The sequence below is a fragment of the Gopherus evgoodei genome, chromosome 7, assembly GCF_007399415.2.
Source record: "Gopherus evgoodei ecotype Sinaloan lineage chromosome 7, rGopEvg1_v1.p, whole genome shotgun sequence".
In the NCBI taxonomy this organism is placed as follows: Eukaryota; Metazoa; Chordata; order Testudines; family Testudinidae; genus Gopherus; species Gopherus evgoodei.
Genome location: NC_044328.1, coordinates 54,940,406 through 55,228,763, shown reverse-complemented (window position 1 = coordinate 55,228,763; position 288,358 = coordinate 54,940,406). Strand labels below are relative to the sequence as shown.

The 288,358-nt window shown below is 43.4% G+C and overlaps 5 protein-coding genes across 15 annotated transcripts; 2 read left to right on the top strand and 3 right to left on the bottom strand.

Moving 5' to 3' along the window:
- The first annotated feature begins 34,369 nt into the window (after nucleotides 1–34,369).
- On the top strand, nucleotides 34,370–52,342 carry LOC115655503 (synaptotagmin-15-like). Of its 2 annotated transcripts, none has more exons than XM_030571016.1 (8): nucleotides 34,370–34,907; nucleotides 39,966–40,171; nucleotides 40,850–40,992; nucleotides 41,678–41,973; nucleotides 42,844–43,014; nucleotides 44,122–44,242; nucleotides 48,702–48,881; nucleotides 50,360–52,342. In XM_030571016.1, the coding sequence occupies exons 1-8, from the start codon at nucleotides 34,905–34,907 to the stop codon at nucleotides 50,494–50,496; spliced, it is 1,257 nt and encodes a 418-aa protein (XP_030426876.1). In that variant the 5' UTR covers nucleotides 34,370–34,904; the 3' UTR covers nucleotides 50,497–52,342. The 2 variants fall into 2 exon arrangements, with proteins under 2 accessions (XP_030426876.1, XP_030426875.1); XM_030571015.1 differs by having other exon boundaries at nucleotides 39,961–40,171.
- Nucleotides 52,343–61,998: 9,656 nt separating this feature from the next.
- Nucleotides 61,999–182,059, bottom strand: SHLD2 (shieldin complex subunit 2). 6 transcript variants are annotated; one of them, XM_030571307.1, is made up of 11 exons: nucleotides 129,263–129,339; nucleotides 100,863–101,004; nucleotides 98,960–99,066; nucleotides 93,670–96,329; nucleotides 91,355–91,462; nucleotides 90,432–90,626; nucleotides 84,857–84,991; nucleotides 76,506–76,712; nucleotides 74,501–74,735; nucleotides 65,060–65,175; nucleotides 61,999–63,532 (listed from the first exon to the last, which is right to left on the bottom strand). In XM_030571307.1, the coding sequence occupies exons 4-11, from the start codon at nucleotides 95,294–95,296 to the stop codon at nucleotides 63,360–63,362; spliced, it is 2,796 nt and encodes a 931-aa protein (XP_030427167.1). In that variant the 5' UTR covers nucleotides 95,297–96,329; nucleotides 98,960–99,066; nucleotides 100,863–101,004; nucleotides 129,263–129,339; the 3' UTR covers nucleotides 61,999–63,359. The 6 variants fall into 6 exon arrangements, with proteins under 6 accessions (XP_030427167.1, XP_030427166.1, XP_030427164.1 ...); XM_030571306.1 differs by lacking the exons at nucleotides 98,960–99,066; nucleotides 129,263–129,339 and adding an exon at nucleotides 181,625–182,059; XM_030571304.1 differs by lacking the exons at nucleotides 98,960–99,066; nucleotides 129,263–129,339 and adding an exon at nucleotides 144,546–144,612.
- GLUD1 (glutamate dehydrogenase 1) lies at nucleotides 144,439–194,682 on the top strand. The gene is made up of 13 exons (XM_030571308.1): nucleotides 144,439–144,951; nucleotides 163,434–163,514; nucleotides 164,257–164,312; nucleotides 167,627–167,690; nucleotides 170,098–170,192; nucleotides 182,077–182,256; nucleotides 186,439–186,576; nucleotides 188,511–188,648; nucleotides 188,781–188,861; nucleotides 189,582–189,705; nucleotides 190,995–191,086; nucleotides 192,629–192,691; nucleotides 193,373–194,682. The coding sequence occupies exons 1-13, from the start codon at nucleotides 144,534–144,536 to the stop codon at nucleotides 193,490–193,492; spliced, it is 1,650 nt and encodes a 549-aa protein (XP_030427168.1). The 5' UTR covers nucleotides 144,439–144,533; the 3' UTR covers nucleotides 193,493–194,682.
- A 37,551-nt stretch (nucleotides 194,683–232,233) lies between these two features.
- ADIRF (adipogenesis regulatory factor) lies at nucleotides 232,234–248,855 on the bottom strand. Of its 5 annotated transcripts, none has more exons than XM_030571047.1 (8): nucleotides 248,576–248,855; nucleotides 245,691–245,779; nucleotides 245,163–245,268; nucleotides 243,188–243,282; nucleotides 242,480–242,741; nucleotides 240,930–241,033; nucleotides 234,306–234,368; nucleotides 232,234–232,631 (listed from the first exon to the last, which is right to left on the bottom strand). In XM_030571047.1, the coding sequence occupies exons 5-8, from the start codon at nucleotides 242,548–242,550 to the stop codon at nucleotides 232,525–232,527; spliced, it is 345 nt and encodes a 114-aa protein (XP_030426907.1). In that variant the 5' UTR covers nucleotides 242,551–242,741; nucleotides 243,188–243,282; nucleotides 245,163–245,268; nucleotides 245,691–245,779; nucleotides 248,576–248,855; the 3' UTR covers nucleotides 232,234–232,524. The 5 variants fall into 5 exon arrangements, with proteins under 5 accessions (XP_030426907.1, XP_030426908.1, XP_030426906.1 ...); XM_030571048.1 differs by lacking the exon at nucleotides 245,691–245,779 and adding an exon at nucleotides 244,857–244,952; XM_030571046.1 differs by lacking the exon at nucleotides 248,576–248,855 and adding an exon at nucleotides 244,857–244,952 and having other exon boundaries at nucleotides 245,691–245,993.
- Nucleotides 248,856–256,858: 8,003 nt separating this feature from the next.
- Nucleotides 256,859–283,359, bottom strand: SNCG (synuclein gamma). Its single transcript, XM_030569536.1, has 5 exons — nucleotides 282,932–283,359; nucleotides 276,951–276,992; nucleotides 275,678–275,805; nucleotides 257,879–257,965; nucleotides 256,859–257,291 (listed from the first exon to the last, which is right to left on the bottom strand). The coding sequence occupies exons 1-5, from the start codon at nucleotides 283,050–283,052 to the stop codon at nucleotides 257,253–257,255; spliced, it is 417 nt and encodes a 138-aa protein (XP_030425396.1). The 5' UTR covers nucleotides 283,053–283,359; the 3' UTR covers nucleotides 256,859–257,252.
- Between the last annotated feature and the right edge of the window lie 4,999 nt (nucleotides 283,360–288,358).

Sequence of the window (288,358 nt, the reverse complement as noted above, 5' to 3'; positions counted from 1 at the left end):
TGAGAAGTAGGTGGGGGACAGGGATATGCTGACAGAAACAGGTACAGAAGCTGGGGGCAGTGGATAGTACCTGAAGATAACAGGACAAGAGTAGGTGGGCATAAGAGCAGCATGGGATGGGGTAGGCTAGATGAACAGGAGCAGAAACGTCTATAAACACTAGAGAACACTCCTTTCCAGAACCTAGAACTGAAACCGGGATTCCTGAGTTGCAGCATTGCTCTGCTGTCTAGCAATTAGCTGTGAAACCCACAGGCAAAGCGAGCATATGTCTCATCCTCCCCTGCAGTGGCTGCTCCACAGAAGACAACACAGGAATTGGTGGCAATAGTAGGCAGCTATCTCAGGTGATGAAGGTCTGTGCCGTGGAGCTAAAAGGTCCGAACCTTCCTGATGACCCAAGCTGGAGGTTAATTTGGTTCCAAAATGGATAGAATTTCAGTTCATCTTTAAAAAAAACTGAGGAAATTAAATAAAAAAATCCTACCAAAAATAAAAATAAGGTTGTGACATCAAGCATAAAAATAAGGACATGCCAGATTTAAAGATGCCTGTGCAACCTTAATTCAGTGCCTATTTCCCAATGTACTATTTTATAGTCTTTTGTTACATGAGCGCATACTATTTTTTCCACATGACCCCGGCCTTATTTACTCAACAGTTTGGATGGGAATCAGAGTTCTATAGTATACAACGCTATTGTCTATAGCAGGGGTAGGCAACTTATGGCATGCATGCTGAAGGCAGCACATAAGCTGATTTTCAGTGGCACATGCACTGCCTGGGTCCTGGCCACCGGTCCAGGAGGCTCTGCATTTTAATTTAATTTTAAATGAAGCTTCTTAAACATTTTAAAAACCTTATTTACTTTACATTCAACAATAGTTTAGTTCTATATTATAGACTTATAGAAAGAGACCTTCTAAAAATGTTAAAAAGTATTACTGGCATACGAAACCTTAAATTAGAGTGAACAAATGAAGACTCAGCACACCACTTCTGAAAGGTTGCTGACCTCTGGTCTATAGGATCCCTGCCTTGTTTGGTGCAGAAGTTGGAAGGTGTGTAGTGAATGAGGCAGGGGGCTGCAGAAAGAAAAAAGGATAGTCTCCTGGCTGAAGAAGTTGACTGCCATTCTGGAGCATCATATTCTGTTCTGGCCTCTTCCACGAAGTTCCTGTGTAATGCTGGGGAAGCCATTTAAACCAAACTTTTCATAGGTGGCTGCTAATTGTTTAGTCTTCATTTTTCTGCATGCCCAGATTAATACACTGGGACATGAGTTGCAGAAGTACGGAGCACTCACAGGTGCAACTGAAGTCAATTGGAGTTATGCTCTGAACATATAACATACTATGAATATGCTAAATACTCTGAAAAATCAGGCCCTAGGTACAGGACTGACCTTAAAGACAGGTGATCAGGGAAGTTGCCAGATCACTCTGCTAGTTTCTTTTTGTTTGTTTTTATTTGGCTGCTTGTGGGGTACCAAAAATATTTTTCACCCTGGAAGGAAAAACACCTCCAGACTCATGTTCTTCAGCTCCAAAAACACAGGGTCAAATTCTCCTCTCAGTTACACTGATGCAACTTCACTGAATTCAAGGAGGTTGCTCCAATGTAAACGAGAAGAGAATGTTGCCCTCAATCTTCCCCTGGGAAGTTGACACTTGACATTTTTGGGCTTAGTCTTTCTGTGCCTCAGCTCCAATCTGTAAAATGTGGGATAATGACTAAAAAAAAGAGGTATGGGTCTAGTTAACCTTAACTTGGTGTAAGCACTGCAGCCTTGAAGCACTATTTAGTATAATTGAAAAATATATATGTGCGCAGCCCTAATGAGGGTTCTGTTTACTTCTTTGACATGGAATATTTCCAAATAATTTAGCCAACAGTACAATTAGAGGAATGGCCTCTTCTCGGATGAAATACAGAATAAATGCTATGCAGCCAGTATGTCTGGGTAGCAGTTTACATTTGCAAAGGCAGAGTAACAGTAGTATATGTTAGATATGAGTTGGAGAAATTAGAGCTATAAAATAGTACAGACGGTTTGAACAAAAACCAGAGCAAGGAATATAGTGATACATCAGGCTCATACCCTGCCAAAGATAGTTCAGTAGGATGGAATCTGAGCTCCATGCTGGCTCTGTCTGCAATAATCTGCAGGGTTGACTCTGTGACAGATTGAAGTCCAATAATGGTGTTTGCAACTAAATCTTGTTCTAATCTATCAGGTTTATGTAACCTCTACTCATGGACATAATGACTCAGATTCCAGGAGCATAAACCCCTCTCCCTTCTCTTTTCTCCTTTGCCAAATAAACTAAATAGATGGCAACATCAAATCAAGCAGGAGGCTCTACTCCTTTCACCTTGGAAAACAATAGGTTTGAAGAAAAAAATGTAATGATCCAAGTAACAGAAAAAAAGGGTTACTTACCTTAATTTACATAACTGGTGTTCTTCGAGATGTGTTGCTCATGTCCATTCCAATTTGGTGTGCGCATGCCATGTGTACAGCAGCTGGAAGGTTTTCCCCCAGCATTCCCCCTAGCCGTCAGGTCAGCCCAGGCGCCCCCTGGGGTCATGCCTTCGTCGTGCTGAAAATAGGGCCCTGCTGACCTGCTGCCACTTCAGTTTCTTCTTGCCGGATTGCTTTGACAGAGGAGTAGCCAGGTAGGTATTGTAATGGACATGAGCAACACGTCTCGAACAACAACAGTTTGAGAAGGTAGGTAACCATTTTTTCTTCTTCGAGTGATTGTTCATGTCAATTCCAATTAGGTGATTACCAAGCCTAGGTTTTGGAGGCAGGGTCGGAGCTCAAAGGTTTGCTGTCTGAAGCACCGCCTTCCCAAAAGCTGCATCGTCTCTAGCCTGCTGGATAATAGTGTTATGCTTAAAAGAAGCACACGGGATCTTTTTAAAGGTGATAAGGCAATATGCTGCCTTTATTGAGGGTACAATTTAAGTATTAAAAGCAGCATATGCTTGCATTCACACACACACACACACAGAGTTCTGCAGTTGGATCTTATAGTTACTAGTCTTTAGTGTTGCTTGGTCAGTTACAGTGGCCAGCTGAAACTGCAGAACAAGGGAGGGGAGCTGGATCTCTGTCGAACGTGTACAAAGCTCCGATGTTGATGCAGAATGAACCCAAAATCCCATGGCAATACAACCTTCTTTTATAGTAATAAGTTTCCATACAAGCCTATGGACCTTGCTGTGTCACACCGGAGCTGTCAATCACGAGGTATTCAAGGTTGTTCTTAAATCAGCATTATTTTGAATTGTTACCAGGAGGATCTGCAGCTGTTTCTTATCTTGTCCCTGGGGTATATACCTTTGCTTTAGAGTCAGCAATCTGCCATCCGGATGATTCTGATAATAAAATTGGTGCCTCTTGACTCCTCCACTCTTCTCTTGAGCATCTGGCCCAGCTGTCTCTTCTCAGTTAATCAGTATACCATACATTCTTCACTCACACACCAAACAGTAAATAATGCAATAATTACACCCATAAAACCTCTATTCTTCTAAGAACAATCATTAACATAATTAGCAAAGACTAAACTCAGAACAATTTCTTCTTACTAATTCAAGGCTACAATTTCTTTTTACTAATTCAAAGCCAGCAAAATGGAGTATAAAGCAAAATAAGCCAAAAGAAGTACAATTTACCTGAGATCATTTTTCCCCATTATGCTTTTGGTCTACAATAGTGTAATGCAAGGTAAAAGTATGTATAGATGATCAAGTCGCAGCTCTGCAGATCTCTTGGGTTGGAACAAGGGGCAAGGAATGCCGTTGATGATGCCTGCACCCTTGTGGAGTGTGCTGTAAGTGGAGGAGCTGGTATCTTCACCAGATCATAGCATGCCCAGATACAGGATGTAATCCATGACCGATTCCTTTGGGAGGAGACTAGAAGCCCCTTCATTCTGTCTGCTACTGCGTCAAACAGCTGAATGGACTTTTGAAACGGTTTCATGAGCTTGATATAGAAGGCTAATGCCTGAACATCCAATGAATGATGTTTTTGCTCCCTGCTGCTTGCATGAGACTTAGGGTAGAAAACGGGAAGGAAGATATCCTAGTTAACATGGAACTGGGAGACAACCTTAGGGAGAAAAGTGGGATGTGGTTTGAGTTGGAATTTGTCCTTAAAGAACACGGTGTAAGGAGGCTCAGATGTTAAGGCCTTGAGCTCAGACAACCTCCTGGCCAACATTATCTCTACCAGGAATGCCACCTTATATGAGAGGTACAGCAAAGAACATGTCACCAAGCGTTCAAAGGGTGGCCCCATTAACCTGGAAAGTTAAGGTCTCGGGCCGGGATCAGCTGTCGTACATGAGGGTATAGTCTTTTAGGAAACGACTCACTAAGGAGTTGGCAAAGACCCTCGGTCCTCCACACTTGGGTGGAAGGCAGAGATGGTGGTGAGCTGCACCTTTATTCATAGGCACTGACTCCGTGCATGCTCCGGGGATGGAACATCCATTGACAAAAAATCGGTGGGTGCTCTGCACCCACCGGCAGCTCCCCACCCCACCCCAGCTCACCTCCGCTATGCTTCCTCCCCTGAGCGCGCCTTCCCCGCTTCTCCCCCTAGCTCCAGCCATGAAACAGGTGCTTCGTGGCAGCAAGAGCTTGATGGGGGGGAAGTAGGGGGAACACAGCATGCTTGGGGAAGAGGCGAGGCCAAGGCAGGGATTTGGGGAAGGGGTCCAATAGGGGCAGGGAAGGGGTGGAGTTGGGGCAGAGACTTTGGGGAAGGGGTTGGAATGGGGTGGGGTGGGATGGGAGGGGGGGCAGGGGTGGAGTTGGGGGGGTCAAGCACCCACCAGCACTGGGAAAAGTTGGCACCTTTGCCTTTATTGATTATATGGAAAGCCCTTGCTGTTTGAAATGGAGGAGGTAGTCTAATATCATGGGTATTGATGAACATGTTGGAGATGAGATATTGGAATGACCAAATTGTAAATCTTTGCCATTTGGCTAAGTAGGTAGCCCTAGTGGAGGGTTTCCTACTACCCAGGAAGACATCCCTGACTGGACCCAAACAGGCGAGCTCCATTGGGTTCAACCATGGAGCTTCCATGCCATGAGGTGAAGCAACTAGAGATTTGGGTCCTGGAGATGGCGGTGATCCTGAGTTATCACATCTGGGAAGAGTGGTAAGGTGATGGGGTTGTCCACAGACATTTCCAGGAGAGATGTGTACCAGTGCTGGCAGAGCCAGGCTGGAGCTATAAATATCACCGAGGCCTCATCCTTTTGAACTTTGAGGAGCACCTTGTGAATGAGATGTATGGGAGGAAATGCGTACAAGAGATGTCCCTTCCAGTGAAGGAGGAACGCATCTGCGATGGAGCCCGGGCTGTGATTCAGGAAGGAGCAGAATTATAGGCACTTCCTGTTGTATTGCGTGGTGAACAAGTCTATCTGGGGAAACTCCATTGTTGGAAGATGAGGGACCATTCGTGGCTGTGAAAAGACCTGCTTAGATAGTCCACCAATTCGTTTTGTATTCTGGGGAGGTATGACGCCTCCACGTTTATTGAGTGATATATGCAAAAATCCCAGTCTGAGGGCTTGCTGGCACAGGGGAGAGGAGTGTGCACCCCCTGTCTGTTATAAAACATTGCTGTTGTATTGTCCATCATGACCAATACACATTTCCTTTCCAAATGAACTTGGAATGTCTGGCATGCCAGATGGACTGCTCTCAGCTCTCTGACGTTGATGTGAAATGAGAGCTCTGCTTGGGACCAGAGGCCCTGAGTCCTGAGGTCTCCCAGGTGGGCACCTCACCCCAACACAGATGCATGCGTCACCAGCAAGAGGGTTGGTTGTGGTCTGGCAAAGGGAGCATCCACACACACCTCCTGCAGGTTGAGCCACCATATGAGGGAGTCGAGGACCGGATGAGGAAGAGTGATGATCTTGTCTAGACTGTCCTGAACTGGCCGGTACACCTACATCAGCAATGCCTGAAGAGGCCGGAGTCTCTGTCTGGTGTGCTGTACTACATAGGTACAAGTGGCCATGTGTCCCAGAAGCTTCAGGCAATTCCTTGCTGTGGTAGTAGGGAACTGCCTATGACTTCGTTTGATGTCACACAGAGACCAGAAATATAACTCCGGGAGGTACACCCTCCCCTGTGTAGAGTCCAATAACCCTATCCACTGAATGGGGGTTAGGGTTAACTTTTGTACATTCAGTCGAAGGCCCAGCTCATCGAAAGGAGCCCTTATGAAACTCACTGGGGCCTCCACTTGAGCCCTAGAGTGGTCCTTGATTAGCTAGACGTCGAGGTATGGAAACACCTGTACCTGATGCTGGCATAGGAATGTAGCCACAACTGCCATGCACTTGATAAATACTCGAGGAGCTGCTGACAGGACGAACAGCAGGGCTGTGAACTGATAATTGTGGTTCACCATGAACCCGAGGTACCTTCTGTGAGACGGCGTTATTGAAAGTAAGCCCCCTTCAAATCGATGGCGATATATCAGTCCCCCGGATCCAAGAAAGGGATAATGGAAGCCAAAAAGAGACCCTGCAGAACTTCAGTTTTGAACTTGTTGAGATCTCACAGGTCTAGGATAGGCCTGAGGCTGCCTTTGGCTTTTGGAATTAGGAAATACTGAGAATAGAACCCCTTGCTCTTCAGCTCCTGAGGAACCTCTTCCACTTCCCTCAGCATTAGGAGCGAGTGCACCTCCTACACAAGATGTTGCTTGTGAGAAGGGTCCCTGAAGAAGGGTGGGGAAGGGGGGTGGAAGGGAGGGAGAACTGGAGGGAATATCCCCTTTCTACCATGCAGAGTACCCAGGGTAGAAAGGGGACAGTTGGCACAAGAAGGTGAGGCAGGATGGATCCACAGTTCAGACTGGTGCATCACCCTTGGGTGCACCTTAAAAAGTTCTATTTCTGGCCAGAGAACGATTTCTCTTGATCAGAACCCTGGCCTGACGAAGGGACTTAAAATGTTTCTCTTTGGTAGCCAGAGTGTGGAGGCCAAGGGACTTGAGGGTGGCCCTCAAGTCCTTAAGGCTATGAAGTCGTGAGTCAGGTTTTTCTGAAAAGAGAGTCAAACCCTTGAAGGGGAGGTCCTGAATAGTTTGTTGTACCTCGTATGGGAGCCCTGAGACCTGTAGCCAGGAGCTCCTTCCCATGGCTATCCCCAAGGCCACAGTTTGGGTGGCCACATCCACCACATCAAGGGCAGCTTGTGGTGAAGCTTGGGCAATGAGCTTGCCCTCCTCTACTAAGGAGGAAAACTACCCTGGAGTCCTCTGCCAACAGCTCCGTGGGTTTTGCCATCGCTCTGCAGGAGTTGTAATTATATCTGCTAAGGATGGCCTGATGGTTGGATATTTGGATCTGGAGCCCCCCAGTGAAGTAGATTTTCCTCCCAAAGAGGTCCAGCTTTTAAGCCTCACTTTTTTTGGGGAGGACCCCGGTAGCCTTGGCGCTCCTGCTCATTTACCACGACTACCACAAAGGAGTCTGGCAGAGGATAAGTATAGAGGTGCTCGAACCCCTGAGAGGGAACCAAGTACTTTCGTTCATTCCTCTTTGCCATTGGTAGTAAGGAGGTGGGAGTCTGCCACAATGTTTTGGTGGCATCATTAATAGTTTTTATAAGTGGCAGAACAATACGGGAGGGACCAGAGGGGGCAAGGATGTCCACCATGGGATCTGATCTCAATGACCTTCTCCACCTGGATCCCCAGATTCTGCGCCACCCTCTTCAGTAGTTGCTGGAGCACTCCGCTGTCCTGAAGGGAAGGTGCCGTCGACGTTCCCACCACCGTCTCATCAGGCAAGGATGAGACCCTAGCTGGGAGCAGGCACTGGTCCCTCCCTCGGCAACAAGGGGATTTCACAGCACCCGGTCTTTTGGTGTGGTCAGTGCCACAACTGGTGCAGTCGGTGCCAACGCTATCAGTGCCGGGGCCAGTATGGTCAGTGCTGGCACAATCGCTTAGTCCTGCTAATATGCCAGAGGTACATACGAGGCCAAGGCCACCGATGCAGACCTGGAGTAGGACCTCTGACTCTTACCCTGGCCCTGGTGGAATGTCTAGGGGGTCCAGAATGGCCACTCAGCAGGAGCCTGCCACTGAACAGGCCACGGTCCCAGATGAGGCTGCTGTCTGTGCCTGGCTGACCTGGATCTCCTGCTTCTCCTAGACTGGTAGAACTCCACTTCTGACTACGAGGACTCTGTGTAGGAAGACCACGGAGAAGCAGTGCCTATCAGTGCAGGAGACTGGTGCCAGGAACTCGGGGACCGGTGTGGCTCCCCTATGTGAGCACTGGTGGAGGGCATTGGCGATCATTGCCAAGGGGACAGTGACTAGCGTGGTCTCATCCCAGTCTTGCCCCAGATGGCACCAAGGGTCTTACAGGTGCTGCTGAGACTAATGTAGGAGACCTATCCCACCTTGGAGGGGAACGCAGTGCCATGAGGGAGATGAGATCCTTGGCTGCCTCAAATGCCTCCGGCATGGATGGCAACTGTAAGTCGCAGCTCTCCCAGATAGGGGAGTGTTGTGGGCCCAGACTCGACAAGAACCTAGTCCATGGAGCCGAACTCACATGACCCAATGTGGGTCTCACGGTAGCCGGCTCCTTATGTGTCGGTCTGGATGTAGGGGATGCAGGGAACCAGGAATTGGGAATGGTGCTGCCCACTGACATTCATGGAGCCCCTATGAGCGGAGCCTATATGGTGCCAAGGGTCTCTGGAGGAGTCCTTCCTCAGGGCTGACTCATGTGCCGCCAGTGTTGGCGCACTGTGCACCGCGCACCAAGGACGAGGTGCTCGGTGTCGGCTCTGCTGATCCAGGGTCCAACTGGGGACAGAGAGCAGCCTCCATCAGAAGGATGTGAGGCGCTGATCCCTCGCATTCTGAGTCCTCGGACGGAATCCCCTGCAGATCTTGCAGTGCTCTTTTTGGTGGCTTTCCCCCAAATGCTTCTGACAGGAAATGTGAGGGTTACTCCTGGGCATAGACTTGCCACATGCCACACAGGGCTTAAAGCCGGGGACCGAGGCATACCCCAGTACCGGAGAAACAAAAAAAGGGGGGTGAGGGGGATAAGCCCAAATGAAATGTATACCAAACTACACTATATTAATTGTTAACTACTATCTACCAATATACACAAAGTTCAAAAATCAAATACTGCTAAGAGAGAGACACTTGCCGAAGCAAGAGATACAAGCATTCTGGCTAACCATCACAAGCAGTAAGAAGGAAAAAAGATGGAAAATTATATCTAATTAAAAAGCTTTAAAAAGCTTTCTATGAGATACCTGTGGATATTTCATTCAGTGGGAACTGTGGACCGAATTATTTCATTAGTTGCCCCTTTGCAACCTGACTGGACTCAAGGGAGCAGAATTTGGTCCAAAATCTTTATCAATCCAGTACGTTTTTGAAATTACTTTAATACCCATGAAAGATGAAATGAAAGATTAACAGATGCGTAATCTCAAATCTCCACTTTACACACACAACAGGTTCTGTACAGAGCAATAAGTATCAATACAAACTTCCCCACATTGTTCTGCCAATATGACTCAGCCCGTGTATTCTGCACTTGGTAACGGACTGTCTAAATTTGTTTGGAAATATTCCCCTGTGCTTTGTTTGTAATCTCAGGGCTTCCATGGCAGAGTATATACTGGGTTCAATTAGTGAGCCTGTTTCTTTATTCCACCATGGCAGAGCCACAAATTTAAATTCTCTGAGTTCCTTTCACCCCAGTGTTTATGTATTAACCCCATATGTACTTGTGGAGAAGGGTCTATATGCTAAGATGAAACTGTATGGCATAAGATATTGTTTTAGAATAAGTGTTAAGGAAAATTGTATGTTGGGGTAAGTTGCTGAATGAAGGCCATTAAGAACACACTGCTGGGTGTGTGGAAACACAGAACTTGGACTCCTGCATGGAAGTTCTACCCAGGCTGTTTGGAATTTAGGGGAGGTTGAATCTGAAGGGTCATCAGTTGGTTCCTGAGGAGCAGAATCACACAGGGGTTCAGAGAGCTGTGATCAGTCAGGAGAGCACTGCCAGGCTCTTACAAAATTAGGCTTTCTCTGTAGGAGTAAGAATTAAAAGGGTACTGAATGCTGCTGTTAAGTTTACTTTGGTTAAATGAAAGTTTAGTATTTTCTGAAACCTAGCTGTAAGCAGCACAATCAATCAGTGGGTTTTGAAGAGTTGTGCCTGGCCCTCAAAACAGAGTTAGGAAAAGCAGGCCGGCTCGCCCAATATACACAGGCTGAGGGAAGGATTAGAGGGGAAGACTGGCTGTACTAGCAACCAGAGACACCAGTGTTGAACAAGTTGTGTGCCCAGGAAGGGGCAGAGAGTGACAGTTTCTTGTCCATTTTTTGAGGTGCCCAGCCACTGAGATACACAACTTATTGGCCCCTGTACAACTTTCTCTGCAGGGAAAACTTTTCTTTGCTACCTTTATATCAATGGAAAGAAAAAGGACTTCCTTGTGTAAAAATTGACAGTGAAGACTCCCCTAAATGTTAATTATAAAAGAATCATTGTTTTAAAAGATTTCTGTGTAGGAAGGGCCTAATTACACTGAAACAATTAAAAGTATCGAACAACTATTCTTAACATATACTGGAATAGAGATATATTTATGGCAGTAAAATTACACCATGTTTCAGTCTGTTAACAGAGCATCTATCACTCTCTACCTTGGTGAAGAATGTATTGCTTTCAGTTATAATCAAAGGGGTATATATACTAGCTATAGTGAAGCCAGGAATACCCAGGGAGTAATAAATTAATATGACAGTTGTGCCTAGTATGTTATTTCTGTCTTATCAGCATAGGAGCCCTTTGCCTCAGAGTTCTGATGTGTGCTTGTGAATAATACACTCTGTTCACATTATTTAAATGCTTGCTTTGTTTGAAAATGTTAAAGTTAAAATTTTAAAATATCTTTTGACAACATACCTGTTTTGTGAAGGAGTGATATGTCCACATAGCACGCTCTGACAGTTATCTTCACTGTTTGTATTTCATTTAGTTTGCAAGCTCTTTAGTTAAGAATCTAGGGCTGAGTCCAAAATCCATTGAAATCTTTCCACTGATTTCATCAGACTTTGGATCAAGCCCTTAATTATTAGGTTTGGTTTAATACAGTGGTTCTCAACCAGGAGCATGCGTGCCTCTGGGGGTATGCAGAGGTCTTCCAGGGGTACATCAAGTCATCTAGTTTTACAACACACTACATAAAAAGCACTAACGAAGTCAGTACAAACTAAAATTTCATACAGAAAATGAGAAAGTAAGCAATTTTTCAGTAATAGAGTGCTGTGACACCTTTGTATTTTTATGACTGATTTTGTAAGCAAGTAGTTTTGAAGTGAGGTGAAACTTGGGGTATGCAAAACAAATCAGACTCCTGAAAGGGGTACAGGAGTCTGGAAAAGTTGAGAACCACTGGTTTAATATACCTGACCTGCTAGATAGCATCATGTACATTTGGAGTACTATACAAAATAAATGTTATCTGTCCAGGATGTCTTTACTGTTTGTTGCCAGTTTGAGAACTGGCCTCTTTAAAAAATGTCCTTTGCACATTCATATTGTCTTCTGTCAGATTTTATTATTTTATTGGATCATTTATTCTGGCAGAGATAATAAATGGGCACAGCAAATAAGTCATTTCTTCAACCCTGAGACAATTCAGCAAATTATGAAGCCAAAATCCAGCAGAGGCAGCCAGAGAACTGCAGCTGGCCTGTAATCACAGAGCAGTTTAGCAAAGGGAAAGGAATCATCAGCTTAAATGAAATAAATATTTGGATATATGAAAACTGTTTTGATTTCCAGGGTTTGATTTTCATAGATCTGAGACCTAGTGTCCACATGCATCTTTGTGTGGACAATTACGCTCCTATGTTTTACACAAATACGTGTGACAGCATTTGGAAATCTGGCAATTGTGCATAGAGAAGGATGTTTTGATCCATGACGGTTGAAGTAATGAATGGGTAAAGTGATGCACAAATACTCATACCTCTCAGTCTTCAGATTGATGAAAATCAGGCTGTCAACACCTTATTCTGATGGTATATGTTCCTAGTAACACTCACTGGGCTGAATTCTGCCCCCATGCAGCCACAGTGATTCCCAGGGGTTGGACCAGTGCCAGTTATGGGTGTAACTGGGCAGAACTTGGCTCACTGCATTTGTTAGTATTTAGCATTTTATTTAATTATAATTTTGAACACTCTCAGTGTTCTATTCAACCAAATCGCATGGGGCACACTTGCATACAGACTCACAAAATGACGGAATGGTCCTCCGGGCACAACCAGTCAGGAAGTCACATTCAAGAGGATTCTACAACTTCCCTGGGAAGTCTGTTCACTTCAGTCTTCTTTTCTCAAGACTAAACAGGCTCAATTTTTTTAACCTTTCCTTACAGGTCCAGTTTTCTAAAACTTTTATCATTTTTGTTGCTCTCCTTGGGACTCTTTGCAGTTCGTCCACTTCTTTCCTAAAGTGTAGTGTCCAGATCTGGACAACAGACTCCAGCTGAGGCCTCATCAGTGCGAGTAAAGTGCGACAATTACCTCATATGTCTTATATTCAGCACTCCTATTAATACATCCCAGGATAATATTAGCCTTTTTTGCAACTGCATCAGTTTGTGATCCACTATAACCCCCAGATGCTGTTCAGCAATACTACCACCTAGCCACTTATTCCCCATTTTATAATTGTACATTTGATTTTTCCTTCTTAACTTAGTAGCTCTTTGCACTTGTCTTTATTGAATATCTTGTTGATTTCAAACCAATTTCCAATTTGTCAGCGTTACTTTGAATTCTAAACCTATCCACCAAAGAGCTTGCAGCCCCTTCCCAAGTTGGTGTCATTCACAACTTTTATAGGCATACTCTCCACTCTTCAAGTCATTAATGATAATATTGTATAGTACCAGACAAGACTGATTCATCTGGGACCCCACTAGATACATTCCCACTGTTTGGCAGTGAACCATTGATAATTACTTTTTGAGTACAGTCTTTCAACCAGTTCTGCACCCATTTTATCATAACTTCATCTAGACTAAATTTCCCTAATTTGCTTATGAACATGTCATGTGGGACTCTGTCAAAAGCCTTACTAAAATCAAGATACACCATGTCCACTGCTTTCCCCCATCCACTAGGCTAGTACTGTGTCAAAGAAGAAAATTAGGTTGGTTTAGCATGACTGGCTCTTGACAAATCTATGCTGGCGATTCCTTATAACCCTATTATCTCTTGGTGCTTACAAACTGATTATTTAATAATTTATCCAAGTATCTTTCCTGGTATTGAAGTTAAGCTGATTGGTCTATAATTCCCTGGATCCTCCTTTTTCCTCTTTTTAAATATAGGTTACTGTGTTTGCCCTCCTTCAGTCCCCTTGGACCTCACCCATCCTCCATGAGTTCTTAAAGATAATAGCTAATGATTCCAAGATTGCTTCAGCTAGTTCCTCAAGTGTCTTAAGGTGAATGTCATCAGGCCCTGCCAACTTGAATACACCTAACTTATCTAAACATACTTTAGCTTGTTCTTTCCCTGGTTTGACTTGTGTTTCTTCTCCCTTGTTTTTAATATTAATTGAGTTGAGTATCTGGTGACCATTAACCTTTTTAGTTAAGATTGAAGAAAAATAGGTATTAAACACCTCAGAATTCTTAATGATTTCAGTTATTAGCTCTTCCCTCCAAAGTAGAGGACCTACACTTTCCTTCATCTTTCTCTTGCTCCTAATGTATTTAAAGAAACTCTTCTTACTGTCATTTAAGTCCCGCAATAAAAATAACTCATTTTGTGCCTTTTCTGATTTTCTCCCTACTTGCTTGTGCTTTTTTCCCCCCCATACTCCTCCTTAGCAATTTGTCCACTTTGCCACTTTTTGTGGATTTCCTTTTTTATTTTCAGGTAATTAAAGAATGCCTGAAGGAACCATCTTGGCCTTTTCCTATTCCTTCTACCTTTCCTGAGATAGACAACATCTCCACAAAGAGGGGTGGCCCTTCCTCCCCCTCATTTGTTAATATAGTAAATTGTTGTCATGTTGTCCAACATGACTTGAGGGTGCAAAGTCCAAAATCATTTGCAGGCTTTGTGTGCTGCATGCATCTCCGGACAGGTTTATGTACAACTGGGATGCTTGATGGGTCCAGGTACTCTGAGCTACATGGTTGTCCTAATGGGCTCTCCTCCCAAGTAGGGAGACATTTATATTCACTCTTTATGTGGGTGGGGAAGGGACAAAGGAAACCCACACCCCCAACCCACACCCCTGTTATCCTATCAGGAGAGAGAACTCAGAACTCTTGGGGGAAGAAGAGGAGATCAGTTTGTCCAGAGTTTGCTTGTTTGGCATATTGACTGTCCTTAATTAAGCCTGTAGACATAGAAGGGAAAATCTCCTGAAAGGTGCAACACAGATACATGAGGTCCTGAGAACCAGGAGGATGAGATAGGTTAGAACAAATTGCCCGAGGGCTCAGTCAAGGCTAAGTGAAGTGGTCCTTCATATCCTGGAATCTTTGTGATATGTCTTCCCCATAAGCAACTAGTTGTTAGGAAGGGGAACATGGATGACTCCTGATGATGCAGATGAGCTATCACTATGCTTGGTGCCACGGAGAGGCTGAAGGGAAGTAGTCTGTATTGGTAGTGGCCCACAATAAATCTCAGGAATCTCTTGAGTGCAGGGTGGATGTCTTTGTGGAAATAAGTAAGTGTCCTTTAAATCTAGAGCTGTGAACCAGTTCTCCTTGTTTAGTGAGGGGATTACTTGTCAGGGATGGTTTAGATAATACTTAGTCCTAGCTTGAGTGCGAGGGACTGCACTAGGTGACCTCTCAAGGTCCCTTCCAGTTCTATGATTATAGAGGCCAGGATGATCATTCTGAACCTCTGGGGGTGGAAGAAGACATTCAGCTATCTGAGATACAGTATGGGGCACCAGCATCCTTTCTTCTTGAAGATGAGGAAATATTGAGTAAAATCCTTTCCCTGTGTGCTTTGGAGGTGCCGATTCCATGGCTCCCAGATGGAGCAGGGAGTCCATTTCTTGTCTGAACATGCTTTTGTGAGAAGGATCCCCAATGGGATAGGGAAGGTGTTTTGTTGTTGTTGTTGGGTTTTTTTTGAGGGGAGGAATCTATCATATAACCAATGATAATTATCTCCAGAATCCATCTGTCTAATGTTATATGGTGCCAAGCCTGGGAAAAATGAGTTAGGAAGCCACCATACGGAGAGAAGGAGTCCTGAACAGGAAAATGTGGCAGGTTAGCTAATTTGCACCTCTCCAAAGTCCTATCAAAAGGATTTATTGGTGGGAGACTGTGGGTGGAAGGAGAATGAAGGGGAGTATTATGTTTACTATGCTGAATTCTCTCGCACAGCGCATAAGCCCTTTCATAGCAGAATGGTTGAGGAGCTGATCATAGTCTGTAGAGTTGAGTTTTGGGATATTTTCTCCATAGTGCTAGGGCATGGATACCTACTGAGCAAAGGGTTGCTAGAGTCTTTGAGGGAATATGATTCATTTGTCTTTTCACTGAATATGCTATTTCCCTCAAAAGGAGATTCTCCAGAGTGGATTATTTCTAAGGGAAGTTTGGAGGATTGGTGCCACAAAGGCCATCTCATGACTATGGAAGTTGCCATCAAGTGGGAGACTGTATCTGCTGCATCCACTGAGGCCTAGAGAGCTGATCTAGCTAGAAATTTATTTCATCAATAATTGTTGGAACTAAAATCTTTCTTGAGGGAGTTTATTAGCGAAGTCCAAGGACTTACTGTAATTAATACAATCATATTACAATATTAAAGTTTGGTAATTGATTATGAGGAATGGCAAGCTTAACAAAGTGAAGTTCTTTCTCCCAAAGGGATGTGAACATTTGGCCTTCTTGTCAGTGAGCATAGGCCTGGGGTGGTGTTGCTTGTTCCTTTCGGTGACAAACTGCATCACTAAAGAATTTGAAGTGGGTGTGAGAATAAGTATTCTGCCCCCTTAGATGGCATGAAATGTCTTTTTCATTCTCTTCAGAGTGGGAGCACAAATGGCTGGAATACCCCAGATCATCCTGGCTAGTTCTAAGATGACTTCATTAATTGGCAGTGCCATCTTACTAGGACCAGCTCCCTGCAGGATATCCAGTAACTTATTGGGGGTGTCTTACACTCCTGAGCCCCCGGCGGAAGTATATCTGTGATTCTCCTCAGGAGGTCCCAGAACTGCCTGTAGCCATCAGATGGTGACTGTGAGACTGGTGCAACCAACTCATCTGGGAAAAATGATGATGACCTTGCCAGGGTAAGTGGTTCTGGCTGGTCAGGTTGTTGCTCTTCCTCAATTTGTTCCTGAGAAGTTTGAGGTTCTTCCCTGGGTGTGGAAGCTTGTCTTAACTCCTGGTGTGACCATATAGATGTGGGAAGTTGCATATATGGATCCCAGAGACCGCAGGAAGGCCATTGCAAAGGTTGTAGGCAAAATAGGGTATGACTGATCCCAAGGTAGGATCCCTTGTAAGAGAAAGGGAAGGTGCCCATAAGTTCTGGGAGCTGACCTCCCCATCTTAGAGGGATGGTGAAAATCTCCCACTGATTCTGGACTCAAAGGAAAAGGAGGCTTCTATGTCAACGGGTACTGCCATCAGTACTGTTGGCCTTATTATGCCTCGACTGGTTGATAGTATTGGTGAGCGGAGAACTAATGGTCTAGGGCCATCCCTGGTTAGGACTCGATCCAGTCCTGTTATTACACAGATCTGGAATCACCAATGTCCCCCAGGGCAGTGTATCTAGGCCCTGATAATGGAGAGTGCACTGGGATTTTCTCTCCCTGGGTGGTGCCAGAGGTAAAGACTTCAGAACCAAATGACTCCTTCTCTTGCTATGTTGGTACTGATAGCGTAGGAAGCATCTACTACCTTCTTTCCCTCACCAGTACCAAGTAGGGTGACCAGACAGCAAGTGTGAAAAATTCGGGTGGGGGTGGGGGTAATAGGAGCCCATTAAAAAAAGCTCCAAATATCGGGACTGCCCCTATAAAATCGGGACATCTGGTCACCCTAGTACCAAGGATAGTACCATGCCTTTGGCTAGGTATTGTTTCAGGGCACTCTTGCCTTTCAGTGCCAGGAAACTGGTACTGTGCTCATTGTGAGCTCCAGATACTCTTGCATCAGAGTCCACCCAAGTTAGAGCGTGTGGGAGAGGATGGCTTCTTTTAGAGGAGGACTTGGAGGGGCATTTCTCATGTTTCTTGTGAGAGTGTTTGCTCTTACCTTCCCTATGTTTTTGTTTGAAAGAATCTTTAGTCCCCAGACCAGAGACCACCGTGCTGGGAGGTGATCTTCTTGGTGCCTCTGCCCATTGTACAGGTGGGTCTGATAAGCCAGGATTGGACTGAGGACTCATTGTATAGTCCCTCGGAAACCTTCTAAGCCTGTACTCATGGGCTTGATGAGTTTGGCTAGGAAAAGACCAGCAAATATTGCACTGGAGAGGAGGGATAGCTCAGTGGTTTGAGCATTAGCCTCCTAAACCCAGCGTTGTGGGCTCAGTCCTTGAGGGGGCCATTTAGGGATCTGGGGCAAAAAAAAAAATTAGTTGGGGATTCGTCCTGCTTTGAGCAGGGGGTTGGACTAGATGACCTCCTGAGGTCCTTCCAACCCTGATATTCTATGATATGAGCTTCCCTGATATAGTAGAGGCACATGTCATTGTTGTGACTGAGCAGAAAAGCCCAGAGGCAGGCCACACAGATCTTGGATTCTGGGCATACTAGGCAAGCCATACACCGGGTACTTATTCTGGGAGCAAACCCATCAGAAAACTTTAAAGTTGGAGATAATCAGTATGCCTGAGCTTCCAAGGAAGAGAAAAGGTCCCAAGGAAATACAAATGGGGACAGGTGAAACCAGGTACCCAAATTCAGCAAAGGAATTTTATGAATATATCTACTTCAAAGTAATTGATTTTAAAATGTCCAGTATTCAAACAAGATTTGAACAGAGAAGCTACAAAATCTTGAAATTCTCATAATTATTCCAAAACAACATAAATGCAAGTTCAAGATGTCCTTCAATGGTATAGTCCTGATTTCAGCCATGATTGCCTGAATATTCAGCTTCATCTCTTGCAAGCCAGTTGTCAGCTTACAGGAAAAATGTGAAAACCAGTTCAGAAATATCTCAGTTCACTCAGCCAAACTAAACATCAACTGTTTTCTGAAGTGCTGAAGTTTATAAAAATAATTTTGATGGTACCCACAACCAATCTTATAAATAATCACATACGGTTTCAGTTCACAATGCTCACTCTGCATTTGCAAATATCTGCAATGCTTGTGACACATGTTCCCTGATTTGGAGGCTAGTAATTAAACTCAGAACTTTTAAAAAACAACATTTTGCACATCTCTACTAAATATAGCAGCAACTGCTGGCAGGGCCGGCTCCAGCTTTTTTGCCACCCCAAGCAGCAGAAAAAAATAAATCTGATTGAGGTGCCGCCAAAGAGGACCAGAGAGAGTGAAGGACTCACTGCCAAATTGCCGCCGAAGACTGGTAGGCCGATTGAGCTGCCACCTAACTGCCGCCGCTGCCGACCTGGACATACCACCCCAACAACGGCCCAACTGCCACCCCTTTCTAATGGCTGTCCTAGACACCGGCTTCCTTCGCTAGTGCCTGGAGCTGGCTCTGACTGCTGGAATTCTTCATTAATACAATCTAAACTGACCAGCGAAGCACCTGAATAATACGTTTCAAACCCAACAAATCCTCCAGCAAAACCAGGATTGGCATCTCTGAAACTTCCAATTTAAAAAGCAATAAGGAATTTCAAAAATTCTTTTCAGGCCTTCTTTATGCATCATACAAAGCAAAAATAAAGGTCCCAGGCTCAAGTTTTTATAAATATATTTTGAGTCATCTTTAACAGAACTGTTTACTGCATTAATTCACATTGCTGAGCAATATTAGAGGCTGCCAGTAGGTGGCACTATTGTTCCTAGTATCAGAGGAGTAGCCTTAGTCTGTATCCAAAAAACTAGGCGTCCAGAGGCACGTTAAAGACTAATAGATTTATTTGGGCATAAGCTTCTTTAAGGTGCCACCGGACTCCTTGTTACTATTGTTCCTGTAAGTTTTATGATAAGACTATATATGAGAAAGGTGAAGAGATTAAAAAAAACTTCAAGACAGCAGCAGCGATGACACGTGAGCCAAATTCTGCCCCCATTTTAACACTTCACTGAGTTACACTTTCCTATCAGGAGGCACATTACAGTTACACTGAAAAGGTTTGCAATAAAGCTCTAGAGCGGTCTAATTAGAGGAAATAAATGAATTACTGTCTGTGATGGACTCAGAGGGGGGCATACTAGTGCTCAGCTAGAAATGGAAAGAGTATTTAAAAAAAAAAATCTATCCACTCTCTGTGCCAGTTGTGCACTCCTGCAGAAGACGACTGTCAGGGACTCATACAGCCAAGTGCCAGGGCCTGTGCAGGTGGACAAAACATTCTACCAGCCTGCCACAGCTAACATTCCCAGGACTTCAGACACGACGTCAAAGCAGGGCCTCCTGCCCCTCTAATCCTTCCTCTTGCAGCCTCATGCTCTCCCCCTTTTCTCTCTTCTTATTCTTCCTGTCTATCTAGGTCCCTCTTATATTGGTGTCTACCACTGAAATATCAGAGTGTTTTTTCTTTCATTCACCTTGTTCCGGCCTCTCTCTTCCCTTCTGTCACCGTCTGCAGGATTTGTCCCTCTGTGTAATTTTGTTTGGAGTGTGTTCTGGATTCAGATCTGAGGGCTTGGCTACACTGGAGAGTTGCAGCGCTGGTGATGGGGTTACAGTGCTGCAACTCACTCTGTGTCCACACTTGCAAAGCACAGCCAGCACTGCAACTTCCTGGCTGCAGTGCTGGCTGTACACCTGGTCTGCTTGGGGTGTAGCGATTCCAGCTGGTGATGCCTCCAGGGTATTAGGAGGTATCCCAGCATACCCTTTCAGCCACTCTGCTCATCGTTTCGCACTCCACTGCCCTGGGCTCAGGTGGCCCGCCCTTTAAATGTCCCGGGAATTTTAAAAATCCCCTTCCTGTTTGCTCAGCCAGGTGTGGAGTGCAATCAATCAATCAATCAGTAACCATGCCTCCATGCCCCAAACGAGACCCAGCATGGAACACTTCCGAGCTGCAGGACCTCATCAGTGTTTGGGGTGAGGAAGCTGTGCAGTCACAGCTGCGCTCCAGCCGTAGAAATTATGATACCTATGGGCAGATATCAAAGTCCTTGCTGCGAAGGGGCCATGAACGGGACGCATTGCAGTGCAGGGTTAAAGTAAAGGAGCTGCGGAGTGCCTATTGCAAAGCCCGTGAGGGAAACCACCGCTCAGGAGCTGCTCCCACGAGCTGCCCGTTTTTACAAGGAGCTGGATGCCATACTTGGGTGTGACCCCACTACCAATCCGAGGACCACAATGGAGAGTTCAGAGCAGGGAGAAGTGGGGGAGGGTGTAGAGGAAGCCGAGAGTGAGGCTACTGGGGTGGAGGGAGACACCCCGGAGTCCCAGGAGGCATGCAGCCAGGAGCTCTTCTCAAGCCAGGAGGAAGCTAGCCAGTCGCAGCAGCTGGAACTTGTTGGTGAAGAAGAAGCAGAGGAGCGGGTTCCTGGTAAGTAGCTTTTATTTTAAGGATGGAAATGTTTTGGGAGAGGAGGAGGAGGGGGGGGTTATGGCTGCATGCATGCATACCTAGATGTGGTATAGCCCATTGATTTGGTCTATCACGTCTCTGTAATCGGCCTCGGTAATCTCTTCAAAAGTTGCAGCCAGAGCGTGGGCAATGCGCTTGCGCAAGTTTATAGGGAGAGCCACCGTGGTCCTTGTCCCAGTCAGGCTAACGCGTCTGTGCCACTGTGCCGCGAGGGGTGGGGGGACCATTGCTGCACACAGGCAAGCTGCATAGGGACCAGGGCAGAATCCACTTTGCTGTAGAAGACCCTCTCTCTCTTCCCAGGTAACACGCAGCAGCGATATATCTGGCAGTAGAAAATCCTGTTGAAAATGTAGGGATAGTGTTCAGTGCAGGTCCCCCCAGCTGCTCTCTGCTTTCCCCAATGCACAGAAACCCCAGTGAGCCCTGACTCAAGCAGCTCCCCTTTCCAGGTGAGTCGCGGCAGAAACACTCACCCCATTACTCACCATGTCTTCACTGCTGTGGCCTCTCTGTGCTATGTTTGCTATGTGTAAATGATGCTACAAATAGTCTACAAACTCTTTCACTGTGATAATAAACAATGCAGCCTCTGTATTAAATGTTTCTATTTCTGTTTTTTTAAGTGTCCTTGAATCCTCCGGCCCTATCACAGCCTGCTGAAAAATTACAGAACTTGAGGCATAAACCAAGGAAAAGCAAAGAAGATTTGGTGAAAGCAGTTATGAATCAGTATGCCAGAGAGAGCAAGAGGCTGCAGGACTGGAGAGAGAAAATGCATGAGTGGAGGGAAACACAAAGTAGGAGAAAGGAATTGGCTACCAAGAAAAGCACAAAGCAGCTGATAAGCCTCCTGGCGTGCCAAACGGACTGTATGCAGTCTCTTGTAGCCATGCAGGCAGATCAGTACCTTGCTAACCCCCCTCCCCCCGACTCCCAAAGCTCTCTCCCTTGTGCCCCAGTGTTTGCTCAAAACCCCTTTCTCCAGCAGCCTGGTTCTTACCACCACCAGCTGCCCCCAACACCTGTACGTTCACCTACCAGCCCTGATAACTACGACCCTTACCCTATGCACTCAACCCCCATCACCATGCAGCATATTAATTCTGAAGTGCAGCAGGCATTGTACAGCAATCCAGGCAGGACATATTCAAACCTCTGAATGTACAATCCAGCACCCTACCCCCCTGCCCTTTTATGTACTGTATTTTGAATAAATGATTTCTTAGCTTTTAAAACATTTTTTATTATTGCAGAAAGCAAGAAATACTGTACCCCAAGGGAAAAACAGGCACAGCAAATCATTGTAACCACTGCACTTCACACCCGTGCAAGGCACCAAACATTACTGTTGGCTTTCAGCCTCAAATTGCTCCCTTAAGGCATCCCTAATCCTTGAAGCCCTGTGCTGGGCCTCTCTAGTAGCCCTGCTCTCTGGCTGTGCAAATTCAGCCTCTAGGCGTCGAACCTCGGAGGTCCATTCCTCACTGAATGTTTCACTCTTCCCTTTACAAATATTATGGAGGGTACAGCACGCGGATATAACAGCGGGGATGCTACTTTCCCCCAAATCTAGCTTCCCATAAAGACACCTCCAGCATCCCTTTAAACGGCCGAAAGCACACTCCACAGTCATTCTGTACTGGCTCAGCCTGTAGTTGAACCGGTCCTTGCTCCTGTCAAGCTTCCCTGTATATGGTTTCATGAGCCATAGCATTAAGGGGTAAGCGGGGTCTCCAAGGATCACAATGGGCATTTCGACGTCCCTTACTGTGATCTTGCGGTCTGGGAAAAAAGTCCCGGTCTGCAGCTTCCTGAACAGGGCACTGTTCCGAAAGACGCATGCATCATGCACCTTTCCAGGCCATCCTGAGTAAATGTCATTGAAACACCCATGGTGATCCACAAGCGCTTGGAGAACCACAGAGAAATACCCCTTGCGATCAATGTACTCGGATGCCAGGTGGGATGGTGCCAGAATAGGAATATGCATCCCATCTATCGCCCCTTCACAGTTAGGGAAACCCATTTGTGCAAAGCCGTCCACAATGTCCTGCACGTTCCCCAGAGTCACGGTTCTTCTTAGCAGGGTGCGATTAATGGCAGTGCAAACTTGCATCAACACTATTCCAACGGTCAACTTTCCCACTCCAAACTGGTTCGTGACCGATCGGTAGCTGTCTGGAGTTGCCAGCTTCCAGATTGCAATAGCCACCCGCTTCTCCACTGGCAGGGCAGCTCTCAATCTCGTGTCCTTGCGCCGCAGGGTGGGGGCGACTCCTCACACAGTCCCATGAAAGTGGCTTTTCTCATCCGAAAGTTCTACAGCCACTGCTCATCATCCCAGACTTGCAGGACGATGTGATCCCACCACTCAGTGCTTGTTTCCTGAGCCCAAAGGTGGCGTTCCATGGTGCTGAGCACGTCCGTTACTGCCACAAGCAATTTAGTGTCTTGTGCGTCAGGCGAATCAATATCATCGTCTGACTCCTCACTGTCACTTTGGAGCTGAAGGAATAGCTCAGCTGCCAAACGTGATGTGCTGGCAACATTCATCAGCAAGGTCCTCAGCAGCTCGGGCTCCATTTGTAACAGAAATTGCACTGCAGACTCACAATGGTGCCAAACTGCTTGGAATGTGTAGCGAAGCACCACGGGGCGTTGGAACAGGAAGCGGAATGACCCGCACCCTTCTGTCCCCTTCCCACAATCCATGGCGCCAAAATGGGACGAGGTGCTCTGTGGGATAGCTGCCCACAATGCACCACTCGCAGCAGCGCTGCAAATGTGGCCACACTGCAGCGCTGGTAGCTGTCAGTGTGGCCACACTGCAGCGCTGTCCCTACACAGCTGTACGAACACAGCTGTAACTCCCAGCGCTGCACAAATGTAAGTGTAGCCATACCCTGAGAGGCATACAAGTACTTAGAGATAAGTCAAATTCAGCAATAAAACTGGCAAAAAACAAGGCTGACAGGCTCACCCCCTTTAGGATTTCCCTGCTTTCCTTATTTATCAGCCTTCATTTTGAAGTATGAGGAGCTGCTGCCTCCTGGAATAAGTTCCATTGAGGAATATTTTGCAAATCTCTGTCTTTCTCTCATAAAAAACTTTTTTCTAGTACATTCAAGTATCTGAAGCCTAGTGAAGTTAAGTCGCAAATGCCAATATAAGGTCAGTAGCAGTTTGAAATTCTTATTTCAGTTACACTGCTATAAATCTGGAGTAACTCAAATGGTCAACCAATCTATAAAATAAGAATAACTACTTCACACTGCTGTTGTGATGCTTAAATACAAGTAATGGTGCTTGGTAACTCTGGAATGAAAATACTATAGAAACATTAAAGTATTTGTATTATTTCATTCATTTATAATTACACTTAGGCCTTCTCTCTTGGCATAGTAATCTATTTATTGTACTCAGTGTGCAAATCACTGTTCCACACCCCCCCCCCCGATCCCGTTAATTGGACAACTCTCTGGATGATTCACTAGCTTCAGCAAAACTTGTCTTAGTACCATTTTTAATTGGAAAAAATCTACCTTTTTCTTGAGCTCATTATTTTAGCTTAGTGTGCTAATTATGTGAAAGTCAAAACTCATGAACCGTGGGAGGCAGGAGAAGAAAGGAAGTACATTAAAATACTTTTCTATTTCAGTAAGTCCTGTGGTTTGTGTGTATTCTCTGGTTGAGACCAGTTTTTACTTAGATTGGCATTTCTTTTAAAAGGTGTCAGTAATAATTCTAAAATTATAAATGAAATATAGTAGGTGTTTGATTAGCTTTCAAGTTGACAGTGTCTGTCTAAAATCTATTACACCTCTACCCCAATATAACTCTGTCCTTGGGAGCCAAAAAATCTTACTGCATTATAGGTGAAACCACATTATATCGAACTTGCTTTGATCCACAGGAGTATGCAGCCCCCCACCTCCCTGGAGTGCTGCTTTACTGTGCTATATCTGAATTTGGGTTATATCGGGGTAGAGGTGTATAAGAGATAGGTAGTATCTAAAAATATCTTTGTGTGTCTTAGATCCTTCTACCAATTTTGTGTTTTTACAACCATATATTTTAAAAATAGGTCTCTCCCTCCTATTGCTGTGATGACACAACAGGGGAAAGTGATTATACAGGGGAAACAGAGTGTCTGAATATAAACACAATGTTGTCAAATACACAAAGCTGAACTGAAAGCACAAACATGAAGCAGAAACTGAAAAACAAAATAGAGACCAATTTTCTCTTTGGTGTAAATTGTAACAACAATATAGGCACCTTTACATATACTACTAATTATGTAAAACTACAAGACTTTTCACATTTCAAGGACAATTTTTAACCAGTTGATTCTGGGAAACTTTCACTGGAGCTACTTTGTTAGAAGCTCCTGAAATGTGTTGAATTTCAAAATCAAAATCTTGGAGAGCTAAACTCCATTGAAGCAGTTTTTTGTTGTTTCCCTTGACAGTATGAAGCCACTTTAGCGCAGCATGGTCAGTTTGTAGCTGGAAACACCATCCCCAAACGTATGGGCATAGCTTTTCCAGGGCATACACAATGGAGTAGCATTCTTTTTCACTGATTGACCAGTGGCTTTCCCTGTCAGTTTCTTGCTGAGAAACATGACTGGATGAAATTCTTGATCCGGTCCTTCCTGCATTAAAACTGCTCCTACACCACACTCAGATGCATCTGTGGTCACTAGGAAGTGTTTGTCAAAGTCTGGGGCCCTTAGCACAGGGTCAGACATGAGTGTTGCCTTAAGCTGGGTAAAGGCCTTCTGACACTCAGTCCACTTAACTGCATTTGGCTGGGTCTTTTTGGTCAGGTCTGTTAGTGGGGTAGTGATTTGGCTGTAGTGTGGTACAAATCGCCTGTAATACCTGGCCAAGCCTAAGAAGGATTGGACCTTTTTCTTTGACTTTGGGATAGGCCACTTTTGGATAGCATCCACCTTGGCCTGTAGGGGGTTTATTGTTCTTCGACCCACCTGGTGTCCCAGGTAAGTCACTCTGTTTTGGCCTATTTGACACTTTTTAGCCTTAACAGTTAGTCCTGCCTGCCTGATGCGCTCAAAGACTTTTTCCAGGTGTTCCAGGTGTTCTGCCCATGAATCAGAAAAAATGGCCACATCATTGAGGTAGGCAACTGCATATTCTCCCAATCCTGCTAGGAGACCATCTACAAGACTTTGGAAGGTGGCGGGTGCATTTCGCAGCCCAAAAGGAAGCATATTAAATTCATACACCCCTGCATGGGTGTTGAAGGCTGACCTTTCTTTGGCGGGTTCATCTAGCGGTACTTGCCAGTACCCCTTGCTTCAGTCTATTGTAGAGATGAACTGGGCACATCCCAATTTCTCCAATAGCTCATCGGTGTGTGGCATAGTTGTCGGGACGAGTTACAGCATTTAGCTTACGGTAGTCCACGCAAAAGCATATTTCCCCATCTGGTTTGGGAACTAGAACTACTGGAGATGCTCATGCACTGTTAGAGGGCGAATTATACCCATCTGTAGCATGTTCTGGATCTCCCGTTCTATAGCAGCTTGGGCATGAGGAGACACCCGGTAGGGTGGGGTTCTAATTGGGTGAACATAACCTGTGTCAATGGAGTGGTATGCCCGTTCGGTCCGTCATGAGGTGGCTGAGAACATTGGGGTGAAGCTAGTGCACAGCTCCTTGATCTGTTGCCGCTGCAGACGTTCCAGGGTTGTGGAGAGGTTCACCTCTTCCACGCCACCGTCACTTTTTCCTTCATAGTAGACACCTTCAGGCCACTCAGCGTCATCTCCTCTCTGGACTGTAAACTGACAAACCTTTAAGTCTCTGGAATAAAAGGGCTTTAGACAATTAACATGGTACACTTTAGGCTTTAGGATTGAGGTGGGGAATGCTATGAGATAGTTAACAGCTCCTAGGCGCTCTTGGACCGTGAATGGCCCTTCCCATGACCCTTCCATTTTATGGGTCTGTTGCACCTTCAAGACCATAACCTGGTCTCCTACTTTGAAGGAATGCTCTCTGGTATGTTTATCATATCAGGCCTTTTGCTCTTCCTGAGCATCCTTTAGGTTTTCTTTAGCAAGGGCTAAAGAGTGTCAGCGGGTGCTTTGTAGGTTGCTTACAAAGTCTAGAATGTTAGTTCCTGGAGAAGGAGTAAACCCCTCCCATTGCTGCTTCACCAACTGTAATGGACCCTTAACCTCGTGGCCATACACAAGTTCGAATGGTGAAAACCCCAAACTGGGATGTAGTACAGCCCGGTAGACAAAAAGCAACTGCTGCAACACTAGATCTCAATCATTGGACTGTTCATTTATGAATTTACGTATCATGGCCCCCAAAGTTCCATTAAACCTCTCCACCAGGCCATTGGTTTGATGGTGGTAAGGGGTGGCAACCAAGTGATTCACCCCATGAGCTTCCCACAGATTTTTCACAGTCCCTGCCAGGAAATTAGTTCCTGAACCTGTAAGGATGTCAGAGGGCCAACCTACCCTGGCAAAAATGTCTGTTAAGGCCTGGCACACAGTTTTAGCCCTGGTGTTGCTTAGAGCTATTGATTCCGGCCATCGGGTAGCAAAATCCATGAAAGTCAGTATGTACTGCTTTCCTCTGTGGGTCTTTTTGTGGAAAAGGACCCAGAATATCCACAGCTACTCGCTGAAATGGGACCTCAATTATGGGGAGTGGCTGGAGAGGGGCTTTGATCTGGTCTTGGGGCTTTCCCACTCTTTGGCACACTCACAAGACCGGACATAATTAGTAATGTCCTTACCCATTCCCTCCCAGTGGAAGGACTTCCCCAACCTGTCTTTGGTTCTGTTCAACCCAGAATAGCCACTGGGATGATCATGGACTAAGCTTAAGAGCTTTCCCCGGTACTTAGTTGGAACTACCAACTGTTTTTGAGGATGTCTGTCTTCCTGGTGTCCACCAGAAAGAGTCTCCCTGTATAAAAGTCCTTGTTCTACAACAAACTGGGATCGGTTAGAAGAGCTGAGAGGCGGTGGGGTGCTCTGTGCTGCCGCCCAAGCTTTCTGAAGGCTGTCATATGCTTCCTGCTCAGCCTGGAACTGTTCCCTTGAGGCTGGAGACGTCAGTTCCTCCTTAGACTGTGGACTTGGGCTTAGTCCTTCTGGAAGCGATGTAGATGATGGGTTTGTTTTCATTGATTGTGAACCGCTGTCTGCTGGTGCATTAGGTGATATTGCAGGCTCTGGCTGAGCCTCTTGGGTAGAGTTGTCTGCTGCTTCGGCCATTCAGGCCCGCTGATGCCCTCTGGTGTTGCAGTGGTAGATGGGTTTGCAAGCGCTGGCGTCAGTGCTGGCAACGGTTCTGGTGCTGGTTGCTTTTCCAGTTCCGGTTCTGGGACTGGATGCACTATGGCTGTTGCAGTTGTTGGCAGGGGATCCGGTTCCACCACCTCTGTCTGGGTCTCTGGTAACACAGACGGGGCCCTTGTGGATGACTCAGGAACAGGGATGGGTGTGGAACTTGCTTGGCCTGGCTGCATGTGACCATTCCCACCCTTTTGGCCAGCTTCACCTGATTGGCCAAGTCTTCCCCCAGTAGCATGGGGATGGGATAATTGTCATAGACTGCAAAAGTCCACATTCCTGACCAGCCTTTGTACTGGACAGGCAGTTCAGCTGTAGGCAAGTTTACAGATTTTGACATGAATGGGTGAATTGTCACTTGGGCCTCTGAGTTGATGAATTTGGGGTCCACTAAGGATTGGTGGATAGCTGACACTTGTGCCCCGGTGTCTCTCCATGCGATAACCTTCTTTCCACCCACTCTAAAGGTTTCCCTTCGCTCCGAGGGTATTTGAGAGGCATCTGGGCCTGGGGATCTTTGGTGTGATGGAGGTTTAATGATCTGTACTCAGTTGGGGTTCTTGGAGCAGTTGGCCTTTATATGTCCCAGTTCATTACATTTAAAACATCTCCCAGCTGACTGGTCACTGGGCTGAGGTGGGTTGCTAGAGACTGGTGAGGTGGGACAATAGGGTGTCTGGGGCTTTCCTTGGGTTGGAGGTGGGGTGTTGGGTTGCCCCCGGTGATAAGGTTTATTTTCAGTTTGCTCCCTCCGACATTCGCTCCCCTTGCTAGTAGTTTTTTTATTTTCTGCCACTTCCACCCATCTGGCTCCAATCTCTCCCACCTCAGTTACAGTTTTGGGTTTCCCATCTAGGATGTACCTTTATATTTCCTGAGGAACACTCTCTAAGAACTGTTCCATTTGCATTAGGAGGAACAGCTCTTCCAGAGAGTTAGCATTTGCTCCTGATATCCAGGCATCCCAATTCTTTCCAATGTGGTAGGCATGTGGGGTAAATGACACATCTGGTTTCCACCTTAGGGGTGTGAACTGTTGACGGGCATGCTCAGGTGTTAGCCCCATTCTGATTCTGGCTTTGGTTTGAAAAAGATCATAATCATTCATGTGTTCCTTAGGCATTTCAGCCGCCACCTCTGCTAAGGGTCCACTGAGCTGTGGCCTCAGCTCTATCATGTACCGGTCTGTAGGGATGTTGTACCCATGGCAGGTCCTTTCAAAATTTTCTAAGAAGGCCTCAGTATCATCACCTGCCTTGTAGGTGGGAAATTTCCTGGGATGGAGAACAGTACCTGGAGAAGGGTTGTTAGGGTTGGCTGTTCCATCCTGCTTAGCCTTTTCTAATTCCAGGACTTGCTGGTGGGCCTCCCTCTGGAGCTCCAAAGCCCTCCGGTGGTCAGCCTCTTTGGCTTTTTCTTCTCTTTCTCTCATCTCCATCTCTATCTCTTTTTGTTTTATCTCTATAGCTCTCTTGTGGGTCGCTTCTTCCCTGGCTATTTCTGCATTAATTAGTTCCATCCATCTCTTATGTTCGTTGTCTTTCTCTATTGCTTCCAGCCTAGGCATTTCTAGTTTGTTAGTTGCTCCACTGGTACTCATTTTTCTGCTTTCTTGTGCTGGCCACACACCCCTCTGCAGCTCACTGAAACCTGGGATGCACTCTGCTCAGGGCTCCTTGGTTAACAGAGATTTTCTAACTAGCTACACCCGAGAGGTAGAAAGAAAGAAAACAATTCAACTTGTAAATTCCTTTTTGCTGTCTGCTTGCTCATAGCTTGAAGCCTCCTCTTAACAAAGACGTTGTTAATAACTTAACACCTCTGCCCTCAGGCTGCTTTCCAAGCAGCTAGAAAGGAGAGAAAAAAAATCCCACTGGCTTTTAGTTCCTAAAAATCCCACACTGCTGCTCACCATGTCAAGGTTTCTTTCCCCACTTTGAACTTTAGAGTGCAAATGTGGGGACCTGCATGAACACTTCTAAGCTTAATTACTAGCTTAGATCTGGTGCACTGCACCAGCCAGAATTTAGTGTCTGGCACACTTTCTGTTCCACCAAAACCTTCCCTGGAACACAGATCCAAACCCCTTGGATCTTAAAACAAGGAGGAATTAACCATCCCTCCTCCTTTTTCCACCACCAATCCCTGGGGGGTTCAGGTCCAATTCCCTTGGATCTTAAAACAAGGAAAAATCAATCAAGTTCTTAAAAAGAAAGCTTTTAATTAAAGAAAGAAAAGGTAAAAATTATCTCTGTAAAATCAGGATGGAAAATGCTTTACAGGGTACTTAGATTTATATAGCCCAGAGGAACCCCCTCTAGCCTCAGGTTCAGAGTTACAGCAAACAGAGGTAAAAATCCTTCCAGCAAAAGAAACATTTACAAGTTGAGAAAACAAACATAAGACTAATCCACCTTGCCGGGCTATTACTTACAATTTTGACAAATGAAAGACTGATTCAGAAAGATCTGGAGAGCCTGGATGTTCGTCTGGTCCCTCTTAGTCCCAAGAGTGAACAATGAACAAAACAAAAAGCACAAACAAAGACTTCCCTCCGCCAAGATTTGAAAGTATCTTGTCCCCCTATTGGTCCTCTGATCAGGTGTCAGCCATGTTTACTAAGCTTCTTAACCCTTTACAGTTAAAAGAGACATTAACCCTTAACTATCTGTTTCTGACACCAGTTTTTTAAAGAGTATATGACAGCGTGTGGCACTGTATGTACACCTGTTTGGGGTGGATCATGGGTGCGCTGATACAGCAGTTACAATGCGGCCCAATGGCTAGAGTCAAAGCAGCGGCCCTTGGGTTCTGGGCTGCGTGGCCTATTGGCTGGAGACAATATGGCTGCTTTGAGCACTGGGCAGTGTCACCTAATGGCCAGAGTCAACAGAGCAGCCTTTGAGTAAAGGGCTGCATGGCCTAGCAGACAGAGTTTATATAGCAATCCTAAAGTGCAGGGCACTGTGGCCTAGTGGACAGATCCAGTGGCCATCACCAAAGGGATGGTGGCTAGGATAGGGAGACTTGGGCCCACCCAATCCAGGGCCCTAACAGCGGCGGGGTGGTCCACCACTGGGTCAGCAGGGACTCCAACTGCAACACACAGACCTTACACAGGTGGGAGTTACCACCTCCCTGGGTCAATTCCTACCAGGCTTCCTGAAGCTGCTGTCCATATGACATCAGGGTCTCCACGGCACAGCTAACTCCCTGGGATTCTGACTCTAGCCAGTCAGCTGTAGGCAAGAGGTCTTCAGTATGTGTCTTGGAATCTCTGGCTGTAATGGCTCCTGGGCTGGAGCCTCCACTAAGCATCCTTCCTCCTTGGTGATCAGTCCCAAACTGAGCTGGGCTGCTCTCCTTTATACTAGCATAGCAGTTGGAGCATGCCCCGCAGGATCTATGGGGTGGGACTTCCTCCACCCACATTGTGTGATTAACCTTTTCCTGCCTGGTGTGGAATATGCACACCCCATCAGAGAGCCAAAGTTATGAACAGAACACATCCCAAAAGTACAAATACAGTCTAAAATTAGACTGAAAGTCTTGGTAGTTATCATAATCTGAGTTCAGGAGTTCTCCTAAAACAGCCAATGTCATTCAAAGATGTAAAAAAGAAGGGAGCCGCTTTCCTTACAGTGCTTAAAGTTTTATTAGTAATGGCATCCGCTGCTGTAGGAGAAAGACAGAATCTTGAATTCCATGTCTTGGCAGGTAAGTGAAAGAAGAATTGAATTTTGTTTTCAAATATACTCCTTTATAATTTTTAAGTTCACACATATATTTTGTTAATGAATTGGCATCTGTGTATATTTATTACACACAATCAACATGAAAAGAACAGTATTAAGGCTGCAAAGTCAAGCCACAAAAAAGTTAAGAAATCCCAGAGTTACGCTTACCTGTGTTACCTTAATCTTCCCCTGCGTGTATATGCATTATGATACAATATTTAATTATATGTTCACATACTATTTTTCCACAGGAATCTTCAGATATTTTAGCTGCTAAAATCTAAAGAGTCTCTACTGATCATTAACAATCTGCAATTTTACTATAACTTGGTCAAATTTGGGTGGATTTTCAGAGATGACAAAAGGCCTGACAGAGAACCCTCCCCCGCTTTTGAATGTCCAATTCTTGTTCCAAAGCATGGAGCACTAAAGTGTTTCAAAAGAAAAGATTGCCGGACGTTTCTGACATGGCAAAACAATGTGTTTTTCCATAGCCTTGTTACTAGAAACAGCTGGACCATTTTGGCTGCAGAAGACACTAGCCTGAAAAAGGTCAGCCCAAATGATTAAAGGTTGACAAAGATATCAGCAAGTGAAAATGGGGTCTTATAATGGGAAACCTTAACAATAGATGGTGCTACCTGCCCTGCCTATAATTGTCATCATGAAAATTATAGCGGTGCCCAGAGATCCCAGTCAGGGTTGTCTTCTTCACCCTTGTGCTAGTCACTAAACAAACAAATATGAAGGCCTGGCGTGGGATTTTCAGAAGTGCCTAAGTGAATTAGGAGCACAAGTCTCGTTGACTTTCAGTGAGACTTATAGTCCTCATTTAGATTCTTTTGAATAGCCCACTCGCAGTCCCTGCCCTGGAGAGCTTACAATCTATAAACCATTACATTCCACCCAGCAGTGTAGTTGATGGTAAACACAGATAAAGAGAGTTTACCCTCTTCTGCATTAGGAAATATAGAGTTTACACACTTCTTTATTTTAATCACTACACCACTGAGTTCACCTTTAATAAGGAGGTAGAAGTTGCCAGTCCAAATCCAGTGGCAGTGGCAGGAAAGCTGGGCTGTTTCATCTATCTGAAATTAATTGGAGGCCTGAGTCTTATTTGACACCTCTGATCACCCCTGGATTTCTTTCAACCTTGCTGTTTTCCACCTTTATCTCCCTCCCCAAGGAATATCCATGTTTCAGTTATTTTTCCTCTAGATGAGGTACTTGACTTTTTTCCAACATGAATCCTATTTTTTTTATTTATGCTCATGCTTCCAATCTATCCCCTTTGTACTATTTCTTTCTCCTCACTGGTATTCACAACTCCTCCAGATTCATTATCAACTGTAGATTTCATTAACATGCAGTTTACTCTCACTTCTAGTCTATTTATGTAGATCAAGGGTAGGCAACCTATGGCACGGGTGCCGAAGGTGGCACGCAAGCAGATTTTCAGCGGCACTCATATTGCCCAGGTCCTGGCCACCAGTCTGGGGGGCTCTGCATTTTAATTTAATTTTAAATAAAGTTTCTTAAACATTTTAAAAACCTTATTTACTTAGGCACAACAATAGTTTAGTTACATATCATAGACTTATAGAAAGAGACCTTCTAAAAACGTTAAAATGTATGACTGGCACGCGAAACCTTAAATCAGAGTGAATAAATGAAGACTCCCGCACAGCATTTCTGAAAGGTTGCCAACCCCTGATGTAGATGTTAAATGAGAACAGAACTCTGCTCTCAGCAGCCTGCAGGGAGCCCCTTCAGGTCGTGTCTGAGGCATATAGGTGAGGGGCGTCATGAGAAATTTTGCTCTCCTGCTGTTTTTGCCCAGATGATAAGAAGACTTAATTCACCTTCAACTTTGTTAAATACACTACAATAAATTCTTTGTTCTTTATGGGGCTTAAAACAAGTGAACCAGCCTACTGAGGTTTACACTAAGAAATGTATAAATCGTTAATAATTCTTGCACAGTACTTTGCACATCTACAGCACTCAGACACGATAATTTCTACCGTCCTTTGCAAAGATCCTTAACTCCCATTTTAACAAGGAGCAGCAAAGAGGTGAAGCGCTATGCCCACAGCGAGTCAGTGGCAGAATCCCACTCCCCTGCCTCCCAGGCTGGCGCTAGAACAGCTGGAGTCCGCCTCCCAGAGAAAAACCTGGGTTCGAATGTCACGCTTGCCACAGTCCCTGCCCTGAAGTTTGATACCTATTCAACTAAGCTCCGTTTAGCACGAGCACTTCCAAGGTCTTTCAGTGCAGAGGGCATCGCTCTGCAGGCAGAAAACTCCTTTTCAATAACATGCTCTAACAACACTAGATACCTGCACACTTAAATACACTCGGACTAGGGCTGTTTTCTTAGCTGAACAAACATCGCTCTGATAAAGCCCGGCGCGACTTTCCCAGTAGAAGGCAGGAACCAGAAACCTCCCCTCCCACTAATCCCTCCAGCTGAAGAGCGCAGCTTCAAGGACCAGGAAGCCAGTGAAGGAAGCAGCTTGGTGTTGGTGCTTTTAGTGTACGGATGCTATAAATCTCCGGGGTCGGTGGGCAGGAGCCAGGAGGGGCTGACTGCAGAGCCTGCTCCATTGTCCCTGCCCAGCCTCCAGTAGCAGGCAGATCCCTGCAGCCCTTTAAATACCGAGCAGCTCTTCTGTGACTAGAGGAGGAGCAGGCTGGGCAGCAGGAGCGAGGGAAGTAGCGGCCAGTTGGCCAAGGACTCGCTGCCTCCCGCTCCCCAATCTCTGGCTGCTGCCTGGGAACACAAGATGCACGTGGGAAAAAGGTCACCAGCTGGCACCTGAGGACTTGGGACCGTGCTAGTGCTGCTGGGGGGCAGGGAGCCCGTGCACCCCGCCGCGGGAAGGGCAGACTGAGACAAGGAGCTGATCACCCTGCCGGGGACTGAGGGAGATGCGGGAGAGCCTGTGACTTTGAGGGACAAAGGATCCAGCCCAGCAGCTGAGGCCCCAAGACCCATGTATGGTAAGTGCTGGGGTTGGTCTGTAGGGGCCGAGGACATCCCTGGGCTAGGGGGGGCGTCAGGAATGGGGTGCAATCCAAGGGGAGCCAGTCAGGTGTAACTTGGGGCTCAGATCTCTGCCTAGGGCCAGTGTCCTTGGAACAAATGTGTGCAGTGGGGGTGCTGAGAGCCATTGAACTAAACTGTAAACCCCGTATGTGATGGAAACCACTTCAAGCCAGAGGGTGCAGCAGCACCCCTAGTTCCAGCAGCCCTGTCCCTGGGGAGGTCAGTGCTGGCACTGACTGGACACTTACCTGCCCAAGCACCAAGAAGAGAGTGATGCCTGGTATGGGGAGTGGGGCACACAGACGCAGCTGTTCTCCCCCTTTCATCTCCCCCTTCCCTAATGCCTCAGGGGACTGGCTACCAAACCATTATCAGCTGTTCATCAGCCAGGAGAGGGGGCATGTCAATACATGGCTAGGTCCCCTCCAGCACCCCCATGCCTGCATGAAGCTCATCCTTGTTCTTCTCTGATCTAGGTTCCTGTGAATCCAGTCTGAACTGAAATTTCCCTCCTCTTCAAAAATCCAGCCCCTTTCCACACTAATCCTCTCACAAACCACTTTCTAAACTTCCTGAGTTGCTGAAATCTCCAGGTTGCTTCTGTGCTGGGGGAGTGACCTGCTCCATCCTGCTAACATGCTCCTTAAATAAATAACAGAATAATGAACACTTTAGGAAAGTTTAGTTATGGATCCAAAGCAGAATTTGCAGCTCCAGCCCATCTCTAGTAACATATGTGAACATGAACCACTATACAGTTATTCAGTTCTCCTCCAGAACCCCAGATCTGAAGCACCATCCCTCTAATTCTCAGGTCTCCAACTTGATTTTTATTATATGCCATTGGTGATTGCTTTCCTATCAAATAATTGCTTAGATTCTGTTGTATGTAATGCATATAAGGCAGAGAGAGCAAACAAATAAGGAAATGTAAAAGCTGATAGATTTTTCAGAAAACACTCTGCACTTTTCTGTCATAAAGGTTTATGCTAAGACAAATGTGTAAACTATAATGAGAATGAAGAGAAAATACATTGCAGATCTGAGACTTGTGTATGAATTAAAATTTGTGAGGCAGTGCTGCCTGACTATATAAACCACAACAGAATTTATTTGGTATGGCATTGGTATGGTCATTTCTCAGGCTGCAGATTTACCAGAGAGTGGTGGGAAGGACGGGGAGTGGTAGGAGGAGAAAGCTTATATACACAGTTACTTCTGCAAATAATAAACAAGAGACTCTAAGCCTGAGGGAGACAGAAAATCCACCCATCAAAATATTATGCATGCTAAAATCAAGGGTAGTATCTTACACATGTTGATAGCTCATCCTTGCAAAGCCAGAGGTTGGAGGAGATTAGCTGAATATTCTAACTAGTTCTTTCCATCTCTAACTCCTATGCTCTATATTATACATACAGTACACCAATTTCTCATAAACATAGGTAGTTATTTAATCATACAAACATTTTTCTTCTTCACAACCAATCACACCTATCTTAATGGCTGTCTTTCTGATTTATGCTGCACTGTATCCTCCTTATCTATTGCCTAGTGCTGTTGGTCTAAACAGATAAGGCAAACTGCTTAAAAAAGACAATAAGCCAAATTCTACTTTAGATACAGGAGTGTGAATTCTAATCAGCTATGTTGAACCCCATAAAATTCCTGTGGATTTACCCAAATAAGAATAAAAGATGGATTTGCTGTCAATGGGTGGGGCAAGTGGGTCAGAAATGTTTAATGATGTGATTCAACAGTGAACAAATTAATCTCACTGAATTTTTGCAAACGTTAAGAGCTCATTCTCTTTGGATTTACTTCAATGCATTCCATGGATGGCTGTTGTAGTTACACCACACCACCAGTTGGTTTATTGTCACTGATGGTTGTGTGGATAAGGCTGCGTGGGCAGGCTACATAAGCAGAACACAGGATAGTTGGAAAGGGAGTAAGTGCTCGGAAATGGAGAGAAGGAAATACATTGAAAACAAAGAAATAGCAAAGAAGATAAGTGGGTTAAGCTTTTATGGCCCTTGAAATGCTTGTCCTTCTTTAATATATATACATGGAGAATAAAACCATGAAGCATACAAACATTTGCAGTGCAGATATTACACCTGTGGAACTATTTCATTTTTACCACTGCTCATTTTATCATGGAATTTAGCTAAAAGACTTACCTTCATCAGACACTTCTCATTCTGCTCTTCAAAAAGCAATGGATAAAGATTTGTACATTTGCCAGTTTTATCTACATGAGTGTTTCAGTGGAAGTTTATGAGTATGCTCTCTAAGACTAACAGGTAATGTGCATCTACAGAAGTTCTTTGCTCAAGAGTGAATTTCTGAGTTGCCAGTTTCCCCAAACTTCAAAGTTATGCAATAGTTAAGAAATTAGGTTACCAGTTTAGCACACCTAGACTTTCAAGAATAATATTAATCCACAGCAAACAGGCAAACGAGTTTCCTGTTTCCCAGAGTGATTATTATAATCATAGGCTGGATATGTTTTGGTTTCTAGACACACTATCTACAGATTATAAGAAAAAGATGACATTCATTGTTCTGAAAAGTCCATATGTTGGTTGATAGGAGGGGGAAGATATAAAAGCAGATTAAAAAATAAAGGAACAAAACAGAAGTATGATCACAACCTCTATTTAATCACACAGAGATCAGACTAGATGATCCAATGTTCCTTTCTGGTCCTAAAAATCTTTGAATGAATAGTTTTTGCTTGTATTGCCATGCAGGCTGCTGATTAAATACAGATCCCCTACCACACCTCAGGAGGAGATAAAGAAAAACAGGGAATTCATAAATAACATGTATGTGTGAAGTATAACCGGAGGTAGCACTACTAGAGAACCATTTATTCACTTCATACTATTTGGTCACTTTAAAATCTGAACAAATATTTTATCCAGTATTATTTACTGAAAGCAGACTGTGCTTGATGGTGTACAAATAAGACAGGATTCCTCTTCCTCCCATCACAAAAAGAGTTTAGAATCTAGTTCAGAACTTCAAATACAGCCAGAATAATTAAAAAACCAGAGAGAAGCCTGGTTTAAAATACCACCAAACTCTGGGAAAGTTCAGCTCCAGATCTAGACTTTGTGGCTCCAGCTCCAGCCCATGTGACCCCAAAACATATCACCAGGGGACAGCATGAACTTGAGAAATTTTGCAATGATCAGCATTGAAAGCCTTTGCAGAAAAAATGTGTTTTAAGGAGGGGGCTAAAAGCAGTAGAGGGAGGTTTTCTGGACCTTCAAAAGAAGAGAGAGCTAAAAGCCAAAAGGGAGGCGTGGAGAAAGTAAAAGGACACAACAGATACAGGTAGGAGGGAAGCGACTCCATAGGTGGAATTCATCACTTACAAAAAGTGAGGCATAAGAAAAGGAAATGCAAGGAAGCCTCATATAGGACACCAAGCACATTCAGAGCTCACCACACCTTCAGTGATCAGAAGGAATTGCAGTGTTGTGGCCACTCCCTCTTTTATGCCCTTGGAATGCTATACAAGGGAGGGGATGAGAGGCCCCATTGACCATGCTCGCTAAAAGATTTAGGGGACTCTTGTTCCTACGTGTAAGAAGATCTAGAGGCCACACTGAAGGAAGTGGCTTTACACCACCTCAGCTCCTCCCTCTATTCTGGGGCTGCGGACTGACATTTTAGTCCCCATCTCAAGTTAGAGCAGCCTGAGGGGTTACCTTGCAATGCTCCCAATCGCCCTGGACTGTTCTAGCAGCCAGGAACAGCCAGGTGTAGGAATGCATCCTTCCCCACTAGGAATCTAGATGGCATGCCACTTGCACCAAAGACTCCTGCTTGGGGTGGCATACCACTAGCTATGGTGACTCTGATTTCCAATGGAGTTCCTGGTCTGGGAGGGGGTGGGGTTGTAGTGGGCCTTGTGGTCTCTTTATGGCTTCTGTATTCCAGCAGAGATGGTGTAAAGTAGCCCTGGGGTACGAATGAATTGGGTCCATTATCAATATCTAACTCTTGTTCTTTACTGACTAAGAGATCCTCATCAAGGAATCTCTGCATATTCATCTTTAATTAAAGGCATCTTTGATATTTTGATACATTATCTTCCATTTTTGCTGGCTATAAAATTGCTCCCTCAAGGTTTCATTTTCATCTTAAGAAATCAGGATTCAGGATACAACTTTTAGATGATATACCTGAGTTGATCTTTCCAGATCAAAAAACATACATATCCTCTAATTCTGTTTTGTTGTTTCTAAACTTCCTTTGTACTAAACGTTCTTTGTTTTGTTTCATTTTTAAACTATGTTTTGCCTTTTTCTTCATTTGGAAACACTGTCTCAGCTGAACATTGAAGTAAAGGGAAACAAATCAAAGTAATGGTATAATATGCTGCCAGGTATTTCACCCTACACTGTCTGGGCTGTTTTTCCTGTAACGGGAGCACTACAAAATCTCTCATGGTAATTGGAATAAAAATAAAAACACTTTGGCATTTACTTATATTCTATGCAGGTTCTTATTCCATGCTCATCACCATAGTATCTGATCACCTTCCAGTAGAGTATTAAGAGATGTAACTAATATCTATCAGGTGGTGTTAGGTTCTCCCATCCACTATCCAAGGGAGTGTTTTGTTTTGGTAGGTTTCTGTTAACTATAAGTTGCTATATATTTATGTTAGAGAAGGCAGGTCAAAGAAATGTGCTTTGTAGCTGGAGTGGAAGATGGTGAAGGTTTGTGATGGTCCTTAGTTTCTGGAGGAGTTCATTCCAGTCTCAGACTGGCCCCCCAAGAAAACTCTTGAGGGTCAAATTCTATTTCCGAAGTTTCAGCCAATAAAACTGACAGTGAAATAACAGATCCATTCTCATCAAATCTTTCAGCAAACCAAAAAAACTGTAAGTTCTTGGTCCTAGGAGCATTTTCTTAAATTTAAATATTCCTGGCCAAAAAACCCTATATGTACTGATGATCCCACTTTGTATGCTTTCCTGTAACCAGAACAGGTAGCTGCTGTGGCTGGAGGTGTAATAGGAGGAATCCTTTTACTGATCCTTATTGGAATAGCAGCGTACCTGCTTTGGAAGAAGATATGCCTCTTACCTTCCTATGAGGAACTCACAAATTCAGTCACACCAACACATCCAGATGCCAGTCTGGAAGATCAGACTTTAACCCAGCCATCTTCTGTAATTCAACCAAAAAGCATAAGGTAAATAGACGTCTTTTTCTTCCTATGGGCTACTGTTTATAAAGCTACATACTTCTCTACCTGCCAAAGGCCCAAATGTGGGACACAAGGTCTGACAGAAACCCAGAATGAAGTGGGGAAAGGGGAGGAAATCAATCATGTAGGAAAGGTAAAATACTGTGTAATTCATTCCTTTAGAGTAAGTGACTGTTACTGCAACCTCAGTTCAGTAATTCTTTTTTTCTGATGTATATGATGGAATGTAATTTAACAATAAAAAGGTAGGGAAATGAAACTTATGTGGACCATGGATAACTTTGTTGGTTCTCAAATTCTGATGTGCTCAATCTCCAAACAAAAAAGTTAAATTGATTCTTTTTTTCTTTGAAGCATTAATTAAAGAGAAGGAGAGGGGATCTGACTGACAGTTTATTGTATGTAAGGTGCCCACCATATTGAGGGCCACAAATCCCTGACTGGGACCTCTAGGTGCTACCCTCATACAAATAAATAACGTTCTATAATTTTTATATTGGTTAAACAAGGGGTATTGCATTATGAATCACTTCCACCTAAGAACTAATGCATCTACAAACAATTTCTGCAAAACTATGGAACTACAACTAAATGTATTATTCTCTGATGGAGTTTGGTTTTCTTAGATAAACTGGAAGAGTTGTTTGTTGTTATTCTGAGCAGAACTAGAAGCGTTCCGTTCATCATTCCACCAAAATTTCATGGGCGAGACTGGTTTAACCTGACAAATGGAGAGCAGGTTCAGGACGACAGTGACCCCTACGTGACTCCGGAGTCTGGGCCCCGGTGTTCTTTTCACTCCTTGGGTATGATGACACTGCAAAGGTGGGACAGATTATTGGAAAGGAAGCTTGAGTATTGTGCAACACATTTGAGGTGCAAATATTATACCCTACAATTGTTATCTGGCCACACTCTGGAGTGATATTGCTTATCTAAATATATAATATCACAAAGTGTAGATACACTATGGTATTCTTCAGTAATAGCCCCAAACACTATACTGTATGTTTAGAAAGGAATTGGGCTAGACTGGGGCCACCCCTTACACTGTTGTACAAGGCCTAGGGTAGAGCACAAGAAACAAGTCTTTCCTTGAATCTTCGAAATAGGGACAACACCAGGGCTGCTTGGGGCTAGTGTCTGGTCAGTGCTAGCATCTCCCACAAGGGGCGGACATGGCCAGTTGCAGAAGGGAGCATATGCTGCACTCTGGAGGGCTGTAACAAACATCAGCTACATTCCCCCAGTAGTTGTCCACAGCAGAATCACTACAGAAGCCTCCATAACAATATTAAGAAGAAAAGAGATGAGTCTACAAACTCTTCTCAATCTTTGAGGAAAAAGGAATTCAAATGCAGAATTTATACACAGAGATAAACTGTGAATAAAGAAGAGCTTTACATGATTTCCCTAAAGAGGCAGTAGCTGTAAGAAACACTGCTGTAGTCTGAGGTTAACTTGCTTGGTTTTGTTTTTTATTTTGCAAAGCTGGAGCGTATGTCATAGGGTCTATCAACCCAGAGCTGTACAAGTTCCCTGAAGACAAGAGCGAGACAGACTTCTCTGAGTGCAACATTGGCCGTCTTTGGTTCTCAGTGCAATATGAGCAAGAGGCTGAAAGGCTTCTCGTCTCCTTGATTAAAGCTAGAAAACTGCACCCTCCTACAGATTCCTGCAGTCCCTTTGTGAAAATTTATCTGCTGCCTGATGAAAGGCGTTACCTTCAGTCCAAAACCAAACGCAAAACACTCAACCCTCAGTTTGATGAAAATTTTATTTTTCAGGTACTTGCCTTTTAACTTGAATGGTACATCTGATGTGTCACTCTGGATGTCAGGGAAACAAGATCACTAGGTTGTGTAGCCTGGAGGTCTGTGTCATCTCAGGGCAGACCTTTCCCAGCACATACATTGTCACAATGCTGTCTAGCTGTTAGGCAATTTATTATTATTATTTGTGCTGCCAGGGCCAATTAGGGGTGTGTGTTCATGTTAGGCACTGTAAAAAACACAAAAGAGATGGTCCTGTAGCCCAACAAATGTACAAGCTAAATCAAACAAATCTTATTTGATATTTCATCTACACTATTTGGTTTGCACCATTTTGTCCCAAGTAGCATAGATACTGGCATCTTCATTTCTGATTTTTTATAATATATTATGTTTATCATAGTATCAGAAGGGTAGCAATGTTAGTCTGTATCTGTAAAAAGTGAAAAAGAGTCCTGGGGCACCTTATAGAATAACAGACATATTGGAGCATAAGTTTTTGTGGGTGAATATTCATTTCATCATGCAACTGACATGCATCTGACGAAGTGGGTATTCACCCACAAAAGCTCATGCTCCAATACATCTGTTAGTCTATAAGGTACCACAGAACTCTTTGTCTATGTTTATCATAGTTCTCAGTGCATTTATACACAGAAAATACAACCTCAAAAGCCAGAAGCAGCAGTGGGCATACTGGGATGCAGATTATCATAGCTATTTTGCTAATAAGAAATATAAATATATATCCTATTTTAAGTACAGAAATTACATGCCCTAAAATATTTCAGAGATATATGCATCACATGTATGGTAATGATAAGTTACAGAGCTATGTAATAAATTATATTGTTATATTGAAATGTTCTGCCTACTTTTGTACAGGTTTCTAGTAAGACATTGTATCAACGGACTCTGAAATTCTCAGTCTACCATGTCGATAAACAGAAAAAGCATCATCTCCTAGGCCAAGTGATTTTTCCTTTGAAAAATGAGACATTAACTGGTGACAGCAAACTAGTAATTTGGAGAGATTTGGAAGCAGAAAACCTGGAGGTAGGCAATTAATTAAAGGGTAAATTCATTAGGCAAATACCACTCTGTTTTGTGTTTTTGAGCTTTGGCCTACTGGGGAGACCAGGGAGTTTTACAGCACATATGTAGTACCTGCACATGGGCACAGATGAGGCAGAGGAAGGCAAGATCAAATATGGGATTGTTTTTGTTAAAAGCTAGGGGATTAGAGTTTACCAAAGGTCTTAACATGCACCGTGGGGGAGGGAAGTGTCATGTGCAGCACTATAACACTTAATGCTTCCCATCACAGTGTTTAGCACAGGAATGAAAAGGCTGCATCTGCACACAGCTATCTCCCCAATGTCTAGGATGAGGCATAAAAGCTAAATGAAAAAACACCTGCTGCCGTTTGCTTGTGTTATGAATTAATGGGGACACAAGAAAGGCCCAGCACAAAGCAGGATGAACAATGCTGTATCCCAAATGAGGAGGAGGGATGGGAATGCAGGAAAGCTGTTGGCTGGCCTTCAGGGAAACCTTTTTCATGTGTGTTAATATGACTCAGTGGGTAATACTTTCATAGCACAAGAAGACGGTTTGACCACCATTTATGTAAACCCAGAAAAGCCAGAAACTTGGTTAGTGACAATTCTGAGAATACTTCATCCTGTTACAATGCAGAGTTACAGTATTACTCCTGCTGGTGCTGGGGGACTGGGAGGAGGAGGAGATGGCTTCCTGCCTTGGGGGGGGGGCGCAGAGAGTGAGTGTATAGGGGTGGCAGGGTGGGAAATGACACCTTGATAGTGTTGGGTGGATAGGAGGCACAGCTGAGACTAGGATCCAGAAAGAAGGGCCAAATCCTGTTCACTGATGTAAATAACTATTTATGTGAATAAGGGTAAGCAGGTTTTACTGGGAGGGATAAAGCCAAAATCTCCTGCAAAGAACGATAGAGCAATAATCACTATGTAGGCAATTATACTAGTGGCCAACTGTTCCTTTCAATTACCCCAGCAGTGAAATACAGAGATGCTAGAATTCATTTCCCGTTCCTAAAGTGGCAGAAATCACTGTTTTCCAATATATCTGACTGAAAAGAAAGCCTTTTAAATGCATTTTAATAGTGACCTTCCGCTTCCAAAGCCTCCTTCAGAGTACGGCGATATCCAGTTTTCTCTCAGCTACAATGACTACCTGGGCCGTCTCACTGTAGTGGTGCTGAGAGCGAAGGGATTAAAATTCCAGGATGAGAGAGATGCTGCCAGTGAGTATTACCTTCCTCTGTTACTACCCCTGGATTCCTGCTCTGGTTTGCTTCTTCCTGGCCCATCTTCACAGTGCTTACGTTAAGTGACTCCACTGAACGACCAAACACCAGGGAGATTTAATTTCTGCACAGAAGCAAACTGTGTTGTGTTCCGGTGCTAACTAGATTCGGATATTTGCTGTTTGCATATTCATTGGGTGGGAACCTGGTTTACAGAGAGGAGGGAAACTAAAGGAAGGCAAGACACTTGTCAAATCTCATTGTGTCCTGCTTTCTGCTTTGCCTCCATTACAACCTGAGGAAGCTGCAGGTAGAGCATTGGACCAGTGAATCTGCTGTTACGGTTGAGAGAGCATGTCCTGGACAAAGCCTGTATTTCTGAAGTTAATGTTCAGCCCAGAAGCAAATGATTTTTGGAAGGTATAATTCCGGCATAATTCTGTTGGGCCATTTTAGAGATGTCCCTGGGATTTCAGCACGTAGACTGAAGGCAGACTAGGGCTCAATATGCAAGGAAATCTTTTGAACATGTCCATTGCTCAAGACAAATATTGATGGCAAGAAAAAGGACAGCAGATAGAGGAGGCAGGAAACATAGCTTTGAACGAGTATACAGTCACCATTGAACTTTCAAAGCATGAAAAATGTATATAGTTTTAAAATGCATATTTGTGTAACAGCACTAATATAGCCTGTTAGTAGATGTTTGCTGATTAGGTAATAGCTAGCAAGACACAGAAATTCCCTTAGCTTTAGGTCAGATCATACCTTTTCTTTTTAGTAATTTGAAATCTCCATGTGCTAAAATCACACAGGCTCATTAATTAAAGATAGCCATTTTTTCCAGTATGTAGATCCAATGTGAATCAAAGCTTCTGTTTTGGCACATCTAGATAAATAGGGCCTGACCTTTAAAATAGGACTCAATTGGGCCTCCATTTGTGGGAGGCATAATATTGTGTCTACAAATAAGGAGGCCTGTGGGATTGTGCCTGCATTTAACTGTGGCTGCAAATGGTTTGCCCTGGTGTCCTTGGCCAAGCTTTACTCCCCCAACATCCTTTTATGTGGTGAATATCAGCTGGTTGCTGTCCTTCAGTCTAGCGGGAAAGTTGGGGTGGGGGCTGCATTTCAGAGTTGATGTACGTAGAGATTGGCCCCAAAACCCACAGATCCAAACACCCTGAATTGGTGGATATTCAAATACATCTCTGAATCCAACAGTGTCCGTCTCTAGTGATTTGTGAAGAGATCGGGGATAAAAGGAGCCATATCAATGTAAAAGATTTTCTCTTACAGTTGAGTACAGTTTAATTTTCTCTATAGAGATCGTCAGTAGCTGTAATTATAAAGTGCGTAGAGTGACAGTCTCATTGATGGAGAAGAACTGTCTTTGTACAAGATATCTATAAACATCCAGACAGTGGGACTCATGCTATTAACCCCAGAATAAATGCGCTCTCAAAAATTGTTATAATGTCACTAGAGATGAATTTTCCTTGTTTGGGCCAGGAATGTTGTAAGAGGAGTTGTACAGTAGTAGCACTGAAAATACCCATCTTTCAAGTAAGCAAAGTCATGACCTAACTAGTACTGCCTTTGCACTAAGAGGTAAATAATGGACAGGCAGAAAGCAACTATTATAAATGGGCACTAGAAAGCGAACAGACAGCTAAGATAAGGATATTTATACAACGGACTTCCAGGAGATAAATTGCAAATGAGATGAATGCAGGGTCCTGAGGTTGGAAAAGGTCAAGGCAGGGGTTCTGAGAGAGAGAGAGAGTGAGTGAGTGTGTGTGTGTGCGTGCGTTCTCCTCTCACATTTCATCTCTGCTCCGGCCCAAAGTGCAGGACTTTAAATTGTGCAGCAGTGAGAGTCAGATTAAATTTCTGTCATCACATTGGCCATTGAGCTGCTGTGTTAATTTGATGCCAGGCTCTTGCACATTATTGTAATAATCAGTGCATTGACGGGGCTGTGGAAGCTCTCCAGGAGGAAGAAAGGAAGGAAGGAAGGAAATGCTGTCAATAAGCAATTCCCCACAATAAATGTCTAATATTTAAAGACCTTTAAACAAACAGCCCTTATTTCCTTTGATAATGTCCACTGCTACAGCCGACTTAAAGTGACTGCAGATTCTCTGGCAAATCCTAAAGGGAAGAACTTGAATGAGAAGGCTCTTACATTTACAGTTGTATAAATATCCTTATCTTAGCTCTCTGTTTCTATACTGATTGTTGTTAATTATGATGATATGTATTACTATAGGACTTAGGATCCTCAATCATGGACCAGGACCCCAGTGTGCTAGGTGCTGTACAACCACAGAACAAAGAAAAGGTCCCTTCCCCAAAGAGCTGATCTTGGGAGCAAGGGCTTTGTATTCTATAGCAAGGTATAGGCCAATAAGGGAATGTTTACTGGTTGACTAAAACTTGAGTGACTGTAATGCTTGTGAAAATGAGGAGTGGCTTGATCCAGGCTTAGTGCAGGCAGTTTATGGGCTAACTTCTTTAAGCCAAGGCACACCACAATCAACATACCTCAACTGTTGTGTGAAAAGCCACTACTCTGATAAATCCATGGTCTCTCCTGAGCAGAAACTGCTGACTAACTAAGTTTGTGATGTGGATAAACCAGGACTAAAATGTTAATCTCCAAACTCCTGTTGGGACCTACTGACTTCCATTGATTTGAAGGGGAGCAGGATCAGTAAGTTACCTGAGATTTAAGTTGAACTCAGGTCCCTATAGATGAAAATCTCATGTACTAGCTACAGTGGGTCACAAAGCATCTAAAACATCATCTATAATTTACTTGAACTTCCAGCTGTCCTTTCAAAAGCTGATTCTCTAGCTATATGGATAATCCACAATGATACCAAAACAATTGTTCTTCTGATCAAAGAACATTATTCATGCAAAACCAAGATCTGAGGTAAAAGGAACTGAGAAATTACATTAACTCAAAACCAATTTACCAAGATTAAAAAAGAGATCGGATATTTATATGGAAATCAAAAATATTCAATTATTATATATCCAGTTGTCATAATTAATTATAACAACATTTTGGAAGGGATATTCAACCTTGTGCTTCAGGGTTTAAGTCAATCCCTAACCATAGAGACCAGGAGAAGATCTATGCCGGGTGTGTGTGTGTGTGTGTGGGGGGGATTCACTTACATTTGCCTATTGCTGCGTTTTTGCCCCTTCCTCAGAGACTGGATATTGGACTACACGGATCTTGGATTTGACTCAAAATGGCAATTTCTAGAGTTTATCTTCAAAAATTACTAATTGAGAGTGGGATTATGTTCTTATTCTGAAGATGATTGGGTTCCCTGTACCATTCCCCAGTGAATCAGACTGTTCAGGACTGAGCATAATTTTAATTATTTTGCAACAAAAGATTGGAAATGATGGTGGGCCTGGATTTTTTTCTGCTGTCTTCTCCCTGAATGGCAGGGAGTAAGAAACAGTTGCAGCAGGGGAGTTCTTATTTCTCCCTCAGGAAAACATTACTGTTTAGCCACTAAGATCAACCTTCTTCTATCTTGCCAGTGAATACTGAAGATGAAGAGAGAACATGGAATCATTTAGAGCAGGGGTAGGCAACCTATGGCACACGTGCCGAAGGCGGCACATGAGCTGATTTTCAGTGGCACACTACCCGGGCCCTGGCCACCATTCCAGGGGGCTCTGCATTTTAATTTAATATTAAATGAAGCTTCTTAAACATTTTAAAAGCCTTATTTACTTTATGTACAACAATAGTTTAGTTCCATATTATAGACTTATAGAAAGAGACCTTCTAAAAACGTTAAAATGTATTACTGGCACACAAAACCTTAAATTAAAGTGAATAAATGAAGACTCGGCACACCACTTCTGAAAGGTTGCCAACCCCTCATTTAGAGGCTGCTTTGGCTCTTATTTTCAAATGTTGGCTAAACAACACTGAGGAGCAGGGTCAGTCCAGACAGGAAGCAAGGGAGACTTTTTCTTGCTGCTCTTCCTCCACCTCACCCTTCTTTTTCTATTTGGCAAGGTCTCTTAGAAGAAATAATCAACCAAACAGAGACAATTTTAAATAGCCCTCAGCCACCTCTTTATTTCCCAACTGCCGATACCTTCCACAAATTTACCATCCACTCAAAGGAGTTTAAAAATTCAATGAGACTTAACTACCTGCTTAAGTACTGTCTGGAACAGGGATTCTGCCTTCCTGACTGAGGATCTAAATAGTCAGTGTACTTGCTAGATAATGTCAGTGCATACTGCCATCTTTCTGCATGTGTCATCAGGCTTTCATCTAATTAGTTTTATGACCTAATTTGTTTTAAATATAGTTTCTGAAATCATGAAATTGTTTTGAATTATCTTTATCCTTTTCTCTGAAGTGCCCCTGACATGTTGTTTTCTTCTCCTTGGAATTTTTTTTTCACCTCAGGTGTGTATATCAAAGTGTCCCTAATGAACCACAATAAATTCATTAAATGTAAAAAGACAACAGCTGTTCTGGGATCTCCCAATCCAGTCTATAATGAAACCTTCAGCTTCAAGGCAGACCAGATGGAGCTGGATACAGCAAGCCTGAGCCTGTCTGTGCTCCAGAGTGCTGAGGGAGACAGTAAGAAACAGAATTTACTATATCTGAGATATATTAAAGCTCTTCCTAGGTTCTTGTACATTTGCAGCAAGGCAAGGCTTACTCTTGATAATTCTAAACACAGGAGTGTCACAGTAACCTGCACTGATAACCATCAGGAGCTAATGGGCAGCCAGGTATTTCAGAAGCTGTTGTTTAGATGACTAAAGCTCCAGAAGAAAGATTAAAAGAGCTAACATTAAAAAAATGATTTTAAATACAATTCATATGTTAGGTGTCATTCATTCTATAGCCTTCTAATCATGTACATTTTTGAGTCTCACAATGAGAAAAATGAACAACAATCATTTTAGAGCCATTCACTAGTCTGTTTGGGTATGTTCCTTACATGTTTTTCAGAGATTGGATATATCTGGAATGTTCCTTGATATTAGATATCTAATGTGATATTAGAATGACATGTGGAAATTCTCCATACACATATTCATAAATCCAACACTTGCTTTACAGCAACATCAGTAAGAATGTAATCTAGACAGACAACAGCCTGTCATTTGAAATTTGAGTTGGGAAGGAGGAAATCCTGTTTTAAATCCTGTTTGAGATTAACTGAAACTTTAAATCAGCACCAGAACTGCTGCAATCTAGTCAATTTCTGTATATTAGCAGCTGCATTCTGCTCTTTCTCTAGCCCAAGCATGAATTCAGTATTGAAACACAAAAGCTTTCATGGAGTTACCATATAAAATGTTGAGGTGAATGGACTGACATTGGGGGATTGGTAATTGCCTGCATTCTGATTAAGATGTAAATGTATAACAGTTTTTATGTAAGGATCTTAAAAGTGCTTTACACACATTAATACATTTCTGTGAGGCAGGTTCAGATGATCATCCCCATTTTACATATGGGTAATTGAAGCTTGGAAAAGTTAAGTGATTTGCCCACTGTCACAGAGTCATTGGCAGAGCCAGAAACAGAATCCAGATCTTCTGACTCCTAGTCAGATGCTTCACTAACTAAATATGCTTCCTCCATGAGCCAAAAGCTTTTCATCTTTCAACCTTGGTCTGAATCCTAGCCAAGTTGGTGGTGACCACAGCAGGGCACATCTTTGAAATAAATCTCTGCATGGAAGGTTTTGAGGATATAAAGATTGGTCTGCCCAGAACAGTAGCTCTGACTGGCAGTAAACTGTGAGTGACGGAACAGGCTGAAGCTGATCTGACTGGGTGTGCGCCACCTGCAATATCTCCCAACAGTTGAGTCACTGGTGGGAACTCTGCAGTGGTGGGGGTGATCATCTTTAATGTGTATATACTGAGAGAACACTATATCCCCAGAACTACAGCACACACTTTGGAAATTTTGATTAAAAAAAAATACTCTCTTATTATACAGACAGTAAAAGAAATGCTGTTGTTCCACTCCTAGGTAAGGATCTAGCCAGAACAGAGTAAGGGTGCTGGCCACTAACTACATTCTTTTTTTCTATGCAGAAACCCACCTACTGGGTCGTGTAGTGGTTGGGCCCTTCATGTACACAAGGGGCAAAGAGTTGGAACACTGGAATGAAATGATCAGCAAGCCCAAGGAGCTGGTTAAACGATGGCACGCCCTCTGCCGCAACACCTAATTGAGCAGCATCACTCTCTCTGAACAGCACCTGAAAGACGAGGACTCCTTTAAAATGTAGCAGCTCTCATATTTTTTCTGAATCCAAAGACACGCACAGAAAACTTTCCCACCATTTAATCTCTGCAACCAGCCAACAACTTAAAATTTATCCTCCACTAAACATACAGAAAAGTCAGTCTCTCCTTGGCTGAAACAGAGTCTTTCCTCTCCCTCCAAAATGTTTTTCCAGTACTGTTTCGTCAACATACAGTATATCACACAAAGCAGAAAGACAAACACGAGTACCCTAATCCCGTGACCAGTTATTTGAGCTGCTAATCTTGGCCATTCATTTCCTCATTTGGACTGAATGCCAAACAAGCTACAAATAGTCCTTAAGGATACTGGGCCTGATTCACCACAGCACTACTTCAGTTCTAGACTAGTGAAGCTTTACTGAAATTAATGGAGTGCCACAGGCATAGAACTGAAGTAACATAATAGGGTCAATCAGGCCCAAAATATATATATCAGCTGAATACAGTAGGCATTGTAAATATTTGAATTATCCAGAACACCTGCTTTATATTTCAAATTAGTGTAAATTTGATTCTGGTTTATAATGACCCAGCAGCCGTAACATATTTCTGTGAATCTCAAAATAACATACTTCTATCAACAGTTTAGTTGAATGTCTGCTATTGACTCCAAAAACACACCTTCTGGTGACACTGAAGACAAGGTAAAAGTATTGAAAATGTTGGCTAAAATTCTGATCATATTACAGCCTTGATAGCGTAAACTCTGGCAGAATGAAACGGTGGTGGTGGTGGTGATTCCTTCATTTCTTTATTAAGTAAAGTGGATCAATTATATTTTAATTAGAATAAAAGCAACAGGACAGCCTCACTTCTTGATGGCTCACCTAGGACTTGAACACAGTACTTTTTACATCCTAACCTAAAATCATAAGCCAGACCAACAAACTGCCTTCTAATGCAGCATTTAGTACGATATGTTTCAATCAGCATTGTAATCTTTGCAGTTGAGATAAAACAGGCTTCCTTTCAAACCGGATACAGTGTTAATTAACCTAATATGTCAAAAGTAGAGCTCTCTTGAGAACCAGAGCACTTTTCCTTTTGAAAACATTGCTGCTGTCTGAAGGTGGTAGCATGAATGTCTGAAATGGGCAGTAGTACAGAAGGTTCAAAATCTGCCTGAGCTCTCAAGTGAAATATATTGGGGGCTTCAATCTAATTGTGAGAAGTCATGTGGGAGCCTCATATCTCATAGTTTGTTATGAATAGCAATGTGTGTACAAGAGAGGTCCAATATTGGTGAATCAGGGATGAAGACATATTGGACTGGTTATGTAAAGAAACTTGTAAAGTACCTGACCACACTATGTCTGCCTTGAATCAGTACTGTTAAGTCCTCAGAACTTTGAATAGATCTGGTTTCCCAATTTTATTCCCCAAAAGCTGTTTTAAAAACAGTCTAATATGCAGCAAGTCTGATTTGAGGAGGAAAACAATATGACAGTGTGCTAACCTATGTTGTTACAGTAAAATTGTAACAGACACTAAAATTACTCTTTGTGCATCCCCCCCTTAAATTAGTAAAACCTAACTAATTTGGCTGTAAATGAAGGTGAACAATAATGTGTTTCAGTTAGTTAGGTTTATGGTGTGTGTTTATGTAGTTTTAATTTGTAATGTACTATATCTGTTAATATAAATGCTGCTAGGCTAGGAAACAAAGGATTTTTGTTTCTTCACTTGCACTTTTCAAGTTGACAGCACATCCACCTCTTTCTCGCCGCACAGTATCCTGTATGTAATAAAAAAAAATACATTGCACCAGTGCTGTCTCCTTTATTTATGCTTCTTATACATTACAGAATGACGAGTGCTGGGACAATGTAAGGTTTGTTATTCACTGATTCTAAATAAAGTGATGGAGAAATGGATCTGTGGGGATTAAAGGATACTCATCAATAACCTTGCACTTGGGCTGTTGTCATGGGTGTTGGAATTGCTGTTCAAGGCTAACCTGAGTAACAGGAGTTGGAAAGGTCACATCTGATTCCTCACTAGAGAATGCTGTTGCTTGAATACAAAGCCACAAAAAAGAGGCATGACAGAACTGGGGGCAGATCCTTAGCTCGTGTAAAATGTCATAACTCCATTGACTTGAAGTCGGTGGTGCAATGGCAAGTCACACCAGCTGAGGTTTAGCCCAATGGTCTTTTATTGTCCTTGAGAGAGGTTTATGATGGAGTGAAGATAAGGAATGAACAGCAATACTTACCAGTCCTCAATCACTTTCCTGGCTGGAATCTCTTCACTTCCTAAATATGGAAAGCACAAATACTCACAGTTGAATGTAAGCGAATGAAACAATTAATCCAGATCCCAAAAGTAGATAGAAAAGAAGAAACAGAAGCTATGAGTTAAGTTTGTATAAGATGCAACATCTTTCACAGTATTTCCTATCACTATGCCCCCAAATGAGAATTGCTTATTCAACAGTTGTTCTGCAGTTAGCATGTAGAGATGCATACCTCCCTTTGAGTCATTCTCTAGCCATATCAACACAGCTCCACTATGTAAATTACATATGTCATAGGATGAGATAATCCTTTAAGGGGTTTGGCGCTTACACACAGGGTCATGAATGTAGGGCCGGGGGAGGGGAGATGGGGTGTGGGAAGGAGTGCGGGGTGTGTGTGGGGGTGCGCTGTGCAGGAAGGGGCTCATGGCAAGGGGTTGCGGTGCAGGAGGGCTGCTGGATGTACGAGGGGGCCCAAGGCAGGAGATTGGGATGCAGGAGGGGGTGCGGAGTGCGGGGGGGCTCAGGGCAGAGGATTGGGGTGCAGGGCAGGTGTGGAGTGCAGGGGATCAGGGCAGAGGGTTGAGGTTCAGGAGGGTGCAGCAGGGGGCTCAGAGTAGGGAGCTGGGGGTGCAGGGAGGGATGCAGACGGTGGGAGGGGGCTCAGGGCAGGGGGTTGAGATGAAGAAAGGGTGCGGCAGAGGGCTCAGGGCAGTAGGTTGGGATGTGGAGTGCAGGAGGGGTGTGGGCTCCGGGGTGGCAGCAGCACGCAGTGGGGCTAAGGCAGGCTCCCTGCCTGCTCTGGCCCTGCGCCGCTCTCAGAAGGGGCCAGCCCCATGTCCCAGCAGCCCAGGTGGGGGCAGAAATCAGACGGCTCCGCGCGCTGCCCTCAACTGTGGGCTCAATGCCCCCTCTTTCCTCCCCCAGGGGCCACAGGGACATGGTGCTGGCTGCTTCTGGGAGTGGTGCAGGACCAGGGCAGGCAGGGAGCCTGTCTAAGCTCTGTGGCACCATGAGAGTGGCAATCGCGCAGGCCGGACCCCAAGCCCTGACAGCCTGGATCCGGCCCACAGGCTGTAGTTTGCCCACCCCAGACTTACACTCATCCATACCAAATCTAAACTGCCTTCCCAGATGATGGCTTTTTGAAGTTAGGCATTAGGTGTTTGCTTGGAGGTCACCTGATCCTCAGATAATAGGTGATGCTTCTTATAAGAGGGGCCTTCTCAACCAGTGGACAAAAGACCTGCAAGGAGCAGGAAGGCTCCTGCAGGAGACGCAGGGTTAAGACGACCCTGGAATGCGTCTTTCCACACCAGCCAGATGGAAAGGCCTGGCTGGAGCTTCTTGCTTTGGGGGCAGGGAGAAAAGTCCTAGGAACCATTGAGTCTAGCAAAGGGCTTTAAGAACTGTTGAGCTGAAAAAAGGCTGGTTTTGATTTCAATTTACATTGAACTGTGATGATATGTTAATAAACTGGACCCCAAGGGGTACTGTTTGACAAATGAGAGCCTAAGTCCAGTAACTGAAGAGCTCAACTGAAGAAACTGAGGCAGTGGCAGGGCTCAAAGCCAGATTGGGTCAGGCCCTCTGCAACATTCATCTTACACTGTGAAGCATTATCGTAAAGCATAGGTTGTGATGGAAAGGACAATCAAGAGAGTTTTTAGAGTCAGAGATGTGTACCTATGAGTGCCCCATAGGCCAGAGCTGAAACACAACACAATAATTTCTCAGCAACTGTTTTTTTGTAACAGTGAGTTATGGTGATTGTGTATGCAAGGCTTAGAATAGTGCTGTTTCACTTGTCTCTGATGACCAATTGCTGTACGTAACATTATATTCTCATCTCAGTGCAGAAGGAACAGACCTTGAAGTTTGCTAAGGTCCTATTAGATCCATATTCAGGGTTTATGAACAGAAGAGAGAGAGATAGAAAGTACTTCAAATTTAAATACAGCAAAAGAAAACAGCAGCAAAAGATGTCTGAAAACAACTCCATGTGAGGCTTTGCAGACAGGCAGATCCTACCGTCCCTGCATAATCTAAAGCTTATTGTTCTACTAGTGCCCGATTCTGAATTCATAGCAGCGTGTGGATTAACTCCATTACCTTAAGCATAACACTTGAGTATTACTTATCTTACAGAGACTGTGGTTCTTTGAGATATAATAGATGTAGATACTACTGAAGGTGTACACACATCTCATGAGTGCAAGGCTGGAGATTCTTTACTAGTAGTGTCTGTTGGAAGTGCACATCCACTCTCTGCCTCCTCCATGTGGGGCACAAAGGATAAGAATCTCCTTAACTTGTAGGGAGCAGTCTCTGTCGGTAGTGATGAACCAGCTGACATCCTAGCCATCAGGTGCAACTGTGGGCCTAGATGTGGTATCTGACCTTGATTCTGAGATAGCCTGTCTGGACAAGGTTAAAGATGAGTGGGAGGCCACCCAGACATCTATAACACTCTAATAAGCCAAAACTGTCTTGGCCAGTATGGGACTATGATGACGACTGAGGCCTTGTCTTGTCTGATCTTGGATATTATCCTGGAGATCTGGGGACGTGGGGGGGAAAGGAATCTTTGAGATTATCGAAGGAGAAAGGTGTCTGATAGGGAGCCCAGGTTCACGTGTTCTCTGGAGTAGAAGTGCAAACATGCTTGGTGTTGACCTCTGTGACAAATAAGTCTATGATGCAGGCCCCCACTGACAGAATATTGGGTCTAGGATCGATTTCTGCAGTGACACATGTGGTTGGTCATCATTGTCTGCTCAAGAAGTCTGCTAGGTTGTTGGTAACCATGGAACATGTAGAGCTAGTGGGGCTATCCGCAGTTGATAACTGCATATCCACAGCTTAATGGCCACCTGGCAAAGAAGGGATGATTGAGTACCTCCTTGCTTGTTTACGGAGCGCATTACAGATGTGTCCATCAGGATTTGCACCGTGGAGTTACATAGAACTGGCAGGAATATTATGCATCCCAGTATGAACATCCTGGAGCTAAGGCTGTCATGTGAGGTTTCAGGTTGTCCTGAGACGTGTCTTTGCATCGCTAGTAGTTCAGGTGGGCACCCCAATCTGTCCTTCAAATGTTCATGGTAAGAGTTATCAGGGAAGGGACCAAGAATGGCATCCCTTCTCATAGTTCACCAGGAGTCCTAGCTGAGAGAACAGAGAAAGGATGTATTGCAAGGCTGTTGCAGTCTCCTGCTGGGACCCTCCCTAATCAGCGAGGTGTCCAGGTATAGGTGGACGTGGATTTCCTGTCTTCTTAAACACACTTCCAATATTGCCAAGCATTTCATGAACACACTGAGTACTGCTGAAAGTCTGAATGATAGAGCTCTATAATGGTTGGGCCACACTGTGAATTTTAGGTACTTCCTGTGAGCCAGGTGGATGGCTATGTGGAAATATTCATCCTGCAAGTCAAGAGCCAGAGCCACAAACCTGTCTTGAGCTTGGAGACATGTAATGATGGAGGCAAGTGTTACCATCCTGAACCTGAGATGGCATATATATTTATTGAATATGATCAGGTCTAGGATAGAATGAAGACACCCTTTCTTCTCTGGAATGAGAAAAATATCCTGGAAATGGAAGCCTCTTTCCCTCAACTCTACTGGGAACTCCTCAATGGCTTCTAGATAAAGCAACAAGAACAATTCTGTTTGTAGCAAGCTCTTGTAAGAAGATTCCCTGAAGAGGGATGAGGTAGCCTTGCGCAATAATCTCTAGTATCCACCTGTCTGATGTCATGGCAGATGACACATAGTGGAATGGGAAAAGGTAGCTTCTGAAGATTATGCTCTGTAGATTGGGTCTAATGTAGCTCTTGAAGGTCTTGTAAAATCTGCTGCTGTGTTGAAGGAGCAGGTTGTGTTCTACAGTAAGAGGAAGGCTGCTGCGACTTGGGCTCTTCTTGATGTGATATTCTATGAACTCTCATAGCTATTGCTGAAGACGTGACAACTTGTGGTATGCAACAGGGATGTAAACAGAGTCCTTCAGCGAGTGCAGAATGCCATCTTTCTTTTAAAACTAAAGAACTCTGAGACTTCAAAGAACAAATCCTCAATTGTGGCCTATAACTCTCTCAGTATGCCTAATGCTTGCAGCCACAGTGCTCTGTGCATGGTCACTGTGGTGGTTATAACCTCACTGCAAGTCTATTTTGGCCATCCACTGACCGTCCTTAATTATATCCTTAAGCCTCTCTCTGCTGTCATGAGGAAAGGTGTCACTCTGTCCCATGTGAGAACACTGTAGTTGGCCAGCACAGCCTGGCAGTTAGCCAAATGCTGCTGCAGTAAAGCAGAATGCAACCCTTCCTCCCAAGTCTTTCAGAGTCCTTGTCCTTAGGTGTTCTTCTGCTCAGTGTTGACTTCTCTTGTATGGCAGACATGAATATGGAGCTCAGGTTGGGGTAAGTGCAGAAGTACTCAAACCCCATAGGGGGAACCTTGTGCTTCTTTTTCACTTGCTTTGCTGTTGGTGTTACTGTGAGTGGCATTTGCCACATAGCTTTGACTGGGTCAAGGAGTCTCATCAATGGGAAGGGCAATCCTGGCTACACAGGAAGTTGACAGGATGTTGGACGGCTTGTGGGATTTCTTCAGTATGACAAACATATCAGTCTTGAGTTAATCTTGTCAATCACCACAAGGAGTTCTTGGGATACTTTAAAAGTCATCCAGTGCTAATATTGGTGCCAAGTACACTGCCTCATCCAGTGACAAAGAGGAGAGAATCTTCAGTGGGGCACTGATGGCAATGGAGGAGACCAGCTTCTTGATGCCTATGATGGTGGGCCTTCACTACCCAGTAGGGCCATGGTGACATGCTGTAGAAGTACAACTTGATTCAATGGGGGTTGGCCAGTCTGGTGCCAGTCTTGACAGGATGATAGAGATGAAGTTGGTCTTGGTTGTGTGATCGCAGATCTCAGGGGACAGGATTCTCTATTTGATGATGAGGAAAATGAATGCTCTGGTGACAGTGAGGAGCAAACCTCTTCTGGGGTGCTGGAGTCTGTACCAGTGCCATTAGGTATCTTGGTACTAATGGTGGCTCACATACAGGCCTAGCCCCCTCCACCAAGGCTGGGGTTGACACTGAGGGGTGCATCACTGCAGACAGGAATGGTACCAGCAGAGGCTGCTGTGACACAGACTCCTCCTCCTCCTCCCGAGTCCTTGACACCACATGAGGCTTAGCAGAGTCTTTTCCAGAGTCTTTGCTGTGTTTGAATATATGGGAGGACACTGAGCTCCTTTCTCAGGCTTCTTGATATTTGGAGCAGCCTCTGAGTGTCTGGCTTCAATATTGGAGGTGTCAATGCTGGCTTTGACACTGATGTTGAGGTGAGGTTGGTGCTGCAGGCATCAGCACCATCCACTGGCCGTACCAATTCTTTCCTAGGTGCTGTCTTAGGTGTTGCCTGCTGGATTAAGACGTTTTACCCACTGATAGGATTCTGGAGCTCGTTAATTAAGGTCTGATGAGACTTTCAGGGATTGTTCCAGAATATGGAGTTTTAGCCTCTTGTCTCACAGCTTGCACATTCTAGCAGAGAAGGACAAACAAACTGAGCATCTGCTCAGAATACATGAGTCCTCCAAGGCAAAAGAGACATCTACTGTGTCCATCCTTCAGGGGAATTAGTCCATCACAGGATGGACAAGGCTTGAAACCTTCAGATTTTGAGTTTAGCATGATAAGAAACCCTGTACAGGGGTGTGGTTGAAGGAAACATCAGATCAGCAGAGTTTGGGCGAGACAGACAGTTTGGATCAGTTCATGTAGTCAAATATACTGAAGAATATAGAAGATTTTTAAAAGATTTAGCCTAAGCTAAGACCTAGTGGGTTGGACTCTTGCTGCCCTTTATGCTCTCATATGGGAGCAAGAGAAGGCACAGGGCATACTTGTGGCCCCTACAGATACTTGTATTAAATAAAAAACCTTCTAGTGTGGCACACTTGAGGTCCCAGTGACAGGTACTTGAAGAACAGTATGTTTCTCATTTGTAAGCAACTATTTACATCAGACAGCAAAGAAAATTGTGTCTGTTCAGTATCATCTCAGCTCAATTGTATCACTAGATTATAAACAAACATTTTCTCTATTGCATCTGACAGTTTGACTCATTAGGAAATTAATTTTTCCTCGAAACAGCGTTGAGCGGTTTGAAAGGTCCAACCAATTCCATAACAGTCCATGGGAGCTCAGTGGAGTCATGTTTACTGGGAGGGAGATTGATGATAAATGAGATCAAGACCTGCAAAGACACAGTGAGAGAGAACAAGTCAAATTATATTTTTGTTCTGCAGCTTCTCCCATTGCCAATACTGCCAGATTCACCTTACGCCTGAGAAGAAACTACCAGCCCTTACTAATATATACATCATGGTATGGCTATCACTGCCTCATTTCCCCCTTCTATGCCTCTGTTTCACTCTGCTTGTAGAGTAACTTAGCCTTCAAAACTAACTAAAATATTCTCCTCTTCTGGGATAAATAAAAATTTAGAATAAAGTAAGTCCAAAATGCCACCATTCATGGAGGGCTACATAAACACCTTCCTGGGCTACAGCACTCTCCAAATCTGTGTGACCACAAACATCTCCCTTTGTATCAGGGGTTCGCCCTTCTTGCTGTCACAAACAGTCCTTGACTCTTTGTTTGGAGGATTCTCAGCATACCACTTCAAGGTGGGCTACTAAGATGTGGGGAACCCATCCTCCCTCTTCTACCATCGTCTCCAGCCTTGAGGCCCTAAGCTATGAAGCAAATATCCTTATCAGCCTCAAAAGGTTCATTTCACTCTTCCCTCCACATTACTTCCTGTACTTGCTTGCCTCTTGGGCCTCCAACTCAGCCTTTCCACAGCTTTCTCCAACTCCTTCTCAGCAGAAGTCCCACCACAGTTCTTGACCACACCCCAGTCACTGCAGATACCTGCCCGCAGCTCTGACTCTCCTCAGATATCTCCTCATCCTGAGAAAAGTGTCTTGCCTGTTCCATTTCCTTTTCCAGCAGGCCTTGCTCTCAGGCCTACAACTCCAATGGTCCTTGGACTACAAATCCCAGAATCTCCTTGATTTGCGAATTACTAAAAAAAAATTGTGTCACAGAACGAAAGGACAAATGGCAATGCACTGAAGTATGGGCAAGGAAGCACTTAAGACAAAAAAAGAGCATGATCATGGACTTGAAGACCTCTAAGGCTTACAGAGGCTAGAGACTAAGGGTATCTCTATACTACTTGCCAGATCGGTGGGTAGTGTTCGATGTATCGGGGATCAATTTATCACGTCTCATCTGGACACGATAAATCGATCCGCTAATCGACATCTGTATGTACTCAGGAGGAGTAAATGGAGTCGACGGGGGAGCCACGGCAGTCGACTTGCTGCCGTGAGGACGACCAGGTAAGTTGAACTAAGATACTTCGACTTCAGCTACGCAAATAGTATAGCTGAAGTTGCATATCTTAATTTGAACTCCCCCCACGTTAGTGTAGCCCAGGCCTAAGGGTATTTCTACACTGCAATTAAAAACCTGCAGCTGATCCATGCCACAGACAGTTTTCTGCCTTCCATTTGGCCCTGCTCCCGGTAGAGCTGATGCAGCAGGGAAGAGCAATGGTGTATCTTCTTGGCCAGCTGCTGCCTGCTCACGGAGTCAATGGCTGTGAGGCAACACCTTCTGATAGCAGGGAGAGCTCTCCCCTCTGCAGTGACACTGCAATTTTTGGTAGTGTCCCCCTAACCCAGACAGGCTAGGTCGCCCGCTGAGGTGAGACAGGAGATGGAGATGATGCTCCCTCCAAGCCCCACCGCCCAGGGCTGAAGCCTGAGCCCAAGCTCCACTGCCCAGGGCTGGTCTAGTCCTTGGCAGATCCTCTGAAACCTGCTCATGACACCGCCCCCCCCAGGGGGCTGCAGACCCCCAGTTGAGTACCAGTGCCTTATATGATGCAAAATCTTTTGGGTCACAAAAAGACTTTGCCTAACCTACACCCAGTTATATTGACGTAAAGGTGATTTATACCAGAATACCTATTCCCCTAGAGAAAGGAGAATAAGCTACATCCAGTATAAGTCACCTTTATACTGATAAAACAGTGTCCACTAGATATTATACTGATGTAGCTATCTTGGTAAAAAAATCAGGCCCCTGACAGAAATAGTTATACTGGTACAAATACTGTGTATAGACCAAGTCAAAGAGTAACGAAGTTATAATACATTTACCTCTCTCTCCAGGCTATATCTGAGATCTTTAGACAATGAGAGCATAAAATACCTCCCTCACCCGCAACTCCGTCCTTAACTGTTAAGAAAACTTAGGATGGTACATGTTAACTAATGATCTTCATTTAAATGCTAATTTGTTTTTTTATCAGTGGCACAAGGTGACAATTGCTTAACTGCCATGAAAAACTAACCCAGAACAAGATATGACAAGCATGTATTGCCAATACAAATCAGCGAAGAGGAAAGCATAGTTTATTATTTTAATGTATAAAAAGTACTGAAAAAGGCATCTATCTAGCACTTTTCACACCTTGGTCTTAATAAATTAAATAAAATAAAAACAACAACAGCTGAAACAAGCAGCTAACCCCTTCAACTGCTCCTAAAAAAATTCAGTTCACAACAGAACTTCTCCTCCTCCAACCCATCGTCAGCTCCCTTTACACTGCTCCCTCCACAGAAAAGCTAATGGTTATACTTTGCAGTATGCCCTGAAGGTCAGCAAATCCAGGTTATTACAGGCAGCTGTATAGGCAGCTTGCAGAGCACCGATGTGATGTGCTCTGCCAAGACACATGGCTTAATAAGCAGGTTGTTGCTTTATGTATCCGTTCAAGTTTAGCAGAACTCTCTTGATTTTCATTTATTAAATATTACAGTTTTAGCATAACAATCTTTATTCCCTATTTTGTTAAAACCATGTTATTATCCAAAAGATACACAAATGCTTTTGCTCAGAGCCACCCTCATGCATGTCCAGGAAGTAAGATGAAATTTCCAAATGCATATATAGTTGTTCGTGAAGGAATTTATTTGATTTGTGGTAATAGATGTTGAATTAACAATTAAAACTATGATGGACAGGTCTGCAAGCACCAGATGAGGTAAGGAATGATTAGAATTTCAGCCTACTTTTGTATCATAAGATGCTTCATAGTTTATTTGCACTGTAAACTTTTCAAACTCAATATGAACACAATAATACAATGAGATAAGAACCAACTAAGATGGGCTTGATACAGAGGGGAGATGACTACAGCAAAACAAAGATGGAAAAGGTCTATACTTAGATAAGATTGGGCAGCACTTTTTGCGCTCTCAGTGGTTTACCAACATTAACTGATCCTCAAGACATTCCTGAGAGGTCATCCCATTTTAGAGCAGAAGGTACAAACAAGGTAGAGGGTTAAATAACTGGTACAAGAAACCAGAAGTAGCAAATGAATTACAACTCAGGAGTTGCTCGTTACCAATCCTGTGCTCAGACAAGGTTTCTCTTAAATACTAAACATGGGAAAATTGTTAAGGCCACTCACAGAACTATCCACACACAGACTGGATCTATCAGCCTCTTTAGCAGTGAAACTGTGGACCAGATGGGAGTCAACTCATGATTTCTATATATTCGCTTTAGTCCTAGTCTGAAAGCAAAGGTGAGCCAAAATTTAACTGAAGATGTGTTTTTAAATCTATTTAAATTGGTGCAAAACCCTGCATGGATACTGTTAATGAGATAGAAATCTGGCTTATATTGATTTGGCTTCAATCAGTTTCTTGCCAACTTAAGATAAATCAATATATACCAGGGTTAAATTAATTTAAGAGGGTCCACAAAGGAGTTTGCAGCAGTTTAACTCAACAGGTTTTTAATATCAGTTTTAGTTAAACCAGTGTGACTTGTGTGTGAAGATCAGTCCCTAGTTACACAATTTGCATGGTGGGCTCAGAAATTGGGATTCTTGAGTGAGAAAGTATTCTGGTGGGACTATATTGCTGGGAGAAAATGAAGACTCTGCTATCCGCAGGAGAGAGGAGGGGAACCAAAGAAAAGGCATAAGAAATAACAAAAACAGAGTATCTTACAACTAAGACCATACTACAGAATAAGGGCTTCCCTCTCCTCTGCCAATGTTCATAAGACTTCACTGTCTATCAACACCAGAAGACTTTTCTGACGCGGCTAAGAAAAGAGGAAGATGAGGAGAAAACATTGGTGAAATCATTTTTAAAATAAAGGTATATGCAAAATCTTTAAAATATAGATATAAAATCACTATATGACAATTCATAAAATATTACAGAAGCAATATATACAATTGGTGGATTTTCATTTTTAGCCTTTTAGCTTTTGGTACAAAGTAAAGATAAAAACCTTTTTCAGTGTGTTTTTTTTTTACAGCTTCCTCCTATGAGATAATTAATTTTTCTTCTCTTTTTTTTTTTTTGCAATCTGCTTGATCATAAGGTCTCTGTTATCAGTCACTGTGAGGACAGGGCTTCAGAGATCAGGATGGAAATCCAGCAGAAAGAAATCCTGTTGCAAAGGATAGCTGTTTTCATCCAGCACAAAATGGCTTCTAATGTCCAACAGATAGGATGCTTCAGTGTCTGCTAGCAGCGAGTGGCACAGGTCTGCCACTATCATGCCATAGGTAGTATCTGAGGGAGGCACTGCAAAAGACAGTGAACTAGTTATGCTTCATTGTTATCATGCTAACATCTACACTTAAGTTCTTCCCCCAAACCCCAAAAAGCTGCCATTGTAGTGTCATATCCTCAGATTAGATCTCCTCCCTGAAGGGATAAAACACAGGAAATACCGCTCAGCATTTGAATAACAAAGCTGAATAATTGATTTAGTAATTTAAAAAGTATACCTTTTCTTAGAAGAGTGTTGAACACCTTCTGATTTGCTGAGCCTGTCATTCATAAGCTAAACTACAATTCCTGTGACTTACCTATAGCAGCTCCCAAGCAGGAAGTCTATTTTGAGGATATGTCAGCAACACAGGAATTCTCAGCAAGACACCAACAACATTTGCAATTATATACATTCTGAAACTATGGCAGTTATTTAAAAAAATTGAGATGAAAATCCATATACATACATTATACACACACACACAGAGAGAGAGAGAGACACACACACACACACACACACACACACACACACACACTCCTAGCTAGTAACTGTACTGAGCTATGTAATGTTATAAGTAAGGCTGTGAGTTGTTCCACAGAGGTCACGGAAGTCACAGATTCCGTGACATTCCTTGACTTCTGCAGTGGCCAGTGTGTCTAGCTCAGGGGCAGCTAAAGCAGCCCCTGCACCAGGAGCGCTGTCTGCTGCTGGAGCAGTCTCGGGCCTCTGTGCCCTCCGCCCCAGCATCAGAGTTTGCATGTGGGAGGGGGCAGGGGGTTGGGGCAGCGGACAGAGTGAGGTGGGCTCTGGGCAGTGCTTACTTGGGGAACTCCCCGGAAGTGGCAATATCCCCCTTGCTCAGCTGCGAGACAGAGGCATGACCAGGCAGCTCTGTGGGTTGCCTCCGCCCAGAGTGCTGGCTTTGCAATTCCCATTGGCTGGGAAGCCCCCAGCAGCAGCACAGGTCCTGAGCCGCGCGGTGCTGCCAGCTCCCCCCAAGCAGCCAGGCCGCTCTCTCCTAGCACCACTGGGGCCCCCAGGAAGCCCCCACAAGTTTTATTCACTGGTATTTTTAGTAAAAGTCACAGACAGGTCACGGGCTGTGAATTTTTGTTTACTGCCCATGACCTGTCCCTGACTTTTACTAAAAATATCCATGACTAAAATGTAGCCTTAGTTATAAATAATCATCTCAAAATACCTCCTGTTACCTAAATTCTATTCTGAACTTCCTAGATGTCTCACATTTGTCTTTTGCGACAACTACCATATTTGCCTTCAGGATTCTGAACAATTGATCAATGTTTATAAACATATAACTCCAGACTAATAATATTTGGGAATTTAAGTATAAATGTCTGACAAATCCACAGTGGAACATGAAACATATGCAATTCTTTTAAAGCTACATGTTACATAAAACATCATGCCAAACTAGATCAATGTCCTGGCCACTGGTGTGTGTGGGAAGTAACTATTACTTTGTTTCAGTTTAGTGTTTCTGGTTCTGTGCCGCAGTTGATTGTTTTTCTAACAAATGATGTATGGTACAGTACCTATGAATTTGTTCAGCCAGTCTGCAGGAATATTAAGGAAGATTTTCTCCATCAACTCTGACACTACTTGAATACAAATCTCACATCCTTTGTCTTCTGCAGTCATCAGGGCTGGTCTAAATCAGAAAACAGATTCCCATAAACGCTTGAATTTGAAATGGTTTTATTTTTGCAGCAGAAACAAAATTTATGGTCAAAGTAATTAAATATAATATTGCCTTTATTTACCTAATATTATTGATCTGGTAAATCTCTTTTATGCTCTCAATTTCTGCCAACCCGCAGATCAGGAATCTGTGCCTGATAGTTTAATGAATTCTCTAATGGTTGTGCATGATGATGCCACAGAATTATCAACCAAGCTGTGATTTTAGAAAATAGGGATAGATTTATGCTTTTTGTAATCTGTGCTTTAGTTTGAAAGAAAATGAAAATTGCCCCATACAACATGTTCAGGGCCACACCCTCAGATGATGAAGCCATAGAGCTCGGCTGATTTGTAGAATCCTGCGCGGATACAAAATTTGTATCTGTATCCAATCCATGATCCACAAACATGGTCTGCGGATAACCATGGATATAAAGCAAGTTTGCACAGATTTGTAGGGGCCTACTGATTTGCACCAGGCTAAGCATCTAACTCATTCTTCAAGCTCAAAAACTTAGTCTTGAGATTAAGATTCCTTAAGAAGATGTCAGAAGAACTGATAGTCATTTCCCACTGAATCACAGAACTATTTCCCTTCATCACTCAGAGAAAGCACTACAGCCTTTGGCATTTCAACTTTCTGTTTCGATTAATGTATTAACATGAGTTATTCATTCTGGGCCAAAAACTGCCATCTTTAGCAGGCACAACTTCCATTAAGTAAAGGAAAATTGTACCTTAGTAATGATAACATTTGGCCTGACCTCCACAAACAGAAAGGGCATTTGTTTCCAAAGTAAGTTGGCAAAGATATAGTCGTAACAGTTTTCTTCTGGAGGTTAAAAAAAAAAAGTGTAGGTATTTTTAGTAGAGGATGAAATGCTAAATTCTCTAATGCCAAGAATGAGCAGATCAAAGATGTGTGTGTGTAAGAGAGCATGTGCATAATAGTGCACAAGTGTGCCCACCAATCCTGCCACATGCTTTACAATTAAATTATAGCAAAAACAAATATACTCAAGTACCTAAAGCTATGGCACTTCAGGAGTGAAGGACATTTCTGCTTTTAACTCCAGACCCTTGACCAGTGGTTCAGCCTAATCAGTGTACTCTCTGTATGCAAGCAATTAAGCTAGCAGAACCTGTTGGCAGCTTAGCAGTCGCTTCAGACGCCCTGCTGAAATTTCTAATCAATTAAGAATAAATTGAAATATCAAAGAGAGAGAGTCATATGTTTCTATTTCAGAAATACATAAAAATTATAAATAATGAAAATAGAACACTAAGTTCTAATTAATGTATAGTTTTATCAGTTTTTGATGATATTACTCTTGGAGCCCATGACAATTTAAAAATCTTTAAAAATTATTTCTCTCTATTAACTTTCACATACTAAATTAATTATTGAAATAAATAACATGTCAGCCACAGAAAGCTTTATCATCAGATCTAAAGAAACAGAAAATAACAATCCCACAGTTAGAGACTGATCCTCATTCTCCCAATCAATCGTATGAAATCAATGTTGTCCCTTTTCTAATATGTTTTAATTGCTCATATTTTGGATCTTTGTCCCACATTATGTCTTCTTTTTGGTGCTGACATCACAATGTAACTTACTGGTGTCAACAGGATAATCATCAAGAACTGATTCTTGGAAGTCCATGTATTCACAGCAAAACTAAGAGTTCATCACTCTAATAAGCAAGTCCAAAACCCATAAGACTACACAAGGACTGACCAATAGCATCTATCTCTAGTAGAGTTCCCAACAAACACTGACAAGAACTAAGGACATTGCAGGACTCACTATAAAAGACATCTGAGAAATAGCCAAAGGCATAATTAATCTATAATGACACCAGCTATCATATGCAGATAATAAGTATAATGCTAACAAAGAAAAATATACAGCTTTTTTTGTTCAGGAAAATATTAGACAGATAATGTGGATAACTCAAGTCAAATCAATAATAAATTTGAACTTCAACCCTACGTTTTTTAGGGGTCTGTTTGACTCCTTATTGGAATGAACACTTTAATGCTGCTGGAGTTTCACTGTATTGTATCATTAATTGTGATAGGCACCCAGAGCCTTGGATAAGTGCATTTTTAATAATTTTAAATCTAAATAAATAAATGAATAAAAAAGACAGGCAAAAAATCATTCCAAGTCTGGGTCTTTACAGTGGATATGCCCACATCTCAGGGGCCACCCCACTAGGATGGCATGAGGGAGATAGGAGAAAGGGAAGGAGTCACTTCCATAGAAGAGATCTGCAACCACAGATGAGGTACAAGGTAAGAATGGCAGATTTCCATAGCTCCAGTGTGTTGCATCCTATTTGGGGTATGTTTAGCTGCTGTCACTATTTATATAATTGAGCAGGTAATATAAGGAGAAAATGCACCAAACTGTAATACCTTTTAATGCTTAACGTTCAACTTTTTTGCAGCATATAGATAAGTTGATTGTGGCTGTGACGTCTTCTCTATGAGCAAATTCTTTGACACACCATCTGCTATCCCCTAAACACTTAAGGTCGTAGCCATATTTCTTTGGATCAGATCTTATTATCTAAACATAGACAGTCTTGGTAAATAGTTAAGATAGGAGACCTCTAAGGAGTTAGTGAGGCATTACAGAAAGTGGTGTTGGTGATATTAGCTCTGTGCTACTGAAATCTGTTGGATTAGATAGATAAAAATCAAGGCCCTGACCACATGTGGTCTTCAAAGATCTGGTGGCACTTTTAATACTGACGGTGTCCTGGCTAAATTCTAATTTGGGTACTGCTATTCTGCTTACACAAAATTCTCCCAGTAGTTTTAACTGGAGGCTATATACTCAATTCCCTGAGCTGTTATGAAGAATTGTTGAACAGATGCAATGTTTTACTTCAAAAGGGGTGGCTACATTTCAGTGTAGATAGTTTAGATCTCACTTTGTGATCCTTGGACATATATAAGGTATCATATGTAAGTGTAAGTAATTATTAGTGGCTTCCAGAAATGCCACTTCCACAATATGACTGCAATATAATTAATTTAGATATCTTTTCAGGGGAACATACCAAGACCTGGTATTTCAAGTCTTTTTAAAAAATGAGGAAGTTAGTTAAAATTGCCTGAAGGGAAGAGTTAGGAAATCAAAGTTCATATAATCAGCTAAAAGAAAGGAACATAAACTTTGTTAGCTAAGATGACGATTAAGAAGAAATGTGAATAAATACCTAGAGATATAAAGATAAACAAAAAAAATATTTTAGTGCATCATAAGAAAGAAGCAAGGGTATGTGGGACTCTGAGAATGTAAAGTGGACAATCAAAGGGGTTAAGAAGACTGCAGAGAAGCTGGATTTATTTCCAGTTTTTTTTTTTTAAATCACAAAAGGTGAGAAAAAAACTTAACTGGGGGATACTTTTTTAAGATAATGAAAGTAAAGCACTATCCAAGGCAAAAGTAACAAAAAAGAGGTGATTTTGTTTTGCATCAGATTTAATCATGGATTTTTCATCTTCCACGAAATCGTGAGCATTCAACCAATATAGTTTATTTCCTCCAAAAATAATGAAATAAATAACTGTTCACTGGATTTCCTAATAAACTCAAATAATTTCCTGGAGAAACTGTTTAACTGCAAAAAACTTTCACATCAGTGATAAACCAGAAATGATTTCATTTTAGACCTCTAAAACGCAAAATATTGTCTTTTGCATGTATCCTTAACACTCTGTGGGGTGTCTTGCTGCCTCATCATTTTGGGGATTCTCAGGGCATGTGGGTTAAACTTAGGTAGATTTCTGTTTAGACTGGCTCTGGACAAAAACTTACAACTTTTGCAATCCACAGTACAAAACAGATTGCAGAAAAGCCTGTAGTGGATCAAATGAGGCATTTGGAAAATATTTACATTTGCTTGGTTATGCTTATTTTGGGATGCTGCCTGGTCTCAGGTTCTTAATTCAGACTTTTTTCCTAATGTCATCTAACTTCACTCAAAGGGTCTTACATACTTTAATAAAAAAAAAATCAACATCTTGTTGTAATACCTAGTAGTAATTTTTTTCAAATATCTGTCACTCTCAATTCAGCCTTCTGTTTGGTGCCTGACACAATGACTATGACTATGAACTATGTGTGGGATTCCCCTACTCACATACACATACCAGTACTTCAGCTAGATTGATGAGAGCTAACACAAATATAAATAGCAATGTAATCACAGTAGCACGGGTGGCGGCAGAGGACCAGCTTAGCCACACCGAATTCATATCCACTGGGTTTAGGTGATCATGCACTCAGCACGGCCAGCCCAATGAGAATAAGTGAAAGTATGTGCACGTGAGCAGGGGAATTGCACTCCCAGCTTGTAGTGTAGACGTAGCCTATGTCAGTTTTTATTTACAGTAGCATACCACAGAAAATACTGATCTGTAATTAATCTCTTATGCACAAGTACTATATTTTCTAATATGGCTACTTTAACCCATTGCAAACTAGATATCCAGCTACAATTTGGTGACTATGGAGAGAGTATATATAGCCACCTCTATCAAGTCAAATATGCGATCTAAAAATACACCTAAAATTCACTACTGGTACAGATAGGCAGGTACTGGGAAACTGGGTATTTTCATTCCATACTCTCTAATCCTTAAATGCTGCCACAATTCCAGCTCTCCACAGCAATATACAACATATACAAGTTTGCTAGGCCAAAACAGTATGATGTTGTTAGCATATAAGCACCTTGAACTAAAACAGGCATTGTGTGTGTAATTCCCTGGGAATCTGTTTGCTCATTATTACTGGCACTACTGTGTTTTTTCTAACTAACCAAGTGCTGTTAGCTATAGATAAAGAAAACACAGCTGTGTGCCACTGGAAGAAAATACTATTACATCCTCCACCCCCATAAAGAAAGTATAAGGAGAGAATGCAAAAGGGTAGATATCTGGGATAAAAACATGGAAAGAAGAAGAAAAGAAATAGCATTTTGACCTTTGAAATCCAAAAGACGCGTGATTGTATGAAAAATTTACTATTCTTTCCAATCTCCCTTAGTTGACAATATTTTTTTCTGGGCCATTGTAACCATAGCCCAGAAGGAATGTGGTTTATTTTTACTATTTATTTATTTGAATTTTTAAAATACAACTGTAGGTACCCATTCAGTGCTCTGGGCTCCTGGTTCTTAAATTAAAAATCTAAACAAACATTTATATATAAACACCATAATAGCCACCTCAGTCCAGGCCATATACAGCCTAAGTCAAGAGGGGGAAAATATGAGCTTTATAGCATGCCTGGATGGTTAATAAACCTGGACATATGCAGACCATGGTTGCATTTCATAAATAAAGGTTAAACATTTAAAAGGAAAAAAATCTAGCTAAGACAGTCAAAATATTTTATAATTCCAGGGATAATGATGTATTTGTTAAGATATTAAAACAGCTCATCAGCTGTAATTTTTGTGCTGCTACTGAATCAAAATCAGATGCTATTTCAAGTTAGACATTTCCCTTGCTTTGTGAGACATCAGAAACACAAGCAAACGTACTATGAGATATTATATCATTCCTAATTATGCCCTAAAAATTTGTGAAAGTGATTAAGATTATGAATATTAGTTAAAAAGAGACCTGTTTAAAGGTCACAGATGATCCATATTAGAACTCTTCATGTAACAAAGTACAAACAGCATGCAGATTATAAAAATTTGACTCCCAAAAAAGGTGCAAGGAGCAGTTCTGGTTCTTGAACCACTAATCATGCTGAATTTACAACACTCATGCAAACAGCTTTAAATAACCTTTGGAAGAAGTCATGGGAGACATGATTCAGTGGGCTGAGGAGAAAGAAATGTTACTTGATCTCAGTCGCTAATATTAACTATTTGAAATGGAACCAATTTTGACATTTCATGCTCTTATAAAAATAGGGAAATAGAATGAGAACAACATTTTTTGTTAATAAATTGTATCTCATATGAGATATCTCTTTCCCCAGCTTCACCAGAGACACATCTCTTGTTAGACTGCACCAAGTAGTGTTACAACACGCAACTTGGAATTGCTATTAAAATATGCATGATGTTTTACTAGAACACAGAAGACTAGAATGTCAATGTGAAAACATTAGATACATACTACTCTTTACAAAAGTTACGGGTTCAAGCTCCACATAAAGGCTCAGACTCAGGAACTGATATACAATGCAACTCTAGGAGATTGTCTCACCATCATTTGAGCAAGCCTTGGGTGAGAGGTTAAACAAAGGTCCTTTAGGCTCGTCTTGAAAATAAGAAGTTAAAATTTCCATGGCATGGGCACTTTATTTATTTTATTTATATCATGGACCAACCATATTTCTTTCATGCTCTTACAACAAGTTGAAAAACAAATATAAAAAAAAATTTCCTCTGATAAAATCCAACAATGTTAAAAGAAATCTCTCCCTGCTGGACAAAACCAAATCTTTTTCATTTAATTCATGCTCACAGGAAAAGACTGAGTAAACAGATAAGCTTTGCGATGTGCCCTGCAAGTCATAATATTTGGCCTGGGTTACAGCAAAGGTGGGAAGCAAATTCCAGAGTTAAGGGCCTCTTCTGAAAATCCCCTACTAGCAATTCTAAGATATATAAATTGAAGGTATAGGGAACTGTACAAGAACAAAATGAGCATTATTAACATCTTACAGAAGCAATCTCCTCCCATGTGCCCCAGACCTATTCCAGGACTGGTCATGTGCACACTTGTTTTCTTCTGTACCTACAGTAGACAGGTAGGCTTGGCTTTATTAAAAGATAGGTTGACTGACTGATGGCTGCTTCATATGGATTTTAACTTATGCAGCTGGTAATTTATTTATTTTTCTCAAAGGTTTGGACTAGTTTGGGTTTGGTATTCTTGTGATGTCTTTTATTAAAGAAATAATGCCAAATCCTTATCTGTGTTTGTACCAGGGCAGCACCCACCTTCCGCAAGCGCCCCCTTCTAGTCAGGTGTGTCTGCAATCTTTCAGTTTACGGTGACCCCTGTTAGTGGTTTCTCAGGTGGTTTTTCAGTGACTCAGCCCTGAGTCACACACACTGTCTGTAGGTGAAACAGAACAGACCCCTTCTGGGGTATACAGTCTTCACCTTGTCCCGGCCCTGGTATGGGAGCTGTAACCCCAGAGCTTCCTCCCTGGAGACACTGTCTTCTGGCAGCCCTCCCTGAGCTCAGTCCTTACTCAGTCCCAGCAGCCAGCCAGAAGGTCCTTCTTAGCTCCCCCAGTCCCTGCTAGCAAGTGTCTGGGGCTCAGAGCCAGCAGCCAGCCAGGAGCTCCTTCTTATCTCTCCTAGTCCCTGCCCACCCTCAGCTGTCCAGGGTCCTGTTGCTCTTTCAGTCAGCCAGGAACACAGTCCTCTTGCCTCCAGCTCCAGGCAGCAACTGACTACTGCTCTGTTCTGCAGCTTCTTTTATGTGGTGTGATTTGCTGCCCCCTGAAGCCTCTCTCATTGGCTTCTTCCCTTCAACACCTGTAGACCACTTGAAGGACTTCTCTTCTGGCTCTTCTCTGGGATAGGGTGTGGCTGGACCTTGAGGCCTCCAGCAGGGGGCCTCTGGACCTAGTTCACCCCATCACAGTGCTGCATAAAGAAGAGAAGGTACATATGATGTCCTACTACTTCAGCACCCAAGCAGCAGGGTACTGTTCTACCGTCCTCTTGAGTGCTACGGGAGGGACCTACCTAATTGCAGGGGCTGGCACACTACAGCTCTAGGGGGTACAGTCTGACAGTTTGGGATTGGCTAGACTCTCTGGCCCCCTCTAGCCATATGCTATGGTGTGCAGTGTCTGTTCCCCACTTGTGTAGCTCACATTAGTAGGCAGGACTGTACCCATGTACATTCACATTGTATTGTCCATGACTAATTTTGGTTGTATGCTTTCTTTGTGGAAGGGGATCATGCTGCCATCTATGATTATTTAATACAGTCCTAAGCACACTGTCAGCACACAGAAAAGAACAAAATAATAGTTACTAAAATCTTTAATAATACAAAAACTAATCCCTTGGTATTTCTGAGTAGGGGATAATTCCAAGGACCAAGCTAATATTACCTTAGTCAATAAAAGGGACTCCTATGTTAATTGCTGTATGAGCTATTATTGAGTGAGAAATGACTGCTTTATTTGCAGGTACTCAATCACCACACTTCCTGTTCTACCTCCTTATAAAGCAAGTTAGGACAATTCAGGAAAATAAGGAGTTATATGTAAAAGTAAATTATATGCCAGACTTTATGCTCATTGCCTCAGAATTCACCTGTACTATATGCATGCTATGCTTAATCCACTTTGCAAACAAGGTAAAGGTAAGTAGGTGTTTGAAATGATAAATTATTTTAAACAAATAATGATCTCTACATTTAATAATTATGTTGTTAAATCAAATGATGAGGTTTAAGTTTGCTTTAACCTGTTATAAATCCAAGAGCTTGCACAGCCTATCTCATGCTGCCATCTGCTGTTCATTACGGTATGCTTGTTCTTTCCTAGGCAATCAATTGGAAAGATGTCTTTTGTCCCCCTTAGTTTAAATTAGACGGCATATCTTGTTTTAGGATGAGGTTCTGCTTTCACCAAATTTGAAAGCTAAGCTGAGGCATGACATGGTCAAATGGATTTCTTGGGTTCTCACATAAGCGCTAAGACCAGGATCCTCCTCGATCCCAGTCCAGTGTTACAGTAACCCCCAAACATCACTACTATCCCCTCATCACATTACATGGGAGTTAACAAATTATGATGGATTATTTAAAGATGGAATGTAATCTTTAAGTAATGCTGAAAACAATATAATGCATAAGGATGCTTTGCATTCTGTAAAATTTTCCATCCAATGTACTTTACAAACACAAATGTAGTAAACCTAATATTGTTTCTGAAGAAGATAAGTATTATCATCTCATTTTGCTGGTGGGGAAGTTAAGGCAAAAGGAAGTTATAAGACTCATCCTATGTCACACCAAAAGTCTGTGGCAAAGCCAGGAACAGAACTGCCTTCTGAGTCCCAGAAATATGCTCTGACCACCAGAAAATGCTATTTCTTAAAGACCACACATACAGTATAGTAAGGATTAAAACATATTTCCATTCACAATGTTAATATATGTGAAGCCAAGTTTACATGAAATTTATTATGGTTATTCAACATATTTTAAATCTCTCTCTTTAATACTAAACATTGTTTTACTGGTCTTAGTTTCTGGTCTTAGTTTCTTATTTGATTTACCTGTAGAACTTTCTCACTTTGTTAAATGGTAAGCAACTAAGGCACTGCTTGTAGATCTTGTTCTCATCAGTGTGTAGTTCCAACCCACATTTTGCACAACCTGAATAGATGATCATAGGAAGAGAAGCCAAAATACATTCTAATGAAGTGTCAGCATCTAAGATGAGTTGCCTGTACTGGGGAGTAGCAATGGTAAACTTCAAGTCTAAGACATGGGCTTTCAATTGAATCACTCCTACAAAAACAAAAGAATTAGATCAAATTTTGTGCCATCTTAGTATTTTATAATATCACAGAAAGCAGTAACAAGCAGATATGGCTCAATTGATTCAAAACAAACACTATATAAATAACAATAGCCTGAGATTTACTTCATCTTTTTGGAACTGCACATTGACTTGCTTTACAAAGAATGATTTCCTCAGTCATGAAATCATTGTGATAAAGAAAAATAAATCTGAAAGTAATGACCTATGTGCTTAAATATTACCGTGATAGATGCTAATATTTAAAAAAACAAAAAAAAAACCCCAAAAACCAGACTTAGAGATCAGATAGGCAATACATCATAATAGCTAAGATGTTCTCTGATCATAACAGTGCCAGGGATTATTCAAACATTTCTCATATACAGAGGTGTCTTGGTAAATAAATTTGGAAACATAAAACTTTCTATGGCAAGTACAACGACAGACAATGGGGAAACAGGATGCTGTGATACACCAAAAGTTTATAGCATCAAAGGACAGTTTGACGGAGGGGAGCGGGAGCATTTATTTTGCCTTTGTTCCACCTGGAGTTCTAGCTCTGTGTGTATTACATGGACACAATGACCAAGACTCAGTGGAGCCCAGGAGCATGAGAAGTGCAGTTGGAACATTCAGAAAATAAAAGGATAAATGTTAAATAAGTCCTATTGTGTATGCGTAAATGGTGATTTTCCACAGCTTATAACTTAACCAAATCTGGATAGATTGTCATGGGTACAGCAAAAGACACCTCTTTAACCTCAGGACTATGCCCCTGCCAAATTTTAAGTCTGTGATTCAAACTTCAAAGGAGTTAGATTTGTTCAAAATGTGATTACAAAAAATATACTAGCAAAAACTACCTATTTTCATTACTTAAGTTCCCAAAAATGGCTGTACTGTTAAAACTGATCACAATTACAACCAGTGGAAAACAACTGGTTATTGATGCGGATAAAAAAATATATATATATACTGAACAGGCACCTTATCCAGACTGTGCACTGAACCAGAGAGGAGTCCTGTGGAAAACACAGTATGTAGCTATATAATTAAAAGCTATATCACAATGCACACACACTAGAGTGCACAGGACACTATAACTCTTTCATTTCCTATCTTCTAAACACTTGACTTTGTATCCTCAACAATGTTCTTCCAGCAGTTTTGCTGAATGACTATACACAGACATAGGTGTCCATCCTATGCTCTGAGAGAAAATGTCTGTTTTGTTCTGCTGCAGGGGTTTACATAGCTTTTAAAGTGAAAAAGGACTATAATGCATAATAAAGGCCAAAAAACCTCATCTAGTAGTTCCTACACCTGCCCCAGTAATTTTTATTGAACCAGTGCATACCTTTTAGACAGATTTCAAACTTGATTAAAGACTTCATGTGATGGACAATTTATCACATTCCTTGGAAAGCTGTTCCAATGAGTAATTATCCTCACAATAAAAAAATGTTACAGCGGAGAGTAAATGGCAATATTAACACATTTAACCCAAGCTGTTTTTATTCTGCTCCCCTTCACAGGTCATCCCTATGTCTTCTGAATGAAGGCTGCATTCACACTTTGGCTGGGATACTGAGCAACTGCTTCCAAGATACATCATTTCAGGCCTACAGCCAGCTGTGTGTGTCTGGTTTTAAATGAAAACACTGTTAACGGTCATAAATATAATCAGCATTTCTGCTTATCAATGTATCTCTCACTTAAATAGGTAGTCAACAAAGAGCTATGGATTACAATCTCACCTGAACATTTTTCCTCCAAGTGTGTTGACAGATTTGTCATTTTCATGAGATACTTTTCACTTTTTTGAAACTTCTCTTTAAATTCAACTGCCCTTTTATCATCATCAAACAGACACTCACAGGATGACCATGGAGTTGTGTGCAGTTCAATATCACCTGAAATAGAACTACGTCGGGCAAGTAAATATTTAAATTCCCATATGTGATCTGAAAAATAAAGCAAGAACAAATAAAGACCCAAGAAATTGAGTTAACTTCCATGCATGGTTAATAGTTGTAGAAAGCTGCAAACACCTACAGGATTCCTTAATGAAACAGAATGATGTGCTCAGTGTTGTCTGCTATTGCAACTGTATCATAAGTCTCATGACAGCTGGCATTTTTCTTAAAAACTCAGTTCCTGGATCAAATTGATTGCATCAGACTGGCAGGCTTCACTAAAAAATGTAAGCTTTTTAGTCTTCATGGTTCCATATAAAAATTTTACGACATGATCCAAGTGTACCCAAAAAGTAAAATGAACCCATTTTATCCTTTTAAAAATCTCAGGTTTTTTAAGGAAATCTAATAAGTGGGTGTGGGGTGCTGGCTGATACAGTGAATGCTTGTCTTTGGCAATGCTGTTGCTCTCTGACATAGGCCAGTCACGACACCATAAAACATTTTTATTTAATGCAGTGAAATAGTATTGTAATGATTTCTTGTAAAATTTCTTTTTCAGAACACCTTGTATTATGAATACTACTATTCCTCAGGAGTTACCTATAAAATAACTAAACTTTTTTTTATATTTTGGTTTGTTATAAAAAGCTCCTATCTGTGTTTGGGAAAACAAAGGGAAAAATGTGCTAAATATTGAAAGGGTTAATTACGAGAAAGATGACTTAAAAACACTAAGCTAAATTCTCCTCTCAAGTCCCCAAAATGGGTCTCTTCAAAGCTATTCTGGCTTCTCTTTGTGGCTGAAAGTCCTATTGAAAGCAGCTCAGTGCATGCTGGGAGATAGAACAGCCACGAAAAAATCAGTTGCTGGGGGAGGGAAGGGGGTTGGGTGCGGTGAATTGAGCTCTAACTACAAAACAGCAATTCTTAAACTTACAATAAAGCAACTGTTCAGAGGGGGATTTTTTTCTCCCTTTATGACTTGTAAAAAGGGCCCAACTGTCAATACACACTAATTCTGGACAACAGCTGGGTTTAGTAGTTTACTGACATGCGGTTATGGAGTTGAATAATGGAAACTTAAGAAGGAAATTATATTAGTAGGAGAATTATAGCAGATATCACTGATAAGTCATTTTGCCACTGTCCAAACATTGATCCATTTTCCAAAACTCTGTACTTTGTTCAGGACATTTCATTTTACTGACTTGCACAATTACAGATCACACACAGCAAACAATGAAGGCATTAAAATACAGAAATACTACACTATCTGCTTCAGGGGTCACTAAACCACACACTTGTGCATATTCTTGAAACACAATCACATGATGAAGCTTCATTGCATAACTGAGGCATGAAGTTCAGTACCCTCTTAGTGTTGAACTACTTTTCAACCAAAAATTTAAAACAATGGGGTTACTATCCTTTTTCTGCAGGTATTTCATTCAGATGGGATTTAAATCTGCTCCTCTATTCTGTGGGAGAAATGCAAGTCATTGAATGAAGAATACAACCCCTAAAAATGAGGAGAACTTGTGGAATCTTAGAGGCTAACAAATTTATTTGGGCATAAGCTTTCATGGGCTAAAACCCACTTCATTGGATGCATGCAGACTAACACGGCTACCACTCTGAAACCCCTAAAATATAAACTGTTTTATGGAGCAGTGCTAGCCTCTCCATAGTTGAGGCTGAAGCTCACATTTGCGGGTTAGAGTGAATTCAATTTTCAACTCTTGACCCTACTTTCTCAAAAGAAACCAATCCATGTGAAATTTCACATCTCTCATGCAAGGGAAAGTTTGGAGGGGGGGAAAAATCAAACAAGGAGCTTTAAAGTTTTTACATTTCTTTAACAATTCCCTGGCATTGACTTTTCCTAAGTTTTTTCATCTTATCAGATCTCCAGAATGGCTTAGCCTACAAATTTCAGTTACTCACTTGTTTTCTTAGATGAAAAACACCTATTTTTGAAGAAAGGAGGGAAACTGTCAATATGGGGATTACAATTATATTATAGGTGGTGCTTGTAACGCCACCTATAGTTAAGGTTGCCTGACATCTTCCAATAGAAGACCCTGTTTTCAGTTACTTACAAGATGAAAACAGGAATTCAGAGGTTAGAAGTGGAAGTGATAGGGGACAGAGGCAGGAGATGCTGATAGGATAGATAGGGGCAAGAGTCAAGCAAGAGGTAAGAGTGGAGGGGCAGGAGTTGGGCTCAGGTGGTGGGATAGGAGCAGAAGTGGGCACAGGACGTCTGGGAGGAAAGGAGATGATAGGAGCAGAACTGCCTATAATACTACTAAAGCATACTCTCTTACAGATTTTGAAACTGAACACATTTTTCCTGAATCTCAGCGTTCCTTTTCTGTCTAGCAATTAGCTATGAAAACCAGGGGCAAAGTGTGTGTCTCCAGCCCACCCTAATGATTGGTTCACACAGAAGATAACATCCTCTACTACTATTCATTACACTGTTAGCTCAAGTGGTAGAGGACTATACTGTGGATCTAAAAGTCCCAACCTTGCTAATGACTCATATGAGAGGCAATAGGATTCTATAGATGACATTTTTGTTTTTTCAATTTTTAAAGTTTTGTTTTTTTAAAATGAAGGAAATTACATTAAACAAAAAGATGATATTAAATAATCTTAAGGTTGTAAAGTCACACACAAAAATTAGGAATGCCAATCAAGGTTGCCTGTGTCTGATCATATAATTACATATTATTTAGTATGTAAAGACAATGTAGTGTCTCTTTTTGGATGCCATAACATACAAAGTGTGTGAGAGGATGTACTTACCTCAGACTAATATACACAAGGATGGGGTTAATTTGGAGGCTCATTATATATACACCTCTGCCCTGCTATAATACGACCCAATATAACACGGCTTCGCGTATAGCGCAGTAGCAGTGGGGCTCGGGAGGCACTTTAAAGGGTCCGAGGCTTCAGCTGCTGCAGGGAGCCCCGGGCCCTTTAAATCTCACTGGAGCCCTGCCGCTGCTACCCCAAGGCTGCAGCAGTGAGGCTCGCTGGCGATTTAAAGGGCCCGGGCTTCCCACAGCGGCTGTAGGCCAAAGCTCTTTAAATCACTGCCGGAGCTCTGATGCTCCTACCCTGGGCTCCGGCAGTGGGGCTCACCGGCAATTTAAAGGGCTTGGGGCTCCAGCTGCTGCAGGGCTCCAGCTGCTGGAGGGAGCCCAGGACCCTTTAAATTACCGCTGGAGCCCTGCCGCTCCTACCCTGTGGCTGCGGCAGTGGGGCTCCACCGGCAATTTAAAGGGCCTGGGACTCCCCACAGTGGCTGGAGCCCTGCTGTCCCTATCCCAATATAACAGGGTTTCAGTTATAACACGATAGGGATTTTTGGCTCCCCAGGACCGTGTTATAGCGGGGTAGAGGGGTGTGTGTGTGTAATATTATATTATAAAATTAGGTCAACTTACAACCTCTGCAGTAATTACTGTGATGATGCATGTTCACACTACCCTCCTTTGGTTGGTGGTGCGCATCCTCACCAGGAGCGTTTCGACCAACCTCAAAGGGGCAGTGTGGGTAGCTCTTGCTTCTCCACAGACTCCTGGAGGGTTGCCTCCCCTTTCCCTCCAGGAGCTGGGGAGAAGCTGGCCAGGGCTTTTCTCTCCCACATTTCCCGCCAGGAGCAGGGGGAAGCTGCCTGGGGCTTTTCACCACTGGGGAGAGGGGTCCAGCTGCCCTGGCTTCTTGCCCCTCCTTCATGGGAGACAGAAAGGCCCACTTGGGCTTCTCATCCCAGTGGGGAGCGGGCTCCTAAGCCACCCCCACTTCTCACCCCAGCTCCCAGCTGGGAGCAGGAAGATGCCCCGCTGGGCTTCTCACCCCAGCTGCAGCCAGAAGCAGGGTCCAGCCAGCCAGCTCTCCAGGGGAGCGCGGGTTTTCTTGTCAATTTCATGGCTCCTGCCATGAAATTGACAAGACAGCCGATGTAAAGTACACAGTATCTACACAGACACTCCTTCCACTCTAACTACACCAACATAAGCCTTATGCCTCTTGTGAAGGTGGAGTTACGATGTCAGCATGGTAGGGCACTTACATTGGTAGGAGGAAGGCTGTAGTGTAGACACGGACATAATTTGGTCGACATAATGGAGGGGGGAATAGCTCAGTAGTTTGAGCATTGGCCTGTTAAACCCAGAGTTGTGAATTCAATCCTTGAAGGGGCCATTTAGGGATCCAGGGCAAAATCAGTTCTTGGGGCTGGACTTGATCACCTTTCGTGGTCCCTTCCAGCTCTATGAGATAAGTTTATATATTATATAAACTGCCACTGTCAACCTGTGTAGTGTAGAACAGCCCTCAGGGTCTACACTTACCAGGGGATTGAGGAGTGGAGATCGACGCATCAGTGGTTGAGTTAGTGGGTCTTCACTAGACTCATTAAAATAAACCACAGATTGCTCTCCCGTCAACTCATATACTCCACCGGATTGAGAAGAGTACAGGGAGTCAATAAGAGAGTGTCTCCTGTCGACATCACACAGTGTGGATCCTGCGGTAAGTAGATCTAAGCTACATCGATTTGAGTTACGCTATTCACGTAACACAAATTGTGCAGCTTAGATCAAATTTCCCCTATAGTGTAGGCAAGGCCTTGGACAAACTATACTGCCCAGAAGTAATGCTGCAGACTGCATTCCTCTGGCTGAAGCAAGCCACTTTGTGTTTGCCTTTTCACTCTTTTTCTGGATCAAGCTGAAGAAATTCCTGTCTTATCACTATGTACATTGGGTTAGAGCAGGTTAATGCAGATACCACAATTATGCAGAATTGTATTTTAGGTGTCTTGAAAAATATCACATGGATCCTTACCATGACTGCCATACAATTTAATTTCTTTTCAGTAAATCATCTGAAAAGCTGTTTCTAGAGAAAGCAATTTTCACATGTTAAATTGATTTTTTTTAAAAATCACTTTACTATGGTTGAGAAAATACACTACCCCTTCCTACCCTAAAAAAAGGAATTGATAAAAAAGCTGCCTGAAATTGGCTCAACAAGCACTGAAGACTGTAAACCCATTAAAGTTAATGAGAATCTTTCCACAGACTTCCATGGGCTTTCGATCAGATCTGCCATGCTCATTTCACCATTCGCTGTGTGCTTGGTCACTGTCTCTCTAGCCTAGACTATCTAGCTCTTATAATCTCTTTTAAACTATTTGCTTTTATGATCTCATCTGGCAACTTGTACACTAAGAGTCCCCAGCGCTACGACTCTTTGGGGAAAAACAATTCTGTTGGTATTCTCAATTTTTAGATTGTTCTCTATGGCTTTTAATACTCCTCACTAATGTGAGCATTGATCTTTTTCACTTTTCCAAACTGTTTCATAACAATTTTCTCTATTGCTTCAGTTAACCCACATTGGCTTTTCTCTAACAGAGAGACCTTCACTTTTCCTAAATGCTAGGATCATCCTAGTAGCTCTTGCTGTATTCTTTCCAGGACAGTATAAAAATAATTGTTGTAATAACTATTGCTCTCAGATATTAATTTTCATGTCCTTCTTAAAAGCATGGAAGCAGGGCCGGTGCTACCATTTAGGCGACCTAGGCAATGGCCTAGGGCGCCAGATTTTTTGGGGGGCGCTATTTTGCCAGGGGGGCAGCACATGGGTCCAGTGGACCTACTGCAGTCATGCCGGCAGACGGTCCGCTGCTGGAAAGGCTCCAGTGGAGCTGCCGCAGTCATTTTGGCAGACGGTGCGCTGGTCTAAAGGCTCCGGCAGACCTACCGCAGTCATGCCTGTGGCAGGTCCACCGCAGCCTTTAGACCAACGGACCACCCACCGGCATCACTGCGGCAGCTCCACCGGAGCCTTTCCAGCAGCGGACCGTCCACCGGCATGACTGCGGTAGGTCCACCAGACCCGCGGGGGGCGGCGAAATGGCCATTCGCCTAGGGCGTCAGAAACCCTAGCGCCGCTCCTGCATGGAAGACATTCAGTCAACTTAGCAGGGAGCACTGCCTTTTTTTTTTTTTTTTTTTTTTAACGTTACATTTATTTCTTTGGCCTCATAAAAGCTTATTTTGTATCAGCAGTAAATTCTCTACTTGTGCTACGATTTTGACATAAACTGCATATTGCTACTTAGTCAGGATGAGGTGCTTACATACATTAGTCAGGACTGCAATATTTTGACACAACCTTATCTAGTATGCGTCGCAAATTAATTTTTTAGGAACACAGGGAATACATTTTTAGTTGTAAAATCTTCATGGGCGAAATCTTGTCTTTAAAGGGAATTAGCCAATGCCTTCAATGGGTCCAGGATTTCACCCTATGTTACTAGGCCTGCTCTGCTCTCCAAAGACTGTTGGCCTACAGAAAAGTATTTCATCATTCAAGCCATCATGTTTGGTAACCTCAGCCAGATCAGAGTAATATAGATAATAGAGTCTGTACTACCTGATGCTATTACAAAGTCTATAGAACTGGAACAGTTTTTAGTGGCAGAGTATGAGTGTTTTCTTTACAACTTCAGTGAGAGGTGAAAATAACTGTACCTCTTTGTTAAAAGAATTTGCTTTGATGTTTCAATATAGAGTTATTAATATCACTAAATATCCTTCTGTCTTTCCAGAGAAGTATAAAAAAACCTGCAATTCCTCATCCTACTTATCAAGACTACTATGTAAAGTTTAACCTTCTATACACATGGCCATCACATGCCTAGCTGTTTTTGTCTTCTAGCAAGAATGACCATCATGTGCTCTCTTCCTGTGACCCAATCATGCCAATTAACTGTTGTGACCTATACACTTGTTTGGCATGACGTGGACTTTTCTTGGCTGTCTTGCTGGGATCAAATGTTCATGGCTTGTCTATCAGTGATGGGTATTTGGACAGTTGAGAAATCAGTCTTTTATCTTGCATTTTAGATATAGTCTTTTAATGATTAAAATATGTGAATTGCTAGATTCATAGAACACTAACTGGAGAATAAATTACAAGCTCTCTGGCACAGTTAAAACAGTTATTATAATCCTATACATGGTTATATGTTATTAGAATTTCCTGCTATCGTCCACTGAAGGTATCAAACAACAAAGTCTTTATTATAGCATAGTATCTTATGGCTTGATTATCCATTGTAACTATTTAACTTGCTGCAGCACATACTGTAGTGTCAAGAAATTTTTCAGTGATCTCCCATATTATTTAACAGTTAATACTTCACCTCTCTCAGTTCTGTAAGGAACTTACAGGAGTTTTGCCATTGCCTCCAATGGGTCCAGGATTTCACCTCATGTTAATCTCCCATAAATTCTTTATTTCTTTTGGACAGTATTCACATGTCCTATTCCCTTCTTATTACAAAATACCAAAAAATAAAGGTCATGAAGGTTTCATCAGCTTAATGCTCATCTTCTGCTGGTAGTCTACTCTCTTCCCATTATTATTTTTTGTGTCTTATTGCTTTAGCTCTACCTGCAGCTACTTGAGTTTTGAAAGAGCGTGTGCTCCAGAGATTAGAGCAGGAGAAGCAGTAGTCAGAATTTCCAGGATCTATTTCTAGCTCGACTATAGATTCACCATGTGACTTGGGCAAGTTTCTTAACCTTTACGTATTTCAGTTTCTCCATTTGTAAAAATGCATGTAATATTGCACCTCACTGAAGTGATGTCTTTTTTAAATCTTGCCCCAAACATTTATGGCAATAATCTTGGTAGGTACTGAGCATTTCTCAGGATCAACCTCTAAGTCAAAGCTAGACTAACATCTGTAAAGCCCTGTGAGATTCTGATATATGAAAATATAGATAAAGCATTATGAAACCACTGCTAAACCCTTAAACAGCAATTTAAAACTCTCACTGGTGTTCCAGAAAAAGTGGATGAAGCAAGCTGAAATTTCTGAGCCAACTTGCATAACAGAAGATAGTGTAGTGTGGTGGGAATTGTTAAAACTTCTAAAAACCTCCAGTACATTGCCACAATAGGACTGAGGGACATTTACCCACTGAATAAAAATATTTACTAAATGAATGTTTTAATACAGTTAAAAGCATCAGGCAAAACACGGTTCTCATGCTACCTTTTCTCGGTCTTCTCTTGACCTTTACTATGACTGCAGATTACATATATTAATCATTCACCTGGATAATACATACAAAGAGTTTATTTATACTTACCCTTTTTCCTTTGAAGTTGAGGACACCAGGCTGCCCCTGCTCCCCATAATACCATCAGAAAGTGCTGATCTCTGATCTGTTCCACAGTTAGAATAATTTTTCTTTGCTTTTCTCCTTTGTAACTGTATACAGACTCTGAAAAGGTTTTAAATGATATCACTGTGATTTTACAGAAATACTTATTTAAAACGTACATAGACTTAAAGACTTTAAGGTCAGAAGGGACCATTATGATCATTTAGTCTGACCTCCTGCACAATGCAGGCCACAGAATCCCACCCATCCACTCCTGTAACAAATCCCTACCTATGTTTGAGTTAATAAAGTCCTCAAATTGTGGTTTGAAGACCTCACGCTGCAGAGAATCCTCCAGCAAGTGATAATGGTGGACAAGAGTCAGTTAATATTTATTATTGCAAGGGGGGGACCAGAGTCTTTTTGGAGGGGGGAGAGTTTGGGCATTAAGGTGGATGGTGGCATATTTTGCAGGACTAGCAAAAATGCTCCAGTTGGCCCTGCTGTGAATATGGAATCAAATCCATGAAAACAAACCCTGCTTACGCACTGGCTGAAAATACCTGTGAACCCACAGCACCAATTAGGGAGGAGTGGGGAGGGGGCAGCAGATGTTTTGCCCTACTCCCACATTTTTGGCACTTGCTCAAGTTCAATAAGTCAGAGCCATAGAGGGTTGGGGGAAAGGCCTGACCACTTTTAAGCAGTGGTCCCATACTATATCAGTACAGCGGCTGCCAGAGCATTACTTCAGTTTTTTGGTCACAATGGCACTGAAATTGGACCTAACTCTGTACAGAGGGGGTTGCAATCAAGCCAAATTTCAGTGAGCGGCATTGTGACGTGGTGCTCAGGGTCACACCACCACTCAAATTTAGCCCAGTCACCCCACCATCTGGATGGAGGAGTGACCGGGCCAAATGGTGTTGCGACCTGGAATGCAGGGAGTCTGTTCCTGTGCAGCACAGTGCACAGGAGTTTGTCAAGAAGTCAACTCCTGGCGACACTGACTCAAGTACTTTGTGAGTCAGAGAAATAGGAGACTTCCATTGAGAACAACAGGTGAGATGCACTTTTGAAAACAGAGCCACTATTTAGGTGCTTTAATGGTAGGTGCTGAATACTAAGACTTTTTAAAATATTGCCCCAAACATTTATGGCAATGATCTTGATAAGCACTGAGCACCCTCAGATTGACATCAATGGGATAAGAGGGCATTCAGCATGTCTCAGGATCAAGCTTTAAGTCAAAGCTAGAAAAAAAATGCTGTAATAGTTAAGCTGCTTTCTCAAAGAGAAACATTTTTCTATTTTCACTCAAAACAGGAATTATTGTTGTGTGTACAAACAGATGGAAAGAGATAACAGTGGTAAATCTTGAATGTATTAATTATAAGAGCCCTGTTCATCTCTTCATTCTTGAAGTCACTTAGAGTCCTAGAGTATCAGGGCAGAAGGGATCACCAGATCATCTAGCCTGGCCTGCTGTATATCACAGGTCATCAACACCAACCAGTACCCACACATCAAAATCCAATGACCAAAATATTACAGTCCACAGAAAACCAAACTATTACGTGCCACAGGGAGAGAATAGGACGGACCAAGGAGCACCAATGCCCGAGGCCACCATAATGGCAATACACTGATTAAGTGAAATACACCTCTACCCCGATATAATGCTGTCCTCGGGAGTCAAAAAATCTTACTGCATTATAATCGAACTTGCTTTGATCCGCCGGAGCACCCAGCCCCGTCCCCCTGGTGCACTGTTTTACCGTGTTATATCCGAATTTGTGTTATAGTGGGTAGCATTATATCGGGGTAGAGGGGTATATCCAGATAATCCTGGCAAGTGACATCCCTCCCTACCCCTCCATCCCCCACACAAAGTGCAAAGGAAGGCCAGAAACCCTCAATGTCACTGTCAATCTGAACTGGGGGAAAATTCCTTCCCAGTCCCTTACATGTGATCAGTTAGATGCTGAGCATCTGAGCAGAAACCGGGAACAAACATGTAAGGGTGAGAATGTCTGGTTACACATCGGAACACTGGTCCCACCTATTCCAGTGGCCCATTGCCATCTCTAATACTTCAGATGAAAGAGAACAAAACAAAACAAAATATACTGGAGGAAGGGGGAAGGGGAATCCCTGCAGGTGGCTGGCTAAAGCCTTGAAGCACGGGATTTTAGGAACATAAGACAAACTGGAAGTGAGCTCCAGGACCATCACTGCACCCAACCATCACAAAACAAAACTAGTCATAAAAATCACACTCAGAAATTTGTCCAGCTCTCTCAAAATGAAGTTGCTTTCCCCCACACTCCTATGGGATGCTCTTCCAGAACTTCACTCCTGATAGTTCTCCCCTTCTAATTTCCAGACTGAATTTGTTCATAGCCAGTTTATACCTATTTCTTCTTGTGTCAACACTGCCCTTTTGCTTAAATGGATCTTCACCCTCCCTCCCTACTGTTTACTCCCCTTCTTTTTGATAGGTTGAACAAGCCAAACTCATCTAGTATCCTCTCATAAGATAGACTTCCATTCCTCCAATCATCCTAATAGCTCTTCTCAGCACTATTCAAGTTTGAATTCATCTTTCTTGAACATGGACAACCAGAATTGTACAGAGTATTCAAAATGAGGTCTTAACAGTGCCTTATACAATTTTTTAAATTAATATTTCTCTCGCTCTCTCTCTACTAGAAACACCTTGCCTGATAATCCCAGGTCTGCATTTACTTTTTTTGCAGTAGCACCACATTGGTGGCTCAGTTATTCTGTAATCAACCTATACACACCATTCTCTCACCTCCTCCGTCACTTCCAGATGATTAGCCCACACATGTAGCAGAAATTCTTATTATTAGACCCTAACTGCATGACACCACACTTTGTACTATTGAATTTCATCCCATTACAGTCACTCCGGTCTTCAAGGTTATCCAGATCTTCCTGTATAATATTCTGATCCGCCTCTGTATTGATGATCACTCCCAACTTTGTATCATCAGTAAATTTCATTAGTATACTCTTTTTTTTAATATCAAGGTCATTGATAAAATAATGAGTAAGATTGGGCCCTAGATTACTGATCCTAGTAATCTCCCTACAATTCTTTTACCTTTCACCTTTTACCACAACCCGTTGCCTTCTGCCCTTTAGCCGGTTCCTTATCCAGCCTACAATTCTTGTACAGTACTAACTCCCACCTTCTCTGATTTAACTAGTCATTTCTCATACTGTGTCAACAGCTTTAAAGAAGTCCAAGTACATTATTAGATCTACTGCATTTCCCTTGTCTAAAAAATCAGTTATCTCAAAGAATGAACGAACAGTTCTGGCATGAGCTACCTATGATAAATCCATGTTAAATTATATCTATCTCCTTTACCATTTACCTCAATTAATGTAATTATCCTTTCCCCTCATAATTTGTTCTAAAGCCTTGCATACAGATCTGTTAGTCTGAACTAGGTAGTAATTGCTGGGATCACTTTCCCCCGTCCCTTTCTTAAATATAGGCATGACGTTAGCTATTCCTCAGTCACATGGTACTTTCTTCCAACAGAGAGAATTATTAAAAATCCTTGTTATGAGATTAGCAATCTCATGTGCCAGTTCTTTCAGTATTCTGACATAGTTTAGGGCTTTAAACCTACATTCAGTGTTTCTCACAAATACTTAACATATTTCTCCAATAGCAAATTATATTCAAAATATAACTGTTGAGATGTATGTACAGTATATGCAAGCATCCATCATGGAGAATTCCACCTTTAGAAAGTTCAATCTGTAGGAGAATAAAGACGATATTGACAGTTACAGGTAACAGTGTGGGGAAGTAGGAGAAACAGGTGAAAGGGACACTACTACTGCTTTCACTGAAAGAAGGAGCCAGCTTACGCCAGTGATCCCAGACTAGGACTCCTTAGAGAAAACAAAGGCTATCTTCTCTGCTCTAGGCAAAATGCTACCAGCTTCCCTTTCCCTCTGTCAAGTCATGCTCACACTTGACCCTGTTATGTCTTGCTCATGTTACCCAGAACTGGGAGCCACCGTGTTACTGCTCTGTCTCAGCAAGAGTGAGTTTTGCTGCTGCTAAGTTATGTGTTAGCTCCCTACCACACCAGCTAGTCAGCCTTGCCAGCAAACTCCTTGGGACTCCGCCAGTCCAAATACTGTTCACTAACAATTAGTGAACACCAGTTTCCAATTTCCCCAGAGACAGCTTCCTGCAATGTCCACTAGATTTTCACAGAAGTTATTAAGATCTCTGCCTCCAAAGAGACAGACCACAGAAAAGCCTCTTAGGTTACCAGAAGACTTATACTTCAATACACCAGCACTGAGATATTCCTGTTTCAGTACAAAACTAAGTTTATTAACAAAGAACACAGGTTTGAGTCATTTCAAGTAAAAGTGAAAAAGACTGAAAAGGTTACAAACAAAACATGCTTTCTAGTGACTAAAACCTAACTTCAGCAAGTTATGATCCTTGTCCAAGTAGCTTTATCACCTACAGTCAATCTCCAGAGACTTCAACCCCGTTAGTTGTAAGATTCACCTCTCTCAGATTTCAAGAGCTCTGACCTCTTGTGTTTCTCTGGTGATGACAACAAAATGGCTTTCTGGTTTTGTTTATAATTTCCATAATTCCACTGCCTTTGTTTCAAGAGCGAGGACAGCTTCCTGATGGTACACTCTCCATCCCCCATCATGATCTTTAAGTGGTCATCTCACCCATTTGCTAGTTTGATGGCTTTCTTTACCTTCTACATAAACGTTCTTCCATTGTTTCTGGTCACATCTTGCTCAATTTACATTGGAGACACAATCAAGCAGACAAAACAACATTCTTCTGTTTATGACAGGCTGGGCTTATACACTGCCTGCCAAACTCCTTTATAAGAATGTTTCCAGCATACATCTATAATTCTTTATATACCACCTGTACACATGTCATGCAGTAATATTAATGACCAGCATGTTACCAATTTGCATACGATACCTTACATAACACCTTTCAGATATACATTATGACAACAATGAGTTCGGGCAATGAGTGTGTCAGGCCTGATGTGCGTTATGGTATGATGTGCCTTCTACCAGTTGGCATTTATGGGTTCCTGGGGTCAGACCCCCTTTCCAGTCAACTAGCAGTTTTCAGGTTCCCCCTCCGCCCCCCCCCCCCCCCAACAATCAGCTGTTGGGGATTTCATGCTGAATTGAATTCAGAGGGGAGAACAACTTTCATTGATACAACAATCATCTTTTGTGCTGGAACACAGTTATGACAGAAAGCAAAGCCTGGCCACTCTGGGTGACCAGAGCAGAATATGGAGGTATAGGGTGGGAAAAAGAAAACATCATCTAAAATTTAACTGGTGATTTTTAAAAAGTTAGAAAAAAATTCTCTAAAATTTACTGTCATTTAAAAATGTGGTTTGTGGAGCAGGATTTAACTACATTTTAGCATATTGGCAAGGTATCTGGGCTTGCAACATAATCATGAACTTGTGTCACTTAAGCTCTAACAAACAAGTCCACTTACCTGTTAGTATAGTGATGCTGACAAGTTTTAGTACTGAATGCACCAATGTATCTGGCTGAAGTTGGTCTAGTTGGACATGCTGTATGCGATCCAACTTCTGTGGTTGTCTGTGTGGGAGATCTCTGAAGTAGGCAAAGTTTGAAGACACATATGCCAATAAATCTTGGAGAACATCAACATCTACAACATGGGAAACTTGAAAAAAAGAAAAGAAAAGGAAAAAATAATCTGACCCTTTTTCTTTTTTTGGCCAAGAAATGTATTATAATCTGACTAGTGAGCGTTTGAACTGAAAAGAAATAATTCTGAACCAGGGCAGAGCCTGGAAATATCATCATAAACAGTTTATCATTTGATTCAGACTTGACATTAAAACTTTTTTATTTGCCATTTAAAAAAAACCCAACTAACCATACTTCATTATTTGACAGAATTTCAGCACAACAAAACATGTGTTGCTTTAAATGCACCCAAAATTAGTAAGAAAACAAGAACAGCTCTTACACTGATACAGAATCATATAAAGTGGTCCTCATTAAAAGGTCAGCATTTACTAAAGAGCTGCATCTGAAATATGGCAGTTATTTCTTATTCTAAGTACAGGGAACTCAGATAGTTCTGTAAATGTTTGCTTTGTATGATGAATACTCAATTGTGTCACATAGTCCATCTGGCTAACAAGTCCAGGATTGCTCTTTACAGTTCACTTTCTAGTGTTCTGCACACTTTAGATGTTTACCTTTGCAGGGAAAATCCAAACAACAATAAAAAGATTTTTTAAAACAGCCAATTTTCTTTTAAAATAAAATCTTGAAAATAGGTGACTTAATCTGTAAACAATTCTCTTCTTTGAATGCAAATCTAGTGAAGTTGAGAATTAGATAAACTATAAAGACTCGCTTATGCACATATTGCAGTCTCACATTCTTTGGGATCGATAGCTGAGCAGCTCCCCAGATTAAATAACTGACTGGTAAATGTTGACTGCAGCATCATTTCGCCATACCAATGGTTCTCATACACAGTGACATCTGCAACAAAGAAAGCAGACATCAATCCACAGCACATTAATGGTTGATGTAAATAGAGGTCGTACTTCAGCATTGGAAATCTTTAAAGTGACTTTAGCTCTGAATCTGAAATCTTATTTCACTACTCTAATGTTTAAGTTGCTCCACCTATTTCCTTGGTCTTTTCTAATGTATTATGGCCTGCCTGCTGTTCCTGTCTTGCCAGTGGCCTTCTCCACTACTCTGGTAGGCTACTTTCCTTTTATGTGCTATCTAAACAGTGGTCTGGGGCTGACCTTGAAAGATGCAGCCAAACTGTTATTTTGGCTTTAAATATATTTGTAGGACCTGAGCCTGCAAAGTTGTTCTATGCAGGCACAAACCTATGTATATGCAGAAACCTATTTACTTCACTGGAACTCTGCATAGTCCATGCAGAGCAGCTAGCAGGACTGGAGCACTAGCTTGTGGCTGAAGAGTGTTTTTAGAAGAGGCTATCTTTTTACAACAGCCTAATTTTAAAATGAATAATTTTCAGAATTCACAAAGAACCAATAAAAGCACTGCTTTATCAAGTCTTCTCAATGGTAGTCATCCTCTACTGTATGATATTTAACAGTCCAACACCATGTATTTCATAAAGACACACTGTGCAACGGAATTACATTTACCAAGTATGATTTCCAAACAGCAAGGCAGGTAGACTAACAGTTTCTTATTGACTCATATAGCCTGTCTGAGGCAGGCAGTGGTAGGCTGTCTTAAAAATACTTTGGATGAGATAAGGTAAACAAAAAGAGGAAAGGGGCAGGAGGAGCTATCTTTACTTTCAGTTTTTATATAACACATAATACCACAGCACCTAAGCAATAGTAAAAAAGTTAAAACTATACAACAAACAGAATTTAAACATTCAAAACTTTGACTGAAAAAGGCACAACAAGCAAGAGATAATGGAGACTAATCAATATTAGAAACAATTTTGTTGAAATGTCAGGGGGGAAAAAATCACAATTACTTCTCATGTTGAATTCTTAGAGGTTCAGATATCAATCTTTGGCACAGTATAAGAGCCTACATAAAAGTAGGGATAACTAGATAAAAGTGGGATTTGATCATAGGAATAATTCTAGATCACCTTCAAGGAATAAATGGTCAGATTATGAAACCCTATAGCAGTGAGGATTTTGTTCAGATCTTGAAAGATTCTGGATTACTTTCACACTTTCAGATACAGAAACAGTTTAGGACTTTTATCGTACTATATGAAATGAGATAGGCTGGGTAGATACAACATCCTGGAATCTCTTTTAAATGTATTGTAAAGTTGATTGGATGGGGAAGATGACTGTTCTAAAGTTCCACATCCTCCTTCCTTTTTTTGCTTTATTTTGGCCAAATCCAGCCATATCTTAAGCAGATGTAGCTCCCTCTGGGTCGCATCTTCTTACACCAGGGATGAATTTGATCCCAAGTGTAACTAAAGAGTTCCAGGAGATAGCAAGTATAATAAGAAGCGGTCATCAATCTTAATTAAACTTGTCCTCAGCTGGATGAACCAAACAGAGCAATTTATGCCAATGCTCTGCAATCTACAGCGGCTCCCCATGCACTGAATATCCAATTCAAGTTTATAATATCGATGTACAAAGCGCTTAATGGCATAGGCCAAAACTGACAAGGACTGCTTCTCTTTCTGGGATTTGCCACAACAGTTATAATTGTTTGGTACATGACTACCAGTGATAAAGAGCTACGACAGAAGAAATCCAAATAAGGATCTCAAAAGCAGAACTATTAAATGAAAATGCAAAACACTGAACACCTTGTTCCTTCTGGAGAGATCCCAATGTTTCTATGATGTACGTGCAGCAACTAGATGCCACAGTGATAGCTGCTTTATAAATGCTCATTGGCTAGATAGATTACATACACACAATATACTTGACTTGACCTACTGCAATATTTCAAGGTCAATATATTGCTCTTCTTCATGGTGCATGCTGGAGATCAAAGAATCAATATGTATTTGTATAATAATGTAAAGTTCCCGCTTCCATAAATCACAATTTGTTGCTTTTTAAGTGGCAGGATAATTTAGATAATTTTCAGTGAATAAACTAATGATTGCAAGTCTCTCTTCATAAATTATTCTACATCAGACATAGAAAATGTTTTAAAAGGGTAAACTTTTAAAGAACAAACATTAAAAATGGAGGAGTTTTTACCTGTAAGTAGTACAATATCTCCAGGAAACACTGTGAGTGACCAAAATGCAGCAGCCCGCCACAGCACAACCTTCCTCTCTATTTCTGACTGGTCAATAACTACAATAGTTGCTATGGGAACTTTAGAGGAAGATTTTGGTCTTGACTTTATTTGTATTTCTTTGACATGACAAGGATGTACCACTGTGACCAAAACACTGTACTTCTGGCTCTTGCAGCAGCAGTTTTTAAGTAGCAATAGATTCTTCTGAAGTTTCCAAAACATCTCTTGAGCCACTTTTGTTTCAGGATTGGTTGGAGAACAAATCATTTTAGATCTCTTTGATGTCTGCTGAGTTTTAACTGTAGCGTAAGAAATACTTAGGGCATCTTCAGATGTTCGGGCTCTTTTAGAAGAGCCTTTATAATAATTATGTAGTTGGGAGCACAATAGTCCCGTGTTCAGTGGGTCAGTATGGATCTCATTCAGCAGGTGTTCATCAGCAACACTGACAAGTTCTTGAGAGTCCTCTGCATTTTCCAGAGAACTTGTTTCCCTTCTTGTAGACTCCAGACAGATAATGTTCTCAGCACTCTCCGAACTGAAAAGTTCAAGGGAGTTTGCAGACTCTTGTTGCTGGTCAGTCTCTGCCACATTAGTGCATTCTCCGACAACAAAATTAGTCTGGAAAGATTCATTTAAAACTACTTGATTATTTTCTCTATATTTTTTTCCTGCTTCTATTCCCTTTAGTTTCATGGCTCCTTTCTGCATTTTATTCTGTTCTTTAAAGTGCTTTTGTGCAAGAATGGCAACTTGACTTGATGTCATTATACTAAGAAATTCAGTGTCTGTTGATATCGCTAAGTCTGAACACTCATGCAGTGTTTTTTTTGTATTTGACTCCTCTGCTATTTTGGGAAAACACATTTCCAGGTACTGACTAAGATGTTCATGATGGACACTATGATTGTCTGATGGAACATCTTCTTTTCCCATAGACCTTAAATCTATGCTAATCTGTTTAGTACTGGAAACCAAATCAGAAATATCACAGCACTTATCTTCCAGATGGCTGACACCTTTTTCAGAGAGGTTTGGAAAACAGTCATTTGAGGATTTTGTACATTGTCCATCTGTTTTTGTAAATATATGAGGAAGCTGTTGATACTCAACTTGACTCATATTTTTGCATGTGTCTCTATCTCCAGATATTTGATAACCATAGGCATCACCAATCCTCTTCCATGTACTGCCATGAGTTTCCATCTCTCCAACTACAGGTACACATGATGTTAAATAATCTTCTGCCACTCCAAACCTCCCCATTTCAGAGTTCACAGAGAAATGATCTTTTGTGTGAACAGTTGGGTCTCTAGGGTCTGGTGCCTGATGTTCCACATGATCCATGCTTTTGCATTTTCCAGCAAAAAGATGGAAGGCATGTTTGTCAGATGAAAGGTGGAGTTCTTTCCACGTTTCAGTAGTGGCTACCAAAACACTTTGTTCCTCTGACACCTTCAGCAGGGTTTGAATGATAGGTGCTCCCAAAAAAATATGGATTTGGGATCTTCCAGACATGTTTTTTGTATTTTTTTTTTGGAGAAAATATAATTTTGTGCAATACAAAATTTCAAATTTTAACATAAAATGCCACAAAACTTCATTAACTTATTTTCCTGATAGTCATGTTAAATTTTCAAATAATTAATTCATACAGATAAATATTGTGTTTTAATAAATTAACTGGCTAAAGCTATAAATACCACCATTTTATATTTTTGAATAGTCACAGATTGATAATATAGAGAAATTGGAACAAGTTATATACAGCTGTATATAGAACTACAGTGATAATTAAGCTACATTTTTCATTTTGATACATGTCACTATGAAACATATGTAAATTTTCTGTGCAAACAAAGAAAAACTGAACAGTCCTGAACAAATTCCCAGGAAGCTAAACCTCCTTTATTTCTGTGAAGATTAAAATATCATCATCATCTACTACTTAAAACAATTTAACATGAACTGGTTATTTACACTTTCATTTTATATTGGCAGAAATAAATACCCATATTAGAAATTTCTTAATGCATGATTACCAGTTGATTTCATGTTATTGCGGGGGGGAGGAGAAGAGGGGGAATTCTCAAATAAATAAGTAATTAAAAGGGTTAAATCTGGTTTTAAAAATTACTTTCAAATTGAAAAGCTTGCTACTTTAACATAAAAATGACATTGCTTATATGACTATTTTATCAAAGCAGGTAAAGTTATTGCAGAATTTCTAATACTTTTTCAATACACACTAAAAAACCCGACACTATATTTGAGTAATTGTTTCAATAGCAGCTGTTATTCATGTAAGCAATGACACACTGCCTAGGAAGTTACTAGTCTTTTCTCCAAATTAACAACAGTGTGTCCATCTTAAACAAACAGTTTGTAAAAAAGAACTCTGATTTTTCATCTATGCTATAAGTCTTGAAATTGAACTGTATGTTGGAATAATACCCTAATCCTGATACTGCCAAAGACAGCTGACTAATATGGAATTTCAGAAAAGTGTAAACATCTACTTATTTCTGTCTAAATGTTTTGGAAGTCATGGAACTGTGAATCCTGTTGAAGCCGCAAGCATAAAATCACACGAAGGACGTTCAGAAATTTGATCCAGCTGCAGATAAAAGAGAGGAAAACATTTAAACACTGCGATGAAAAAAAAAATGATTTTTTTCTTTATCAGTTTCATTTATTTAATACAGTCAGTTTCTTAATTGCCCATTAGGGGTCGCCAAACCCTATGACAAACTTCACATTCACAAAATTCATAAAAGAAAACAGAGAAAGGCCGTATAATAGTTCTGTGATACAGAGACTTGTGCTATTTCACAAGCTGAAAAAAAATAGTATAGGATTATGTAGTTAAAGACTTTATTATAATGCATACACATACAGAGGCTGAATTAAGGTTGCAAAGGCAACCTCGGTTCTGGACTTCCCTAACTTTTTAGTGCTTGACTTTTCAACCTTAATAATGTTCTCTGATCGTAGTTTTTAATGTAACAGCATTAAAAAATAAAACAGTGTAAAACTTTAGAGCCTAGAAGTCCATTCAGTCCTACTTCTTGTTCAGCCAATCACTAAGACAAACAAGTTTTTTTACATTTATAGACCATTCTGCCTGCTTATTTATGTCACCTAAAACTGAGAACAGGTGGGTTCTACATAATTGTGATCCAAAGCAGTGTGGAACAACGCACCTTCATTTGCATCATCTGAGTCAGATGCCACCACAGAAGGTTGATTTTCTTTTTTGATGGTTTGGGTTCTGTAGTTCCGCATCAGAGTGTTGCTCTCAAGACTTCTGACAGCATGTTCCACACCTCATCCCTCAGAGATATTGGAAGGCACTTCAGATTCTTAAACCTTGGATCGAGTGCTGCAGTTATCTTTAGAAATTGCATATTGGTACCTTCCTTGTGTTTTGTCAAATCTGCAGTGAAAGTGTTCTTAAATCTAACAACATATACTGCATCATCATCCAAGATTGCCATAATGTGAAATATATGACAGAATGCGGACAAAGCCATAGAGCAGGATACATACAATTCTCCTCCAAGGAGTTCAGTCACAAATTTAATTAACATGTTATTTTTTAATGATCATTATCAGCATGGAAGCATGTCCTCCGGAACGGTGGCTGAAGGATGAAGGAACATACAAATATTTAGCATATCGGGCACGTAAATTCCTGGCAACACCAGCTACAACAGTACCATGCAAATGCCTGTTCTCACTTGCAGGTGGCATTGTAAATAAGAAGCGGGCACCATTATCGCCTATAAATGTACAAACTTGTTTATCTTAGTGATTGGCTGAACAAGAAGTAGAACTGAGTGGACTTGTAGGCTCTGAAGTTTTACATTGTTTTGTTTTTGAGCGCAATTATATAAAAATTAATTTTACATTTGTAAGTTGCACTTTCATGGTAGAGATTGCATTTATAGTACTTGTATGAGGTGAATTGAAAAATACTATTTCTTTTATCTTTTTACAATGCAAATATTTGTAATAAAAAATAATAGCATAACGTGAGCACTGTACATTTTGTATTCTGTTTTGTAATTGAAATTAATGTATTTGAAAATGTTGTAAAAAATCCAACCATATTCAGGATACATTTAAATTGGTATTCAATTATTGTTTAACAGTGCGATTCAAACTGATTAATTGTGACTAAATTTTTTAATCTAGTTAATTTGTTTTGCATTAATTGCTTCAGTTAACTGTGATCAATTGACACCATTAATACTGTGCTTGTTCACAGAATAACAGCTTCATTCTCTTTTTATGGTCTATGACTACTGCGTCCCAGGTATTAGCCCATACATTTCTTTCCATTATTTTCACCTTTGTGTTGCAGGCTGTAGTTTTTCCTGCATACTTTTAATCCTCTTTAAAATACCATAGCACACTCATGCCTCCCTTCTGCAGTACCTATCCTGTCAAAATGAAGACCAGCATCTTCTTTTACGATTTGTATTTCCAATACCATTTACTAGGGTGTGTTTCTGTTGACAAATGTTATTCCTTTCCCTTACTATTAAAAGCACCAGCTTTCCAATGCCCCCAGTTCCTGACCCAAATAGAAGGAGTCCTGATGTATTAGCATCATATTGTACCAGCCAAGACACCAGGGTGCAGAGATAAAGCAGCCAGAGGTTTTCAAACTGGGGGTTGGGATCCCTCAGAAGGTTGTGAGGTTATTATGTGGAGGGGTCACAAGCTGTCAGCCTCCACCTTAATCCCCACTTTGCCTCCAGCATTTATAATGGTGTTAAATATACTAAAAAGTGTTTTTAATTTATAAGGAGGTGAGTTATACTCAAAAGCTTGCTATGTGAAAGGGGTCACCAGTACAAAAGTTTTGAGAATCATTGAGCTAGAAAAAGGTATCTGGACATCCAGGAGGCTCTTGTTAGAATTCTACCTCTGAAATGAAAGGGAGATTGAAATGATTTTCCTGCTTCTAATAAGCTCTTTCCTTTGAACCCTGCTAAATCATCCCTTACAAAAACGACTTATCTTTGGATCTCATAAAAATACTTCTGAAGAGCAGATGCTTTGCCTTTGGACAGGGCCAGATTTCGCTGAATGTCAGACATTTTCCAGATACTTCCTTAAAGTAGGATATTCCAAGCCCCCTATACATGGTCATCCCTCCCACGCTTCAAATTAGACATGTTGAAAATAGTATTTCCAACCATTTCCTTTAGAATAAGTGTGTTTGCCAAATAGTCGTACCTTCTTTCTCAGTTATGACAAAGTGTTCTTGTCCAAACTGGGAAGCAAATGAAGCCTCGAGTCCCTCTACCTTATTTATGAGCTCATGCATCCCTAGAACACCGTATCTGGGGAAAAACATTCATGAGAATCTGTAAAAACAGCTGTAGCACATCAGTGCCAGGGTGCCCATAGTGGAGTTCAAGGTATGCTCACTTTGAGATAGGAGATGGAGTCACTTAGGAATGTAGAACAGCTCACACTTTCTGTAAAAATTACAGTAATTTTCCTCTCTCTAAGTCTTCTTTGATCAGATACTTTCCTATATATCAGTTGGTCTACTCAGTTTAGTTCTGTCTGCAATCTGAGATATCAGATCATGCCCTATAGGTCATTCACTGTGTGTGCAGCATGTGTACTCCTAATATAGATTCATGTGGCACTCCACTTGTTATTTTTCTCCTTGCTGACCCCAAACATTTTGCACTTATTATCAGCTTCAGGTCACCTCACCAACTTCTGACCAACTCAAAATCTGGGTCTTCTCTGCTGTACTTGCTTCCTTTATATATAAGTATGTCGGCCAGTGTAGTGTGCAGTGACAAGTACGCCTTAAGAACACCTCCCCACCCCTCAAAAAAGCTACCAGATTTGTCAGACACAATTTATACTTTAGAAAACCCTGCTGATTTCTATTTGATCATGTAATTTCTTCAAATGTTATAAGATCACTTTCCTTAAGAATATCTCCATCATCCTATCTACCACTGAGGTCAGATTTTCTGTTGACAATGTCCTAGCTCCTCCTTAGCCTCTTAAAGATTGAGTTACATCTTTACTTCATTCAGTGCCCCCAAGGATGTCTTAAAATGATCTCTTTAGCCTTCTATTTCTAGGGTCCTTTCTAGTATTTAACCCATCTGGTCCTAGAATTTTCAGGGATTTAAGACCTGCATATTTTTTAGGGGGGCCAGATGGAATAGCGAAACTACTATTTCCTGGAACTTTTATTTCCACTTAAGGTATCTTGGTCTAGATACTTGTATGAAGAAAAATTAAGAAGTAATTTAATTTTTAGCTCTTGTATAGGCTATTCCTGTGTTATCACCCCCCAGGATTCTTTTATTAATTACTTTATTGTCACAGATGAGACGAATATTTTACAACACCACAAACTTATATAAGTCCTTTTCTGTGAGAGTTTTCAAATCTAAAATGTCCTGCTGCAAAACAAACAAAAGACAAGGCAAGAGGGTGGGATCAAATATAATCAGAGGTGATTGGTGATGGAAAGGAAGCCTAACAAAATGGGTTTCCAAGGAAAGTTTGGGAGAAGGTGCAGATGCTGGTCACATGGGAAAAGGGAGGTTGTTCCAAGCAGCTAGAGCAGCCTGAAAAAAGACTTAGGGCTTGTTTACATGGAGAAGTTTTCACGGAATAACTATTACTAGCTTATTCCAGAATAATTTTCTGATGTAGACAAGCTGTAAATTCGGCTTGAAAGAGACCAAGGAAACATTAAGGAGACAAAAAGGGATATCAGTTATCTTGTGATTATAACCTAATCTTTGGATGCAGCATTAAGTAGGATGACTTCTAAATTTAACAAATTTAATATCTTGAAGAGTAGGATGAAAAATAATCTTTAAATCTTTATAGAATCAAAGGCACAGACAGAAGGAAAGAAAGGCTGTGCTTCAAAAATGTATGTCCCTGAAGTGCAAAGTCTTTAAAATCTTTGTAAATTTTTGTATGTAAGAAATATGTAAACATGTTCCTGTCATATCTGTGGAAACTAAACTATATACCTCAGGAAAGTTTGGTGAAAAGACTGTACTGTAGTTCCAATACTGTCATCTACCTCAAGAGAAAAAGATTGAATGAAATGTGTATGAATCAAAGTTCTCTTATTCAGTTCTCTTACCTGTTTCACCGTTCCGCAGGGTAAGCTTCTAGGAAAAAATAGGCCAGTGGATTGTGATTTTGAGATAGTGTCCACCGAACAATTGTGTGTCCACCAGTCCTTGACAAATCTTGATGAGGACATCAGTGGGACAATCTGGTCTCTGGAGAGATGGGATTATTAGATCAGGTACTGTGCTTAGAGAGTGACTTGTTTACAAATCAACACTGCAAGACATATCTCACCACATATTCATATCTGAAGGTAAACTGTCATTTAAAAATGTCACCAAAATGTAAAGTCATCATAGTTAAAATGAAAACCCAGCTGCTGTTTTCTGTAAATACTTTGTAGGGATTCACATGGCAGTCTAAAGCAGCTTTCTGCAGTGTTTAGCTGAGAAACAAAAAAAATCATTTAATTAAAGGGATAAATACATAATTTTCAGCATTAATTTCAAGTATGAAAAAGAAATATATCGTAGAAATGTGGTGTTGTTTTACACTATTTCCAGCAGTGTGCCGAATACCATGTTTCATGCATACTCTGTCTGCAAGATGATTGTGCTCAACTACAATCACACAGACTTGATCAATTAACTGTACTGTTGAAGGAAAAACATTGGTGGAGAATTACAGTCAAACATATGCAGTTCTTTTATTTTGTAAGTTTGGCTATGATTAAAAACATGGGAACTAGATTTGTTTTTAATTCCCAGGCACTACTATCTTTAGTTTCCATAAAAAAAACTGCATCAACATATGAGAATAAAACTGCAAAAGGTAAAACTAAAGAAGCTCAACGTTAGCTCCTCTTTGTTAATACATGAGAACACGAACTGTATGTATGGCCGTTTATCCTAGTATATACTGGTATTTTAGATTAGATGTAAAACTGAAGTCCTGGCAGACATGTCTTTAAAGGTTCCATAGCATGGATTTTACCAAATTCTAACATAGGTAATTACACTCTACCTATCTAAATCTAAATCTCCCCTGACAATTCAACTGGATGAAACATTCTTTCTTGATTTTGCATAGTGTTATCTAAGGCCTGGTCTACACAGAGGGGGGAGCGGGGGTAGGGGGAGATTGATCTAAGTTATGCAACTTCAGCTACGTGAATAAAGCAGCTGAAATCGACATACTTAGACCTACTCACTGCAGTGTCTTCACTGCAGTGAGTCGACTGCTGCCGCTCCCCCGTCAACTCTGCCTGGGCCTCTCATGGCAGTGGAGTACAAGAGTCGACGGGAGAGGGCTCGGGGGTCGATTTATCATGTCCACACTAGACGCGATAAATCGACCCCCGCTGGCTCGATCCGATGGGTAGTGTAGACATACCCATAGAACTTTAGGGGAAAAAAGGAGACATGGTTCTTGTCCCCAAAAAACTTACAATTTAGACACAACAAAACAAATGATAAAAATAAACATGGGGAAGGGAGGATGAGGTTTATAATAATATGATTTTTTCCTTTTATGTTTGCTGTAGGTTGAATAGCTCCATGTTTTGTTTACAGTAACTGTGCTTGCTGTTCATAAGTGTGTACCTATAGGGTTTGGGATACCTGAGAAAAAAAGAAGTGAAGTATACACATGGCAAAGGAAGTCGGGTATATCAGAGCACTGGAAAATGGAGGGAAGAAAAGACTGGTTGATATTGAAAGTTGCTTTAATTCCTCCCAAAGGATTTCAGAACTGGGAAAAGTGATAGTCATCTATATGTATACCCAGGAAAAGTGATAGTCATCTATGCATGTGTCTGTATGTGTATAGACACACACAAGCAGAGAGTGGCCTCTGTCTTGGGATCCACTTTGGTGCGAGGCACTACATAAATATGTGACTACAATATTTTCAAAGCCATTTTAACATGTTCTCTTCTTAAGACTACTGTTTTTGCATTAATGCCTGAGATATTACATGAGCTAGCAATGTACACATGCCTTATATAAACAAAAAGGTATTAAATGGTGACTTGTTTACTGCAATACCAAAATACTGTCAAGCAGAGAAAGATCTGCCAGCTACAGATGGGGCAGGAGGTGGGGGGGAACTCAGAATGTTGGCAGGGTGTAATATCATACAGGTACTGTACAGGCCTAGGGGCACCTTGTGACATTTCATTAAATACTTTCACTGAAGGGGATTAAATGAGACTGCAATCTGATGATTTTTGTCAACTTTTAATATAGAAACAAAATGTTATTTGTATGAAGACGTCATTTACTTAGCAAGTCATCTATTTTGAAACAATTTTTTGGTAAATGAAAATGTATTCAGAATAATTTTTGCATACATTCTGCATACAGCAATGTAAACATATAGCATTGATTTTAAGATGTCTGGTTCTTATTAAATGACAGAGCAGTTTTCAAAACATCAGAAATCTCCAATATGGGCTGGCAAACTCTCATTAAACTGGATGGAATGCTTTAACAACTTCTCATTAAACTGTCATATTTCTTCTCCATTTCTTTTTCTCTCATCTTTGCTGATAAAGCAAAATATCTACATGTAAATTCAGGTATTCTCCTGTATGAAAGCATAACTTTTTAGCCTCAATTTACATTAACATCTACCTCTATACTACATGAACCTTGTATCCGCATACTTTTTCTGCAGTAAATAAATTACATCACAAACAAAATTAAGGAGGAGAGGTTACAGAAATTATTGTGCAAGGTAAAGAAATTAATTCCCCTTGTTTCAAGCTTTCTGCACTGCGATTTTTCTTATGTTCTTTTGAGCTTTGGAAAGTTAAGAGAAAGCTTTATCAGCTTTTGGTCTACTCCCTGATTCATCTGATGATGCCACAATAAGGCAATATGCTTTGGCAATACCCACGTGATTTACTAGGTCAAATGCACTGAACTTTGACAACACTGAATAGCTCTTCATAATCAGTATTTATATGGAAAAATATGTAATATTTTAATGAGGTTCTGGAAAAATCTCTCTATAAATCTGAGTATGAGTGATGGCTCTTTAAAACAGCTCTCTTTGGTAGGTAGTTCTATCACTTATTTACTTCAATAAGTTTCATTACCGCGGTGCTTTCTCTGTCTTTACATGTTTTGCACTCAAAGAAACAAGTCTGAAAAAAAGAAACTAATCAGAATTTCTTATTAAGACTGCAGACCTTTAAAATGATCAAAAAGCCACCTGAGTACCTGCTGACATACCACTCTCATAGAACTAATGCCTATTTACAACACATTTGGTCACGCACACATAGCTTAAAGAGTTAATCACACAAAGATAATAGGACTTGAAACTCAGAGAAACTAGCCAAAACCTGAATGCTCACATCCATTACTCCTGTTAATGATTACACCATTTCTCAATTTGCAGAAGGGTGCCATACTCAGAGACCAATGGAAACATAGCTTCTTATCTCTGAAGTGGGCAGAGTCTGATTGACAGGTCAATGATCTATTAAAGCACAACTAGCTGCATCAGCAAGTTTTGCATTTGCAATGCACTGCAACTAATCATATCAAATCTGGTAGAGCACATTAATAAGTTTTTCTCCAACCCACTATGCCAATGTCATTTATTAGCATTTGAAAAAATGTGTGATTTGCCTAACACAATATTCAAGGCAGTTTTAAATATCTATAGTTTTAAATAGATGCTAAACATCATTAAATGAATTTACAAGTTAATATCCCTTACCAAACAATGTGTCTTTGCATCCACTAAAGCTAGTACATTAATCATCACACATAAGACTGAAACCTTCAAAGGGGTCTGACTCAAGCTGAAATGTAATGTGAGTAAGGTGCCTAACTCCCTTTAAGTCTCTGGAAAAAAAAGCCACAGCTCCAATGTTGATTCAGGATTATTTCCCTATTTAGAAAAAAAAAAAAGACTACAATTCCACCTCAGATGATAGTTTCAATATATATCTATAAAACAGAATGATATCCCTAGCCTCTGTTTGCCAGAAGCTGGGAATGGGTGACAGGGGATGATGGACCATTTGATGATTACCTGTTCTGTTCGTTCCCTTTGGGGCACCTGGCATTTGCCACTGTCGGAAGACAGGATACTGGGCTAGATGGACCTTTGGTCTGACCCAGTGTGGTCACTCATTTGTTCAATTGGTAAATAAAAGGCTGATGGAAATGTACCAAAAGAGATAATAGGAATAGATTCATGTAGTGTATAAAGCTTAATTGTTCTCATTCAATAATATGTTATTGCACTTGAATCTTTGGTTTGGTATTCTGTGATGGCAATAGGTAAGAGCCAGATTGTGAACCACTTTACTCAGGATGACAGTTACTAACTTGAGTAGTTCCATTATATTTAAAAGGAGCTATGCAGATTGAACCCAGCTGAGGATATGGCCCTGTATGTTTAGTGCCTTATAAATAAATTAGAATTTCCCCTGCAGTTGTAAAGGGTGGCAGTGCTTTTATTTTTTGTTCATTTCACTATTCCAGGCCTTTCCCATCTTCAGTTTAAATAAAGATAAGACCGAACTAAAGTTCCATTGGCCTCTTTCAAGTTCAGTTCAAAGTAGGGTTTAGAGTCTGTGGTGAAAAATAATCTGCCCTAGGTAGCTAAAGAATATAAGGTTGGTCAGGTAATGTGTCAGCTACAAGGAAAATCACAATGGGAACGAAGGGGTCAGAGATGACTATGGGATTTGTCTCAGTGGGATCAGGGCTTGGATTGCACTGGTACACAGGTGCATGACATATTGGCACCTTTTTAATGTTCTCCAGAATCAAAGCATTTACCAAAAAATAAGTCTCCAGCTGTTGTGACTGCTGAGACAGCCTCAAAAATGTGAAACAAGTGTAACCAATGCACGGACTTTTCCCTGCATTTGCAGAATGGGAAATGCTGAATGATGTAATCTGCACAGACTGTCACATCTGCCCCATTCATTTCAATAAGCATTCAGATGCCAATGATAATCCTTTAAATATCAACATTGGTAACTGCTCGTTAATTCAAAGAAGAAAGGCGACGAAGGATCATGTTATGAAGATCTACAGTGACTGCTCATGTTGGCATCACAAGTGAGGTAAGCTAGGGAGCGTATCACCACTTTGTGTCCCCACCAAATCAGTAAAAAGCCAAGCCCAGGAGCCCAGCAGGGACACTGAGCCCTCACATGGAGAGACATGTACAAGAATGCCAGGTAAGATCATATATGTGATCATATTGAACATCTGCACAATATACTAAGTCAAGTCTCATATGGGCAGTGCTTGGAAGAGAATCCAGTCCCACCACTAAGTGGGGGTCCAGAAAAATAAGATGATTTCAGATGGTCTGTTGAGTAGCAGTCACAGTTAGAGATGGTAAGGAATAATTAAAAAAAAAGCTGTGCACACATAAGAGAACTGTATGACTTCTTTTTGTCATCCTCGTCCTTCTTTTTTCCTTATCCCAATGTCATGGCTTGTCTGGGGTGGGGCCAGGGATGAGGAGTTTGGAGTGCAGGAGGGGGCTGCAGGCTGGAGGTAGAGCAGAGGGGTTCAGAGTATGGGAGAAGCTCCGAGCTGAGGCAAGGGTTAGGATGTGGGAGAGGGTACAGGCTCTGGGCTGGGGGTGCAGATTCCAGGGTGAGGCCAGAAATGAGGGGTTCAAAATGTGGGGGGGGGGCCTCCGGGCTGGGGCTGAGGTAGCTTTGGAGTGTGGGAGGGGGTTCTGGGCTGGGGGTTCGGGTGCAGAAGGGTTTGGGCTCCAGCTGGGGGTGTGGGCTCTGGGCTGAGGATGAGGAGTTTTGGGTGCAGGAAGGTGCTCTGGGCTGGGACCAAAGGGTTCTGACGGCAGGAGCGGATCAGGGCTGGGGCAAGGGGCTGGGGCACAGGAGGAGGTCAGAGGTGCAGGCTCTGGACAGCGCTTACCTCAAGCAGCTCCCAGAAGCAGCAGCATGTCCACCCTCCAGGTACTACGCAGAGGTGCGGCCAGGCGGTTCTGTGAACTGCCCTGTCCACAGGTGCCACCCTCTCCACTCCCAGAAGCAACAGCATGTCCTCCCTCTGGCTCCTAAGTGAAGGCACGACCAGATGGCTCTGCACGCTGCCCTGTTCCCAGATGCCACTGCTGCAGCTCCCATCAGCTGCAGTTCCTGGCCAGTGGGAGCTGCGGGGACGATACTTGGGATGAGGGCAGCAAGCAGAGCCCCGACTGCCCCTATGCGTAGGAGCCAGAGGGAGGAACATACTGCTGCTTCCGGGAGCTGCATGAAGCCATAGCACATGCACAGCAGGGGAAGCCCCTGACCCTGCTCCCCGGCAGGAGTTTGAGGTCTGGATTAAAAGTTCTGATGGGCCAGATGCGGCCCAAGAACCAAAGTTCGCCTACCCCTGTTCTAAAAGGTCAATTCAGAAAACAGAGCCTAGAGTTTAAAGCTGTGAGATACTCCTTTATTTCTTCTTCATAACTCCTTCATACAGTGATTTTACCATTACAATAGCTTACTGAATGGGAAGTAGTTCAATGGGACTACTCAGGTGCTTGATGTTAAGCATGTAAGTGTCGACAGGATCAGGACCAGGAGTTTCTCAATTTCTGCTCTGCATTTTGTTTTCGCCTACAACGGGCTAATTGATTTTGACTAATTATTCCCTGAAAATAGCTTACATTTGGATATTTTCAGAGTTAACTTTAATAGACATTATTAATTTTAAAGGCTATTGTATAGTAATAAGGAGGCAAGTTTTGAATATTCAAACATCTGAATATTCTTTCTATTCAGACAACTGAGATGCCTTCCTTTTGTCTTTAAAAATTAGAATAAAAGGAGAAGTTACTTTGCTGTAGCTGAATAATGCCTTTGCTGATTTTTGTAGCATCGCTTGCAGGATTTTTCCTTTCAAAAGGAAACAAACATTGATTTTTGTTTGGCAATACATACAGCACACACAATTAAAGAGACATGAGCATACAGCGACCAATACAAATAACAGAAGTTAAAAGTCCTTTAGAACAGTGACCTTTCAGAGAATGAAAGATAAAGGTAAAAAGTCAGGTAAAACAAATGAAACACAAAAAGGATGAAATAGTCAAGGCTTTGACTGTGCTTTGATATCAGGTCTTCAAGAAAAAAGTATCACGGTACTCTTTTCTCACACACATCAAGTGCGCATTATGAGACACACAATTTTTCAAAACCTCAGTTTTGAGGAAGGGAGTTTTGGTATCCTTCAGAATAGAAGATACATGATCTTGGATAGATATTAGTTCGGCCAACTAGTTAAGCTTTAACAGAAAACAGGTGACTGAGTAACTATCAAACATAGATGACTGCACTAAAGGTGCCTTTTTACATTTTAGACGTAGTTTGCCCCACTTCTTCTCCCTTTAAACTAAACTGTGTGCTCTAAGGCAGAGGTTCTCAGACTTTTTCTTTCTGAAACCTTCCTCAACATGCTATAAAAACTCTATGGCCCATGTGTGCCACAACTGTTTTTTCTGCATACAAAAGCCAGGGTTGGCATTAGGGGTTAGCAACCAGGGCAATTGCCTGGGGCCCTACATCACAGGCCATTCTTATGACCACAAAAGCCATGATAGATCACCATCATCTTCATAGGGCACAAGAGGTGTGAACTAAGTCCCTCTCTAGCTGCCCACTCCAGAGGGAATACTCTTGATCACTTGAGGATTACAGAACCCAGTGGCCTGAGCTCCAGATATCTACTCTTTGACCCTGGGCAGCCTATGAAAACCCTATACAAAAAAAACATGATCTGCTATCTTACATTTGCCTCTAAGACACTGTCTTCTCCAATATTCTGTACAGTTCCAAGCATAATGTCAAGAAATAATCTTGATGTTTGAAAATCCCTGATTCCTCGAGGTTATCAGTAGAACAAAAGCAATTTTTATGAAGAGATATACTAACTTTTACTTATTGGTTAACTTGCTACAGTACTGTGTGGATAAAATACATACATTTCAATTTTCTCTGCTCACAATAAATCACAGTTTATTAAAAAAAAGTCTCAAAGTGCATCAGTGACAAAATGGAAACCCATCTTTACATGAACTGTTTCCAATAAAGTAATGAAATCTATTAATAACCTCAACCTTTCCAGACTACTGTGCCTCTTTCAGGAGTCAGATTTGGCTTGCGTAACCTCAGGTTTCATCTCACTTAAAAACTACTTGCTTACAAAATCAGACATAAAAATACAAGTGTCACAGCCCACTATTACTGAAAAATCGCTTACTTTCTCATTTTTACCATATAATTATAAACAAAAATCCATGATTTTTTTGGGAAAAAAAATAAAATCAGATTTTTTTTATTTAATTTGGATTTTTTTGATAAAATGCTTTTTGAGGAAAAACCTATCTTAAAGATAGTTTTAATTAAGTTACATTATAGCTCAAAGATATCTCATCATAGAATACGGATTATAAATTCTAATTCTGTAGTATGAGACAATATATTCATGTAATGTCTAAGAAAAGTTTTGTAAATGAGTTCCAACACTTCATGGATTAGGGACCCAATTTTATGAGGTTCCAGGGGCTTCTGCATAGATTATTTAGGTTAATCTTTCCATCTACCCAATGGGATTCGATATCTTCTAGACCAGACATGGGCAAACTATGGCCTGTGGGCCACATCCACAGCTCCTGGCAGGGAAGCCTAGTCCCTGGCCCCTCCCCCGCTGTCCCCCTTCCCCTGCAGCCATGCCGGCCGTGCTTTGGCCTGCTGCTCCTGCTGGGCAGTGTGAGGAGCGCACTGGCTTTGGCCGGGTGCAGCAGCTGTGAGCTTCTGCTGCTGCTAAGACGACGGGGATGGGGGGCTGGTAAGGGAGGAGGGGGCGGTTGGATGGGGCAGAGGTTCGGGGGGGCGGTCAGGGGATGGGGAACAGGGAGGGTTGGGAGTGGGAGTCCCAGGGGTCTGTCAGGGGGGCGGGGATGTGGCAATCAGGGGACAGGAAGCAGTGGGGAGGTTGTATAAGGGGGTGGGATCCCAGGGGACAGTTAGGGTCCCAGGGGTCCTGGGACGTGGTGGTCAGGGGATGACGAGCAGAGGGCAGTTGGATGGGGGGTGGGAGTCCCAGGGGGGCTGTCAGAGGGCAGAGGGGTTGGATGGGGGCAGGGGTCCTAGGAGAGGGTGGTCAGGGGACAAGGAGCAGGGAGGTTTGGATGGGTTGGAGGTTCTGAGGGGGGAGTCAGGGGGCAGGAAGTGGGAGGGACCGGATGGGGTGTGGGCCAGGCTGTTTGGGGAGGCACAGCCTTCCCTACCTGGCCCTCCATACAGTTGCATAACCGCAATGTGGCCCTCGGGCCAGAAAGTTTGCCCACCTCTTTTCTAGACTGAGCACTATCAGAGATGCTTAGTTTTGCAGTTCTCAAACTGTGGATTTGTCTCTCCAGAGATAACATACTTGTTAACAGCAAAAATGTTTTTAAATAAATAAATAAATAAATAAATAAATAAGAGGTGAGAAATAACAGACCTCAACCTATTGTCCCTCTGCAAATTTATGCACATAGAGTCAATCCCTTACCTCTCTCAGAAGTAAAAAGCTTTAAAAAGTTCAATGAATAGAAGATTGTTAGTGATGGAATAGATCTGAACAAGCGGAAGAAGTCGAGATAAATGCGATATGGGAGGGACAGGCAGTAGAAACAAAAGTGAAACTCTTTGAGCAGCATATTCCAGAAGTCTTGAGGTCTTTCTGAGTGTAGCCTTCATTGATCTGAGATCTACCATAGCAGTCTCTCACTAGAAGGGAAAACCTATTATGGCAACAGGCCATAAAAGAAACCCAGTTTGGAAATATTTAATAAAGTTCCTCTACCTGTGGGTAAGACAGGCATGCACGCAAAATGCAAATAGTGCAACAAAGAAATGCAAGGCCTGGTTACAAAAATGAAACAAGAACATCATGAGACGTATTCCTTCTCAGGAGGAAGCTGTGTTGAAGATGATGAAAGAAACATGTCTGAACATGCAGGATCTTCAGGTTGGCAAACTTTTTTATTTCATACTTCTTTCTTAAGGACTGCCTGTCTTCCTTCCAGACTATTCTTGAATTCTCATGTTTGAGCAAAAAATATAGTTGTTACTCTATGGTACTATCATTTTAGACACAGTTCTGATAAAAAATAAATAGCTGAAATAGGCAGATTTTCCTTTTACAATTTCACCTTTAAAGTAGTACTGAATGTCAATGAATGCAATGAGTAATACTAAATGAACAGTATGGTAATAATAATTAAATAACTGCATTGACTTATTTTGTTTAGGAGAATCCACCCTCAACATACAGGATTCTGAAGACAATCCACCTTCAAGATCACCATCATTTTCTATAATTTCAGAGTTATCTGCCAATGATAGTGTTTCAGTCACATCATGTATGTCACATAGCCGCAGTATATCATCTGTAGTAAAAAGGAAAAAAAATCTCCATCATCCAGAAACAACCATAGATAAGTTTTTGATAAGAACCAGCCGATTAAAAACAGAGGTAATTGATGAAAAAATTGCCCAGTTTGTTTATGCAACAAACTCTCCTTTCCGTATGACTGAGAACCCACTCTTCATTAACATGGTTCAGTCATTAAGATCGGGATACAGTCCACCCAACACAGCAGATGTTGCAGGCAAATTGCTGGATAAAGTGTATGAAAGAGAAATTGAGCAGTGTGCAAAAGGTCTAAAGGGTAAAATTGCTAACCTGAGTCTTGACAGATGAAGCAATGTCCACAATGATCCTGTTGTATGTGCTTGTGTGACAACAGAAGAAGGGAATGTCTTCCTTACAGAAACGATTACATAAGGAAATGCCACACAGCAGAATACTTACAAGAAGTAGCAGTAAAAGCTATAACAGACTGTGAAAAAAAATTCAAAGCCTAAAATGCAGTTTGGTCAGAGACAATGCTGCAAACGTATCCAAGATGAGAAGAAATTATTTAGAAGAGAGTGATGAGACTCCCAAGCTAATAACATACGGTTGCAGTGCTCATTTGATGCACCTCCTAACAAAGACTTCAGTGTTTCAGAAACAAAGGCAAATGTTGTTGAAATTGCAAAATACTTCCGTAGCAACCACTTTGCAGCAGCTGCTCTGAAAGTAATAGGAGGAACCAAGCTAATTCTTCCACAAGACGTGCGATGGAACTCAGTGGACTGTTTTGAGCACTATATCAAGAACTGGCTGAATCTGATGACAATTTGTGAACAAAATTGTGAAAAAAAATAGATGTCACTGTCACAGCCAAAGTTCTCAACATTGGGCTTAACAGACATGTTGTACACATGCTGAATACCCTGAAGCCTATTTCTGTAACCTTGAACAAAATGCAGGGAAATAGCTGTTTTATTGCTGATGCTGTTGAAATTTGGAAGGCACTGAGTGAGATCTTAAAAAGAGAAATATGCAATTATAGAGTTTAATTACACCCATTAAAAATACAGATGGGACAAGCATTATCTTCAGCTCATTTTCTTGCAAATATTTTCAATACTCGGTACCAGGGCCAAACCCTAACTGCTGAAGAAAAGGAGTTGGCTATGACAGACATCCAGCAATCATCCCTCCATAATGCTAACTGTAATAAACTTCAGAGCTAAGGGTGAACCGTTAAAGAAATATATGTTTCCTGATGATGTTTTAAAGAAAGTCACAGCAGTGAACCGGGGGAAGTCACTTAAGCATTTGGATTCAGAGACTGTTGAAGTGATAATCTAACTTTAACAGCAGTTGCTTCTTCTGCTGGTGTAGAAAGAATATTTTCCTCCTTTGGACTAATTCATTACAAATTGAGAAGTTGTTTGAGACCTGAAAAAGCAGGAAAGCTTGTTTTTCTTTTCCAGATTATGAACAAACCGGAAAAAGAAGGTGAAGACGACCAAGTTAGCTGCAGAAGCCAATATTTTAAGTTTCTCATGTTGACCTGGCTGACACAGTCGATTTAGGGTTTAGTTTTTTTAATATTTCATTTAACTATTTTAGTTAAAACCAATTTTAACAAAAACAAGCCTGATTTTAAAAAACTTGAGTGTTTAACTAATTCAAATGCTTGTTTTGTTAAAATATTATATGTTTAGTGTTGAAGAAAAATCCAGAATACATAACGTTGTTGTTTTAGTTAAATAAAAATTTAAATGTCTGTCTGGTGATGTTCTCCTCCTAATACAGCATGCAAGAAAATTCTCCAAACATTAATGATTAACCTGTTGAACTGGAGATAGTTCACCTCCCAATGACTTCATAAATATCTGCTTCAATTACCTTTGGTAAATTAAATAACCAATCATTCATTTTCTGATATAGCAGCAAAACTAATTTGAAAAGTTTTCAAAATAAATCACTTTAAAAATGTATAGTGTGTACCTTCTAAAAATGAAACCTACATCTATCTATGAGTTGTGAAGAGTATGTTTTAAGATTATAACAACCAACAAGAATGCACTTTTATATAGAAATCCATGATTAGATTGAGTCTTCCTGACTAGTGATTTAAATCAAATCCACCCTGCTACCTGACATACCATCAAAACTGTACCACTAACTATCTCCAAGCAGAATATATCAATTACAGTGATATCCAACAAAGATGCACTTAGGCCCCAATCTGCAAACACTTAAGCACATAGGTAATTTTAACCATGTAATTAACCCTAATGAATTTGAGAAAGGCACAGAGCTGTTAATGGACTGGAAGTGATTAGTGTTTGCAGGATTAAAGTCTCAGGTATGATCCAGAAAAATAAAGGAGAAACAATATGTGCCATTTTTGAATAACTCCAGTACCTATAGAAAGGCATGTAAATAAATGCTCAGATTCCTTTGGGGACAGCGGAAGGAGGAGGGGCAGGGGGACAACAACATACGAGCATCTAAATAGAGCTACCATAAATCTTTTAGGAGTAAATTCTGTTCTCAGTTACATCCATGCAAATTTATGGAAATCAGTGGATTTTCACAGATCTAAATGAGGCCTTTAAATCAAGCATTACACACATCATACTGTTTTACCAGAGCATGGTGTACTCTGAATTACAAATTGGAAGAAAGTCTTTTTTATTTTAGTTTTTTACAACTAAAATTATATTTTTTAAATTAAATTTGTGGTGTACTGTATTACTGTTTCAAAATTGTAGATTTTTTTTTTATACAGAGAACAGCTACAGCTTGGTTAGTAGAAGCACAATTTTTCCCAGGACTGCTATGTTGAACTACCCTGGCTGAACCATTTCTGGGATGAGAGGTCTAATTCAATCCTTGGACTCAAAGGTCTATTTAATGGTTGGCCTCTCTGATGAAAATGCCAATCAATGCCAGTTGTGTGGGTGATTGTCAAAGGCACATCTTGTTCTCCACGATCTGGACCTCAACCACCAAGACATTCCATACAGATCACTAAAAGTTGTAGCCTACTTTATGTTATTAGAAAGTTTTGGAAGGCTTAACTCAGAATTCAATAACCAACATTTCTAAAAGTAAAAAATAAGGGGATTTTTTTAAATAGTTATGGAAACACAAATAGAGCAAGAAATGGGGATTTGACAGCAGCCTTCAACTACCTGAAAGGGGTTCCAAGGAGGATGGAGCTAGGCTGTTCTCAGTGATAGCAGACAACAGAACAAGGAGCAATGGTCTCAAGTTGCAATGGGGGAGGTCTAAGTTGTATATTAGGAAAAGCTATTTCACTAGGAGGGTGGTGAAGCACTGGAATGGATTACCTAGGGAGATAATGGGATCTCCATCCTTAGAGGTTTTTAAGGCCCAGCTTGACAAAGCCCTGGCTGGGATGATTTAGTTGGAGTTGGTCCTGCTTTGAGCAGGGGGTTGGACTAGATGACCTCCTGAGGTCTCTTCCAACCCTAATATTCTATGATTCATTGTGTTCTGCAAAGACAGAGAGTAGGTACAGTCTTTTCCCTGCTTCACCAGTATTGCCAATAAACACTGCAGAGGCAGCACTCTGAGTCACTGGACCAGGGGGAAAAGACGGTTACTCACCTTTGTAACTGTTGTTCTTCGAGATGAGTTGCTCACATCCATTCCAGTTAGGTGTGCGCACCGCGCGTGCACGCTCGTCGGAAACTTTTTACCCTAGCAACTCCAGTGGGCCGGCAGGTCGCCCCCTAGAGTGGCGCCGCCATGGCGCTCGATATATACCCCTGCCGGCCCACCCGCTCCTCAGTTCCTTCTTGCCGGCTACTCCGACAGTGGGGAAGGAGGGCGGGTGTGGAATGGATGGGAGCAACACATCTCGAAGAACAACAGTTACAGAGGTGAGTAACCGTCTTTTCTTCTTCGAGTGATTGCTCACATCCATTCCAGTTAGGTGAATCCCAAGCCATACCTAGGCGGTGGGGTCAAAGTGAGAAGTCGTGGCATGGAGCACTGCAGATCCGAAGGCCGCGTCCTCTCTTGACTGCTGGACCAGGGCGTAGTGGGAAGCAAAGGTGTGGACCGATGACCAGGTCGCTGCCCGACAGATTTCCTGGATGGGCACACGGGCGAGGAAAGCCAGCGACGACGCCTGCGCCCTGGTAGAATGCGCAGTCACACGGCCCGTAGGAACATGGGCCAGCTCATAGCAGGTCCTGATACAGGAAGTTACCCATGAGGATAACCTCTGCGCAGAAATGGGAAGCCCCTTCATGCGGTCCGCTACTGCCACGAATAGCTGGGGGGATTTGCGGAACGGTTTGGTCCTCTCCACATAGAACGCGAGAGCCCTACGGACGTCAAGCGAGTGGAGCTGTTGCTCCCTGCCTGAAGAGTGAGGTTTCGGGAAAAAAACCGGGAGGAATATCTCTTGGTTGACGTGGAAGGCTGAGACCACCTTAGGGAGAAAGGCAGGGTGTGGCCTCAGCTGCACCTTATCTTTATGGAAGACTGTATACGGGGGGTCTACCGTGAGAGCCCGGAGTTCCGACACCCGTCTAGCTGAGGTGATAGCTACTAGAAAGGCAGTCTTCCAAGAAAGATAGAGTAGGGAGCAAGTAGCTAACGGCTCGAAGGGGGGCCCCATGAGCCGAGACAACACCAGGTTAAGATCCCAGGTCGGGGCAGGGAGTCGGACGTTAGGGTATAGACGTTCCAGCCCCTTCAGGAATCTAGTAACCGTCGGGTGAGAAAAAACGGAGCGGCTATCCCCACCCGGGTGAAAGGTGGAGATAGCCGCCAGGTGGACCCGCAGGGACGATATCGCCAGGCCCTGTTGTTTGAGGGACCAAATATAGTCCAAAATATTGGCCACCGAAACTTCCATCGGGCAGAGACCTTTCTCCACGCACCAACAGGAGAAACGCTTCCACTTGGCCGAGTATGTCGCTCTAGTGGAAGGCTTCCTGCTGCCCAAGAGTACCTCCCGTACCGGGGTGGAGCAGCGTAACTCAGAACTGGTCAGCCACGCAGGAGCCACGCTGCTAGGTGCAGCGACTGGAGGTCCGGGTGACAAAGAGTTCCGTGTTCCTGGGTGATCAGGTCCGGGTGAAGGGGCAGGGGAACTGGGTCGGCTATGGCCAGGTCCAGCAACATGGGGTACCAATGCTGTCTGGGCCACGCCGGGGCTACCATGATCACGTGGGCCCTGTCCCTGCGCACCTTCAGAAGGACCCTGTGGACCAGCGGGAACGGGGGGAACGCGTAGAACAAGTGGGTCGTCCACGGAATAAGGAAGGCGTCCACTATAGACCCGGGTTCCCGGCCCTGAAAAGAGCAGAACGCCTGGCATTTCCTGTTCCCCCCGGATGCGAAGAGATCCACACGGGGACAACCCCACCTCTGGAAGATCGAGAGGGCGACGTCCGGGCGAAGGGACCACTTGTGGGAGAGGAAGGATCTGCTCAGGCGGTCCGCCAGCGTGTTCCGCACTCCGGGGAGGAAGGAAGCCGTGAGGTGAATGGAGTGGGCTATACAAAAGTCCCAGAGTCGCATCGCCTCGTGACATAGGGGAGAAGATCTGGTGCCGCCCTGCTTGTTGATATAGTACATGGTCGTCGTGTTGTCGGTAAATACCGCCACACAACGACCCTGAAGCTGTTGACAGAACGTTTGACAAGCAAGGCGGACCGCTCTCAACTCCCGCATGTTGATGTGCAGCTTCACCTCCTGTGGGGACCACAGGCCCTGTGTTCTCCTGTGGGCCCCCCAGCCGAGATCTGAGGCATCCGTCGTAAGGGACACCGAGGGCTGGGGCGGGTGGAATGGGAGCCCCGCACACACTACGGACTGGTCTAGCCACCAGCTGAGAGAATCCAACACCCCCTGGGGGATAGTGATCAGCATGTCTAGCGGTTACCTTGCCGGCCGGTAGTGTGCGATGAGCCACGACTGGAGGGGCCTCATGCGGAGCTGAGCGTAACCGGTCACAAATGTGCATGCTGCCATGTGGCCTAACAGGGTTAGACATGTCCGTATCGATGTCAAGGGGGCTGCCCGCAAGCGCTGAACGATCGTCGACAACGCCTGGAACCTTGGCAACGGTAGAAGGGCCCTGGCCACGGTGGAGTCCAGGGTGGCCCCAATGAACTCCACCCTCTGCGAGGGGAGCAGGGTGGACTTGCCCACGTTGATCATGAGGCCCAAGGTAGCAAACAGGACGGTGATCCTGCGGACGTGGCTGCAAACCTGTAGCTCCGACGTGCCCCGAATTAACCAATCGTCTAGGTAAGGGAACACGTGGATATGACTGCGCCGAAGATGTGCCACAACGACGGCCATGCATTTTGTGAATACCCTCGGAGCTGTAGAAAGGCCAAATGGGAGGACTGCAAATTGGTAGCGAAGGCGGCCTACCACGAATCGAAGGAATCGTCTGTGGTGTGGCCATATGGCAATATGAAAATAGGCGTCCTGCATGTCGAGGGCGGCATACCGGTCTCCCGGATCCAGGGATGGAATAATGGTCCCCAGGGACACCATGCGGAACTTCAACTTCGCTAGGTACTTGTTGAGCTCTCGCAGGTCGAGGATGGGCCTGAGGCCTCCCTTGGCCTTGGGGATCAGAAAGTAGCGGGAATAAAACCCCTTGCCTTTCTCGTTTTCCGGAACCGCCTCTATAGCTCCTTTGTCGAGGAGCATCTGTACCTCCTGCCAAAGGAACTGCTCGTGAGAGGGGTCCCTGAAGAGGGACAAGGAAGGGGGGCGGGAGGGAGGAAATGATACAAACTGCAGGCGGTATCCCGTCTGCACCGTGCGTAAGACCCAGCGATCAGAAGTTATTTGGGTCCACGCCTGGAGGAAAAACGAAAGGCGGTTGGAAAATGGGGGGAAAGGATCCGTGGGGGAAACTGGTACTGCGCCCTCGGGTGCACCTTCAAAACGAAGGTTTGGGCCCAGGCGGGGGCTTGGAGGAGGTTTGATTTTACCCCCCTTGGTTCCCCGATTGTCTACGCCTTCCATTCCTGCCGCGGCGCCTATTAAGGTCCTGCCGCTGGCGGAACTGGGGGTATGGCCTACGCCGCTGCTGCTGTTGCGGCCGGAAGGGTCTGCGCTGCGTCTCTGGCGTGTGCATCCCGAGGGAGCGCATAATGACCCGATTGTCTTTAAGACTTTTGAGTCTGGGGTCTGTCTTTTCTGAGAACAGGCCCTGGCCTTCGAATGGGAGGTCCTGGATGGTGTATTGGAGCTCCGGTGGAAGGCCAGAAACCTGAAGCCAGGAGATGCGGCGCATCGTTACCCCCGAGGCGAGGGTACGGGCAGCCGAGTCTGCAGCGTCCAAAGAGGCCTGTAACGAGGTTCGTGCAACCTTCTTGCCCTCGTCAAGAATCGCCGCGAATTCTTGACGAGCCTCTTGTGGCAGCAGCTCTTTAAACATGTCCGCTGCCGCCCATGAGTTAAAAGCGTAGCGGCTAAGAAGGGCTTGCTGATTTGAAACCCTGAGCTGGAGGGCCCCAGCCGAATAGACCTTGCGGCCGAGGAGGTCCATACGCCTGGCCTCCTTGGATTTGGGGGCTGGGGCTTCCTGTCCGTGGCGCTCCCTCTCATTCACCGACTGCACCACCAGGGAACATGGTGTCGGGTGAACGTGGAGGTACTCATAGCCCTTGGAGGGGGCCATGTACTTCCTTTCGACGCCCCTCGCCGTAGGGGGGATGGAGGCCGGTGACTGCCAGACTGTATTGGCGTTGGCCTGGATCGTCCTAATGAAGGGTAGGGCGACCCTGGTGGGAGCATCGGAGGAAAGGATGCTGACGACGGGGTCCTCGATCTCAGAGACCTCCTCGGCTTGCAGGCTCAGATTCTGTGCTACTCGCCTAAGGAGGTCCTGGTGTGCCCTGAGATCTAGCGGAGGAGGGCTATTGGAGGAAGTGCCAGCCACCGCTTCATCAGGAGAGGAGGATGAGGAGACCCCTGGCAAGAACGTGTCCAGCGCGGGGTCCGCCTCAGCCCTCGCCTCTGGCTCAGGAGCAAGACCAGGGTCTTGCTGCTTCGATCCTTCCTCTCCATCCGGGGAGGGAGGGGGGCGAGACAACGACGCCTCTGGCACCCTGTGCTCCGCGGTTGCAGGCCTAGGAGGAAGCTGTTGGGGGCCCTGGGCTTGATGGTACGCCCAGGGTGTCCAAAACCCCCACTGCTGCGGACCCTGATCCTGTTGCGGAGGGTCCTGGAATAGAGCCGCTTGTCTGTCGGTGCCCAGCGCATATACGCTGTCCGCTTGTGATGACACCGACGGCTGTCTAGAAGGCCATGGTGGGACTGACCGCGGCTGGTAAGAGTCTGCGCGGTCCGGCACCGAAGATGTTCTCGGTGCCGGGGATCAGTACCGGGAGTCATACCGGCGCCGGGATCAGGACCGAGTTCTGTCTCAGTGCCGGGATCTGGACCGGTACCGGCCGCTGCTTCGGTGCCGGGATCGGGACCTGCCACCAGCTCGGTGCCGGGAGGTCGACCAGTGCGCTGAACGACGGCGAGACTGGCTCCTAGAGTCACGGTGCCGGTATCGGCGGCTGGAACCAGACCGTGACCATCTGGAGGTCGATCGGTGCTGCGAGTACGACCGGTACCGCTGAGGGGAGCGGTGCCGGGACTGCGAGCGGCAGCGGGATCTCGAGCGACCGTGGCGTCGGGACCTCGATCGCGAGCGTGAGTCCCGAGACGGTGCCGTCATCATGGGCTTGCCCCTGGAAGCTACCCGCACCGGAGGTACCGGGGGTGGCGGCTGAGTTGACTCAGTCAGGGCAATGAGGTCCCGTGCCGAGGCAAAGGTCTCTGGAGTGGATGGGACCAACAGCTCAACCCCAGATCTTACGGGGGAGCTCGGCGGTACCGGACTTGACGGACCCACCGGGCCCGGAGTCGACGGTGCCGGTAGCGCCGCGGCAGATGTCGATGCCGGGCGTTCCATTCGAGTCTGCCTGGCTGGAGTTGCAGACTTCGATGGTCTTGTTTCTGCACCCGGTGCCGGGGAAGGTCGGTGCCGGGGAGTCTTTCCGGTGCCGGTGCGATCCGGTGCCGGCGTAGAGATCACGGCCTGCGAAGCTGCCGGGTCAAGTGCCACTTCCATTAGGAGAGTCCTGAGTCTCTGGTCTCTCTCCTTCTTTGTTCTGGGCTTAAAAGCCTTGCAAATGCAGCACTTGTCCGACCTGTGCAATTCCCCCAGGCACTTTAGACACGCGTCGTGAGGGTCGCTGGTTGGCGTAGGCTTTTTACAGGCCGCACATTGCTTAAAGCCCGGCGAACCAGGCATGAGCCCGGTGCCGGGTGCCGGGAAGGGCTACAGCCCAGACCGGCTAACAACTATGTACAAACTAATTAACTAACTATACTTAACCACTAACTAACAACGGAAGTAACAACGGTAGTAACAAGGAGAGCTAGGGACGTGGAGGACAGCAATGCCGTGCTCCACAGTTCCAACGACCGACACAGCGGTAAGAAGGAACTGAGGAGCGGGTGGGCCAGCAGGGGTATATATCGAGCGCCATGGCGGCGCCACTCTAGGGGGCGACCTGCCGGCCCACTGGAGTTGCTAGGGTAAAAAGTTTCCGACGAGCGTGCACGCACGGCGCGCACACCTAACTGGAATGGATGTGAGCAATCACTCGAAGAAGAAAATAGGGTTGCCGGGTGTCCGGGTTTGGACTGGAACACCTATTTGAAAAGCGACCCTGGTGGCTCCAGTCAGCCCTGCTGATAAGGTTGTTTAAAAGCTGGTTGCTAGCGCAGCGGGGCTAGCAGGCTCCTTACCTGGCTCTGTGCAGCTCCCGGAAGAAGCCAGTATGTCCTGCTCCTAGGCAAAGGGATGGCTATGGGGGCTCTGCCCCAGCTCAGAGCCCCTTCCCACACTCCAAACCCCATGACCCCAGCCCGGGGCCCTCCCCTGCACCCCAAGCCCCTCATCCCCAGCCCCACCCCAGAGCCTGCACCCCAAACCCCTACCCCAGCCCAGTGAAAATGAGCAAGTGAGCGATGGTGGGGGAGTGCGAGAGATGGAGGGAGGGGGGATGGAGTGAGCAGGAGGTGGGCTCAGAGAAGGGGCAGAGCAAGGATGTTTGGTTTTCTGCTGTTAGAAAGTTGGCAACCCTAGGAAAGAAAGAGTATTCTTGCAATAAATAATCTCTCAGAGTTGGTGCATGGCTGTGATGATACAGCTTGATTCAAAGCCCACTGAAGCAAGTGGAAAAAGACTCCCATTGACTCAGATGGGCACAGGATCAGGCCTATGTACTCCAAAGAAATCTCTCTCAAGTTCTACTCATCTGAAAGCAGGAAGGAAATATTTTTGCTTTGTGATGTGTTTTCTTTTGCAAATGCATTAACTTGCAAGGCCTATTAGTAACATTTAGAACAACAAGGTACCTAAATAGAATACTGTTTTTGCATGTCTGCAGACTATCTAAACAAGAGATGTGCACATGAAGTGCTTTTATATCTGTTCTATCACAGAGATGAAGTAAGCAGTTAACAGTCTTAAGTCATCACGAACAGCAACAATGCAAACATATGGAGACAAAAGACAAACATAGGCATCGCTGCTTCATAGTGCAATCAAGATTATTTTTATGCATAAGGCAGTTATCAGAATCTATTCAGTATTATTTGATTCCCACAGCAGAATAAGAAACATTTTAAAAGCATGGGAAACCGCTCTTAGTGACATTTGGTCTGAAACACATTAGCAAAAGATATGTAGCAATAAAAGAACCATTGCAATTAGTGTAAAATTTTGCAGGTCATATTACAGAAGATATTAATTACTCCAAGCAAATTGGCATCTTGCCAAACATGCCACCCTACTGCTAAAGATGTAAAATAAGATTGGTACCCTGCTTCAGATGCTTTGGAGCAGTCCAAAATTGTCGAATTACTGGAATACAATACAATTTTAGTTCATAACGCCAAAAAAAAAAAAAAAAAAAAAAAAACTTCGGCCAGCCACCTACAAAAAGTCCTTTCCAGCCATTCAGTGCTGAGGAAAGCGCATCTCAGCTCTCCTCCAAAGCCCAGATACGTACAAGTCTCTTTCAGCATGCCTGGACGGTCACCAAATTTGGGCTATTTCAGATCAGAAATGGACGGAGCAAGTTCAGAAGCCCTCACAGGAAATGTTCTGCTAGCTAGCCCCTCTGTCTCTTTTAATGAGAAGATTCCAGCTCGGGAACCTTTGGTGACTACAGCTGTGGCAGAAGGACATGGAGAGAAATTGACTCCTTAGGCAGGCTGGTCCCAACCCATTTAGGGCTTTATGGATTATAAACAATATCTCAAAACTCCACTTGGAGATCAATGGGCAACCAAAGCAGATCCAAGAGCACTGCTGTCCTGTGTTCCCAGGATGTTGACCCACTCAATGAACAAAGCACTGCATTCTACACCAGCTTCAATCTGAACAGTTTTAAGGGGTAGCGTTAGGTGAAGGGTCCACAGTAATGTTAAAGTGTCCATGCTGCATATAAAGAAATACCATAAACATAATACCACACATTTCCCAAATAAAAATTAACATCCGCAGAGGTGGCTCTAACTTATGTTAGAGTTCCCTGTGATAGATCCCTACGGAGCCACTTGGCAGCCCAGAATAGACAGAGTACTGCTCCTGCCCTTGACATGCCCTAACTAGATTGGCATAATGGGCTACAAAGCAGCCCAGAAATGTGGCCCTTAACTGCTGACCAACTGATGAATGGAAAGTTGTGATTTACTTGAAGTTTTGGATGAAAATTATAATCAAAGCAGATTCTCTTTATACTGAAGCAATGTTTAATATGTTTTTTTTTTAAATTGTGACAAACTATATTGCTGCATTGTATATTTGTTATATATGCTACTTTCCACAGATGGAAGGCTCCATATGGTACAGCATATTGTACTGAAGACAGTGAGAAAAAAAAACAAAAATTAACAAATAAAATGTTATACATTTTCATGGTAGGCGAGGAAGACAGAGGAATAAATGAGATAGAGACTTAAATCACAAAATATCTAATAGCTTAGGGGAACATGCACTGGACTTCAAACCAGAAGACCATGAGGACTAGTTGCAGCTCCTCCACTGTTAGTATTTGAGCGGACTTCTTCATACCCCTTTGGTGCAATTCTGGGGCACATGCAAGAGCTTCTTGGGACAGAGGGCACTAGTTTCAGGGCCTGTCCAAATGGATCAAGAGCAGAGTCCCCACTACCAAGATTGGGTCCAGATTAATGAGTTTTGGAGCCCCGTGCACTATGGAAGCTGTCCCCTCACCAACCTTCCTTAAAGTGCCGCTGCCTCTTATGTACTCCACCCAGCACATACCCTAGAATGCCCCTCTCCCTACCCCCATGTAGACTTCTGAATGCCCCTCGCACTCCACAGATATGGCAATAATTCTTCATCAAAACCCTCACTTATTCTGACAATTCCTACACACATCCCAGAAGCCTTGACATACATCTGGCTCACTGCAGTCCCCAATACCTCAGGTGCATTGGTCCTTCCCCAGCAAAATCTTCCACTCATCCCCACCCTCTCACCCCCAAGAGTCCCCACTCACCTCATAGCCCATGAACAACTCACCGCCAGTCCCTTGATCTTCCTGGCCACTCATTGGTACTGCTTCCATTCCAGGCTAGGGTGAGATCTTCCTGACCCCAGATGTCCAGTTCCACTCACTCTCATTGCGTGCCCCTCACTCACACAGCCCCATACCATGACAGAGGGGCAGCCAGGCCAAATCTGAGAAATTGGCATTGCAATCTGGAGCATGGGGTGCATTTATTTTGTTTTCTGCTGGTCAAGGACCCCCCCTGAGATGGAGGCCCTGTGCAAGTGTACACAGTGCACAGTTGTTAATCCAGGCCAGACCAAGAGATGTGTCAGATAAGAGGTCTATACCACGGCGTGTGCCTAGAGGCCAAAGCCAGGAAGAGTGCCCAGCCCCAGCAAGTGAGGGGCATGTGGGATTCTGCATTTGGATCCCCTCACAGCAGTCTGGTGAGTGTCAACAGGGAGACCTCAAACAGACCTGTGACATTGCCATCTTAGGGAAAGCAATTATCATTCACCCATTTTTACACATGACTGAGAAAAGTTTTGCAAGATTATTTCAGGAACAGTTGGGAACAAATCTGAGATCTCTAATACGACAGATTACTGCTCTGCCACTTAGCTACACTACCTTTCAGAATGAATATGCAAAATGATGTCCTTAGCTATTTTGCCTCTAACCAACAGACCACACACTGCTCCCAGAGTCAGGAATAGAATCTGGGAATCCTAATCCCCGATATTTCAGTGCTATCTCTGGTATAATTACACAGTGTGCTGGCCAAATGTGTGTTGTGTCCCTCCTATGGGTCAGTCCCTATCAAGGATAATAACTAGGGTGGATAAAAAAAATTGATGATTTAAAAACAATAATAAAAATTTCATTTTCATTATTTAAATCAGATATCCATATTTATTAAATTAACCTATTGTAAATTAAGGCCTTGGCTACACTGTCGCTTTACAGCGCTGCAACTTTCTCGCTCAGGGGTATGAAAAACACCCCCCTGAGCGCAAGTTACAGCGCTATAAAGCGCAGTATAAACATCGCCGCAGTGCTGGAAGCACGGCTCCCAGTGCTGCAAGCTAATCCCCATGGGGAAGTGGAGTACCTGCAGTGCTGGGAGAGCTCTCTCCCAGCGCTGGCACTTCGACCACACTCACACTTCAAAGTGCTGCCGCGGGAGCACTCCCGCAGAAGCGCAAGTTTTGAGTGTAGCCAAGCCCTAATTTTGAAATTGGCAACCTATGTTAAGGCCTAAACTTATTATAATCTATTAAAATCATTTAAATTAAATACAAAAAAAATTAAACGTTTGTTGCCAAGTTTTAAAGAGAATCATACTACTGAATTGGTAGAAGTCACTGGCTAAGCACCTGGAGCAGAGTTTGTTGACTTGCTAAACCAGCTTTTGACAGCAGAAGCCTCTTCTCCAAGTGCAGAGAGAATATTTTCTTCATTTCAGTTTATTTAACTAGTTCAGTTCAATGACTAGTTCATTCAAAATTAAGAAACCAACTGAGAGCTGAAAAAGCAGGCAAGTTGGTTTTCCTCTTCCACTGTAGGAACAACAACTAGGTGTGAGAGAATAAGATCTAATAATTTCAGAATCTGGACGGATATGTTGATTCAGAAACAATCATTCAGTTTGCTAACTACAGATAACACTTTCTTCTTTAATCAATTAGTAAGATCAGTAAGACATGTTTGCTAATTTTTTTTCTTATGTATCCAGTACACTTAATGTAGTTTTACTTAATAAAACAATTAAAATTGTGTTGTATTTGAATATCCATCCAAATAGAACTTGATGCAAATTGCAAGTAAAATATTAATAATCATCAGGTAAATAAGAAATGAGTAGGTCATCATTTTCTAACATAAAATATGTAAAAATTGAGACTCTGAAAAAATGTAAGTTATGCTACGTAATTGCTTAAACAAACATGTATAGATATAGTATACTTCCTCGTGAGTAAAAGGAAGCAGCAAAATTAGTGGAAAGGCTATATTTAGTTGCAGATCAACATGCTTTACTGCTGCGTTTTTCAAACTTTGGTCGCAACCAAGTACTGGGTCGCGGCATGTCAGGCACTGGGTCACTCTGGTCAGCACCGCCAACCAGGACGTTAGAAGTCCCATCGGCAGTGCTGCCCAGCTAAGGCAAACTAGTACCTACCTGGTTCAATACCACCCTGAGCCCCTCCCGCACCTCCAACTCCTTATCCCTGCTCCCCCCAGAACCTGCACCCCCAGACCAGAGCCCTGACACCTTCCTGCACCCCAACCCCCTGCCCCAGCCCAGAGCCCCCTCCCACACCCTGAACCCCTCATTCCTGGCCCCACCTTGCAGCCCTCACCCCGGCGGCCCAACCCTCTATCCCAGCCCTGAGCCCTTCCCAAACCCCTCACTCCCAGTTCTGTTGGGTCACAGGCATCAACAATTTTCTTCAACCGGGTGCCCAGAAAAAAAAGTTTGAAAACCACTGCTTTACTGGACACGGATGAGAATTAATCCTTCTTTCGGAAAATAATTAAAAAGTACTATTGAAAAACACAATTAAAACTGATGAATTAAACCAATGTTTCCTGCTTGTTGATTTAAATCACAATTAAAATCAGTAATTTAAATTGTTTTGATTTAAAAATCAGTCTACCCTGATAATAACTTGTTTCATTAACTACTCCTACAGCTCAAGTGGAAAAGGTTTGTATTATTGAGCTGAAAACCCTGGGTCTAATCCCTGTTGATGATCCATATGGGAGAAAATACTATGTAATTGAATCTTAATGCCTACACACTCAAGGCTGAATTGAGGCTGATACTTTTCATAAGCATGAACTCTAAAAATTGTTTAAGATTACATGTGTGCAAATTATTTGTAAATATTAAAACTAGTTCATTCAATAATTGGCACGTAATGTCAGCACATGAAGCTGCAAAAAATGACAGCTATGTCTTTATATAATCCAATAACATTTGCTGTCATATATATTAGTACCTATATTAATGGCTGGAAGTACTAATAAGTATGAAAAAATCTGATTCTTCTTCCAAATGTTCACTTCTCTGGAGTTATTACACTGGAAAGAGCAGTATTTGAACGCCAATTCAGTCTGCAAAATACCAGAGTAACCCAAAAAAATAATAATTAAAAATTCAGGACAATTACAGTAGTAGGGGAAGAAGGAGAGATTGGGGAAAAAAATCGTACGGAATAAACACACCATCAGAATACTATGTGACAAGAACACTGAGTGGAGTGATCTAATATACTGAACATGACTGATGAGAGAAAATGAATTCTTGGAGCTTATAAGGCTTAGTGGTTCATACGGGAACCAGCTGCAACACTCAGTTAAATACAGTAAACAAGATTTCTTTTTCCCTCGCTTGATCATAATCCTCAAGTAAAAAAACTGCCCATTTATCTGATTTTATAATATAAACATCTAGAGGCAGCAATCAATATTTTTAGCTAAAAATGTACATATCTAGGGTTTCAATAATAGATTTATTTGATTTTGTCTGACATAACCAATGTATTTAGTTCAGATACTTACTGGGTGACATTTTCTGTGACTGTTCTACATGCCTAAGATGCTATTTGTTTTATACACTCAACCTCTGCCCCCAAAATCCTAAAACAATTTTTTGCCTTCAAGCATCCTTACTTCTTTAAGAAATAAAGACTGCTACAACTGAAGTTTAGACTGGACTTTTCATCCCAAGGACCTCAAAATGTCTAAGTTGTACACAAAACAGATACCTTCTATATACAGTGCAAATTTATTATCTACAATGCAGATCTCAATGGTATATTCTGCATTTATTTCACACATTTGCTCCAAACACAGAACTTCCACTGACCTCAATTAGAATTTTGCACATTGCAAAAGTGCTTTACAAACACATGCAGGTATCATTTCACTTACCACAAGCATTAAATGCCTAAGTGAACTCTACATAACAGGTTAAGATAGGAAATAAAGAAAAGTACTTTAACTGATTGAAACTGCAGCTGAAATTTAGGTAGGCAGAATGTAATTATTCAGACTGGAGTTCGAACAGGATACAAAGGCTAAGGGGATAATATCTCCATCACTTGTTTAAAGTATTGTGTGATCTTTAATGACCACATTTGGCCAAGACCTCAGTTTTATGTCTTGTTTGCACTGCAGTTAGAATTGATTTGGAGAAAGAACATCACTTAACAGATCATCAATATTATCTTCTGCAGGAGTTGGATTTTCTTTGGAGGTCTCCCATCCAAATAAAGACCAGGCCCACTTCTAGGCAGTCAATGTGAACTGCCAACAGTGGAGAATTCTGAGATTCCAAAAAGTGGTTTCAATCCAATTCAAAATTTTGAAAATTTTCTGCAAATTGGAATTATCATTCTATAATCACTCTACTGAGAGCCTGGGGTCTGGGGGAGTCTGCCTGACAGGTGCCAAAAACCAGGGACCATGGAAGTCCTTAGAGGGCTGACTCCAGGGCAGTCTGCCTGGTTGGGTGTTCCAACTCCAACGAAGCTCCTGCAGCCAGGAAGCCTAGAAGTCCTGGGAACCAAGGCTGTTCAGAAGCCACAAGCCTAGGAGCTGGGGGCAGCCAAAGTGGGCTGCTGAGGAGCCAGGATTCCCTAGAAGCCTAGCAGGTGGGCAGAAGAGGAATTAAGTTGGTGTACTGGCAGAAAACTGATGGAAATCCCCCAAGCTTCTAGAGGAATTCTGTCAAAACTGACAGTCCCGCAGAATGTGTTGATTTCAATGAATAAACAAATTCTGAAGAAAAAAATATTTCTAACTTTTTCTGACCAGTTCTAGTTTTAACTCTGTAAAATTATTAGGGATTTTTTCCTTCTCCATGAGCTAATCACAGTTTAAGGAATAGCAAACAAGGATATCCAGTGGTCATTTCTGTATAATTTCAGATAGTAGAATTATATAAGATCTTGAGTAATATTCTGTCAACAAAGCAAATGCAAAAGTCCACTGGGTTCCTGGCTTTGAACTGATTTTCTTAGTACACCTTGAACAATAATTTTAGCTGATATACTTAATTGTAATAAATCTGCTAAAATAACACGCATATCTTAAAAACATGGATCTTTTCAATTCAGGTAAGCACAAAATAAATAAGAGTGTTTATATTACGTCTAAAATGAAATAGGCTGCAATATTAAAGTTGGAAGTAAAAGCTATTTCAAAAATAGTTGGCACAGAAAAAGTTGTCTGTTCTACTTTTTCCAAATTCAGAATGTTTTCCCAATTCTTAGGTTGTAATGAACAAGTATATTACAATGTCCTATAAATTAGAGCTGAATAAGTCCATCACCCATGCAGATAGTTTCCTTCAGTACATACGCTTGTTTACCATTGTACTTCTGTGTGTTTAAATGACTGGGAGAAAAATAATTCAATTTCAATATGAAATTAATTGAAATTTACTGAAATTTCTAGTTGCACACAAAAATATAAAAAATCACCTTTAAAACCATCCTAGTGATCTTTTACCAGTTTAACTGAAAGGAGAGTCTTCTAATGTGTTACTCCATGTGTTACTTTAAACAAAGCACATTGTGTATCTTTCATTATTAGAATTATTGTTTTCATATCTACAAGTCCCAATAAACTATTAACAGACATATATGCATACTGAGCAACGTTCTTAGAACATGAGAAATAGCTCTTCATTACTGCTTACTCCTTAACACAAGAAAGACAGAGATTTGACTGGAATAGAGAGAAGATATGCAGTCTAGCTGATAGGAACCAAGACACAAGAACTCTTGAATTTTAATCTTAACTCTTACCGAAGACCTGCTCTGTGTCATTGGGCAAGTCACTTAACCTCTGCATCCACCTCATAATCAACCTCACACCAGTGTAGTGGAAGTCAATTATGCCAGTGAAGTGTTTATATATATTATAAACATACACAATTATTCTTCTCTCACATGTGATTGTTTTCAGATATACAAAAAAGATAATTTCTGATTTACTTTTTTAAAAAGAGTTCCAAATGTAACTTGTTGAATATTTTGTTGGAATTCAGTAATACTGGACATTCACCTTTATCAAAGCAGAAGGGCTCTGCTCATGCTGTTATTTCATAAAAAGACGTGCTACTGAAACCGGTGAAAAAGGATATTCATTTTCAGTCTTGCATTGTGTTTTACCATTCTGAATCCCTAACATATGAAGTAATGTTTCATAAACATATCCAGGTCAATGCATGCAGCTGATAAATAGGTAAGGAACACTTTCAGAGAGGTGTATTCTACTGATCTGAGTAGTTTTACCGTTCTTCTTTACAGTTCTAACTCTGATGTAGGCCTTTCGGAGCTCTTGAGCATGTCAAATAGTTGTCACATTTTCCACTTAACTCCCGCTTCAGTTTTCCTACCTGTAATATAGGAATACTATTTCCTATATCTCAGAGGTCTATGAGAATTGGTTGATAAGCACTAAGTGCTAATTATTATGATTGTCTCTATACCTGCTTCTTAGTTCATATTCTTTTACACACATTTTAAACTCAGTGTTTCAGCAGTGGAACAGCTATTGTTTCAGTGTTTTTTATGATGGAAACCAAAAGTTTCCCTACTGAGGCCACAGAAACGATGCTATGCTTTGCATTTCCTCACTTCTCTGAAACTATTATGAAATTCTCATTAGTATCTGTGATAGATGAAGGAGGGGGCACAGCTCCCTTTTATGGGCACCCAGCCAACCAGTTAGCTAAACAATTCCTCTTAGTAGCTGTTCTCTACTTGCTTTACCTGTAAAGGGTTAACAAGCCCACAGGTAAAAGGAAAGGAGTGGGCATCTGAGCAAAAGAGCCAATGGGAGGGCTAGAGCTTTTTAAAATGGGAGAAAAAAAACTTCCCTTTGTCTGCTTTTTGTTGTCCTCCGGAGCAGCTTTAAAACCACGTAAGAAAAAGCACCAAATCATACCTCAAACTACTTATCTGAAACCCCAAATATGTAAGTAAATCAGGGAATGACTAGGAAGATGCAATTGTGATGGGTTGCATCACAGAACCCTCCTTGGGAGCTGCCACCTGATGTGCCAAGACTACCTCTGCCCCTGCTTTCCCTGCCAGCTCGGGACCCCAGCACCCTGTCTTGCTAAGCGAGACACTCCCGTCTGCTCTAACAAAGACCCAGAGTCTGAATTACTTGCCCCAAAGCTGCAGGTTTACCTGAAAGCAGCTAACAGAAGTGTTCTTGTCTTTAACACTCAGATGCCCAACTCCCATGGGGTCTAAACCCAAATAAATCCATTTTACCCTATATAAAGCTTATACAGGGTAAACTTATAAATTGTTCACCCTCTATAACACTGATAGAGAGATATGCACAGCTGTTTGCTCCCCCAGGTATTAATACATATCCTGAGTTAATAAATAAGTAAAAAGTGATTTTATTAAATACAGAAAGTAGGATTTAAGTGGTTCCAAGTAGTAATAAACAGAACTAAATCACCAAGCAAAATAAAATAAAACATGCAAATCTATGTCTAATCAAACTGAAGAGATAATCTCACCCTCAGAGATGCTTCAGTAAGTTTTTTCCTCAGACAGGACACCTTCCAGGCAATAGCATAGCTGGGTGGGTGCAGGGGGAAGCGACTGCTTCCCCTCAGCACATTTTCCAAAAGCAGCACCTTAGTTAGGGGTTATCATGGCGCCAGTGCTGGGCTCCTGCAGGCAAGGGGGGGCAGCACAGCCGGAGGAGCCATGGGGAGTGGGCGGCACAGCCAGAGGAGCCATTGGACTGGGGGCGGCACAGCCAGAGGAGCCATGGAGGTGGGCGATGAAGGGGAAGGAGACAGGCGAATGGAGCTGGCGGCTCTCTCGCTCCACCAGGGTGCATGAGGGGAAGTGGGCGGGCCCCAGGGAAGAACAGAGGCGTGCGGGGATGTCAGCCTAGGCGGGAGCCTCTGGCTCTTTGCTGCCCGGCCTGAGCCGGGCAAGAGGGGGATGAGTTCAGGGCAGCCAGTGCTCAGCCTGGAGCACAGAGACTCCCCCAAACTGCCCCGCTGCCCAAGAGGCTCAGACCCGCCAGGAGCTGCGTTCCCGTCCACGTATGAGGAGTCAGAACCCCTGAGCAAAGCCAGGGCCTGTAACCCTGATCCAGGCTGTAACCCCCTCTGTTCCCTGCACACACACGGGGCTGGAACTGGGGGGGGGCTGCCGCACCTCAGGCTTGAAGGGGGGGCACAGCATGGCCACAGTGCAGCCGGAGGAGCCATGGAGGGGGCGGCATGGCTGGAGCCATGCGGGGGGGCATGGGGGTGGCACGGCACGGCCGAAGGAGCCATGGGGGGGGTGGAGCAGATGGAGGAGGAGTCAAGGGGGCATGGTCAGAGGAGGAGCCAAGGAAGGTGCTTTTTTAATGTTTGCTCCCCCTGCTCTTAAAACCTGGCTACACCATTGCTTCCAGGCCTGGGCAGAATTCTTTCCCTTGGTATAGCTCTTGTTCTAGCTCAGGTGGTAGCTAGGGAATTCTTCATGATGGCTCCTCATGCTTAGTTTTGTTCCACTCCTTTATATAATCTTTTGCATAAGGCGGGAATCCTTTGTCCCTCTCTGGGTTCTCACCCCCTCCTTCTCAATGGAAACACACCAGGTTAAAGATGGATTCCAGTTCAAGTGACATGATCACATGTCACTTGAAGACTTCACTGCCCACTTGCCAGCACACATGTATACAGGAAGACTTACAGGTAAAACAGCCATCTGCAGTCAACTGTCCTGGTTAATGGGAGTCATCAAGATTCCAAACCACCATTAATGGCCCCCACTTTGCATAACTACAATAGGCCCTCAGAGTTATATTTCTAGTTTCAGATACAAGAGTGGTACATTTATGCAAATAGGATGATCACACTCAGTAGATTATAGGCTTTGTAATGATACCTTACAAGTGACCTTTTGCATGAAGCATATTCCAGTTACATTATATTCACTCATTAGCATATTTTTATAAAATCATATAGACTACAATGTCACAGCGATTATGGGGTTTTTAAAAATTTCTTATTGGCTTGTGGACTCCTCTGTGCTAACCCCAGGTGCTTTTGTTTTGCCTGTAACCTTTCAGATGAACCTCAAGAGACCTGTCTTGATGCTTAATTTTTGTAATTGTTCCTTTTAAAATCTAGCAATAGCCTGAGTTTTCAGATGTATTTTATTTTTGTTTTTAATAAAATTTCCTTTTTTAAGAACAGGCTTGGATTTGTGTGTCCCTAAGAGGTTTGTGCATGTTGTTTAATTAGCTGGGGGTAACAGCTAATTTCCTTTGTTTTCTTTCTCAGCTCTTCCCGGGGGGCAAGTGAAAGGGCTTCTGAGTACCCCACAGGAAGGAATTCCCAAGTGAGTCTTCCTGGGTCCCAAGGGCTTCTTTTGCACTTGGGTGGTGGCAGCATCTACCCATCCAAGGTCAGAGAGAAACTGTGACCTTGGGAGTTTAATATCAGCCTGGAGTGGCCAGTATTAATTTTTGAATCCTTGCAGGCCCCCACCTTCTGCATTCAAAGTGCCAGAGTGGGGAATCAGCCTTGACAGTATCTATCTCCATATTAATATATCGAAGTAATTGAGCAATTCTAATAATGTAAATATATTGAGAGGCTGAGTTTCTAAAGCAGGCTTGACAATATCTGCATAACCAGTTCTTCCTAAAAAGAAACATTTCTTGCTTTTGCTTCCCTCTGTTTTACTAATAGGAATCTTCAGACTCTGGACATGATAATTTTAACCCCTGCTCTCTCCTCCCCTCCCCCTTTAGTTTATCCCTTCCTAAGTAAGCCCCTACGCCAAAAAATCATAGACCTAATGTAATTTGCCGCCATCACATTGTTCACTGTGCTTGTGTGGTACCCATTCCCACATCCTGTGCCTGTCTTGTCTATTTAGACTGTAAGCTCTTCAGTGCCTGGACTATGTACTACTCTGTGGCTGCACAGCACCTAGAAAAAAGGGTCCCATCTTTGATTGGCCTTTAAGAACTACCAAAATACATAATGATATACCACATACATCTTGAACATGAGCAGGAGCCTGCTATTCTCTCTTCAGTGGTCTTCCCTACTTCTTATCTCTGACAATTAGGGGTATTTATCATACAGTGACAATATAAAACAGAAACTGGGATTCTATCTATTCAGTTTCCTTTATTCATTGATCTATTACAGCAGTTCTCAAATTTTAGCAACCGGAGGACTCCCATTTTGATTTACAAAATTTTCACAGACGCCCAAGTCCCTTGCTCAGCCCCAGGCCCTGCCCCCCACTCCACTCCTTCCCCCAAGGCCCCACTCTCACCCCACCTCCAAGCACACCCTGTCCCCGCTCCTCCCTCTCCCTCCCAGCACCTCCTGCATGCCGCTGAACAGCTGTTCCTTGACCTACAGGAGGCACTGGGAGGGAGTGGAAGAAGTTGATCAGCAGGGCCCAAGGACCCGCTGGTGTACCTTCACGGACTCCAGTTTGAGAAATGCTGATCTCATAGACTTTAGGGTCAGAAGGGACCAATGTGATCATCTAGTCTGACCTGCACAAAGCAGGCCACAGAATCCTACCCATCCACTTCTATAACAAACCCCTAACCTATGTCTGAGTTACTGAAGTCTTCAAATTGTGATTTGAAAACCTCAAGCTGCAGAGAATCCACCAGCAAGTGACCCATGCCCCACGCTGCAGAGGAAGGCGAAAAACCTCCAGGGCCCCTGCCAATCTGCCCCGGAGGAAAATTCTTTCCCGACCCCAAATATGGCGATCAGCTAGTCCCCGAGCATGTGGGCAAGACTCACCAGCCAGCACTCAGGAAAGAATTCTCTGCAGTAACTCAGATCCCATCCCATCACCGACCACTGGACATACTTACCTGCTGATAATCAAAGATCAATTGCCAAAATTAAGCTATCCCATCATACCATCCCTTCCATAAACTTATCAAGCTTCGTCTTAAAGCCAGATATGTCTTTTGCTCCCACTACTCCCCTTGGAAGACTGTTCCAGAACTTCACTCCTCTAATGGTTAGAAACCTTCATCTAATTTCAAGTCCAAACTTCCTAGTGCCCAGTTTATACCCATTTGTTCTTGTGTCTACATTGGTACTAAGCTTAAATAATTCCTCTCTCTCCCTAATATTAATCCCTCTGATATATTTATAAAGAGCAAGCATATCCCCCCTCAACCTTCTTTTGGTTAGGCTAAACAAGCCAAGCTCTTTGAGTCTCCTTTCATAAGACAGATTTTCCATTCCTCAGATCATCCTAGTAGCCTGTCTCTGAACCTGTTCCAGTTTGAATTTATCCTTCTTAAACATGGGAGACCAGACCTGCACACAGTATTCCAGATGAGGTCTCACCAGTGCCTTATATAACGGTACTAACACCTCCTTATCTTTGCTGGAAATACCTCGCCTGATGCATTCTAAAACCGCATTAGCTTTTTTTAACGGCCATATCACATTGGAGGCTCATAGTCATCCTGTGATCAACCAATACTCCAAGGTCCTTCTCCTCCTCCGTTGCTTCCAACTGATGTATCCCCAGTCTAAAATTCTTATTAATCCCTAAATGCATGACCTTGCACTTTTCACTATTAAATTTCATCCTATTACTATTACTCCAGTTTACAAGGTCATCCAGATCTTCCTGTACGATATCCCAGTCCTTCTCTGTGTTAGCAATACCCCCCAGCTTTGTGTCATCCGCAAACTTTATTAGCACATTCCTGCTTTTTGTGCCAAGGTCAGTAATAAAAAGGTTAAATAAGATTGGTCCCAAAACCGATCCTTGAGGAACTCCACTAGTAACCTCCTTCCAGCCTGACAGTTCACCCTTCAGTACGACCCGTTGTAGTCTCCCTTTTAACCAGTTCCTTATCCACCTTTCAATTTTCATATTGATCCCCATCTTTTCCAATTTAACTAATAATTCCCCATGTGGAACTGTGTCAAATGCCTTACTGAAATCGAGGTAAATTAGACCTACTGCATTTCCTTTGTCTAAATAATCTGCCACCTTCTCAAAGAAGGAGATCAGGTTGGTTTGGCACAATCTACCTTTTGTAAAACCACGTTGTAATTTGTCCCAATTACCATTGACCTCAATGGAACTACTTTCTCCTTCAAAATTTTTTCCAAGACCTTACATACGACAGATGTCAAACTAACAGAACTATAGTTACTCAGATCACTTTTTTCCCTTTCTTAAAGATAGGAACTATGTTAGTGTAAGCAGAGTCAGGATGAGCTCTACCCTGACATCTGGTGGAAAGAATTTCAGAGAGTGTATTTGCATAGGCACGCCTACCCCATCCCAGGCTGCCGAGCTGTGGGACTGCTTTGTGACAGAAATAACTCAACCTCAGTTGGGTGGTACTTGCTAGACAAGGGACATGGGTTCCAAAACCCAGTGAATTGAGAGAGGCTGGGGACAGGTATCTGAGCCTGGTGGTGCAGTCTCCTTGTGGAGCCTGAAGCACCAGTTCCACCCCCTCCTCTCTCCACTGTGGAATGTCAGAGTTGATTTTTTTATTCCCTCAAGAATCTAGATACAGGTTACTGAGCTGAACTCACTTTGGGCTAATGGTGCACTAGCACTGGGGCTCCCCTACTAAGAGCTGAGATCACTAAGAGTTGAAATTACTGAGCTGAGAGCACTGAGTACTGTGCTAACTAGTGGGGGAGCCTGAAGCTATACTGTGGAACAGAGCAGCTGGCGGAGCGGAGCGACTGGCAGAGCGGAGTAGCTGTGGGACGGGTGGAGCGGCCCACAGAGCAAGCGGAGCCAAGCAGGTTGCAGGGAGAACTGGAGCAGCCCATGGAGCAGAGCAGCTGGTGGAGCGGAGCAGTTTGTGAGGATGGCTGGAAGAGCAGAGTGGAGCGGCTGGTAAAGCGGAGCAGTTCGTGGAGAAGGCCGAAGCAGAACCCACGGAGAGGCAGGGCAGTTGGCCCCAGACCACGTAAGGTGCCCCTTTCTACCCAGGCTGGGGGGAGGGACCTCTACAGATAAACTCTCGAATTCTGGGGTGGCATTGACCAGAGACTTTTGGGTTGTTGGACTTAGGGGTGATTGGACTTAAAACCCTAAGGGGAAAAAGGACATTGCCAAAAGCACTTGGAGGTGGGTTTTTGTTTATGGTTTGTGTTATAACCCTGTTTGTGGTGTTTCTCCAATGGGATGCCACATTGATTCCTTCCTTTATTAAAAAGATTTTGCTACACTCAGACTCCGTGCTTGCGAGAGGGGAAGTATTGCCTCCTAGAGGCGCGCAGGGGGGTGTGGTATGTAAGTGTCCCAGGTCACTCGGTGGGGGCTCGAGCCGGTTATGCATTGTGTTACTGAAACGGAACCCCTGGATACTGAACCCGGTCCTTGTTGCTGCCAACTCAGAGAGGCAGAAGGGTTACATTAGCAATTCTCCAGCCGTACGGTACAACCCCTGAGTTTACCGATTCATTAAAAATTCTTGCTAATAGGCTTGCAATTTCATGTGCCAGTTCCTTTAATATTCTTGGATGAAGATTATCTGGGCCCTCCGATTTTGTCCCATTAAGCTGTTCAAGTTTGGCTTCTGCCTCGGATGTGGTAATATCTACCTTCATATCCTCATTCCCATTTGTCATCCTACCATTATCCCTAAGCTCCTCATTGCCTCAGTCTTTAATAAGGCTAAAGTATTTATTTAGATATTGGGCCATGCCTAGGTTATCCTTAACCTCCTTTCCATCCTCAGTGTTTAGCGGTCCCACTTCTTCTTTCTTTGTTTTCTTCTTATTTATATGGCTACAGAACCTTTTACTATTGGTTTTAATTCCCTTTGCAAGGTCCAACTCTACATGGCTTTAAACCTTTCTCACTTTATCCCTACATGTTCTGACCTCACTAAGGTAACTTTTCTTGCTAATCCCACCCATCTTCCACTCCTTGTAGGCTTTCTGCTTTTTCTTAATCACCTCTCTGATATGCTTGCTCATCCAGCTTGGTCTACAACTCCTGCCTATGTTTTTTTTCCCCTTTCTTGGGATGCAGGCTTCTGATAGTTTCTGCAGCTTCGACTTAAAGTAATTCCAGGCCTCCTCCGCATTTAGATCCACAAGTTCTTCAGTACAATCCACTTCCCTAACTAATTTCCTTAATTCTTTAAAGTTAGCCCTTTTGAAGTAAAAAACCCTAGTCCCAGATCTATTTTTGTTTATCCTTCCATCTAGTTTGAACTGAATTAGCTCATGATCACTTGAACCAAGGCTGTCTCCTACAACCATTTCTTCTATGAGGTCCTCACTACTCACCAAAACCAAATCTGAAGAACCAACAAGAGGGGATGCCATTTTAACTACTTGGTGAAGAAATCCATCTGCTATCACATCCAGAAAAATCTGAGCCCTATTATTCTTACTAGCACTTGTCCTCCAGTCTGGGAAGTTAAAGTCTCCCATGACCACACATTTCCCATTAGTATTTACTTCATTAAAAACATTGAAGAGGTCTCTATCCATATCCAAATCAGATCCCGGCGGTCTGTAGCACACCCCATGCACTATCTTAGGGGAGGCTCTAGTAGCTTTCTTTCCCAGTGTGATTTTTGCCCAGACAGACTCTGTCTTGTCCATTCCATCACTTATTTCTTTACAGTTAACCTCATCATTGATATACAATGCTACTCCACCACCTTTGCCTTTATTTCTGTCTTTCCTAAACAGCACATATTCCACCATGTTTCTGTTATCCCTATAGTATCTGGTTTCACTTCCTGCACCAGTTACACTAGTTCCTCCATTTTGTTACCGAGGCTCCTCGCATTAGTGTACAGACATCTTAATTTTTGCCCTTTGGCTTCACTGACATTCTTTACCCGGTTAGGCACAGACATTCTACCATCAGCATCACCTGTTAGACTGGTATCTACACTACCCTTCCTCCTTATGTCAATTCTTCTGTCCACGGCTGTATCCCCTCTTACTTTGTTTTCTTCCCTCTCAAGGTTAAATTCCAGCATAGAGATCACCTGGACATCTCCCAACCATCTCCCCCAAATTCCTAGTTTAAAGCTCTCTTAATCAGTTGGGCGAGCCTCCATCCTAGAAGTCCTATGATCTATTATGTACATGTAAAAACTCCTTTGTAAAAACACTTGTAATACAGTTGCATAAGTGTATACTGTGTGATATGGGACTGCACTTGTACATAGTACTTTTGTTTCATATAATTTGGATCTTTTTCCACTGCATGTTTAACAGTCTTTCCTGTTCAAAACTGCAAAAATTAACAAAAAAATATTGATTTTTGCAAAGACCTTTCTGTCTTTGACCCCACAATAAAAAGCATCAAATATATTGATGTTCACTAACTGCAGGTTACTCATATCACTTCTTGAGACAAGTACACAGGAGGTTTTGTGTATTTTTTTGAAATTCCTTTTTCATGACTGTTCTATAGTTCAGCTTATCACTTAGGGCTTGTCTAGGCGACCGCTTAGTTTACAGCAAATTGGGGCATAAAACTACCTTGCACTAAGCACCTGCGTGGACCCTGCTGCCATGCACTGTAAGTTCTCTAGTGCGCTTTAATCATTCGTTTCAAAGCGCAGTAGAGCAAAGAGCACTACAGAACTTTTGTGTGGAGCAGAGGAGCCATATGGGCACTTAGTGCATGCTAACACAAGGTAGATTTACACTCTGGTTTGCCGCAAATTAAGTGTCCACATAGACAGGCTCCTAGTGATATTACCTCCTACTTCTGACACTAACAAATGATATCTTCACCAACTGCAGTATTGGGCAGCCACACACTCCGAGCTCCATTCTGACTTCTGATTAGAACACACAACTTTCATTTACTTCAATGAAAGTTACATATATTTATCTGAAGGCAAAATTCGGCCCAGATGTTCCCAAATATAATACTTGAAAAGCAGGCATAAGGATGTCAACACAACTGGATACACAGAGGAAAGCCATTCTTTCTGTCTCTCCTGCAATTCTTACAGCAAACATGTTCTGGCTGATGCATCTCACAGAGAAAGGTTGAAATGTCAGAACTTAAAGGTTTCCTGGCAGTCAGAAAAGCCCCATTAATGTGAGTCAGGCCTTGGCTATACTGGCGCTTTACAGCGCTGCAACTTTCTCACTCAGGGGTGTGAAAAAAACACACCCCTGAGCACTGCAAGAGAAAGCGCTGCAAAGTGCCAGTGTAAACAGTGCCGCAGCGCTGGGAGCACAGCTCCCAGCGCTGCAAGCTAAACCCCATGAGGATGTGGAGTACGTGCAGCGCTGGGAGAGCCCTCTCCCAGCACTGGCACTGCGACCACACTCGCACTTCAAAGCGCTGCCGCGGCAGTGCTTTGAAGTTTCAAGTGTAGCCATACCCTGAGACTCCTGGAGTTTCACTGCACTGAGAGGTTTGAGCTCCTGCCTGACATGATGCAAATAACTCCACCCAATGAGTAAAGTCTTATCAGTAAGGCAGTCATTAGCTCCAGGGAGAAAGACAAGTGGGTTTTTCTTTTGAAATCAACTCACTGGAAAATGTTGCAACCCAGAGGACTAAACCGATGTCTGATTGCTCCTCATATTATACGACTCAAAGTTTCTTCAGACTGGGACACTGTAGCCACCACAGTCTGCCTTAGGGTATGACTGCAAGTTAAATCAAGTTATCTATACCTAACTCTTCTCGAGTTACCCTATTTTGAGCAAAAGCTGCCCCATCACAAAACACTTTGAGATGCACAAACTGGTTGTGTTAGCAGGTGGCAAGTCATGCTAACTTGAGCTTTATCTATACCCCTTGATGGGCCAACTAAAGTTAAAAGCACCCCCACACTCAAAATAAGGAATTTTAGAATCATTAGTATTATCTAGACTGTCCCTGACAGCTCTAACCTGCTCTTAAAAATCTCCACTGATGGAGATTCCACAGCCTCTGTAGGCAATATATTCCAGTGTTTAACCATCCCTGACAGTTGGGAAGTTTTTCCTAATGTCCAACCTAAACCTCCCTTGCTGCAATTTAAGCCCATTGCTTCTTGTCCTATGCTCAGAGGTAAAGAACAACAATTTTTCTACCTCCTCCTTGTAACAACCTTTTATGTACTTGAAAACGGTTATCATGTCCCCTCTCGGTCTTCTCTTTTCCAGACTAAACAAACCCAATTTTTTCATTCTTCCCTCACAGGTCATGTTTTCGAGACCTTTAATCATTTTGTGTGGATGTGACTCAAATTAGGGGGAAAACTCAACTTCACTGCAAGGAAGACAAACCCTGAGGTATTTCCATCACAGACATCTGCACAGGAGCTAGATCAGTGGTACTCAAACTTTTGCACTGGTGACCCCTTTCACATAGCAAGCCTCTAAGTACGACCCTCTTTTTAAATTAAAAACTTTTAAATATATTTAACACCATTATAAATGCTGGAGGCAAAGCAGAGTTTGGGGTTGAATCTGACAGCTAATGACCCCCCATGTAATAACCTGGCAACCCCCTGAGGGTTCCGAACCCTAGTTTGAGAACCTCTGAGCTAGATGGTCTCTCCACACAGTTTGCAAAGCATTATTGCTTGGATTTGGCCTCCAGGAAAGAATCTTATTTCAGACTGTGTCCTGAAATTTGTTTCCAATATAGCAGAAGTCAACCTCTCTCCCTGTCAAAAGGTAGGTTTATTTTACTTCAGTTGACCTGTTTTTTAAAGTTTTCCCACCCTGATTGTGGGGTGATTCATGCATAACATATACGCCTCTACCCCAATATAACATGATCCTCAGGAGACAAAAAAAATAAATCTCACCATGTTATAGGTAAGAACGCGTTATATCAAACTTGCTTTGCCTCGCCCCGTTCCTTTCTCCCTGACCACCCCCTCCAGAGACCCCATCCCTAATCACCCCCAGGATCCCACCTGCTACCCAACCCCCCTGTCCCCTCACTGCTCCGACCCCTATCCACCCCTCCCCGCCCCCCGACAGGCACTCACTGGCAACGGCAGGAAGCGGAGCAACTCACCTGCGGCGGGAAGCAGAGCAACACAGCCCCAGCCTGCTCCGCTTTCCTTCCCCCGGCCCCAGCCGTGTCGCTGGGGGGCAGCTGGGGAAAGGTCCTGCACTCACCTGCGGCGGGAAGCGGAGCGCCACAGCTGGGAGCTGGCAGAGCGGAGCTGGCTGGGGCTGAGGCTGACTGCTCCACTTCCGCCGCTGCTAGTGAGTGCAGAGGGATCTCTTCCCCCAAGCCCCCTCCTTGAGTGACACGGCTGGGGCCAGGGCGAGGGAAGCAGAGCGGGCTGCTCCCGGCCTCCCGCTAATTCCCCGGACGACTCTGGGACTGTGGGGCCCCCAAAAGTGCCCTCCCACAGCTGCTGCCCCCCAGGATCTGGGGGGGAGACCCTCTGCCCCTTATCAAACCCTTCATCCCCAGCCTGGCCCAGACACCCTTAACACGCTGCTCAGAGCAGCTTGTCAGAGCTTTACTGTGTGGTATGCGAACCCACGTTCTATCGGGTCGCGTTATATCAGGATAGAGATATATCTTGTACATGCCTGAAGAATTTTGAGATTAGGATATCTATCTAGATCAGGGGTCAGCAACCTTTCAGAAGTAGTGTGCTGAGTCTTTATTTATTCACTCTAGTTTAAGGTTTCGCTTTTAACGTTTTTAGAAGATCTCTTTTTATACGTCTGTAATATATAACTATCATTGTATGTAAAGTAAATAAGGTTTTTAAAATTTTAAGAAGCTTCATTTAAATTTAAATAAAATACAGAGCTCCCTGGACCAGTGGCCAGGACCTGGGCAGTGTGAGTGCCACTGAAAATCAGCTCAGGTGCTGCCTTTGGCACACGTGCCATAGTTTGCCTACCCCTGATCTAGATAGACACATGTCCCTGTTCCCATTGTTCATCCTTGCTTGGCAAGGGGGTTGTATGCTCTGGACAAAATTAGCCTGATTTGCACTAAACAGTACTTTTATTCATCTGTAAATAGAGAAGAAATGAAAAAATATCCTGTACAGGTTAGGAAGCCTGAAATTGTATTTAACAATACTTCCACTCTTGCTTTCCCTCCTTGCTCCTATTTAGAACGGATATTTTCCCAGAAAAGAGTCTCTCAGAAAACCAGCGGCATCATTTGCTATGTATTGGGAGGCAGCTGTTGCCCCTCTCGGGGGAAGTTTTCATAGATCTATATGCTCTACTTCCTTCCCTGTCACCCCAAGACTCTGCAGGATATAATATAATCACATATATTCTATACACTAGCAGTTTTTCTTCTGAAATGACATCCTTGAATAAAAGATAATGAGACTGCTATTGTCTAACTCTGTCAAGGAAGTTAGTACACTGTTTTTCACCACGATCAGATTCACATCCTATGGCTTGGGTCCAGAAGGAGACATAACCCACAATGGATCACTTGTGCAGTTCTCCTTCCTAGCTATGCATGTCTGCTCTAATCTTGGCTCCCATCAAAACCTACAAGAACATTGCTCTCAGAGGGTCAGAGAACAGGGCTCTCTGTGTCACCTGGTGACAACCCCAGGCCAGACAGGCAGGATAGGGAATACCCAAAGCTAAGGAAAATACAAATGGCTGCATGTTGAGCCCTGTGTTACTTAGGGCAGAGGGTCCCTGTACCCCAGATAAGCAATGCAGCAAAGCTCGTCAGCACTGTAGGTTAAAGCAATGATTCTCAACCACAGGTACGTATACCCCAGGGTTAACTAGAGGGCTTCCAGGGGGTACATCAACTCATCTAGGTATTTGCCTAGTTTTACAACAGGCTACATAAAAGCATTAGCAAAGTCAGTACAAACTAACATTTCATACGACTTGTTTATATTGATCTATATACTATACACTGAAATGTAAATACAATATTTACATTTCAATGGACTTATTTCCAAATTATATGGTAAAAAATTAGAACAAACAATTTTTTAGTAATAGTGGGCTATGACACGTTTGTATTTTTATGTCTGATTTTGTAAGCAAGTACTTTTTAAGTGAGGTAAAACTGGGTACGCAAACCAAAGCAGACTCGTGAAAGAGGTACAGTAGCCTGGAAAGGTTGAGAGCCACTGGGCTAAAGCTCGCTCAACCGGGATAGCCAATGTGGCCATCGCTGGGGGCTGGCCAGGCGGCCGGCTGGGGGCAGCTGGAACCGGAAAGAAGGGTGCAGCGCGGCGGGCGCGCAGCAGTGCCCGCGGGCCCGGGGAACGACAGGGGAAGTCAGGGGCTCTGCCGCTCCCCGCAGCGGAAGGGGAAGGATGACCGGCTCTACTGTACAGGGCTCCCTGCCCAAGCGCAGCCTCCCACGGGGCTGCCCGCGCCTGCAGTCGGGAGAAGCGCCCGCTCCGCACGCTCCCGAGCCCCCCGCACGGGCGGAAGCACTTTAGGTTCCCGATCCCCCACCAGCACCCTGGACTGAGAGCGACGACGGACGGAGGCTAGATCCCGACACGCATGCGCGCCACACACCCACCTCGGGCCTTCCGGGAGACTGGCTGAGGGCCGGCACCGCGCCCCGCTCCTCACGGCGGAGCCAAGAGGGCGGAGAGGTTCCGGGCGCGGCGTGCGCGCACGCGCGGCAGGGAGGTGTTGTGTGACCCGAGCCGCCCCTCCGGCCTCGCCCCGCGGGGCCATTTAAAGGCGGCGGCGGAGGCAGGCCGCCTCTGTTGTGCCATCGGCCGCGCAGCGCTAGAGCAGCCCCGACCCTGCCTCCCGGCCCCGCTGCAGCTGCCACCATGTACCGTTACCTAGGGGAGCTGCTCGCGTCCCGCGCCGGGGCCGGCTCGGTGCTGGCGGGCACGGAGCCCAGCGCGGCGGTAGCAGCTGCCCTGTGGGGCGGCCCCAGCGGGGGGCTCCCGCAGCGGCGGCGCTACAGCGAGGCGGAGCAGGACGACGACCCCAACTTCTTCAAGATGGTGGAGGGCTTCTTCGACCGCGGCGCCGGCATCGTGGAGGACAAGCTGGTGGAGGGGCTGCGCTCGCGGGAGAGCCCCGAGGAGCGGCGCCACCGCGTCCGCGGCATCCTCCGCATCATCAAGCCCTGCAACCACGTGCTCAGCGTCTCCTTCCCCATCAAACGCGACAACGGAGAGTGGGAGGTGATCGAGGGTTACCGGGCGCAGCACAGCCAGCACCGCACCCCCTGCAAGGGAGGTGAGCTCCGCACCCCTGTGTGCGCGCGCGCACACAACCCACCATACACCCCACTCCGCACCCCCCCCCCCCATATCATTCAAACAGCCGGCATTGCACCTCCTGCAAGGGACGGGAGAGCTCCTCTACCCTGGTATACGGATCTCTAGCACCCTGACAACCTGAGAATTGAGACCCACGCAGGAGATCCATGTATACACAGAGCCATACATATTCCGGGGGTACCACTTGCAAGGTTGGTGAGATCTCTTCTTAGATACCCAGCACTCCTCATACAGTGTCAGTACTGCACCTATATAAACTAACCTAGCACTGCACTACCTGCAGGAAAGGGGACACCAGCAGCAGGAGAGTCTCCTTATGTCCCATTCATATACAGCCAGCACTACACCCAACAAATTAAATTAGAGTGATTAAAGTAGAGTGAAACAGGAGTGAGAGCTTTCACTGCACTAGCCAAGTAGAGAAGGGCAGTTATTGGGGATCACTGCTTACCCAGACCCAGAAATAGGGAGAGTTTCAGCAGGGTGAGAGCTATACTTCCTGCTTGGTTATCACCTGCTCCAAACACAGCCAGCAATATATCACTGTAAAAGTAATGAGATTCCCTCCTATACTTCACAGCTGGAGCTATACCTTGTGAAAGAAGTATGACAAAGACATTTTTCTTTTTCTCAGCTAGCAATGGCTCCCTGCAAAAGATAGGAAACACATACACAGCCAACATTGCACCCCTAAAAGGGAGTCCATGTTCCCAATACTTCATATCCAACCGTGCTAGCCCTGCAGCCCCTCCAAGGCTGGTGGGGAACTCCTTGCCATTGACCCCCTACATCCATCCATGGATTCTCTGCAAGAGAGATCAACTTCCATCTCTGTCCCAACCTAGCCATATGCCTGCCAAAATAAGAGTGTAAATATACATGTATTTACATAAATTCAGCTGCAAGTCATTGAAGCACATACTTTCCTATTTTCAGCTTGCATTGTAACAAAACTTCCATGTGTGGAAGGAACTTGGCTTACATCTATGGGGCACTTAGAGCTTGATAAACACCTTCTACAAGGAAAAACGATTTTCGTACCACATTTCCAATACTTCTGTGCTTACTAAGAAGGTGGGAAGTAGAGGGATTTCAGTTCTTGTTAATATTTAAATGATCACTTAACCCCTAAAATGGTAGGGTGCTTTCAACAACTTTTCTAGTGTGTTTAGGAGATTTGATCGTGACATCCCCAGGTTATATACTAATGTCAGGGATCCAAAACAAAGCAGTTTTGTCTGGCAAAGAATGATCATTCTCACCCCAGGGAATATTCTGAACAATTAAAATTTACCCAGAGAAGTTCTCAGCAAATCTCAAACTTTAACAACATGAATGATGAAATCTGAGGCATTTTGTACACTTGCAGAGTTTAATTATGAATTGAAAAGTTAGGAAGGGAACAAAAAATAACTTGAAAACATTATAATGTAAGGGCTGTTTCTAATACATACTTTGATTTAATACAAAATCCTCCTCCAGCCCAGAGCAGGAAAATAGCCAATTGGTCAAGTTTCTAGGTAGATGTACAGAAAAAACCCAAAACTAGTGGTCTTCTAGGAAAAGAAGTCACACCTTTTATAAGGGAATTGAGAGGATTGTCCCATCCCAAGACCCAGTACAGGCAACCATGCATCCCTAATACTTCCAGGGCTGTGAGCCTATGAAGCAAGACTCCCAACCATCATTAAGGTACTATATCCCCTTGAAAGATAGTTAGACACCCCTGGCTTCCAGCCTGGATCAGTCAGCACTGTGCGCTCTGTTAGGCACATAATCTTTAAAAACAGTTACTCTGAGATCATTACAGGCGTGTATAGGACTTCAAACTAAACACCAGACCTTTGCCAGACACTGAAATTGTAATTGTACAGAACGCACCACTACATTTTGTGTCATAATGGACCTCCTCTTTATGGTTGCTAGAAAAAGATGGGGGAGTGTTAAGAACACTTACTCATCTTATAAAGAATTAAGTATAGGTGCTCTCTAGGTCTGACTGTTGGATTTATGCTTAGGATTTGGATTCCTTAACTTCCTCTTGAAAGACTGAGGCACTTTTCTTCTGTTTTTTGGTACAATAATCTGCTTTAGAGTTGTGGGTATTTTTGTTTGTTGTTTTTTTTTTCTCTGCAAGTTGGACTGTTTGCATAGTTTTTAATTCTATATCAACACTGCAGTTTGACACCTATGTGTCAGCTGACTTGGGCTCACACGGGGTGTAGACATTCAGGCTTGGGGTGGAGCCCAGGCTTTGGGACACACCCAGTCCTTGTCCTCAAAGGAAATGTGCACAACAACTTCAAAAGATGAGCATGGATGCTTAAATTCATAACTTTGCTGGATACTAAAAACTGGTCTTAATAAAGACACTGGATTTGTGTCTTACAACAGTCTGTAACCCACTAACCCCCCTTTTGCCTATGTTTGCAGAAGGGTTAATGGACCACTTAAATTTGAACATCCCTTAGAATTTGTTTACTTATGCTAAACAACCTGTTCCACCTTGTAATAGGTGTGACACTCAATACCTTTCCCAGAACTGAAGAAAAGCTCATTTCTTTCACCAACAGACATTTATCAAATAAGGGCTTGTCTATACTTAATGCGCTGAAGGAAGTACTCCATACCGCTGAGTGACCTAGTTATACAAACATGAGTTCATAGTGTAGACCAGGGAAATAGGATATTATCTTACCCACCTTGTCTCTCTAAAATGGTGTGGACATTTTAAAATATATTTTCCTTTGACTCTGTTTCAAGATGTGCATTTCTGATGACTTAGGAGTAAGAAATGAGAACATCAAACTCAAAGCTCCTCTCATACAGGCAATGGCTTTATCTGTGTGGAGTCCGCGTCCCTAACTATTGCCACAACCTTGTTTGGGGCCTGGCCTACACCAGTGGTTTTCAAACTGCTGATCACAACCCAGTACTGGGTCGTGGAATCCAAAGCACTTGGTTGCGGTGGCTCTGGTCTGCACCGCTGATTGGGCCATTAAAAGTTGGTGGTGCTGCCTGGCTAAGGCAGGCTAGTCCCTACCTGTTCTGACACCGCACTGTGTCCCAAAAGTGGCTAGCAGCAGGTCTGGCTCCTTGGTTGGGGGGGCGGGGCACGGGGCTCCATGCGCTGCCCCTGGCTACCCACTCCTATTGGCCGGGAACAAGCCAATGGGAGCTGGGGGGAAAGGGTGTGTCTAAGAGCCGCTTGCGCACCTCAGCCTAGGAGCCAGACCTGCTGCTGGCCACTTCCGGGGCGCAGCGTGGTCCGTGGTGCCAGGACAGCCAGGAAGCCTGCCTTAGCACCCCTGCTGTGCCACTGACTGGGAGCTGCCCGAAGTAAGCCTGTACCCCAATTCCCTGCCCCAGTCCTTCCTGCACCCCAAACCCTTTATCCCTGTCCCTACCCCAGAGCCTGCACCCCCAGCCCATAGCCCTGATCTCCTCCTGCACCCCAACCGCCTGCCACAGCCCGGAGCCCCCACCCACACCCTGAACCTCTCATTTCTGGCCCCACCCTGCAGCCCTCACCCCCAATCCAACCCTCTGCCCAAGCCCTGAGCTCCTCCCATGCCCCAAATCCCGCATCCCCAGCTCTGTTTGGTTGCGGACATCAATAATTTTCTTCAACTGGGTTGCCAGAAAAAAAGTTTGAAAACCACTGGCCTACACTACAGAGTTAGGCTGACATAAAGCAGCTTTTGTCAACCTAACTCTGTAAGTATCTACTCTAAAATATAGCTCTCACTACACCAACTTGATAACTCTACCTCTGCAAGTGGCATAGCACTTAAGCTGACGCAGTAGACCAGGGGTTGGCAACCTTTCAGATGTGGTGTGCCGAGTCTTCATTTATTCACTCTGATTTAAGGTTTCGCATGCCAATAATACATTTTAACGTTTTTAGGTCTCTTTCTGTAAGTCTATAATATATAACTAAATTGCTGTTGTATGTAAAGTAAATAAGGTTTTTTAAATGTTTAAGAAGCTTCATTTAAAATTAAATTAAAATGCAGAGCCCCCCAGACCGGTGGCCAGGACCCGGGCCGTGTGAATGCCACTGAAAATCAGCTCGCGTGCCGCCTGTGGCACACGTGCCATAGGTTGCCTACCCCTGCAGTAGACACTGCATTGCTTATAGTGACTGTTGCTGCCTTTCAGAAGCTGTCCAACAATGCCCCACAGTGACAGTTAAATCGGTGCAAGCGCTCCTGGAGAGGATGGATGCTGCTGACACAAGTGTAGTGTGGAGATGCAAAAGTGATTTAATTATTTCAGTGACTGTATGTCGATGTAACTTAGGTTGACTTAATTTTGTAGTGTAGACTTGCCCTGGTGAACAGATGGCAAGTATGCTGCTTTCTCCTGTAATTGCTTCTCTGTCCTTCTGCTCTGTAAGTTATCTTATCCATCATACTGCAGTTGTGCAGAAAGCCGTTCTTTGTGTTACTACTGTTGTTGGTCAGAGCCACACTTCTGCACTCACCATAGTAACATTTAATTTTTATAGTCCAGTTTCAGATTCACCTAAAAAACTTCAGGTGACTTATTAAATGCTGCTGTTATGAACATAATGATTTTTACTGTAAACTCTTTAGCAGTATTATCTAGAAAATGTCTTTTAACATCAGTGTTAATAATGTTCTGTAGCAATTTACTCTGCAAGTAAATATAATGAGGGTTGGCTGTTGGGATGTCTCCTACTATGGTAACTGACCTTTTTATCCTGAACCTTCCACACCAGCAGTGGGCAAACTATGGCCTGCGGGCCACATCCAGCCCACCAGCTGATTTAATATGGCCCCCGAGCTCCCGCTGGGGAGCGGGGTTTGGGGATTGCCATGCTCCAACCAGGGAATGGGGTCGCTCTGCATGCATGTGCCGCTGCTCCCAGAAACAGCAGCATGTCCCCCCTCCAGCTCATATACATAGGGACAGCCAGGGGGTCCGCACGCTCCCTCTGTCCCAAGCACTGCCCCCACAGCGCCCATTGGCTAGGTACTGCGGCCAGTGGGCGCTGCAGGGGCGGCGTCTGTGGACAGGGCTGCATGCAGAGCTGCCTGATCACACCTCCACCTAGAAGCTGGAGGGGAGACATGCTGCTGCATCTGGGAGCTGTTGAGGTAAAAGCCGCTCAGAGCCTGCACCCCATGCCCCAATCCTGATCCCCCTCCTGCCAAATCCCATCAATGCCAGCCTGGAGCACCTTCCTGCACCCCAAGCACCTCATCCCCACCCTGGGCCCTCACACACATCTGTGCCCCAATCACCTGCCCCAGCCCAGAGGTGCCCCCCCCACGCTGAACCCCTTGATCCCAGCCTCGAGCACCCTCCTACATCCCAAATCCCTCACCCCCAGCCCAGAACCTGCATCTGCAGCTGGACCCCACACCCTAACCCCTCGCTCCACCCCAGAGCCCCTCCCACACCCTGAATTCCTCATTTCTGGCCTCACCCCAGAGCCTGCACCACCAGAAAGAGCCCTCACCCCATTCTGCACCCCAACCCCAATTTTGTGAGCATTCATGGCCCGCCATACAATTTCCATACCCAGATGTGGCCCCCGGGCCAAAATGTTTGTCCACGCCTTGTCTATACCATTAAAATCTGAGTTCTGATAGTCATTCTGTCAGGTTTAAAACCCATTTTTTGTTTTTTTCAAGTCAGTGCCTTGAACAAATGTTTCACTCTCTGGAGTATTTCCATTACTCCCAGTGGACCAGATAGTTGAAACGCCTCATTCCCCTCAGTTCAGTGAGACCAAGGATCTTTCTCAGTCTCTTTCCTGGCTCCCTTGGTTTCTTCATTTATTTTCTTTCTCCTTCCTTTCCCATTTCTAACATCATTGCTCTCATGGTTCCCTATCTTCCTGTGCACTTTCCCATCTCTTTTCTCCCCAGTGGGGCAAGTGTTCTTCTTTCTTTAGATCCTTCCTTCAGCTGTCACTTCCAATTGCTGTGGAACTTTCAAGTTCCAACATTCCATCCCTGCTGGTGTCAGTGGCCCAACTCTGAACATGTTGTTCACTGTTTGAATAACAGGAGATGGGTTTGGAGGAGGAAGGAGGGAAGAAAGCTGTTACCTGAATATTAATGTAATACAAATCTAATTTATGCTGTATAGGATGTTTCATATTTGATCTAGGCTGAACACTGGTAATTTACCTATTGGGAGACCAGATTAATAGCATAGAGTAGCTGGGAAGTGATAGTTCATCAGATGACTTCAAGTACATGAAATCATATTTAAACACATCATAGAGATGGATTTGCACACTTGCTATGCATCAGGTAACTGGAGGAGTAAACCCACTGTGTAGGTAGCTATGATAGACTAAGGTGGGGATATGCACCAGCAAGGGATAGGGGCAGAAAGAAATCCTGGTTATTAAATAAATAAAAATCAGTTTCCTGAGAGTTGTAGAAAAATAATGGGATGATGCTGATATTTCTACATTGGTGCTACCCCATAACCCTTCTTTGAGTGCTTCAACTTTTATGAGCCTCTGTATAGTCTAACTCTTAAACTTCATGCGCCATCACTTCACCGCTAGAAAGGTGAAGGAACTTTCTGTTTCTCCTTTCTCACTCAGTTTCTCTCAGGCTGCCTTCATGTCCTGAAGAGATGGCAGGTCTCCACTACTCCTAGTTTTGAGTCTTTCAGTCTCTGCCTCTTTTGCCACTTCTGGCTTTCAGCAGTGTAATGAAATGGACGTGATTCTTTACTGTTCATTGCTGCTCATAGCAGCAGTGAGTCTAATCAAAGTCTTGCTAATATGCTGATGCTCAGCAAAATTCTAAGTAGCAGTAGCAGCTTTGAAACTGTCTGGAGCTTCAGGAAGATGGTGTACTGTATTGGATAACATTTTGAAAGTTATCTTTGTAATCAGAAAACATGCATTCTGCAGAAATTGATTACTTAGGCCCTTCTAGTAACCAGAGAAGCTTTCTTATTCCAGTAAGTGAATTTTTAGGGACTTGCTTGTGTGCTTAAAACATTCAGTGCTTTTATTATACATTTAGATGTCTGCATAAACTAAACTGGAGTCAAAAGATAAGTATGTGAAAGCAGAGCTCAAAAATTAGTATTACAACAGTTTGCCAAATGTGAAAATTGCTGGCTATGGTTTTTGCAGGCGGTGGAGGCCAGAAGATAGTCTGGACCACAGTCAGCAGCAGCAAGAACCAGGTAGGGAAATTAAGGCATCTGTGACAGAAGTTGTTGCTAGGAGAGAAGTGGCAAGTAGTGCTCTTGGGAAGGCTTTAATGGTACTAGCTGACACACAGCTCATAGATCTGTTCGATCACCCAAACAGACCTTTCATTTGCAGCTGGTGAACCCAAATTTTGAGCGCTGGTGAAAGGAAGGGTTTCGCTGTGGGGGCAAAATGGGAACCTTTCCTATTTAAAGATTTACCAAATGTATTGCCGAATAAACATGCTTAAACAGTTGTTTTGGACCTCTATGTAACTTGCTGTTAGTAAGTACATGAGCATCGATAATTAGCATAAGCATTGTACATTAAACTCTAGTATCATTGGGTTATTTTTGAGTTTCAGCAAATACTTATAGGAATCTATTTTGGGTTTATATCTTTATTTAGTAAAAAGTGTAACTGAGAAAAATCCAGATCATACCAGGTACTAAACTGAAAGATAAGAGCTTCTTTTGAAAAGGATCAGTATTAAATATTGTCTGAAGATTATAGACAAAAGGCTCTAAGATCTTAGGTACATAATATAATATATGTTATTCCGTTAGATCAGGGTTCTTTTGCACTTGTTGCCATATCCTTCATATAAGTTCCATAATTCATTTATGATGATTTACTGTCTTTAATGCCTGTATGTATTTGCGTTTAAAAGTCACACTTAGGTGAGTTTACTTAAATACAATTATCTAGAATATTCTACTTTTAGGTATCTGTTGGATTCAGTAGTTATGCAATAACCTTGTCAAACTTTGTTACCTCAAAATTTAAAATTTATAAATACTGTATGCATTTACAAAATCTGAGACCTATAGAAATGTTTTCATAATTGGGTATTCCAGTAGGAAGTGGGCTTTGCTCACATATCCCTGCAGTATTTGCGACTCAAATACTAGTGCTAAGTCTTTCACCCAAAAGTGAAACTGACTCGGCCTATCCAATCAGTGAAATGTAAGGAGTAAGCAACATAAATAGTTTAATAAAATTTTTTTTTTAATACTTCTAGATTCAGTAGTCTAAGGTATTGGTGATATATATAAGAACTTGTTTGGTGACTCTTTTGAAATGCTTAAAAACAAAAAATGATCTGATTGATTTGAATACTATAATTCACTACCAATAACACACCCTACACAATAATAGTTCAGGGAAGGAGCAGCTGCTTCATTTCACTGGTACATGGAGGGAAGTGTTTTGAGCCCATTCAGAAAAACAAGCAATTTATAATTAAAAGCACTTGCCATCAGAAACAGTTAGAGCACCTGAAATGACATTTTTGCTCAAGCATTCATGGCACTTCTATTATAAGAGAGTGAGTAGTCAAGAGGGTACTAATTATATATGTTGAGGGTTTCAAACATATGGAACCCAGCAGCATAAATCTTTTTCTTTACATTTTGGTGCCTCTCCTCTATAAGCTCTAGGAACACGTCAAAAACGGCCATTAATTTATCAGGTTATATGTCCATTGAAATATTCTGCTTGAGATAGATTTATAAAAGAATGATCTAGGCTTACACATCCCAGTTTCTAGTAATTACCTTTTGGTAGAAAATAAAGTTAAATGACAAGGAAGAATAAGACTTCTACAAATTCTCAGAGAAGTAAGGGTCCTTCTTTCCTCCCTTTTTTTTGTGGTGTAATTTCTGGATTTTATTATGTTAATTACTTGTTACCCAAAATTCATCTCTTTCTAAAGCTGGATAGATGCTTAATGATAGCTAAAATGCTACTAAGAATCATTTTCCCTTCCTTTGCTTATGTGGTTACTTGCGTGCTAAGAGCTGGAGTTAACAGGAAACCACAGTTGCTGTTGCTCGTCATAGTGACAGCTGCCTAGAGAACTAAAACAATCCAAATAGGGTACAGGAAATGGGAGGCAGCAGAACACAACTGACTTTAAGGCAAAGTAGACTAGACTAGCAGTTTTCTAACTAAAATCTATAATCTTATTTAACAGTCTAAAAATTGTGTAACTGATAGCTGGGACAAAACTGTTTAGTTAAGGCGTTTTTGCATGAGCCAGTTGAGAACAATTGTCAACAGGTAGGTTTCCTAGAGTTAACGGGGGCTGAAAGCTTAAGGTCAATAAAGGCATTCTTTTATATTAACACTTTCTGTGGGGTTCTCAGCTACTTGGTAGTAAGGAATGGATTCACTCATGTTCATAGGGCCCCGTTTACATTGGGGCTAAAATCATACACTTTAAAAAATTACTTAACACTTGTTTATGGTAACTATTTAAGAGTCCACTGTTAATGAATCCAAATTGACCATATGGTCTGAAACAGCTTGGCCCCTGTCCACATTGGCCACCTGAAATAGTCTAAAACTGAAGCAACAAGCATATATTTTAGTTCCAGTGTAGCTGAGAGCTAAGGGTTCTGGTTTCCATACACATTTTTCATCTCTGGTCAGACGGATCGCTGACCTGTGATGTTAGGGATTTTCAATAACCTGTTGAAATGGAATGTCACATGACAGTGGTCAGATATGCATGGCCCAGTCCTTATTCTTTATTTTAGAGACAAATGACTGCCTTAAATGATTGCTTCTGCAACTTGTGGATGATGAATCTGCATTTCCTTATGGAGCAGCTTAGCTGACTGACTGCCAAGGGGAACTTCTGCTGAGAAACTTTCTAGTCTATCTCTTCTGTTTTCTGTTCTCCTCTGGCTAGTAGATTTCACCTTCTCTCCTGTCCTGTATCTGCATGTGAGTGTCTTTCTTATCCTAATAACTTATTCCTCTACAGTTATCTTCCCTATTCTACTGCTATCCTCTTCGCCCAACAGGGGTTCTACGATTGGACACTACATGATTGCTAATATTGGATCTCTGCTTCTGGCAGTGCTCTATTATACAGGCTTTATTTAGACAAGGCCTTATTTCTCTAAGGGCTTGTCTACGCCGGCATGCTAAATCGGTGCCGTTGTGATTGATGCAGCAACGTTGATTTAGTGGGTCTGGTGAAAATGCGATAAATTGATGGTAGAGTGCTCTCCCGTTGACTTCAGTACTCCACCTTGCCGAGAGGCGGAAGGTAAGTTGGTGGGAGAGCATCTCCAGCCGACATAGCACGGTGTAGATGCTGTGTTAAGTTGATGTGAGCTATGTCTCTCAGTTGGATGCTTTTCCAGGAGAGATGCTGTAACTCAAACAGGAGTTAATTTAGGAAAGTCCTATGGTGTACAGAAGGTCAGACTAGATAATCACAGTGGTCCCTTTTGGCCTTATCTATGAATATATAAATATACACATTGTACTACTTAACTGTACCCATATAGTTTGAGTCTACAAACCCATCCTCTATTATATTGATATAAAAGGTGCCTCTACCAGAATATCTTATTCATGTATGGGAAGGGGAATAGGTTGCACTGATCTAAGATGTATTTATGTCGGTAGAAAGAGGGGTTGTACTAGTATAACTATTTTTTTAATAACCGCAACTCAAATAATTATACCAGTGCAAAAATTATGTAGACTAGGCCTTAAACAGTTATAGGCCCTTACCACAAGGACCTTAAAATTGTCAACCAGTTCTAGTGCAGCTCATGCTACTAGCTGTCACCGGGGGCCATACAGTAGATGGGATTTTGCACACCATATGACACTTGCAACCTAAAACGAATGCTGAAAACTTGAAAATTAAGTTGTATTAGCTATGGAAAACATTTATGGAAATGAGCCGTGTTATTGTGATACAGCTTCTACCAATGGCTAAGTTTGTGTGTATATTTTACATAATGGTTCCTTATTTTAGCATTAGGTCTTAGCATTATCATTTAGGTTTAGCATTCCCCTTTTGTTGAAACTAGGCACGCTAGAACAGATGCAATTGTGGGTATACATTTAAATATCAGATTTGAAGAGCTACTGTTTACTTCTCTGGTTGCTGGTAGGGAATGATGTTCTTAATGTTCTGTGCACTTGAACAGCAAGCACTGCTTATTAATAAACACAGTCTTGTTTCACTGCTCTCAGAGAATATACATGCAGATAAGTAGGTCTGAAGTAGCAGAGCTGTTTCTGCTAGGAATGCAGGAATTGTCACAGAGAAATAAACTGGTGGTCCATACAGGTCTTTCTCATCTTATGCTGGGGTTAAGTTCCACGGTCAGCGTGTAAAGTGAAAACCGCGTATAGTCAAAATTACATTGAGTGTAATGGCGGGCGGAATCACCTGCACTACAGGAACTGTATTTAAATTGTTATATTTCTCTTTTGTTTTTGTTCTGTTTTTGTTTTTTGCTAACCGCATGAAGCTGAATTCGTGCATATTAAATGCACATAAGATGCGACAGAACTGTGTAGTTACCTGCTCTAACAATGACCTTTAGTAGATGCATCAAAGTAAAATGGAAGAATCACTATTATAGACAACCGTAGACTAATCTACCCACAGAGAGGGTTTTCCTTGTTAATTTAGTGGTTGGCTAATCCCTGGGAATAAGAGGGATTTTATTCTTTTTTTTAAATCTCTGTTTAATGTAGTTTACTCTGGTCTCTTTCCTGGGTGGTTAATTTAGAACCCAGGAATGAGCATGAGTAGTTAAATTTATTTATTCCAATACAAGTTACTTTGCATTGTCAACAATGAATATTATCCTGCATTGTATTACCCACTCACCTAGCTTTGTTAGGTCCCTCTAGAGTTTCACTAAAATAACCTATTTTTTTTCCATCTGCAAGTTTGCCACTTTACTGCTCACTCCCATTTCCAGCTGATTAATAAACACTAAACACAAGTCCTGGTATTCATTGTGCACCTCTTGGTTAACTTTCACATGTGGAAAAATGATCATGCATTCTGAAGAGGCCTGTGAATCATGTTGGAGCAGGTAGTTAAGAGTTCTGTTCCTAATGTTGCATGTGAAAGCTGGTGGTGTGGTACTTATATATATGCAAATGAAGGTTAATAAATCCATAATATGGACTAATCCTTTAGTACAAAAACCAGCTAACCTCTTCCCTTGTACTCCTCCCAAACTTAACCCATGTGAAAATGTTACCGGGGATCACCATGTCTAAAATGAGTATCTATAGCAGAATTACTTTATATCAATGAAAACTGATTTAAACTGATTGTTGCAGCATCAGAAGAGCTGTTTCTAATGTGAGATTACAATTAATATCTGATTGCTGTAGCTCTTATAAATCCCAGTTGGGATCTGGGACCCCATTCTGGTAAGTGCTGTACAATCAGAGTAAAGTAGTCCCTGCCATGAAAAAAACTTATTTTCTGATACCTATATGTTTTGCATATAGAGCGGTGTACAGAACAAGTACATTTTGTACACTTAAAAGAGGGGTGGTAGTGGTGGTAAATTGACCTTTAAAAATGCCTGAAGCTTGTATCTCCTTCCAGTCTTGATTCTCTTTTTTGTGGGATGTATTTTTTTTTTAAGAGATGAAATTCAAAGTAGAAAACAAAACCCTAAACTTCCAAGTTGTGATGAACTCTTATTCAAACTTGCTGAGCTCTGTAAGAAGCTTAATTCAGTGGGAGTAGTGGTCTGGGATGTTTTGCTATGAAATGTTACTATGGTGACTAGAGAACCTTTATTTGCTCCTTAAATGGAAGGACTACTTTATATTCTGTAGACGTTGGAGTATCTAATGTAGAGATCATGCTGTGGGATAACTAAACTCAAAGGGTCTAGAAACATTCTGAATGTATCCACTTGCAAATGGGTACATTTTATTAAGCATCACTAGGTTCTCAGTATGCCTGGAAATCTAATTTGCATTTGAAACTTGCTCATTCTGTAGTGTCTAAAAGTAACGTACTGTCAGTTTCTTTCGGAAGCCAAGGCATATTATATGCCTAACATTAAAACTTGTACACGTTCAGGTCTTGGATTAGAAGACAGGTTGATTTGATTTTTTTCACTTAAAAAATCAAGGTCTTTCATGGGGTACCTGCTGGTACCTGTTTTATGACAGTTCTCCATTTCTGTAATACCTATTTAAACTGGGTAGGCTGAATACTCCTGCTGTACATCTGGAGTATGATTTGTAGATAAGAGCACCACTGCAGACTCTATTGACATTCGAATCCAAAAAGCTGTTCTTATGCTTATAAATAGCTTCTACTTTGACACATCCTTTAACAAAAATCTCATCTAAACTGATTCAGGACTTATAAAGAGAAGAAATTCAGATCTAAAGTTTCCATTTCATCTTGCTGTACTGTTTGTTGGTGTTCAAGCATTCTTTCTGGAAGCTCTGCTGTAGTCAAATAAAAGCTTTTAAACTTAGTACAGAGGTTAACTGGGTGAAATGTAATGGTCTGCAATCTATAGGAGATCAGACTAGGTAATCTAATGATCCCTTGTGGCTTTAGCATCTGTGAATGTATCATCCATGACTCTTAGAGGGTGATACTTGGACACAGTGAGAGATATGCAGTCTGTTTTGAAATCTGACTTTGTCAAACATTAAAAATATGTTCTAGGGATCTGCCAGAGTGTGATCTGATTTAGGCCTTAGTATCTCCACAAGAGAAGGTTTCTCTGGCTTCCTTTTTTGAATACATGAGGGGAAAAAAGAAAAACCTCCACTTACTCTTTCTGATTCAAAAATTATTGAACTTCTGTCCTGTTATATGTTGGAGGGATAATTGTTGAGTACACATTCAACTTTGATGGCTTTAGATCGGATGGGCAAACTTTTTGGCCCCAGGGCCACATCTGGGTGGGGAAATTGCATGCTGGGCCATGAATGCAGGGCTGGGTGTGGGAGGGGGCGCAGTGTTTAGGGAGGGGCTTAGGGCAAGGGGTTGGGGGTGCAGGAGGGGTGTGGGATATACGAGGGGGCTCAGGGCAAGAGGTTGGGTGAAGGAGGGGTGTGGCAGGGGGCTCAGGGCAGAGGGTTGAGGTGCAGGAGGGAATCTGGGTGCAGGCTCCAGCACGGCGCTGCTTACCTTGAGCAGCTCCGGGGTGGCAGTGGCATGCAGCGGGGCTAAACGTAGGCCCCCTGCCTGTCCTGGACCCACGCTGCTCCCGGAAGCAGCCAGCACCCTGTCCCTGCAGCCTGGGGGGGGGGGAGGGAAGAGCTCCACGCGCTGCCCTCGCCTGTGGGTGCCTCCCCCGAAGCTCCCATTGGCGCGGTTTCCCGTTCCCAGCCACTGCGGGGGGTGGTGCCTGCAGGCAAGGGCAGCACGGAGCCCTCTGTTCCGCCACCCTCCCCCCAGGTCTTCAGGGGACCCTGCCTTAGCCCCGCGATGCCACGGGGGTGGCAATCCTGCAGGCCATATCTAAAGCCCTGATGGGCTGGATTCGGCCCGTGGGCCATAGTTTGCCCACCCCTGCTTTAGCTGGATAACTGTAGTGATAGTTCTCTTTTGCGCACTATCCTGTGGAATTAACTTATTGCACCAATGTATTTGGCACTATTGAAATCTCCTGTATTCTATTCTTCTGGGGAAAAAAAAATCTAGAATGGCAAACTGGTGAGGTGGGTGATATTTAATGAATTATTGTATTTGGCAACATGCTACTTATGATCTTTACTACTTTTTCCTTTCCTTCTGCTGGTGTGGGCTTTTCCTGATGTATTATACAGTTAAATATTTCTGGTATGATGTAATTTTTAACCTCTCTAACAATTCAGACTAAAGGTGATTCAGCTGACTGGCCTGTCTCTCTACATCATAGTCACAGGTTGGCGGAATCAGTCCTTTATTTTTCTAATGTACTACTGACCAGTAATGAAAATTGTATGTGTCCAGGTTTAAAAGCTGAGACCCTGCGATATAAACGTCTTTCCCTATTCTTCAGCAATTAAATAGCAAAGTAGGTTGGAATTTGAAGCAATTTAAACAACATGAAGAAAAGGAACAAGAAACTAATAACTTGCTGTACTGTGGCTTTGCTTAACTTTTTTTGGGTGTGGTGAGAAAAGAAAATCCTTCACTTACAAACAAGACTTTCTGGGTCTTTTCCAGTGGAAAGTATTTTCCATGGCTGTGAGTCATGCTATAGCTTAAGCCTTTCATTACAAAAGATAACTTTGTCTAACTATCTTTAAAAGTTACTGGTTCAAGAGACATTGTGTGGGCCATGCTAGGATTTTTAAAATGATGATTTTGGTGTGCAGCTTGTATGTGGTGGTCTTCTTTGTGTTTCTTAAATGTTTTGGAGTGCCATAAACTGTTGGTTGCTTCAAGCTTTGTTCTTTATTCTAATGTGAAAAATGTGCACAAGTTTTTCAGAGATGGGAACACCGTGCAGAAAGGATTTCCAGATGCATAGCAATGCTGTTTCCCAATCTAATTTGCACTGAGTCTTTTGCTAAACTAGGAAGTTGTCAAACTAGATTTCACTGAAGTCCTTAGTATACTAGAAATCACGTCTTATCTTTGTGCATCCTCCTGCAAAGGGCTGGCAATTTCCCAGGAAATACTAGTTTAGGACAGGACACTGGTAAATATTGGCTTAAACCCTGTTTGAACTGAGAAAAATAATCGCATCATTGTTCAGCAAGCATAAAATGTCTCTCTTCAAATTTTGGATACATCCATTCAAAAATGAGTTTGAGACTGGGTCTGTCCACTACATCAAAGTTGGTCTTCTGCTGCTGCATGGCCAAATGGACTTGGACTGGGAGAAAGCTCTGTAGAAATGTTGTTTGACACAGCTGAAAGAGCTGCTGTGTGGACAGAAGTCAGCCATGTCTGTAACTAAGTCAAATGAGCATATCATAACCTGGTTACAGAAAAGCTGGCTTCTACTTAGTGTAGATGGTGCTTCAGCCACTTCTAGTTTGACATTGAGTGGCAGACATGCCTTAGAAAGATGAGTATGTGTCAGGAAAAACTGAACAAAAATGGAATGTTGTACTCAGTCAGAACAAGCTGTGCCGCATGTAATGTACGTTCCAGATGAAGTATTTTCAGGAAGGTAGTTGAATTCTGCTTCCCCTGAGTTATTAGAGCAAGATTGGGGAGAACATGTAAACTGCATTTCAGAGTTTAAACTTTACTATTCTAATGCATTGCACCTTTTTAAAAACTTAAAATTTCCTTTAACAGTTTGTGGTATTTCTAGTCTCAATACTAACCATTTATGTAATGAATTTGCAATGAAAAACCTAAGTCCTTCTTTTTTTTAATTTCACTGTCAGATAAAAACTAAAATCATATGCCTGTTCTGAGGGAAGCATTCAGCCCTATAACTCTTGTTAGACTTACTGAAAAATATGTTCACATAGGAAGGCAGAAATTTGGCTGCAGACTTCTGAGCTACACTCAGTTTCTTTGTAGACTTGGGATCATTTCCAGTGCATTCATTAATGGCTTTCAGAGGAGCTCAGGGGGTTACTTTGGATAATGCTTTTCACGTCTGAGGACCTGGATTTGTGTTCTCCTTCGGATAATAGGAAATCTGTGGAGCCTGTTTCTGGTGTACACTCTATCCCTGCTACAACCTTCCCTCTCCCCAGTTTGTCACAATTTACAGCCTATGCTTAAAAATCGTAGAACTAGGGGAGAGAATCATCGTAGGTTAGAATTTAGACTCTGTAGAGCTGTGGGAGAGACTTGCATAGTAGCTACTTTTTGGTGGCAACCTTGTGCTGTTATCCCTTGGCTTTTGTGGGCACTAAGTTCACATTCTAAACTGCAGGTCTGAGCATCTAGAGTTCTATTTATGTACCCAGATAGGGTTGACTAAAAAAAGTTACCTACTTCGCAGCTGCAACTAGGTAACGCAGTATGACGCTGCCATGTAAATTAAATATAAAAAGAATTTAAAAACCAATTTCTGACATTTGACGCACACTGTTTTCAGCTTCAGTAATCAGAAGAAGATAAAAGTTCTTAGACACAATTTATACTCCCAACCTTTGTGAAATTAGCTTCCAGTTTGTTTTGAACTCCCTCTAAGTCAGAAAGATACAAAATATTACAAGCCCTTCAAATTTTACAAAAGCTGTTTTGCATTACCCTACCTGCAAGGTCATATTCAAGATTTTTTATTATAAAAGTCTCCATGCCCAGTGACAAACCACTTCATTTTCTATAAAGTGAATGAGTTGTGACGCTTAGGGTTAGAGAGATGCTAGCAAGCCTTAGCATTATGTTGCTGAATGATTCATTCTGGAAGCTACTGATTCTTAAATAGCAAGCTTTGTTAACACAGAGTTAAGGTTGCCCAGTGATAGCTCATGTCCTTCCAGAATGTCGAGTTCAGCAGATCTCAAGCTCTGAACACCAGGAAGTACAGAGTAGGGTAAACCTTAGCTCTTTGCCCCCCGCCACTCTCCCCAAACTGGCTATAGCCATTGGGAGTTATCTGCGTGCACTCAAGCTGCATTCACTGCCCTAGCTGTACAGAATGGTAAAGGAGTAAATTGGAACAGCTTGGGAAGAGTTGTGATTGTGATGAGGAGATCTGGGGATTAGTTTGAGGAGCATTGTAGAGTTGTGATAATGATTCAGTGGAAATCTGGATCTGATCCCTCTGTGATCTTTATCAAAGGAAAGAGGTGGATATGTACCTTGAGGTTCCAGTCTGCATCATTACAGTACAGAATTGTGTAGGTTGTGTCAGTAGCAGGGCATTTTCAGCTGTGAGGTGGGGTCTGAGAACAGTCTATGGATTTAATGATAGGTAGGGGTAAGAATAGCTTTTGGTGGTATGCTGTGCAAGTTGATATCTATCCGTGAGCAAAAAAAAAAGTTGCCAGAATGCATCAGCATAAAGAAAAGTTGTTTTCTTTCTGGGAGCTGTATTTCTAGAACCTCATAGTCAAATGGACCCAAACTTCGAACACTGACACTATCCTGTACGTCCATGACACGCACCAAATTTCAAGTCAATTAACTTTATGTATTTTAGAGCACTTAGAACAGTCAAGCTTTAAACCTTTACTACAGGAAAGCTGTCCCTCTCCTTTAATACCTCTCAACTGTCCCTGGTTTGAAGGCACACCATTTGTCCCAAGTTAACCATATACATTAAGAGCCCCTTTCATTTCTACTATTGAAAACTACCGGAAACAACTAACTTGAGGTTAATGATTTGCATTTTATTTCCTACACTGCTTTTGTTATTTTGAGGCTGTTGTACATCATCTCTTACTTCAGTCTTGACAAGCTGATAGAGAGATTGCCCACTTGCATGTAGTGGGCTGGTGTCCTAGAGTTGCTGTTTGCAATTTGCAAATACTAATTGCAAACTCACTTCATTCTTCTTGTTTGTTTTTTCCTGTATGTTTTTCAGGTATTCGTTACAGCACAGATGTTAGTGTGGATGAAGTGAAAGCTTTGGCCTCTCTAATGACATACAAATGTGCTGTGGTTGGTAAGTGATACTAGTTTGTCAAGTACAGATAATAATTGTCATTTGAATTAGCATTGATTTAAGTCACTGTGAAATAGCTGAAGGACTCAGTTTTGTTATTTTTAGATACTAATCTCCTTTTACTAAAATCTAACCTGTTAAAATCTGCAACAAGTGGTTTTGAGTGCTTACCCAGTAACTATAGTGCTGTATTTCCTTTGCTATTATTGAAGCTACATGTTTTTCAATAGTACTTTGTTCTCGGCATTCAGCTCTTCTGCTGTGTTTCATCTCTCAGTAAAATTATCCCATGCTTAATATGTTAGTACCACATGGCAACATCCCACTTGACCATAAGGACTTAGTTCATGATTGAATAGATGGGGCTGTAAGGAAGATCTAAGATTGTATTTTAACAAAATTGTCCTTAATAAACAGCAAAACTTGAAGGAAATAGATTTAAATAGCTCTTAGACTTACTGTGTTTAGAAGACCCTCTTCAAGCTGATCTGAAAAGACTGCCCCTTGTATGAACAGAATGTAGATTTTTAGTGAACATGTTAGTGAAATTGTGCTGTGGATGTGGCAGAGTCAGCTTCACAGTTGACAGTGAGGGTTTAGTGACCTGATAACTTCCAAATACGCATGTTTACACAAAGTTATAGAAGTTACCCCTTTTTTACATAATTTAAAGATCTTTTCATTTCTGTTCTACCTTTTTATCTTGAAAAATGAAACTCTTTTCTTTTAAAAATTTTTTCAGATGTGCCATTTGGCGGTGCAAAGGCTGGTGTTAAGATCAATACAAAGAACTATACCGTAAGTCTAAATTATATACATATTTTGTGTAAATGGGAAGAGTTTGAAAGCTCTTTTTTACGACAGCATTGAAAGCTCAGTAGAAATCCATCAGTTTTTTCCTTAGATGAAATCAGAGGTGGGCAAACTATGGCCCACAGGCCAGATCTGGCCTGCTGGATTGCCAGCCCCGTGGCACAGCGGGACTAAGGCAAGCTCCATGCATCCCCTGGTTCTGCATCGCTCCTGGAAACTACTGGCATCACGACCCTGCGGCCCGTGTGGGGGCAGAGGGCTCCGCGCGCTGCCCTTGACGGCAGGCACTGCCCCTCGCAGCTCCCATTGGCCAGGAATGGGGAACTGTGGCCAATGGGAGCTTTGGGGAGGTACCCACAGGCGAGGGCAGCATTCAGAGTCCTCTGCCCTCTCCCTCCCTAGAGGTCGCAGGGACGTGGTGCTGGCCACTTCCAGGAGTGGCGTGGGGCTAGGGCAGGCAGGCAGGGAACCTGCCTTAGCCCCGCTGCGCGCCACTGCCACCCCAGAGCCGCTCAAGGTAAGAGGCACCAGGCCAGAGCCTGACCCTCTCCTGCACCCCAACCCCCTGCAGAGCCCCGAATCCCCTGCTCTGAGCCCCTTCCTGTACACTGCACTCCTTCCCGCACCCCAACTCCCTCCCTCAGCCCTACATTATCCTAAAATCATAGAATATTGGGGTTGGAAGAGACCTCAGGAGGTCATCTAGTCCAATCCCCTGCTCAAAGCGGGACCAACACCAACTAAATCATCCCAGTCAGGACTTTGTCAAGGCAGGCCTTAGAAACCTCTAAGGATAGAGAGTCCACCACCTCCTTAGCTAATCCTTTCCAGTGCTTCACACACCCCTATCCCCCCAGTGAAATAGTGTTTCCTAATATCCAGCCTAGACCTGACCTCCCCTACTGCAACTTGAGACCTTTGCTGCTTGTCCTGTCATCTGCCACCACTGAGAACAGCCTAGCTCAGGGGTCGGCAACCTTTCAGAAGTGGTGTGCCGAGTCTTCATTTATTCACTCTAATTTAAGATTTTGTGTGCCAGTTTAATGCTTTTAGAAGATCTCTTTAAGTCTATAATATATAACTAAATTATTGTTGTATGTAAAGTAAATAAGGTTTATAAAATGTGTAAGAAACTTCATTTAAAATTAAATTAAAATGCAGAGCCCCCTGGACCAGTGGCCAGGACCCGGGCAGTGTGAGAGCCAATGAAAATCAGCTTGCATGCCACCTTTGGCACACATGCTATAGGTTCCCTCCTCCTGGCCTAGCTCCATCCTCTTTGGAAGCCCCCTTCAGATAGTTGAAGTCTGCTATCAAATCCCCCCCTCACTCTTCTGCAGACTAAATAACCCCAGTTCCCTCAGCCTTTCCTTGTAAGTCATATGCTCCAGCCCCCTAATTATTTTCATTGCCTTCTGTTGGACGTCCCAGTTTGTCCATTTCCTTTCTTTAGTGGGAGGCCCAAAACTGGATGCAATACTCCAGGTGCTGAATAGTGCCGAATAGAGGGGAATAATCACTTCCCTCGATCTGCTGTAATGCTCCTACTAATACAGCCCAATATGCTGTTGGCCTTCTTGGCAGCAGGGGCACACTGCTGACTCATCCAACTTCTCATCCACTATAATCCCCAGATCCTTTTCTGTAGAATGGCTGCTTAGCCAGTCGATCCCCAGCGTGTAGCGATGCATGGGATTCTTCCTTCCTATTCATGGCCCTGCATGCAATTTTTCCACCCAGATGTGGCTCTCAGGCCAAAAAGTTTGCCCACCTCTGGATTTAATGAAGTCTCTGTGTTACTCTTGGGAGAATTTGCACAGAATTCCATGTTTTCCCCTACAGAACTGGGACTGCAGAGCTGCTGGCTGCCACTAGGGGCTGCTGGACTCTGCAGAGCCCTGTTGGCAATGAGCAGCATGTCCAACCCAGTGTGGATGGAGGCTGCACACACTGGCTGCCAGGCCCAATCCTCATTCTCCTGGGGACAAGAGAGGGCCCGGGAGACCCAGCTCTGGCAAAGAGTGAGGAAGGGCAGGGTTGCACCACACCACCTCCCCTGGCAGGACAGTAAAGAAGCTGAGGGGAGTAAAGGGTCTGGAGGTATGTAAGTGTCTGGGCCAGGGGGTGCCCCATGGCTGGGCTCTGGGGTAGGTGGATGCCCTGTGCCTGGACTCAGGTGGGGAGGGGGAGCTCTGGGAGTCCCCAGGCAGCCCCTTCCAGCACCCCCCAACTGGAACTGGGCTATCATAGGGGTTTCTTTAACTGTCTATGCCTGGGGAAATCTTTGTGGTGTTTTTGTGTGTATTGTTGACATACTTGTTGACAGGTATTTTCAAATACATTACCAAAATAATTTAAACTGGAGTGATTGTATTGTGGTGGTTTGACAAATAAAATTTCAGAATTTAGCAGAATTTTTAATTTTTTTGGTGCAGAATTCCCCCAGGAATACAGTATGTACAACTGACAGGCAAAGGTGTATCAAAACAATTTGATATTTAAGAACTCCGTGTGTAAAAGGTCAAATACTCTTATATCATTTAATTTGTAAAGTCTTTTTCTGAAATTTAGGCTGCAGGCTAGTTGCTGCCTTTAGATTTTTTTTTTCAAATGATGCTATTCGTGGAGAAAGCTTAATCCGAAACATTACCTTTTCTTTTCAGAATAATTTTGCACTTAGTGAACCATAAACTTTCTCTAGCAATAAGATTATACAATATTTAAGACTTTAAAAATGTGTCAATGTGGGTGATTCGCTTACTAGTTTTTAAAGTGAGCCAATTGCAGCCATGTTTTCCAGTATTCAGATGTTATAGAACTAGAATAGCCACTACATGAAATGTCAAAGTTCAAATAAACTTAATATTTGTATGAATTACTGAAACTTTGCATTAATTATGCAATAATCAGAACTGATTGCTGTCATCTACTATATATCTAATTTATATTACATTTATTTGCTAGGAAAATGGTTGTTTTTACAAGGTTTTCTTAAACAGTGAAATATTTGACCAGTGTCCTTAGCTGTGTTTCTCCTGATGCATTCATGATTTCTTGTGAATAATGGAAAATATACATAAAGAAAATGAGACCTCCCTAAGCAATTCACCTACTATACTGATGGTACAAAAAAAGGGAGTTACCAGCAGATACTATGAAAATTGATGTGTAAACACATGAACAGCTTTTAGTTTTTTTTAAAAAAAACTATGATGTTTGTGGGAAATTTTTAGGCTGACTTTGAACACTTATACCAAATCCTAGTGACTCCTTTGGCACTTACTATATTTTCTTAATAGGATAATGAATTGGAAAAGATCACAAGAAGATTTACTATGGAGCTGGCAAAGAAAGGATTTATCGGTATGTAAGTACAGTGATACTAGTCAGTGGCATAGCTAGGAGTGGAAATTTGGGTGGGCCCTGACTTCTGGATGGATGAGCAATGACTCTGTGCTAGCTCAGCTTCTCCCCCTACGCCATGCCCTCTTTCTAGGTCTGGTGCCCCCAGACAAAGTGCTTCACCTGCTGAGCTGGGCACACGTGTGAGGCAGCTCAGAAAATGGCAAGGCGGAGCTGCTGGAGTGTAGCCTTCTGAAAGGTGGGCACATAGCTCCATTCTGAATTTCAGGTGCCCAAGTGACGCTTCGGGCCGTTGTGGCAGCACTACATCCTTGCTCATATTTGGCTGGGTCTGGATGTTAAGAGGGTAGGCCATGGCTCACCTGTAGCTATGCCCCTGATACTAGTAAACTTGTAATGTGGGAATCTAATTTCTTGTATGTTAGCAATGTAGACTAGATAGTATCCTGTAAACATGATGCTCCAGCCCTGTTGTGATACATTTCTTGAGACTTGGCCTCTGATTGGGTCAGATATAGTGTCCCTGCCTTGCAGAGTAAGACAGTAGTTCATCAATCTCACATTGGGCCTTCAGTCCAGCTCAGGACTAGTTGATCTTTACTCTGGATATCAGGGGTTTTCAGTAGTCTTTATCCTTGGTCAGGGGGTTTCTGTTCCACCTTCCTCAGTGGGTAGGGGAACTCTGGCCCTCCCTCTCAACTGGGTTCTGGTCCAGGGACTCTTCTAAGCAATCAGGGCCTGACTACACAGATCCCTTGCTATATCCCTGCACCACTTCCTACTTGCCCTGTCTTGGGTCTTTGCCATAGCCTCTTCTTGGGTTCACAGTGTTTCAGTGCCTCTTTCTCTAAGCCTCTTCCATCGGCTCACTGAAGAGCTTTTTAGTGCTTTCTACCACCCACCTGGTTCTGCTGTAGGAGTTCTCTCTGGTTCCATGACCTTACAGGAGTCTTCCTACAGCCCCTTCCGCAGAATAGAGAATTCTGAGGGGACTCACTTGCTCCTACTTACCTTCCCAACTGTCTTGAGATCCCTGTTACAGGCCTACCTTCAGGGGGGCTCTGTCTGCCAACAGTCCAAATCAGTTCTCTGGCTACAGAATTCTTACTGAGTGACAGCCAGCCGTCAGCTCCCAACTGAGCTGAGTTCAGCCCTTTTAACTTCTCCCTCCATGCTTGACATCTTCTGTGGGTGTAGTATGGTAAGGCAAATTAAGCTCACAGGCTTTTATTAACTTTTTGGTCTAATGTGAGATTGACGCACATCGTTATTTGAATTTCTGCTTTTAAGAAGGTGTTTGGTATATTTAGTATGGTGTAGGCTCTATGATGCAAACATGCTTCAGCTAATGTCAAATTGCTGAGTACCTAGCAATAAAGGATTTATGCCAGTTCTTCCTTGTACATGTTAAGGTAATGACATTGCCATTTAGAAAGAATTAAATTTCCTGTTTACTTTCAAATTGCAGTACATTTTCTATGAAAGTTTAAAATAGTTTAGGTGATAACTATGCTTATTTTATGGTTAGCTCAGAACACACAATTTTGTCACACTTGAAATATGGTTGGTTATGTATGATCTTTTAGATTGAATTGTTTGCTACTACCCTGTCTCCTGTTGCAAAATCAAGGCTTTTGGCTGATATCAGAGGAAGGAAATGGAAGATCCACCCCATAGGAACCACAGAGATGGTTTCAAAAGAAATGAAGTGAACCCATAGCTTGTGTGGGGACATTTATAGGTGACCCATTTCATTCAATCTCTTTTGAACACCTAAGCCTATCTACCTGAAGAGAGTTCCCAGTTGAACTGATGCTGGAACACTTGCAGGCAAAGAGCTCTTGGTTTCAGAGGAGCAGGAGAGGAATAAGGCACGTTTTTTCTTTCATTCCTGACCTCTTAAGAAAACAAAGTCCCAAAAGATGTCCCAACAAGCATATTTATGTATCTTCCATTTTATTGCTGTCTATGTGGGCGAAGTACCTGTTTTCTAGAATGCATGAGAGTCTGTCAGCATCCATACAAATATATTTATCAAAATAAATGATTTGTGTATTGTACTTAGTGGTAGCTGAGCTGCATTGACAATTGAAATGGTTAGATGGAATGTCTTTCTTTGGTTTTTTTTGTTTGTTTTTTAATGTGATGCTTAAGTAAAATGTGGACCAGATAGTCAATGATTTTGATAGCTTAAACAGGTTTTGCCAGGTTACTAAAACAAGGTGTGGTGTCTAAAATCCACAGTTGTTAAAAGTATGGTCTGTTCTTCCTTGAATAACTGAGGTTTAAATATGAAATTAGGTCATCTCAACCAATCCCAGCTGTCACACCAAGGGGAGGAGATAGAGAATTTGAAGATAAATATTTGTATTTAATCCTTGAGACTTGTTTTTACTCTTGCTAATAGGGCCTGGTATTGATGTGCCTGCCCCCGATATGAGCACAGGTGAGAGGGAGATGTCCTGGATTGCAGATACCTACGCCAATACCATAGGACACTATGTAAGTTCTGAGCAAATGATTCAAAGTAGAAGAGCTTCCTTCCTCTTTGCAGAAACCCAGCCAACATTATGCCAGAGATCTATTGCCTTGTTGACTAGTCCTCTAATTTTGTTTAATTGTGTATGTAACTATAGCACTTTAATCATGGGGTTTTAGGTCATGTTTATGAAAAAAGAGCATGAAGACTTCCTCTTCACAATGTAAAAGTTTAGTTGATATGACCAATTTCCAAAAAAGAAGCAGTTTCAGCAGTCATTTGACATGTTTTCATGTGTTGCATATAATGAAACAAATAGTATGGTCATATTCAAATTGCATTAAGCCTTTGATCCAATGTCCTCCTCTTTTCACAGCAGTATTTAACTTGTTTGCAGGTCTTTATTTTTTTTCAGGGAGATCGGTCATTAACCCCTGGTAAGTCTGACCATGCTTGTTAATACAGTAACTCCTCACTTAATGTCATCCCAGTTAACGTTGTTTTGTTGTTACATCCCTGACCTATTAGAGAACATACTCATTTAAAGTTGCACAATGTTTCCTTATAACGTTGTTTGGCCATGGAGGCTTGGAACCAGGGTGGGCTGGCAGCCCCCCATCAGCTCCTTTCCAGTGCCTCCTGCCCCCCGCTGGCCCCAAGGATCAGCAACTCCCTCCTCCCACCCCTTGCCTCCTATCCCCAGCAATCAGCCGTTTCACGAATATTCAGGAGGCTCTGAGGGGGAGGAGGAAGGCTGCAAAGCGCAGCCTCCCCTCCCTGCCGATGCCTCCTACCCACAGCAATCAGATATTTCATGGGCATTCAGGAGCTCTGGTGGGTAGGAGTAAGGATGCACTCGGGGAAGAGCCAGGAGTTGAGCACCACCCCCACTCCGCCCTGGGACTTTGGAAAGTGAGGGGCTGTGCAGCCATGCATGCACCATCCAGAGGAGGGAGTTGTGTGCTCCAGAGGGATAGCATGGGTTCTTCATCACATTCAGTTTCCCCAGGGAAATGTTTGCAACCGCTGCCCTGCATCTACTGTGTCTCTCCTTGGTGCAGCCTTGTGGAGTGTGAGACTATATTAACAGTGTGTTAACCCTTGAGGGCTCGGCCAAGTGCTAGTTCATCATTTAGCAGCAAGAGATTCTCTGGGAAATATCCCATCTACTATCAACACGGTTGTTTTAGGACAAGCTCAGAGAGCTCATGAGCAGGTCCTCAGACAATCCTCTGATTAGAACTTGTTTAAAATATATACTATATATGTATATAAGGTCTTGTCTCGTGAAAAAAAATTACCTGGAACCTAACCCCTCCCTATTTACATTCATCAGAGGGGTAGCTGTGTTAGTCTGGATCTGTAAAAGCAGCAGAGAGTCCTGTGGTACCTTATAGACTAACAGACATATTGGAGCATGAGCTTTCCTGGGTGAATAGCCACTTCGTCAGATGCATGTAGTGGAAATTCACCCACGAAAGCTCATGCTCCAATACTTCCGTTAGTCTATAAGGTGCCACAGGACTCTTTGCTCCTATTTACATTAATTCTTATAGGGAAATTGGATTTGCTTAATATCGTTTTGCTTAGTTGCATTTTTCAAGAACATAACGTTAAGTGAGGAGATACTGTATTTTACAATGTTCTATAACCATACGAAAGCACAATAAGGTGGGTGATTAATGATGGACAAAATTCAGAATTGGCTTGCGTTTTAAAATCAGACTTTCAGTCCTTTTTGACAATTTAGCCAAACTAGTTTGTTTGTTTAACATTATTCTTGTTACATACAGTATTTAATTTAATGCAGTATTAAATACTCATCTCTGTATAATGAAGAAAGATAGTGTTTCTGTTCAAAGCCCATATATTTAGCTCTTTAAGGTGTTAATGAAGTTTTACCATTTATCAAATGTTTTTAAAGCACAGTATCTCAGGTTTTTGCATCAGTTATTGCAGTGATTTCTCTGAAATTGTTCATCTATATACACCTCTACCCCGATATAATGCGACCCGATATAACATGAATTCGGATATAATGGTGTAAGGCAGCACTTCGGGGGGGGCCCTGCGCACTCTGGCGGATCAAAGCAAGTTCAATATAATGTGGTTTCACCTATAATGCAGTAAGATTTTTTCGCTCCCAAGGACAGCGTTATATCGGGGTAGAGGTGTATTATGAATGGCTAGTCTTAATTGTTAAAGTGCCTGAGTGTTTGTTTGTTTTGAGACATGGCTGCAGGGCCTGTTGAAGTGACACTGTCAAGCTGGAGAAATACTGTGATTGTTGAATTGTTTGTATTGTGTTAATACTCTGATCACACACAGTTAATCCTCTATATACCACAGGTGCTACAAAAGCATCAAGAATAGAGCAAGAGAACAATGATGTGTTTGGATACCCACAAAGCAAAAGCAGAAAAACTTGAATTTTATGCCTTCCAGTTGTTATGATTAAGACCAAGTTTTTTATCATGAATATTTTTAATAAGTCACAGACAGGTCACGGGCAATAATGAAAAATTCACAGAATCTCATGACCTGTCCTTGACTTTACTAAAAATACCCATGACAAAATGGGGTAGCCTGGGCAGTTGGGGGAAGGGAGGGGCTGGGAGCTCCAGGGTCCCCCTCTGCTCGTGGCTTGAAGCTGTGGGGGATCCCCTTGCCCCTCACAGCAGCTGGGAGCTCCAGGGTCCCTCTTTTCGCCTGTGACGGCAGGAGTCCCCCCTGCCATCCATGGCGGCCAGAAGCAGTGGGGCTACTCCCCAACTCCCTGCAGTTTCCAGCCAGCACTGGCTGAAATCCCAGAGGTCCTTGGAAGTCACAGATTCCATGACATCCGTGACTAAATCGCACCCTTAATGATGATATCCTGCTTATGATTTTTGCAAGGCTGCTTTGTCCCATATAGTCAATAGTGAGATTTTTAGCGACTAGCTCTCACTGTCTGTCTGAAAACATAATTGTTGGTTAGACAAGTACTCAAATTGAGGTTTGTTTTTTTTTTCTGATGTTTCAGCACCAGAGCGTATATAAGGTTCTTACTGGTGGCTCTTTAAGTGTGTCTTTTAAACAGTCCAGCCAAACAAAAAAATACAGTAGAACCTCAGAATTATGAATACCTTGGGAATTGAGGTTGTTTGTAACTCTCAAATGTTCATAACTCTGAACAAAACATTATGGTCGTTCTTTCAAAAGTTAACAACTGAACATTGATTTAATATAGCTTTGAAACTTTACTATGCAGAAGAAAAATGTGGTTTCCCTTTATTTTTTTTAGTTTCTATTTAAAACAGTACTATCTTGTTATTTGCTTGTTTGGATTTTTTTTTTGTCTCTGCTGCTGCTTGATTGCGTACTTCCAGTTCCAAATGAGGTGTGTGGTTGACTGGTCAGTTTGTAACTCTGGTGTTCGTATCATTGAGGTTCTGCTGTATTGGTCTAGTTCAGGAATCGGCAACATTTGGCACACAGCCTGCCAGGGTAAGCCCCCTGGTGGGCCGGGCCGGTTTGTTTACTTGCCGCATCTGCAGGTTCGGCCGATTGCCGCTCCCACTGGCCACGGTTCGCTGCTCCAGGCCAACGGGCTGCGGGAAGCAGCACAGGACGTGGGATGTGCTGGCCACAGCTTCCCACAACCCACATTGGCCTGCAGCGGCGAACCACAGCTAGTGGGAGCCGCAATCGGCCAAACCTGCGGATGCAGCAGGTAAACAAACCAGCCTGGCCCACCAGGAGGCTTACGCTGGCAGGCCAAGTGCCAAACGTTTCCGATCCCTGGCCTAGTTTTTAAAAGGCTGTACTGTTTGTGCCCTCTGAGCTCCCGAGTTTTCCCTCGGGGGCATGCATCACTGGATCTCAAAGATGTTATACAGGTTCACAATTTCTTTGATGTGCTGAGCATATTAATATACTCTTTGAAGCTATAGCAAAGACTGTTTAATGTGCTATCACATAACTAGCTCAACCTCTGCTACTTCTGAATGAAAAATCTTCCTTTCTTGGTTCTGCAGTCATTTAAAATAGTTCTTTAGGGCATAGCTTATCATTTTTGATTTCATACTTTCATTCTTAGTGCTATAAACCTGTTAATGCTTGTTCTTCTGTGGCATAGAATGCATGTTTATGGAATGACTGTGTTTTCCTGAGACCACGTGCCTCTTGGCAGAGCATTTACAACTTGTTATCTTGGATCTAGAATACCACACCTAATGTCAAACATCCTAGTCTCTCAAGCATCGTCAATTAGTCATGGGGGAAAATAACAACCCTGTGGGTAAAGACTTTGAATAATGTTATAAATCAGTAAGGTAAATTGCTTTTACGCAGCACTCAGCCTGTTTGAGTTAGCTATGGAAATAAGTGTTATGAATAATTTCCTGTACTTGTACTACATGCATGAAACTTACTTTGTAAAAAATAAACTCCAGAAGAATACTTGGTTTCAAAAAGTAGTTCAGGTTGCTAAGTGATGATATATTGCCCTCATAAATTACAAAATCCAGGTCCTCGAGGAAACTAAAAGCTGGACACCATAAATAGTATACTGCCAGCACAGTAAAACATAGTACAAAAGTACCTATTTCATTATAACCCAACAACCCATCCGTTATGTGCTCCTGAGAACTCAAGGCAGTGACGTAAGACTTGTGTGCTGTAAAAATTAAGTTTCTCTGTACTTTTCAATACCATCTGTCCATTTATGGAAGATTCTTGCAGTATCATCTTTGTAATTCTTAAATGTTTATTTTTCCATTTATCAAAAAGAGCTGAATCACTGCACAGGAAAATAGTAAACTCTACAGCACTCAGTTTCCCTGCTTCCTTTTCCCACTCCATAAACCCAACTTGTTTTGCCAGGTTCTGCAGAGGTGTAAGCTATACACAGACAAACTTTAGTAAGATGAATTTAGAGTTGAAAGCAAAAACTAATAACTAAAAAATGTAGATCTAAGCATGGCACCTTCTTACTCAGACATACTCAGCATTAAGTTTTGGTCACTAAAGTTGGAAGATATGACTTTTACTCTTGGTAGCTACTGGCAGAAATATATAAATCTGTGGGTCCAAAAGTGGTGGTAACACCCCAGAAGATCCTTACTGACATCTGGGAAAGTAAAGAAACGCCACAAAACTTGAAAGATGCCAAGTTATTCCTTTATTTAAAAATAAAGGCAGCAAAATCGTCTATGATAACAGGAGAGAGATCCCACGGTAATCTGTCACTGGAAAAATCTTTGCTTGTGTCCTCCTGAACCTGACTGACTTCATCTGTCTCAGAAGCCAATCAGCCTGAGACTCAGTGCAGATTCAGATCTGGTCGTAGCACCATAGACATGATTTTCAGTATCAAGCAAATACAAGAAAAAGGTATCAAAACAAAACATCTGACAAAAGCATTTGGTACAGTCAATAGAGAGGGATTATGGATGATCCTCAGCAAACTTGATTGTCCACCAAAACTGGTAAAGTTAGAATTATAGACTTTAAGGTCAGAAGGGATCATTATGATCATCTAGTCTGACCTCCTGCACAATGCAGGCCACAGAATTTCACCCACCCACTCCTATATCAAACCTGTGTCGAAGCCACTGAAGTTCTCAAATCATGGTTTAAAGACTTCAAGGTGCAGAGAACTTTCCAGCAAGTGACCTGTGCCCCACACTGTAGAAGAAGGCAAAAAAACCCCAGGGCTTCTGTCAATCTGCCCTGGAGGAAAATTCCTTGCCAACCCCAGATATGGCAATCAGCTAAACCCTGAGCATGTGGGCAAGACTCACCAGCCAGACACCCAGGAAAAAATTCTCTGTTGTAACTCAGATCCCACCCCATCTAATATACCATCACAAGCCATTGGGCATATTTAATGCTAGTAGTCCAAGACAAATTAATTGCCAAAATTAGGCTATCCCATTATACCATCCCCTCCATAAACTTATCAAGCTTAGTCTTGAAGCCAGATATGTCTTTTGTCCCCCCTACTCCCCTTGGAAGGCTGTTCCAGAACTTTACTCTTCTGATGGTTTAGAAGCCTTTGTCTAATAGCCAGTTTGTATCCATTTGTTCTTGTGTTCACATTGGTACTGAGCTTAAATAATTCCTCTCCCTCCCTGGTATTTATTCCTCTGATATGATTGCTCTCTATAAATATATCTCCCCTCAGCCTTCTTTTGGTTAGGCTAAACAAGCCAAGCTCTTTGAGTCTCCTTTCATATGACAGGCTTTCCATTCCTCAGATCATCCTAGTAGCCGCCTCTGAACCTGTTCCAGTTTGAATTCATCCTTCTTAAACATGGGAGACCAGAACTGCACACAGTATTCCAGATGAGGTCTCACCAGTGCCTTGTATAATGGTACTAACACCATCTTATCTCTACTGGAAATACCTTGCCTGATGCATCCCAAGACCAGATTGGCTTTTTTCACTGCCATATCACATTGACAGCTCATAGTCATCCTGTGATCAACCAATACTCCGAGGTCCTTCTCCTCCTCTGTTACTTCCAACTGATGCCTCCCCATCTTATAACAATAGTTCTTGTTGTTAGTCCCTAAATGCATGACCTTGCACTTTTCACTGTTAAATTTCATCCTACTACTATTACTTCAGTTTACAAGGTCATCCAGATCTTCCTGTATGATATCCTGGTCCTTTTCTGTATTGACAATACCTCCCTGTTTTGTCTCATCCACAAACTTTATTAGCACATTCCCACTTTTTTTGTGCCAAGGTCAGGAATAAAAAGATTAAATAAGATTGGTCCCAAAACCTATCCCTGAGGAACTCCACTAGTAACCTCCCTCCAGCCTGACAATTCACCTTTCAGTACGACCCGTTGTAGTCTCCCCTTTAACCAGTTCTTTATCCACCTTTCAATTTTCATATTGATCCCCATCTTTTCCAATTTAGCTAATAATTCCCCATGTGGAACTGTATCAAATGCCGTACTGAAATTGAGGTAAATTAGATCCACTGCATTTCCTTTGTCTAAAAAATCTGTCACCTTCTCAAAGAAGAAGGTCAAGCTGGTTTGGTACGATCCTCCTTTGGTAAAACTATGTTGTATTTTGTCCCAGTTACCATTGACCTCAATGTCCTTGACTACTTTTTTCCTTCAAATTTTTTTTCCAAGACCTTGCATACTACAGATGTCAAACTGACATGCCTGTAGTTGCCCAGATCACTTAGTTCCTATCTTTAAGAAAGGGAAACAATGTTAGCAATTCTCCAGTCATACGGTACAACCCGAGTTTACCGATTCATTAAAAATTCTTGCTAAGGGGTTTGCAGTTTCATGTTCCAGTTCCTTTAATATTCTTGGATGAAGATTATCAGGGCCCTCTGATTTCGTCCCATTAAGCTGTTGGAGTCTGGCTTCTACCTTGGATGTGGTAATATCTACCTCCATATCCTCATTCCTATTTGTCATCCTACCATTATCCCCAAGCTCCTCATTAGCCTCGTTAAAGACTGAGGCAAAGTATTTGTTTAGATATTGGGCCATGCCTAGATTAGCCTTAACCTCCACTCCATCTTCAGTGTTTAGTGGTCCTACATCATCTGTCTTTGTTTTCTTCTTATTTATATGTCTATAGAACCTTTTACTATTCATTTATTTCTTGAGGCGATGTGAGGTCAGGTACTTTTTAATGGCTATCTCACTGACTCCTTTCCCATTTCAAATGGAGTCAAACAAGGCTGTGTTCTTGCCCCTGAACTGTTGAAAGTCTTCACCCAAGTTCTCAAACATGCTACAGATGGGCTCAGAGGCGTATACATCAGATACAGTCGTGACGGCTCAGTCTTCAATCTTACAAGACTTAAAGCAAAAACAAAAGTAACAGAACTACTACTAAGAGAAGCACTTTTTGTGGATGATTGTGCCCTCCTAGCACGCGCGTGTGCGCGCGCGCGCGCACACACACACACACACACACACACACACACACACACACACACACACACACAGTGATCTCCAGCGCATCGTAGATCGCTTTGCTGAAGCATCAAAATTGTTTGGCCTCACAATCAATCTGGAGAAAACAGTGGTGTTGCACCAATTCTGTTCATCGCTCTTGTCATATCCCCTAGCGTATCCATTAGTGGGAACCAACTGAAGCAAGTTGACAGTTTTACCTGTCTTGGCAACAACATCTCCCATGATGGATTTCTTTGTCAAGAAATCCCAAAGAGGATACGAAGAGCTTCAGTCATTAGGAAAGCTACGTAACAAAGTCCTGAAATCCCACAACGTACCCCTCTCAACAAAAATAAAACTTTAATTCTTTTATGCTCGCATCTCTCTTCTTTGGCTGTGAGACCTGGACACCATACAAAAATGGCATATCAAACCGCTAGAGGCCTTCCATATGTGGTCTTTGCACACCATTATGGGGATCCTCTGGCAGGACAAAATTACCAACCTGGAGGTTCTCCAAAAGTCAAATGCCATAAGCACCAAGGTCATGCTGATAAAAGCCCAACTATGCTGGGTTGGACACATCTTTAGGATGCCTGAATATCTACTCCCATAAACAATTTCTATGGAGAATTAACATAAGGACACCAGAATCAAGGCCGCCCCAGAAAGTGCTACAAAGCAGCATCAAGAACAGCATACACTTCAGTGCAATAAAACCGGATGATATTGAGAAGGCTGTGTTAAATAGATCAGCATGGCAACACACAACACTTCGAGCTTTTCAGGTCTTTGAACAGGACAGAATTATAATCTATTTTTAGCTGCAAGGGAAAAGTGTCATACTAACGCTATAGCTAAGAAGATGATCATCAATGACTTTATCTGCCCAATCTCCTCACGAGCATGCGCGTCATGCTTTTGACTTCAGAATCACTCCAGAATCCACAACAAGAAAGAGCATGAAAACATCATCGTTGAATTGATGGACTACATACACAGCTGCTTTGGATCTGCAGGGCTGTGTGAGTAGGATTCTGTTTCTTCTTCCTAGCAAGTGGAAACCAGCTGAGAGAAGTGGAGGATAGGGAAAAGTGAAACCTGTTTCAGAATTGACAGGAAAGATCCACAAGCGCAGGAGAGGCTTGGGAGAAGGGTTGAGAGAGGGAGGGCTTTTTATTTAAGTTGGGATGTCTGGCAGGGCCACTAACCAAGTTTTGACATGACCAATAATAAATATTTGTAAAAAAGCTTGAAAATTATATATGGTGGGTCTTTTTTGCTCTAACTGAAGCTTACTATAAAACTCTTGCACTCATTTGTTTTAAACTAAATAGTGCTATTTTAATCTTTGGGTGCACTGTGTCAGTAGATCTTGATTTGAGATTGTTCTGGGCCAAAAGATACGGAGGATTTTTCAGAGGCACGTTGTATGGAATGAAGAACGTTTGGACATGTCATACTTTCTCATTCCCCAGCATTCTATACTATAAAGTAGTGTTGAAAGTACGCAGTTCTGATAAATCTTGAGTTTGGTTTTGGTGTTTTATTTTGATGATTTCCAGACTGTATTTACACCTCAAGGTGTTCCTGGCTTTATTGATTTTTGTTCCGGATGTCCTGGCTTGTTTCACCGTCCTGGCTAATGGTGCTGCCCAAGTATGTGAATGTTTCTATATTGGTGAGAACATAACCCTCTATTCCTACTGGTGATGGTGAGGCAATATTAAAGGTTATATCTGTCTTACTGCAGTTGATTTTCAGTCCAATTTGCTGGCTGAATATGTTGAGTCAAGCTGTTTTTTCTTGTATATAGTGTTGGATATGTGATTGCAGATGATATCGCTCTCCTAAGTCCAGGTCTTCAAGGGTTGAGAAGAGTGTCCATTTAATGCCTCAAACCAAGATCTATTGACACAGTGCAGCCAAGAAGATCTGAGCACCATCATTGCCAGGAGGCATTAGAGATGGATTGGTCATGTTCTTCAGATGGAAACTGATTCCATCGCCAGAGTAGCAATAAGATGGACACCTGAAGGCAAGCAAAATTAGACCGCCCGAAAACAATGTGGCGAAGAGCTGTGGAAACCAAGCTGAAAAACCTGGGGCAGAGCTAGGGAACCATTGAGAGACTTGCCAGAAACAGATAGGAGTGGAGGAGCTTCGTCACTGCCTTAAACGCCAGAGGCGTAATAGGAACATGATGATGATGATGATTTTAATCATTAGGAATCTCACTCAGCAGTTTCTACTGATGCTACATATTGAAGCAGAGATTTAAACAACATTGCTATCTGAATGTGGATGGCTTTAAGAATAGTGGGCCTTTCCTGCCAAACCAATTACGTCTTTAATGGGTACCGTATTAACTTGTCAAGTAAGTTTCTTGATCACCGAATTAAAAAATATGACTAAACTTCTTGGCTCTGAAATTCACATTAGTGAGTATCAGAGGGGTAGCCATGTTAGTCTGGATCTGTAAAAGCAGCAAAGAGTCCTGTGGCACCTTATAGACTAACAGACATATTGAAGCATGAGCTTTCGTGACTGAATACCCACTTCGTCGCATGCATGTATTCACCCACGAAAGCTCATGCTTCAATATGTCTGTTAGTCTATAAGTTGCCACAGGACTTTTTGCTGCTTTTACATTAGTGAGGTGATATAACTTTTTCCTTTCTTTCCCTGTTCCCTTGTATTTTCTAAGGCATTGACCTCTCTGATGGAGGGAATTGTGGAAAGAAGCTGTGTTCATCAGCTATGTGCTCATAAACTACTTATTTCTTCTGTGTGACTAGTTCAGATTTTTTTAAAATGTAACTGATTGGAAACTTGGTAATACTTTGAGTTGGCCAAGATGGTCGTATCACTGGTAAATGCTTACAGTTGACTCCCCACTAGAGGGAGCAGATTACTTTCTGAAGGAAACACTTGCATTTAGATTTTGGAATAAAGTTTTTTATAAGATGGACCTCACTGTTGGAAAATGAAGGGTACTGAGACTCAAAGATTAACATATAGGTCAGAGTTTTAAGAAATAGGGTTTACTTTGGGTATCAAGCACATGTAAGGCAACTAGGTAGAAGTTTTATTTAGTCTGAGACTGCATAAAAGATGGGGATTTAGTGGCATTTGAGTGCATTTCCATGTAGGAAAAGATACTTATCTACTATTTTTCCACATGACTTTGCACTGTAGGCTATCCTCTTGAGGTCAGCTGTGGCCCCTCTGTTCAGACAGTAGGAAAGACTATTTCATAACGTATGTGGGTAAAACCTGTTACTTAGGGGTAAATCTCTTTTGATAGCATCTCAGCCAGATCACTGCATACTCACTTCTAAAGTTGTTAGTGTGCCTCTCTTGCATGTTTTCAAATAATTATATTCATGTTTCCTGTTGTGACTGTTTACAGCTAAAACTGTTTAATCACTTTTAAACTGCCCATAGGATATGTCTAAGCATTTTATGTTGGTTTAAAGGATTAATTTGTCAAGAACAATGATGGTTATCACAATTGTAGAGTGATTACTTACCACTAGAAGGCATATAACGCACTGCCTTTCTGTGGCTAGTCAGATGGCAGCTTCTCTCTGGGCTCCTCATCATCACAACATCACTGTAAATAAACATATCACTGTAAATTAAGGTAAGCATAGAGCTGAATTGTGCAAATTAGAACACTTCAGAAAATAGCACAGTATCTCAAGTACTGTGGTTATGTAATTACACTGCATTGTATGGCAGGGTAGAATTTTTCTAGGATGCTTATGGTAAACTGAGCAAGGGAGTTTGGAGAGGTAAGCTTAAAAAAGTGATTCATATCTTCATTATTGCTGTCAGTAAAAGCTACAATGTAAGTACATCAGGGAAAGAAATCCGTTAATGTTTTTGAAGCTCACATACATATTATACCTCAGCTGTTGTTTGACTGATCATCTTCTTGGAAAGATTGATGCAATTTGTAGAATTCTAAACTGTCTTGCAGGATATTAATGCCCATGCTTGCGTCACTGGTAAACCTATTAGCCAAGGTGGTATCCACGGACGTATCTCTGCCACTGGTCGTGGTCTCTTCCATGGAATTGAAAACTTCATCAACGAAGCTTCGTATATGAGCCTTCTAGGAATGACTCCAGGATTTGGGGATAAGACATTTGTGGTCCAGGTAATTGGTCTAGAAATACAATTGTTTTGGTGAAGAAAGTTGGAAATGTAGTTGCTTTTAAAATCACTATGAAAGCGGTAGACCTGGTAAGGTTTTATAACTGTAGAGATTAGCCTTGCAATCAATTTAAACTTCAGAAGCACTTTTCAGACGAGTCATCCTTTATTTTGCTTTTTTTAAATTATATACATAGGCACACAGCCAAAACTCCAGCCATTTTCTAAGAACAATGTTGTATTTATAGACTAAGAGTGTGTCTATACAGCAAAGAAAAACTTGCGGCTGGCCTATGCCAGCCAGCTTAGGCTCACTAGGAAACAGCCCCGAGACCAAACAGACTAGGGAAATTCAGCCTAGAGGGACCTGTTCTAAGGTAGCTGCATAACTGGTTGGAAAATCATTCCCAGAGAGTAGTTATCAGTGGTCATAGTCAATCTGGAAGGGCATAATAAAGTAGGGTCCCGCAGAGATCAGTTCTAGGTCCGGTTCTATTCAATATATTCATCAGTAATTTAGATAATGGCAGGGTGAGTACACGTATAAAATTTGCATATGATACCAAGTTGGGAGGGGTTACAAGTGCTTTGGAGCAGTGGCTCTCAACCTTTTGAGACTACTGTACCCCTTTCAGGAGTGGTCTTCTGTGCCCCCAAGTTACACCTCACTTAAAACTACTTGCTTACAAAATCAGACATAAACATACAAAAGTGTCACTGTACATGAGTATCACAGATTATTCGTGTTGGAAGGGACCTCAGGAGATCATCTAGTCCAACCTCCTGCTCAAAGCAGCATGATATTACTGAAAAATTGCTTGCTTTCTCATTTTTACCATATAATTATAGAATAAATCAACTGGAACATAAATATTGAACTTACATTTCAGTGTACAGCATATAGATCAGTATAAGCAAGTTATTGTCTGTATGAAATTTTAGTTTGTGCTGACTTGGCCAGTGCTTTTTATGTAGTCTGTTGTAAAATTAGGCAAATATCTAGATGAGTTGATGTACCCCCTGGAAGATCTCTACGTACACCCAGGGGTACATGTACCCCTGGTTGAGAACCACTCTTTTGGAGGATAGGATTAAAATTCAAAATGATCTGGACAAACTGGAGAAATAGTCTGAAATAACAAGGTTGAAATTTAATAAGGACAAATGCAAAGTGCTTCACTTAGGAAGGAACAATCAGTTGCATACTTACAAAATGGGAAATGACTGCCTAGGAAGGAATACCGTGGAAAGGGATCTGGGTGTCATGAGTCACAAACTAAATATGAGTCAGTCTAGTGCTGTTGCAACAAAACAAAACAAAAGCCTCATTCTGGGATGTATTAGCAGGAGTGTTGTAAGCAAGACACAAGTAATTCTTCTGCTCTACTCCATGCTGATTAGGCTTCAACTGGAGTATTATGTCCACTTCTGGGCACCACAGTTCAGGAAAGGTGTGGATAAATTGGAGAAAATCCAGAGAAGACCAACAAAAATTATTAAAGGTCTAGAAAACATGACCTATGAGGGAAGATTGGAAAAAATTGGGCTTTGTGTAGTTTGCAGAAGAGAAGACTCAGAGGACATAACAGTTTTCAAGTATATAAAAGGTTGCTACAAGGAGGAGGGAGAAAAATTGCTCTTTGCTTCTTGTCCTATTCTCAGAAGTTAATGGGCTTAAATTGCAGCAAGGGCTGTTTAGGTTGGACATTAGGAAAACTTCATAACTGTCGGAGTAGTTAAGCACTGGAATAAATTGCCCAGGGTGGTTGTGAAATCTCCATCAATGGAGATTAAGAGCAGGGACACTTGTCAAGGATGGTCTAGATAAGACATAGTCCTGTCTTGAGTGCAGGGGACTGGACTAGAAGATCTCTTGAGGTCCCTTCCAGTCCTGTGATTCTATTGCTGTGTAGGCTTTTAGGCTTGGGCTCTAAACACTGCAGAGTGGGAGGTTCCCAAAGCTCGGGCTCCAGCCTGAGCCTGGAAGTCTACAAGGCAATAATAGAGCTGCACAACCCAAGCCCCATGAGCTTGAGTCAAATGGCACGAGCCAGCTGCAGGTTTTTCTTTGCTATGTAGACATACTCTTACAACTTTAGACATCTTTTCCAAGTTCTTGGAGGTTTTAAACTAAGGGATATTACACATTTCATGTGTAATGTGACACCACTTTCTGCAAAAACTATATTCTGTAATTACTTCCATATAATGGAAACATGAGCCCTTTAGTTACCTTATTTTTGGATCCTAAAGAAAAAAATTCAAAACTCAGAAAAATTTGAATCGGATCTGATCTGTGGTATTATGAAATAAACAGATGTATTTAGGTCTAGGGGGTATATCAACTCATCTAGATTTTAGTTTTAGTTCTGATTTTTTTTTGCTTTTTGTGAGACCTCAAAAGACCCTTAATTAAAACTATGCTCCTACATGTTTTAGGACATGAGTAGTGGGCGAGAAGAAAGACTACACTGAGAAATGGATTTCTAATACTACTTAACATGCATAATTATATCCTTCAAGGGTTTTTTTTCTTAATGTCTTGTTCACCAGGTTGGATAAATACATAATTAGTGAACTATTAAATGCGGAATCTGGATGATGGGTCAGAATGCTTTATTTGGAACTGTTCTCATATCAATGTGGCTAGTCTTAAAAATGGCAGAGACTGATTGCTGCATTTTAAGTAATGAATCCACATCATCAAATCGCAACCTACTGTCTTGTGCCAGTTAACCAGTGACCTGAGACAAACCTCCTGTACCTTACGTAGAAACAAAATAGCACAGCAACATCCTCTACCTTTGGAATTCACATATTGGCAGTGCCTAAATTTAAGAGTCTAAAACTGAACAAGCAAACTGAAAACTTGACAGAACAGTTGAAGACTAATCAATAAAAAATGAGGACACAGCACTGAAGACAAACTCCATACATAAATAGAACTTAATTCTTGTATCAAAGCTCACTTCTGATGTAAAAGGGGAACTATGCAAAATACTTTGAAAGCAATAAATTGAGGAGTTTCATATTCACTCTTTCCTGGAGTTACTTATTCCCAGTTTTGCCAAAGACTTCCTGTGTGACTGTGAGCAAACCACGTAATCCTGCTTCCTTACCTGTAACATATGGAAACCTGCATAACATCCCAGGTAGCTAAGGTTTACTTCACATTTGTAAAGTAGTCTGATGTATGGTTAGAGGCTACTATTGAAGTGCATAGTATAAGATCTTGTGATTTAAAACCAATAGTTTTTGTGGAAGATTGCTTTAGAGACAATAAAATGGATTATCAGAAGGACAGGGCTCCATTAAAAAGTCAACATGAGAAAACAACTAAGTTGTATTTTGTTAATAAATAAAATTATATTGAGCCACTCTTAGAGGCTTTAAATTTTGCAGACATCCCATATATATATATATATATAATATATATATATATATATATATAGTGACAAGAGGAACACAAGTGACAAGCAAATTCTGGAATTGTCATTTAAAAGTCCACGAAATCCTATATAACATTCAGTTATGTGCACATTCAGAAAATATGTGATTAAGGCAAATATAATTATGAAACATTACATGACTAAATAAATAGCTTTAAAGCTGTTTATCCTCAGGAAAGAACTTACAATACACTAATGCAGTAAAAAATAATAGTAACTTATAACAAATTTCAACTGAAGTTTTAGTCTTTGAAATTTTACGATCCCCAAAATTACCACGAGCACTTTGCTACAGATATTCAGGAACTGGAAACACAAAAAGCATGGAAAAGCAGAGTTTAGGAAGAGGAGAGGGCTTCATCTTGGCTCATTTTTCTCTCACGAAATTAATGCCTTCATATCACTTAACCGGTAGCATTCTTCCAAGTGTATGCAGCTTGAATGAATCTCAGTGGAATCTTGCATGCTACTTTTTAGAAGAAAAATATTGGAATGATATGTAAGTTCTGTCGTGATCTTGCAAAGTATATTATAACATTAATACTCTCTAGAACATCAGGCCAGTGTGGTTAACGTATACAAATATGTCCCCATCCCATATCACTCCATGCCAACATATGACACACAAAGGTGAAAAGCAGATATAGGCTTGTGAGGATCAAATGTTTTAAGAGTTGTGGGCTCATTTCACATGATTTAACTATTCTTCCTTCTATTCTCCCCATTTTTATTTACAGGGATTCGGTAATGTGGGCTTGCATTCTATGAGATATCTTCATCGTTTTGGTGCTAAATGTGTTGGTGTTGGAGAGATTGATGGTAACATCTGGAATCCTGATGGGATTGACCCAAAAGAACTAGAAGATTACAAATTGGTATGAGACTTATGTATTGCTCCCTGTGTAAACTCTGAAAATGCTGGAGATGACTAGAGGCTGGTGTTAATCGTGCAGAATATTTAGAAGTTATGATCGGCAGTGCTCTGTCTGATAAGCAATTTATAATGTTCAGGATTGGCAACTGTGTTTTTAGCATTCCATTTTCACTAGCTTGAATGCAGACCAAAGTGACTAATATTAATTGGTTTCATGGCTTTAACAGCCTGAATGGTGCTGGTCTGTTCGTTTCCGTACATTGCCCATCGCCACCCAGAGAGGCACAGTTGTGGGCCTGAGTCTCTGCAAAAAAGCAAAGGATTGCATCCAAACTAAATTATCCTGGTTTAGATAATTCTTAATATGGGGGGCCACGATCTCCCCGCCCGGTGCTAAATAGCAGCAGGGTCCCAGCTAGATTGCAAAAGGTGGGAAGGAAAGGGTCCTGGTTTGGAACAGGATGAGAACTGCTCATTTAGACTTACTAGTGTAGTACTATGAGCAAGCTTGCATTGCTGCTGCCTCTGTACCATCTGTTGTATGGACAGATACAACTTCCATGCTCAAGAAAAGAGATGAAGTTTGTTTTGAGGAAATTGAATATGGTCTTGTAAATTGTGGCTTTAATGCTAACTTCCAAATATATCTGGGTGGCTGGGGCACCTTCTGACTTGGGGCCCGGTGCCATGGTAAACCTGGTACTGCTTATATCCAGAGTCTCTTCACCTGGCCCTACAGACAGGGTGCTGTGAGGAAGGCAGCCACTGGCCCCTCTCTGCAGCTGGCTGCTCTGGTCCTGAGCCTGCTGCCCTCTCTTCTAGCATCACAGCAGGTGCTGGTGGGCAGAGGTGTAACTGCAGTACCTCCCTGACAGAATCTATTTTCTGTGGAGGACAAAAAATCTGCAGGAGATATGAGTTCTGGGTGTGCATAGTGGTGCAGAATTCCCCCAGGAGTACATTAGAGTCAAGAGATGTAGTGCTTAAGACAGAAAAGACACTTTTTATTTTAAAATAAAATAGTAATTTGTGTACTGCAGCAGTAGTGATTATTTGTAGGTGTTCTGATATACTTAAAATCTAGACTGATATTTTGAAAATATATGTAAGGATCTTCCATGGATGCTACATGGAATTCCTCTGTTTTTAGAGTGTATTTTTGATTTTAGGGTGAGCATACCTTTAATCTTCATTCTTATCCCACAGATCTACTGTAAACAGATTGTAGAATGTATTTCAGGCATTTTAAAATAATTGACACACTGTCTGATCTTGAATTAATTTTAATGTGAACTGCATTAAGTCTCAACTTTTTATCCAGCAGTTTTAGTGGGCTGATCCTTGGCTGCCCATGTAAATAGGAGTGGCAACCACATATTATAATGTCTTTTTTTAACATGCTGTTCTTTATATCTGTTTTACTTACTGAGATGGATTAGTAGGTGTTTGAATTGACACGGTTTTTAATTCAAGATTGGGGAACAAGCCAGGAAACAGACCCCTTTTTTCTCACTCTTCTAGTATGGTAAACTTACATTGTTTTCTCTAAAGTGCAAGTAAATTAAGTGATTTCACCTGTCTCAAATGGAGTAAAGTGCTTATACAAATCTATTAGAATTGTACAGCCTCTGTTTAGAGGTATTTAAGGTTTAACTGAAAATTTGATGGTATTTGGATTATTTTTTTTATGGCACTTGCTGTAGTAGTGATAGGAGGGGAAGCAAGGCATGTGTGTTAGTTTTAAACACACATAGTGCAGTAGACATGCTGTGCAAGGTGTTGTACAGACCCATGCAAAGACATTCTTCAAAGAAGGATGCATGGCTGTCAAAGCAACAGTCTTTCCCATTTTAGTATAAAAGAGTAAGTGAAGATTGTTTTGCAATAGTGATACTGAAAATAACTGATGATCACACTTCTCTTCCCCTCAAACAGCAACATGGGACGATTGTTGGCTTCCCCAAGGCACAGCCATATGATGGCAACATCTTGGAATCAGATTGTGACATTCTCATCCCTGCTGCCAGTGAGAAACAGTTGACTAAATCCAATGCTCACAAGGTCAAAGCAAAAGTAAGAAGAAGAGTTAAACTAAATATTGAAACAGTATGGCAAATGCCTTTCTCCATATTTATTCGAGTTATTGGTGTGAATATAAATATATGCTGCTGTGTGTCAGTAATTATGTCATGGTTCTTTCCCTAGATTATTGCTGAGGGTGCCAATGGACCTACAACCCCTGAGGCCGATAAAATCTTTTTGGAGCGGAATATCATGGTCATTCCTGTAAGATTATTTTGCCAACACTAATGGAAAGTAGACTGTCTGCAAATGCATTCTTTTTCCTGATCACAGGATCAACCTTAGCATTAATATTCTTTAAGAGTCACTTAAGTGTTCAGAATTTATTTTCCTATGAAAGCCATTCCTACAATGCCCTCCTTTCTGTGCCTCTCACCTTGAAAATGGGTGTTCTAACTTCACTCAAGACTTGAGGTAACTATCCTCAGATCCCAGATCTCTCATTACAACCATGTTCGCTTACTTAAATTCAACGATTGCATGGGAGTGACATTTTCAAAAGAAAAACAATTTACAATTATTCCTATCAAATACTGACACAAATCCCTAAAACATTGGTTTTCCTTTCTGGGAATTGATGCTTTAACTGCCCAGTGCAGTGAGCGGAGTAGAGAGAGAGTCTAAATGCAGTGGCCAAATTTTTCATACTTGGATGTCTAACTTTTATTGAAGTCAGCAGAAGGGTTTTTGAAAATCAGAGCTGCCTCTCTGGGTACCTAAAGTTAGGCAGCCAAGTATGGAAAATTTTGGCGATTGTCTTCTGTGCTCTAGAAATAAACCTATTCTCTGTGCTGCCTGTTGTTTTGTTTAAACAGGATTTCCAAGTTTTTGCATTTTAATTTGCCTGCTAAAAATACAAGAGTAAGTTGTCTTATCATAGGCTTATCATTCAGAAAGCTTTCTATTAATGCTGTTTCTGTGCAGGATCTATATTTAAATGCTGGTGGTGTAACTGTGTCTTACTTTGAGTGGCTGAAAAACCTGAACCACGTCAGCTATGGTCGCTTGACTTTCAAATACGAAAGGGATTCGAACTACCACTTGCTGAGTAAGCATTACTTCTACTTTTTATTAGCTTTTCAAAGATAAATTGAACCAGAAAGGAACTCTTTACCAACTATGTAGTAAACCAAGGTTACATTTGATATCTTCCTATGCCAAACATGGCAGAAATCAAATACAAAGATGTTCTAAATTTAACTTCTCTTTAAATCTGCTCCTAGTGTGTGCTGGATAGTAAGAGAGCTTACAAATGCACCTAGTGTGACGAGTAACTGATGAATTGGGTAATACTTGGGAAAACATTGTAGAAAACTAACAGTGTCTTCGTGAAGTGATACTTAGCTTTTGATATTGTCAAAATGCCTTACAAATACTAATTCAAATCCCTTATGAAAGAAAATATTCAGTTCTCTTCAGTGTAAAAACAAAATCCAAAAACCTTCAATATTGTAATGAACATTGGCTAATATAATCAACAAGTTACAACTTTGAAGATCACTGCATTATGACACTGAGCAGGTATATAGCAAAGTAGGACTTCTGTGAACTGCAATAATATAATTGGTACAGCTGTTCTTGAAACTTGGCTTGTGGCTCCCTTGGCTCCTGACTTGGAGGCTATTGTTTGGGCTTCCCATTTCCTGACCAGAATGCTGATCTTTTATGGAAAAAATAAGCTTCATGGAGTAGAACAACAAACATTTCCCCTTTGTAGCTCAAATTTAAGGACAGCACTTACTAACAATAAAGCTTAAGAAGTTTTAAAAGCTTTTTAAGTTCCAAAGGAACTGAAAATGTCTGCACATAGGACGCAAGTTTTTGCATTTATATTGGTAGAGATTCCTAACCAACTCTGCATACCATGTTTCAGATAAACACAATTTTAAGGCACTGTTCTAAATTCTAAGACGGACTCTCTACTAGAGCAATGCCACAGCAGATAGTTTACCCTCTGTGAAGAGGCTATGTTTAAAAAAGATTCCTTATCTAAATTGTCAACTCCATTAAGTTCTGAAAAACTAAAGGCATTTATTACTGGTATTTAGTTTTATGATTAAGTGTTATTTAAGCCTGGTAACAAATCTTACAAATCTTCCAAATTGCCTTGCAGCAAAGAAAGTATTTGGGGACCTTGAGGTTTCTAATTTGAGGCCTTTGTATATCAAAGCAGTCGGACTCAAACTTTGTTTCAGTTCTTTAAAAGGTTACCTAGCACAGCTCAGTTTATGCTACTGGTTGAAGTAATGAGTGCTGAAACTCAAAAAATACTTTCACTGGAAAGTTATTTTAAATCGCTGCTGAAATTTAACTTGCTTGTTTTCCTTTCCCTTCCAGTGTCTGTCCAGGAGAGCTTGGAAAGAAAGTTTGGGAAACATGGTGGAACTATTCCAGTTGTACCTACAGCAGAATTCCAGGATAGGATATCAGTAAGTAGCTGCTGTGATGCTTTTAATCGTTGTTATTCCAGTTGTATTCTCGTATTATAATTGTAAATAAAATCCATTATTTTGCTGTTGGGCATATGATTTTGCCATAAGGCATTAGTGAGTGGTTCGTTACATGACCTAACAGGCTGATCTGAAATGCCAAGTAGCATGGCAGACAGGCTAGCTATGTCCAGTTGGTATCTTGCACCTGACTCCACAGAACATTTCTAGCTCTTAAAGTTCTTCTAAAGCTGAAATTTAGAGTGTACATACAAGTCATTTGGTCTTGCATTGTTAATCAGATGGTTGCTTTGTAATACTAGTCACTGTTTATAGTGCAATAACTTTCCTCCTTTTGCAGAGGTGCAAAATCTAAGCCTCTTCTGTGGTGACACTATATAAATAGGTTGATTTACTGAACATGTTTCTCATGTGCCTATCTCTTATATTTCAGCGATATGTTCCAAAAATGTTACTCAGAATTGTTGCTGTTTATATGAAGTGATCACCAACTCCAGTATTCTGAATAACTCTCCCTTTCTTACACATACATATACATAACTATATGAAAATGTAATTAAAATATTTTTGAGGGGGGCAATGGACAAATAATGTGTTACTGTTTTGTATCTTTTTGAAAGGAAGAGGAATTGCAAATAGGTACTTCAGAGGCAGAGAGTTTCTCAATAATGAGCTAAATACTCATGAAAGGTCACGTTAGACTGAGTCAGAAGCCTAGTATACTGATTTTGTAGCGTTTAAGGCCAGAAGGGTGGTGATGTGTTTTGACCACCTTCGCAACACAGGCCATAGATCTTCAGACGGTAACTGTTGCGTTTAATATCCATATGCTGTATCTCAAACAGAAATTCTCTTAAAATGATATCCAATCCTAATTTACCAGTCTTGTGGCTGTCCTGGAAATAGGAATATTAAAAATTGAGGTTTGTGTTAGGCATCCCACTTCACTATTTTTAAAGTATTCCTGTATTCTCTAAGAAATGTATTGAGAAACAGGGACCAAATAGCTTGCTCGTACTTGCATAAGTCCTGACCAGCTCATTCAGTGATGCATGTCACTTTGGGATCTATACCACTGTAATGAAGCATCATTTTATCCTAGAAGTCTTTTGTAAAAAAGAATCTTCCTTATTCCAGAATATATCTTCATTGAATTTATAAATGTAGAAGTAAGAAATTGTAGTTCTCTGTAGAAACACTAAGCCACCACTGGACATTTTATTCTCTGCAGACTTGATATCTAGAGTCTATCTTCTCTTTTTATTGAACCTCTAAACATTTCACATACCATATGCTAGGGCTTACTGTCTATAAGATTACCCACTGAATTAGCAGCGTTCACATATTGGTCTCCTTTTACCAGATATTAAGAAAATATACTAAAAATCAGAAGAAATCTGCAGTGAAAGCAGGCTGACTAATTATTGGAACCCAGCATGTTAGTCTGATGTACTAAGAGAAAATCAATAATACTGCTTATTCATGTCATACTGAACCCGGATTGCATTCATTCCCTTTCAGGGTGCATCTGAAAAAGATATTGTCCACTCTGGATTAGCCTACACTATGGAGCGTTCCGCCAGAGTAAGTATTGCATTAACATGTAGAGTTGTACCAAGGGAACATAAACATAACTGTCACAAAAGCAAACTAAGTCAGCATGTATCAGTGGACAGCACTGTTTCTTTGCACTTAAAACAGAAGATAGTTATTGACAATAATGGTAGTCACTGCATGTATGACGCTCCTTTGAATAGATGTTTGTGTGGATACCTTTAATTGGATGATGTAGGCCATCCAGAAACTGAAAACAAAGTTAAAGTCAACTTGTGTGGATTTAGCAAGCATATTTTTTTGGTAAAAAGTTTAGCCATTGGAGAACCCCATCATTTATCTTTTTATGTTCTAGAAATTTGTTGGGGCAGAAATATTTTCGAAGCTATACTTAATATCACCACATATATGTAGATCAGACTGTCCCTCCAGTGGAAAATACTGCAGAATGGGGCACGAAATCTACTGGATACTCACAGCTTTTGTGAAGATTTTACATACATGGAGGGAATAGAGTCTTGGATAATGAGAAGTGACACCTTGGAAATCTAGGAAAGACATAAGCCTCATGGATGCTGGGCTGTAATCTGAATACTAGGATCTCTCTGTACTGAGCCTTAGCCCCTCTCTGAAATTCCTTGAAAATGGTGTACATGGAAAGGCTTTTCAAGCAATCATAAATAACTTCTGTTTTCTTTCATCTCACTTCAGCAAATCATGCGCACTGCCATGAAGTACAACCTGGGTCTGGACCTGAGAACAGCTGCCTACGTCAATGCAATTGAGAAAGTCTTCAAGGTGTACAATGAGGCTGGTTTGACTTTTACATAAACGGGTCATTACCGATCCTCACTGATACCCTTACTCTTCCTGCCATTGTGTACCCTCTTTTTGAGAAGCTTATCACAAGTTTACATGTAACCACAAAAATTCCTCTTTCCTCTGACATTATAGTGGGTACTATTCTGAATTAGTTGCAGTCCAAACAAATCCTTTTTTTTTTTTTTTTTAATAAATAATAAAGAAAAATCCATGGATTAGGCATTGAATACAAGTATGTATCTAAAGATAACCAGTTCATCTGCACTTGTTGGGGCCATTCTGGGTATTTCACCTTTAAAATAAAAAGGTACACTTCCTGAATGGATCAGCAGTCATGTTACATGGGCAACCTATCAAATTTCAGATAATATACTGTACTAGATGAGCAGTTAGCTCGTCCTATTACTTCATGCACTTTTGTTTAACGATGTAATTTTGGCTTTGGCACTTTCAGTAAGGCCTTGTATGATCAATGCTGTGGCATTGTCAAAGGCAGAATGGTCCTCCTGCAGGGAGTAATTTTGATAGGACTCTCTAACTTCTACTTGTTGCAGAACTCCAGGCCTGAGGATCTTTTAGGCAATGTTTTTCTCTTTTATAAACTGTGCTTCTCCTATAGGACTGCCTTTAATCACTAATTGAACCTGAACTTGACTCAAGTATTATGAGATACATTAGAGAGGTGACAGGAGCTAGAATTTTTATAAGCTGAAACAGTATCATTGTGTACAAATATCTAGCAAACATATATCTGGTTATGTTTTAATCAAGTCACTCTACATAACCACTCAATTATAGGTTTTTAAATATCTGAATTTGATATATATATATGTAGTCCAGCGAACGCTAACTTTTTTTAACATTAATTATTTTCAGTCATCTTATTTCCAGAGGCATTTTTCTGAACATTAAGTTGCCTCAATGAACAATTAGAAGTGGAGTCTAACCCTGAAACCGTTAACCTAACTACAAAGGAGCTAGACTGCTGCTGTAGACCTTATGCAATGTCTTAACACACATTGACTTCCTATTTTTTTTTCTTTATTGGGAAAGCTTGCATATTCCGAACATATTCAATTGTAACAAAATGGGCCTTGATATAGTATTAGATCAAACAGCTTTTTGAGTTTTTGTCAAGGCCTTTGTCCAATGGAGTCCCGTTGAAGTGCCAGATGTTATTTATGTAATGAAGAATTTTTTAAAAAAAATCAAACCTAACCCCTCTGAGGAACTCATGCATTTTCTAACTACTATGTAACTGCAAGATATAAGAGGGTGAGAAAAGCAGTTATTAAAATGTTGACCTTTCCAAACTTACTATACTGGTGTATTACTGTTTTCCACAATCACTTTCATAGTAATACTTTATTGTGTAGCAGTTGCTAAACAGTGAAATCTCTGAAATGTCACACAGAATTTCACATTCAACTCATCACTAGCGGTAAGACCCTAGTCCTTCTGATTCCTAGCACAAATAAAAAGATTTTTATACCTTCCCTCCCCTCTACCCCCAAACAAAATTACTTATTTACCCAACACAACTTATGAAACTGTTAATCATCTCAGCCTTTTGCTTTCCATATCTTTGAGTTCCGAGAAGAAATTAGCTGCCTTCATAGAAGAAATATGAAGCAATAAACTACAACATGGTGAGGCACTTAGTGTCTTACCCCTTTGGGTGTGGTGAGGCCAAAGGCCAGAATAGAGTTCTTTAAGCTGTCCAAGAAGTGCAGTAGTAGTTAAATAATGCACATGCCAGCATAGCTTATTGATACTGGATTGTTTAAGAAGTGCTTAGAACATTTTTGGTTTGGTTTGGATTTTTTAGACCTAAAGTAAAAGTTAGGTAAGTTTGTAGTGCTGTCTAAAGTCTATATCCAAAAGCTAGAGAACAAAAGTGAACTTCTGAGAGGTGACTTTTCAATACAGCTTTTTATGTAAATCTCCATGAAGTGCTAAAATAAGACTAAGGTCTAAGATCATGTACTCCTGACAAATTTTAAGTATCATTAACCTCTAAACAAGTTTGCAACATCAATAATAGTAACCTTAGTCTTATCGGTTATGTTGAAAATGGGTGAATGTCACTTTTTGTAACCCCATCTGTTCTAATTGTAGTGGATTCAGAATCTTTTATGGCCTGGATCGTGTAAGGGTACTTGTGCTTAATTTCTTGGTGCTTTCATGGGGCAAATGACTAATCTTCCTTGTCTTTGTTATATTCTGGCACTGCTGCTTTTAAAGATAGAGCCAGAGCCTGGGTCCTGTGCTCTTGTACTGTTGGAGCCATGCACAAAGGTAATGGAAAGCTGGCATAGGGCTTGTCCATACAGGGCAGCTATTGAAAAATAAGATAGGAGTGAATTTAAAACAATAGCTATTCTGCACTACTCCACTTCCAAAGTGGATTAAGCTAAACCACCCAAAGGCACTCTTGAGTGCAGAATAATTGTCCACACAGGGAGTTACTGGGGAATAGCTATTCTGAGCTGCCAGTTGGGAATTCCTCTCTCATAAAGGAATCTCTGGATGGCAAAAGCTGTTGCTGTTGGTTCTACACCATCTGCTCCCAGGGTCTTGGTCAGAGGACCTAATATTTGAGCAATCCGCAGCTATTGGGTGAGTGCAATAATAGCACTATGCTATCTCTGCCACCTCTTCTTAGGTCCTGCATTGAGTATAGCTTGACTGGACCCAAGGATCTAGCCCTGAAATTAGAGCAGTTGGGTTCAGTTGTAGCCAACTTGATGCATTTTTAACAAATGAATTATTACTATGATTTACAATAGCATTTGAGTTGGAGGTGTATATAAAATGGTAAGATACATGGAAATTATATTTTGACATGGGGCAAAGAACCTTTTTTGTGGTATGCATACACTATGATAAATGTAGAGAGGAACAGAACGGCTATCAATTTAGGGGTGTAGGTTTGTTTTTAAACTAAGCTAGTTGGCTTACAAAAGACTTACGGGAAATAAATCACTTGAGAGGAAGACTCCTGGAATGTTATGCAGTCAGAGCAGCTGGGCACAGTCTTGAGTAGCTGTATTTACAGGTGTACTTAGGTTTAACTCAAGAGTATTTCTTGTCTCCAAAGCAATAAGCAAGTCATTCAGCTGTACTGTTCTGAGCAGCAGTGAGTCTAGACTGCCTCTGGCAGACTTGTTAGTTGCTCAGGCACCCATCATTCTTTCCAGCTTAACTGGATCAGGAACAGTTCAGCCCCAGGATGATGTCAGTAGCAGGGCATAGACTGGCTAGGTTTTGAACTCCTGCCACTATGAGCAGTTGTGGCTGAACTGGCACCTAGCATCTTGTTTTGGAAAATCATGTATAGCCAGGCTGTTCAAGGCATTGTCCCTGCTCTTGAAGGCAGCATCCATTGGAAGGTTGGCAGTAAACTGTACTGAGATGCAGTCTCTTCCTAAAATTTCCCTAAGTTGCTGTCAGCCACTTGCAGTCTAGGAATGGGATGTTTTGGCTTCCACAGGTCACACCTAATCTCAGTTCCACCATGGCAGTGATTGGTTATTTAAATATAAATTTAACAGTTTATATGAACTCTGTTCAGACTGATAAACCTGGCCAACATCACTGAGTGCTTCAGAAAGAGACTTGTCTACGCTGTGTCAAATGTGTAGACTGTGTTTGAAGATGAGGCATTAGGGAGAAGCTGTTAAGCATATAAGAGCATGTTAAGGTAGAGGTGACCAAGGTAGCTACTGTTCCTCTTCTTGCACACAGACAGAGCAGTCAATCCCATAGCCAAACAAATAGTGACATTTGCCATAGTACCTTCTGAAAGGTACTTTGCAGCTAGGGCTGTAGAGGGAGTTTTAAACCTTGATCTTGTAACATTCCAGCATTTTTAAATGACTAGTTATTCAAAAGTCAAGGTGACAGGTTGAAATATCCTTCTGAAAGACCCTGGAATGACAACCCTGCAGTTTGAAATTCTCTACTTGATCACTGCACCCAACATGCCCCAAGTTATGACACATGAAAGGTACCTCACAAAGATGTGCTTCTATCTTATCCTGCTGGGACAACATTCTTCATGCTTTTTCAATTCTTGCCCTATAACCTGAGCCTACTAATGAGTAATATTTGTAATGTTGGCCACCTGTCTTCTGGGAAGTAGCCTGAGGACACCAATATCATACACTATAATTTGGCTACCAGCGCAGACTGGGGTTGTCTGCAATGTAGATGTGAGAGGCTGCCAGTATTCAGCCCCTTAATATTACATACACAAAAAAGCCCTGCTATAGTGGAGCACAGTAGAATTGGGCCTTGTCCTAGGTGCAGTATAAAGACATCCTTCATGCATAGGGCTTAGTCAGAAGTACAGTCTAATCAAAACTACCTTCTACAGCTAGTACCTGCCTAATGAATTCAGCTTTATTAGACTAATAGGCTACAGTGTCGTGCTTTAGGCAGATACCTAATGTCTCCTTGAATTACAGAAAGCTATCTAATGCTACTCAATGAAACTGATACCGCCTTCATACAGGGTGAGTAGCTGTAAGAAACTTACCAAAGAACAGCTCTGTGAATTCGTGGAGTCCTACTCCCTAGGCTCAGTCTTGGTTATGAAGACAGTTTATGGTGTAACTTCTCCAGTGTGAGAAGTTTTGTAAAACTTCTCACACTAGACTGGAATTGTAGTGTGGAGTTGTTTATAACTTTACCTTTTATTTTTAAGAGTGAAAACATCGTACATTCAAAGAGCTGTCAAAATAGGATTTAAAATTTCCCTGAGGAAGCTGTAACCATCAGACACTTCAGTGCCTAGCAAGCATATGCAAAGGCTATGCCATGGATGTTGTCAGCCACGGTTAATCGTTGTGATAAGGAAATAACTTTTTAATTAAAAAGTTAAGAGGAAAATGAGTTGTATTGTTACTCATTTGTATAGTAGCACTAGACCTTCCCTACTTTATACATGTAACAAAGATGCTCTGAATCATGCCATTTAATAGCTGGCCTAATAAATAAGAGGCAGGTTGCAGAATTACTGAATTTATTTATAAGCATTGCAAACCTAATTCTACTTTGGTGCGGTTTTTCTTCTAACCTATCAGCCAACCACTCTGTAGCAATAAAGAAAAATTGAGGATAAATATGAAATACTAGATCTGTTTAGTTGCATGCTGCAATCACATTTAATTTAAACTAATTTTTATCAAACTAAAATTTTGTCACTTCTCTAGCACACCACTTTTGTATCAACCCTTTAATGTAAATTATTCAAATAAAAATACACTAGCCATTGCTTTAGTTAACTCTCCCACTTAGTTGTGAATTTCTCTTGCAAAAAGTGCAAAAAAAAAAAACCCAAAACACTTCCAGTGTTTAGAGGGTCAAATTGCTGAGGCAAGGTTCCTGCATAAATTTCATCCCCATTCCCTGTTTTGACTCATGCTTTCATTGATCAGATTTCTTTCCTCAATGTCCAAGCAGCTTTAACTATATAGTGCCATATGCAGACTTGAATCGCGTGTATTTAAATAGCTATTTTGGGGGAGAATGGGTAATTTTAAGGTTTATGTTGGATGGGGGCTGTTTTCCATTGTAGCCTCTTCAGCAGAAGCAGTCATGGGGGTGAACAAGCTTAAGGCCTAGAATCAGCCTCCCCACAAGGTGCCAGTAATGCTGTTTGCCCAGGTACTTTGTGTAGATGGTTTGGTTCCAGAAGGAGCAGCAAGTAATGCTTCTGCTTATCCAACTCGGCATAAAATAAATAAGTGCTCTCTACCACACCCTTAGAAACCCTCTGTCCCAAGGCAAGTTAGAACTTGACTCTGTCTCCTTGCACTATCCTGTTTCTGTAATGAGTACCACCTTTGAAAACAATCTCAGGAATGAACAACCATTAAGGCCCAATTAGCTTTCACTACTGCCACTTCCAGAAGTACAGCTATGGAACAGCAATGCGTCCTGGTGTGACCTCATCCAGGATATCAAATAAGCAGTTAACAGTTAATTTTGGGAGGGAGGTTAACTGTTGGTACCTTACTACTAGTTAAGTCCTATAACCACATCTTTCAACAGCTCAGATTTCTGTGACTCCCTGCACTGGCGTCTCTTTCTGCATTAGGTTCAAGCTCTTTTTCCTGGTTCAAAGTCCTCCCCAAAGTTATTGCCTAGTTAAATCTGTCTTCATTGTTCCTGCTCCGACCTACCTGCTCTGTCATCTTCCCACTCTGTGTGGTTTAAGGGAACTGTACCCTTCTGGTAAAGCTATAAATAGGTAGGTATTGGCACTCAAGACCATCCCCTTCATCACCATGGTATGAGTGCTTCAAGATTTTTTTTTTTTAATGGTTCTGTCTTTACAACCCCTCTGAGGTAGGGAAGTAGTATAATCCTCATTTCACAGACCAGAAACTGCAGCACCGAGAGGCTAAATGACTTGCCCAAAAATCTCACAGGAATTCTGTGATGGAGTAGGGAATTGAACCCAGGTCTCAAGTCCTAGGCTAGTGCCTGAAGCATTGGAACGCACTTCCTCATATCTAGTCCAGTAGCAGCTGTCTTTCTAGAAACACCAAAACATGATTTTCATAATGTTACTTTTTACTTTAACAGTGAAAAACAGTCAAACTGTTATAAAAGATGGCTAGATAAAAGCTTAAGCCCTTAGGGCAGTTTGTCAATTCATCTTTAATGGGATTATAAAATTGTGGTTTGCCATGCCAGACTCAGGATGAGGCCCCTCCAGCTCTGGTTGGCCTCTGTGTTCTCCCAGGCCAGACACAGGATGGACAAGGTCCTCATTGTGCCCAGGCCAGTGATCGCTCCCTACAATGGTGGTCCTCCCTAGGGAACGTGCTCCGTGGAGTCCCATTCAGGGGCAGGCCCCCATCAGTGGAGCTGATGTCCGACGCTTCGGACCTTGGGTGAGGAACTCATGTGAGGGATGTTCAGACACAAGGTCTGGGATCTGCACAGGACCTTGCCCAGCATATAAACATCAAGGAACTCAAGGCAGTCCGCTTGGCATATGTGGCCTTCCGCTGTAACCTGACGGGCGGAGCGGTCAGGGTTCTCATGGACAACACAGCCTCGATGTTCTACATCAACAGGCAAGGCAGGGCCTGCTCCTCTGCCAGGAAACCCTCAGGCTGTGGGACTTCTGTATAGCCCACAACATTTGCCTACAGGCTTGCCACCTACCAGGCACCTGGAATTTGGGAGCGGATCACCTGAGCTGAGACTTCTCTCAGCATGAGTGATCTCTACAGCCAGAGGTGGTGCACAGACTATTCCAAGAGTGAGGAACTCCCCAGGTGGAACTGTTTGCGACTCAGCAGAACTGCCAGTGTCCCCAGTTCTGCTCGGGGGGGCTGGGAATGGGTGCTATCTCCGATGCCTTCCTCCTATCCTGGTCAGACCAGTTTCTCTATGCCCCCCCAATCCTGCGGATCGGCATGGTCCTGGAAAAGATAAAGACGGGTCCAGGTCTTCCTGATTGGCCCGGCATGCCCCAGGCAGCATTGATATGGGACCCTTATGAGCCTGGCAGTCACCCTGCCATGGCTGTTGCTGTCCCACCTGGACCTGCTCTCCCAGGATCAGGGTCACCTCCACCTCAACCTAGTGGCACTCCACCTCAGAGCGTGGCTGCTCAATGGTTAGGCTGGGAGGAAAGGATGTGCTTGGAGTGGGTTCAGTGCATTCTCTTAGAAAGCAGGCGACCCTCCATGCATCAAGCCTAGTTGACAAAGTGGTCTTGGTTTTCCCAATGGGGGGGTGAGTGGGCATTTCCCCTGTGGCTGCCCCAATCCAGCTCATTTTAGACTATCTTCTGCACCTTAGCCCTTGTCCAGCAAGGGGCACACAGTCTTCTCCCATGCTATGACCGGCCAGTTCCTTAAGGGACTGGATCATCTCTTCCCATACATTAGACCCACACTGAGACCTGATCTTGGTGCTGGCCCGATTGACGGATCCCTCCTTTGAGCCATTAGCTACGTGCTCCTGGAAGGTAGCCTTCCTGGTGGCAATCATGTCTGCTAGATGGGTCTCGGAACTCAGGGCCCTGACCTCCAAGCCCCCGTACGTGCTGTTCCATAAGGATACGGTTCAGCTCTGCCCACATCCTTTGTTCCTCCCGAAGGTGGTCTCCACCTACCACATTCGTCAGGACATTTTCCTGCCAGTCCTCTGCCCCAAGCCCCATGTGTCCAGTGAGGAGCACCGCCTCCACATGCTGGATGTTAGATGGGTTCTGGCCTTTTACCTGGAGTGGACTAAGCCATTCAGGAAGTCTCAGCTGTTCATTGCCTTGGCCGAATGCATGAGGAGTCGGCCGATCTCCACGGAGCAGCTCTCCAACGGGATCACCTCATGCATCTGTACCTGTTACGACTTGGTGGGTATCCGCCTGCCCGTCAATTGTGATGGCACATTCAACTAGGCCACAGGTCTCATCAGCTGACTTTTTAGCCCTTGTCCCCATTCATGACATTTGTAGGGCTGCCACATGGTCTTCAGTTCACATGTTCACCTCGCATATGTGATTGTCTCCCAGACCAGGGAAGATGCCAGGTTTGGCACAGCTGTGCTCCATCCTGAGAGTCTGTGAGTCTTGTGGAAAACACATGAGCAATCACTCAAAGAAGAAAAGACAGTTACCTTTTCCGTAATGTGTTCTTTGAGATGTGTTGCTCATGTCTATTCCACGTCCCATCCTCCTTCCCCTCTGGCGGAGTTATCTGGCAAGAAGGAACTGAGGGTGGGGGGAGCATGCAGCCATGGAGAAGCCACTCCAGGGTTCACTAAGGGCGCTCCCCTGTGGGTACTGCTAGGGGAAAAACTTCCAGCACGGGTGCACGTGGTGAGCACGCACACCTATTCTGGAATAGACATATCTCGAAGAACACCAGTCACGGAAAAGGTAACTGTCTTTTCTGGTCCCAGTCTTGGGCATTAGCTGCAGGACCACCCTTGTTAAATCAACTACTTTATCAAACTTTTAAACTAGAACATAGAGACATGCACACACAAAGAGGGAGAGTGACTATTCTTTACCTGTGCCCTGTACAACACTCCCTGCCTGTTGTATTGCTTCCCTGGCAAGGTTCTTTCCAATCCCAAACAAGAGTTAGTTGTGTGTCTTTTCCCTCAGTAAAAGGATGAACAAGTGAAACCCTAAATTTGATTCTGTTACACTGCTCTCAGATGTGCTGGGTTTTGGTTTTTTAATAGACAAAGCAGAGCTCCTCCCAATAGCTATAGGGCAAACTGCACAATTGGAACACATGAGGCCCAAGATTTCACTGAGTGACTAATACCTAAGCTATCAAAGGGGAGGGATGTTTAGAATTAGTGTTTTCCTCTCCCCAAGGAGCAGGTGTGGATTTAATCCAGAATAGCCCTAGAATAAAAGCTTTGCTTCCCAGTGTGAAGCTAGTAGACAAAATACATTCCACAGCTGTCTTATCAGACATTTTCCAAGTGAAGGTTGCTGGAGGAGCCTGAAGCAGGCGCGGTGACTCTGAGGCTACACAGTAACAGCAGAAAATGCTAAAAAAAAAAAAAAAAAGTCTCAAGGATACAGAGCTAAAAAGCTAAATAAATACTGGCCCAACACCAGGCAGGTGTTTCAAAGGCTGACTTGGAAAAGTGTTCACTTACAAAGGATTTTTCCCTATCCAGCTAAGGCATTGTAAATATGACAAATTCAGTGTAAGAAAACATAAAACATAATTTTATTACCCAAATGGTCATACATGGATAATCTCATTAGAGAGAGGATATCTATTCTGGAGCCAAGTAACTCAGTTCTATCATACTAATTTAACTAAACTATTGATTAAATTGCTTTTTCCAACCCTTCCCTGCCACCTCCCGAGCTCGGGGCTCAGTTCTGAGCTGCCTCAGGCTCAGACTCTGCACAGCTATGGAGTGGTCGGGGAAGAGCTTAGGGCATGTATGTGCAAAGTGGTCCATAGCAGATTTTAGAGCAGCTTAATGGCTGTATTAAGTATACCAGCTGCAGTGATCTCATAGGGGCTGGTGCACTAGTCAAGGATTGAACAGAATGCATGAGCTCCATCCTGAACCCTGCCCACCCTTTACATGATCCTGACCCACACCCCACCTGGGTAAGGATGAAGTATGCATGGCTAGCTACACCAGCTTTAGTCAGCAGAAAGCATGTTTGTTGTTGTTTGTAACCCACTTGTCTTTTATTCTTGCTTAGTATCACTTAAATCTATGTTCTTTATTAATAAATTAATTTTTGTTTTATTACACAATCATCTCAGTGTAGTGTATTAATAGCATAGGGTGTATCCTCAGCTAACCTAACAGGTTGGTGTGTATACTATCTCTTTGTCTGCAGCAAACTTAGTAACTTCTGTGAGCATCCAGTGAGAGGAACTGCACATTACAAAGAGACTATGGGGAACTCAGGAATTTGGGTTCACTGATTGCTACCTGCAAGACAAGGTTTGGATTGGTAGAGCCCTGAAGAGCTTGCTGGCAAGACATGCAAGCTGTTGCATCAGTGAACTGACACACAGCTTAGCAGTAGCAAAGCTCACTCTAACTGAAGGAGAGTGGTAACACAGTACAGTTCTGAGTGTCCTGAACAGGAAGGATATTACACGAGCCAAGGTATATGAGCTATCTGGCTGAGGAACTGGTCACACCCACAGACAGTAGATTATACGTATTTTGAATCTTGAAGTGCTAGAGGCCAGGGCAGCTATTACCACCTTCTGCATTCACTGAAATGCTAAATATCCTTCACCCTGCTATCCTAAAGGTGGATTAGAGGAGGATGGGGTTCCCTATGTCTCTCTCACAAGTCCCCCAAAATCAAAGCCAAAACCAAACCAAAGACACACTGCATCATCCGTCCCATAATCTCTTTTCTCTCCTTTTCTTCCAGTCACTGAAGTTTATTAGTGACTGCAAAATCCCAATTTAAAAATATTTTGTTATATTCCACACCAAATTATCTTCAGCTCTCATCAATGAATTTCTAATGAGCACCATCTATTGTTGATTTTGTTTGTTTGTTTGTTTTCAAAACTAACACCTTGGTTGTCTGTCTTTATTTTAAATGAGACACACCTAGAATTAAGTCCATAAGAGGTCTAGATTTCAAAGTTAAAATAAACCACCCTGGTCTACTCCTCATTTACAGACTCAGGGCTAAATTTTGCCTGCAGTTACCTGGGTTACCTGTCCATTAACTAAGGAGGAATTATCTTTTATCTGGTATATTTAGGTTATACAAGTAAAATCAGGGGTGAAAATAACTTAAAGGACTTGCCGGTACTCCAGAGTCCTGCAGAGGGGAAGGGGCCTCAACCGGAAGAGGCATAGCTTATATCAGAAGAGGTGGGGGCTTTAAATCCCAGGGCTTTTAAATCAGGATTTAAAGGGCTCGGGGATTCAGCAGCTGGGAGCCCTGGGGTTTGGGCAGGGGTGAAAATAATTTACATTTCTTACTCATATGGTCCAATCGCAAGCAACCCACCTCTCCTACGTACTTCATGGATTCCTCCCATTGCATGACAGAGATAGAGAAAACAAAGCTACTATTACTACTACCAGTACTGTCTGTAATAAAACTTTACAATTGGAATAAGCCTGAAAAAGTGAAAACTCACTGTCACATTTTTCTCCGTGTCTTCCCTCCTCCTCCAGCCAGGCTGCAGACACTAGGCTCTGTGCTTTCTCCAGGCACCGAGCAGCAGCTGCAGGGGCTTCCATCTAGCTTGCAACACGGAGCAGGAAGACTGGCTGATGGAGGGAGAAGCCTGCCTCCTGCATGAGAACAGTTTAAACTCAGCTGTTCCCTGTGCGGTTCAGTAACATTTCAAAGAGGATCTGCAAGCAGTTTGGACATCACAACCATGATCCTCTGCTGGGGAGGGAATGGGATAGATTTGAACTTGGAAATGGTTCCTGATTTTGATTGTGTTTTTTATGTATAGGAGATCCCCTTATTCCACGGGCAGAAAAGAACTGCCCCTGCTATGGTCACATACACTCTCCCTCCCCCCTCCAACAACAACTGGGAGTGAAATTAACAAGGATGCCAGAAACAGCGTCTAGCCCTGGGGGTTGAACTGTGCAGGGAACAGCTGAGTTTAAACTGTTCTTATGCAGCCAGCAGCAGCAGGCATCTCAGCCAGTGTCCCTACTGCAAGGTAGAGCCTAGAGCAGAACCACTGCTGTAGGGGAGGGGGAGGGGGAGGAATGCAGAGCCTTGTCTGCAGCCTGGCTGGAGGAGGGGGAGGGAGGAGACGAGAAACGAATGTGACAGTGCATTTTCCCCTTCCACCTGCTTTTATTAGCTCTGGATTTACACTGTGCAGCCAAATGCTTGTATTTGTTGTGTATATTAGTATTGGAGAGATCCCCTCATCCCGGGGGAAGACAAGGACTGCCCCTACCATGGTCAAACACACCCTTCCCACTCCTCCCAGCTACTGTGAATGAAACTAACAAGGATGCCAGAAACCACTCCTAACCCCGAGAGCTGAACCACTCAGGGAACAGCTGAGTTTAAACTATTCTTATGCAGGGGGCAGGCTTCTCCCCCCCTCAACCAGTCTCCTTTTCTCACTGGTCCTCCATACTGGCCCACTTTCACCTCTGGGTAAAATATAAGTATTAATTAATTTTGTAACATGTGGCCTACAGGCCTCATGCTTGTTAAATATTTAGCTTAGCCAAATTAGGCCTTAAGACCCAGGATAAGTAAAGTAATAAACTTGCTGAGCTTGTGTCTATGTTTGTGTTATGCTGATATTTTGAAAATTATTATCCAAATTAAGTAGTTATGTCCATGAGAGATCAGTAGACACCATAGAAGAACTCTTGGTAGCTGGGATCTAATGTTAGAGCAGGGGTCTCAAACATGCAGCCCGTGAGGTCCCGCGAGTTCCTCTGGGGCCTCCCCCTCGCCGTCCCCCTCCCCCTGGCCCAGCGCGCACTGGGGGCAGAGCAGGCTCCCTGCCCTGCCCCCACACCACCCCGGGAAGCGGAAAGAACATGGGGAAAGAGAGGCGCAGGGGTGTGTGTGTGTTGATGTTGCTTCAGGCACTGCCCCCAGCAGCTCCCATTAGCCACGGTTCCCAGTTCCCGGCCAATGGAAGATGCTGGGAGCGGTGCCTGAAGCAACAGCAACACACACACCCCTGCACCTCTCTTCCCCCACGTTCCAGCTGTTTCCTGGAGCAAAGTGGGGGCAAGGCAAGAATGGGGCAGAGTTGGGGTGGGGATTTCAAGGAAGGGGGGCAGGGCAGGAGTGGGGCCTCGTGAAAGGGGTGGAGTGGGAGCAGGGCCAAGGGTGGAAAGGGGAGGTGTCAGTTATGTGGCCCTCGGGCCAATGTACTAGTCCTCATGGTCATTTGAGTTTGAGACCCCTGTGTTAGAGACTTCCTTAAGGTAATCACCTGTTACTATGGTGATAAGGTGATGTAAATGTTAATGAGTATAAAGGGAACTAATGAGTTAGTCTATGAAAAACAGGGCTTCCCAAAAGTAGTGGGATGTGGAAAGTCAAATAAGGAAAAGGGTTTTTTTAAGCCTTCATAAATATGTGTGAATCTCAGTGGGCATCAGTATAACACATTATAAAAGCTATATTCCAGTCTGTGTGCCTTCAGGCGGATGCCAGGATAACGACCAGTGGTGGTGGTGGTGATGATGATGATGACGATGGTGAGGAGAAGGATGACTAACACTTGAGGCTTTTTTGCAAGGCATGCTGTGAGTAGTGAAAATACTGTGCATTCTGTAGTGATCTCTGTCTCCTTTACCAGACTGCAGTGTGTGATTATTGTTGTTTGATTGGCTAATAAAAGTAATTTCTATAAAAAGAACACCATGTTGTCCCTGTTGTGCACTGTAGGGTCCCCCTTCTATTGATAACCTCTCTACAGTAGTGAATTTTGGGTCTGAATTTGCACAGATTAAAGTAGCTGTAAACCCTCATCTTGGGGTGGGTAACTGGTTAAAGTAACACAACTATATATAAGGCTACATCTGGATTTATTCTGGTATAACTAAGAGCAGACTTTGACCTTTGTGGACTCAGTCCATATTAATACAGTGGAAAAAATGTGTCTATAGTTCCTTCCAAATAATCTAACCATGGATAATTGGCAATGGTTTCAGGAAATAACAACTTCCATGTCCTAGGCTGCTGCTGCTCCAGTTCCTGTTCATAACTGACCAATGAAACAAACAAGTTCCAAAGCTTGCCAACTAGAATGTTAATAGTAAGTAATGAACTACTTTAATAGACTCTAGAAATGGAAAAGTCCATAGATAATCTACTTTATATCCCATTCCCCAATGGCCAGTAAAAGGCTGTTCCTTACAGTTTATTTTCTAGTGCTTCAATAAGTATAGCTTTTAAAATGTCTCCATCAAACAAATGATCAGTACTGTTCTTGAGTGACCATCTCACAGTACAACAGATCTAATAGTAATGAAACTGTTTTCCCTGCTATTCAGCTGATATTTTGCAGACTGTATCAGGAAAACTGTACTTTGAAATCACATAATTTAATTTATGTAATGTTGCAGGGTCGTTCACTGGTCAGCGCACCTCCTTGATGCAGAAAGCAGCATGGCAGTCCCTTTGCATCAGGTGCCTCGTGCTATGAGGTGTTCTCAATGGCTGCAGTGATCTACCCCTTCTGGAGAATCAGTCCTCCGGCTGGGTTGCTCATAGTCTTGCCCTTTCTGGTGTAACCAAAGTTCAGACAGAACCAAATGTTCAATGACCTTAAATTAGGTCTTCATCTCTAACATGTAACTCGGCAGTCCTTGTCCTTTTATGCTCGGAGAATTGCACCTCCCCACTGTTTGGGTGGTAGGAAAGGAACCCAAGTCCACCCTTTCATCTGGGTTCCAGCCCAGAAACCCTGTGTTTAGGCAGTAGGGTTGTTTCTTAAAATCAACTGCTGCTGTCTACCTCATACCTGCTTGCAGGCATCTTTCACAGAGTTCTACTCTCTGACTCTTGTTAGGATATAGATATTCAGGCCTGTCTGCACAGGCCTATACTTTAAGAATTTAGGTGTATTCTTATCACTAAGCTAGTTATAGAGGTATAAAAGAAAGAATCAAAATCACTGTCTGTGTAATGGTCTTCTCTTACTGTGACAGGCTAAGGCCTTCAGCTAAGATGTAGTTAGGCAGCCATAAGCTGGGAAGTGTATGGTCACATCCTCACATTCCAAACTAGTCACATTGAAATAAGGTGCTATTGGGCTGTTAGGAATACAATCCTGGCCTGATATTCCTCTCACCTCCAGAGAAAGGGAAGAGCCTAGAAGATGTAAAAGGAAACTTAGTTTGATTGCATCCTGCCTGGCAAGAACTCACTTATCAATAGACACAGCTGGAGAACCCTTATGTCTGTATAGCTGTAGTTGTAAAATCTTCACTTCTGTATTGTTTTGTATGTTTATTTGCATGGTCTCTGTCTGGTTCTGTAATTGTTTCTGTCTGCTGTATAATTAATTTTGTTGGGTGTAAACCAATGAAGGTGGTATAATTGGTTAAATAACCATGTTACAATATGCTAGAATTGGTTAGTTAAATTTCAGTAAAATGATTGGTTAAGGAACAGCTAACGGCTTGGCTACACTCAAAACTTCAAAGCGCTCCCGAAGTGTGAGTGTGGTCGCAGCGCCAGCGCTCGGAGAGCTCTCTCCCAGCGCTGCACATACTCCACCTCCTCATGGGAATTAGCTTGCAGCACTGGGAGCTGCGCTCCCAGAGCTGTGGCACTGTTTCCACTGGCGCTTTACAGCGCTGTATCTTGCAGCGCTCAGGGGGGTGTTTTTTTCACACCCGAGCGAGAAAGTTGCAGCGCTGTAAAGCGCCAGTGTAGCCAAGGCCTAAGCAAAACTCAGGTTTTACTATATAGTCTGCAGTCAATCAGGAAGTGGCGGGGAGGAATGGGAACAGGGACTGAGGACGGGGGAATTAAAATCATGTCTTGCTAAAGGGGAAAATGGGAACAGGGGATGGGAACAGAAACAGGGACACAGGCAAGGCTCTGTGGTGTCAGAGCTGGGAAGGGGGACACTAAGGAAGGAAACTGGAATCATGCTTGCTGGAAGTTCACCCAATAAACATCGAATTGTTTGTGCCTTTGGACTTCGGGTATTGTTTCTCTCTGTTCATGCGAGAAGGACCAGGGAAGTAAGAGGGTGAAGGAATAAGCCCTCTAACAACTCTCTCTACCTGGAAGTCTTCCCCCTGGCAGGTTTCTCCCTGTCTGTTGCTGGGGCCTTTTTTTGAGATAACTCTCTGGCAATCACTGTTCCCTACCTAAGCTGTAGCTAGCCATTTTGTAGCTGCTACTGGAGAGGTAATTGCTCCATCTATTAACTCTTTCATGGCTGCTATACAACCCATTACACATTGTGTGTGTGTCATATACATTATTTATTATAGATATAGGCTCAGTGGTGAGCTGGAGCCAGTTCCCACCGGTTCACCGGTTGTTAAATTTAGAAACCCTTTTAGAACCGGTGGGACAACTGGTTCAAAAGGGCTTTTAAATTTAACAACTGGTAAAGCTCCAGCAGCTCCCAGCCCTGCCCCCAGCCCCAGCTCACCTCTGCCTCCTCCCCTGAACACAGGAAGCCTGGGAGGGCTGAAAAGGGCGGCTTTGCGCAGGTGGGGGGGTGGAGCGAGGAGGGCTCCGGGGAGGGGCGGTGCAGCCCAGTTCTTCTTCTTCGAGTGCTTGCTCATATCTATTCCAGTTAGGTGTGTGCGCGCCGCGTGCACGTTCATCGGAAGATTTTTACCCTAGCAACACTCGGTGGGCCGGCAGGGCGCCCCCTGGAGTGGCGCCGCTATGGTGCCGGATATATACCCCTGCCAACCCAACCGCCCCTCAGTTCCTTCTTACTGCCCGTGTCGGTCGTTGGAACAGTGGAGCGCGGCTTAGCTGATCTCCATCTCCCTAGCTATTCACTCGTCATCCATCTGTCTCATCCCAGACGGACAGTGCTTCCTATGGGGATTCGGATACTCACAGCAGGTTCGCTCAATGATCCCATGGCCTGGACCAGGGATCTCATCAGTGGTCCTTTTGGACACCTTTGGCTTATCACCAAGCCCAAGGTGAACCCGCTGTACCATCACGCTCCGGTCCCTCAGAACACCGTGTGCCAGAGGCCACTGTTAGCAGACCTCCCCCGGCTGGTACGGAGGAAGCTCCTGCCCATGCACCAGACCCACATGATCTTCTGTTGCATGTCGCCGAGAATATCAACTTGCCAGTAGAGGAAGTTCCAGAGGTGGAAGACCCAGTGATAAGTATATTGTCAGCGGAGGCACCAACGAGGGTGGTCTTCCCCTTCATCCGTTCAATCCAGGCTAGGGCAGACACCATCTGGCAATTCCCGGCATCCATCCCGCCCACAGCCAGAGGGGTCGAACGGAAATACATGGTGCCCTCCAAAGGATATGAGTACCTATATGTGCACCCCCCTCCCTGTTCATTGGTTGTTCAGTCCGTCAATGAACGGGAGCGCCACGGCCAACAAGCCCCTGCACCTAAATCAAGGGAGGCTGGGGGAATGGATTTGTTGGGACGCACAATTTATTCCGTGGGTGGCCTCCAATTCAGGGTAGCGAACCAACAAGCCCTCCTGAGCAGGTACAACTACAACACCTGGGAGGCAGTAGGGAAGTTTACCGAGCTGGTCCCGCAGGACTCCCGCCAGGAATTTACAGCACTCCTGGAGGAAGGAAAGAAAGTAGCACAGACCTCCCTACAGGCCTCGCTGGATGCCGCCGATTCAATAGCTAGAACAGTTGCCTCTGGAATCGCCATGCAACGTATATCATGGCTGCAAGTGTCAGGCCTGCCACCTGAACTTCAGCATACTATACAAGACTTACCATTTGATGGCCAGGGCCTAGTCTCACAGAAGACGGTCCCTAGGCTACAGAGTCTAAAAGACAATCACGTAATTATGCATTCGCTAGGAATGCATACGCCACAGACTCAAAGACGTTCCTTCCGCTCCCAACCTCAGCGCCCTTACCCCCCGCCTAGGCCAAGGCAAGACTTTACCAGAAAGCGAAGTCGTACCAACCGCAGACGTCAGTCTGGACCTCAAGGGGGTAACAATTCCGGTCCCACCAAACCAACAGCGGAACCCAAATCAAACTTTTGAGGGTGCGCCCGAGAGCATTGTACCATTTGTCTCCCAGGATCCTTTTCATTTCTTCAACCACCTTTCCCCGTTCCTCCCTGCATGGTCCCAATTAACCTCGAATCTTTGGGTCCTACGCACGGTGGAGCTTGGATACCATCTTCAGTTTCTTTCTCCCCCTCCCTCCTAACCCCCCTCCTCGTCCCTCTTCAGGGACCCCTCTCACGAGCAACTCCTCCTGCAGGAGGTTCGGAGGCTCCTTACAATCGGAGCTTTAGAGGAGGTACCGGAGGAATTAAGGGGCAATGGGTTTTATTCCCGATATTTCCTAATCCCCAAGGTGAATGGGGGTCTCTGGCCTATTCTATACCTGCGAGGACTGAACAAATTCATCGAGAAGTTCAAGTTCCACATGGTATCCCTGGGAACCATCATTCCTTCCCTGGATCCTGGAGATTGGTACGCCGCTCTCAACATGAAGGACGCATATTTCCACATTGCAATTTACCCCCCGCACAGACAGTATCTACGCTTTGCGGTGAATCATCAACATTATCAGTTTACGGTCCTTCCCTTTGGCCTCTCTTCGGCCCCTCGGGTATTCACGAAGTGTATGGCGGTAGTCGCCGCTTCCCTCCATCATCGTCGAATACATGTCTTCCCATACCTCGACGACTGGCTTATTCGAGGGACTTCTGAGGCACAAGTCACCAGTCATGTGAGCATTATCAAGGACCTATTCACAAGTCTAGGCCTGATAATCAACTTGGAAAAATCCACTCTGGTGCCTGCGCAGAGGATAGAGTTCATTGGGACCACGCTGGACTCCAGTCTTGCAACGGCCAGTTTGCCTCTGCCTCATCTTCAGGCTATAGTCTCCCTTGTAAAAGACTTCAAAGCTTCCAGACAACCTCTGCCAGCACTTGCCTTGGCCTCCTCGGTCACATGGCTGCATGCACATTCGTCACAAAGCATGCCGACTGCGCACGCGTCCTCTTCAAACTTGGCTCGCCTCAGCATATCGTCCGGGCAGAGACGGCATAGACATTATACTCACAATTCCACAGAGCATTCTAGGCTCCCTCGACTGGTGGCTGACACCATCCCTGGTGTGTGCAGGTCTGCCGTTCCATCCACAGCAGCCCTCCGCGTCCCTAACAACGGACGCATCATCTCTCGGCTGGGGTGCTCACCTAGGGCACCTTCGCACTCAAGGCCTTTGGTCATCTCGGGAGTTGGCATTACACATAAATGTCCGAGAACTGAGAGCGGTCAGACTGGTGTGCCAAGCGTTCCAGCGTCATCTACAGGGACAACACAATGGTCATGTATTACATAAACAAACAGAGAGGGACACGATCCCCCCCCTTTGTCTGGAGGCGATTCAATTACGGGACTTCTGCATAGCCCACTCAATAGACCTGGTAGCCTCCTTTCTCCCAGGAGTCCGGAACACTCTCGCAGATCAACTGAGCAGATCCTTCCTGTCTCACGAGTGGTCCATTCGTCTGGACATTCTCCATTCTGTATTCTGGAAGTGGGGCTTTCCCCACATAGACCTCTTTGCCTCCCGAGAGAACGGGAAATGCCAGGTGTTCTGCTCCCTACAAGGTCACTCCCCGTGTTCCCTCTCGGACGCGTTCCTAATTCCGTGGAAAGGTCACCTATTTTATGCCTTCCCACCATTTCCTCTCATCCACAGAGTTCTACTCAAGCTCCGCAGGGACAGAGCCCAACTAATACTGATCGGTCCGGCATGGTCGAGACAGCACTGGTACACCCTGCTACTCGACCTCTTTCTGGCAGACCCGATCCTCCTGCCACTCTGCCCGGACCTTATAACGCAGGACTTCAGCAGGTTTCACCACCTGGACCTGCAGTCCCTTCATCTGACAGCATGGCTGCTGTCTGGTTGAGCCAATCTGAGTTGCGTTGTTCCACCTCAGTGCAACAGGTGCTGCTGGGAAGCAGAAAGCCTTCCAACCGGACGACATATCTTGCCAAGTGGAAGTGCTTCTCCCACTTGTGCGCCCAGCGCAACTTTATCCCTGAAGGTGTATCAGTCCCCATTATCTTGGACTATTTATGGTCCCTCAAGGAGCAGGGCCTGGTCATCTCTTCTATAAGGGTGCATGTTGCAGCTATTTCCACCTTCCATCCTGGGGAAACTAACAGTTCAATCTTTTCTCACCCCATAGTTTCCAGATTTCTCAAAGGCTTGGAGCGGCTCTACCCTCAGGTCAAATGCCCAACTCCTACCTGGGATCTAAACCTCGTATTAGCTAGGCTCATGGGTCCCCCCTTTGAGCCTTTAGCCACATCCTCGCTGCTGTACCTGTCCTGGAAGACAGCCTTCCTCGTCGCTATCACCTCAGCTAGGCGAGTCTCAGAACTTCGAGCTTTGATTGTGGATCCCCCATATACGGTATTCTACAAGGACAAGGTACAGCTGCGACCGCACCCAGCATTCCTCCCTAAGGTGGTCTCTGCCTTCGACGTTAATCAAGACATCTTTCTACCAGTCTTTTTCCCAAAGCCGCACTCATCGCGTCGGGAACAACAGCTGCATACTCTGGATGTCCGCAGGGCTCTCGCCTTTTATATTGAGAGGACCAAACCCTTCCGACGTTCGCCTCAGCTCTTTGTAGCTGTCGCAGAGCGCATGAAGGGCATGCCAATCTCTTCCCAACGGATTTCATCTTGGGTGACATCCTGTATCCAGACATGCTATGACTTGGCTCACATTCCGACTGGCCATCTCACCACCCATTCTACTCGGGCTCAAGCCTCATCTGCTGCTTTCCTGGCCCATGTTCCCATCCAGGAAATATGTCGCGTGGCTACCTGGTCTTCCATCCACACCTTTGCATCACACTACGCATTGGTCCAGCAGTCCAGAGACGATGCCGCCTTTGGCTCAGCGGTCTTACATTCTGCAACGTCTTGCTCCGACCCCACCGCCTAGGTAAGGCTTAGGAATCACCTAACTGGAATGGATATGAGCAAGCACTTGAAGAAGAAAAGACGGTTACTCACCTTTGTAACTGTTGTTCTTCGAGATGTGTTGCTCATACCCATTCCAAACCTGCCCTCCTTCCCCACTATCGGAGTAGCCAGCAAGAAGGAACTGAGCGACGGTTGGGCCGGCTGGGGTATACATCTGGCACCATAGTGGCGCTACTCCAGGGGGCGCCCTGCCGGCCCGAGTGTTGCTAGGATAAAAATCTTCCGATGAACGTGCACGTGGCGTGCGCACACCTAACTGGAATGGATAAGAGGAACACATCTCGAAGAACAACAGTTACAAAGGTGAGTAACTGTCTTTTCCCTGGCCTCAGCCCCAGCTCCGGTCCTGGTCAGGTAGTGTGGCCCAGCTCTGGCCCAGGCAGCACAGTACGGCCTCAGCTCCTGCTGGGCAGCGCGGCTCAGTCCTGGACCGGCTCCAGCGACACGGCGCGGCTCCGGCTCCAGCCCCAGCGGCGCGGCCCACCTCTGGCCATGCCCCCAGCCAGGCACCCCAGCCCTGGCTTCGGTCCTGGTCGGGTAGTGTGGCCCGGCTCTGGCCCCGGCGGTGCAGCATGGCCCAGTCCTGGCTCCGGCTGGGCACCCTGGCCCCGGCCAGGCAGCGCGACTCAGTCCTGGACTGGCTCTGGTGGCACGGCACGGCTCCAGCTCCGGCTCTGGCTCCGGCGGCTTGGCCCACCTCTGGCCCTGACCCCAGCCAGGCACCCCGGCCCAGGCTTCGGTCCCAGCCGGGCGGCGTGCCCTGGCTCCGGTCCTGGTGGCATGGCCTAGCTCTGGTCCTGGCAGCATGACCCAGTCCCGGCTCGGCTCCAGCCCTGACTCTGGCTGGCCGGGCAGCGTGGCTCCGACCCGGCCCTGACTCCAGCCAGGCACCCTCAGCCGAGTGGCCCCAGCTGAGAATCCCCGGCCCGGCCTCCAGCATGGGACAGAGGCAGGGAGCAGGGAGGGGGTGTTGGAAGAGGGCAGGGGAGTTCGGGGGTAGGTGGATAGGGGTTGGGGCAGATAGAAGTTGGGCACTCAGAGGACAGGGAGATTGAATGGGGGCAAGGGTCCCAGGGGGGCCAACAGGCATGAGAGGAGGGATTGGATGGTGTGGCAAGGGGCAGTCAGGGGACAGGGAAAGGGAGGTGGATGGGGCAGGAGTCCTGGGGAGGAGGAGCCACGACCCCCTTGTGGGATAAGGAGGAGGAGGGAACCAGTTGTTAATTTTTTGGCAGCTCAACACTGTATAGGCTTAGATACTAAAAGGTATATAGGTGCCTAAATATCTATACACCTTTGAGGATCTTGGCCTATATTGTCTATGTGATAACAGCAGGGTTTGTGTGGATTGGCACACTGCAAGTATATAGCAAAGTATAAAGCCAAAGACAGATATGCCAGTATGACTCAGCATCTGTTATTACACTCACAAAATGAAAAATTTCAACATTAAGAAAAATAACTAAGACATTTTAAAAAATCTAAGAGGTATAAGTGTGTTTCTTTAAAACTTTTTTTTAAAATTGTTTTCCATTCAAAGTGTGTGAAAGGCACCAGGATCTTTAAATCTCTATTATGGACTTAAACTAGCACTTGGCTGCAGCCTATGCCATAGTTTCTGCTGCTTTTAAAGCCCTCGCAGTTGAAGTTGTTCTGAAATGGGAAAAATAGATTTTTAAAATCTGAGCTCCTAACTGGACTGTAAACAGTAGCAGATTAATTGTTTCATGTGTTATTTTTTACAGCACATCTACTTCTAGGCTATTATATGGAGCAAAGGTCAAATGGGAGAAAAAGAAGTAGTACTATTCTGTTGGGTCTTTTGCTATTCATACAAGAAATATAATATGAAAGAATCACACAGCATGGCGGGGCCCACCAAATAACCATATTTGTGGAATTTAGACAACGTGCATGGCCTAACTACATATATGCACTGTTGCTCTGGTTGGGTTCTGGCAACTTCTAAAAATATAAAAGCCAGTGAGCTCTCTTAGGGATTTAAACAATTTAAAGCAATACTACCCTGTTCCTGTACACTACATATTATCCTAAACTCCACCCACAAACCAAATTCTACCCACTGGAGATACCAAAAAGAGAATCCACAAGTCTCAGATCATTCCTACAATCCCCCATAGTTAGCCACTCATTCCCTTTTCACCTGAACAGCTGTTCAACTCTAAGGCTACTGAGGTTGATAAGAAGCTGTTGCACAAATGACACATTGTACATTGAAGCTTTATTATTGGAAGAGTTCTGCTACCAAGCCAACCCCTCCTGCCATTCTTCCCATATCCCTGTCTCCTTCAACCATACCATTTCCAATGCTTTCACAAAAGCCCACATGCTCTGATGAGCTTTGCAAGTTTGAAGTGGGAGCACTACTGGGGTGGTTGACCCTCTCCAACTATGGGGGGCAATGAAGATGGGAAGCAACGAAGGAGCGCTTGTGTGTCTTGCCCTCTCTACACCTGCAATGTGTTTCCTTGCTTCCCTCCACATGTTGACTCTCACACCCTGCCTCTCATTCTCCTCTACATTGGTCAGGTATGTGGCAGGAGAAGTAGAAGGATGTGCTGAAACTCCAGAGTTTTACCTGCATTTCTTGGCCTAGCTCTCTACAGATTAAAAACATTTCTGACATAACTCCAGTTTCACCAAACTATTGAGAAAATGGCCATATTTGTATTACATATGCAAATCAAATTTCAATTCTATTTCAAGTGTGGTGTGAATGTACACAGTAGATTTGTTTAGAAAATAGATAAAAAATAGGGGAGGTACACTTAGCTCAGTTTTAGAAGTGGGAGAGGTTAGCACATTTATATCCTAATCAAGTAGTATTTGTCATTGCCCAGAATGGCTTTAAAAATTCATCCAAATCCTCAAAAAGTAGCTTCCACTTTCTGTTTTTTAAAACAAATCAGTCAGTTTGAATGACAAGAGGTATTTATATCCCATCAAATGCAAAAACTTGACACAACCTTCACTATAGAGGCACTAACATGCTTCCATAATACGGCGGCATAGGGTGACCAGAAAAAAATAACAAAGTCCCGGAGTCCTGCCAGCGGGAGGCGTGGGGGGAGGGGGAGAAAGGAAAAAAACAGAGTCCTGCCGGCAGGGGTGTGTGTGTGTGTGTGTATGGATTCCCACCGTCACAGCAAAAAAAAAAAAAGCGTGGAGTCCTGCCGGCAGAGAGAGAGGGGGAGAAGAAAAAAAAAACAGAGTCCCGCCAGCGGAACAAAACAAAACATAGCAAAAAACAGGAGTGCAAAATATCGGGACAAATTGTGTCCCGATTGAACATCGATCGGGATGCGGGACAAACGCCTAAAAATAGGGACAGTCTCAATTTTATCTGGTCATCTGGTCACCCTACAGCTGCATGAACAGGCTCACTGGCTATACTTGCAAGTTACAGCACAATAAAGCAGCCCCTGACACCCTAGCTCACTCTCCATCCACACTGGCAAGGCATGTAGAGCGCTCTGAGTCCACAGCTACAGCGCTGCTGGTACTCCACCTCAGCGAGTGGAATAATGTTTGCTACGTCCCCACTGGAGCACCACAGCACCAGTGTGAACAAGGTGTTGCGTTACTGCACTGTGATCAGCCTCTGGAAACGTTCCATAATCCCCTTAAGTACCTAGGCCACTCTTGTCATTGTTGTGAAATCTGCTGCAGGAATGCAGACATGCCCTTTCAAAGCTCCCTTTCAGAGAAGCTGACTGCTTATCAGCTCCGAAAAACCCCAAACATTTACTGTTTGCTTTGAGTGAGAGAGAGAGAGGTGGGTGGGGGAGAGGAGTCTGAATTTACAAGACAGCATGCTGACACACTCTCAGCATCCCAAAAACCCACTCTCTCTCCCAACATACACACAACACACTCCCTGTCACTCCCCACCCCTGCCATTTGAAAAGCACATTGCAGTCACTTGCATGCTGGGATAGCTGCCCATAATACACCGCTCCCAGTGCCGCTGCAAGTGCCACAAATGTGGCCACACCAGAGCACTTGAAGGTGTCAGTGTGAACACACTGCAGCACTTTCCCTACTGCGCTCTACGAAGGCAGGTTTAACTCACAGCGCTCTACATATGCAAGTGTAGTCATGCCCTTAGACTAGCAAGATTTTACTAAGCTTCCGGCTGTGACTCCACAGATGACTTTGCACACTCAGTGATTACTCTGAATGGCAATCAAGGCCGAGTGAGACAACATGTGACTCCAGCTTTGCTTCTCTAGTAGGATGATGTGGCAGTCCAAGTTTGTGCTATGCATCCTCTGCACCAACCTCAAGAAATCAAAAATCATAAATTGAGCCCCTTTAAATGATTAAAAATCGTGAGTTTTTTAAAAACTATACTGTTTTTCTTTGATCTGTCTTCTGATTTTGGAATATCTCCCTGTCCACCCTCAGGTGTTTGGCAATTAGTGTTGCCCATGCCCCCCAGATTGATTGGATAAGGTGATTGAGACCTCTGCTGAAAGCGCTCTCTCCCCCACATCTGCCCACGCCCTGCCCCACAATGAACACTGACCGCCCTCCCCCTCAGTTCTGCTTTACTGCCCCCACCTCCGCTTCTCCTGGGGCTCTTCATTCGCTCTGGCTGGGGACAGCTCCGAGGGCTCCTCACCCCCGCCCAGATCGGGTGTTGTAAGCGGGGGGGGTGGCACAGGTACCATCCTAGTTGCTCACACCCCCAGCGGCAGGCGCGCGGGGCGAGCAGCCAATCAGCAAGCTTCTCAGCTGATGGCAAGAAGCCTGCAGCGGTAGCAGCCGCTCCTGTAGCTCGCCTCGGACTTGCGGCATGTGGCCGGTATCTGGCAGGCGTGGACGGGTCCCTCCCACCGACGCCTCTCCCCGCCCGCTTCCCATCGCTCTCGGCGCAGGCACGTGCTGGGGCGGGCGGCAGCGTTCCGGGCTCGGGAGAGGGGCGGGGCTAGGAAACGCCACCCAGGGTGCCGTGTCGTGTGCTGACTCCTGGGCTTCCCGCTCGCTCGCGGGGCGGGCTGGATGGGTAACGGGAGCCCGCTCACTAAGGGTAGCTCTGGGAGTCTGCGCACGAGGCCGTCCCCTGCCTACGGCCCGTCGGGCTCGGCACGCACGAGCCTCTTGCCGGCAGGGCGGCTCTGCCCCACTCTGCAGCCAGCTGCGTGCTCCGCCCCTGCCTGGCCTCGCTCCCCTTCCCTCCCCTCCCGGCTCGCGGGCTCCAGGCAGGGAGCCCCGTGTCTGGCTAGGGAAGAGCCTCTTCGGTGTCAGGAATGGAGGGGGAAATGGCCCCGGGGAGGGCACGGCATTTGGGAACTTGGGGGGGGGGGCAGGGAAATCCTAGGAGGACAGCCAAGGAAGGCCTGAGGAAGAAACCTGGTCCAGAGTCGGATGGGGGCAGCTAGGAAATAGGGAGTCTTGTGGGTGCAGCAAAGACCTGGCATCGCCTTGGGACAAGAATTGGGGGAAGTGGGTAGAAAGAGCTTTACAAAGTGGGGGATGGAGCAGTATTTGAGAGAGAGATGGGGACCTTGCTGAGAGGAGACCATGCACTGTAGTAAGGGGAACAGATATAGGAGAGCCTGGGAGAGGACAAATAGGACTTTTGGGAAGGGCCTTGTCTACAACATATGGGGAGATCTAGAGTGGGTGGCAGGACAAAAGAGTTGGGAGCTGGGAAGAGAGAAGGGGACCTAGGTACCATGGAGAGGAAGAGGTGCAGTGTGTGAGGGACTGGTACTGGGGATTGTAGAAAGGGAGGAGGGGATGTGAGGCTGGGCTGCAGAGTGGAGGTAGGAAAGAGTGGTCCACAAAAGGAATGATGAGGTAACAGAGACAAAGAAGAGGGGTTGAATAGGAGAGAAATTGTGTCTTAGGGACAGCTGTGTGGGGGTTGTTATGGTTGTAAATTTCTGAGAGATCTTGAGGACAGAGGCACCTTGGAAGGGCAAATAGCTGAGGGGTGTAATGGCTTTAAACAATAGGAGGAGAAAATGGGTTTGGGAGAGAAGAAAGAAATAGAAACTTGGGAGGGGGAATAAGAGGAAGAGGGGTGTATGGGAAAAAAAGGGAAATATATGCAGTTTGTGGAGTCTGTGGGGAGAAGGGGAAATGAGTACAGTATTGAAGGAGGAACATAAATTTTGGAGCTGTGAGCAGCTGGGAGCTTTATGGAATTGCGGGTCTCATGGTATTGTGGGCAGGGAGAGGAGATTGGAGACAAAATTAACTGTACATCACCAATAAGGATGCAGGAGGACAAGTTGTATACTGAGTAGACATGCACAAGCTGCAAATGACAACCGGCTTTGTATCTCAAGCAGAACTGCTGAAAAAGGTAACTGATCAGAATAGTATGTTTTTTTTTAACTTGATTAAAAACACTTCGCTATATCCCAGCAAAAAAAAACTATTAATGGGTTCATTTAGCAAAGGCTCAGTTCGTATTTAATAGAGCTCTGACTGAATAAATTGCTGGAGTTGATTTTCTGAGTAAGAAGGTGTCGTTTTTACAGTCAGTTTTCAGATTAGAACTGCTCTTTAAGCCACAGTCTGCAGTAAAAGGTGATGTAGCAATGTGGAGATGCGCCATGCCAGTGAGAATTTCAGGAGGCACTGTGCTTCTGTCAGACAGAACACTTACTGGAAGAGAGGTGGAGTGTGTCTGCTGTGCTACCATGTACACGTTCCCTTGCACTGACTTTCTGGCTATTGCAAAATGGATGGTGCTGAGGTGCCCACTCATTTCTCTAACCACTTTGAGGTGGTTAAAGTTGGTACCAGTCCTAGCTTAGTGGGTGCACAAGGGGGAAAAGGTTCTTTACACCTTTATTACCTCTTCCCCACCCCTAGAGTTCAGCACAATTGAGTTGTCAAGTTAGAAGCATAGAGCCAAATTTACCATTGATGTGGGGAAGTTCAAATCCTTTTAAATCATTGTAGCTTCACCCACTTACGTTAGTGGTGAATGGATTGTACTAGAAGCAAACAGAACATAAGATTGTTGTCCTATTTGTCATGCTCAAATCTTCTGCCCAGAGATCATTTGAAGTAATAGTCTTTTCCTTTTGGCTCTTTTTTTTTTTCCTACTATGATAGTTGTGTACCTCAGCATCCACTTAAAAAATGCTGTCTGCATGTCCTGCATAGTCCCTTAGATTAAGTGACTGTTTGACTTCCTCAAGTACACGAACCTCTGAAGTTACCCTCTCAATCATATCCCAGGATCTTTTGTCCACACCATGGAACTTTTTGCTTCTGCTCTTCCAGCCAAAGATATACAGCTCACCGCTAGTAGAATCACTCTACACTTCAGAGAATGCACCACAACCTGAAATACTGCCCCCAGTAGAAATGCCAGCTTTCCAGTTTCTCATACAAATTCCATCCCTCACTATGACCACAAACAGACAAGACGTCCCCATCCACCGTCCCTTCTGCGTAGTTATGGGAAACAATGCTTTGTGGGAAACATTATTTCCAACCCCCAGTAATCAAATATCATGAGGTCAGCCTCCCAAACTCATGAAAAAAGAAGGTGGTTTCTTTGCACGTGCCTTCTGACTTTTGAACCTTTAAGGTTGCACTCATTTCATGTTTGGAAGTTTTTTGTCTGCACCCAAGAGGACTGAAAACTTACTTAAAAGAAGGGGAAAAAAAAGAAAAAGAGAGTTGAGATTCCCTCATGCTATCATGATTCCAGTACTTGGACATGTAATAAAACATTAAAGTATGTGAGACTCGTGATATAATTGCAAGAGATTGCAATACTAAGAAAACTTGGCAATTATTTAACTGAGGGCAAATGGTAGGGTAAAGGCTGTGGCCTCACCAAGCCGTGCCAATGCACATATGCAGCCACCTTCCACATGCTCACCAGATATATTCAGAGAAGTTTGCACATGCTGTGTAGTAAAAAGGGCGCTTGGAGACCCAGAACAAATGTTGACCTGGTGCCCTGTATTTTCTCAGCTCTGCATTAGTAGGGGGAGTGGGTAAGAGTGATAGTAGGGAGCAAAAGGAGTGTTCCAGTACAGTTCCCACATTGTGTATGTGTTGGGGAAGAGGTGCACGTGTATGCACACTCACTCACTCACTCACTCTTTGGTTAGACTGGCCATAGGTCTCTCTGGGGACATTGATTCTTTTCAGATAGATTTATTTACTTGCTCCCATTCTCTTTCCTATATCCTATCCAATGTGATGCGATGTCACTGTACATACCAAACAAAACAGCTGTGTTTTGTGATAAAAAATTACAATTTACAGCTAGAGCCCTGTGACATTTTTATTTTTTATAATTTTATTTTGAGGGGAATTTAATGTTACTGTTTTATCCTTAAAATATTTTGTTTTTATTATAGTTACATGAATAAAATTCCTCAAATGACCCTTTCCCATTGAACCTCAGCTCCTTCATTAGTCTCAGGGACCCCTCCTCAAACCCCCTTGTATGTTTCCCCCTCCTCAGCAGAACCCCAGCTCCCTATTAGCTTCTATTTCTGGCTCTGGGTGGTGGAGTCTGTGCCTGCTTACTAGCTGCATCCCCCTCACCTAGCCTGGAAACTGGTACTGTTGCCACCCACCCACCTCTGGGTGCACCCACATGCTTCCACCCCACAATCATTTCACTCATGTAGAATGAATGCATCTTCACACTTCCCTCACATGAGGACCAAGGGGGATAAAGCGAGGAAGAACATAATTGAAAAGGGGATATTTTTCATTTTATTTCATGTTACTTTGTGTTTGCACAAAAAACAGTGCTATAATTACAGAGGAAACCGGAGGAACAATTCCCAACCACATAAATGAACATACCATATAATTGTATTCACAGACAGTTGCCCCACACTGTGGTTGGATACAGAAACTACAAGATGACAAATAATTGTGACTAGAGTGCAAGAAACTTTGTGGATTTATTTTTGTTTTGAAGCTGGAAAGCTGTTTTAAAAATACATGTTTTTATTGCATATAAAAAACTGCATTATTTGATATTCTAAGCCACCCTTAGCTGACATGATGAATTTGTGGTGACTTTTTAGAAAGTGAGAGACTAAAATAAACTGCTCAAACTCACTTCTGATACTTTGAAACTTAAAATCATGGGCCAGATCTTACCCCAGAGATTCATGCACAAAGGTGATTTTCCCCTAGATTATTTGGGAAAAGGGGAGTGCCACCGCCATTGCATTTTCCTCACTTTCCCTTTTGCAGGGGAGGGGCTGCATTAGGTTGGAAAGAGCAGGGAAGGCAGAGACAGAGATGAGTTTGTTTTATCAGATTCTCTCCCAGATTCACAAGGCAAACTAACTAAAGTTACTGCTTGCAGTAGGGGAAGGAATCTGTAAGGGGCTCTGTAGTCAAGAGTCAAAGAGTTTGGGCTCTAAGACAACTAGGAATAAAACATTCATCACAACACATAGTAGTGCAGATCATTGGAGTCTAGGGGGAGAGGTACCCATTCAGTTCCACTCTGGTCTGGGATGCTGTGTCCAGTTGTGGGGGTCAAGATTTGGGGTTCCAGAGTTCATGAGGTATGTGATCTGTGGTGAAGGATATGAAGTCTGTAGTTGTAATCATAGGCATAGTTTGACTGCTATGGGTGGTGGGGGAGAAAGCGTGCTTGCGTGCAGTGAAGCCAGTTCCCCAAGCTCACTGACTTTCTCCTCCCTTTCTGGAGTGGTACTGAGGCTGCTGATGCTGGGGGAGAGGGGTGGGCTCTGGGCTGGCTTAACAGGGGAGCCTCAGCTGCTGCTGCTATCCTCTGTGGTGACCTGAGCACAGGAGCTGTGGCCATGCCACTACTCTGTTGCCTTGCGGTTCGGCTGCAGCTGTCTTCCTGCTGGGGCTGCAGCTGCTGCCAAGGAGATGCTGCATGCCGGGCTCCTTCCCCTGCCCCTGCACCATTCCTCTATCCCCTTCTCTTCCCCATCCCATCCCCATTCCCTTTCCTAGTGCCCCCATGCCTCATCCCTTCCCCCATTTTCGCAGTCCCCCTTGATCCACTCCCGCCACCACAGGTACTCACTGTTGTACAGGAAACCAGATGGTGGCCATGCAGGCACCTGTAGAAGGCGATGACAAGAGGCATTAGGACCCGACAAGAGGCATTAGGACCCAGCAGGAGACAGTGTCCAGCTGCAAAGAGAGCAACCTAGAGTGGCTACCATCAGCAGGAGAAGAAACTCTGTCTCATCCCTTCTGCTCCCTGCTGGGGCCTGGCTGCCAGGGAGAGGGGCTGAGCAAGCTGGAAATGTGCTGGGGATGGATGGAATGGATGGACAGATCCACCCCACCCCACCCCCAGCAGGCTGAGCAGAGCATCATGGCACTTGCAGAAATTGGGGGGAAAGGAGTCACACATGACCCCATGTGCACCCCCCCATACCTTGCCTGTTTGTGGGGACAATGCCCCCCTAAACTATGCCTCTAGTTGTAATGCTTGGTGACCCAGGTGGGCTAAGGGGCAGTCCAGAGCACTAGTCAAGTGTGCACGCATAATCAGTTAGTTGGGAGGTCAGCTGGTATCAGGAGCAATCTGAGGCAATGGTCAGAGTTCTTGCAGGTGTCAGTAGCTGGAAGATCCAATCCAAGAGGCTGGGTCAGTGACTTAAGGATGCAAGGTCAGACAAGGCAACAACCAGCAGCCAATGTTCCATTGCTCAGACAGTTGCCTCTTCCTGTTGGGGTCTTCATATAATCCAGGTACTGAATGAGAGTGCTGTCTGTCCATCCAGTCAGGGGCCTGAGGCATGGCTTCTGTGGCTCTTTAGGACTAAAGCTGTTGGTGGGGGAAAGCAGTTCAGTGCCTTAATTAATGTTGCCTACAGAGTTGGTGGGCCTGGGTGCAGTACTGGGATCCTGACAGTAGTCAGAGATCATTGTCATGTCTGTGATGTAGGGATTGGGAGACCAGGATCTGCTGGTTGGTGTTTGTGGGTCAGTTGAACAAAGGCACATTTCCTCTCCCTACCTCCTTCTCAGACAGCTTTTATGCTTATGTGGCCATCCCATCCTCTCCCATATCCCTACCTTTGTGCCTCAGTTTGGGCTTGCTTATTTTATCACAAAGGGCATTTGATGTGCTAAGCAGATGATTTGTTAATCATTTCCCAACCCCAGAGAGTCTGGACAGCAACCTACAGGTCATAACCCTGGGTTGCTAAAAGCTTGCAACAGTGACCTGCAGGTCTTCGCCCTGGCTCACCAGACAACTCTGCCATACCCAGTTTTGCTGCTACTAGATATTATGGGCCAGCCCCTCTGTTGATGTAAATTGATACAGCTCCATAGAAGTTGGAGGGAGGGATAGCTCAGTGGCTTGAGCATTGGCCTGCTAAACCCAGGGTTGTGAGTTCAATCCTTGAGGGGGCCATTTGGGGATTGGTCCTGCTTTGAGCAGGGTGTTGAACTAGATGATCTCCTGAGGTCTCTTCCAACTCTAATAATCTATGATTCTAAATCCATGGAATTATATTGATTTACACCAGCTGAGAACTTGGCCCCATCATTTTTTATAGCCTTCTGAAACAAACTTGAAAAGAAAGCAGGTGATACTTTGAAGATGCAGTCTGGAATTGTAATAAGATAACATAAATAACCTGTCAAGTGAACATGAAGTCTCTGTCTGTACTGAGAGCACAGCAGTAAGAATATCAGCACTCATGTAAGATGATTATTGGCTGTAGCAGAGTAAAATACATCTGTTCAGTTCCATTGTGAATGTGATTCCAGAAATACTTTGTGGCAATTCTATGTGAATGAGTACTGGCACCCAGAACCACTCCTGGGGTCATAAAGATGGTGACAGCAGCCCTCTAGAGTTCAAAATTCCAAGCTTCTTGGATAAACTCTCTGGATCTTTTACCATCAGGGAAGTAACCATGAAAAGTACTTAATAATTAAGAATACTGTGCATTGCTCAGTAACAGAGTACGCAGTGTGCATCCGATGAAGTGGGTATTCACCCACGAAAGCTCATGCTCCAAAACGTCTGTTAGTCTATAAGGTGCCACAAGACCATTTGCTGCTTTTACAGCAGTGTAATGGTTCCACTGTGGACTTGGCTTGGGTAAATATTTAGGTTTTGAAGCTTTCAGTAACAGTAGACATTGGAGTGGCACTCTCTGTGCAATGCATGGCAATTCTCTGTTTAGTCACAGACTATGTACTATACATCAGTGGTTTTCAAACTTTATTTTCCCTGGTGACCCAGTTGAAGAAAATTATTGATGCCCATGACCCAGTGGAGCAGGGCATGAAGGGTTTGGGGTGTGGGAGAGGTTCAGGGCTGGGGCAAAGGGTTGGAGTGCAGGGGTGAGGGCTGTGGGGTGGGGCTGGGAATGAGGGGTTCAGGGTGTGGGAGGGAGCTTGAGGTTGGGTTGCAGGAGGGGGTCAGGACTCTGGGCTGGGGGTGCAGGCTCTGGGATGGGGATGAGAGGTTTGGGGTACAGGAAGGGGCTCTAGGTTTGGGGGGGCTCAGGGCTGTGACAGGGTTTGGGTGCAGGAGGGGGTCAGGGCTCTGGGCTGAGGGTGGGGGGCTTGGTGTGCAGGCAGGGGCTTGGTTTTGGGGAGGTTAAGGGCTGGGGTAGGGGATTCGGGTTCTGGCTTACCTCAGGCACCTCCTGGTCAGCGGCACAGCGGGTGTGCAGAGGCAGGCTTCCTGCCTGTCCTGGCACCACAGACCGTGCTGCATCCCAGAAGCAGCCAGCAGCAGGCCCGGCTCCTTGCACAAGCACCTCTACAGGGCTCTAGCCCACAGGCGCCGCCACCCTCCCCCAACTCCCATTGGCTGGGAACTGGCCAATGGCAGTGCGAAGCCGATGCTTGGGGTGGGGGCAGTGCATGGAGCCCCGTGTCCCCCCTGCCTAAGAGCTGGACCTGCTGCTGGCTACTTCTGGAGTACAGCACGGTTTCAGAACAGGTTGGGACTGGCCCACCTTAGTCAGGCAGCCCTGCCAACAGGACTTTTAACAGCCCGGTTGGCGGTGCTGACCAGAGCCGCCATGACCCAGTCGTTTCCATTCTGTGACCCAGAACTGGGTTGTGACCCACAGTTTGAAAACCCCTGCTATACATGGTTACCCATGCAGGGCTCTTAGGGTATCTCTAACAGCAGAGTAAGCTCAAGGTTAGTATAACTCAAGTCAGCAGACCCTGGGTTTGTTAATATAGGGTTTGAGCGTCTACACTCACTTGTAACCCCAGATTAGAAATTGTTGAACCCTGGAGCTCCACTGCATCATGCGGGACTGTGTCTAACCACTCATATCCCAGCCTTCCTAGCGCCTTCCCAAAATGTGGTGCAGTGTGAGAAAACTTGACTGGTCACCAAACATCATTGTCCAGAGGACAAAGAAAGTTCTGTTTGTGGGATACTTTTGTCAGACTTACAGACCATGAGACCAGTGGGATTGTGCCTACGCTGCAGGCAATAGGGCTTGAACTCTGGGTCTTGGCTTGAGTCAGGCTTGGACCCTCTATTCCTGTGGGGTACTGGAACCCTGGGTCTGTGTCTTGGCTTAGCGCAATTTTTATGTAGGCAGAAGGGGAGGGGTTAGTCTTGAGCCTTAGTTCAAACCCTGAGTTTACCTTTAAGTGTAAATATACTCTTATTGCATACAAGCCTCGTGCAGATTGGAGATAGCTTTTTCCAGAGGTTTCAGTAGTGAGTCACTCTTCTTAGAGCCTGTTAACAATTACTAATATGCATAAATAGGGCCTTACCAAATTCACAGCCATGAAAAACATGTCACGGACCATGAAAGCTGGTATTTTATATGTTTTTACCCTATACTATACAGATTTAATGGGGGAGACCAGCATTTCTCAAATTGGGGGTCTTGACCCAAAAGGAAGTTGTGGTGGGGGGGGTGTCATGGTATTGCCACCCTTCCTTCTGCGCTGCCTTCAGAGCTGGGCAGCCGGAGAGCAGCGGCTGTTGGCTGGGCACCCAGCTCTGAAGGCAGCACACTGCCAACAGTAGTGCAGAAGTAAGGTGGCAATACCAGACTGTGCCACCCTTACTTCTGCGATGCTGCCTACAGAGCTGGGCAGCTGGAGAGTGGTGGCTGCTTGCCGAGGGCCCAGCTCTTCAGGCAGCAGTAAGGGTGGCAATACTATACTATGCCATCCTTACCTCTGCGCTGCTGCTGGCGGTGGCTTTGCCTTCAGAACTGGGCTCCTGGCCTGCAGCCGCTGCTCTCCAGTTGCCCAGCTCTGAAAGCAGCGCCAGCAGCAGCACAAAAGTAAGGGTAGCAGTACCACAACATCCCTACAATAACCTTGCCCCCCCCAAAAAAAAACCCTCTTTTTTGGGTCAGGACCCCTACAATTATAACACTGTGAAATTTCAGCTTTGAATAGCTGAAAAAAATGAAATTTACAATTTTTAAAATCCTATGACTGTGAAATTGATCAAAATGAACCGTGAATTTGGCAGGGCCCTGTGCATAAAGATCTATTCTGTCACACCTCCTGGTCAATAGGTATGTGCCACTGGAGGAGACAGTGAGTCACTCTGCACTGCTGTGCCAACAGCTACATGCAATTTCATCAGACCCAGATACTATGGTCACTCAGCTTTCCCTGTGTGTGGCCAAGACTAGGTCTTGATTGAGAGCTGGCTGGGTAAGTCTCAAACTGTATAAAATAGAGATGATGTTGGTGATCAAGCAAATACTCAGAGGCGAAAGAAAGAGCATATATTGGTCCCTTTGATTCAGAGGATATAATTTTTCTTTGTTGAAACGGAGCACTAACCAGCGGTTCTATTCCATTCCAACTTGTTCCTGGTTGGCCAGAAAGCAGCTGCAGAAAAGAATGCTCCTTATGATCTGTGTCTGCCAACAGGCCTGGATTAACTTTATGGGCCTGGTGCCAAACATATTTGTTGGCCCCCCCATGGGGCAAGGTGCAGGGGCGGCAGGATGGTCAGTCTCCAGCGTGAAAGGCGGGCTTGGGGCAATGAGGCACAGCACATTCGTAAACAGGGGGCACTGTTTATGAACCTGCAGCTGCCAGACGCACATTGGCCTGCACAGCCCTGTGCTGCCAGCATGCCCCTTTCCATTGAGGGTAGGCCTGCACCCCCCCCCCCCGCTCCAGTGCCCCACCCTTATGCCCAAATGTTATTTGTCAATAAATAAATATGCCCAAATGTTATATGTCAATGTGGAGGCTCCAACATGGCAGTGGAGAGCACAGGCCATTGGTTGCATGGAAGTGGGAGAGGACCCTGCAGACTCCCGCACCCCCACAGTGTTGACACAGTGCAAGGGCCAGGCCTGCCCCAGAAACACCTTGCCCCCCCCCCCATGTGCCATCCTGTTTGAGTGAGCAGGCTCAGCCTGGCAGCAGGATCCAAGTGCAGAGGGACTTAGTGTGGGGGGATCCAGTTTGGGGTAAGAGAGGTTTCTGTGGGGCAGTCTGGGTGTGGGTAGCAGTGGGAGATCTGGCTACACAGAAGCTCGTGGGGTTCCAGGTGCAAGGGCAATGGGACTGTGCAGGGAATCCAGCTGAAGGTGTTTGGGGCTCAGCATGGTGGGGGTCTAGGTGCAGGGGAGGTGGGGTTCATTTGGGTGAGGGTCCAGGTGCAGGTGGTTGGGGCTCAGTGGGGAGGGTGTCTGGGGGGGCTCATCGGGGTGGTACAGATGCAGGGGAGGTGGGGCTTGAGGGTTGGATGGGCCTGCTTAACAGGGGAGCCCCAGCTTCTACCAAGGGGATGCCGTGCTACAGCTTCCCCCATCCTGTGCCCCTTCCTCACTGCCCCATCTCCTCCCCACCCCACCCCCTTCATCCCCACTGTCTCTTTCCCTCAGCCCCCTTCTCATCACCATCCCATGCTGCTTCCCCACTGCTCCATCTCCTCCCCAGGCTTGGGGGGAAACCACCCCCACAGCACGAGCCAGAGAAGCAGAGCGGGTTGAGGCCGGGTTGTTCCACATTCTGCCGCCTGGTGATTGCAGAGTGGACCCGACCCCACTCACAGGGTGGCAGGAAGTGGAGTGACCTGACCCCAGCCCACTCCTCTCTGCTCCCCTGGCTCCTGGATTTGGGGAAACTTCCCTCCAGAACTCACCAGCAGCGTGGAGCAGGATGGGGCCAGGTTGCTCCACTTCCCACTGGCCTGTAAGTGCAGAACGGGCCCCACCTCTGCTGCAGTCCCCTGGGATGTAGCTCAGGGGAAGAGGTGGGGGTGGGGGTGGGGCTGGGGCAGAGCAAGGGCAGGGGTTTTGGGGAAGCGGTGGAGTGGGTGCGGGGGCTTTGGGGAAGAGGCAGAGCAGGGGTGGGGGTAGCTTTCCTGGCCGGCTCAGTCAGCTGGGGGATCGGGCTGGCTGGGGCTCCTTCTGATTGTGGGCCCGGCGCCATGGTGAACTCGGTCTGCCAAGTGAGAATATTGTCTCCTTTCCTCTTTGATTTGGACATCATACCAGACATCCATGCTTTTGTAACCTTCAGATTGATGTAATGTATTTGGGCCTGCCCTGGAAGACCAATCAAAAACTTCACCTCACATGGACTGCAGGTGCCCACCTCTTTAACAATGTTTCATGCATACAGTACATTATGCCAGGACTGTGACTACATTAGTTTCCAGTATATTTCAGAGATCAGTTCAAGGTAATAATTTTAGCCTACAAAATGCTTTAAGGTTTTGGTCAGGGTAACCTTGAAGATTGCATCCCTCTGCATGATCTTGATCAACTGTTAAGATCAGCAGGTTTTCAAGCTGACATTTCCTTGATTTGTACATTAAATGAGTGAGGTTAGACTGGTGGAGGGCCCATTGGTCTAGAATTCACTTCTTCATGGTGTGAGACAAACTAAACTTAATTAGTTTTAAGGCATGTTTAAAAGGCGGTGTATTTAGTCAGGGTTTTTCTGAGTGGGTACTTTAGGGATAGGCAAGAGTTGGAGGCTGAGAGAATTATTGCAGCCTTGGTGATGCATCACTAGGAGTGACTGTTGGTATGTGTTTCTGAAGTTGTTATATAGTTTGCCTGGAGAATACTCGTCTAATCCTGCTTACTCCCACTGAAGTAATTGGGAGGTTTGCCATTGACTCCAATGGCAGTAGGACCAGGCACTATGACAGGTGCACAATATCACAATAAATGAGGCAGGCCGTGTTAGAACAGAGAACTAAGTACCAAGAGTCTTCTATTCTGTTCCAGACCTTTCCACTGAGTTCCTCTGTGGCCTTAGACAATTCAGCCTCTGTGTGACTCAGCCTATCTGTAAAATGAGTTTGATACTTAACCCGCTCAATGGATTTTGGATCAAGATCAGAGAGGTTTGTAAAACATTTTGAGATCCTTTGGTGGAGAGCTCTATATAATTAACCAGTGTACTTATAGGTGATAAGTTATTTTTCCTTTGTGAAAGAAATTTGATCATCTGTTTTTCTTATTCCTTTATCCATTATTTTAAAATTTTAGAATAAATGAACATTTGGCTTGAAATGTAACAACAGCTTAGCTCTGGCTGGGAAAAAAAACATGAATGCCATGGGTAAATCTTCTGCTGTTTATTACCTATGTGATGGCAGGAGTATTAATAGTTTCATCATTTAAATTTTTAGGTACATTGAACTAATGTATCAACAACCTTTACATACTGTATGAGACAGACAATACTTTAGTCACTGCTGAAACTTTTATGATTCATGTTGAATGGGAGATTATGACTAGATCATACAAGATTTTTTTTTTAAACTAGTGGATGAGCATTCTGCATATGGCATAATGCTAAGCACAGTAAATAATCCAAATCGCAAACAGCTTTCATATTTCTGCACAAATGATTACTGAATTGCAGTGCAAACATTGATTTTACAACATCTCACACTCTTTGTTTAAATTATCATCATTTCTTAAGTCCAATTTTTTTCCCAAGGCCAGACACGGCTTCTGATGCTTGTTCAGTTGTTTTTTCTACACCTTCTTGAGCAGTCTTGCAAGCCTGATCAATACCTGAGAAAGACAGAGAAGCAGCTAACATAAAAGCAAAGTCAATACATTCAAATGTATGTTGTCTCATATTTATCGTGGAATGGGGAAGTGAGAAACTGACTCAAATATCCCTATCGTTGTTACACCAAACTGTGTACGTTACACCATATGATTCATGTTCACTACACCAGATACCAGCTGCTTACATTTTCTAAAGACGAGTTTCTCTCTGCTAGTGCAGCTTGGGGTGGTGGTGGCGGGATATATATACTGGTGCTAGAACTGATGGATGTTGGGGAGCTGCTGGTTAGGAATGGTGAAGGTGCTGTCTGGATGAGTGGGTGGATGCTACTTTGTGGGATGATAGGTGTTTTAGTGGCTACTGTAGGTATGGGTGGATGTTGGGTACTGATGAAAGGGAGAGTGGTGTTGTTCAGTGGGGTAAGAAATGTATGGAGGTGCTTCCTCCTCGCCCCTCCCTTCCCTAGCTTGCATAAGTTCAGGAAATCACTATTTAGTTATGCAAGGAGCTGCACGCTGAGAGAGGCTGTAGGAACAAAATCACTGGTTTCTCACCATTTTTAAGCAGTGTTTCCCTGAAGCAGAGAATGTTGTGTATAGTGAGGGGAAGCGGGAGGAATGGGAAGCTGTAGGGGAGCTGGAATGGCAGGGAAGGGGATGGCAGCAGCAAGAAGGAGTGAAGCTTTTCCTGGTGTCCCTTTAGTTCTCTTGCAGCTGCCATATTTTGGCAATTTTGCTACAACCCCACTCCCTGGGTGTCATAACCAGTGAGAGGCCCTGCTCTAGAGGGAGAGAACACGATATTACCTTTAACTTCTGGTTTTCAAATAAGTGCACATTTAGACTCCAAAGTTGCTAATGCTTCCATCATTCTTAGTGACCTTTTTTGTTTTTTTTCTCTGGCAATTCTCATCACCAGAAAGGAAACACAAATAGACCCCTCGCAACAGCCGTAGGGCTGCCAGCACCACTTAATGATTGACATCATTGCTGGATCTGCAGCTCCTTGAGCTTCCACGTAGTGGAGCTGGGCTTGGGATCATTATGGCCTCCTGCCCTTAGAGCTGGAGAAATCAAGATACACCACATGCTTACTTAGCCTCTAGAAAAGATAGACAAAGTTTTGACTGCACTACTGCCAGAACCCTCACTGTGATCAATGATGAACTTTGAACACAATACTAAATATACTGTGAGCTATAGAAATAGAGAATCAGTGAGAAATTGTAGTGAATCTGCTAGTAAATACACAAAGAAACAAGGTGGAAGAGGTGATATCTTCTATTGGACCAACTTCTGTTGGTGAGAGAGACAAGCTTTCGAGCTTACACATAGCTCTTCTTCAGGTCTCTCTCTCACCAACAGAAGTTAGCCCCACCTTGTCTCTCTAATATCCCGGGACTGGCATGGCTACAACAAGAGTAACTACATATACAAAGCCTGAAATTCTTACTCACATTTTAGTAAATCCTTTTGTAAGGTCAAACTCGCACTAAAATCAATGGGAGTTTTGTCTGAGAAAGCACCAAGTAAAAACCGAGTAAGAACATTAGGATTTGGCCCTGGTTCATTGTATGCTTCTTGGTTTTTTTTTTTTAAGATGGCTTTGTCTTTTGCTAGCTTTCCCTTCATGCCCAGTTTTGCCTTCATTTAACATAATATAATTTCTCATACCTTTCTGACATGCATCTGTAGCCTGGTTCACTACCTGCTGTGCAGACTTTCCCAGCGCATTTGCTGTAATTAGGAAAAACAATGTGTTTAACCTGTTAACGATTACGTTCTCCTCTTCTCTCGTCCCATACTCTCCACACCACAATCCATGAAGTGCTTATGACCATTGGCTCTGCTGCATGTTTAACAGGCTGTAGACCATGGTGGGAGTATATCAGAAGATTATTAATAGAGAATAGGCTGAGGCTATGCAGATTGCTGATGGGTATCTGTATGAGGTACATAAGCCAGCAAAGTGTGCTATGCGATTATATAGCAACAATAGTGTTCTGGGCATGTTAGTGATAGATAAGACGACAAAATGTAAGGGGAGAGAGAGAGAGAGAGAGAGAGAATGATGTGATTAGCAGTGGCATTTAGCTGCATATTGCTAATTCCATGATGCTGTTTTTTTATTTATGTATTTCCTTTTCTTGTTTTGAAGATGTTTTGTCATCTGGGTTGTTAACATTTCCTCAAAGGGTAAAATAGTCTTTGCAGACTGTTTGGAAGGAGTGAGGTTTCAGGAAGGAAAGAATGATGGAGACATGACAGGCCAGTGAAGGGAAAGGGGTATGTTTACAAGGAAGAGCTAGAGAAACAAGAGGTAAAAATATAATGGATCAACTGCAGAACACCAAACAATAATGAGAAATTATGTGGGAATGTCCCTCTAAAAGCCATTTTACATCAAAGATATAAGCGGTTTATGAAAGCACAGTCTCACTTTCCAAGCATCTGGGTGACTATCTGTGACCTGCCTTATCAATGACAAGAATTTACTGAAAATATGTGGCATTTAGAAACATAGCTAGGTACATTTTGTTTTTTTTATACCTTATGTTACAGGAGTGCATATACCACATTGAGAAGAGCTCATAATGCTAGCATTAAACATTAACATTAAATGACATTTACTTCCTAATCTCTTCTGAGCTGAACATCTATTCATACAGCAATAGAAATCTCCAGTGGAAGTGCCCTGCACCTCTGTCTGATCCACACTGATTTGGAGTTAAATTGTATTGAAAAATTCTGGTCAGTGTATCATGATTAAGGCTATGTTTTAGTCCTGGGTATTTTTGTAAAAGGCATGGACAGGTCGTGAGCAGTGAACAAATATCCACAGCCTGTCCATGACTTTTTCTATATATCCCTCACTAAAACTTGGTGGGGGGCAGGCTCAGTAGCGATGGCCTGGGGGGCCACCATGGGTGCTCGGAGGTGTGTGTGTGACCTGGGAGGGTGCTGTGAGTGCTTGGGGGCACTGCAGGTGCTTTTTGGGGGAAGTGTTGTGGCCTGGGGGGGGCATAGGTGCTTGGGGAGTGTGGGGGGAGGAGGGTTAGCAGGGCTGGGGCAAGTTCCCTATCCAACTCCTGGGAAATGGTGACCTCCAGCTCCTAGCTCCATATGCTGTCTCTGCTCCACCTCAAGCCCAGGTTCTGCAGCTCCCATTGGTGCCTTTGGGCGGAGGCAGCATGTGGAGCTAGGAGCTGAGAGAGGGGAGTTCCTGTAGCCCTCCTGGGGGGACCCCTCCCCAGGTAATCCAATTTTCAGTCATCTGTACATTTGGTTTAACATAAACAGATGGAGTAAGGAAAGAAGAATGAAAGTAAATGCAAGAGAAGGTGTCTATACCCTGAAGGACAACTTCAGTTTATATACCCTTTCTCTGTACCTGTTTTCAAGCCATAAAAGGAGTATCAAATATATTAAGAAAGAAACTGAGCATCACAGCCTGGATTCTAGAATCAATTTAGAAGTAATAGTTGAACAATGACTTAAACTGATGCTGTTTAACTAGATTGCTAGCAACTGAGCAGTTAAAGAGGTTGGGATATGTTAATTGTATGCATTTTTGAGTGTGGTTGGAGCAACATCTGAACTGAGATGTTCAAAATAAGCATCTCTGGAAACTGGACTCCCCAAGTATGGAAATATAAAACCTGTAGATACCAAAATAAACTGGGTTTTGTTTGTATATTAAAATTTGTCCACTGCTGTGCAAATGCTTACAGATATGCTTAACTTTAAGCACAAGAATAATTCCTTTATAGTCAGTAGGGATTACTCACATGCTTAAACTACACACGTAAGTATTTGCAGGATTAGAGCCTTGGATTGTATCCAACAGTGCTGTCTCTACCTGCTGAAGATCTGCTCTTGGCTAAGGAGGTCATGTAACCTCATGACAAACTGTAGCTTCAGCTGACGGTACCTAAATCTACAGCAAACATATTTTAAGGCATATAATAAGCCATATAGAGACTGGATATATTAATTTACAAAGAAAATTGTTGTATGTTAAGTTGAAATATAAACTTCTGATGCACGATAAGTCATAATATATTTATAGTTATTGCAATACATCAAACATCCCCTATGATAAAAAGTATAGAGGTTTTTATTTAAAGCCAGAGAAATCTGAAAGCTCATAGTAGAGAGTAAAACCAAAGTATTATGTTTATTATAGATAGTCTATATTTTTAGTCAGTATAAATATTAAAATTGATTTCTGCAAAGCATTGTTATTCACTCCAGGTTGCAAACACACCCACCACAGGTTAAATCTAATTTCTTCAACAGAGGTCAGTTTAGAGAGCAGGGTATGAAAGAGGTTACACTGCTCAGAGGCAGTAACTATTTAAAAAACAACAACAATAACAAATGAAATATTTGTAATGCTTCAGAATAAAAAGTAATGAATTGCTAGCAAAATATGAAATTTTAAAGTAAGTTGTTATTAAACAGACATAAAGGCTGAGCCATCATCTTAGAACCCTATCCTGCAGTAAATTCCATGCCGGTGAGGGGGGCTGTCCACATGGAGCTCATTCCAGGGTCAGGTTCTTAATCCTGAAAGTGGTGTTCTCCAAATCATGGTTAAGGCTCTTTAACAGAGAAGCTTGTCTAACTAGAGCCCATGGTTCTGATTCTGTGTTTGCTGAAGTCAGTGGCAAAACCACTGCTGCAGTGTGGCAGGACCAAACCCTATGTTCCAGTTATTTTGTCTGTGAACAGAAGAGACTACTCTCCCATGCTGTCAGTGTGAGTTAATATAATAGAGATATACCTATCTCATAGAACTGGAAGGGACCTTGAAAGGTCATTGAGTCCAGCGCCCTGCCTTCACTAGCAGGACCAAGTGCTGATTTTGCCCCAGATCCTTAAGTGGCCCCCTCAAGGATTGAGCTCACAACACTGGGTTTAGCAGGCCAGTGCTCAAACCACTGAGCTATCCCTCCTCCCTGCTTCTCAGGAGCAGTAAAATCAGTATTTTTTCCCTTTAGCGGTGGTAAAAAAAAATCAGTCTCAAATAATAATAGACATTGATTGGTTAATCCCATCTATAAAGTGATTGGATTCTCACTGTACTATCAAATAAAACACCAAAATATGTTGTTGTTTTTGAGATTATGAGATTTACAAAACCAGCCTCAGGACAAACAAAAATAGATCCAGGCCCATATTCTGCTCTCAATTTAAATCCAAAGTAATTCTACTGAAGTCAGTGGAGTAACTCTAGATTTAGACTGGTGTAAGTGAGAGTAGAAACTAGCCCTTGTTTTTTTTCAGAACAACGAACAGAGAAATTATATTTGTTTCTTACCAGCATCCTGAACCTCCCCTTCTGCGTGTTGTTTAAAACCCTGGAAGCCCTTACCAGACATGGTTGCTTTTAAAAGCTTTTAAAATCTTCTGCTTCAGTTTTAAAAAGCAAAGCAATTTGCTATACACTATGCCAGGGTTGCTCTAACTTGTGCTGATTTTATACATGTGCCAAGGCACCACCAGATGCCCACTGGGCAAATTGTTTTAATAGGTGGAGCTGCTGGAAGGCTTAGAGTTTGAGTCTAATGAATGAAAGCTGACAGTGTGCAGTAAAATTGTGAATTATTTATTTTTCCCAAAGAGAGGGCGTGTCTATCTAGGGTTTTTGCAACAGAGGAATTAAATTCTGTCATCACCTTTGGTTTTTTATAAAAATTTCTAAACAAAAAAATTGAACTTTCTCAGCAAAATATAAAAGTGCAATGGAAGGACATTGAAAATTACTGAAGTAAGCTTTAGAATGGATTTTTTGAAGGCTAGGTTTTTATTCCAATAGTTCTCTTTTTTCCCCTTATTTTCTTTTTTTCTTTCATGCTGTAGGTGCTGTGGTTAACTTCTACCTGTTGCGAGTAGGCTAAAAACACGAAGAAAATGTCCTTATAAGTGATGTTACAGTTTGAAGCACTTTGTTACCATAGCCCCATATTTGTCTGTTATAAATCCCTTGGAATATCCTTAAAAGATGAGAGTTCTAATGGACATAGGCCCTAAAGTGAAGCTAACAATCTGGTTGTATTTCTAGTTGGATTTCAAAGGCAGAGTTTGTGTCTCCCAAATATCCTCTAGATGCTTGTGGTTCTTTGAGTACTGGTCCCTATGTGTATTCCACTGTGGCTGTGAGTGTATGCTCCATATTCCTAGAACTGGAGAATTCTTACAAGCAGCATCCATTGGTCCACACGTGCATCCTTGCTTTTCTTGTGCTTCCAACGAAGGTATAAAGGGTGGAACGAACTGACTGCTTCTCCAGTTCCTTCTTACTGCCATGTGGCCTGGGTTAGAATCTCCAGTGTACAGAGCTTTCCTTCGATTTCTTCAATCTGTAAACATTTCAAAGTTTGCCTTGGTGCCTCTTTATATAGTTCTGTATAGTTAGTAAGTTTTTAATAGTTTTAGCAGAGTTTTCTAGTTAGAGTCCCTGCCTTGGGGAAACACCTCACCCCCATACCTCTACAGGTTTTGGACTATGCCCAGAACTCCAGGCTTAAAAAAACTGTGTTTCTTGATCTTTCTCAGTCAGTGACAACCACCATAACAGCTTATACTGTCTCAAGGAGGCACATGTTGTGGCTAGGTGTAATATCTGCCATTCTTTCCCTGGCCATACCCATGAGTATGGGGAAGATTTTGTCACGGTTATTTTTAGTAAAAGTCCCTGACAGATTGCAGACAATCAACAAAAATTAATGGGAGCTGTTAAGTGTTAATGACTTTTACTAAAATTAATGGGGGAGAAAAGGCTGGGGAGGGAGGAATGACAGCTGGAGCCTGATGGTGGGGACTGACAGTCCCAGCCTCACCGCCAATGAGGGGAGCACAACCCGGCTCCAGGCCCTGCTTCAGCCACAGGAGTTGGAGGACACACAGCCCAGGCTTCAGCTCTGGCCAAAGTCACAGGGCAGGGGCACATAGCAGTGGCTCTGGCACCAGCCAAAGCCGTGGGGGCGCACAGCCCTGGCTTTGGCTGCAGGGAAATCCATACCCAAAGACCTCCCATCAGGAAGGCAGAGAATGCTCGCACAAGCAGCATTTCCTTGAGCAGGTCTTTCCTTGAAGTCTGCATCAGAAGCAACTCTGCCTAAATCAAGTAAATCTGATCATTCAACCTCTAAATCCCAGGGCCACAACTCTAAAGTCCATAAATCCAGGGTTCTACCAGTACCAGACCCCGACCCCATACCAGTGATGTCCACTCCACTGGTAACATACAAGTCAAAAAGTCAAGATCCATTGGTTCTGGCACAATCTGAGCTTTTACTGCCAATGGTACTATCAATGTCTCATACTCTGGCCAAATGGAACCCTCTTCCTACTCCTGCCCCATCAGACCTCTTGTACTCCAGGAAGGTGAAAGACTACTAGTGCACCAGAGGATGTCTTTACTCTTCCCAAGCCCTAGTTTCACTCATCATGAGGGACCTTCTTCCACTAGGGAGACTGTGACTCCACCGAGTGATTGCTTTTGATAGAAACCTATCCCCTCTTCTATCTGTTGGTTATGCCTTTCCTCCATCTGAACCGTCACTGTTACCATTGATCTGGACCCTTTCTTCTTTTACTTGATAGGATCCAAATTGCCAGAGGACTCATTGTCTCCTCCTCTACAAAAATGTTAGTTCAGACAGGAGATCCAGAGCCTTTTGGTACCAACCTCTGCCTCTGGATCGCTGATACCCCATTATTGAAGAGGGTAAGCTAGTGGCCAGAACCTCACTCCAATCAGTGATTGATGCATCAGATGCATCATCCTGGTTGATGGCAGTGGCCATTGTGATGTGCTGTGAGTCATGATTGCACTCCTCGGGGTTTCCCAGTGAGGTTGGAGGACCTACCCTTTGATGAAACCCATCTTTTCAGTGAAGGGCTCCAGGGCCACCCTCCACTCCCTGGGAGTATATACATCTGCCCCAAAAAGGAAGTATCACAGGCAACTTTACTAACCTAGACCAGCTTCTAAACAGTTTTATCACCATCAATCTTATGACCCTCCTTGTAAGAGACAGAGTACAGAAGTTTCTTTTCCCTGCACCTGCCATGTCTACAGCATTATCTCAATCCTGTTCCTTGCAAAAAGATGTCTTTGATGGGAGTTTGAGAGCTGAAAACTGTTTATGATGACACCACTGCTCAATCCCCACATACCCTTACAAAAGACATGTAGCATTCTTTTTCCACAACTGGAGTGCCATACGAACAGACAGGTGGGTATTAGATATCATCCATAACGGCTATGATATCAAGTTACTTATTTACCTCCTCCAAAACGCCATCCCTGTCCCTCTTCAGGGACCATCATGAGGGGATTCTCAGGCAGGAAGTGGAATCCCTCTTCCAGGGGAGAGCAATAGAGCACATACCTTTTCAACACAAAGGGAAAGGTTTTTACTCTGTGTACTTCCAAGTTCCCAAAATAATGGGAGGCTTGAGACCTATCCTCAATCTCTGCAATCTTAACTCTTGTATGTGCAAGCTGAGATTTCATATGGTCACTCTGGTATCAATAATCCTATTAATAATAGAAAAAGACATGCTTTACAGCTCTTGATCTGAAGGACGCTTACTTTCACATGGATATTCATCTTGCCCACAGGCCTTTTATCAAATTTGTTGTTGGCCCTGACCACTTTCAATACAGGGTACTCCCATTCGGTCTCACTACTGCCCTCAGGGTCTCTACCAAGACTTTTCTAGTAGTAGGGGCTCATTTCAGACAGAACAGCTTCACTGTTTTCCCCTGTCTTGACTATCTGGAAATGTCTCTCCTCACTCCAATGCAGACTATATGCTTCATAAGTTGTAAACAGCATCTTCACTCAGTGGGGGACCCACAACCAGGATCTGTTCTCCTCCCAAACGAACAAGAAAAGCAACATATACTGTTTCAGAGTAGCGCTCAGACTACATTCTCAGGGCGGTTCTTTGCTCCCTTGTTCAGAGCAGCTGAGCTATGCCTTTCCTCCCTTACTGCTCCTACCTCCCCAGTCCTATGGAAAATTCATTGGGACAGGGCACATGTCATCCTCATCACTGCCAACTGGCCCATACAGTTTTGGTTCCCAAATCTCTTATGACTGCCATCTGAACCTCCGATCAACATCCAGTGCATTCCTGAGCTCTTGACCCAGGAGAAGGGCAAGATCAAGCATCCCATCCTCAAAGCATTTCACCTTGTGACTTGGTTTTTGGATGGGCATCAACATTGGAACATTCCCGCTCTGAAGCCGTACAAACCATTCTTAATAATAGCAGAAAACATTCTACTAGGAAATACTATTCAGCCAAGTAGAAGCATTTTTCCATCTGGGCACAGCAGAAAAATGCATCTCTTGCATCAGCAGATAGTCCAAAATGTGAGAAAATATCTTCTCTCTCTCAAAACAGCTGGGCTTTCTGAGTTCTACACAAGTCCACCTGACAGCAATCAGTGTGTGCCATCCACAATCAGATGGTTATTCAGTTTTCAGTCACCCATTGACTGGCAGATTCTCAAAGGGCCTAATCAGAACTTTCCCACCTGTAAGGAAACCAGCTCCTCATTGGGACTTAAACCTTATACTTTTAGCATTCACTAAGCCTCCCTCTGAACCATTAGCTACATGTTCCATGTCTCACATATAAATGAAAGTTGCGTTCCTTGTGGCCATCACCTCAGCCAGATAGGTGCCTGAGTTGGGAACTCTAAAGGCAGAACTGCCATATGCTATATTCCATAAAAACAAAGTCTCTTTACGATTACATCCAACATGCTTCCCCCCCCCCCCAAGTAGTTTCGGAATTTCACATAAATCAGTCAATTCACTTACCTGTATTTTTTCTGAAACCACATGCTTCTGAAGAAGAGACACTTCACTCCCTCAATGTATGTCATACTCATGCCTTCTACTTGCAAGGGAGAAAACTTATGTTTGCGAGACGTTATGCTCTATTATAGAACTCCACTGACTCTTCCTTTAGGACAGTGGTTCTCCAGATGGCTCTGCCATCTGCATCCTCACATCCACTTGAGTAATGCTTGTCAGTCATCCACAATGGAATGCACATAGGAATGCATGTAGGGATCAGCACCTGAAGGAAAAAAAAGGTTACTTGCCTTATTGTAACTGGATGTTACTACCCACCCTCCTTCCCCTCTGCTTTGGATCTTTACTAGATTGTGTAAAAAAGGAACTGGAAAGTGGATGAGTCTGCTTCACCCTTTATGCTATCAGTTGGCAGAGCCGCCCGGGGGGGGGCAAATGGGGCAATTTGCCCCAAGCCCCGCAGGGGCCCCCATGAGAATGTAGTATTCTATAGTGTTGCAACTTCTTTTTTATGGAAGGGGCCCCTGAAATTGCTTTGCCCCAGGCCCCCTGAATCCTCTGGGCAGCCCTGAGCAGATTGCCCAGAGCCAGGTTCCAAATCCTGGGACTAGAATGGCATCTCCGTCTAGTGGCCCCAGGAGGCAGCCACTGCAGGGGACCCAGCCACCCCTACTCCCTGAGCTATCTCATGCCCTGACAGAGTGTTCTTACCTCCCCCACTCTGGCTGTGTTCTTGTAGCCTAAGAGCCTACTGTCCTGGTGCTAATCCCAGCACCACAGGTCTTCAGCCTCATGGATGGTCAGCCCTAGGAAAGAGACACACATTTGTCATTCTGGTTGCAGTGCTTGTGTCCTTCCAATCCCCTTGGTGGCTGCACAGTGGGCAGAGTCCTCAGTGCGTGCGTGGCCCAACAGAATTGCAGAGGCTGGTATAGAACAGACAGAGAGAGAGAGCCTCATCCTCCAGCCAAGCTCAGTCTGAGAGAAATTGGCTGGGGTCCCAGTCTCACTCTTCTATTGGGTGCCATTTCCCAGCTGGGTTCCTTACCCCTCTGGTGCAGCAGCAGGTGGTAGAGCCAGTAAACCCCCTCCCTGGCCTGCAGGCTGATGTCCTTGGCTGGGTCACTGATGAATAGAGCCAGCTGTGCCACATGGTGACCCATACTGGGAAATTCTGCTGAGTTCAAATGGAAGGAAGAGGGAGAGGGGACTTCATCAGCTCCCAGTCCCCGCCTGGGTCAGGACTCTCCTTCCCCTCAGCCCCTCTGCGGCAGATGCTAGAGGATAGGAGCTGGAGCTAAACCCTTAATTTCCTCTGCCCCCAAGGGAGCCTGGAGCACAGGGATGTGGCAGGGCCTTCCATGAGTATTTGCTTTCCCAGGTGCTCTAGGATGACAGGAAGGCATGAACCTGCAGCATGATCCCCTGAAAAGCCCAGAGTCACCACTTAACCAGGATAAGAAGAACTTGACTCAAGCCAATCTCATTCTCTGCTCTGACTCTGCCTCCCCAAGAGGAACACTCCTAACCCACAGCCCCTGCAGCAGCAGATCCTATAGCTAGTTGGAGCCAGCCCACCTACGCCTGGAGTCAGAGGTCACTTACATCAAACTCAGGGAGGATGATGGTGAATCTAAGCAGAGCTGTGCTGCTCCTAATGGCCCTGTCTCTCTCCTGTGACACCCTGGACATGACCCAGTAGTTAATGTGCTGTGGGGAAAGGAGGTAGCTTGGGATCAATGGGCTGGTGCATGTGTTGTGCAAATGAGACACACACACCCATCCCCAGGAGGCTGAGACATGTGCAAGGTGAAATATCTGATTCATTGATTGCAGAGCTTTGGAAGGGTATTGTTGCCCCCAAGACGTTGCTTGAATCCTGCAGGTCACAACTTGTCATTGTCTCTCTAAACTGGAACAATGTTCGGTGTCAGGGCTGTTCCCGTCCTCCCTGAACTCCTGATTCCTGAACAGCTCACCAGGAAGGAGACAGACCCCTCCCCCTTGGTTGGGTGAAGGGACTGAGTGTGAGCACAATCCTCCCAGGAATCTCAGGGCCCATCGGCAAGAAGGGCTGATTCTCTGGGGTCCTCCTATGACTCTTCTCTGAGGGCCATCTTCTGGACCTCACAGGAGGGGTTCAGACTCCCACTCCCCAAGCCAGCCAGGAGCCTGTGGTTAGTGCTTAACAGAACCAGGCAGAGCTCTGGCTTGAAGTCCCAGCTCCTTCCTCTGTCCTTCAAGGAGGAAGGGCCTGACATTGCATTGCACTGACTGCCCTGACTGAGAATGGCCACTGGGTGCCCAGCTAGGAGGACAGACTGGAAAATGGATCTAAGAGTTAAGGTAAAATTGCCCCCACCCCTCTCATTGGGCTCACCGCCAAGATGTAGTGGAGCCTGTCGGTGTCTGGGGATTCTGCCAGCAGGTTCCCCAGCATGGCATCCAGGAGGTCTGGCAAGACCCTATGCATATCCTGCAAAGCAAGGGAGACCCATGGGTCAGAGTTAGGGAAACTGGGGCTACACCTGCCACAGGATGGGAAGAGGGGTCTCTGGGAAGCACTGGTGAGACCCCCAAACACAGATCCTGGCCTCTCTCATTCACATCCCACTGCAGGCAATTAGCAAGGATTCATGGCAGGATGACAGCTGGCTATTCAATCCATGACTTTAGCATGATCTACCTGGACTTGAGGAGTGTCCTTCTCCATGCCCAGGGTGAAGATGGCATGCAGGGCAGCTCACAGGAGGTGGGTCTCCAACACTGGCTCCAGGGCAGGTGTCATGATGCTGACAAGAGAGAGTAGCCAGTATTAAACTGTGCAGTGTGGGGGTGGGATTGGCACCAACATGGACATGAAACTGCAGGGAAATAGACACAGGCTGGCAAGAATGGAAACTGAGGCACTGAGCCAGGGACTGACCAGGCCAAGGTTTCCCAGACAGACAGTGGCAGGGTAGAAATAGTGCCCATTCCCTGGACCCTGCCGCCCCTCCTGTATCTGATCCTGGGAGTAAGTCTCTCCCCAAAGCCATTGCAATGTTACTGGAGTGAAAAGAACAGCCCAGCCAGGAGAGAGTGAATCTTCCCACCACCTCTGTCAGAGGAGCCACCCTTGGGAGGTGACCTGAGAGTGGGAGGGGCAGTGGCTCCCAGCACTGGGCCTGAGCAGCACCAGGGTTAGGAGAATCAGGCAGGAGGGTCTTGGTACCTGAGGTTGCCCACAGCAATCAGGAAGTTTGTGAGGATGGCACCGGATGGAGAGTTATCAGGCAGTTCCTCAATGAGCTCCTGTGAGACCTAGAGTGTGAGATTCGGGCCTCACTGACACTTCCCAGTGAGGAGCTTACACAGCCAATGCCCCGCACAGCCAGCAGGATCCCCCCTGCCTCCCACTCCTCCGATTTCTGCCTACTAGTGACCAATCTCAGAATTTCTCCTGTCTCTTCTCCCCAATCTTCAGCCCCAGCAATCCCTGCCCTCAGCTGCCCCTCCAGCACCAGCCATCCCCCATCCATTGGCCCGGGGAGATCCCTGCCCCTCCCATGTCTCTGTCCACCCTCCAGCTGCTGGGTGCTGTGTCTCGCTCACCACAATCCTCTTCACCACAGCCACTTTGCAGCAGTGCAGCTCCAATGTGTCCTGCCCTCTCTGCTGTGCATCAAGACCCGCAGGATGGCGTGCAGGCACATGACCTGCTGGGCTTCATCCAGCACCCACCAGGAGTGGGGTTAGGGGAGAGAGAGCCAGTTAGCCAGGGACCTTTCTGCCCTACCCTAACAGCTGCAGGACTCAGGCCTGAATGAGGGATAGTGGGGACCCACCCATTGTCCAAATCACCCACAACTCCTACACAAGCAGGGTCAAGAACTGGGACAGTGCCTGTGCGGGTGGAAGGGGAATAGGAGATCTCAGCTGGTGTGTGACAAACACCCCCATCTTGGATGTCCCAGATCATGTAAGAGAGAGGTCTCCATTAGGGCTGGTGGATCATCAGAGACAAGACCTTCTGCAGGGGGTCAGGATGTTGATATGGGGCGAGGCAATCTTGGTTCCAGCACAGCTGCAGAATGTTTATACCTTTTCTTGGCCCTGGAGCTGCTCTCGGATGTTCTTGAGAGCAGCTTCCTTTGTGGCCACATCCACCCATTCCTCCTCCTTGTCCTCTGAGTCCCTGAAGGGTGACATCTGCCATTTGGGGGAAGGTCGGGCATGGTGGGGCAATGTGCCTCCTTCCCATGTCCAGGACCGAGGGCAAATCAGGTCCCGCACTCCCCCCTCTCAGTGATGCCTTCAGCCCCCAGCTCCTTCAGGAGCCCATAGCAAAAGACCACCCACACACACTCCCTAGGAGGTGCTTGCCCCTTCCCACAACAGGAGCATCAAGGACCGCAGTGGCAGCATATAGTGTCAGTGGAGTTCATGTGGCTCAAGCCAGACACCTGGGCTGTGGACTCACCCCCATAGCACTAGTCAAGTGTCTAGGCCCAGTGTGTTCACAGTCCCCTCCTCACCCCTCCCTGAGCCCAGCCTGGCTCCTCACCTGGAACAAAGCAGCAGCACTCATCAGCCTCGCTGCTGCCCGAGTCCCAGGCGCTGCTGCTGTCCCATGGAGAGCAGGCCAAGTTGCTGGTGCTGGGACAGAGATCCTCCACCTCCTGCCCTGGGGAGGCTGGAAGGTCCTCAGTGACTGGGCAGGGCGATGCCTACTGCTGGGAATCAGGGCTGGGCTCCTGGGGCTGGTGCTTCCCACACAAGCCCCAGAGCCACCCTGCCCAGTTCCACTCCTGGGCTGGGTCCTGCCTGCCCAGCCACATCCTGGCCCAGCTCCATTTCAGCCTGGTCAGTGCCTCTCCCATCTCAGTACCTGCCGGAAGGCTGGGCACTTCCACTTCCTGGCCCAGCCGGGAGCTCCTTCCCCACCAGCGAGGCTGGAGGGGCCACTCTGTTCCTGGGGAAGATGGCAGCTGCTTCCCTCAGGCTCTGGGGCCACCTACAGAGCCTTCTTCCTGAACATCCTCAGGAGCCTGGCCATCTTGGAACTGAGTGGGGAGCAGGTGACAGTCTGAGGTCAAGGCAGTCTCTCACTAACCCACCTTTTTGATCCCTCCCTGTCTCAGCCAGAGCAGCTCCTCCTCTCCCCACAGGGATGCAGGGAGTGGAATCTACACACACTGGTAGGAGTTCATTGCATAATCTGCTCCCAACATTCCCCCTTGTCATCCCTGGGTGCTGCAATACCCAGGGAGTCTCCTCCTTTTTGAGCACTCAGGTCAGTCACAAAGACCATCAGTCACTTTGGACATCTCCTGCTGTCCCAGGCCAGACTCTCCCCCAGACTAGAGAAGGAACAGAACCCAGGAGTCCTGGCTATTCCTGGGAAACCATTCCCCATGCCAAAGTCCTTAGGCATAGCAAGCCCAGAGCCCCCCTTGTTTCCCATTGATTTCCGTGCTCAGCAGCTCACAGGGTCTGGCCCAGCTCAGAGACTCAGCCTGGGGAACAGTCTCCCACAAGGGAAGGGCTGGGAATCCCTTGCTGGGACCTTTCCAAACACAGTGGAGATGGCTCTGGAGAAGCCCCTCCCCGCAGGGCCGGTTTTAGGAAATGCGGGGCCCTGGCAGGGATTACTTAAAAAAAAAAAAAAAGTAAAAAAACACATGGGGCTTGTACTCACTGGGCAGTGTTCTGAGTCTTCAGCCGCACTTCGGTGGCGGGTCCTTCACTCGCTCCAGGTCTTCGGTGGCACTGAAGGACCTGCCGCCAAATGCCACTGAAGACCCAGAGCAAGAGAAGGACCTGCTGCTGAAGTGTCGCTGAAGACCCGGAGCACCGCCAGGTGCGTAAAAATTAAAAAGACGCCTCTAGCCAGGGAAGGGATTCTCACTGGGCGCAGGGCTCTCTTAGGTGTGGGGCCCGATTCAGGGGAATTGGTGGAATAGGCCTAAAGCTGGCCCTGCCTCCCTGGTCTGAGAGTGAGGGGCTCCTAGGGGCAGTTTACAAATCCAATCTCCTTTGGGAGAGATTCTCTCCCCCTCTTTCTACCTCTCCCCAGATGGACAGGGGACACCACAGAGGAACGCTAATGTCACTCACTTGCTCTAGGTGATGGAGTGATGGGTGGCGGATGTTCAGGGACACCAGCTGTCCCTTGCCCTCCTCCTCACTCTTCAAGCCCAAGGCAGGCTGTAGAGGGTGGTGACCTGAGGAGTTAACCTGCCCAGCCAGCAAGCAGGGTGATGACAATGGGCAATCGACTGGCTGTGAAAACAAGAGTCTGTCTTATTGCCAAGGGACAGAGAAACTCATCCAGCAGAAGGGGGTGCAGAACACTGCCCTAGTGCGGGGGTGACAGTGCCTCCCAGCTCCTGACATCCCAGCACTTTACACAGCTTCCTGGAACCTCTCAACCTCCCTGGGCTGTAGGGACTGCGACCCCAACCCTACTGATGAGAAACAGACCTGGGGAGGGGAATTAGGGTCACACCAAATGTCAGAGCCATGAGTGGGACCCAGCAGTCCTTATTTCCAGCCCCCTTCACTAACCACTGCTGCACACTCCCTCCCATAGCTGGCAATTACAACCAGGCCCTCATGTCCAGTCTCCCTACCTTTGAGCGGGTGTGTGCTCTGCTGTAGTGACTGGACTAGGGGATTGGGAGTCAGGACTCCTGGGTTCCATTGCTGGTTTTCCTATTGACCTGTGGGACTTTGGGCAAGTTGCTCCCCCTCTATGGCTCTGTCCCCAGCAGTCAAATGGGGATTTAATACTTTCTCACTATTGGAAAGTGCTGGGAGAATTCCCCCAGGAAAAGCTGCTTTGACAGTGCTAAGCAGCATCTGACCATTAAAGGTCGGAGTGCACTGCCCAGGAGGAGGTGTGTTTGGCTCTGGGGTTTCACTACAGCCCTGTCTATAAAGAGGGGCCCACCCATGGAGTTTGGCTCAAGAAGACCAATTCTCCAATTTGTTAAGGGCATTTTGAATTCCAGTCCTGTGCTCCAAAGTGCTTGGTGTCATCTGGAAATTTTAGAAGCATACTCTCCACTCTATGTAACCCTTCTGCCCCTCTGAGTTGGCAGCAACAAGGGCCGGGTTCAGTATCCAGGGGTTCCGTTTCAATAACCCAATGCCAAACCAGCTCGAGCCCCCACCCAGTGACCTGGGAAAATCTTACACACACCCCTAGGCGCCTCAAAGAGGCAATGCTTCCTCTCTCGCAAGCACAGAGTCTCGGTGTAGCAGAAAAGATTTAATACATGAGATAAACAACAAACACTAAATTGGGAAAAACACCTCAACTAGAGTTCATAGACCAAACCGTGAGCAAAGACCCACCCCAGGAAATTGGGCTGTGTCCTCTTTCCTGGGCTCTTGAGTCCAGCAACCCCCAAATCACCCACAGTCCCAAAAGTCTCTGTCCTGGGTCAGTGCAGCCCCAAAGTTCGAGAGTCTATCTGCAGAGGTCTCTCCCCCCAGCCTGGTAGAAAGGGGCACCTTACGTGGTCCGGGGCCAACTGCCCTGCCTCTCCGTGGGTTCTGCTCCCGCCTTCTCCACGAACTGCTCAGCTTTACCAGCTGCTCCACTCTGCTCCTCCAGCCATCCTCAGAAACTGCTCCGCTCCGCCAGCTGCTCTGCTCCACCAGCTGTCCTGTGAGCTGCTCCAGTTGTCCCTGCAAACTGCTTGGCTCTGCTCGCTCTGTGGGCCGCTCCACCTGTCTCACAGCTACTCCGCTCTGCCAGCCGCTCCGCTGCCACCAGCTGTCCCGTGATCCGCTCCAGCCGTCCCCACAACTGCTCCACTCCGCCAGCAGCTCTGTTCCACAGTATAGCTTTGGGCTCCCCACTAGTTAGCACAGTACTCAGTGCTCTCAGCTCAGTGATTTTAGCTTTTTAGTGATTTTCAGCGCTTAGTGATTCCAGCTCATAGTAGGGGAGCCCCAGTGCTAGTGCATCATTAGCCCAAAGTGATTTCAGCTCAGTAACCTGTATTTAAATTCTTAAGGGAATAAAAAAATCAACTCTGACATTCCACAGTGGAGAGAGGAGAGGCTAGAACTGGTGCTTCTGGCTCCACAGCAAGACTGCACCACCAGACACAGATACCTGTCCCCAGCCTCTCTCAATTCTCTGGGTTTTGGAACCCATGTCCCTTGTCTAGCAAGTACCACCCAACTGAGGGTGAGCAATTTGTCACCAAGCAGTCCCACAGCTTGGCAGTCTGGGATAGGGTAGGCGTGCCTATGCAAATACACTCTCTGAAATTCTTTCCACCAGATGTCAATGTAGAGCTTATCCTGACTCTGCTTACATTATTTTCCAAATCATTAATGAAAATATTGACTAGTACCAGACCCTGGACTGATCCCTGCTGGACCCACTAGGTGTACCTCTCAGTTGGACAGCCAAACATGGAGAAAGACTCTTGGAGTATGGGCTTTCAACCAGCTGTGCACCCACATTATATTAATTGCATCTAAACCACATTTCCCTAGTTTGCTTGTGAGAATGTCCTATGGGACGGTCTCAAAAGCCTTATTAACACCAAGATAGATCACATCTTCTGTTTACCCTCACCTCCACTAGGCCCATAACCCTCTCAAAGAAGGAAATAGGATTGGTTTAGAATGATTTGTTCTTGACAAATCCATGCTCACTAGTCTTAAGAACCAAATTTTCCTGTAGGTGCTGGCAAACTGATTGTTTAATAATGTGTTCCAGTATCTTTCCAGGTATGGCAGTGAGGCTAGCTAGTCTCTAAGTTCCAGAGTTCTCTTTGTTCCCCTTTTAAAGATAGGTACTGTCTTGTTAATGGATGGGAAGATGTTCTTTTTTGGGGGTCTCAGACGAGAACTGGGGCACAGCACCTGGTTTGCTAAGGCCACCAAAATGGAGGCAGAATCCTATTCTTTCCTCTTGGCAAAGAACTCCAGGTACCTAAAAGAGTGGGACTCACATCCCTGAATGGGCTTTAAAAAAGACAACGGTTAAAACTTGATCCCGACCATTTCTTGTTTCCACAGACTAGACAGTTTAGCAAAGTTTAGAATTCCTTGTTGCTCAACACTGTGAAACTCCCCTTTCTCCTTCACAAATGGCTTTAACGCCCCTTATTTCACCCAGGCTCACAACTGCCCAGAGTTCAAGAATTGTCCCTGTTCCCATTGGACAGATGCGGAGCCTGAGGTACAGAGAAGGGATGTGACCTACCCAAGGGCCTACACAGCAAGGTGGCGGCAGAGGCAGAAAGAGAAGCCACCAGTCCTGACTCCTGTTCTAACAGACAATAAATTCCCCAGAGGCAGGGATAAAGCCCAAGAATCGAGATGGTGGAGAAATTTCATTGAAACTGTTTGTCAGAAAATCCCATTCAGAATAATCAGTTTGTTTCTTGAAATCATAACAAGTGGGATGAAAATTCTTTGAAAAAATATTTTGTTGCAAAACAAAAGCATCTCCTGTTTGTCACAGTGTGTTAAATTGTCTCGTCGCACACAAAGAGGAGACACTTAGATCTCAAAAATTAGATGAGATGCTTCAGTCTGAGCTAAGTAGTTGCTGCTCTTAACAATTTAAAATACAAATAAAATAGAATATTTCAGCTATTCTATTATGTCATAATCTGATCTGAGTAAACATGATAGGACACCTCATATTATGCACTGCTCCCCCACTGTGAGGTAGGTAGGAGCAGATTGTTATCCCTGCTTGAAAGAAGGAGAAGCTAAGGCTGAGAAAGGAGAATTGACTTGTCTTAGGTCACAGAGCCAGTTAGTGGCAGAGTTGGGAATATGACCCAAGAGCCCCGACTTTCAAACTAACCATCAGATCTTGAATTTTATACATCGAATGACCTGAAAAAAGTGCTCTCAAATGAACGCCAAACCAGCAACAGTTCATAGTAATTATTCAGCAAGTGTTTTAGGAGAACTGGAATGTTAGAGTGAATCATGAACTGCTCAGAGACAATTAATGCAGAGAAGCAGCAAAATTCATCAAACATATGACTGGTTATGACTTATTTACTTGGTCTTAAAAGAGAACAACAATGACCTGAGTCTCCTCCCTGTCAGTAACCCCCTACTCAGCCAATAAGGGTAGAGACGGGGTGGGAGGCTGAGGGTTCTCACCAGAGAGCCCAAAGGATGCCCTAGGTCACCAGTGGAGATCACTGTCCAAGCACTATTTCAGTCCCACATTTATGGATGGTCTTCCCACAATGGGAGCAGCAGAGCACTCCCTGTGACTGACTCACACGCACGCACGCACACCCCTACCTCCTGGTGGTGGGAGGAGAACAGGGGAAAGGACAAAATAAGTAAGAGAGGAAGAGAAAGGAGGGAGGGATGGAGAAAAGGGTAAAACAAAAAGGACAAACCCTAATGTCCCCAGTGATTTTAAGGGACAAAATCCTAGGTGAGGAATAAAATTCTGCCACCTTAAGCTAGTGTATTCCATGCCTACAATTCAGCTGTCACCAGATGAATCAGACTGAAGAGGTTCCAGACCTCTCGGAGGCTTTTACTTTCTAAACAAGGATGTCTGTTTTCGAGTAAAATCAGTAAAAGGGAAGGAGAAAACTTGAAAGAGGTTCCTCCTCATGCTCAAATATGTGAACTCCAATACTCTCTCAGTCCTCAAAGAGAGACCTCGAGAAAGAGACTTGCTGAATCAAAGCCACAGGGGTCTCCAAGGTTTCCCTGGCCCTGTGGCTCTGTCCTGCCTGGCTGATGTCAGCATCTCTCTGTGAGGTCACCACCTCCCCACCACCTTTGACCAATAGGCTGAGGTCCTGCAAAAGGCCTTTGTGATATCACTGCCACACCCACCCCTCCCCTGCAGTGCCAGACACTTTGGAGGTTTGAACTACTCCCTGTGGATGACCCCACTCAATGAGTGTTCATTCTAGGAAGCAGGCGAGCTAGACAGTAAAACATCAGAGGCTGCTCCCAATGCTACACTCAGCTTTTCAGAAATTAGTAGACTTTATGGCCAGAAGAGACCATTAGAGCATCTAATCTGACCCCCTGCATATCACAGGCGTCCTGTATACCACAGTAACTACTTTTTGGGCAAACACATTCCAGTAAGGTATCTCGTCTTCATTAAACGACATCAAGAGATGGAGACTCCACCACTTCCCTTGGTAGCTTGTTCCTGTGGTGAATCATCATCTCTTTTATGCCTTATTTGTCATACGAATTTGTCTCTTTTCACCTTCCAGTCATTGGGTCTTGTCATGCCTTTCTCTGTTAGATTAAAGAACTCTTTAATACCCAATATTTTCTTTCCATTAAGGCACTTCAACATTTCAATGAAGTCACCTTTCACTCGACTTTTGATAAGCTAAACAGGTTGAGCTCTTTCAATAACTCACTAGAAGGCATTTTTCTCTAGCCCTCAGAACATCTGGCAGCTCTTTGCTGCCCCAACTCCAATGTTTCAACATCTTTTTCAAATGAGGACACCAAAACTGGATGCAGTATTCCAATATCAGTCTCACTGATACTGTGTCACCTCCCTATCCAACTCATGGCTCTTCTAGGACCTCTAATGATGGCTTTAGCCCTGTTCACCACAGCATCACACTGAGATCTCATGTGTCTTCTCCACTATGGCCCCTAAATTCTTTTCAGAGTCACTGCTTTCCTGGATACACTTCTCCTTTCTGTAGGTGTGGCTGGCATGCCTTGCTGCTAGGTATAGGACCTTGCATTTGGCTCTGGTCAAACTTGTTTTCTTTGAATGGGCCCATCTTGTCGAATGAGCCAGATTGCTCTGTATCACTGGCCTCTCCTCATCAGTAATTACCATTCTGCCAGTATTTTGTCACCTAGTGATTGTATGTTTTCTCCCAATTCATTGATAAAAATTATTTTAAAAAAATTAGTCCTTGAGAGCTTCTTCAGACGCTTAGTACCGAGAACCTGCTCCCTGCAGCACAATGAGAAAAGGCCGTCCAGCCCTGCTGGTACATAGGGGATAAGCACAGAACAAACACACCTTTAGGAGCTGTGTTGTCCATAGGCTCTGAACAACATGTGGGGGGTCAGCAGCTTACAAATGCACTACAGACCTGTAGTGTAGAGAGGTCCCAACTGTGTCTTGGTTTCCTACCCTGTAAAATGGGGAAAACAAACAAAACCTTGATTAGCTCTATTTGATAGTTGGGGAAACTGAGGCACCCAGTGATGCAGCGCCTCGATCATGGTCCCAAAGCCGGGAATAGAATATGGCAGATCTTCTGAGAGCCAGTCCTGGGACCTAGTCCCAGTAATCCTGGCCTCGCTGCTCTAAATTTAGTCACAGCCTCCATGTCTTTTCCTCCATGTCCCTTAACCGCACGTCACTGCAGAAGAAAGATTTTCTGTTAGCTAGCTGGCTCTGATACACGTGGATGTCATTCCAAAAGATGTGCTCTGGCTTAGTCACATGTTATGGCTGGCTGGCTGAAGGAACCACTTGGTGACATTCTAGGGTCTGAGTTATACAGGAGGTGTGATTAGATGCACATAATGGTTCTTTCTGACCTTAACATCTATCAAATCACCACATTTTCTGCTGCTAGGAAAATAACTCTGGATCAATTTTCTCTCATTCACTTTCAGTTGGAATAATTTAAATCCAGGCCAAAGGATCCAAAGGATTTCCTCTTCCATTGTGTCTTCGGCACCTTTGAGAGAATTTGCTATCCAGTGACTGGCTTTCTGTTGTAACACATACTTGCCTATGTGTTCTCATTACGCTGGTAGTTCTTCTTAAGGCGTTTATGATGCACCTCTGATATCAGGATGACTCAGTTTACAATAATCCTGCCTGTTTATGACAACAGCAGAGCAGTTTTTAATCCACTGGATTGGTGGATATCAGTTACTTAATTTTATTCTATCTGTCCATTATATACACACAAACCTATTAGATCAAGCGAAATTTTTCAGGTTATGTTGGTGGTGGAATAAATAACACAGGGCTTGAATACAGAAATAGGCCCAATCTGCTTTTTGCTAGTTCTGTCTGAACCCTCTCTCCTCTAGTTGGTTTTACATTGAGCTGTAGCAAGGGTATATTCACAAGGGAAAATCTCCACCTATCTGCATCATTAACCATAAGGAAGAGGCTGAGCCATTCTTCATTAATTTAGCAACTGCTCTGGGGTAATATTAGGCCATTACAGCCTTTGTGGCTAACTGAGGGTGGTGATAGATGGCAACCATAGTTCAGCCAAAAGAAGGGCTAGACCAGAATGACTCCAAAGGCTCCGTTATTGGTTCCAAAAAAAAACAACAAAAAAAACAGGACAAATGCAGAGCTGTACTGTTAATTAGTAGCAGCTCAAAAAGAGCCTGTAGGCTATGTGAAGTAAATAGCTCACATTTCCAGAGTTAGCATGTATTCCAGCATCATTCCAGTAGAAATCAAGTATCCAAATATTATTTGACTGGCTGCATGGAGGTATTATCCCTATAAAAGAAAGCCTACTGCATCCATGTGCTGTGCTTACCTGTAGTTACTTTTATGTTATATTTTGTGGTTATCAGAGGGAGTTTCAGAAACATTTACCCTCTCTGAGGATTTCAGACCCTATGTTACTGCTTTGAGATCTACAGATGAAAAACTCTAGCTAAGAGACAGATATTATTATTAATGATTTATGTATTATGCTGGAAGTAAACACCTCTGAAATTTTCAACACTCTTCATTCTCTATTCCCAGAAGAATTTCTCCCTGAACATTTCAGACCACACTGAGCCACATATCAAGGTGTGATTCCTGCTGAGGATTTCAAATGCTCTTCTCCTTTCTCGTTTGAAGGGATTTTCCCTTTAATGATTTCAGTCCTCACCAGGGGCGGCTCTAGACAATTCGCCGCCCCAAGCACGTCGTCATGCCACGGGAGGCGCTCTGCCGCTTGCCGGTCCCGTGGCTCTGGTGGACCTCCCACAGGCATGCCTGTGGAGGGTCCGCTGGTCCCGTGGCTCTGCAGTGCTCCGCCTGCGGGAGGTCCACCAAAGCCGGGGGACCAGCAGACCTTCTAGAGGCATGCTGCCGAAGGCACCCTGCCTGCCGCCCTCCCAGCTACCAGCAGAGCGCCCCCCGTGGCATGCCGCCCCAAGCACGCACTTGGCGTGCTGGGGCCTGGAGCCGCCCCTGGTCCTCGCACCCTTGCCAAGTCGGGTACTTCTAAGGATTTCAGACCCTCCCCCCTCATTTCATTGGTGACATGGAGCAGACTACTGGATTATTTCTCCTTTTGACAGTTAATTCTTAGAGCACCAAGTGCGCACTTCTGGAAATGTTTTCAGCTTTGAAACTCAGCTCAAGACCATTAATGCTTAAAACAACTTTTACATATAAAAGAGACTGACAAGACAAAGGAAAAAGTAGTTCAAACACTTTTATTTTGTAGTTTAAAAAAAATCATTGTCATCATACCTAGGGATTCCAAGTGCTGATGCAAATGGAGATAAGACATTGACCAGTGATTTTAACCGCAATATGTCATTTGCTAACAAACCAGACAGTCAGAACACTCAAAGATGGGAAGGTAAAAAGCCACAAAGGAGCTAGAGATGCTTAGAGAGAGACAGACGGTAGTGAACAGTTGCCATATACATAGAATCAAGAGTCTGACATACATATATTGTATGATATGTTAGCGAAGCAAGTGAAAGGCTATAGCGCTGAAAGTAGTTAGTCTATGGGAAGGATGATTTCCCTACTATGCTGTCTACTAACATTTCAGTGTGTACTCCTGGAATTCTCATGTTCACACTAGTTGTCCTGAAATTGATTAATTGGCTTATTTTCACCCTGCAAGAGAAGCAAGACAAGAAAATGGAGTAATATTTCAAACAGAATGTATATAACAGGAAAACACAGATTACCAAGGTTGATCGTCACAGTAAAAATAGGCCATAAAAAGATAGGGACTATAGATTCAGAATGTTAGTGAGTTATCCTTGCCCCTTTGAGAAGCATACACATTCCTATTCTAGCTCACGTTCCTAGTGAAATTTAGTTTGGTGATTCTTAGCCTAATCTCCATTTAAGTTGGTCATAAAACCACAGAATCCTGCAGCATTGAGTCAGAGAGACCCAGGACTAGAATATAAGTCCTTTGTGCAGCAGCACTGAGGTGCACTGATAGAATGGTGGGTGTGGGGAAGATCCAGAAATATAACTCCTAGGGTGGTGCAGGTAAGGTTAAAGGTGCATTAGGAAACTTTTTAAAGGAGGCTTGAACATCACTGGCTTACCTAGGCTTAGCTAAAGACTACGTTAGTCTTTCATTTTCATGAGAACAAAAAGGTACATAAAATGTACATATGATAGATCATGAGAAAAACCCTGGACCAGCTAAGGATTCTAGGGTTAGCTGGTTTGAGTCTGGACTTTACCTCTCCACTGGCTTTTATGGCTTCTGCTGGGGGTTCTTCTTCTGCAGCAGCTGGTTCTGTAGGGTGCTCTGGGTGAGATAACTCATCCTGCAGGATATACACAATACATTTACCCTTGTTGCAGCATGGTGTATCAGCCACTTAATTTTAAAGAGGTTACTCAAACAGACTTTGCAAAATGGAGTCAAATATCTCATATGTGGAGAAAATAACAGGTTTGCCCTATGGCATATACAGCTCTGATTCAGTTTTCTGTATTTGCACCTTGAAGTGTATAAAGTCTGTGCCTGCTGGAGAGCAGGGCTGTGAAAGGATTTGAACTGGAAGTTCTTACAGAATGAGACACACCCTACTTTCTCCTTCTTGGAGACTTTGTCCTGTTTTGTTAAGTAGTTTTCTTTAATCTAAAATGGAACATTGGCTCTTTGAACATTGGAAACATAGCAGGTACAGATGAATTTCATTTTTACTTGCAGGAAGGTAGATTCTACATTGATTTTCCCCAGATTATCTACCTCACACTAGCCACTCATTCCATAGGGAGGATAATGTTCGTCTGATAGCTCCCAAAATTCTCAAGTGGCTTTATATGAAGAAATTCACATCTATGTATCTATTTGACAAAGGATTAAATATTATACATTCTTATTTTGCTGCCAGAACCATTTCAAAGTTGGTGCAAGGCTCCATTGAAGAAATGGAAAATCAAGCTATATATTTGTTATGAGGCTCACTCCTCCTTTATGCTCATCCTTTTAGTGGGTAGCATTCTCCCTGCAGTGTGTGATTAGCACTTATTTATGGAGGTGGGAAGTAAAGGAATATGTCACACACTGAACCCAATCAGGAAGCACTTAAGGAACAATGCATCTTGGAATGCTCCAATCCACATAAGACGTCTTCCTGGAACCATTCAAGATACCATGTGGGCAATGGCTTCTGCCTGTAAAAACTGTGAGTCATGCATGGACATGTGACTTGCCCAGGTGACTTCAGAACTCCATCTTGGAGCTGGACTTTGCATAGGAAAGAGGAGGGGGTCTCCACCCACAAGAGAAAGTCTATTTAAGCCCATGGGAGATCCCTCCATTTTGCCTTTAGCTGGCTAAAGAGAGAGCCGCTCCACCCCCAAAGATATCTGAAAGAAACTGGAACAAAGGACAATACCCACAGGGGGTGTGAGTGATTGCTGGACCTAGAGTAGCAGGAGACTAGTCTGTAAAAGGAAGCTTACTAGAACTGGTGAGGTGTTATTTTTATTAAGTTTCTTAGACATAGACTTGTGTGTTCTATTTTATTTTACTTAGTAATTCACTTTGTTCTGTCTGTTACTACTTAGAACCACTTAAATCCTACTTTCTATATTTAATAAAATCACTTTTTACTTAGAAATTAATCCAGAGTATGTATTAATACTTGGGAGGGGGAATTTCTCTATCAATGTTATAGAAGGTGAACAATTTATAAGTTTACCCTATATAATCTTTATACAGGGTAAAACGGATTTATTTGGGTTTAGACCCTATTGGGAGCTGGGCATCTGAATGTTATAGATAAGAGTACTTCTGTTAGCTGCTTTGAGTTAAGTCTGCAGCTTTTGGGCAAGTAATTTAGACCATGGTTCTGTGCTGGAGCAGACTGGCATGTCTGGCTCAGCAAGACAGGGAAAGCAGGAGCAGAGGTAGTCTTGGCACATCAGGTGTCAGCTCCCAAGCGGGGGGACCCATCACAGATCTGACCTTCAGTATTTGTAAAGTGTCAGATAGAGGCCAAACTTATGATCCCAACCCTGCAATTGGATTCACACAGGCAGATCTGGGATCTGTGTTTGTAAAGCAATTGACATGTGTTTGGCACCATATAAAAAAATAAACATCAGTGCATTTTATAAGTGTTGGGAGGGATAGCTCAGTGGTTAGAGCACTGGCCTGCTAAACCCAGGGTTGTGAGTTCAATCCTTGAGAGGGCCATTTAGGGAACTGGGGTAAAAATCTGTCAGGGGATTGGTCCTGCTGTGAGCAGCAAGTTGGACTACATGACCTCCTGAGGTCCCTTCCAACCCTGATATTCTATATATAAATAGCCTGAAACTGTATTTTCAAAGTGTTTCATACTATTTTAAAACTGTTTAGGACCAGTATTTTCTTTTCTTTCTTGCCTGTTTTTTTAGTTGTATCATGTGCCTTGCTTAATTCATACAGATTGTTACTTTCTTTTTGTTACACAAAATCAGTTGCAATAGGTTCAGCAGTAGTCCAGGCTCCCCATGTGTGGCTTTCAATGGGTTAATAGAATCCATGCTGATTAGTGGAGGTGAAATAACAGCTCTGGAGACAGCTTGGGAGTTAAACCTAGTGCCTAGTATCAGAGAAACAAACAGAGGCCATTTGTGTTAGTGTGTGAACAAGTAGAAAGGGCAACTTACTGCAGTCAGAAACCTCTCTTGTAGGGGACTCAGGCTGTCTGCTCTTCTCATGAAGAGGGTCGTAGCTTTTTTGACTCTACTACAAATAATTAAAAAAAAACAAACCAAAAAAACCCCGACTTCCTGCCCTGAGGCATTCACAGGAAACAGTGTCTGAGTGTAACAAGTGGATGTAAGAATCTATATTAATCTATTTTACTGGTTACTGGTCCTCTAAAATGTGCTTTTAGCTAAGACTCCATTAAAGAATAATGTAACTGCCTCATCAATCTGTTTTTAGAAAGGACAGGAAACAAGTGTCTTGAGAATTTTTCTAAAACAACATGGCAGGAACCAACACAATTACAGGATGAAGAAGTATCAGGTTGCATTAAGGTTTTCACCTCACTATCGTTTTCCCACTTACTTCCCTCCAGTTTGCCTGTCCAGGATAGAGAATATTGGAGGAGACAGGGCTGCCAGATTGCAGACTGCATTTGTTAGCTGGGAGTTAAGGCTTCTAGCTGATAAACCTAATTTAAGGCTCTTTTTAAAGTCGGCAATGTGCTTACAGAACAGAGCTACCAACTGGTGGGTACCAATCCCAGCTGTACCACACACTTGCTGTGTGACATTGGGCAAGATGTGTAGGGTAAAATCCTGCTTCTATTAAAGTCAATGAGAATTTTGCCATTGATTTCAGTGCAGCCAGGATTTCACACTGTTAAATGGGGGTAATAGCATATCTCTACTGCACAAAAGTGTTACAATGATTAATTAGCTAATGTTTGTACAGCACATTATACCTTAAATGCAAAGCAGAGAGCATTTTTAATGTATTTTAAATTGTCATATACATTGTACTTATAAGCAACTTTCATCTAAGGATTTCAAAGCCCTTTATAAATATTAACAAAATAAATCTCACTCCAGTGACATAAGAAATGGGAAAATTGAGGCACACAGACTTGTGCGAAGTCATTGAGCAAGTCTGTGTCTGACCTGGGAAAAGAACCAAGATCTCCCAACTCTTAGTCCTCAGCTTTTTGGTCGTAAGACCATTCTTTCCCCTCATACAATATGGGTGTTATATATATGTTTTACTGTTAATTCTCTCTCAAGAGAGTGAGAGAGAGGATCTCCCAGAGAACAGGCATAACTGAATGAAGGCTTTGCAGCTCTAGATTGGTTCCAAACCCTCAATAGGCATTTCATCTCTACATTTCTGGCTCCCAGACAATGCAGCTCCAGTGGAGTCAAGATGCAGAGATTTTCCCTGCTGGCTCTGGGGCCTCTCAAAAAGAGGGATTCCACAACATGGAGGAGACACCACAGAAAAGTTAATGAAACCTCTATGTCTTTTAGGCATATTCCCCATGGGATGTTTAAAGGGAGAATGTACATCTCTTGCCTCTTTCAGACCTTGCCTAAGGGCATACAAAAAATGTTGAAACAATTAATTTCCTGTTGTCAATATCATTTACATTTCATTTTGACTGGTAAGTGACAGATTCTCATGCATTACCAAGAGATTTTTCCATTAATTGCATCATCAATTTGGCTTAACTGGCAAATAATAAAGTCCAAAGATTTTCTCTTTGTTTCCCTGTTTCTCAAGAGAAGTAAAAGAATGCTTACATTCACTTTTAATGGAGCTTGTCTCTTCTGTTTTAAAATTTGACATTTTTATACATGGCATTTTTTTTTACAGGTGAGTTTAATGTTATTTATTTTGTGTTTAGAACTTTGTGTAGCAGAGTTCTTTGCAGTAGTGCTTATGCCATTGAGTGGTGGGATCTGTGCTGGGCTACAGGTTATAAGTAAAGTAATAAAGGCACAAAGGTTCGTGCTACCTTTTAATGGCTTTGATTGGTAGATGGAACACTTGCTGACTTTTAAAGCAATTATCTTTGGTCAATTAACTTCAGCTAGGGAGTTTTTTAACTCCTTGGACACCGTAGCTGGTGTAATTCAGGGGACATGGATTATCAGATAGTACCTACTGAATATCCTTAAAATCTCAGAGTGTATATTCAAGCATTGGGGCATACCCATGTCATTTTGATATTCATATGTCAAATGTCCTTTGGACAGCAAAGGGGCTAAAGTCTTCATTGTATGATTCAGATACAAAAAGAATTTCCTGCTGTCTTTATGGTTCATTTCACTATGGGTCCAATCCTGAGAGGTGCTGAGCATTTGAAATCCCTCTGAAATGGAACTCAGCCTGAAAAGGTGACTAAGTCTTAAAATTGCTACCTTTATTTTAAATGACCATTTAGACACCTCTTTTCTGACATCAAAATTTGCCCTAATTCTCCTCTGGCTACAGATCACTCATACAAAATGGAATTTTGTTGGAATTGGAGAAAATTTGGGTTTTTAATGCAAAACTAATTAAAAAATTTTAAATGGTGACACTGTCCCCTCCATAAAACCAGACACCTTCATGAGCCTTAATAGTAATTGATGATACATTGCTTTCTGTAGCTGGAGAGGCAGCAAATTCAGTGGAAAGCAGGATTGTTTTGTTTTGTTTTTGTTTAAAGCTGTGAACCTGAAGAGGTACATTGGTGACCTGGTCTGCGGCAAGTTTAATAAATAATAAGAGTACACCAACTTGGAGGGGATATGGAAAGACAAAGCCCACAATGGAGTTAATGTCTTCAGGTTCTGAAGCACAGGTGATACTTCTTGGAGATAACTCCAAACCACTCTCCTGAAAGAGAATGGCTCCTCTCATGATTTTAGAGGTTAGATATGTTGGTAAATTCTGCAGACTTACTCAATTGGAATGGTTCAGGCTGAATGCACCCTAAATGATGCAGACATTTCTGACTAAAAGAGCAATCAGCACCAGAAATGAGCAGAAAACACCTGCATACAGCACACACATTACAGTGCATGGCTTTTCTAGCTTTTAATATGCAATTTACTTTTATAGGGCTAACTCTTGATGTGCTTACTCAGTTTTCACTCACTCCACAGCCAGACAAACTCCCATTGGCTTCAGTGGGACTGCTCTTATGAATAAGGACTGCCAAATGGATTCCTATGATGCAATCTTTTCTCATGTGATTTCTCAGAGTATTACTATTTAACATGCAAAATTAAAGTTTCACCAGAAACACTCACTCAGCCATATTGCATATCCTGTACATCTTATGCTGTTTATGGTATGATAGACATTAATTTATTAAACTAGACATTTAATAAGAAAGAGATATAGAAAATACTACATATGTGCAATCTCTCCCAGTTAAAGTTTATTTTACTTTTAGTACGATCTTAATTTTCCATGCTATATTGAGAAATAGCATGAGATAAGTCCTTAGATTATCATGAAGCATATATACAAAGGCAAAGCATTCTAGTTGTGTATTCAGTCTAATTGTGATGTACTTGAATTCCATGTCCTGCCCCCATAACACGCTCTTGATGCAGACGGCAGTTCCACCCCATCAGAGGCCTTTTATAGATTCTTACATGCTTTTATGATGGTTGAATTTCACCCTAACTGAATATACTTAACAAACAGATATTTGGTCAAATTTTGCTCTTAATTCTCCCAGTGCAACCCCATTAATGACAATGAGAGTTGTTTTGGAGAGCAGATTTTGGCCCATTTTTGTGAAGTATTTCTGATTCTCCCTATTCATTTTCAAAATGTGTAATCTTTAAGAAGGGAAATGCCTAATGTATCAGCACATTACGGATGTGTTAGAACAAACATATAAAATAATTATGGGATCCAACATTAAGTTAAATGCACAGAGTGGTTGCAAATAATTGAAAATTACCAGAATAATTTGTGAAATGACATAAAAGAGGAACAAGACCATTTTAAAATCACAGAGTCACGAACTGACAACTAGACATATTACACCTGACAAGAAAAATGGATGAAAGGGGGAGAGGAGAACAACAGTAGTGAAATATTAGCTACTGGGAAATTCTTCCAACCCCTGAGGGACATTTAACAAGAATGTATGTGTGTACGTATACTTGCTTGCTTTTGATCACATGAGTGTCTGCAATGCAGCAAGCTTTGTGCAGAGTCATGCTGATGAAAAGTTCATCCCTGCTGTCAGACAAGGATACTTAGTGGAGTCAACGTTCTAAAAAAACACTAAAATCTACCCAAGGGAGTGATGAGGAATGTACAATATTGATAGGCCTCATTCACAAAACCTTTGCATTAAACATGACCCGCACACCAAAAATAATGCTTTTTTTAACTTTGTATAATACAGAAAAGTAAGAGATTTATTGACCCTTACTTAGTGGAGACTAAGTAAAGGAGAGCAGAGAAATGAAAAAGACCAACTCAGCGATATCAATGCTAGCTCAGTGGTTTGAGCATTGGCCTGCTAAACCCAGGGTTGTGAGTTCAATTCTTGAGGGGGCCACTTAGAGATCTGGGGCAAAATCAGCACTTGCTCCTGCTAGTGAAAGCAGGGGGCTGGACTCGATGACCTTTTGAGGTCCCTTCCAGTTCTAGGAGATTAGTATATCTCCAATTATTACCTACATTCAGCAACACCCAGGAGGCGCTCAGTAACTCTACTTGGATCCAAAGTTATTTCAGTCACATTTTCTTCTGTGGGGTACTGAGTGTCCTCAGCACCCATTGAGGACACTGGAAATATAAGCAGCTCAGCATCTTATGGGATGTGGCCAGGGACAGCTCAGACTTTTTTGCCGCCCCAAGCGGCGAAGGAGAAAAAAAAAAGCCGCAATAGACGGCACTTTGGCGGCAGCTGCTCTACAATGCCGCTTCGTTCCTCGGTGGCAGGTCCTTCGCTCTGAGAGGGACTGAGGGACCCACTACTGAATTGCCACTGAAGACCTGAACTTGCCGTCCCTTCCCATTGGCTGCCCCAAGCACCTGCTTCCTGAGCTCGTGCCTGGAGCCAGCCCTGGATGTGGCCCTTTGTTTGTTAGTAGCTATCAAATTAATGAGACAGCTCAGAGGAGCAGGTGCTACAAACTGCTAAAGGTCAAATGCTATGCTTAGCTGCACCCACTGTATCCCATTGACTGCATGGGTGTAGCCTGGAAAAGAATTTAGCCTTACGTATTCAAAGTTCTCTAGTGGATGGTAGTTTTGTATCTCCCATTGAAGCTAGTTGGCAGCACATAGTTTAAATGCCAACACACACTCCCGGAGGTTGATGATAATGCTAATAGACCTTACTCAGGAGCAATATGTCCCACAGAGAGAGATCTGAACTGACAGGGAGAAATACTTCCCAAATTCAATAGCACTGTAGAACATTCAGCACATGAGAAGAAACAATATGTAACAGATGTTAGTCATGTTGCTTAATGAGCTACCAGAATGTGCTTGGACACTACAGTGGGGAGCACAGTATAAAAGCCTACAAAGAATAGAACCAAGCCAAACCCTGGAATTACACAATTTCTTGCCCAGAACATCACTGAATAGGAGCCTTGCATAGACTCTGGCATGCTAAAGGTAGATGAGCAGGGTTTATTCCTAACATTAATCGCTTTCTCCTTTTTAAACAGCACCCAGATTACAGAACTACATGTTCTATATATTGGTATTTGGATGGTCTTTTGATGTTTCCTTTAAGATGCTGTCAGACAGGCACGATTTAATAATGCACGGCATGTCAGTTAGAGCTAAATACTGGTCTCATTTACTTGTGCCAATCCCACTGAAGTCAGGAGGGTTATGTGGATGTAATGGACAACAGAATCAGGATTTTAGCATCGACCCTAATAACTAAAAGGAGGAGGGAAGGAGTGGAGCAAGACTGCCCAGACCAAGTCCCTCAAACTTCAGGGGTTTAGGTGCTCATTGACACTTTCAGGATTGAAGGAGCATCAAGCAGTCCAACACTGAGATGCTATATGTTTGTTCCTCTTAATATCTCTCCAGCATATTTTTCAATACATTGCAGGCTGTTGCTGTTGGTAACATCTATTTCACACATTAGTTACTCTACTGATAAAGAAGTTTCTTCTGAACTTCTCTACTGCTGGCTCCTTTTTGTTTCACTTATGCCTCCTTGTTTTCTGTCTTTCCACCTACAGTATTTCTGTAATACCGATCACCTACATTATTTGAAGCAAGTGGCAGGGCTTAGGCTATAAGTCCAGAAGAGAGCAGGAGGATGACTCTATAACCTACTGGTTAGTGCACTCACCTGAGAATCCTGGGTCCCACTCTTCCTGCTCAGTGAATATTTACATGTTCTATACAAAGTTGAATAGTTTCAACACAGAGTGGGAGAGACCCACCCCAGAGTATCCTATAGATTAATTATTAGAGCTGGTGAGGGGAGGTGGGAGACATAGTTTTAAGTCCCTTCTCCAAATCAGGCAGTGGGGATTTGAACCAGGTCTCCCACATCCCAAAAGAGTGTTCTAATTGCTTGTCTGTTACACAGAAGGGGGGGGGGCAGCACCACCTCCTCCTCCTCTTCCTCAGCTGTCTTTTATGGGGGTTAGTTGTGCTCTGAGCACAGCCACCAGACAAGGCCAGTCAGAGAATGCCTAGTTTGAGAATCCCACTGGGGCTTAGGTGTGAGCTGTGTGTGTTGCAGCTTGGTTGCATCAGGATTTAGGCAGTGGGAATGTGCACACCAGCAGAAATTTAAGTATATAGGGGACTTTAGGCACCTATAGGATTAGATGGTAGCTGATGAGTGTGGGTTTTGAGGATTTCAGTGGCGCATAAATGTTGGACTTAGGCATCCAAGTCCCTTTGTGGATCTAGCCCTAAATTTCTGACAAGATTAGAACAGTTTTGTCCAGTCTCACTAGGTTTTAGTTCCATTTGATTGTAACTACCAGTAATTAATTTGTCTGAGTCTAGTTTGAATAACGATTGACTCAGCTGATTGCAGGTCACTAAGGAGTGGGAACAAAAAAGCTACCAAGTTATCAAAGAACTCCCAAATATTAGGTTCCGTAGGGCTAGAGTATAGGAGTATGGTTGCTCTTTGCTTTCACGTTGTGAAAGCATCTTGGCTAATGAACAATTTTTCCTTCCTACAGAGAGTTTTTCTGTTCTTTCCACATGCTCATGATTCAAAGACTGGAACCAACTAAAGTTTCCACATTGTATCTGAGAACAGAAGTTTTCTTGTTTAAATCTGTCTTAATCAATGCATAATTTGGGTCACACGGCCCTCATTAACAGATGTTTAGTTTTTGTCAAAATTGGCATAAATTGGAAAACAAGGGGAAGATTTTCTTGTGGCTTTTATGGGTCAAATAACTCTTGAGTGTGGACTCAGAATGGGTCTGATTTAACCCTGCCCTCTAGTGTTGACAAATAAGTACTGTCCCAGTTAAGATGTGCACATACTGTCTCTTTCTTGGGTTGGCATAATTATGGGTACGTCTACACTGCAGGATTATTCTGATTTTACATAAACCTGTTTTGTAAAACAGATTGTATAAAGTCGAGTGCACGCGGCCACACAAAGCACAATAATTCGGTGGTGTGCGTCCATGTACCAAGGCTAGCGTCGATTTCTGGAGCGTTGCACTATGGGTAGCTATCCCGTAGCTATCCCATAGTTCCCGCAGTTTCCCCCATCCATTGGAATTCTGGGTTGAGATCCCAATGCATGATGGTGCAAAAACAGTGTCGTGGGTGATTCTGGGTAAATGTCGTCACTCATTCCTTCCTCCATGAAAGCAACGGCAGACAATCATTTCGTGCCCTTTTTCCCTGGATTGCCCTGGCAGATGCCATAGCATGGCAACCATGGAGCCCGTTTTGCCTTTTGTCACTGTCACCGTATGTGTACTGGATGCTGCTGACAGAGGCGGTACTGCAGCGCTACACAACAGCATTCATTTGCCTTTGCAAGGTAGCGGAGACAGTTATCAGTCGTTCTGTACTGTCTGCTGCTGTCATGGGTGCTCCTGGCTGACCTTCACTGAGGTCGGCCGGGGGCACAAAGACAAAAATGGGAATGACCCCCCGAGTCATTCCCTCTTTTATGTTGTATCTAAAAATAGAGTCAGTCCTGCCTAGAATATGGAGCAAGTGTACTAGAGAACCAGTGTATCAGAGAACCAGAGAGCACAGCCGTTCCGTGTCAGATCCCACAGAAATGATGAGCTGCATGCCATTCTAGGGGGTGTCCCTGCAACAACCCCACCCGTTGCTTCCCTCCTCCCCCAACTCTTCTGGGCTACCTTTGCAGGGTCCCCCCATTTGTGTGATGAAGTAATAAAGAATGCAGGAATAAGAAACACTGACTTTTAGTGAGATAAAATGAGGGGGAGGCAGCCTCCAGCTGCTATGATAGTCCAGGCAGTACAGAATCTTTTCTTTAGACATGAAAGGGAGGGGGCTGATGGAGTTCAGCCCCCAGTTGCTATGATGAGGACGGTTACCAGCCGTTCTGTATCATCTGCCGGGAATAACTGGGAGTCATTCCTATTTTTACCCAGGTGCCCCCGGCCGACCTCTCCTGAGGCCAGCCAAGAGCACTCATGGGCTGATGGCGAGGACGGCTACCAGTCCTACTGCACTGTACCATCTGCCACCGGGGAAGGGAGGGGAAAGGATGCTGCTGTTCATTGCCCCAGCACCGTGTCTACCAGCAGCATGCAGTAGACACACGGTGACATTGAAAAAAGTCAAGAAACGATTTTTTTCCCTTTTCTTTCACGGGGGGGAGGGGGAGTAAATTGACGAGATATACCCTGAACCACCCCAGACAATGTGTTTGACGCTACAGGCATTGGGAGCTCAGCCAAGAATGCAAATGCTTTTCGGAGACCGTGGGGACTGTGGGATAGCTGGAGTCCCTTCCTCCATGAGCGTACATTTGATTCTTTGGCTTTCCATTACGCTTGTCACACAGCACTGTGCTGTGGACTCTGTATCATAGCCTGGCGATTTTTTTCAAATGCTTTGGCATTTCGTCTTCTGTAACGGTGCTCTGATAGAACAGATTTGTCTCCCCATACAGCGATCAGATCCAGTATCTCCCGTACGATCCATGCTGGAGCTCTTTTTGGATTTGGGACTGCATCGCCATCCGTGCTGATCAGATCTCCACGCTGGGCAAACAAGAAATGCAATTCAAAAGTTCGCAGGGCTTTTCCTATTTACCTGGCCAGTGCATCAGAGTTCAGATTGCTTTCCAGAGCGGTTACAGTGGTGCACTGTGGGATACTGCCCGGAGGCCAATACCGTTGATTTGCGGCCACACTAACCCTAATTCGATATGGTAATACCAATTTCAGTGCTACTCCTCTCGTCGGGGAGGAGTACAGAAACTGGTTTAAAGAGCCCTTTATATCGATATAAAGGGCCTCGTTGTGTGGACAGGTGCAGTGTTAAATCGGTTTAACGCTGCTAAATTCAGTATAAACGCGTAGTGTAGACCAGGCCTATATGTTTGAGAGACGTGAAGTAGAAGATGATCTGCAAGAATCGTTTATGGCTGTTTTCATAGTTCTAAAACAGATCTGGCTTTCAAAGAGGCTGAAAGCCATAATGAAGTGTAAATAGTTGTATAACAGTAACACTCCTACATTTGTTTAGACCAAAGTGCCTTCCTCCACCACCTAGACACCAGGTAATCTCACCAGAATGTGGCCCAATTTGCTTCCACTAGAATCCATGGGAATTTACATTTGGATTTAGTGGGAGTAGGCACAGAGTGGTGTTTTTATAAGAAAATATTCCTCCATCTTGGAAAGCTGTTGGAGGCAAAAAGGATAGATCCAAAAAGTAGGGAAGCAAATCTTAAAAGGTGTTTTGATATATTATCATAATACATTTAATCTTAAAATAAATAGCAATCCTCACTTCACTATCAACTTATAGAATTATTTCTCCCACATTTTAGCTAGAAAGAGGGACACAACAGGGCTGGCCCCTCCTTTTTAATGTCTCAAATCACTGTCAATGTACCTGTGTCAACAGTCAGCTATTGAAGGTGTGACTATAAACAGGAAAATTCAAAATCAGTTAATATGCTAATAACATTTTTGTACTATTGAAGAATCTGTCCTGATCAATCCCATCATTATTGAATGTCGTTGATATTTTTGGAAATATCGCTGGTTTTTGCATTGACTGGAATAAATTACAAGCAATAGATCTATCCAAAAGACCAGATTCTTCATTTTCCATTTCAAATGAGTCAGGAAATTACTTACGGAGGTGTTGATTTTGGGAAGATTAGGACAAATTTTGTTTCTATAAATATGGACTATACATTAAAATAAATTTCCAACGTTGTAGAGAGGTGGCAACTCTTCCCTCTAACCTTTCTGGGAAGAACAGAAATAGCCAAAATGAGTATCTGTATATAATTAACCTATATAATTAGCCTGTTGCCTTTCAAGGTGTCTCACTTACTTTTTGCTCAAATAAATAGGCTTATCATAACAGGCAAGGCTGTTTTTTATTCCATACGAATAGGATATTTAAATTATATATATATATATATATATATATATATATATATGAAATAGAAAAAAGCCTCGCTTGTCACACAAAACCCTTAAAATCCTGGGTAACTAGAAGCATGGGGTTGTCAGATTTGTTCAGCAGAACCTTAGAGTTACGAACACCCTAGAGAGTTACAAGCTGACTAGTCAACCACACACCTTATTTGGAACCAGAAGCAAATACAGTAGAGTAGTACTGTAAACTACTAAAAAATAAAGGGAAAGCAGCATTTTTCTTCTGCATAGTAAAGTTTCAAAGCTGTACTAAGTCTATGTTCAGTTGTAAACTTTTGAAAGAACTATGTTTTGTTCAGAGTTACGAACAACTTCCATTCTTGAGGTGTTTGAAACTCAGAGGTTCTACTATAGCTATATTATCTAGCATTCCAAATGCGCCCTATTGTAAGGTGGTTCCCCTTCAGTAGCTTTGTATACACACTGGCCTAGTTTGAGATTGAAAAAAGCATAACAATGCCCTTTCTCCTTTTATATACCTTGAGAGGCTACCCACACCCTTAAGGAAAAATCCAGTCTTTGCATCTGCCAGGGAATCCTGCAACATGATAAAATGATTACAACATCCAATCATACTAATTCTCTTCTTGTACCATTGTGGGATAACCTATGCCTCAGGATCAAGGCCAACTCCATGCTTAAGACAATTTGGATAGAAAAATGCTTTGCATTACCCTCTCAATTTCAGTCTCAAAGAAAAATGGGAAAAAGCCTTACTGTCCCCGTAGAAACCTGGGAGAATATCTGGCTTAATGTGAAAGATACTTTGTGTTCTTTATCCTTGTGATTCTTTCAGAAGAAGATATTAAACAGGCACTGCTAGACTCCAGAATGTTTAAGGCTAAATTGGCAACACACAATGAGTGTTGCAGATGCAAATATCCATGTGCCAACCTTTCATGCATCCTTTATACCTGGCAAAAAATGGATGTGATCTTGGGCTGCTACCTTGACATGGTGGAGAAACTTGCATATACTTAAGACTCTAAGAGTAATGCCATCTGGAGTCCTGTACTCCTGGTAGGGTCAGTCCCATGGCAGTAAGGTCAAAGGCGAAGTACCAGGCAGCCCAGCACAACACAACCCAGTATAAGACCTCAACGGCCAAACAGGTGGATGAAGCAGGATCACCTTTCAACACCTGCGAAGGTGGACAAAGGCCACAATGGAGGAGAAACCCCTGGTCATCTTGCACCTCATTGCAACCGGACACAGGTGCCTCTTCTGCCAAGATTTGTGTGGCTGCTGGTGCGCATCAGCTCCCCACATTGAACTACTCACACTCAGGCTTCTTTCACAGGAAGAACTTTTTCCCCACCCCTTCCCATAAAAGTCCTCTGGGTATGGGTGAGTAGCGATGAGGATAGGAGAAGTGATCACCAGGAGTCCCTAGTCACAGACCAACACGCAGGCAGTGACCGCAAGATGGTCATCATGTGCCCTTGGACTGGGATAGAGGGGCATTTTTGGCAGCAGTGGTCATGACTGAGCAGGCCTTTTTAGGAACCTATCTGCTCACCCCATACAGGGAAGGGACTAGAGAAGATGCCCCAAACAAAGGCTATCCTACCATACCTGACCGGATAACCGTGTCCAGAGGGATCACTTGCAATCTTGTCGAAAAACAGAAATGTTTCTTGCAACTTGGAATGTCCATACCTTAGTAGACTAATCAAAAAGTGAAAGACCCAAACTCAGAACAGGAATTGTTGCCTGAGAACTCTCAAGGTACAACATTGACATTGCTGCTGTAAGTGAAACAAGATCTGCAGATGGAGGCCTCTTGAGGAAAAAGGGCGGTGGTTACACTTTTTTCTGGAAAGGAAACCAGCAAGCAGCAGGCAAATACATGCTGTTGGCTTTGCAATCAAAAACCTTCTAGTCAACCACCTGACTGAACTCCCTGTAGGCATCAATGGGCATCTTATGACCCTCCACATCCAACTGGTTAGTAAGTCATTTGCCACTAACATCAGTGCATATGCACCAACTGTTGACGCTGAAGTACAGAAAGAATCCTTCTACACTGACCTTGATAAAGTTTTGTCATCCATTCCAAAAACGGATAAGATAATCCTTTTTAGGGATTTTAACATAAGAGTTGACTGAGATTCTAACATATGGAGTAGCACCATTGGGAAGGAAGGAGTGGGCAAGACCAATTCCAGTGGCATCCTTCTACTCAGAAATGTGCAGAGCACAACCTTGTGATCACAAGCATAGTCTACAGACAAAGCAACAAATACAAAACAACTTGGCAACACCCCAACTCAAAGCAGTGGCACCTCCTAGACTATGTCACTGTAAGGACACAGGATCTAATGTCCAAATCACCCATGTCATGAGAAGAGCCAATGATTTCTGCACTGACCACTGCCTGGTGAGATCAGTCATGTCCATCAGGATTGCACCAAAACATAGAAAGCAATTCATCACACAGATGGCAATACAACATCCAAAGACTTCAATCCTCAGTGCACCAAGAGAACTTCCAATCTCCTCAGTGAAAAACCGGCCATCTGCACACCTGAAAATGACAGCACAAGTGTCAAAGAAGACTGGGAAGTCCTAAAACAGACCATCCATGAAGTTTGCAAGGAATCCATTGGCCTTGCTACCTGCAGCCATCAGGACTGGTTTGACAACACCACCACTGAGATTACAGTCCTTTTGGACCAGAAAAGAAAAGCTTTCTGCATCTGGCAAAACCAACCACTATCCAGTCAGAAGCAGAGCTCTTTCTATCAGCTCAAAAGTGGATCCAAGAAATAAAATCAAATGGTGGAAGGACAAGGCAAAAGAAATCCAAACATTCGCTGACAAACATGATATGCAAAGCTTTTTTTGTAAGACAGAAACCCTGTAAGGACCAAGCTCATGTGGCCGTACACCTCTGAGATCCAAAGATAGTAGTACATTTCTTAAAAATATCGACTCCATCAAAGAACACTGGAAGGAACACTACCAAAAGCTTCTAAATCGAGAATCAACTGTGACTGTCGATACCATCGACTCCATCCCTTCTGACCCAATCTGGGAAACTCTTGCCAACTCATCATCGCCTGAGGAGGTCTGCAAAGCAATGAAACAAATGAAGAACAATAAAGCACCAGGTCCTGATGGCATACCAGCTGAAGTGCTGAAAGTGGGGGGAGAACACTGACTAGCAAGCTTCACCTGCTACTCCTCAAAATCTGGTGCACTGAAGAAATCCCTGCTAACATCATCACCATTTTCAAAAACGGAGACAGGGCCATCTGTGGCAACTATCGAGGCCTTGCCCTCCTCTCCAATGCTGGGAAGATTCTTGCTAGAATCTTATTGAATCACCTGCTCCCTCTTGCAGAGGAAGTAATTCCAGAGTCCCAGTGTGGCTTCAGACCATCTTGAGGCACAACTGACATGATTTTCATAACCAGGCAGATCCAGGAAAAATGTCAACAACACCAGGAGCTGTATATGGCCTTTATTGATCTGACCAAAGCCTTCGACTCTGTCAGTCATGAGGTTCTGTGGAAAATCATCTCAAAGTTTGCTGCCCAAGCAAATTTGTCACCATTGTAAGACTCTTTCATGACCAGATGACTGCCTCCATCTTATGCAGTGGCTCTATCCCTGAGCCCTTTGTCATCCAAACTGGCATAAAACAAGGCTATGTACTGGCACCCCCCCTTTTCTCCATTTTCTTAGTAGCTATGAAAACATTAATCCAAGACTGTTTACTTCAAGGCATTGGCATCCAATATCAGACTGACGGCACCCTCTTCAACCTTTCTCGTCTCCATGCCAGAACTAAAGTAATATCGACAACAATAACTGAACTGCAGTATGCAGATGATTGTGCTGTAGTTGTACACTCAAAGGGGGATCTGCAAACAGCCCTTAATTGCTTCTCTGAAGCTTTTAAAAGCTTATGGGTAACTCTGAACATTGGCAAAACAAAAGTTCTCCACCAACCAGTCCACGGTCAATCAGACCCAGCAAGGAAGATCTATACTGATAAAGAAGAACTGGAAAATGTAGAATTCTTTGCCTATCTTGGCAACCATCTCTCACAGAGGGCAGACACAGATGTCGAGATTCAGCACAGAATGCACTGTGTCAGCCTGGCCTTTGGCAGACCATCTCACCAGGTGTTCAACAACCACAACATCAGAACACACACTAGACTTTTAGTTTATAAAGTGGTGGTAACCCCAACTCTCCTCTATGGCTGAGAGGGCCTTGAATGATTCTAAAACCTGTAGTAGTTTGGAGTATCATGAACATTTTGTTCCAAGGCCTGTACTACTTTACAAATATGAACTGACTCATTCTCAAAACACTCTTGTGACATTGGAAAATATTAGGTCTACTTTAAAAAAAAAAGGGGGAAAATTAATGCAGAGAGCTTGTCTGGTTTGCATTAAGCCATAACGGGAACAAATATCACAACTTGGGTTAAAACTCAGGAGTTCCTGGCTCCCAATCCTGTGATCAGAACTTTAGTCCTCAGTTTTCTCTCTAAAGAAATATAGATAGTTTTATGGGGAAATAGATACTTTACGCTGAAGGGTGATATGGCTAAGTATTGATCACCTGAGTCTCTAGGCATATAGATGAAGATTTTCAGAAGTGACTAATGACTTTGACTGCCTAGAATATAAGGGCTCTGAGCAATGCGTAGGTGAACAACGTGCCTGTACTAACCTGTATTACATAGCAAAATATGAGGACATATTAACTCATTATACCTCTATTAAAACCATCACATTAAACATAGCATTATATCTGATATCACCGCAGGGTTGTCTGAGTAAATACATAGGTGATCTCAACTGTAAATAATAAACTGAGTCTCAGAAACATTCCCGGGTGTTCGAAGAAGTATAATGCAAAACAAGCCTCTTATTTCCTGTAGGTCTCTGAAAAAACGAACATACCTTTTTTACAATCCCAGTAGTGGTTACAATGGTCTCTGCTCCTTCTACAGTCTGTCTTGCCACTGTGTTCACGCTGGCCACAACCGCTTCACCCACCACATTGGCCTGCTCTTTGGTTTTCTCAGCAACTAAATGTTCAAGAAAAAGTGGAGTCAGTGAAGTAAGTTCAAAATCAGTCTTTGTTTAACTGGATAACATCATAATTGACAGTCTACAGAGCTAGCTTGGATCAGTGAAATGGATGGGGCCCAACATTTGCAGCAGGGTAACAGCAATATTTTGCCCAGCGCTATCTGTTATTTGGACTTTATGTAGTCAGGCTACATGCTAACAGTTTAATTTTACAATGCGTTGGGGCTAATTCTCACATATGCTGCTTACCTCAAGAATAGGTGGGTATTGCAACCTGGCAACCTTTAGAGAAGGGGCAGATTGCAAAACAAACCTATACCAAGAAGCAGTAGCACAAAAAAAGTCATCTTGCCCATTGGAGACTGTCAAACTGGACTGCCTTTCTGTAACCCCTTTCCATCTAGCTAACCCCTCCCTATAAGTCCCTTCTAGATGATTAATAGAGCTGGCTGGAGAAAGGTAATTGTTTCACAGAAGACTTCAATATTTCAAAATTTGGTTTTGTTCCAAATTAGAATGAAAACCAAAAATTTCAAAATTCACAGTGAAAGTAAGAGTGCAGTCCATCTGGTCAGCAGCTATGGAGCCAGGGACCCTGAATGCAGTGGGGTCATAAACTCTAAGACAGCCTGCCAGGCAGGCTGCCAAGGAGTTTGGTAGGTGAGCTGGGAGAAAACCAGGCAGGTTTCCAAATTAATGTTGTCAAAAATCAAACTGTCTTCACAGAATATTTTTATTTCAATGATTCTGCAAAGTCGGTTGAAAAAATGTTTTGTTGGAATTTTTCTGACTAGATCTACTGATTTTGGCCTGCTTCCAGCACTGAAGAGTGCCACAACCTACAACACTGCCCAATAACAAGCATCCTTAACCCATCCAGCAGCAGAACACTCATACTCTCTGACACGCTGAGCAGAATATCGAAGCCTCTGTGATGCCTTTCCTGTGTTACTTTGTTTAGGAATCCCAGCATGCAGAGCATTTCTATCACCAACAAATCATTCTGGGGACCATGGTACTTTGGCTTCTAACGTGTAAAAGAAAACTCCTCTTGCTTTATATCAGTCAGAATTATATTCTTAGCCATATTTACAACAGTGTGCTATTCATTTACACAAATCTGTAGGGACTGTACTCTTACCTGAACTCACGCTGTGCACAACTCCCTCCTTGGTTTTGGTACCTATGAAAAGAAACATAGGCTCCATCAACATCATCCCCTATGGGAGAACCTCTTGAGTTCTGATAGGGTGTGGTCCAAAGCTGCAGGGTCCTTGAGTAGTTCTCAGTAAGGGCCAAATCCTACTCTCAGTGAAGTCCATGGGAGCTTTTCTGTTGGGAGTTGGATAGCTCCAGTTAGTTTTACTGGCATGTGTATTATTTGGAGGTGTCTAGACAATTACCCTTCACCTTTTACACCCTTAAATAATATCTTTAAAATGAAAAACCAGTTGATTTAATAGTGCAATTAAACCCATGTTAGGTTAACCAGTTATGTAAAAGAAACCAAGAGAACTTACCATAAAGAAATGCCAAAAGTCTGCTTTTTTCATGCTTTCAAACACTGAGCTACAATTCTTGTCTCTTCTACTTCCCAGCAGGAGGTCCAGGCTCAGCACTTGTTAAGGCCCTGATTTCATACAGTCAGTGGAAATTTTTAGTATGTAAGGAGTACAGGATTGGGCTCAGAGAGAGACAGGCTGCCAGTCACTGTCATGGTGATCAGGACAGTGCAGGATTTCATATTTATTTTTATAGTAAAGAATGTAATGTATTTCGCAGCCCTATGCTGTGAGGTATTGAAGTCAATGGGAGTTGAGGGGACTGGCCCCGAAGGAACAACAACAAATCATTGCGGTTTTCCTTTAAGCCTGAATCTACTTGCTCAACAGACCTCACTGTGTCTGCGTACTGCAGCATGCACAGTATGTCAGATCACTTACAGTATGTTTAAACTGCAGATTGGAGCGTGCCTCTTAGCCCAGGTAAGCAAACGTGCTACCTCTGCTTGAGCTAGTGCACCAAAAATAGTAGTGTGGCCATTGTAGAGTGACCAGATGTACCAATTTTATAGAGACGGTCCTGATTTTTGTGTCTTTTTCTTATATAGGGTCCTATTAACCCCCCATCCCGATTTTTCACATTTGCTGTCTGGTCGCCCTAGGCCATTGCAGCATGGGCAGTGACACTAGCTAGCCACCTGTGTACAAGCCTGCCCAGCTCCCAGGTTATGAGTTTGAGGTGCGAACCCAGTCTGCCGTCTATGCAGCAATGTCCAGACTGCTATTCTTAGTGCATTAGCTTGAGCAGAGCTAGCATGTGTCTGCCTGCCTTGGCTGGGAAGCACATTCCCAGCTGCAGTGTAGACATCCCCTAGTGCTGAGGTTTTCAACCTTTTTCATTTGCAGACTCCTAAAAAATGTCAACTGAAGGTGCAGATCCCTTTGGAAATCTTAGACATAGCCTGAGGGGCCCTCCGGGGTCTGCGGACCACAGGTTGAAAACCACTGCCCTAGTGGTTGGAAGCCTCCACGATAACTAGATTCAGTTTCATGTTAAAAACCATTCCTATTGTAACTCCATTGACTTTAATAATGAATTTTCCCTAAAAACCATTTTTCATTGTTTCCATCTTATTAAAAATCATTTAAATCCACAAATCTTCTCTTTACTTTTTCATACTCATGTCATAAAAATGGACAGTTTTTATGGTCCAGTTACAAAACACTGTAAAGAGTGATGCAGATGCACCCAGGCTGTTAGCTACGGCAGCATTGATTCAATAATTATGTGTGGGTGGGGTGGGGAAAATTAATTGCAGACTATGCCTAGCACTCATCATGAGCCTAGAAGGAAGGCAGAACAAGTTTATTACCGTGATAACAACTAACCCAGCCCAGTTCTTTCCTGTCTAATTGACATTTGTAATGTGCTGTTAAACATAACAGAGCTCTGTGTCACTCAAAAGCTTGCGTCACCAATAGAAGTTGGTCTAATATAAGATATTACCTCACCTACCTTGTCTCTCTAATATCCTGGGACTGACACGGTTATAACACTACATACAAACATAATAGGTCTCTCTTTTTTTAATGTTTGTTAAGGTCATCTAGACTCGACTATAAGGAAGATGCCCGGCTACTTCACAACCTAGCATTCTACTTCACCCTCAAATGACTGTACAGTCATGTAGAGGAGAATACATTTTTGATTAGTGTAGCAGAATGGATTAACGGTACTATGCAGGATATATCAGTATTTGAAAACCAGAGAATATTGCACTGTGGTTGTAATACTCTCTATAATCATGTAACAGCAAACAGCAGTGAGCAGAACAGGTCTGCATTGCATACATGCCCACAATAATAAATTGAGGTTCTAATATGTGCCCAGTGCACCAAGTGCTATTTTAATATAATCTTGCTTTAATGTTCATTATTCCTACAGGTACCCAATGCATCAGGCTGTACCATTCCAAAAGAGCAGGGCTTAATGCTTATTTATTCTACAATTCACCAGTCACAGCCATTCAAACATAGCTCTGCTTTAATGCTTCTAAAGATGTAACTTCTTAAATATCCAAAAATCAAGGATATCAGCTGTTTTAATTAGCTGAATTCATATATTCATTATCTTTGCATTACTCCAGTGAACACATACACCAAAACAAGAATTGTAAGGAGTTACTCTTATCTCAATCATTAAATTTGTTTGATTCACAAATAGCTATGATTTTTTTTTCTTTTTTCTGATGGTAAATAACTCCTAAGAGGAGGGAACCTGGCAAAACAAAAATATCTGAATGCAATTAAAGATCGAAGCAGAAGCAACAGCAGCAAAAAGCCCCTGGCGCTGCAGCTTGTACACAGCTTGTTAGGTTCTTTTTATTTTTTTTAAATGCACTCAGGACCACACCCAATGACTCAGACTTCAGCTCTCATAATGCACTCTATGAAATCTAATCTTCCGGCACATATCCTTGCCAGCAAGACATCTGTTGAACTGATAAGCATTCAGTTGAAGCTGTCAAGTTGCACTGTTACTTTTTAACCTTTGCTTGCAGCTTGTGTGCATAGTTACAGGTTCATACCTTCCCTGTCCCTGCTACAAAAAAGAATAAGAATTGTATAGGATATAGAAAATTTACCATTAGGAAATGACACACCAATCAGAAGTTTTGTATTTTAACTAGGTACACTATAGTGATAGCGAGCACTGTGCACTAAGGACAGGCATGCATTCAGACAGGAATAATACGACAGGGTGTGTACAGCTCCTGTACAAGGTATTAGATCTGGTCTTTTCATCTGTAAAGGTCAGTGCCTTGGGTGTCTTGTGACTGATGCATGAGGCCAGATGTTTTGGGCATGCCAGAACTGCATTCTTTATTGAGAACTACTGGATTGCATTATCTAGTATTTCGTTGATACTGAATATAATTTTGTGATTATGATTGTGATCTTTCTATATAGCTTGTTCTCCAGTGTGGCTTACAACTCAATATTGCATCAGATTCTCTGCTAGTGTAAGCTGATATAGTTCCTTTGACTTCACTGGAGTTTATACCTATTTACACCAGCTAAGAATTTGGCCTAGTGTTGCTGCAAGTCATGCAGTAAGTAGAGAATCCAAAGCAACCATTATGTTCTCAACGACAGCAGTAGCATGGACAGGAGAACTTGTTTTGACTGAGTGAGGGAATTGGAAAAGAAGCCCAGTGCCATAACCAAAGTGCCATGAGATCTTTCTTTCCCACCTAGGTAACCACATCCATAGGCAGAGAGAAACCCATTTGAATGACTGTCATGGCAGCATCTCTTACCAATGCAGCCCCACAGCCTCAAACTGCATTGCAGTGTTAGCACAGGATAGTGGAACCCCCGCCCACAGGCATTGAATTGAAACTTTCTGGCCCAGAGATCAGAGTGAAGATACCAGCAAAACTATGATGACCCTGTAGGCTTCAAGAAGCTGTATGCTGCAGTAGATGTCACAGAACTAGCCATTTTATCTCACGCTGCAGTGACTCATCAATATTGGTACTGATGTCTGGTCAACTGGAATCCTCAGGAGGACTCAGAGATCCCATCAGTACAGTGAAATGCTGGCTTTCAATTCATTAGCAGTTATGTAAGAAGCTGACTCAAAACAAGACATCCACCCCACCCACTACTATCCTTTTTCTGACATCCAGAAAAGACTTTCACATCTCTGAGTGGTTCCAACTACGCAGCAGATTCAGATTTCAAATTCCTTCATGCAGTGTCTTAACAGCAACCTAACTGTAGTAGGTTATGGAAAGAGAGAAAGAGTACTGAAAGAGCATTTTATTTAATTGGGCATTTTGATTAGCCTTTCATGGGGCTATAGCTAGGGAATGTAGCGCAGCAAACAGGTTCTGGTCCCTGCAGTGATAATGGGTGGTACACACACACATAACTGGCATCTATCTCTTTTGCTCATTTAAACCAAATTCTGAGAGAGCTTAAGTATCTGGATTTTAGCATCCCCATTCTGTGAAATCCTGGACTAAGGACTAAGCATGCTCTAGCATCCAGTATGCACTCACCACCATGGAGGATCAGGCTCTTAATGAGCAAAGCATCACACAATGCATTATAAAAAAGGTGGAGAGCATTTTATAAGGCACTGTGTGATGCTCTTGCTAACTAAAATGTTTAAAAGCCTGATGTGGTTAAAAAAGTATCCATGCTCCTCAAAGTCAGTGTCTAAACAGACTCTTCATTCAGCTATTTAGGTTTAAAAGAAGGCTTTCAAAAAGTTTTTGAAATGGTTAAATACATAAGATCACGGCAGAACATTCCGCACTTTGTCTCATGATTGTGCAAAAATGAAAAGCAAATCAAAGGCCTGGGAAGATATTTGGGAAAATATTTATAAAAATGCTAAATATTCTGGTCTGATCTTGCTCTGATCACTGAGGAAGAAGGAATTGGGTACAATAGCAATCCCCACATTTGACAGCTGGTTGTCATGGTGTATTTATCATTTTAATTTACTTATTTTTAGAGATGCTGTAATCAAAACTTTTGATTGTGGTTCAGCTTCAGATTAAAATGTGAATTGGTTATATATTGCTAGATAATGGCAGGATTAGCTGTACTACATCAGTCATTATCTAAATCTGGGGATGAAGATTTGCTACGAATAGGGTTTCTGATTCCACTGAATTTTGAAAATGCAGATCTGTAACTACCATAAGGTTTTTAACGTGGTGATACTCTGTGTATAAGGCAGTGTTAATGGAATCAAGAACCTTTTCTATTTAAAAATCACACTTACCCACAGCCAGCACATACAATAGCAATCCTCCTTTCGGAGAATAACGGGATAAGAGTGTAAGACTACAAACACAGTGTGTATCAACCCAGTGGTTTTGTCCACCAGTATCATGCATACACCTCCATTAGACAGTGCTGATACCAGGTTTCAAGAGCAGCTTTGAAATGATTACTGTAGGGTTTATGGAAATGCAGAGGATTCATTATATAATAGATGTTTCCAGGAAAAGAACAACTTGTGTCATGATCTAGCACCTAGCCATTGGACAACACTGATAACTGTCCCTTTGCAAAGCAAGTAAAGGATTTTTGCATGGAGAATGTAAAGGGTTATAAAGCATAAGGAGGAGAATCTCTGAATAAAATGACATGAGGGTGGAAAATAGCCTAACTTAATAAGCAGAATCACTGTGTATGCCCTTAATAACCTCAGTCACTATGCTAGTAGTCAAATGTTTGGAGAGTGAGTGACCTACCCTGAAAGCAGAGGGGAATAATAATTGTAATATGTACCTTCCATCAGAGGATCTCAAAGTACTTTCTGAACATTGCATTAATTCAAATGTAGCAATCCTGCCTCCCTCCCCCTCACCCTGGGAAGTAAGTATCAATATCTGTTTTGCAGATGGGGAAACTGAAGCATGGAAGGTTTTGACACTCCAAGATTACAATTGAGACTGTGGCACAGGTGGGGATGGGATGCAGATCTCCTGCCTTTCAGTCGCATGTTTTAACCACTATCCAGTACTTCATGCTTTCTGGAAGATAATTTATGTCACATTTCATGCTCAATTGTGTATTAAAAATAGTTGTCTCTTACCTACATACATCACACCCTCTTTGGTCTTCTCTGCAGCCTCAGTCACTCCCTGTTTGGTCTTTTCTGCTGCAGCCACCACACCTTCTTTAGCAATGGAGAAACCTTTCTTAAAGACATCCATTCTTGCTTGCTTGCTTGAGTACTCCCTGCAGGATCTGATTCAAGGATGATGGTGAAAAGCACCTCAATGAACACTGATTGCACTATGCAATCTTACCCCGCTGTGGCTGTTCAGTGTCTCTCTGCGTCTTAGTCTCTTGCTATCTTTTGCTCTTATTCCTCTGCTGGATGAAGGCAGTGTGGTGAACTACACAGCCTTTGCCAGCTCTTATTGATGAAATGCACTGCAATGTACCCAATGCCTGTGAATAGCTGATGCTGAAATATTAATGACATAGATCTGCATGGCAGGGTTTTGGATAGGAAGAAAGTTGGGAGGGAAAAGAAGGAGGTAGGTTGAGGGGCTTTTTGGAATATGTCCAGATGATTAAAGCTTTTAAAATCTGCTGCAGTGATCTTACTCAAGGACAATCTGCAGGTGCTCTCATTTGGAGAGGGAGGTTTTTAGCAGCGAAGCTCTAGGGAATTGGTGTTTTAAAAGCATAAATCTCTAAGGATATGATAGAGAGAGCAAATAGGAAGAACTACTGCAGGCTCCTCAAAGCTAAAAAATAGGTATAGCTGGTATTCCTAACAAAACAAACAGGGTCAGGTGTCTTTTGCTAGCAGTTACCAGAACCCATCCCTAATAAAGGGGTATCACAAACATCCCTATGTAGCCAACACCAGCAGAAAGAGGGAACAAAATCCATTTACAAAAGCTTAATTCACAGTTAAAAAGCAGATGATTGTATTTGTGGAGTTTGAAGTTAGCCCCACAAGGCATGCTATGTGATTTATGTTTGGCTGCACATCATCTTACAATTATTCACTTCTGAAAACTCACAGACACCCTTGTTGGGTGGCAGCTGGAATCCCATTTTCTACTCACCTTTTTGTGTTGCTGTAGACGCCGCTCAGTTCAGCTGCTGCAGAATGATGCAACATTTTTACACAGGCATCATCACTCATATGAAATGTGTGCATAGTGAGGACTGCTGGGGAAATCAAACCTTTGATCTGACATTGGATTGTGGAAAATCTTTTAGATAGATAGAAAGCCCCTCCAAAATTAAGGTTCAGTTCAGCAAAACCCTAAAGTGTGTGCTTAATATTAAGTGTGTAAGTAATCTCATTGAGTTGAAATGGGGCTAGTCGTGTGGTTAAAGCTAGGTACATGTTTAAGTGCTTTGCTGAATCGAGTTCTGAGTGCCCCAAGTTAGCTATTGTCTTGCTGACAAATCATAATTCAAAGAAACTAGATTTGACAGCAACTGTTATATCATTTTCTACCACAATCAAAAGTGTTGAGCAGCTGGTCTCATGGAAGCCGGGTACCAAATCATATTTATTATTCTACTATTAGGTTACACACAGGGGTGTCTCCCGGCCCCAGCACGCCAAGCGCGTGCTTGGGGCGGCATGCCGCGGGGAGTGCTCTGCCGGTTGCCGGGAGGGCGACAGGCAGGCTGCCTTCAGCGGCATGCCTATGGAGGGTCTGCTGGTCCCTCGGCTCCGGTGGACCTTCCGTAGGCGTGCCTGCGGAGGGTCCGCTGGTCCCATGGCTTTGGTGGAGCCGCGGGACCAGCAGACCCTCCGCAGGCATTCCTGCGGGAGGTCCACCGGAGCCGTGGGACCTGCGACCAGCAGAGCGCCCCCCGCGGCATGCCGTCGTGCTTGGGGCGGTGAAATGTCTAGAGCCACTCCTGGTTACACAGGAAATAAAATGTTATAAAATACTATTCCCTGAATATTCAGTGCTGCTGACTGTATCTGCTAAATTGAGAGGCCTAACTATGTTAAGGAAAGAATACTGTGCAATCTTAGGAGTTGTAATGGTCTATAAGTCACTCATACCATAGTCTCAGTGTGGAAGGTTTAGATATAGAATGACTGTAGAGGGACTCTACAGCTAACTCTTGACAGACACAAAATCACAGACAAACACACAGATAATTCTCTCTTACAGCTAGACTGCGGCATTGTTTTTCCCCTTTCACAGGGAAGAGGTTGAAAAGAATATTGATCTGGAAAACAATACCCAGGCACTTTTAAACTTTCCCTCCTATTTGGTTCTTGATGAAGATATATGAAATACAATTTCCATATGCATTCATAGGATTCAAACTTCTGATAGATTGTGAATTTATGAATAGTCAAACTGTTGTTCAGTAAAAAAAGAAAAAAAAATAACCAAGACTCAAAGGAAGGCTGTCCAAAACCACTGACTCCAGCTTGGAGAGGTATAGTAAGGGTGGAAATGTATATACTAATGATACAGATCTTATTGAAGCTTTGATTGATGTTGACACCAGTGCCAGAGATCAAAGTGAATATAGACTCTTTCAAACTTTCAAAATCTCCTTGACTGATCATAGCCCAAAAGTTATTTGCATGTGTCCAATCCCCTCAATATGCAGAATCTGCACTTCTGGAAGTCTCTGAAACAAGGTACTCTAGTGGAAAAAAATAACTTCAGCCCAGTAAAGGCCCTGGTTTTTAGGGAAGCAAAGGATGGGAGGTCAAGGAAATCATTGTACTTTATAAAGTAATATATGTCGACTGGAGGGTATGCTTATATAATTTGCAGGTGATACCAAGATGGGAGGGGTTGCGGGCACTTTGGAGGATGGGATTAGAATTCAAAATGGCCTTAACAAATTGAAGAATTGGTCTGAATTCAAAAAGATTAAATTCAATAGACAAGTGCAAAGTACTTCGTTTAGAAAGAAAAAAAATCAAATGCACAACTACAAATGGGAAATAACTGGCCTGGCAGAAATACTGCAGAAAATGAGCTGGGGTTATAGTGGATCACAAACTGAGCATGAACCAACAATATGACACAGTTTTAAAAAAAAAAAAAGGCTAGTTTGTTCTGTGGTGTATTAACATAAGTGCTGTATGTAAGACATTGGAGATAATTGTCCAACTCTACCTGAGGTGTCACCGGTGCTGAGTAGAGTACTGCATCCAGTTCTGGGCGCCACACTTCAAGAAAGATGTGGGCAAACCAAAGTTCAGAGGAGAGTACCAAAAATAATAAAAGGTTTAGACAACTCTGACCGATGAGGAAGGGTTTAAAAAAACTGGGCATGTTTAGTCTTGAGACAAGAACACTGAGGACAGGCCTGGTAAACATTCAAATATGTTAAGAACTGTTATAAAGAGGATGATGATCAGTGATTATTCATGCCTACTGAAGGTAAGATAACAAGTAATTGGCTTAATCTGCAGCTAGGGAGATTTAGGTTAGATATGATGGCAACATCATGTAATGGCAGACAGCTAAAAAGTGACAAGTTAAGTGCTTATATACAAATGCTAGAAGTCTGAATAATAAAATGGGTGAACAAGAGTGCCTCATATTGAATGAGAATATTGATATAACGGGCATCACAGAAACTTTGTGGAATGAGGATAATCAATGGGACACAGTAATACCAGCGTACAAAATATATCGGAAAGACAGAACAGGTTGTGCTGGTGGGGTAGTGGCACTATATGTGAAAAAGCGTAGAATCAAATGAAGTAAAAAATCTTCAGTGAACCAGACCGCACCATAGAATCTCTACGGATAATAATTCCATGCTCTAATAATAAGAATAGAGCAGTAGAGATATATTACCAACCATCTGACCAGGATGGTAATAGTGACTGTGAAATGCTCAAGGAGATTAAAGAGGCTGTAAAAATAAAAACACAATAATATCGATGGATTTCAACTATCCCCATATTAACTGGGTATGTCATCTCAGGACGGGATGCAAAGATAGTTTCTTGACACCTTAAGTGACTGCTTCTTTGAGCAGCTAGTCCTGAATTCGATAGAGGAGAGGCAATTCTTGATTTAGTCCTAAGTGGAGCACAGGATCTGGTCCAAGAGGTGAATATAGCTGAATCGCTTGGTAATAGTGACCATAATATAAATTAAATTTAACATCCCTGTGGTGAGGAAAACACCATAGCAGCCTAACACTAGTATTTAATTTCAGAAAGGGGAACTACACAAAAATTAGGAAGTTAGTTAAACAGAAATTAAAAGGTCCAGTGCCAAAAGTGAAATCCCTGCAAGCTGCTTGGAAACTTTTTAAAGACATCATAGTAGAGGCTCAACTTAAATGTATATTCCAAATTAAAAAACATAGCAAGAGAACCAAAAAGGTGCCACCATGGCTAAACAAAGCCAAAGAAGCAGTGAGAGACAGAAAAGCATCCCTTAAAAAGTGGAAGTTAAATCCTAGTGAGGAAAATAGAAAGGAACATAAACTCTAGCAAGTGAAGTGTAAAAATATAATTAGGACGGCCAAAAAAGAATTTGAAGAACAGTTAGCCAAAGACTCAAAAAGTAATAGCATTTTTTTTAAAAGTACATCAGAAGCAGGAAACCTGCTAAACAACCAGTGGGGCCACTGGACGATCGAGATGCTAAAGGAGCCCTTGAGGATGATAAGGCCATTGTGGAGAAACTAAATAAATTCTTTGCATCGGTCTTCATGGCTGATTCCCAAAGCTAAGCCATTCTTATTAGGTGACAAATCTGAGGAACTGTCCCAGATTAAGGTGTCATTAGAGGTGGTTTTGGAACAAATTGATAAACTAAATAATAATAAGACACCAGTACCAGATGGTATTCCCCTAGGAGTTCTGAAGGAACTCAGATGTGAAATTGCAGAACAATGTAGCCTATCATTTAAATCAGCTTCTGTACCAAATGACTGGGAGATAATGTGATGCTAATTTTTAAAAAGGGTTCCAGAGGTGATCCAGGCAATTACAGGCTGGTAAGCCTGACTTCAGTACTGGGCAAACTGGTTGAAACTATAGTAAAGAACAAAATTGTCAGATACATAGATTAACATAATTTGTTGGGGAAAAACGGTTTTTGTAAAGGGAAATCATGCCTCACCAATCTTTGAGATGGTCAACAAGCATGTGGACAAGGGGGATCCAGCAGATACAGTGTATTTAGATTTTCAGAAATCCTTTGACAAGGTCCCTCACCAAAGGCTCTTAAGCAAAGTAAGCTGTCATGGGATAAGAGGGAAGGTAAGTGGTTAAAAGATAGAAATAAATGGTCAGTTTTCAGAATGGAGAGAGGTAAATAGTGGTGCCCCCCCAGGGGTCTGTAGTGGGACCAGTCCTATTCAACATATTCATAAATGATCTAGAAAAAGAAGTAAACAGTGAGGTGGCAAAATTTGCAGATGATCCAAAACTACTCAAGATAGTTAAGTCCCAGGCAGACTGTGAAGAACTACAAAAGGATCTCACAAAACTGAGTGACTGGGCAACAGAATGACAGATGAAATTCAGTGCTGACAAATG

Excerpts from the sequence above, each read along its gene's own strand:
- GLUD1 (XM_030571308.1), top strand. The coding sequence starts at position 144,534 with ATGTACCGTTACCTAGGGGAGCTGCTCGCGTCCCGCGCCGGGGCCGGC. Across the intron at positions 188,649-188,780 it reads CTCACAAGGTCAAAGCAAAA|ATTATTGCTGAGGGTGCCAA; the intron begins GTAAGAAGAAGA and ends TTCTTTCCCTAG. Across the intron at positions 188,862-189,581 it reads GGAATATCATGGTCATTCCT|GATCTATATTTAAATGCTGG; the intron begins GTAAGATTATTT and ends GTTTCTGTGCAG.
- SHLD2 (XM_030571306.1), bottom strand. The coding sequence starts at position 95,296 with ATGTTAAAATTTGAAATTTTGTATTGCACAAAATTATATTTTCTCCAA. Across the intron at positions 91,463-93,669 it reads AGATATTGTACTACTTACAG|ATGTCACTGTGTATGAGAAC; the intron begins GTAAAAACTCCT and ends TCTTTGTTGCAG. Across the intron at positions 84,992-90,431 it reads CAGCATCACTATACTAACAG|AGTCTGTATACAGTTACAAA; the intron begins GTAAGTGGACTT and ends AAACCTTTTCAG.
- LOC115655503 (XM_030571015.1), top strand. Across the intron at positions 41,974-42,843 it reads ATGAAAATTTTATTTTTCAG|GTTTCTAGTAAGACATTGTA; the intron begins GTACTTGCCTTT and ends ACTTTTGTACAG. Across the intron at positions 43,015-44,121 it reads TGGAAGCAGAAAACCTGGAG|CCTCCTTCAGAGTACGGCGA; the intron begins GTAGGCAATTAA and ends CCGCTTCCAAAG.
- ADIRF (XM_030571047.1), bottom strand. The coding sequence starts at position 242,550 with ATGAGTATGACATACATTGAGGGAGTGAAGTGTCTCTTCTTCAGAAGC. Across the intron at positions 234,369-240,929 it reads GGGATGGCGTTTTGGAGGAG|CAAATGCGCTGGGAAAGTCT; the intron begins GTAAATAAGTAA and ends TCCTAATTACAG. Across the intron at positions 232,632-234,305 it reads TACAGATGCATGTCAGAAAG|GTATTGATCAGGCTTGCAAG; the intron begins GTATGAGAAATT and ends TGTCTTTCTCAG.
- SNCG (XM_030569536.1), bottom strand. The coding sequence starts at position 283,052 with ATGGATGTCTTTAAGAAAGGTTTCTCCATTGCTAAAGAAGGTGTGGTG. Across the intron at positions 275,806-276,950 it reads TGTGCACAGCGTGAGTTCAG|TTGCTGAGAAAACCAAAGAG; the intron begins GTAAGAGTACAG and ends TTGAACATTTAG. Across the intron at positions 257,292-257,878 it reads CCATAAAAGCCAGTGGAGAG|GGTGAAAATAAGCCAATTAA; the intron begins GTAAAGTCCAGA and ends CTTCTCTTGCAG.